We start from the raw sequence: 288,358 nt of genomic DNA on the forward strand, positions 1-288,358 counted from the left end.
ATGGCACAGAGAATCGACCCGCGTGGAACCGGGCTGTGGAATTTTCTCACCTAAAACTGTATCTTCTGGTTTGCAGCAACTATAAATTTAATCCGTAGCTGTGGGCCTTACCAGTGAGATCCAGCGCTCTGGAAAACGAGTTTCCAAACGCTGTAGCAGCTATGGTGAGAAACTTTATTTTCCAGCCGCTGTGAACAGCGCGATGACACGTTTTGTTGTCATTGTGAAGTACACCTGGGAACGTGGATCGAAAGACAGCAAGATCAGCAACCCTCAAGACAGGAGAAATCTGCAAGTCGGCAGCTGTAAGGGTTTGGTGGCTCTGGGGCGGTGGCCCTGCGGCGTAACTCCCGGCAGGCAGCCTCAGGTTCCGCTCGCTGGCATTGTCCCTCTCCTGCCAGTTCAGACACTGGTCAAAACGAGCTCCCTGGGCTCTGTCTCTAGAGAAGGGTAATTAAAAATTTGTCCCATTCTCAATCTGAAGCGACCCATTGGCAGCCATAGGATTCCTGCTACACCTAAAAACTACTGACATCCCTAAAGCTCTTAGCATCCTTGCCAGAAAATAGAAAAATGTAACCCAATTTGTTCCTGGAAGAAGACCAGCAGCATCCGTGTAACACCTTGGCTAAAAGAATGAACCCTCTCTTTTATTATTTGCTCTGTTCATGGTGGTTGCTTTAGACATTGGATTTAATTCCCTAAGAATCATAGAATGATTTGGGTTGGAAGGGACCTGTCCTGGGTTTGGCCAGGACAGGGTTAATTTTCACCGGAATCCAGGAGTGGGCACAGCCAGGGGGCTGACCCAACCTGGCCAAACAGGGTATGGTATTCCATACCATGTGCCGTCATGCACGGGAACTCACTCGCGGCTTGGGAGCTCGCGGTGGCGGCGGTTCAGGAGAGAGCGACTCTGTTCTGCGGGCTCTGTTCTGCTGTTTTGTTTTCTGTATTCCCGTTATCTGTATCGTTGTTATTCCTGTTCCCTCTGTTTGCTGTTCTGTTAAACTGTCCTTATCCCAACCCACCAGTTTCTGCCTGTTTCTTTCCATTCTCCTCCGCACCCTGGTGGGGGGGAGGCGAAGCCGCGTGGCGCTTTTGTTGCCAGCCGTAGCCAAACCAGAACAGGACCTTACAGATCATCTGGTTCCAACTCCCCTGCCATGGGCAGAGACCCCTTCCACTAGACCAGGTTGCTCAGAGCTCCATCCAACCTGGCCTTGAACACTGCCAGGGAGGGGGCAGCCACAGCTTCTCTGGGCAACCTGTGGCAGTGCCTCACCACCCTCATGGTAAAGAATTTCTTCCTTATATCTAATGTAAACCTACCCTCTTTTAGTTTAAAGCCATTGGCCCTTCTCCTGTCACTCCATGGCCTTGTAAAAAGTCCCTCTCTGGCTTTCTTGTAGACTCTCTTCAGGTACTGGAAGGCTGCTATAAAGTCTCCCTGGAGCCTTCTCTTCTCCAGGCTGAACAGTCCCAACTCTCTCAGCCTTTCCTCCCAGGAGAGGTGCTCCAGCCCTCGCATCATTTTTGTGGCCTCCTCTGGACCCGCTCCAGCAGCTCCATGTCTCTCCTGTGCTGGGGCCTCCAGAGCTGGATGCAGGACTCCAGGTGGGGTCTGACCAGAGCAGAGCAGAGCAGAGCAGAGCAGAGCAGAGCAGAGGGGCAGAATCCCTCCCTTGCCCTGCTGGCCACGCTCCTCTTGATGCAGCCCAGAATGTGACTGGCCTTCTGGGCTGTGAGTGCACATTGCTGGGTCATGTTGAGCTTCTGGTCAACCAACACCGCCAAGTTCTTCTCCTCAGGGCTGCTCTCCATCCGTTCTCCACCCAGGCTGTATTTGTGCTTGGGATTGCCTCAACTCATGTACAGGACCTCTGTACTTTTTTGAACGGTGCGTCTACAGCTGGGATTACCAAATAATTTATCATCACCTGCCAGGCTAAGTAATAAAACTCTTGGTGCTGGTGCAGAGGAGAACGCTACGAGTTGGCTCAGTTGCCTCACTGGAGGAAATTTCTGCGCTTCAGCTGGTGGGGAGGCATGGGAAATCGCCTTCAGACAGACATGGCCCAGTGCCTTGACACAGGGCACTGTCTCTCGCCCATCCCTGTGGAAGTGGCACCCCCCATGTTGTCCCTGGTGGTCACACCACCAGGAAAGCAGCTCACCAGGTAGGACAGCAGCTGACTGTGGTGCTGCCCCTGCAACCTGACCGTGCTCAGCTTGGCTGGCTACCTACCCCCTGGAACAGCACAGGGCTTGCCACTGCCAGCTGCAGAAGGGCCTTAGGCACAGCTTCTTCTCCCTACAGCGACATCCACTGCGATTTCTGAAGTGCTCCCTACTGTTACCCTAAACAGGGGCTTCAGAAGCAATCTCTCTTGCCCGTCATGATTGATGCCCTGCAGCAGGAAGGGGCAAAGCTTCTGAGGCATCCATTCCCGCATCCCAGCCTTCCCTGAGAGACCTAGCAGCGGGCATGGGTAGAAAAACCATAATAAACTCTGCCTCTTTCAGGAAAGTATGTCCAGCTATGCAAAATATTTGTATATACTGACAGGCCAGGAAGAGAGCTTCAACACCAGGCCTGTAATTGTCCAGGCTGCCTAATTGCTAGCTTGCTCCCTGGCTCTGTTTTGCAACTGCTTTTAATTCTTCCTCTTCATAACAATGTCTAGGGGTATTACTTCAATGACCGTTCACTCCAAAGACAGCTCCCAAGAGAGCAGTGTGGATTTAGGGAACCCACCACTTGAGATAGGACTCCAATAATAATACAAAAATTTCACCATGAGGGTGACTAAGCACTGGAACATATTGCCCACGAAGGTCTGTGAAACCTCCTTCCGTGGAGATATTCACAGCTTGGCTGAGCAAAGCCTGCAGTACTGATCCGACTTTGAAGCCAGACGTGCTCCAAGCAGATGGTTGGGCTAGCTGACCTTTAGCAGCCTGTTCCAACCAACGTTTTTCTGTGATTCATCAGGCTTTGAACCCTCACACACCCTCAGATGCTCTTCACGCTACATCGTGGGGTCTGGGATAAGCACACTCACGTCCACAAAACAGAACCCGCTGCCTTGGTGAGCTGTAGCAGAGCGGTCACCATCAGGGACTTGGAAACAGAAACAAACCCCATCCTGCATCAGGGCCATGGGGCTACCAGGGAGCCGAGAGGAGACCTGCGGCTGCACAGCACAAACATGGCCACCGTGCTGGGGACGGATGTAACCCCGAGCGATGTGGGTGTGAGGCTGGTCTCACCGTTTGGCCTCAGGGCTGGGGACCCTTCCCGGCTCTTCCAGCAGTGAGGCTGAAGGAAAAAACGTGCAGTCAGTGTAATGCAAAAATCCTAGAACAAGAAGCGAATTACAGTTTGGGGGAAGCATTGCTGAGTATGGTCTACTGAATCCATGGCACGGTGCAAAATCCCAACAGGGCTACCATGCTAGTTACGTAAACGTGTTTTGCGGATGTTTTTAAGATTTTTCTAGTCTTTAATGCAGTCAGGACTGCATTCAGTTACTGAACTGTTATGGCATTCAGTAACTATGTAGGATGACATGGTCAAAATAATACCCCACCTAGCACTAAACTGGAAGTTTAGAGTGACAGTTTCACTACCGTGAAAGGAGGAGAGAAAAAATTGATCAGAAGGTGTACGTTTGAAACTCAGACAAGGTGTTTTCTTTAGGAAAACCTAGCAACTGTGCCAGTTCAGAAAATATCCAGAAAAATCAAGCTGTTCTTTATGAAGCAAATGTCGGTCTCTTTCACGAACCGACGAACTACAGTGGGTTATTTAGGAAAGGCATATATCTCCTTTAAATCAGGACAATAAGGAAGCATTTACACACAGCCACAGGTAAAAGCATAGGGAACCAGGAGAGCCTAGATGCTTTCCCACTCAATTAAGAGAGGTGACACAAGGGATAATAACATAGCCTTTATTGATGACACTGGAAAGCAGATCTTTTAAAGCAACTAATTTTTCATAAACAGGAAAGAAAATTTTACTCCCTATGGCGTAAATACATAAAATCTGTTTTAAGTCACTAATACTACAAAAAAAAAGTTCGTGATGTAGTACCATCAAGAAGTCCTAAGTAGCTGTATTTTCTATTAGAAAGGGAAAAATGAAACAGATTTGCATGGACACAAATCAATGGTATAAAACAATTAAATTCATGTGATAAGGAATTCTGATGATTTGTGAGCTCAGTTCTTGAGGATGGCTAAAGAAACAGATCCTAGCAGGATCAAACCTTGTATACTTACACTCATAGGTGTAAAAGTCATATTGCCAGTTAATAGAAATACGCATTTTCAGTATTGTTCTGAAAATTAATGAAGTCTAGAAGCTAAATTTTAAGCTCAGCTGTTCACATTTGAAAATAAAAATAAAATACTTCTTGCATCCTGTATCCTTAAGGCAATGTTATCTTTTGAAAATACCTTGTATATACTTTCTGCATAAAAATATGAAATAAAAAATAAAACTATATATATATTTAATGGAACACTGTTATGTATGGTCCAGCAGAATAAGGCACAAAAACGAAGTAGAATGCAAAAAGCATATATAAAAGTTAATGTGTTATTTTGAGTGGAATATAGCAAAATTCAAGTAGTTCTGAGTATGCTCATTTCTTGCAATAGGCATCTACACTTTATATAGGTATTTCATGCTAAGCCTGATGTACAAAGATTCATCATGTGAGCGTAATCTACCAGAAGCAGGTCATTTGTACAGTGACTGTATTTAGAAATGTGCTACTTCTCAACCCGTCCGAAACAAGGCTCCTTTAATGAGACGACTTGGCCTGAAATCCAAGCGCGAATTTTTTCACGAGGCGAAGTATGCTGGTTTCTTGCCCAAGTCACTTGTGTGCATGCTTAATATGAAGGTTAATGCTTTCGTTAATATAAGTGACAATGCATGCCCCTGAAGTTGGACACATTTGCACCGTTTGTTTTCACAGGTATTCACAAGCAGATTTGCTGCCTCTGTGAAACTCCGCAGAGATTACTGTGCAGAACGGGCCACTTGCATCAGTTCAACGGCATTGTCAGGGTCAGAAACCTTTCAGGTGAGCTGGTATTTGATTTAGACTGGAAGTGTGGTCTGTTGATCAACAAATAAGCATACGCGTACATGTACAGAGAAGAGAGAATCTTCAGATATTTCGATTTGACAGAAGGCATACATCGTCACCTCTCGTCTGACGGCAGCCTCAAAGCAGCCCCCCCCAGGTAACAGATCTGAGATCTTCCCAGAGGAAGGGGAGGGCAGATGAAGTCTTCACTTCCTTCCCAAAGTTTCAGCTAGTTTCTTCAGTCTTTTCTTCAGCTCTAGAGGAAACTTCTCATAACACTTTTTGCAGACAGGCTTCATATCAAACTCAACAAATTTATTCCTAAAACAACAAAGCAAAGATCAGACAAAGTTTTAGCAGCAGGGACAGTGAAAATATTTTTTCAAAAGTACCCTATTGAATGCGCACAGGCAAAAAATTACAACTGCAGTTTATACATATATGAAGTTACTTTCACAAGGTTATACACTGTAGACAGTAATTAACAGTACCCTGTGTGAGTTATGCAGATTTTATCCAAATGTCCGTATTTATTAACCGTGTTATTTAAAAAGCCTTTCAGACCTTACTGCAGAGCTAAACAGACTAAACATAAGAGAACGGAATAACAAGTTAATATTTCATGTTGCAGTAGTGTGAAAAATATTTTGGTTTTGATTGGCATCAATTCATGCAAAAACTAAAACGAAAGCATCCGTAGCACTGACCAAAGCAGAAAGCAGCAGAGGTGCGGGTGAGCAGGAAAAGAAGTTTACAAACAGATTGGCTTTTTCTTTTTCTGCTTCTCTTTGTCCTTTGCTTCACGTTCCCGTTGGGCAAGCCGTCGCTTAAATTCTTCGGGCATTTTCTCATAACAGTGTTTGCAGACAGGTTTTAGATCAATTTCAACAAACTTATCCCTTTAGAGTTAAACACAGGAGAAACATAGGACAGAAAAGGAGAAGAGGTAAGAAGACTACCTGAAGGAAGACCTGAACAGACAGCTGAAAGAGATGTAAATTAGTAAGCGGAGCAAGAGGAAGAAGGCTACACATACTTTCTCAAATCTGCTTCTGTGTTTTTCATACCCTAACAGTTACACGATAGCAACATCTACGCTTCAAAGACAACCCCCAATATGTTTTGAAGGCATCACCCTTACTGATAAAACTTACTTGAGTGTTAACTTAGTGTTGCAAGTCGAACAAGCGAAACAGTTCACACACCATGCCTTATTCAGAGCAGACACAACTAGGATGATGGGGAAAAAAAATATCATTAGCGTTACAGAGAAAAAAAAAAGTGTACTACAAAAATTTTAAACTCCCATGTTCATGAGGTATGAAGAACGGCCATTTGATTTTTGTATCAAGTATTAAGGACCGTAACAATAACGTGGCAAGGCGGAAGGCACATATAAAGCGTAGCGTAGCAGGACTGTGAAGCATGGACAAAGCTGTCTCTGAGGGTACATACAACGCTGTGTTCACCAGCCAAATGAGAACCAGAACAGCAAGACCAGTTTAACCTATTTCTGCCTCCTGTTGCCTGCTTCCACCTCATCTCACAGCATGCTGACCTCAGGCAACTGTTTTATGAGGCTGTGCTTCCACCTTAATCGGGAGACTTCTTCAGCTGCAAAGCAATCCCTTGCTGGATTTCTGAAGGTGCTTTCATTGCTGAAGGTGTTTTCATTGGGTTTCATTTCTCAGCTCCCATTCAGACTGCAGTCCCATCAACAATAGCACTTGCCCGGCCAAAGAAAATAACGTGAAGCCAGCAGTCAGGACACGGCTGGTAAATCAGCACTTCCAAGGTGAAAACATTTATTATAGAACTATAGAATCATAGAATCATAGGTTGGAAAAGACCTCGAAGATCATCGAGTCCACCCATCCATCCAACACCACCATGCCTCCTAAACCATATCCTGAAGTGCCACATCTGCTCGTTTTTTAAACACCTCCAGGGATGGGGACTCAACCATCTCCCTGGGCAGCCTGCTCCAATGCCTGACCAGATGGACTCGTGGGATAAATTACTTAAGAGAGACTTGGATATATTTTTATTCTTTGCTTTGGAGAGGAAGTAACTATTTTCTCTTTGTTCTGTATCTCAATCAATTTTCTGTTCTTCCTCTCTTTCAATATACTTTCCCGCTTTTCCCTGCCAAAATTTGGCTGTCTTCTTAATCTAAGTTAGAGGATGCAGGACAATGGCTTTCTGATAAAATACAGCATTTTGTCAACAACAAAGAGAAACAGAGCGTTGTCACGCAGAGCTTTTTTCCCTGCACTACGGGGCAAGCACATCCACAGAAGCATAGTTATTCCACTGCTTGCCAAAATAACACTAGTCAGATGAAAGTCTTCAGTCCCCAGCAACCTCTGGAATAGAGTCATAGGCACCCTCCAGAAAAACTGCTGCCACAGACGTTTGCTTCACCAGGGAGAGAGACAGAGAGAGAACAACGTTGGATACCCATAATTTGTGACAGCAGTGCCAAATTTGTATGCATAAATGAAGAAATGTAAAATAATTGAAGACGTAGATTGAAAATAAAGAAATTCCTGCGTTACACTATATTCTGTTCAGTTCAGAGACCAAAACATATGACATGAGTGTCTGATTATATGGCAAAAGGTTGGAAACATACAGAGATACAGCTATCAGACAAGGCTGAATTTATTCAGTCACCTCCAGTCCCAGTTCTGCTCATCCTAGCAGGATTTTACTGAAGAGGAGGATACTGTTTCCTCCAAAGTGTTTTGGATTGTCGTCCTGCAGGTATGGTCCAGTCCAGAAAATGTGGCGAAAGCACATCTCTGGAATGCAGGTCTCACCCTATAGTTACATGACTATAAACTAGTCTATGTGTCTTTTTACATGCTAGAGGCTTCCTCCTACTTAGCTGATGGCTTTCCTGGTTTTGTGACATTATTGTCAGCCTAGATTTTCAAAAGACAAGTGCCTGTGATAGATAGGTGTGCTGGTTTTGGCTAGGACAGTGTCAATTTTCTGGTATGAAGCTGTGTTTTGGATTTGCGCTGAAAACAGCCCTGATAACACAGGGATGTTTTTGTTATTGCTGAGCAGTGCTTGCCCAGCATCAAGGCCTTTTCTACTTCTCACCCTGCCCCAGCAGAGAGAAGGCTGGGGGGCCACAAGAAGCCGGGAGGGGACACAGCTGGGACAGCTGACCCCATGAGACCAGAGGGGTATCCCACACCGTATCACGACGTGCTCAGCATATAAAGCTGGGGAAAGAAGGAAGGGGGGATGTTCAGAGTGATGGCGTTTCTCTCCCCAAGTAACCGTGACACGTGATGGAGCCCTGCTTTCCTGGAGATGGATGAACACTGGCCTGCCGATGGTAAGCAGTGAATGAAAAACCTTGTGTTGCCTGGCTTTACTTCTTAAATTGTCTTTATCTTAACCCATGAGTTTTTCACTTTTTCTCTTCTGATTCTCTCCTCCATCCCACCGGGGGGAAGTAAGCAAGCGGCTGCGTGGTGCTTAGTTGCCGGCTGGGGTTAAACCATGACAACAGGTAAATATCTCTAGGATCCAAACTGCTGTAATAGGAACTAGGCACTTTTAAAAAATCCCTTAGGGTGCCCACCCATGTCTTTCAATATCTAAATACTTTTTCAAATTTGGTTCACGATCCCTAAATTCATTTGAGGAGATGCTGGAGATGCCTTTGTCGTTGTTCTCACCCTTGCATGTGTTCTTTTTTAAAGTCAGTGGGGCAGGAAGCTACTTGTGTGCATCCTCCAGCATCCCTGGCCTTTTCATGTCACTAAGGGGCTTCCAGTTGGCCGTGGTTCTCTTTAGCTGCTGGGTGGTCTTCTACCATCATGAAACGCTCGCTGTAAGGTTTTCTCACCATTTGGTCTCTGACTAATCAGCTCTAACCTAATTTCTGATCAACAGAATGGCTGTTTTAGTTTTAGTGAGAACAATCACGGATTCGACAGGGGGCTGCTTTCTCCTTACTTCCACTTTTAACAAGAACATCCATCAGAAAGGAACATTAAAGAAACAGTGAGAAAAGTGCTTACCATCTCCTTCAATCACACGGTTGCAATGGAAACAAACATCACCGAATAGCTGAAGACAAAAGAGGAGTAGTGATTTTTTAATGTAATGATTTTATGGAGGGTAGCTTTTCAAACTAACAAAACAACTATATTTCAGCTGATGGGCACAATAGCTTTCCTACTTATTTCAGTAAAATAAAGGGAATGCTGGCAAGTCTGGTTTGGTTTTCCAAGTACGTTTTGCATCATCTCATCACAAAAAGTCTTTACAATATTAAAGATGAAAACATTTGTTTACATGAGTTTGACCCTCTGTAAATGCAATTTTGTTTTCTTTTAACATTTCTCTAATCCTGAACATGTCACGTACAGCAGTCGCTGTCAGATACACATCATTGCTAATCAGTCAATGTAACATTTGTATTTACATGCATGACTAGAACAACATCCTGCTGTTTCTGGCAAAACCTGTAAGGAAATGTTATCCTTATTTAAAAACAAAAGGTGTGTGGGAGGAAAATTTAGGCCAAAAGTTATTAATTCTATTTCCAGGCTTAGCATTTGTCCACAATATAACAATTAAGAAGTGCCAAAAAACACATGTATTTTTTTCTAACTGTAGTAGTTAATCTAGTGAAAGACATCCACTCTACATACAGCTCCTGTCTGGTATATGTACTTGCCCCACCAGGGCTGCCACACTGTTACTACTGATGTCGTGGCATTTATTGTCTACAAGTATGCCAGCAACATTTCAATCATCTGCCTGTCACCACTGACAAATTAAGAATCCATCTGTAATTAGCAGATGCCTTACAACTCCCAAATGTAACCCTTGCTCTTGTACTTATACAAGCGAAGAGGTGGACGTGACACATGGCAGGTGGCTTCCAAATGAAAAAGGTCTATAGGTCGCGGTGCTGGACTACACAACCAAGGGAGTCTGGAGAGAGGTGGTACCGCGGTATGTGACTCCCGTATAAATGCAAGTGGTCGCTAGGTGGTGTCCTCTGACAAATCCAGTCTTTGCACTCTGCAGCAACCTCATGAATAAGCTGGCTGATGCAGTGTGTGTTAACACACACTCACCTTCGAATAGAGTAGCAGCTTTAGGAAAAACCACGCTACTCACTAGGGCCTTAAACAGCAGCTGCTGAGTGGTAAATCTTCTCTAGCTTCTTGGGAAAGACTGGGTGTCATTAGCAGCTCTGATCTCACAGACATGTAAAAGCTCATAACAGCTCTACTTAAGCACCACTAAGCTTGAAGAACAAGTCAATGCTGATTGTCCTGGCTAGCCTTTATGAAATAGCTGCATTTTTCTTTCTCAATACCAGACCGATGTATAGAGAAACCCGTACAAATGAACTGCAACCGAACATTTGCTAATTGGCATTACACCCACAGGTGCCTACAAGAAAACAGAAGAATGTCCATGGGTTTCCATCTCTATTTAAAAAAGCCAATTCAGGAGCTTACCAATCAACGTCATTTTTAAAAATATGCAACCTTACCTGGTTGTAGTGGGTTTCACAATATGCCAAGCCTTTTCTCTCGTAATGACGATGACCCAGGAATGGCTTTTCACATTTTGCACAAACAAAATGCTACGAAGAAAACGACACACATTTTTTTGGATTATTTGGAAGTAATGGTATTATTTTCTGGAAAGCAAACAAACCATGCCCAGTACTAAACATCATTGAAGTCTACTGTGCTGTGCCTTCTTGAAAAGGAGAGTTAAAACGTTTTTGCTTCTATATTTAGACCACTAAAATAATGCTCCTTTTAATGTATTCAACATTTCAATCCAAAAGTGATAAAAAAAATCAAGCAAAGGGATTCTGATATGTTATCAAGGAACAGAATGAAGAGACTTTAAATAATCAGCACTAACATTACAGTCTTGAGAAGAAAGCGCTTACGGGAGGAGATCTTCAAAACAACATAAGGAATAGACCGTTTACCTTCCTAAATATTGTACGTGGCCCTGAAATACAAACCCTCACATAAGCTGCTTTAGAGATATTTACATGGCAGGTGACTATGGAAGACATAAGGGTATTACGATGCTCAGTAATATTATGGTTGACACAGAATGTTTCTGCCTTTCCACATGTACTGTTAGGCACTCTGAAATTATCTTCTGTAAGGATCTCACAGTGCCTCCTTTGATTACTGATTTTAGGTTCACCATCAAAGCTCTCTCTGAGGTAGGAGATAACTCATATTTCACAGTGGAAGATCAGCCACAAGAAGGCTGAAGATGGGATTAGGAGAAGGCATTTACTCATCACTGCTGCATTCTTTGCTAATCCTTTCACTGAAATTGATAAACAAAATCCCAGCTAAGTATGCTAATGTTTCTATTGGAAAAGACAATGAATCATCTGATGTTTACCTCCACATGCCGTTGTTTGCCCATAGCATTCACCACACGGCCTTCAATTGGTCTTCTACATGCCCCACAGATGGGGACGCCCATTTTGTCATGGCAGGGTAAGCAGTATAATTCTCCCTTCAGCTCACGAGCATCAGCAGTGAGTTCCTTCCTGTTCAAAAGTTAATCAATTGAGAGCACGAATAAAGGCACTGAACAATGTCAGCTCTTGAGAGCTGCTGAAAAGAAAAAAATCATTTTTAGCATTTGTTTTAGAAATTGTAGCTGCACTACAGTTATGCAGCAGTCTCAGATATGACACAGTTCAACATACTTCAAGACTGATCAAGTCCACAGTAAGCTGAAAACAGGCTGCTAAGCGAGGTGCACTCAAGTCTCTCTTAAAACAGAGCTGTTGTCATTCTGCATTCTGGTTATGTAGCACAAACGTCTGTGTGCAAGCTGCAGCCATGTTTCATTATATTCTGGCACTCTTATCGCCAGTTTATTTTAGATTTGCATAACTGTAACTGAAAGTAAAATGTAGCCTTCTACATCTAGGTACATTTTTCCTATTGTATCAAACTTCAGAGAAAGAAAACTATGGACCCACACGTTTCATTCTAGCTATTCATTGCCAGTTGCAGAATCTCACATTCTCTACTTTTTAGTAATTTGCATGGTTAGAATGCTGAGAACAGCTGAACTTTAAACGTGACTGTACTCACTAATGCTCTTAACTGGTTGTCACTGACACACCACCACGTTGTTACTCCAGTCAGCCTTTGCTATGGCACTGAAATGACAGCTTCCTTCGCACCAGAAAGAAACTACTAATAATCCATGCCATATCCTACAATGCCTCCTGATCTCTGCATCAGTGCAGGATGTAGACATGTGCAGCTTCATGTACTGCAGTTGCAGAAGCTGATAAAATGAGGTGGGAGAAAGCTTCTATGAAAAAGACAGGCTTTAAAAGGGGAGAACAAAGTTTGCATGCCACTCAACTAAAAAGAAATAACGTAGACAAGATAGTAACTCAAGCAGCCAAAGAGGACCATTTTTCTTCCTCTCACAGCAGGATAACAAGCTATCATCTTGCTGCTACAGAAACTGTTATCTGTGTCCATATTTCCTAAGGTACCACCTGGTCTGGCAGACTCCAACCTCTCATTACTCCCCGACAGGTCAGCTGCTGTTTGAGCTGAAGGCGCAACTCCACCACCCCAAAAGCAGTCACACACAGCTGGCCACAAGGCACCCAGCACCCACCCCTCTTGCCAGTTGCACAGGGCAGGTTTTCACTTTCAGACGTAGACCAGTGAAGCCAATTGTCCTGGGTTCGGCCAGGACAGGGTTAATTTTCACCGGACTCCAGGAAGGGGCACAGCCGGACACAGCCAGGGGGCTGACCCCACCGGGCCGAACTGAGCAGGGTATTCCATACCATGGGCCGTCATGCTGCGTTCCGGTGGGGGCAAGCGGGGCAGCAGAAACTCACTCACGGCTCGGGAGCGCAGGTGCCATTCCTGTCCAGGAGAACAGCTCTGTGAGTCGTGCGGTTTGTGTCGTGTTTTCTGCTTATCTGTATCGTTGTTGTTCCTGTTCCCTTTGTTTGCTGTTCTGTTCAACTGCCCTTATCCTGACCCACCAGTTTCTGCCTGTTTCTTTCCATTCTTCTCCGCAACCCGGCGGGGGGAGGGGCGGCCGCGTGGCGCTTTTGTTGCCGGCTGCAGCCAAACCAGAACATTAATTTTGGCACCCAAGCATGCGGCGGGGATAACGGCAGTGCTGAGCAGCGGGTGTTAAAACAGCTTTCTTAGATTTTGTTATAATTTGTTGTACGCATTTACTGTGTTAGTTAAATAGTCACCGGTAAAAAATGTTTCTGTCTTTGATCAGATGGTTGCGGTTTTTGAATCCGTACTTGCACTGTTTTCCCTGTGGTGCTGTTCATTACCTCGGGGAAAAGGATCAGGATGATGATTTTACTGTACTGTATGATGTCGATTTATGACATGATAACATCACTGTGCATGAAATTAGGCTTGTATTTGCATGCGGCACTGCAGTCGTTTCCATACCTCGGATCCTATGTCTTAGAATTTGTGAATAATCAAACCCAGTCTGTGGGGAAAACTGGACGAGATGCCTTCCCCCACTCTTTCGCCCCGCCTCTCTCCCTCAGGCTGGTCCTAAGGGCTTTTGAGAATTTTGAATTTTGAGTACCCCTGGGATGCTCAGGCCAGCACTCTCCTATTGTTCTGCCTCCTGAATGGGTTGCAGGTTTTGTTTAGAGTTAAACAAGTCGTTAAGAACATCATGCAGAGACCTGCCCCGGGGCCGGATAGCTGTGAGTGGCTGGGTGTGTGGGATAGCATGGGCAAGTACCTAGGGCAGTGGACACACCGGTGTTTTTTAAACTCACCCCTGAACAAATACACAATCCAGACAGTCTAGTAAAATATCTGCAAAAAGTGTGCTGCCACCCCGGGAACTCCAGAGAGACACAGATCACCGCAACGTGCTGGGGTCTGGCCCACGCCTACCGAGCTGCCCTGTTTAGCACTGTCCAGTGCCTTAAAGGGGAAAGGGGGGAAGCAAAGCGGCAGGCACTGCGACTGGCGCTGCCCTCCCAGCCGGCCCTGCAGCCCCTCTAGCCCAGCAGGCGGTCACAGCCCCCCCGACCAGCACCACGGCTGCTGCTGCCACAGCTGCAGGGTCTGCCTCGGTTTCCCCGGCAGGCACAGCAGCTGCTCCAGCAGCTGCTCCAGCCCCAGCTCCAGCCGCAGGCATCGCGGCTGAGCCCAATGACCAACCTATGCCGGTAGCAGTCACCCCCGTAAAACTGAAGAAAGACGCAAAGAGAGCAGATCGCTCCAGGAGGGATGACGATGAGCCAGGGTCATCGCGGGATATAGAGACACAGATCATCACCCCGTCCCTGTCCCTGGGCGAGCGGAGAGACATGCGGAAAGATTTCAGCCGCCACCTAGACGAGCACATTGTCACCTGGCTGCTGCGGTGCTGGGATAACGGGGCCAGCAGCTTGGAATTAGAGGGCAAGGAAGCCAAGCAGCTGGGATCCCTGGCCAGGGACGGGGGCATTGACAAGGCCATTGGGAAGAAGGAACAAGTCCTCAGCCTCTGACGGAGACTTCTGTCAGGCGTGAGAGAGAGGTACCCCTTCAGTGATGATTTTGTGTGCTATCCTGGCAAGTGGACCAATATGGAGAGGGGTATTCAGTACCTGAGGGAATCAGCTGTGCGGGAGCTGGTCTACTATGACCCGGATGATGACCAGTTACCCACAGACCCCAATGAAGTCCAGTGCATAGCATCTATGTGGAGAAAGTTTGTGCGGAGAGCACCATCCTCATATGCCAGCTCACTGGCAGTTGTAAACTGGAAAGGTAAGGAGGCACCAACAGTGGATGAGGCGGCTGTCAGACTCCGGCAATAGGAAGAAAGCCTCTCTTCCTCCCTCGTTTCGGCCGTGGAGAAATTGTCCCAGAAGGTCCAGCAACTCGAAGAGAGCATGTCCTACTCCCCACCTGTATGGGCCATCATCTCAGCTGTTAGGGGCAAGCGTTCCTTTGCTCGGGAGAGCGAATACAGAGGCTACACACCACGGGGCACCCTGTGGTTTTACCTGTGTGACCACAGAGAGGACATGAGGAAGTGGGATGGAAAACCTACCTCAAGTCTAGAGGCACGAGTGCGTGAGTTGCGAGGTAAAGCAATCACCAAAGGGGATTCTGTTAGGAAAAATGCCACTCCAGTTTCCAGCAGTCAGCTCTCCAGACCAGATAGACAGTTTGATCTTGATTCCGATCCTCTGGAGGGGACCTCCAAGTCTTTTTTACAGCAGGTGAGCAGCAAATTCTCTGACCAGGATTAGAGGGGCCCTGCGTCCAGCCAGGTGGAGGAATGGGACAACCGTGTTTATTGGACGGTGTGGATTCGGTGGCCTGGCACGTCAGATCCACAAGAGTATAAAGCTCTAGTGGACACTGGTGCACAGTGTACTTTAATGCCATCAGAGTTCAAAGGGTCAGAGTCCATTTGCATTTCGGGAGTGACAGGGGGGTCCCAAGAGCTGAGTGTACTGGAGGCTGAAGTGAGCCTCACTGGGCAGGACTGGCAGAAGCACCCCATTGTAACTGGCCCCGAGGCTCCGTGCATCCTTGGTATAGACTATCTTAGGAGAGGGTATTTCAAGGACCCAAGGGGGTATCGGTGGGCTTTTGGCATAGCTGCTGTGGGGAGGGAAGAAATTAAACAGCTGTCCATTTTGCCTGGTCTCTCAGAGGATCCTTCCGTTGTGGGGTTGCTGAGGGTGGAAGAACAACAGGTGTCAATCGCGACCACAACGGTGCACCGGCGACAGTATCGTACCAACCGAGACTCCCTTCTCCCCATTCATCAGCTGATCCGCCAGCTGGAGAGTCAAGGAGTGATCAGCAAAACTCACTCACCCTTTAATAGTCCCATATGGCCAGTGAGAAAATCTGCTGGAGAGTGGAGACTGACAATAGACTACCGTGGCCTGAATGAAGTCACACCACCACTGAGTGCTGCAGTGCCAGACATGCTAGAACTTCAATATCAGCTGGAGTCAAAGGCAGCGAAGTGGTATGCTACAACTGGCATCGCTAATGCATTCTTCTCCATCCCTTTGGCAGCAGAGTGCAGGCCACAGTTTGCTTTCACCTGGAGGGGCATCCAGTACACCTGGAATCGACTGCCCCAGGGGTGGAAACACAGTCCCACCATTTGCCATGGACTAATCCAGACTGCACTGGAAAAGGGTGAAGCTCCAGAACATCTGCAGTACATTGATGACATCATTGTATGGGGTGACACAGCGGAGATAGTTTTTGAGAAAGGGGAGAAAATAGTTCAGATCCTTCTGAAAGCTGGTTTCGCCATTAAGCGAAGTAAAGTCAAGGGACCTGCACAAGAGATCCAGTTTTTGGGAATAAAATGGCAGGATGGGCGCCGTCAAATCCCAATGGATGTCATCAACAAAACAGCAGCTACGTCTCCACCAACCAGCAAAAGGGAAGCACAGGCCTTCCTGGGTGTTGTGGGTTTTTGGAGGATGCACGTCCCAAATTACAGCCAGATTGTAAGTCCTCTGTACCACGTGACCCAAAAGATGAATGATTTTGAATGGGGCCCTGAGCAACGACAGGCATTTGAACAAATCAAAAGGGAGATAGTTCATGCTGTAGCCCTTCGTCCAGTCCGGTCAGGGCAAGATGTTAAAAACTTGCTCTACTCCGGAGCCGGGGAGAATGGCCCAACCTGGAGTCTCTGGCAGAAAGCACCAGGGGAGACGCAAGGTCGACCCCTGGGGTTCTGGAGCCGGGGATACAAAGGATCCGAGGCCCGCTATACTCCCACTGAAAAAGAGATTCTGGCAGCATATGAAGGCGTTCGAGCTGCTTCAGAAGTGGTCGGCACTGAAGCACAGCTCCTCCTAGCACCACGATTGCCGGTCCTGGGCTGGATGTTCAAAGAGAGGGTCCCCTCTACGCATCACGCCACCGATGCTACGTGGAGTAAGTGGGTCGCGCTGATCACCCAGCGTGCCCAAATGGGAAACCCCAGTCGCCCAGGAATTCTGGAGGTCATCATGGACTGGCCAGAAGGCAAAGATTTTGGAGGATCGCCAGAGGAGGAGGTGACACATGCTGAAGAGGCCCCACTGTATAACCAGCTGCCAGAAGATAAGAAACAGTATGCCCTGTTCACGGATGGGTCCTGTCACATTGTGGGGAAGCAGCGGAGGTGGAAGGCTGCTGTATGGAGCCCTACACGACAAGTCGCAGAAACTGCCGAGGGAGAAGGTGAGTCCAGCCAGTTTGCAGAGGTGAAAGCCATCCAGCTGGCTTTAGACATTGCCAGTCGAGAGAAGTGGCTAGTGCTCTATCTTTACACCGACTCTTGGATGGTGGCCAATGCCTTGTGGGGGTGGCTGCAGCAATGGAAGAACAACTGGCAGTGCAGAGGCAAACCTATCTGGGCTGCCCCATTGTGGCAAGATATTGCTACCCGGCTAGAGCAGTTGGTTGTAGAAGTCCGTCACGTGGACGCCCACGTCCCTAAGAGTCGGGCCACAGAAGAACATCAAAACAACCACCACGTGGATCAGGCTGCCAAGATTGAAGTGGCTCAGAATCACAGAATCACAGAATCACAGAATGGTAACCCAAACCGTCTTCCCTAACATGTTCCGCATGTGCACTACAGGGACTTTATCCCCTTCTACAGGGCGCTGAGGTTTTGACTGGGCAGGACTAGCCTGGCTGGTGGACCCTCTGGTGTTAACCAACCAGGTGGCCTTTGCTAAATGGGTATCCCAATTTTTGAAAGTCCCACCCCCCATTGCTCTCAAAGTGGTTTTTAGCAGCCCATTGTACCGCTCGATCTTTCCAGAGGCTGGTGCGTGGTAGGGGATGTGATACACCCACTCGATACCGTGTTCTTTGGCCCAGGTGTCTATGAGGCTGTTGCGAAAGTGAGTCCCGTTGTCCGACTCAATTCTTTCAGCAGTGCCATGTTGCCACAGGACTTGTTTTTCAAGGCCCAGGATGGTATTCTGGGCAGTGGCATGCGGCACAGGGTAGGTTTCCAGCCATCTGGTGGTGGCCTCCACCACTGTGAGCAGGTAGCACTTGCCTTGGCGGGTTTGTGGCAGTGTGATGTAGTCAATCTGCCAAGCCGCCCCATATTTATATTTTAGCCATTGTCCTCCATACAACTGAGGCTTTACCCGCTTGGCTTGCTTGATTGCAGCGCATGTCTCACATTCGTGGATAACCTGTGTGATAGTGTCCATGGTCAAGTCCACCCCTCGGTCACGAGCCCATCTGTATGTCGCGTCTCCTCCTTGGTGGCCCGAGGTGTCATGGGCCCACCGAGCTCTGAAGAGTTCACCCTTATGTTGCAAGTCCAGATCCACCTGATCCTGCGTGGAGGAAGCAGGGCGATAAGCAGGATCAAAACCTTGGAGCTTAGGAGGGCTAACTTTGCCCTCTTCAAGGAGCTACTGGGAGGAATCCCATGGGCTAGGGCTCTCGAAGGCAGGAGGGTCCATGAGTGCTGGTCGCTCTTTAAACGACACTTCCTCCATGCTCAGGAGCAATGCATCCCCCTGAGAAAGAAATCGAGCAAAGGAGGCAGGAGACCTGCATGGTTAAACAAGGAGCTTCTAGCGGAGATCAGGTGGAAGAGAAAGGTCCATGGAATGTGGAAAGAGGGGCAGGCCACTTGGGAAGAGTACAGGAACGTGGTCAGAGCATGCAGGGATGCGACGAGGAAGGCCAAGACCCACCTGGAATTGAAGCTGGCAAGGGATGTCAAAAACAAGAAGGGCTTCTTCAACTACATCAGCAGCAAAAGGAAGGCTAGGGACAACGTGGGGCCGCTGCTGAATGAGGCGGGTGTCCTGGTGACAGAGGATGTGGAGAAGGCAGAGCTACTGAATGCCTTCTTTGCTTCAGTCTTCAGTGCTAAGACTGGCCCTCAGGAATCCCAGGCCCCGGAGGTAAGAGAAGAAGCCTACAGAGAGGATGACTTTCCCTTGATCAAGGAGGACTGTGTGAGGGATCGCTTAAGTGATCTTGACGTCCACAAATCCATGGGCCCCGATGGAATGCACCCACGAGTGCTGAGAGAGCTCGCGGTTGTCATTGCTGAGCCACTCTCCATCATCTTTGAGAGGTCCTGGAGGACAGGAGAGGTGCCCGAGGACTGGAGAAAGGCCAGTGTCACTCCAATCTTCAAAAAGGGCAAGAAGGAGGACCCAGGGCACTACAGGCCGGTCAGCCTCACCTCCATCCCGGGAAAGGTGATGGAGCAGCTTATCCTGGAGGCCATCATCAAGCAAGTGGAAGAAAAGAAGGTTATCAGGAGTAGTCAGCATGGATTCACCAAGGGGAAATCATGCCTGACCAATCTAATAGCTTTCTACGATGACATGACTGGCTGGGTAGACGAAGGGAGAGCCGTGGATGTTGTCTACCTTGACTTCAGCAAGGCTTTCGACACAGTCTCCCATGATATCCTCCTAGGGAAGCTCAGGAAATGTGGGCTGGATGAGTGGTCGGTGAAGTGGATAGAGAACTGGCTGAATGGCAGAACTCAGAGGGTTGTCATCAGCGGCGCTGAGTCTAGTTGGAGGCTGGTAACTAGTGGTGTCCCTCAGGGGTCAGTACTGGGCCCAGTCTTGTTTAACTTCTTCATCAACGACCTGGATGAAGAGTTAGAATGTACCCTCAGCAAGTTTGCTGATGACACCAAACTGGGAGGTGTGGTAGACACACCGGAAGGCTGTGCTGCCATTCAGCGTGACCTGGATAGGCTGGAAAGTTGGGCAGAGAGGAACCTGATGAGGTTCAACAAAGGCAAATGCAGGGTCCTGTACCTGGGGAGGAACAACCCCATGCATCAGTACAGGCTTGGGGTGGACCTGCTGGAGAGCAGCTCTGCGGAGAGGGACCTGGGTGTCCTGGTGGACGACAGGTTAACCATGAGCCAGCAGTGTGCCCTGGCTGCCAAGAAAGCCAATGGGATCCTGGGGTGCATCAAGAAGAGTGTGGCCAGCAGGTCGAGGGAGGTTCTCCTTCCCCTCTACACTGCCCTGGTGAGGCCTCATCTGGAGTACTGTGTCCAGTTCTGGGCTCCCCAGTTCAAGAAAGATGAGGAGCTACTGGAGAGAGTCCAGCGGAGGGCTACAAGGATGGTGAGGGGACTGGAACATCTCCCCTATGAGGAGAGGCTGAGGGAGCTGGGCTTGTTCAGCCTGAAGAAGAGAAGGCTGCGAGGGGACCTAATAAAAGCTTATAAATATCTGAAGGGTGGGTGTCAGGAGGATGGGGCCAAGCTCTTTTCAGTGGTGTGCAGTGACAGGACAAGGGGCAATGGGCACAAACTGAGGCACAGGAAGTTCCGTCTGAACATGAGGAAGAACTTCTTCCCTCTGAGGGTGACGGAGCACTGGAACAGGCTGTCCAGGGAGGTTGTGGAGTCTCCTTCTCTGGAGATATTCAAGACCCACCTGGACAAGGTCCTGTGCAGCCTGCTGTAGGTGACCCTGCTTCGGCAGAAGGGTTGGACTAGATGACCCACAGAGGTCCCTTCCAACCCCTACCATTCTGTGATTCTGTGATTCTGAGCCACTTCAATCTTGGCAGCCTGATCCACGTGGTGGTTGTTTTGATGTTCTTCTGTGGCCCGACTCTTAGGGACGTGGGCGTCCACGTGACGGACTTCTACAACCAACTGCTCTAGCCGGGTAGCAATATCTTGCCACAATGGGGCAGCCCAGATAGGTTTGCCTCTGCACTGCCAGTTGTTCTTCCATTGCTGCAGCCACCCCCACAAGGCATTGGCCACCATCCAAGAGTCGGTGTAAAGATAGAGCACTAGCCACTTCTCTCGACTGGCAATGTCTAAAGCCAGCTGGATGGCTTTCACCTCTGCAAACTGGCTGGACTCACCTTCTCCCTCGGCAGTTTCTGCGACTTGTCGTGTAGGGCTCCATACAGCAGCCTTCCACCTCCGCTGCTTCCCCACAATGTGACAGGACCCATCCGTGAACAGGGCATACTGTTTCTTATCTTCTGGCAGCTGGTTATACAGTGGGGCCTCTTCAGCATGTGTCACCTCCTCCTCTGGCGATCCTCCAAAATCTTTGCCTTCTGGCCAGTCCATGATGACCTCCAGAATTCCTGGGCGACTGGGGTTTCCCATTTGGGCACGCTGGGTGATCAGCGCGACCCACTTACTCCACGTAGCATCGGTGGCGTGATGCGTAGAGGGGACCCTCTCTTTGAACATCCAGCCCAGGACCGGCAATCGTGGTGCTAGGAGGAGCTGTGCTTCAGTGCCGACCACTTCTGAAGCAGCTCGAACGCCTTCATATGCTGCCAGAATCTCTTTTTCAGTGGGAGTATAGCGGGCCTCGGATCCTTTGTATCCCCGGCTCCAGAACCCCAGGGGTCGACCTTGCGTCTCCCCTGGTGCTTTCTGCCAGAGACTCCAGGTTGGGCCATTCTCCCCGGCTCCGGAGTAGAGCAAGTTTTTAACATCTTGCCCTGACCGGACTGGACGAAGGGCTACAGCATGAACTATCTCCCTTTTGATTTGTTCAAATGCCTGTCGTTGCTCAGGGCCCCATTCAAAATCATTCATCTTTTGGGTCACGTGGTACAGAGGACTTACAATCTGGCTGTAATTTGGGACGTGCATCCTCCAAAAACCCACAACACCCAGGAAGGCCTGTGCCTCCCTTTTGCTGGTTGGTGGAGACGTAGCTGCTGTTTTGTTGATGACATCCATTGGGATTTGACGGCGCCCATCCTGCCATTTTATTCCCAAAAACTGGATCTCTTGTGCAGGTCCCTTGACTTTACTTCGCTTAATGGCGAAACCAGCTTTCAGAAGGATCTGAACTATTTTCTCCCCTTTCTCAAAAACTATCTCCGCTGTGTCACCCCATACAATGATGTCATCAATGTACTGCAGATGTTCTGGAGCTTCACCCTTTTCCAGTGCAGTCTGGATTAGTCCATGGCAAATGGTGGGACTGTGTTTCCACCCCTGGGGCAGTCGATTCCAGGTGTACTGGATGCCCCTCCAGGTGAAAGCAAACTGTGGCCTGCACTCTGCTGCCAAAGGGATGGAGAAGAATGCATTAGCGATGCCAGTTGTAGCATACCACTTCGCTGCCTTTGACTCCAGCTGATATTGAAGTTCTAGCATGTCTGGCACTGCAGCACTCAGTGGTGGTGTGACTTCATTCAGGCCACGGTAGTCTATTGTCAGTCTCCACTCTCCAGCAGATTTTCTCACTGGCCATATGGGACTATTAAAGGGTGAGTGAGTTTTGCTGATCACTCCTTGACTCTCCAGCTGGCGGATCAGCTGATGAATGGGGAGAAGGGAGTCTCGGTTGGTACGATACTGTCGCCGGTGCACCGTTGTGGTCGCGATTGACACCTGTTGTTCTTCCACCCTCAGCAACCCCACAACGGAAGGATCCTCTGAGAGACCAGGCAAAATGGACAGCTGTTTAATTTCTTCCCTCCCCACAGCAGCTATGCCAAAAGCCCACCGATACCCCCTTGGGTCCTTGAAATACCCTCTCCTAAGATAGTCTATACCAAGGATGCACGGAGCCTCGGGGCCAGTTACAATGGGGTGCTTCTGCCAGTCCTGCCCAGTGAGGCTCACTTCAGCCTCCAGTACACTCAGCTCTTGGGACCCCCCTGTCACTCCCGAAATGCAAATGGACTCTGACCCTTTGAACTCTGATGGCATTAAAGTACACTGTGCACCAGTGTCCACTAGAGCTTTATACTCTTGTGGATCTGACGTGCCAGGCCACCGAATCCACACCGTCCAATAAACACGGTTGTCCCATTCCTCCACCTGGCTGGACGCAGGGCCCCTCTAATCCTGGTCAGAGAATTTGCTGCTCACCTGCTGTAAAAAAGACTTGGAGGTCCCCTCCAGAGGATCGGAATCAAGATCAAACTGTCTATCTGGTCTGGAGAGCTGACTGCTGGAAACTGGAGTGGCATTTTTCCTATCAGAATCCCCTTTGGTGATTGCTTTACCTCGCAACTCACGCACTCGTGCCTCTAGACTTGAGGTAGGTTTTCCATCCCACTTCCTCATGTCCTCTCTGTGGTCACACAGGTAAAACCACAGGGTGCCCCGTGGTGTGTAGCCTCTGTATTCCCTCTCCCGAGCAGAGAAACGCTTGCCCCTAACAGCTGAGATGATGGCCCGTACAGGTGGGGATTAGGACATGCTCTGTTCGAGTCGCTGGACCTTCTGGGACAATTTATTCATAGCTGAGACAAGGGAGGAAGAGAGACTTTCCTCATATTGCCGGAATCTGACAGCCGCCTCATCCACTGTTGGTGCCTCTTTACCTTTCCAGTTTACAACTGCCAGTGAGCTGGCATATGAGGATGGTGCTCTCCGCACAAACTTTCTCCACATAGATGCTATGCACTGGACTTCATTGGGGTCTGTGGGTAACTGGTCATCGTCTGGTTCGTTATAAACCAGCTCTCGCACAGCTAATTCCATCAAGTACTGAATACCCCTCTCCATATTGGTCCACTTGCCAGGATAGCACACAAAATCATCACTGAAGGGGTACCTCTCTCTCACGCCTGACAGAAGTCTCCGTCAGAGGCTGAGGACTTGTTCCTTCTTCCCAATGGCCTTGTCAATGCCCCCATCCCTGGCCAGGGATCCCAGCTGCTTGGCTTCCTTGCCCTCTAATTCCAAGCTGCTGGCCCCGTTATCCCAGCACCGCAGCAGCCAGGTGACAATGTGCTCGTCTAGGTGGCGGCTGAAATCTTTCCGCATGTCTCTCCGCTCGCCCAGGGACAGGGACGGGGTGATGATCTCTGTCTCTATCTCCCGCGATGACCCTGGCTCATCGTCATCCCTCCTGGAGCGATCTGCTCTCTTTGCGTCTTTCTTCAGTTTTACGGGGGTGACTGCTACCGGCACAGGTTGGTCATTGGGCTCAGCCGCGATGCCTGCGGCTGGAGCTGGGGCTGGAGCAGCTGCTGGAGCAGCTGCTGTGCCTGCCGGGGAAACCGAGGCAGACCCTGCAGCTGTGGCAGCAGCAGCCGTGGTGCTGGTCGGGGGGGCTGTGACCGCCTGCTGGGCTAGAGGGGCTGCAGGGCCGGCTGGGAGGGCAGCGCCAGTCGCAGTGCCTGCCGCTTCGCTTCCCCCCTTTCCCCTTTAAGGCACTGGACAGTGCTAAACAGGGCAGCTCGGTAGGCGTGGGCCAGACCCCAGCACGTTGTGGTGATCTGTGTCTCTCTGGAGTTCCCGGGGTGACAGCACACTTTTTGCAGATATTTTACTAGACTGTCTGGATTGTGTATTTGTTCAGGGGTGAGTTTAAAATACACCGGTGGTGCCCACTGCCCTAGGTACTTGCCCATGCTGTCCCACACACCCAGCCACTCACAGCTATCCAGCCCCGGGGCAGGTCTCTGCATGATGTTCTTAACGACTTGTTTAACCCTAAACAAAACCTGCAACCCATTCAGGAGGCAGAACAATAGGAGAGTGCTGGCCTGAGCATCCCAGGGGTACTCGAAATTCTCAAGAGCCCTTAGGACCAGCCTGAGGGAGAGAGGTGGGGCGAAAGAGTGGGGGAAGGCATCCCCTCCGGTTTTCCCCACAGATTGGGTTTCATTATTCACAAATTCTAAGACATAGGATCCGAGGTATGGAAACGACTGCAGTGCCGCATGCAAATACAAGCCTAATTTCATGCACAGTGATGTTATCATGTCATAAGTCGATATCGTACAGTAGAGGAAAATCATCCTCCTAGTCCTTTTCCCAGCCATGATGAACAGCATGGCAATGAACACATAGTGCAAGTACGGATTTACATAGCAGAGACACTTGATCAAAGTCAGAAACATTTTTAACCGGCGACTATTTTACACAGAAATATGCGTATAACAAGAAAGCTGTTTTATCACACACTGCTCCGTTATCCACGCCCCACGTCTGGGTGCCAATTTAATGTTTTGGTTTCGGCCCGGCAAGAAAAAGCGCCATGCGGCCACCCCTCCCCCTGCCACGGTGCGGAGGAGAATGGAAAGAAAGAGGCAGAAACTGGTGGGTCGGGATAAGGGCAGTTTAACAGAACAACAAAGAGAGGGAACAGGAACAACGGTACAGATAAAGAGAAAACACAACAATGAACCGCACGACCCAGACAGCCGCTCTCCCGGACAGGACCGGCGCCACGCACTCCCCAGCCGCGAGTGAGTTCCCGCCGCACCGCCCCCCCCCCCCCCCCCCGGAACCCAGCGTGACGTCACATGGTATGGAATACCGGGCTCTGTTTGGCCAGGTGGGGTCAGCCCCCACCCCCCGGCTGTGCCCCTTCCTGGAGTCCGGTGAAAATTAACGCTGTCCTGGCCAAACCCAGGACAATAAAGTTAATTGTTAAATAGCCCTGTCACTGTCTGTTATCACTGCTATAATTGTTATATGTTATACCAGTAGTAGCATAGTAAGAATCGTCCAGATTAAAGAAGGATGGACTTTTTTTGATGAAAACCTAGCAGAGCACAGTGATGATGGGACTGGCTCTGGTTTTCAACAACTGGCACCCAGCAACTTCATCGAGATCTACATCTCCAACCTGCAGACTGTGGGCACAGGCCACACCAGATACATCAGCCATGAGCTCGGGATGCAGCAAGCGACCGCCCATCACCACACATCACCTCTCCTGCCATGGAAGACCATTACATCAGATGGAGCCTGAAGTCATGGATTAAATGAACTCAACGGACACTTTAAAGTGATGATCCATAGACTAAGGGAATGATATCTGGAGACAGGAGAAGTGGTGGTGATCAACTGGACAATGGGGGACCTGGACATGACGTAGATGGTATGGAATAAGGGGTGGATAATGTCCTGGGTTCGGCAAGGACAGGGTTAATTTTCACCAGAAGCCAGGAGGGAACACAGCCGGGAGGGCTGACCCAACCTGGCCAAACAGGGTACGGTATTCCATACCATGTGCCGTCATGCTGGGTTCCGGGTGGGGGGGAGCTGGGCGGCGGGAAGGAGTCGTGGCTCGGGAGCGTGCGGCGGCAGCGGAGGTGAGAGTTGCTCTCTGCATTCTGCTGTTTGTGTTGTGTATTCTCCTTATCCGTACTGTTGTTGTTCCTGTTCCCTTTGTTTGCTGTTCTGTTCAACTGCCCTTATCCCGACCCAACAGTTTCTGCCTGTTTCCTTCCATTCTCCTCCGCACCCCGGCAGGGGGAGGGGCGGCCGCGTGGCGCTTTTGTTGCCGGCTACAGCTCAACTATAACAAGGCAGTGCAAGAAATACAGACCAAAGCACACAACAGAGACAGAAAAGTGAGATAAGCAAAGCATTTTTCAAAAACTTGCTGTGTAGATAGTTGGTTTTATTTTCCAGAAGTCACCTTACCTCTGGTAAGGACACAATTGGCTCAAAGTGGATATCATCGCTATGTACCACCTCCTCATCACTACCACCTTCATCCTCATCTGCTTTACGGGCTGTCTCTCCAAACACAGCTGCTCCTGTATTCGCCCATTTGAAGTTTTTATCTAAAATGAAGAGTTACATTTTAAACTTTGTGTAGTTTTTTCTTCTTGACAAAAACTTGAAAAACACTGTTGTTAACTGATCAATCAGGAGAAATCTGGTGCACAACTGGTATACTGTATGAAGAAAAAGTCCATGAGTGTGTCTCAGAGTCTAGGTGAACTCACCTTTTGAGCCAAAAGCAAAGTCTCCAGAATTTTTGGAAGCCAGGTCCGCAAATGACAAGCCTGCAGTATTGCCGAAACCAAACGAGATGATTCTGTTTTCTATCAAGAGGAGAAAGTCAAAGGTTTTTCTCTGCCTTTCTTAAAGAAAATCTATTTAATGTTATGTAGTCACAAGAATAAACTTGAAGTAGTCTCTACAGTATTTTTACCTTCCAATAAATTTAAAGTTTGTCTGACACCTGTCATAATGACAATCATTTATTACGGTTTAAAAAAAAAAGAGCTCAAGACTGTGCGAGATAGTTTCAGTACGCTACTTCTGTGCAGATCCACAGAGCTCTAATAAGTATTCACGTGGTTTTTAACAGTAAACTAATGAGAGAAATTACATCATATATAAATTATGCAACAGACTAGCATTGCTCTGTAAAAGTGCCATTTGAACACACCAGAACTTGATGTATGTAGTTTTAATTCCCAGTCACATTTTTACTAGATTGGTACTCATGCTTCCATTTCACTATTGGCACTACTTCTGTCCAAGGCAGTGGCTACATTAAACTGATCTACAGAAGAGCATACTTACGTTCCTACAAAAAAACAGAACATACCCTAACCTTACCTTGCGCTGACTCCGAACAGTCCGAATCACTTTTTTTAGCTGACAAGTCTACAGGCTTGTCATCAGCTCCTGATAAAGTCTGCGACACACGCACAGTTTCCGTGGTGGAATCTGGTTCTTCACTGTTGGTAGCTGACTGGACAAATACTGTCACCTCACCAGTTGATGGAGTAGCTACTTCTTCCTTACTGGTATAGACTAAGCCAGTTGAGCTTGTAACCTCGTTCTCCTGAGATTAATGAAAAAGTAGATTAACAAGCAAATAAGCTAGAAGAGCCTAGTATTCAAACCACCTCCTCAGGAGACTAAAAACAATAATTTCAGAAAAAAAGAACACCAAGAAAAATTGCTCTTTTAAGTTTTCCGAAGTTTTTCATTACACTTAACACATAAGGACATTAACTTGCCAAGAGACTGAACTATCTTTGTAGTAATAAGCTTTCAAAAAAACACTATTACTTTCCAAAATCAGTTAGTCCTTACATATACACACATTAGGAGCTATTTTACCAGCTAAAGCAGTTTATACTTTATGAGAAGAGCTGTACCTTCTTTCTCTTCCCAGGGAACTTCAGATCTAAGCTTCTGGTTCAGTGTTGGCAAAAACTCGAGGCACAGTCACAAAATAGTCAAATAGTTTTCCCCCACTGGATGTTTTAGTTCTCACAAGGTGAAAACTACATAAAGTCTCACACATATATGAAATAATTGTACAGGACAAAGTCTAGTCAAGATTTAGCTCTTACTTTTGTTTCTTGAATGTTAACTTCTGTCTGAGAGTCTTCTGGGCTGTCATCCTCAGTATCACTGCCGACACCGCAAACAGATGTAGAAGGAGCCTGCAGAGTGTCTGCTTTAGCCTTCTCCTCAGCAGTTGGTTGCTTTTCCCAAGTAGTAGCACATTCTCTTTCATTTTCACTTTTGCCTGTGATGCCTACTGCAAAGAATAAAAATTAGTGGAAAACAGCTGCGAAGGCAGCTAAAGACTCAAGTAATTTTTGGCAGCTACATTGTAAAATAACCTCATGATAGCCAGAGCAACCTGAAAACACACTTGAGGAGTTTTTCAAATTGCATTATTGTTTACACAGTGGAAGTGAAGACTAACTTAACTTCACTCCACTCAGGGTGGTCAGAGCTGGAAATTCATGCTTGGTTTTCTATTGCTATCAGGGAATTTCCATGCAATGATGAAAAGTATAATCTTGCAGCTACTACTACTACTACTATCTTCCTTCAACATTTGCTCTTATTTCAGATGGCTCAATATATACCACCTCATTTTAGAGCACGTCCCCAAAAAAACCCCAAACTTCACTTTTATAGAAGCACCTACCCAGATTTTCAGTTACACAACACTGAAGTCTGAGGCGCAGCCAAAGCAGACAAACATAAGCAGCAAATTCAAGCTTCTATGACTGCATTTTTAGTATCAAGACCAAATTATCTTGTTTTTCAATTGAACAATATTAACTCATATGCTTAACTTCAACTGACTGTCTGCAGAAGCAGACGTAGATAACTTTTGTCTTGTACACTATCAAGCCAAGCTGAATTCTTCATAGTCAGCAGAAGGGGCTCAAGGTAGGAAGACACTTCAATATTCTTGTTTAGAGGCGTCCCGAAACGGACATTTCCTATTCCTGGTACCACTTTACTGCTAACTAACAGTTCAACATACTGAGCTTAAAGCTGTATTCGGAGATGCATCTTTTCTGCTCCCAGAATCAGTGCTTCTAAAAAACTATCTCAGGAAACGCAGAACTAATCTTGGTGCCCATGTGTCCTTCATATTTAGAGCTTAAAACTTGTGCTGTAAGACATACCTTTTACAGGATCTTGCAATTTCTTTTTATCTTCTGAATCGCTGGGATACAATCTTCCGTTAAGTTTCTCAACAGCCGTTTCATAGTCTTCATCTTCAATACAGGAAACAAGTGTAAGTTCTCAGGCATCCTCTAAGTACAGAGGAGTCTGCTAAGCTCTTCCAACTCACAAGCCTAGCAAGCATGTATCATTTTTGCTTATGTTTTAAGAATTCCACAGGTCAGCAAGTAAGCTTTCACTTCCTATTTTGCATGCATGTGCTCCAGTGTGCTACTAACACTTCCTCAGCCTAGGTTGTCACAGATGCATGGCACAGGTTTTGTTTTCAGAAAACACGTTTCTTATTGACTGATTTGATGAAGACGACCACTAAACAGAACTGGGAAGGAAGACTGAAGATCTTTTATATAAAAACTAGCAAGCTCATATATTGGCGGGAGAGGGCTTGTCTTCTCCAGTTTTCTGTTGGATATAGTGCTTCAGAACTTGCATTTCACACATTTGCTGCTGAATAAAGAGTAATTTAGTTGCATGCACCAAGATTTGATATCAAATATGTCTAGTTTTAGTATTAGGAATTTGCTTTAGAAGAACAATAAGCCATTAATCTAGCATTCTGGGAACCTGAGCATGTCCCTTTTTGATAAAGGCTGCCTCGTAGTTGTCTTTAAAAAGAGTTACAGAAGTAAGCCTCTTGCTCAGTTGAGACTAGGCTCAAATATCTGATTGTTTAGTCTTACCTAACCATTGGTAATATGAGTGTCAACACCTTCAAGACACCAATACAAATTCCTTTTAGTCCTTCCTGGGCCTCCATTGTACTATTTTGTCTCAAAGACCTGAGTGTACAGCTTCGGCCATAAGGAAGATGACAAGATTATTTCCCATCGGTCCAAACAAAAATATTTGAGTGTCTGATGGTTCTGACAGTATTCAGGTTGGTGCCGTAACCACTACCCTAGGGAACCCGTTCCAGCAGCCGACCACCCTCTCTGTGAAGAGCCTTTTCCTAATGTCTAATCTAAACTTCCCTCGACAGCTTCATTCCATTTCCTCGGGTCCTCTGCTGACCCCCTTAGGGAAGCTGTAGCCTGCAATGAAGTCACCCCTCACTCAGCCTTCTCTTGTCCAAGCTGAACAAACCAAGTGACCTCAACCACTCCTCCCAAGTCTCCCTCAAGGCCCTTCACCATCTTGGTCACCCTCCTCTGGACACACTCTGATAGTTTGATGTCCTTCTTGTATTGAGGCACCCAAAACCGCACACACTGCCTAAGGTGGGCCCACACCAGTGCAGTCTATTACACGCTTCCCCCACAAAAAATTAACACAAAGATCAACTGTGGCACTCCTTACCATCATCCTCGTCACTCACACATCCAGGCTTATTCTTGTAACAGTAGAATGTTGAAGGTAGCTTGAGAAAGCCAGCTAGAGCTCTCTGTTCAGGGGTAGGCGTTAACTCGTAAACTATTACAACCTCATCAGATGGACGATCATCTTCTGACACTGTTATCTTCTCAGCTTTTCACAGAAATTGAACAAACCATTAAAACTGAGTAATTTCAGAATAGGGAATAACATTAACCCCACACTGCCATTATTACAGAAATGAATTAATTCTAAGTGAGTTAGAAATATGTTCAGAGCCTTCATATTTTCTGTTCATCCATGGGAAACAAAAATCAAAGTTACACGATGCTAGGACAGAGCATCCTGTTAAAACTGAAGAAACTATAGCCTGCATGCCCAGCTACATCCTGTTGTATTGCCTTTGTAATTCAAGTATCAGAACAGAAACAAGCCTGCATCTTTACATTGTTACAAGGATTGTTTAAGTAAGTCCTCATGCCAAACAAAATGCAACTACGGAGAAGAGGGATATGGGTGTTATCTAGAGGTAGAGGCAAACTTCAGCCCTGAAAAAAAAAGTGAAGCTGTCTACAGCAACATGCTCTATTGCATTACTTAAAAGTGCTTTAAGTTCTAGAAAATATTAAACAGCAACTGAATAGAACTTATTTCAGATTAGCTAATCAAAACTCTGATTTCCCATAGGTAATCTCATTTTACCATAATAGCTATGGCTGAAACTTTTACTCTTACAAAAGCAAAATAATTTTTAGTTTCATCTTGTTGTTCATATCATGACAGCAGGATATGGATGTTTTCCTGTATTTTCTCAGAATATTATGCAAAAACACATTAACCCTAGCTGATTTAACAGTTAGGACTACATCTAGTACCGTACTATCAAGATATGTCGGTATCCTGCATATTAGCACGTGTTTTATTCACTCAGATTAGTTAAGCAAGTGTCACAACTGAACAGAGTAAGTTTGCACCAAGTTTACCACAGACATTTAAGCGTGGAGTATTTAGTCTTACAGCCATTAAAGGTTACAGCACAAACCAGCTTTCCTTAGGATGAGAGAATTTTCAAGAACATATCTTCAACAACAACAAACATTTCTTCCAAAGTCAGTCAGGTAGATGGTAAGAGCGTGAGCTTCCTTTAACCCGAGCAGTATAAAGCTAGCTAAAAGACCCTGGCAACAGAGGATCTAGTCCTTCATATTCGATAGACAGCATTCTCAAAGAATTATTATGCAGTCTCTCTCAGTAGCCTTTATACAAAGTAGCTGAATAAGAGAAAGACACTAAAAAGTCACTTCCGATTAATCCATCGGTAACGTCCTCCATGAAGCTGATCTATCAATCAATCTATCAAACGCTGGCTGAAGATTCTAGCGTTCCAAACATCCACTCAAAGTGAGAAAAGAGTTCAACAACAAGGATTAAGATTACAACATGTACTTGCCCTCAGAATATTAAGACTGAGCAAGATGTCCACTTGTTCAGTTATGTCAGTTTCTACTCAACCTCCCCACAAGAAAGTTAACTTTTCTTATTCAAAAATGCTGCAAACAGCTTAAATGTATCTTCACAGGCAGCCTTGAAAACAGAGCCATGCATACAGACAAAATATTCTTAAAAGACTGTTGGTTTTGTGATAATAGCGTTTTCTAGTCAGGGCAAAAAACCCACACAAAACATTGTTAGTATACGGGAGGAACAAAATAAGGAACAATACCATGCACAACAGTTCTTTTCACTGGTGTATTACATTTGTCCTTTTGTTTCGACTGACATTAAGACCAGGTAGGCCTAAATATCTAGCTAGTCACAATATTGATATTTTTTTTCTCCTGCATACATCAGTGAATATCTTCTGGATATGAAAAAAGCACCAGAGGTTAAACATTAATGCATGTAACCCACACAGTAACCTGCAATTGACATAACTCTGACTCTGACTTGCAAAGCACTTATAAAAAGCTCATGGCCCCACCGGAGAAAAACTTCAATACTTTTGCCTGGAGGTGCAGAACTACTACGAGGTTAAATCTCTTCTCAGTGCTGCTCTAGCACAACTCAGAAGCCGCTCTCCAAAAGACATTCCCCATGAGAAAGCCTCAGATTATATTTGCATCGCGTAGGCTTGAAAATCTGATTTAGAAAGTACTTCCCAAAGTCACTTGCTACTAAGTCAGAGCTCAACACAAAGCCACCAAAAACTACACTGAAGACAATTATCAACTATACATAAATCACTATGTATATAATCATACCCTAGTTATCAGATTGGAAGAACAGTCCAGAGCACCAGGAAGGAGTATTTTGCTTGTTTGTTTCAAATACGCACACCCCCCCCCCACTATAAAAGCAGGATCAATTTGAGGTAGCAGAAGTTCTTGCAGGTATGCATTGGTGCAGAATGCTTAATCACTTCACATTATGATCACTGAATGATGACAATAGAACTGAATTGTTAATAAACTCCACGCACAGGGACGTCTAAAAACACAGAACAGCTGACTTTAGATCACATATATAGAACAGGAGGAGTTCAGTGTTTAAACAGGAACAGCTTCTCTAGAAAGACAATTTCGGGAAAAGAGTGTTTGGAATGACATTTTGACATTTGTAAACAACATGAGACAGTAACAGAACACTGTCTTGTGCAAACTAGAATAAAACTCTGCTTTTTAAAATTAAAATGCTGTTGAATTGAGTATGCTTACAGCAAGCATACTTGCAAGAAGCACCGTTAGTAACATCTTATAATGCCATATAATCCAACTACAAGCTGTAACAGTTTTGATTACAGGTTCTGAATGTAAACTAATTGTTTACTCAGCAAAAGTTTTCTAACCACCTAAAGTAGACTTCATATTATAGATGAAGTATATACACCTAAGCAGTAGCTAAGGAGTTTGCTTTCTCATTTCTGTGCGCTCCTTGTTTTCAGAAATGCAGTAGTTAACGTATCGATAATCAGGAAACTGAATTAAACATTTCCATCAGAGAAGCTAAACACATTCAAGTGTTCTACTGGATAACCTGCCTGAGATCTTCAAGCATATTTCACTGAAGTGGAAGACCTCAGCTACTAAGACATCTAGTCTCTAAAAATAACAAGAGAATTTAACTTCTTTAGAAAAGGGAAATTTTAGAGATCCAGTGTGCACGTTCAGTAAAACCGTGACAGAGAAGTGCAACGCCGACACCCTCAGAAAACAAGGCAAACAGAAGCCAAAAGCTTAAATAGGGCCATCCACTGTGCCAGCTCGTATTAACGTACTAAGGGCTACAGACATTCTTCAACAGGACAAATACAGTAGTCAGACACACAATTTGAAGTACTCTTCAGCATGCATGCTAGTTATAAGGATTACTGAGTCAACTGCTTTGCTACAGTTGGGTTACTGTCCATGCCTGCTAAAGTGTTTTTATCACACATTCAGTGCAGTGTGTAAATACCTTTACTATCAGCTTGCAAGGAAGATGTGCTTGTCCAAAAGGCCACTGGATTAGATTTAAAAAGGCTAAAATTAAATCCTAAAAAAATAAATTGTTTTGATATAAGTGTTTACCTGGAATTTTAAAAGGGTAAAACAGACTTATCTATGTTCTGGAAGCATTCCATAGTTGTATTTCACAGTAGGAAATTTCATCTGTTCATTCTACACAAGCTTATCTGAACCACGGGAATAAACTGCAGCCATCATCTTCTGCCACATCACTTTATTATACTTTACTTAATGAACAGACAGTATGCCTTCATTAATTCTGAATTACTAGTATGTAAATTCAACTATGATCTGATTAAGCAGTATTGCACTGATGGGAAGCAGCACATGAAGCCTTTGAAGGAGAAGTACTCTAACATTCAAATGTTCACAAATCCCATTCTTCTCACAAGACACTTCAGCACATTACAGTGGTCATGTTGCAGCCACAACTTCTGCAAGCACATCTTCTTCAGACAGTATCAGAAACTGTAACTGAGGCTGTAATCACGTCATCTCTTTTCAGGCTAAGGAATGAGGCTAACATCTACTGTCATTGAAGCTACACAGCTGAAATTGCAGAGGCCAATAACAAAGACTCTAAACAACGGTACAGAGAGTAGTTTTAGCATACCCACCCATTCACTCATGGGGATAATTCAAATTTTAGCTGAAGCATACATTTGCTGTTCTTGCACTTTACCACTCAGAGCAAAGGCCCAGGTACATGTACTGCCAATCCAACTACCTGTTTAAGTCTCAAAAAGCGAATCCACAGCTCCTCCTTTAAGCACTTCAGCCTGAGCTTCAGCTACAGCATTTCACAGAGTTACAGCTCCTACTTGAAGTCCCCTTTCTCACTAACCAACAAACCTCCATCCTGCATCACACGTTTTCATTTCTATATTAACATAATTATGACTTCAAATTCACTCGTTTAGTTGAAACTCTTGAGAGCTTCTGAACATGCGACTACCCACATTAGAACTGAAAGAAACTACCTATTACCGAGACAACAGAGTAATGAATAGCACAGAGATGACCGCTTAGTAAGTTGCGTAGGTGAATAAATTACGAGTTCAATTGACACTTACCTTTGTCTAGAATTCTAAATGAGAAGTTAGAGGGTCCATCTTGTGTTGAAGTAGGCAAGTTGTCCACCTTGCTGTCTAGAGGCTTCCGAGCAGCACTAGAGCTTTTCGGCGGTTCAGAGGCTTCCGGTTCTTTCTGCACTCTGTTCTGAGATGCTGGAATAGCCTGTGTTGCAACCTGAAGAGAAGAAAAGGTGAAGTCACACGTACCCTGTAGGGGACTTCTGCTAACGTATTACAGACATATTTTGCTGGCTTTTCCTCCCAAACACCATATCCCAAAAATTAGGCAGAAAGATAAATTATCAGTTTATCCCTAGCAGTCCCAGTTTACCAAATACTATATAAGGACCTGCAATTACATCCAACCACACACAGAATCAGAAAAGCAGCCATTTTCAGTAGATCACTGGAAGTAGCTTAAGCTGATAGATTTGTCCTCACCTTCGTTGGTGTTACATTGGTTGCGGCAGTTCTGAGAAGATACTGAGAGTTATAGGCAGGTGACTGGCTGTAGTAAACAGACGGGCCAGTGGTGGCAGCTAAAAAGGAACAGCAGGAAAACAACTTATACTTGATTTCTTGTTGTTGTTTTGAATGGACTCTCCCCAGCAATCAGTTTATAATAGTGAATCATTAAAACATTGCTGAAATTTCTTCAAAAGTCTTACTTGGTTTCGTTAAGTGTTTAGATTCAGCAGCAACTTGCCTGTTAATGGTGCTTCATGAAGATTTTGTGCTCTCTGGTAACCCTCTGACATTGTATCTGTTCCATAGCTTTCAGCAGGCCACCGATGAGATGATGTATTTGACCTGGAATTCTGAAGTTTCATTTCTCGTATTTCATTCTGTCAAGACAAGTATGCCAATCATGAGCATAAGTATACATTACACAGGTATCTGTAGGACAAAACATAAGGAATGGTCCTTACCCTCTTGCTATTTAAAAGCACGTTCAAGCTCAGAAAACACAAATAAAGTCACGAGGTACCTGTCAGAATCATCCAAGATCTGCCCATGCATTACAAAGTAATAAGATTATGTTCTAAAGCCAGGTAAAAAAAAAAAAGCCAAGGGGATGAGAAACAAACTGATGAAAGCAGAACTCTTTCTGCATACAGTCGTCAGCAGGGTTGCCTCTACACCCCTGCCCATGTCCCAGCCAAGAGTTATTAAGCAAAAAGATTTACTCTTGAACTCATTTTAGGCAGATGTTTACAGAAGATAATGCCACTGATTTTAGTAGTAGTCTAAGAACTGTAACTTAGCCCTTGCTGTTATCATTAAGTCCATAACTAAAAGGCTAACTGTTCTTCACTGAATATGGTGACAAAATTATTTACCTTTAAAGCTTCCAATTGGTGACAGATCATTTGAAGTATAGATCTGTGATCTTCTGCCCACTGAGGAGGAGTTTTAGGAGAAAACTAGGAAAAAAAGTAAATTGAATCTTGTGAATTTTTATTCAAACAGAACAATTCCCTGAAATAATAATAGCTGGCTAATATACCTTGTAGCTCTTAGTTGGTGAAAAAGAGAACTTAGGTGGTGATGGAGTGGAATGTTTCATCTCTGAATCTACAGCTCGTGACAGACCATTTCTGAAGGCAGGACTTCCCTCTTCACCATTCTTGCCAAGTTCCTGGATCACCGTATCTAGCATTTCCCTCACAGTTTCAATAGACACCGGCAGCTAGAAAGTTATTTGCAACATGAGTCATGACTGCAATTCTCCCTCAGAGCAAGACAGACCACACTCAGAATTCTGGCTGAACAATTCACAAGGCTTCCATTACATGAATTCTGTTTTTTCAACAAAGCTCTACATCTGTTAAGATTAACGTAAGACAACTATTGACACAAACATTAATTCTATTTTTTCAAACTATCAACCTCTATAAAAAGACAGTGGCAAAAGCTATCTGTTTACATTAAAGCTTTCTTCCACAGAGTAGTCAGAATATTGATGATCTGGCAGGTTACAGAAGTTACCCAGAGTTTATCAACCCACTGGCGTTAACCAGGCTATTTGTCTTCATCAAAGAAATAAGCTGAACTTGCCTAAATGCAACGCCTGGTCTAAAAAAGCTAACATGAATGCAAACACTTTCATTTTGAAACAGTAATCAAAGCCTTGAAACAAGTTTTTCAAGCAAGAATTACTCACTTTCTCAGTTACTGTCATATCCGAGGAGCTTTCCTCAATGATCTTCATTAGATACTGCTTGCTTTTAAGAAGGTAACTTTTGCGTTCTTCTTGTTCTTCTGGCAGCATGGCATCATTTTCAATCTCTTCTGCCTTTCTTTGGAAGATCTAAAGAACAGGACGCAGATCAGTCACGATCAGTCAGCAGGCGACTGAATAAAGCAAAGTATTTCAGGGTAATGCAATTTATAAACTTACCACAGCAAGATTCCAGTATGAAACCACATTCTTAATCGCTTCAAATGCTAGTAAAGCATCATCAGTTTTGCCATCAACTGCATCTAACGTTGCAAATGCTATATGTGCCGCCTCTTCATACGCTGCAACCTGAAAGACCTACAAAGAAAGTGAAAGACAATGCATACCTAACAACAGAATGACACATCCATTATTATTTTTCTTCCTATAATACAGGGAAAATACTTTTGGAAGAAAGTTGGTACTAAGGGTGTTCGGTGCCTTCCAATCGTATACACAGTTTTAAAGGTAAGAATAAAGCTAAAAGGAGAGACTTTCCCCCCTTCATAGGACACTGATACTACCAAATCCCATCATTAACAGTTTTACAGTAATAACAACGCAAGTTGTACAACGCAGAGAAAAATCCCACAACTGTGTAAGTTTCTGACACAGACCCTTCTCTCACTTCAGTCCTGGCTTAAACAATCTATACCTGAATGTCTGCCCTATGGAAGTGTTTGAAGAGAGGATCCGTAGGTTCAGGAATACTCCTCCTCTTTTTGATAGTTTCCAGCATAGGCAAAACTTTCTTCCAGTAGTAGACACTTCGTCCAATGTATTCCTTCTGGTCGTAGAAGGAGTTAAGGCTAATGCCCTGGGGAAGAAAAGGGAACCAAAGCACGTTATTTCAACAAATGTAAGTCAAAATGCTATTCGTACATATCCTTCTCGTGCTTTCTTGGAAAGTTCCAAGAGTGCTTCTCTGACACTTGAGATTCAACCCCGCAAGGGATTTATCTCAAGAGGTATGTAAAGCAACACACATGTAGAAAATAACACTACAGTTTAAGACCATACTTTATAGGGTGACTAGAGCAACTAATCTGCCCGACAAAATAGACAACAGTTCTCAACAACACATTCTCATCCCTCTGCCTGTTTATAGTTTGGAAAATAGGATAGCAAAAAAACTCGGATTCTACATATCTGAAAATAATCTCAGCTTACTGTTTTTTGCAGGCTTTTTGCCCAGTGTATAATTAAGGCAGGTTGGAGGCCATGCTTCTCCAGCATTCGCAGAGTACTTATTCCATGCTGTACGGTAAGCCTCAGTTTTGCTGCTGTTCCTGGCCTGAATATCAGAAGAAACATTCCTTGATTAGTATTCTCTGTTATTCATCTGTTCACATGTTATTTGCTTGATGAATATAGCCCACAGTTTTAGTCCTAACCTGCCTCTAGTTTAGAAATGCATTGTTAGAAATGAAAAGTCCATTTTTAGAAATCTTTCAAGTGTACCAAGTCCCTACTACAACAAAGCTTCAACGTCCAAAATATGTCAAAGAAGAAATTTAATTTTACAAGAATCTACTGAGACCAATCCAAGCTGTTGTAGCAGAAGCTGCCTAAAGGCTCGGTCAAACATTTCCAAACTGAAAAAGCCTTACGTTGCTTTCCTCTGAAGAAGAGTACGAACAGCATCCCACCAAGATCTTTGCTTTTCAGTATAGAGCTGTTTGCACACTGGCAATGGTAAGAATTGGGGCTGATGTGCACCGTAGCGAGAATTAAACTTCTCTTGCAATTGTAAGTTGCTAGTGAATATCACTCCAAGTAGAAATACCTAGTTTTGGAAAAAAAAAAAAAACCAACAAAAAAACCCAACATAATCAACATCAATAAACTTGAGTTGTATCGTACATTTAAGGACTTGGAAAGCTTACTTACTTCCAGGTCCAACAGGCAAATGGATTCAGGGGCATCTGTCTCAAGTCTCGACGTTTCTTGGGGCAAGTGAAAAATCTGTTTTAACCATTTGCGCATTGGGGGTAAGACCGACAGAGAGTTCCACTGCAAGCCAAGCCACACAAGGTGCTGGAGACTGCCATTGTGCATTCGAACAGCACCTATGCAAAAACAAAGTTGGATGTAGATGTCAGCTTCCTACAAGGCAGCAAAAATTGTATCTGATCAAAGCTGGGTTTCACATTTCATTCTCTCAGAGCAGCCAAAGATACTTTGCAGAACAATAAGCAATAAGATTCCAACTTCCACTTACGGAAGACTGCAAACTTCAAATTAGCCAAACATACATATCAAGCATACAGTTCATCCGAGTGCTCAAGCCAGCAACCCCTTAAACTTCTGAGACTGTGACTCTCAGATTTCCTTTCACTTCCATCCTCGCCATGTTCAATCCTACAGGTGACTACTTTTAGCAAACCTATTGAACTTCTCCAAAATCTTTAAGGAATTACTCACAAAGCGTTTCTCTACTTTGCAATAAAGTCTAAGTCTTGCCTAGGACATTAGAGCAACTCTGGGCAGCTATTTCAGGGATTTGTCTTTTGTTGCAGTGTGAAGTATTTGTCCAAGAGCTTCCGGTACTGAAAGTTGCGCTGTGTTTCAGAAGGTAACACGTCTTACCCATATCGTATTTATGAAGTTCCACTTGCACTGGTGCTTGTGTGCTGACATTTCCAATATCATCCATGCCAATAAAAGATCTCTCTCTAGAAGCTCCACTCTCAAACAGGCTATCAAACAATGTAAATGAACCGCTCTGGTTTGCAAAACATTCCACAGTCTCTTTAAAGAAGTCTTGCTTGCCGTGGCTTAAGTTCAACAGCATATGACCTAGAAAACAAAAATACCACTTCGCATAAAGAAAGCGGTGAACATAAAGCAAGTAACAGTTGATACACTGGACTGTTCTTGCTACCCAAGGCTGGGTGGGAAATGGGATTTCCCCTTATGAAACCTACAGATTCTTAAGTTATGTTCTCCCTGTAATTAGGGCAGCGTTTCAGCACACAGGCTTTCCAACCTTCCAGTGACAACCATCCCTAGGCATTCAGAAATCCAGTTCTTCAGGAAAACAAAGCCATCTTCTTTCTTGTTATTACTATTCTAAGGGCATTGGTACTGTCCTTCAAATAAGGAGCTGTAATACAAGTGGAAGTCTGTCTTATCAAAGTCCATTCTGAAACAACTGAACCTGATGTCTAGTGGGTTGGTTTGTTTTCATCTGGGCTCTGCAAGAATTTGTAGACTGAAGAACTGTCTATACTTAGCAGCAAAAAGAGCAAAGCTGATGAACAAGTAAGAGGACAGAAGGAGAGGGAAACAACAGTATTTTCTTTTCCTCCTGGAGCTAACAATACTTGCAAAATAGCAAGAGCAAGCAGAAGCCATTTCCAGGACATTAAGAGACCACAAAAATTAAATTCTACCTTAGTGTGCAGGAGAGGCAAAAAGGATAAAAAAAGACACACGTGAAAAGAACATACTCTACTAGCATGCTAAAGCGGAGAAAAAAAACACTCTCGGTCTCAGCATCAAACCACTCTTCTGTTTTAGATGTGTAGTCAGAACCTAGAAAGTTTTATTGCATGTTCAATTGTTAACATTACATTTCAAGATAACAAATATGTTCTTTAACAAACCACTTGGCTCTTAAAGGAACTACCCATAACACTGAAATGGAACAGCGTAGCTGTTTTTATTACCAGACTGGCTTTTTCGATCACAGGCCAACGTTTCTAGCACATCTTGTCCAGCTTGATCCCCCTTTATTAGTTTTGTCTTTGGTTTAGGAACCTAGCGAATAAAGGAGAGAATTGTTACAGCTCTTTCACAGTAAGAGCAGATAATTTAGTCTTACGAATTAGGAAACAAGCTTCTTTTTAGCATTAGAAAACTATTTAAATATTCATTCTGAAGGTACTATGTCACATATCCCAGGGAGCGGAGGAACTCCCCCAAAACACACAGAACTGAGGTGGACAAGTATAGCTATTGCAAGCAACAATAACTGTGCATCAGGGCAAGCAATACACGGAATTTAAGTAGTGCCATAAAAAGGACAATCAATTTTACTTCATAAGGCGAAGAATTAAACTTGATTTTTCAGTTCTGCTCTCTACCCAACAAGTATCTGGGAACAATACAGTTCATACACTTCCCTCCCTATAGCAATAAGCCTAATCCTTAACACAAGTGTTCAGCTGTATTACAGAAAAAGGAATACGCTGTGGGAAATAAACTCACTAGCCTTCAAGAATCAGGTTACTCTGATAAGCGAAACAGGTGAAGACACACTTTTACCCTATTCATGTCGTCTGAAACCTTTTCAAGAATTGTGAGAGAGTAGGGTTTGGTGAGTTAGGAGGGAGTCTTTCCTTAGGCAGACAAACGCCAGTTCATCTCAGGAATACAGGACTTCAACATACGTACAGCAAGACCATTTCAAGAACTGCATCCACTAATGTCATAAACTGAAAAATTACTTACCTGGAAACTTATCAGATAACACAGTGCTGCTAGTTCACACACAACTCTCCACTGTGCCTCACTCTGTTGGGCCATTTTCAGCAGCAAAGTTCCAGCATGCATGTATAGCTGTCCTTTCATTTCCACAAACGTACGAGACAACTCGTCAGCCCCATTCACGTATGGTTTCACTGACTGAAGCACACAATCAAACCTAAGGTGTAGAGAAAACTCGTTCTAAACACAGTCCTGGCAAACGCTATAGCAGATGGTTTTGATTGATGCCATTTAACTGTGAATCAAGTAACTTCAGGAGTCAATGGTTAGTACTGTCTGTTGCTTAAACTTGAGCTGCACTACAAAGTTCAATAATGGTCTCAAACTCCCAAAACTCTCAATTTCTTAAAGTAAAACATGTTAAATATTACCTAGATATTCAGTCTTTTGCAGCACATCTTTGCACAGCTGCTTTCAGAACTATTCTCCCAAACCAAGTGGATAAACTTGTTCACTACTGCAGACTGAGACATGTGCAGGAGGCAGTAGTCACTCTGCTCTTCCCTTTCCTTCATTTATCAGAAAGGCCCAAACTACAGCTAGACGGGCTCTTCAAAAACAGAGGGGTGCTGTAGCAACCTGAGTAGCTGTAGGCCAGTACACAACCCCACTCAGGAGAGGCTTTCCAGCAAACAGTTCCAACACTCTTTCAACTACCTGACAAAACTATAACGGCTGTTAGCATTGCCATGGTATGGAAGCGCTTCAGATGTAATCACCTTGAAAGGCTCCAATAAAACAGCAGCAGAAAACCCAAGATTGTTTTGGTCAATGTTGTGGAGGAGAAAAAGAAAATAACACGTACTTGGGCATTAAGTATTCCTCATCCATTGTTTGTATTGCCTCAAATACTCATTCAAGATTAACAGACTGAAGAATATTGTTGTACAAAAGACAATAAAACAGCCATTGTGTAAGTGAGGAACCAAGCTAAGTCAATAAAAGCCAGTAAGAAAGGGAAGACAGCAGAAAGGAACATAGATCACAATGAATATATTGACTGTAAACATTGTTTTGTACTACTCTCGGTGTGCCACAGATACGATGCCTTGAAGTCAGCTGGCTTAGCTGGTCCTGTAACACCATCAGTTTTCCCTGAAGGACTGTTCTTACTGCAGGTGGCTTCCTCCCTACACATTATACCATACACCTAAAGTTCCTCATTATTCCAGTACTACTTGTGTTAGTTTAGAACAAAATGACCAGGACAAAGCTGAAACACAAGAGACTGTTTTGGGTTTATGTTTTTTGTTGGGTTGGTTTGTTTGTTTGTTTTCGTTTGTTGTTTTGTTTTTTTTAATTGTCTCTGAAATCCAAAGTAGTCAATTACTGACGTACGGAACAACACCCTCTTACTGAAGGGAAAGAAGGTACAAAGCTAACTGACCCAGGATATCAATGAGTCTTGCCCATGGCTGCGTGCTGACCATTCAAACAAGGCTTGCATTTCTGTCAAAAGACAGCTTGGGGTTCAAACCGCGTAAAAATCATTCTTGGTGGCTAGTACAGAGAATCTCCTCTCCCATCCACAAACAAGTTAAGCAGTGAAATAGAAGCTCAGGAGATGTCCCGTGACCCAGAAAAAAAAAAAAAAAAGTACAATTCTTGGAGAATTATATAGTAGTGGTTTTGCTTGGTTTCGTTTTTTTTAAATACAGGAAAGTTAAAACAGTACCTTTCAAGTGCCTCTCTGCATTCCTGAACATCTCTAGAAGAAAGTGTCATTTTGACAAAGCTGGAATAGGCCAGCAGATGATCTTTCTTGATAGCTCTCCAGTTATTTTTATCAGACTCCACGTCTTGTAAAGATTCCAGATATTCCTAAAGAAGAAAGTTCATCACAGGATAAAGAACAGTCATCCTTCCATGAGGGCAAGGGCAGTACTTCTCCAAAACATATTAGTGGCATTTACTGCATAATCCAGTTTCACAGGTGAGACTTTAACATATTCTGCAGCTGCAAAGTTCCAGGGAACTCTCTGCCTGCGCAATTTTATCCCTAACGGCACTGCTGTATCTAACTCAGCTGTGGAAGTTAGAAACTCAATAGCTCTAGAACGCTTAAGTTTAGCCAGAAAATTCCAATTAAAAAAACCCCAAGAAGTATTTTGCAATTCCACCGGTTTCAGTAGACTTGCATTTGAAGGAGTTAAATCACTTGACAAACAGCCGTCAGAGTAACGACACTAAGAGAAACAGATCAGTTCAAAAGATACGGAAGACTAGCACAGGATCAAAATACGATTAAACACCTCAAATGTCTCTACAACACAGGAACACCATTCCAAGCTTGACTGCAAAGGTATTTTCTTCTCTGCCTCCTGACAATGGAGCACAGCATCTCTTAATCTATTGTTTGAACGGTAGAGCGCAACTAGTCTGATGTTTATGTAGACATCATCTGGTCTTGCATAAAGTTCGGCTTGAATCAAGTCAAAAAGCTGATTCCATCCATCTTCACCTTTACAATCCAATAACTGCTCCTGGTAAACATGAAGGCAACATGTTAATATTTAATTTCCCATGGGTGTTTTCAGCAGCTACAGCACCAGGCAGCTTCTTTCCTCCACTACATAGACGACATTTCTCAAACTACACTACTTACTAGCTTTCAGATATTACATACAATTTGATTAAATACTCAAATATTTAAAAATTGAGATCACTATCATAGAAAACATCCTCAGAAGAATTTGCCTCTTCTCAATGTTAAGTAACGCTTGTCAAACCATTTGGTTCAATGACAGCATACCCTGCCATAGACTACCTTGCTTAAAAGGAACAGACATCTTAAGACTTTAAGGTGCTTGCTGCCTAGCTACACAAAATTAATATACCTCTGCAAGAGTGGGATTGCATGACTGAAAGCATTTACACAGTATTTGAGAATTACAGTACTTCTCACTTTCTGCAGAGCTGATCATAATACAGATTTAAAACCAGAAAAGCAGCATAGAGCAAGCAAGCTCGAGTTCACAGGCCTGCTACCTTCCTGCCAGTCACACAACAGAAAGATCAGGTAGTGCCTATCTAGTCCTAACTTCTCGGATATGATAACTAACACGGTTTCTCAGCATTTTTTGAAGAGGATTAACCCTGAAACACTAAAAAGGGTATGAAAGTCTGTAGCTGCAGCTTTCTTGAAAGCCAGACGAAAATTGTCAGACTGCAAAGAAAGTAACTTCTTATAGATTTAATATTAAAGATTCTAAAATAATTTAGCTAGGAAGAGTTTCGCATGAGGTGATGTAAAAAGCACTCCAGTCAGATGCTGAAAGTTTCTTTAAGCCACAGAACAGAGGTAATTTGGAATGTACCTTCAGCCGAAAAACAGCAGGACTCCCAGGGAAAAGCTTAGCAGCTCTCTCAACCCAGTATTTTGCTCTTCCATCAGTGATGTTGTTCTTGCATAGTAACTCTGCAATCTTCAGTACAAGATCTTTCTGTGTTGGGTTCAACTCCACAGAACGCTAGTTTTCCCCACGCACAGACGGGAGGAAAAAAAAAAAAGTAACTTCATCTTACAATCCACATACAACAGGAAAGAGTTGTCCCCCCACAATCAGACCCAGCAGTTCACATTAATTACATCTACCAATACAGAATATATTATGAAAAGCCCTTCTAAATGCCACCACTAATTTAGAGCACCCAGATATGACTCCTGGAATTCAGAAGAGCCTAAGAAATAATGCAAAAGCCAGCCCCTCTGCATCTACCACTGCCTACTGCTATACACAGGCAGGAGGAGTATAAGGACCTCTAGAGTAGCCAGATGTGAACACTTCAAAAAACCAAAAAAATAGCTAAGACACACAGTTTAAGCAGCACTTCATGGAGTTGTGTTGGCAGCCAGACTTCGGAGCACATCTCCCCTCCCAAAACCAGAACAAAGACATTCTGGTTGGGAATTTGACATTTCTATGTTTGCCGAATCAAAATTAGATTTGCCCCTCCCTTCCACTCCTGCCCCCTCCAAAACCAGCCAAAACACCCACTAGGCCTACAGTCTTCTAGTAGCAACTAGATTCCTGTTGTCATCAAAGGCCACATTAAGGAATTCTACACCAGTCACACGTCTTTAATCCAAAACACATCGTATGACATGGGAAGCATTTAACAGCAGGTAGCACAAAGATCAAGTCCAGAACAAAAAACAAAGAATCAGCTTAAAAATATACTACTGAAGCAAGTGACACCTAGCAAAGAATCACCAACCATCTCCACAGTGCTTCATATACCTTCCGTGATCAAATGTGCATAAATAAACCCACAGAAAATAATGTGCTCATGGAGAAACTGTATTGAGAATGTCCAGCACACGTGGATTTTAAAAGCCCATTCTCAAAGCAGTAAAGCAGGACATTAGGGGTCAGTGCAGTACTTGCCTTGTAACACCCAAAAGCTTTTTCTACGTTATCCTCAGCTTCGTAAATTTGTCCAAGAAATCTGTGTGCTTTGGGATCTCTCTCTTGCACACTGAGGTATGTAGATACATACCTATGGAGGAGAAAAAAAAAAGTCAGCTTTTTGACCAATATTTTTCAATAATACTCCCTCCTCCAACGTGTAAGAACTGAATCTGCCATACAGGAAGTACAGAGGCATTTTGTTCTAGATACTTTGCCTCAACCTTCAAGATAAAAGCAACATTTTTTTACATGCACAGATGCTACTTACTTGCAGCAAGTACTTCTGTTATTGAAAAAAAACAACCCAGTAGTTTGCAGAAATGGTAAGAACTACATAATTCCATGAGGAAAAAAAAGCCTTTTCAACCAGATAAGTTTTTCAGTACCACATAACTAATCTTCTGCTAAGTTGCTGTTTTAGAAAGATTTAAATGGCACTTAATACCCACTGCATGATACCGATTTTGGTTTCTCTGGTCTACTTCCTATTTGTTTAGCTTTTCTCTTGCACTTCAGAGAACAGAAAAACAAACAGACAGCAACATATTACCTTTTAGCAAGTTCATATTCTTTTACTTCAAAATACAGCTTAGCAAAGAGGAATCCTTTCATCGACTTCTGAAGGAGAAAAAATCATGAGGACATACTTTAGACATTTGGTACTTTTCAAATCATTCAATAGGGTGACCCTTCTTTTCAGCGACGCTGAATACTTTTAAATGACTGAATCTGGCAACTAGTTATCAGCTCAAATCCACTCCTCACCTTTAAAGGTTTGTTTCTGAGAGACGAAGGATTAAAAATGAAAAGAGTAAGAGCTTAGCTTTCCTATGATTGGCAAAGGCTACTGGGCAAAATAGAGATTACAGGTTAAGGCAGCAACAAGCCCTTATACATGTGACATTTCATAAACACTTCTGAAGAAAGGAAGTGGAAGAATGGGGTCAGCTACATTTAATATCTCTTGCTGCCATGTAGCAAAGAAAAAAAAACGGTACAGACCAAGAGAGATCTGTCATCTGGCCCTGCTGTAGTATACTGTCGTCAGATACTACTGTTTAATACACTTGAGGACAAAGCAATTTTTACCCAAGTCATTCTCAGTTTGCGTACAAAATGTATTACTGTAATAGTTTATTTCTGATGTTGTCAGCCTAAGGTAACTTGAACATACACACTCTACAGGCCAAAGCTGAAATGTCTTCAAAGGTATTTGTTTGGGGGGTGGATAGCACAAAGAAGCAAAGACAAAACAAAAAGAAACACAGAGATTGCTCTCTGTGGACAGGAGGAAAAGACTGAAAGGAATGAGCTAAAGAACTAAGTCACAAGCAAAAACCGCAAGGCAGAAGTAAACCAGACAAATTTAAAGCCTGAGCTCCTAGTATCAGTTCAAAAGCAGTTTTGCCTATCAACCAAAAAATTCTGGAACTAGTTACACCTATGATTCCAAATGATTGTGTACATTTTGCATACCCTTGAATTATTAGTCTCCCTCCCTCTCCCACCCCCGCTATTCATGCAAAAAATGAAGAAGTGGTTTAGAATGAAAGCAGCCCACCTAAGAGTCTTCAAGTTGTCAGTCTGTATTTTTGAAGTATGTTATAAAAAGCAAACACTGAAACATGTCAGAGTGGCATCTCCCTTTAAACATGGATAAGAAGAAACCTCAAAAGAAACGCTCTGCAGCCTTATAAGCACACCCCCCATACCCCCAAATCAGCACATCAAGAAAACCAGTAACTATTTCCACCATTGACTGTGCTACACAATTAGTTGTAAGCATTACTTTTAAAAAACCAAATAAATATGCACCAGTTGGCCTTAAGCACAACAGAAGGAGAAGACATTTTTTTGTTGTTGAATTCAATAGGAATGTCAAAACAATGAAAGAGCATCTCCGATTCTGACAGTGATGTACTTGACATTGCTCGTTCTAAACAGCACCCAAGTCAATTAAACAAAGTCACAGGACAATTTTGTCGCTGTTGGGAAAGGTACAAGTGGTGATGATGATGACGGACACAGGCTCTTCATGAATGCCCTCCTGCATAATGGTGAACATGGACGCATTCACGCTACACAACACGCTGCTGAATATTCTACCTCGGCAATAAAAGTCAATTCAGAGCAGCAGAACAGGATCTTTCAGGATTAAATAGCTCCCACCAATTGCATCAGGCTGCTCACTGCGACCTGTATACCATTTTCCAGATACCGTGGAAAGGTAACCAATCAGAGTTCATCACCCTTCTGTCCACTTACTAAAACACAGTAGGAAAATTACTTCATCCCAGTTCTTCCTCTCTTAATACTGTTATTTCACAAAGCGGTCACACAGACAACAACATTAATCACGCAGCACATCAACGAGAACCCAGAGTGCCTCACTGTAATCGATGGCCTTGCTGGACTTGTCGAATGCAAGACAAAAGACAAACGGACTGAGTTTGTCAAGAGCCCGAAGAGCTAACAAAGGAAGTAAATAACTGGTGCTTATCTTATCAGACAAAAGTAAGGGGGGATAGCCAATCACTGTAAACTCAGTGATCTGTGGGGCGCCACGGAGGCTGCGCAGCCAGAGATTGGTTCAGAGATTGCTTTGGACAAAGCACAGATGGCCCCCGAATGCGCACACCAAGATGCCCGCCCCGAAGGCGCGTCATGCTGCTGAGTCCCGCTTCTGACGACACGACATTCCATGCCAAGAGCCAATCGATACACAATAATTGACTTAGTCCCACCTCGCAAAAAGATTTCCAAACATATAAAAACTGGCACTTGAAAACTCTCTTTGGGAGGAGGAGCCAAGCGAGAACTTCACCTGACGGACGGGTCGACGGGCCTGAACCTCTCTTCCCCCCCCAAGAAGGGATGCCTTTTTGGTAAGAGTCGCGCCTCTGACTTTGTCAGACGTAACCCCGGGAACACATTGTTAACTAAAGCGCTAAACTATTACTTTGAGCTCAACTTTTGTAGACAGTGAATTTATCAACGGCAATTCCGAATCTGTGATAACTGTTGCTTGAATAAATTACCTATTGTTTCAACTTTGCGAAACTGTTTCAGTGAAAGTCCTTGGAAGGGCTCTGGCAGGCTAGTTGAATACCAGACTCCCCTTAACCCCCCCTTTAACGAGACACTCACATGATCCCTATTTGAGTTCGCCGTTCTTCTTTATAAAAAAAAAAAGAAAAGAATTTCAGGAAACTTCGGAACGATACTCTTCTAAAACTGGACAACGCTGTGCTCGTACTCGGAGCGTCGGCGGGCTCTGTACAGCCACGCTAGGGCTCCCCGGGTGCAACAGGCAGGTGCACGGCTCTGGCAAACCACCGGCTCCCGGCTGGCGAAAGCGCCTCCGGCAAGCGAAACCCCACAGCAGCTCCCCCCACCTCGCCCGGCGGAAAGAAACGCCGAGCAGCCGCGGACTCCCACCACCCCCCCCTCCTCCTCTCATCGCCGGGGATGAGGACGGCCGAGGCCCAGCCCCGCAGCGCCCGAGGTGGCGCGGGGAGCAGCCGGGCACCCCCGGCCCCGGGCCCTTCCCGCGGGGCTCCGCAGCAGCAGCCAGGCCGGGGCCCGCCGCCGGCAGCGCTCACCTCTCTGGGGGAAGGCGCGGCGGCCTGCACGGAGGTGATGAACCGCTCCACTTCGGGCTTCGTGCGCCTCATCATGGCGCCGCGCCGGGGGCCGGTCCCGGGGGACAGCGGAGGCCTGGCTCCTTCCCCGCCTGGGAGGGCCGGACCGGGCCGGTGAGGTGACGGCAGATCCCCCACTCTCCTCTCCTCTCGCCCCGCCGCGAGGCCGCTGGCCGGAGCCAGCCCCAGCCCCGGGTGAGGGCCACAGGGCTCCGGGCAAGGGGGCCGAGGCCGGGGCGAGTGCGCGGCGTAACGGCTGCCGTGTCGTTGTACCCCGCTAAACTGTGCGCTGGTGATTGCTGCTGGTAGTTCCGAGGCCGGCTTCCATCCCGGTGTGGGCCTTATGGTGTCATAGAGAATCGACCCGCGCGGAACCGGGCTGTGGAATTATCACCTAAAACTGTATCTTCTGGTTTGCAGCAACTATAAATTTAATCCGTAGCTGTGGGCCTTACCAGTGGGATCCAGCGCTCTGGAAAACGAGTTTCCAAACGCTGTAGCAGCTATGGTGAGAAACTTTATTTTCCAGCCGCTGTGAACAGCGCGATGACACGTTTTGTTGTCATTGTGAAGTACACCTGGGAACGTGGATCGAAAGACAGCAAGATCAGCAACCCTCAAGACAGGAGAAATCTGCAAGTCGGCAGCTGTAAGGGTTTGGTGGCTCTGGGGCGGTGGCCCTGCGGTGTAACTCCCGGCAGGCAGCCTCAGGTTCCGCTCGCTGGCATTGTCCCTCTCCTGCCAGTTCAGACACTGGTCAAAACGAGCTCCCTGGGCTCTGTCTCTAGAGAAGGGTAGTTAAAAATTTGTCCCATTCTCAATCTGAAGTGACCCATTGGCAGCCATAGGATTCCTGCTACACCTAAAAACTACTGACATCCCTAAAGCTCTTAGCATCCTTGCCAGAAAATAGAAAAATGTAACCCAGTTTGTTCCTGGAAGAAGACCAGCAGCATCCGTGTAACACCTTGGCTAAAAGAATGAACCCTCTCTTTTATTATTTGCTCTGTTCATGGTGGTTGCTTTAGACATTGGATTTAATTCCCTAAGAATCATAGAATGATTTGGGTTGGAAGGGACCTGTCCTGGGTTTGGCCAGGACAGGGTTAATTTTCACCGGAATCCAGGAGTGGGCACAGCCAGGGGGCTGACCCAACCTGGCCAAACAGGGTATGGTATTCCATACCATGTGCCGTCATGCACGGGAACTCACTCGCGGCTTGGGAGCTCGCGGTGGCGGCGGTTCAGGAGAGAGCGACTCTGTTCTGCGGGCTCTGTTCTGCTGTTTTGTTTTCTGTATTCCCGTTATCTGTATCGTTGTTATTCCTGTTCCCTCTGTTTGCTGTTCTGTTAAACTGCCCTTATCCCAACCCACCAGTTTCTGCCTGTTTCTTTCCATTCTCCTCCGCACCCTGGTGGGGGGGAGGCGAAGCCGCGTGGCGCTTTTGTTGCCAGCCGTAGCCAAACCAGAACAGGACCTTACAGATCATCTGGTTCCAACTCCCCTGCCATGGGCAGAGACCCCTTCCACTAGACCAGGTTGCTCAGAGCTCCATCCAACCTGGCCTTGAACACTGCCAGGGAGGGGGCAGCCACAGCTTCTCTGGGCAACCTGTGGCAGTGCCTCACCACCCTCATGGTAAAGAATTTCTTCCTTATATCTAATGTAAACCTACCCTCTTTTAGTTTAAAGCCATTGGCCCTTCTCCTGTCACTCCATGGCCTTGTAAAAAGTCCCTCTCTGGCTTTCTTGTAGACTCTCTTCAGGTACTGGAAGGCTGCTATAAAGTCTCCCTGGAGCCTTCTCTTCTCCAGGCTGAACAGTCCCAACTCTCTCAGCCTTTCCTCCCAGGAGAGGTGCTCCAGCCCTCGCATCATTTTTGTGGCCTCCTCTGGACCCGCTCCAGCAGCTCCATGTCTCTCCTGTGCTGGGGCCTCCAGAGCTGGATGCAGGACTCCAGGTGGGGTCTGACCAGAGCAGAGCAGAGCAGAGCAGAGCAGAGCAGAGCAGAGCAGAGGGGCAGAATCCCTCCCTTGCCCTGCTGGCCACGCTCCTCTTGATGCAGCCCAGAATGTGACTGGCCTTCTGGGCTGTGAGTGCACACTGCTGGGTCATGTTGAGCTTCTGGTCAACCAACACCGCCAAGTTCTTCTCCTCAGGGCTGCTCTCCATCCGTTCTCCACCCAGGCTGTATTTGTGCTTGGGATTGCCTCAACTCATGTACAGGACCTCTGTACTTTTTTGAACGGTGCGTCTACAGCTGGGATTACCAAATAATTTATCATCACCTGCCAGGCTAAGTAATAAAACTCTTGGTGCTGGTGCAGAGGAGAACGCTACGAGTTGGCTCAGTTGCCTCACTGGAGGAAATTTCTGCGCTTCAGCTGGTGGGGAGGCATGGGAAATCGCCTTCAGACAGACATGGCCCAGTGCCTTGACACAGGGCACTGTCTCTCGCCCATCCCTGTGGAAGTGGCACCCCCCATGTTGTCCCTGGTGGTCACACCACCAGGAAAGCAGCTCACCAGGTAGGACAGCAGCTGACTGTGGTGCTGCCCCTGCAACCTGACCGTGCTCAGCTTGGCTGGCTACCTACCCCCTGGAACAGCACAGGGCTTGCCACTGCCAGCTGCAGAAGGGCCTTAGGCACAGCTTCTTCTCCCTACAGCGACATCCACTGCGATTTCTGAAGTGCTCCCTACTGTTACCCTAAACAGGGGCTTCAGAAGCAATCTCTCTTGCCCGTCATGATTGATGCCCTGCAGCAGGAAGGGGCAAAGCTTCTGAGGCATCCATTCCCGCATCCCAGCCTTCCCTGAGAGACCTAGCAGCGGGCATGGGTAGAAAAACCATAATAAACTCTGCCTCTTTCAGGAAAGTATGTCCAGCTATGCAAAATATTTGTATATACTGACAGGCCAGGAAGAGAGCTTCAACACCAGGCCTGTAATTGTCCAGGCTGCCTAATTGCTAGCTTGCTCCCTGGCTCTGTTTTGCAACTGCTTTTAATTCTTCCTCTTCATAACAATGTCTAGGGGTATTACTTCAATGACCGTTCACTCCAAAGACAGCTCCCAAGAAAGCAGTGTGGATTTAGGGAACCCACCACTTGAGATAGGACTCCAATAATAATACAAAAATTTCACCATGAGGGTGACTAAGCACTGGAACATATTGCCCACGAAGGTCTGTGAAACCTCCTTCCGTGGAGATATTCACAGCTTGGCTGAGCAAAGCCTGCAGTACTGATCCGACTTTGAAGCCAGACGTGCTCCAAGCAGATGGTTGGGCTAGCTGACCTTTAGCAGCCTGTTCCAACCAACGTTTTTCTGTGATTCATCAGGCTTTGAACCCTCACACACCCTCAGATGCTCTTCACGCTACATCGTGGGGTCTGGGATAAGCACACTCACGTCCACAAAACAGAACCCGCTGCCTTGGTGAGCTGTAGCAGAGCGGTCACCATCAGGGACTTGGAAACAGAAACAAACCCCATCCTGCATCAGGGCCATGGGGCTACCAGGGAGCCGAGAGGAGACCTGCGGCTGCACAGCACAAACATGGCCACCGTGCTGGGGACGGATGTAACCCCGAGCGATGTGGGTGTGAGGCCGGTCTCACCGTTTGGCCTCAGGGCTGGGGACCCTTCCCGGCTCTTCCAGCAGTGAGGCTGAAGGAAAAAACGTGCAGTCAGTGTAATGCAAAAATCCTAGAACAAGAAGCGAATTACAGTTTGGGGGAAGCATTGCTGAGTATGGTCTACTGAATCCATGGCACGGTGCAAAATCCCAACAGGGCTACCATGCTAGTTACGTAAACGTGTTTTGCGGATGTTTTTAAGATTTTTCTAGTCTTTAATGCAGTCAGGACTGCATTCAGTTACTGAACTGTTATGGCATTCAGTAACTATGTAGGATGACATAGTCAAAATAATACCCCACCTAGCACTAAACTGGAAGTTTAGAGTGACAGTTTCACTACCGTGAAAGGAGGAGAGAAAAAATTGATCAGAAGGTGTACGTTTGAAACTCAGACAAGGTGTTTTCTTTAGGAAAACCTAGCAACTGTGCCAGTTCAGAAAATATCCAGAAAAATCAAGCTGTTCTTTATGAAGCAAATGTCGGTCTCTTTCACGAACCGACGAACTACAGTGGGTTATTTAGGAAAGGCATATATCTCCTTTAAATCAGGACAATAAGGAAGCATTTACACACAGCCACAGGTAAAAGCATAGGGAACCAGGAGAGCCTAGATGCTTTCCCACTCAATTAAGAGAGGTGACACAAGGGATAATAACATAGCCTTTATTGATGACACTGGAAAGCAGATCTTTTAAAGCAACTAATTTTTCATAAACAGGAAAGAAAATTTTACTCCCTATGGCGTAAATACATAAAATCTGTTTTAAGTCACTAATACTACAAAAAAAAAGTTCGTGATGTAGTACCATCAAGAAGTCCTAAGTAGCTGTATTTTCTATTAGAAAGGGAAAAATGAAACAGATTTGCATGGACACAAATCAATGGTATAAAACAATTAAATTCATGTGATAAGGAATTCTGATGATTTGTGAGCTCAGTTCTTGAGGATGGCTAAAGAAACAGATCCTAGCAGGATCAAACCTTGTATACTTACACTCATAGGTGTAAAAGTCATATTGCCAGTTAATAGAAATACGCATTTTCAGTATTGTTCTGAAAATTAATGAAGTCTAGAAGCTAAATTTTAAGCTCAGCTGTTCACATTTGAAAATAAAAATAAAATACTTCTTGCATCCTGTATCCTTAAGGCAATGTTATCTTTTGAAAATACCTTGTATATACTTTCTGCATAAAAATATGAAATAAAAAATAAAACTATATATATATTTAATGGAACACTGTTATGTATGGTCCAGCAGAATAAGGCACAAAAACGAAGTAGAATGCAAAAAGCATATATAAAAGTTAATGTGTTATTTTGAGTGGAATATAGCAAAATTCAAGTAGTTCTGAGTATGCTCATTTCTTGCAATAGGCATCTACACTTTATATAGGTATTTCATGCTAAGCCTGATGTACAAAGATTCATCATGTGAGCGTAATCTACCAGAAGCAGGTCATTTGTACAGTGACTGTATTTAGAAATGTGCTACTTCTCAACCTGTCCGAAACAAGGCTCCTTTAATGAGACGACTTGGCCTGAAATCCAGTCGCGAATTTTTTCACGAGGCGAAGTATGCTGGTTTCTTGCCCAAGTCACTTGTGTGCATGCTTAATATGAAGGTTAATGCTTTCGTTAATATAAGTGACAATGCATGCCCCTGAAGTTGGACACATGTGCACCGTTTGTTTTCACAGGTATTCACAAGCAGATTTGCTGCCTCTGTGAAACTCCGCAGAGATTACTGTGCAGAACGGGCCACTTGCATCAGTTCAACGGCATTGTCAGGGTCAGAAACCTTTCAGGTGAGCTGGTATTTGGTTTAGACTGGAAGTGTGGTCTGTTGATCAACAAATAAGCATACGCGTACATGTACAGAGAAGAGAGAATCTTCAGATATTTCGATTTGACAGAAGGCATACATCGTCACCTCTCGTCTGACGGCAGCCTCAAAGCAGCCCCCCCAGGTAACAGATCTGAGATCTTCCCAGAGGAAGGGGAGGGCAGATGAAGTCTTCACTTCCTTCCCAAAGTTTCAGCTAGTTTCTTCAGTCTTTTCTTCAGCTCTAGAGGAAACTTCTCATAACACTTTTTGCAGACAGGCTTCATATCAAACTCAACAAATTTATTCCTAAAACAACAAAGCAAAGACCAGACAAAGTTTTAGCAGCAGGGACAGTGAAAATATTTTTTCAAAAGTACCCTATTGAATGCGCACAGGCAAAAAATTACAACTGCAGTTTATACATATATGAAGTTACTTTCACAAGGTTATACATTGTAGACAGTAATTAACAGTACCCTGTGTGAGTTATGCAGATTTTATCCAAATGTCCGTATTTATTAACCGTGTTATTTAAAAAGCCTTTCAGACCTTACTGCAGAGCTAAACAGACTAAACATAAGAGAACGGAATAACAAGTTAATATTTCATGTTGCAGTAGTGTGAAAAATATTTTGGTTTTGATTCGCATCAATTCATGCAAAAACTAAAACGAAAGCATCCGTAGCACTGACCAAAGCAGAAAGCAGCAGAGGTGCGGGTGAGCAGGAAAAGAAGTTTACAAACAGATTGGCTTTTTCTTTTTCTGCTTCTCTTTGTCTTTTGCTTCACGTTCCCGTTGGGCAAGCCGTCGCTTAAATTCTTCGGGCATTTTCTCATAACAGTGTTTGCAGACAGGTTTTAGATCAATTTCAACAAACTTATCCCTTTAGAGTTAAACACAGGAGAAACATAGGACAGAAAAGGAGAAGAGGTAAGAAGGCTACCTGAAGGAAGACCTGAACAGACAGCTGAAAGAGATGTAAATTAGTAAGCGGAGCAAGAGGAAGAAGGCTACACATACTTTCTCAAATCTGCTTCTGTGTTTTTCATACCCTAACAGTTACACGATAGCAACATCCACGCTTCAAAGACAACCCCCGATATGTTTTGAAGGCATCACCCTTACTGATAAAACTTACTTGAGTGTTAACTTAGTGTTGCAAGTCGAACAAGCGAAACAGTTCACACACCATGCCTTATTCAGAGCAGACACAACTAGGATGATGGGGAAAAAAAATATCATTAGCGTTACAGAGAAAAAAAAAAGTGTACTACAAAAATTTTAAACTCCCATGTTCATGAGGTATGAAGAACGGCCATTTGATTTTTGTATCAAGTATTAAGGACCGTAACAATAACGTGGCAAGGCGGAAGGCACATATAAAGCGTAGCGTAGCAGGACTGTGAAGCATGGACAAAGCTGTCTCTGCGGGTACATACAACGCTGTGTTCACCACCCAAATGAGAACCAGAACCAGCAAGACCAGTTTAACCTATTTCTGCCTCCTGTTGCCTGCTTCCACCTCATCTCACAGCATGCTGACCTCAGGCAACTGTTTTATGAGGCTGTGCTTCCACCTTAATCGGGAGACTTCTTCAGCTGCAAAGCAATCCCTTGCTGGATTTCTGAAGGTGCTTTCATTGCTGAAGGTGTTTTCATTGGGTTTCATTTCTCAGCTCCCATTCAGACTGCAGTGCCATCAACAATAGCACTTGCCCGGCCAAAGAAAATAACGTGAAGCCAGCAGTCAGGACACGGCTGGTAAATCAGCACTTCCAAGGTGAAAACATTTATTATAGAACTATAGAATCATAGAATCATAGGTTGGAAAAGACCTCGAAGATCATCGAGTCCACCCATGCATCCAACACCACCATGCCTCCCAAACCATATCCTGAAGTGCCACATCTGCTCGTTTTTTAAACACCTCCAGGGATGGGGACTCAACCATCTCCCTGGGCAGCCTGCTCCAATGCCTGACCAGATGGACTCGTGGGATAAATTACTTAAGAGAGACTTGGATATATTTTTATTCTTTGCTTTGGAGAGGAAGTAACTATTTTCTCTTTGTTCTGTATCTCAATCAATTTTCTGTTCTTCCTCTCTTTCAATATACTTTCCCGCTTTTCCCTGCCAAAATTTGGCTGTCTTCTTAATCTAAGTTAGAGGATGCAGGACAATGGCTTTCTGATAAAATACAGCATTTTGTCAACAACAAAGAGAAACAGAGCGTTGTCACGCAGAGCTTTTTTCCCTGCACTACGGGGCAAGCACATCCACAGAAGCATAGTTATTCCACTGCTTGCCAAAATAACACTAGTCAGATGAAAGTCTTCAGTTCCCAGCAACCTCTGGAATAGAGTCATAGGCACCCTCCAGAAAAACTGCTGCCACAGACGTTTGCTTCACCAGGGAGAGAGACAGAGAGAGAACAACGTTGGATACCCATAATTTGTGACAGCAGTGCCAAATTTGTATGCATAAATGAAGAAATGTAAAATAATTGAAGACGTAGATTGAAAATAAAGAAATTACTGCGTTACACTATATTCTGTTCAGTTCAGAGACCAAAACATATGACATGAGTGTCTGATTATATGGCAAAAGGTTGGAAACATACAGAGATACAGCTATCAGACAAGGCTGAATTTATTCAGTCACCTCCAGTCCCAATTCTGCTCATCCTAGCAGGATTTTACTGAAGAGGAGGATACTGTTTCCTCCAAAGTGTTTTGGATTGTTGTCCTGCAGGTATGGTCCAGTCCAGAAAATGTGGCGAAAGCACATCTCTGGAATGCAGGTCTCACCCTATAGTTACATGACTATAAACTAGTCTATGTGTCTTTTTACATGCTAGAGGCTTCCTCCTACTTAGCTGATGGCTTTCCTGGTTTTGTGACATTATTGTCAGCCTAGATTTTCAAAAGACAAGTGCCTGTGATAGATAGGTGTGCTGGTTTTGGCTAGGACAGTGTCAATTTTCTGGTATGAAGCTGTGTTTTGGATTTGCGCTGAAAACAGCCCTGATAACACAGGGATGTTTTTGTTATTGCTGAGCAGTGCTTGCCCAGCATCAAGGCCTTTTCTACTTCTCACCCTGCCCCAGCAGAGAGAAGGCTGGGGGGCCACAAGAAGCCAGGAGGGGACACAGCCGGGACAGCTGACCCCATGAGACCAGAGGGGTATCCCACACCGTATCACGACGTGCTCAGCATATAAAGCTGGGGGAAGAAGGAAGGGGGGATGTTCAGAGTCATGGCGTTTCTCTCCCCAAGTAACCGTGACACGTGATGGAGCCCTGCTTTCCTGGAGATGGATGAACACCGGCCTGCCGATGGTAAGCAGTGAATGAAAAACCTTGTGTTGCCTGGCTTTACTTCTTAAATTGTCTTTATCTTAACCCATGAGTTTTTCACTTTTTCTCTTCTGATTCTCTCCTCCATCCCACCGGGGGGAAGTAAGCAAGCGGCTGCGTGGTGCTTAGTTGCCGGCTGGGGTTAAACCATGACAACAGGTAAATATCTCTAGGATCCAAACTCCTGTAATGGGAACTAGGCACTTTTAAAAAATCCCTTAGGGTGCCCACCTATGTCTTTCAATATCTAAATACTTTTTCAAATTTGGTTCACGATCCCTAAATTCATTTGAGGAGATGCTGGAGATGCCTTTGTCGTTGTTCTCACCCTTGCATGTGTTCTTTTTTAAAGTTAGTGGGGCAGGAAGCTACTTGTGTGCATCCTCCAGCATCCCTGGCCTTTTCATGTCAGTAAGGGGCTTCCAGTTGGCCGTGGTTCTCTTTAGCTGCTGGGTGGTCTTCTACCATCATGAAACGCTCGCTGTAAGGTTTTCTCACCATTTGGTCTCTGACTAATCAGCTCTAACCTAATTTCTGATCAACAGAATGGCTGTTTTAGTTTTAGTGAGAACAATCACGGATTCGACAGGGGGCTGCTTTCTCCTTACTTCCACTTTTAACAAGAACATCCATCAGAAAGGAACATTAAAGAAACAGTGAGAAAAGTGCTTACCATCTCCTTCAATCACACGGTTGCAATGGAAACAAACATCACCGAATAGCTGAAGACAAAAGAGGAGTAGTGATTTTTTAATGTAATGATTTTATGGAGGGTAGCTTTTCAAACTAACAAAACAACTATATTTCAGCTGATGGGCACAATAGCTTTCCTACTTATTTCAGTAAAATAAAGGGAATGCTGGCAAGTCTGGTTTGGTTTTCCAAGTACGTTTTGCATCATCTCATCACAAAAAGTCTTTACAATATTAAAGATGAAAACATTTGTTTACATGAGTTTGACCCTCTGTAAATGCAATTTTGTTTTCTTTTAACATTTCTCTAATCCTGAACATGTCACGTACAGCAGTCGCTGTCAAATACACATCATTGCTAATCAGTCAATGTAACATTTGTATTTACATGCATGACTAGAACAGCATCCTGCTGTTTCTGGCAAAACCTGTAAGGAAATGTTATCCTTATTTAAAAACAAAAGGTGTGTGGGAGGAAAATTTAGGCCAAAAGTTATTAATTCTATTTCCAGGCTTAGCATTTGTCCACAATATAACAATTAAGAAGTGCCAAAAAACACATGTATTTTTTTCTAACTGTAGTAGTTAATCTAGTGAAAGACATCCACTCTACATACAGCTCCTGTCTGGTATATGTACTTGCCCCACCAGGGCTGCCACACTGTTACTACTGATGTCGTGGCATTTATTGTCTACAAGTATGCCAGCAACATTTCAATCATCTGCCTGTCACCACTGACAAATTAAGAATCCATCTGTAATTAGCAGATGCCTTACAGCTCCCAAATGTAACCCTTGCTCTTGTACTTATACAAGCGAAGAGGTGGACGTGACACATGGCAGGTGGCTTCCAAATGAAAAAGGTCTATAGGTCGCGGTGCTGGACTACACAACCAAGGGAGTCTGGAGAGAGGTGGTACCGCGGTATGTGACTCCCGTATAAATGCAAGTGGTCGCTAGGTGGTGTCCTCTGACAAATCCAGTCTTTGCACTCTGCAGCAACCTCATGAATGAGCTGGCTGATGCAGTGTGTGTTAACACACACTCACCTTCGAATAGAGTAGCAGCTTTAGGAAAAACCACGCTACTCACTAGGGCCTTAAACAGCAGCTGCTGAGTGGTAAATCTTCTCTAGCTTCTTGGGAAAGATTGGGTGTCATTAGCAGCTCTGATCTCGCAGACATGTAAAAGCTCATAACAGCTCTACTTAAGCACCACTAAGCTTGAAGAACAAGTCAATGCTGATTGTCCTGGCTAGCCTTTATGAAATAGCTGCATTTTTCTTTCTCAATACCAGACCGATGTATAGAGAAACCCGTACAAATGAACTGCAACCGAACATTTGCTAATTGGCATTACACCCACAGGTGCCTACAAGAAAACAGAAGAATGTCCATGGGTTTCCATCTCTATTTAAAAAAGCCAATTCAGGAGCTTACCAATCAACGTCATTTTTAAAAATATGCAACCTTACCTGGTTGTAGTGGGTTTCACAATATGCCAAGCCTTTTCTCTCGTAATGACGATGACCCAGGAATGGCTTTTCACATTTTGCACAAACAAAATGCTACGAAGAAAACGACACACATTTTTTTGGATTATTTGGAAGTAATGGTATTATTTTCTGGAAAGCAAACAAACCATGCCCAGTACTAAACATCATTGAAGTCTACTGTGCTGTGCCTTCTTGAAAAGGAGAGTTAAAACGTTTTTGCTTCTATATTTAGACCACTAAAATAATGCTCCTTTTAATGTATTCAACATTTCAATCCAAAAGTGACAAAAAAAAATAATCAAGCAAAGGGATTCTGATATGTTATCAAGGAACAGAATGAAGAGACTTTAAATAATCAGCACCAACATTACAGTCTTGAGAAGAAAGCGTTTACGGGAGGAGATCTTCAAAACAACATAAGGAATAGACCGTTTACCTTCCTAAATATTGTACGTGGCCCTGAAATACAAACCCTCACATAAGCTGCTTTAGAGATATTTACATGGCAGGTGACTATGGAAGACATAAGGGTATTACGATGCTCAGTAATATTATGGTTGACACAGAATGTTTCTGCCTTTCCACATGTACTGTTAGGCACTCTGAAATTATCTTCTGTAAGGATCTCACAGTGCCTCCTTTGATTACTGATTTTAGGTTCACCATCAAAGCTCTCTCTGAGGTAGGAGATAACTCATATTTCACAGTGGAAGATCAGCCACAAGAAGGCTGAAGATGGGTTTAGGAGAAGGCATTTACTAATCACTGCTGCATTCTTTGCTAATCCTTTCACTGAAATTGATAAACAAAATCCCAGCTAAGTATGCTAATGTTTCTATTGGAAAAGACAATGAATCATCTGATGTTTACCTCCACGTGCCATTGTTTGCCCATAGCATTCACCACACGGCCTTCAATTGGTCTTCTACATGCCCCACAGATGGGGACGCCCATTTTGTCATGGCAGGGTAAGCAGTATAATTCTCCCTTCAGCTCACGAGCATCAGCAGTGAGTTCCTTCCTGTTCAAAAGTTAATCAATTGAGAGCACGAATAAAGGCACTGAACAATGTCAGCTCTTGAGAGCTGCTGAAAAGAAAAAAATCATTTTTAGCATTTGTTTTAGAAATTGTAGCTGCACTACAGTTATGCAGCAGTCTCAGATATGACACAGTTCAACATACTTCAAGACTGATCAAGTCCACAGTAAGCTGAAAACAGGCTGCTAAGCGAGGTGCACTCAAGTCTCTCTTAAAACAGAGCTGTTGTCATTCTGCATTCTGGTTATGTAGCACAAACGTCTGTGTGCAAGCTGCAGCCATGTTTCATTATATTCTGGCACTCTTATCGCCAGTTTATTTTAGATTTGCATAACTGTAACTGAAAGTAAAATGTAGCCTTCTACATCTAGGTACATTTTTCCTATTGTATCAAACTTCAGAGAAAGAAAACTATGGACCCACACATTTCATTCTAGCTATTCATTGCCAGTTGCAGAATCTCACATTCTCTACTTTTTAGTAATTTGCATGGTTAGAATGCTGAGAACAGCTGAACTTTAAACGTGACTGTACTCACTAATGCTCTTAACTGGTTGCCACTGACACACCACCACGTTGTTACTCCAGTCAGCCTTTGCTATGGCACTGAAATGACAGCTTCCTTCGCACCAGAAAGAAACTACTAATAATCCATGCCATATCCTACAATGCCTCCTGATCTCTGCATCAGTGCAGGATGTAGACATGTGCAGCTTCATGTACTGCAGTTGCAGAAGCTGATAAAATGAGGTGGGAGAAAGCTTCTATGAAAAAGACAGGCTTTAAAAGGGGAGAACAAAGTTTGCATGCCACTCAACTAAAAAGAAATAACGTAGACAAGATAGTAACTCAAGCAGCCAAAGAGGACCATTTTTCTTCCTCTCACAGCAGGATAACAAGCTATCATCTTGCTGCTACAGAAACTGTTACCTGTGTCCATATTTCCTAAGGTACCACCTGGTCTGGCAGACTCCAACCTCTCATTACTCCCCGACAGGTCAGCTGCTGTTTGAGCTGAAGGCGCAACTCCACCACCCCAAAAGCAGTCACACACAGCTGGCCACAAGGCACCCAGCACCCACCCCTCTTGCCAGTTGCACAGGGCAGGTTTTCACTTTAAGATGTAAACCAGTGAAGCCAATAAACCCAGCATTTTCCAGTTTCCCTTTGCAGAACGCAAGTTACCCGCAGTTTGCACAGTTGAAGTGATCAGGATGATAAGGATCATTCTTGAATATGAGAGGCTGTTCGTCAATAATGGCATGACACTTCTGGCAAATGTACTTCCCCAGGCCTCTGGCTTTCTCCCTGTTATGGCAAGGACGGCAGAGATGTCTGAAACAGCATTAAAAGAAGAGGTGAGTACTGGTGCCGGGTACTACAGTGTGAAATATAAATAAAAACCTGTTAGAATCTCATTTCAGTCAGCCTTCTTGGCAAAGAAAATAGTCTCTATAACAATTCCCTTGCTAGGAAAACCAGGTTCAGAAGAGGGAGGGTTACTATTTTATTTTCTGTCACCACAGCAATAAAATTTCTTCAGCTTATTTGAGTTTAAACACAACTGTGTTGAAACACGGAAAACAAAGTTTGTGGTAGATTCTCATTGCTGAATGTTTTACTCTCAGTATCTTAAAAGTTTAGATTGGAAGCTGCATGACCACACAGGTCCTAATTGTGTAGATAACTATGTATATCATACCATACATATGAAGCCAATGGCCATAGAATCCAGTGGTAAGACATTCTTCTGATCATAGCTGCTAAAAATATCCGAGACTGTGAAGTGTCCCACCGAACTTAAAGCAATTATTAACAAATAAGGTGCTAAACTAGTCTAAAATTGGAAACTCAAGTTGGAAAAAGAAGAGTAAAAAGTGCCAGTAAAAAAATAAAGACAATGCTTCAATATCTGAATGTTTTCGCTCTTATTATGTATCACAGTGGCTCCAAAATGTTACCAGGTAGAGAAACGTTTGTTGAGAAATCTGGTGTTGAACTCTTCACATTTTAAGTGTATATTTTAAGACACCCTTTCTTAGTTTTGTGATGCGCTCTTAGACTTTCTCCGCACAAAAGATGCTTCAGTTGCTTCATCTCAGCTGGAAAGCTTCAGGAACCAAAACCTCTCAGTCCTCCCTCTCCAGTTTATTCACGATCAGTACCAGAAGGAAAGGTGAAGATCTACCTGCCGGCATTCTTGACAAATCCAATATCGGCCAATACTTGTTGGCAGATATCACAGCAGAAGCACTCTGGATGCCAGCTGTTGTTCATAGCTTTAATAACACGACCAATAATGAACTCACCTGTAAGAAACAACACCAGAATGTCAAATACCATGCTAGACAAAGTTAAAAGAAACCCACAAGCAAATTGCTACAATGACATCATCATCCTCTTCCTCCCCCCCCCGAAATCTGGGAGGCTACACTGCTTTCAGTACCACAGTCCTGGCTCCAAACACTGGAATTTGGGTTGGTTTGGTCTTTTTGCTATGGGTCGGAAGAAAACATCCTTGCTGATGGAGGACCTTCTGTTCTTTACATAAAAGACCTTCCACATGCACATTCCACCTTCTCTCTGCAATCATCCTTTTTCAGTCCTTTCCTCGTTTTTACTTATCTGTTCTCAACCTGTTACAAAATACATGGAATTCTTCATATAATACGGCTTTCTTGTGCCCTAATCACCTTCCTCCTTCTTTTGTTTTAGAAGATGACAATTTTAACTTGTTGTGTACATCGTAGCGGTTTCTACTCGACTAGGACCAAGCCTTGCAGGGGCTCTACACTCAAAGCACAACAGAACCGAGCTTGGGTGGCTGTGGACCTCCTGCAAAGAAACTCCCACGGAGTCAGAACGCAAAGCCGAAGTGAAGCTGCAGAACAGTCAATCCAACACACACAGCTTCTGATCGACCACGAGGAGCCCTGCCCTGCATTAAAAACACGGTGTGACCACTACTGCTTTGCATGCACAGTGTGACGGTGCTGCACAGGCAGTGGAGCCACGTCCACCACACGTGATTTAGTCGTTCTCGATGCGGACGTTGTGGCCAAGGCCCCTGAGCAGTGCAAAGGCTCAGCCTAAAGTGTGCTGAGAGGTCAGCTTCTTCCCAGTGCCATGGGAGGCTGAGTCCTGGCTTTGGAGAACGCACAACTCAAGCAGCCGCCAACAGGGAGCGCTCGGGCAGGTAACCAATGTGGATGATAACATCCAGCGTGCAGCTCCGCGGCGTTCCCATGAAGTCATAGCCTTTCAAGAACAAAACCCGATGAGCTCCAGAAATGTCAGGAATGCTCAAGGCCTCATCGCTGACAACAGCCCCGCTGATTTTGGCTGTGCTTACTAAATCCAAGCAGTGGCAAAGCCCAGCTCTGCGCAGGACCTGGATGAGGTTTCAGGGGAGTCAGCGCTGCAAGGAGCCAGGGCAGGAGAAGTGGGAGCTGTGCCGGCTGGGCAGGAGAAATCCCGGAGATAGGTAACGTAGCTCCGCAGAAATTGCCACCAACCCATTTCTTCCTCCACCTCTGCTTGTTCACATTTGCAGCTTTAAATTAAGAGGTCCACAACATCTGCTTCCCTCTCGCTCGGTGTTCAGCCCCTCCGTTCGCATGGGGAAAGGCCTCACTGAGACAAGTGAAAGCTGCAGCACCTTGCCAAGGTGCCTCAGAAACACAACAGCTTCCAGGCCAGTTTTAGCAATAGCCAAGTAATGACTTCCCAGCCCTGCCTGAGCACAGTGTGTCACACACAGAGGGAGAAAAAAGTGCAAAAAGTGCAAATGATTACAGCGCAGCAGACACGCAAGCATTTACCTCAACAACGATGAAAAAAAAGCAGCTCTCAGAGTTATGTAGGGTGGACACCAGACACTGAAGCCTTAAAGGTATTTGTTTCAAAAATACAATGGGGGACCAGCTGACCATCATTTGATTTTAACACTAGGTGATGACGACTGTCCCCGCTTCTGTCAAGTAGGACCGCACGGGTGGGTTACAACAGTCAGAGCAGAGGACAGAGACGTGTTGCAGGGTTTCAGCTGCACGCGGAGGGCCAAATACGAGCACATGCAGGTGTATAGGTATATATAAGCAGGAGTTCACGAATGGTCTGTTCATTGGATCACTGGCGCAACAGCTAAACTGCTCACTCAAATAATGCAAGCATTTTTTTTTTATCCTACTTTTGATGACCTTTAGGAAAAGCAGTTCCGCAAATTCTCTGAAGTCTAGCTCATTCTGGAAGTTCAGACGCTCAGCCGCACAGGGCCACCTCCCAGAGCACATACACGAGGGCTGCACGTCTTCCCCCAGTGGTGTTCCCATTTGTGATCACTGTGCAGTGTTTCATCTCGATGCAGAACTTACCACATTGATGGCAGCAGGGGGCAAAAAGCATCTGAAAATCGTGTTCGCAGTACTTCCTCCCTTCAAACTGCAAACGGAAAAGAACTGGAGCGTTAGATGGATGAGGAGCGTGCCCTTAACATAAATGCTGTAACATATCAGTTTGCTTCCAGATGCAATTAGGTAGTAAAACATGAAGGGCTGCACAAAAAACCAGACTATGTGCTAGGCGCTAAATCCACCCACCTTAATTCAGCTACTAGTTAGCACGTCATTCCTCTGCCGAGAGTGTCAGGCATTTTCTGTTGCCCATTTACATCACAAGAGATGTCTGAATTTTGACAGACTGCAGAAACTCTGATGCAACTTCTCAACTTCTGGGCAGGAAATTAGCTAACAAAAACCTCTCCTTGGGGGAAGCATTTTCCTTGAACCCATTTGATCTCTTCCCCACTCTACATTTCCTGCAAGAATGACCCAGCATACCGGAGGAAGCAAGCACAGGGGGAGGAAGAACACCCAGGGACAGAAATCTTTGCAACTTATGGAGCAGTACGGCCAAAACATGAAGGGAAATAAGGCTTTTCCTTTGTGACGCTCATTTCATAGAACCATTTAGGTTGGAAAAGACCCTTAAGGCCATCAAGTCCAAATGTTAAGGAACAAAGTTCACTACACTGACCAGATGAAACAGGGAACCCATCTTAAGGGATCTGGATTTGGATCTGAATGTTCTCCCAGCTTAGAGAAGTTCAGCTGCAGTTCAAGCTCGCACAGAAAAAAAAACATATGGGGGGAAAAAAAAAGTTCTACAGCGCTGCATTAGCAACTTAGCTGGAGAATATGTGAAAACATGTAGGCAAATATGTCCTGAAATGAAATGTTTAGATACCTTCAGGCATATCATTACTAGACACACACGCCAACTAGCATGTCAAAACCAGACAGACAATATTAGGTATGCTATGAAATGTTTGAATTTGAATGTCTCAGTTTAAAACACTGGAAAAAGGGGGATAGCAGGAAACCCCACTCCTTCCTTTTTACTGGGTCTAAGACAAAACAAAGTGAATAGCATAAAGCAATGCCCACAAATTAAGTTCTGGTGCACGGACAGAAAATACAGCAATGTGCTTCAAGAATTTCTGTTTTGTACTATGAAATTCCAACGATCAAACACAATGTAAGTATAGTAACTACTTGTGCAACATACAGAGCCCCTGGCAGGATGGAGATCTAATGAAACACTCCAGTAGTCACAAGATACTTCAGATCAGAAACTAATTCCTGTGCCCAATTTGAACTGCACCTTGAATTGTTCCTAGCAGGAGCAGAAAGACACGGGCTCAGTACAGACTCTTCCAGAAGTCTCTGCTAGCAATTTATCAAGTGTTTTTCCAGTGTAATACTCTAAACCAGATGACTTTTTTAATTGGAGATTTTATTGGAGATACAGAGCGCTATTACTATCTCAAAGAGCAGTGGAAATTACTGGTTCATTGAGCATTGTGCTTGCTTCCTGCAGGCTAAAATCCTTTTTAAACTGAAAAAAATCTGAAAGCTTCCTGTTTTGTGTAAACAGGTGCTCCAATGGGAGATGCACAGGTCTGCCTGGATTTCAGAGCCACCCCATGTTGATCTGGGCAGACCAAACAGGTTTTCTTCCCCTCTGGTTTGCGTCAGGCAGGTTGGCTACCATTTACTCTTGTTTATATTGTCAACATTCTCGGCTCATTTGTGCTGCCTTTTGTGGATGACCCAGCAGTTCATCCGCCAGAGAAAGCCTTGAGCTTCTATAACAAATCCCACAGCACGTATTTGAAAAGCAAGGTCATGTGACTGTTGTATGCTGGAGGTCCATATGTTAAATGGCTCTGCACAGAACATTTCACCATGACATAACCTCCAGCTGATCTCCATGTTTTTAGCTAACTCAGTGGAAAGGCATGCACACAAAACCTGAGCCTTTAAAGACCCTTTCTCTAAGGTCGTTTCTGGTAAAGCCCATTTTAAGAAAACACTCGAGGTGCAACGGGCATAGAAACAAATCTGACAAGTGCATTGCAGCTGCACCTTCCTTTAATCTTCCTATAGGTTACTACAAGCATCTCAGAAAAAACCCAAAACTGAAAGAAACTCCCTCTCATTTAGGAGACAAAAGTCACGTGCCATTCCATTTTATTTTTATTGTGGTTGTTATTATTATTATTATCATCCCCTGCCTGAAGGTGAGGTGCCCACGGTCCCCAGTGGGAGAGACAGGCACCCTCTAGCAGGGAGGAGCCATTCTTGGACCGGACAGCGGCGCGGGCTGGTGGGAACGCCCGCCGACTGATTACAGAGGGGCCAACCCGTCCCTCTGGGCATGCTGCCGCCGAAGCTCTCCATTTCAGCCGGCCGTTCTGCTATGAGTACGGGCCTGTGTGCTGCTACCTGTTGTAAGACTCTGCAACAGCAACTCTCGGGAATACACAGCTTCCAGGCGGTGGAGTAAACGCAGACCAGAATTGCTACCACTTCACATCTGACGGCAAAGCACGACGAGTTCGGAAACTCTGCTGGCACGTGCTCGTGCTGAGTTCTGTTCAGGTTGAGTGCATAAGAAAACATGCTAAACTGATAATACTGAGCAAACTGGAACACAAATATACCCTCGCAGATGCTAAACCCACAGTTCCTGTGCAGTTTTCCTTCTCTGGAGATATTCAACACCCGCCTGGATGAGGTCCTGTGCGACCTGCTCTAGGTGACCCTGCTTTGGCAGTGGGGTTGGACCAGATGATCCCCAGAGGTCCCTTCCGACCCCTAGGATTCTGTGATTCCATGAAGATCAGGCACACAGCTCTCGCTTACACCCTTACGCCACAAGGCCCGCACTGGCTGGTTACGAATCTGTATTGCAATTTCTACCATAGGCTCAGGAGGACATCGACAAAATCCCTGCCCACGCTGTGCAAACTCCCTGCCGCGGATGGGCACGGCTCCCACGTGGCACTGCGTGTGCCCGGGAGCGGCTCGGTGCCGGTGCCAGCCCCCGGCGAGCTGTGCTGACCGGGGTCCCTGCGGGCAGCCCGGAGACGCGTCCCACGCCGCAGGAGACCGGCCTCAGCCTGGCCAGTTCAGCCCCCGCCCGTGGAACACAGCGTGAAAGCTTATTACGGCAGCGCTTGACGGCAAACGCGATAAGCAGCTTAATGACTAACTGGGGGAACTCCGCAAGGCTTGTGACAGGCAGGGGAAGAATATTTGACTTCCCGATTGCTACGAACGGGAAATCATTTCCAAGAAACACTCGCTTAGCTAAACCAGGCACAGAATAAACACAGACTCCTGCTGGGCAACCAACAACGCCTGCATTTACTCACGAGGAACCTGCTCAGAAAATCACGTTACCTGGCCCACACCTCCAAACACATCGACCTTCTCAAAGAGTCCGTTAAGCCAGTCAGAGGAAGATGTCCTTTCTGCCTGTCTTCTCCAGTCACTTTTTCTCGACAGCGATACAGATCATCTCCAGTCCTCAGAGCGCCGTCAGACATCTCCTGAGCACTGGCCAGCCTAAGCCCACCTGTATCTCCCCAGGTCTGTTCCCCTCTCTCCCCCAAGCACTGTCATCCTGTACGTTCTCATCTCTAGTACCCAGGTGCCGAACGAAAGAAGAGAAGAGCAAGCTGTGCCCTTGTCCCCCCTTCTCCCCGAGCAGGACCACCAGGAAACATGCTGGGGTTTCCACTGCAGTCATCGCACTGGCCACTTCAGTGTTAAGTGAGAGTCTTTCTGGCAGCACGGGACATGCATGGACAGCCTAAAGTGTGCAGAGACAGAGGAGAAGGCCCTGCCAAAGATTTTCCAGCTGAAACAGCTCCAAAGACATGAGGGCTGGGACAGCACGGATATCCACTGACCTCTCCACTCTCTAGAACATGCCCAGGACAGGACAGTATAGATGGGGGAGGAAGGCCGGGTAAGATTTATGAGCCATCACCTGCAGGCTGTGAGAGGGCTTAAACAGACCAAAAAGCAGCTCTCTTCAACAGCAGCAGACAGACTTGCTGGGGCAGAGAGAAACTGCAAGATCTTGTGGGGGACGCTGGAAGGGCTAGAGGCAGAAGGGTGATGTGACATTCAAGCTACACACAAGTCTTTACAGATTCATTTAATCCTCATTGCAATTATTTTAACTCTATGATAGCTGTGGCAAAAAGTGTCTATTCTTTAACTGAAACTTTGCACTTCCCATAAAACATTTCTCAAGAACAAAGCGTCTACCCAGCCTGGGAAAAAAACCTAGCAACATTAACCAAAACGTGTTTCGTACATGGGTCTATTTTCATTCCCAGGACAACCTACCAGCATTCACTTCTGACTTACTGTCTTAACAGGGAGCATCACTTGGCAGTAAGAGAGTGCCCAAAGACCAATAGGAGTACTGATGTTAACAAGGTAGCAGCAGCAAACAAAATGCCTACTTCCAATACATCTGAACACCACCAGGATACTTGCCCCTGCCAAGGACATTCAGATATGGACATCGTGAGCCACAGAGACATTGTAATATTCCTGGGTTAGGTGCAAATGTAAGAGTTTCTTTCCATTGTGGTCCTCCTCCGTCCACTAGGAGATACAGGCTGCCTAAAGCAGGATTTGTCAAACTTTTGTCTCAAACAAAGGACATTCAACTTTCTGAAGGAGGTCCCTAGATTGTCCCACTGTTTTTCAAGTCAGAAAAAGCATGAATAAAGTACTCATTATGCAGAGAAAATACATTTTATTGTTTTAAGATAATTTCATTAACACAGTTACTAGTATTTTAATTTTAAAACATTTGTGTCACTTGACATTTGCCTCGGGTCTTAACACGTCAGGACTCCTTACCACGCCCGCATGCAGGCAGCAGCTCAGTATATATTCACAATTGCAATGTAATGTGGAATTATCTAGAGGGTGTTTTGTGCTGGTTTTTTTTTTAATTGCTACTGCCTTGCAGCTCACCTTTTGATGTCTTACGGAATACTAGTGACTTGTTTACCACAATTTGTGCAACACTATCCCCACAGCACTGAAAAGTCTTTTGATCTTCAAACAAGGCGAGAGCAAGCAAACCCCAGGAATCCCCTTTGCCAGTCTCCTTTCCAGTCTACGCTCCTCTCTCAGCCTCTCCCTGCCAAATTCTGTAAAACCAGAAATACTGCTGTGGGAGATAAACTGCTGTGCCCTTGCCACAAGGGTGGCACACTGTATGTGAGAGCACAGCACTGTGATACCTTCCTCTTCGGATCACAGCCTGACACCAATCCTGCAGCCACGACTGCAGGTTGGACTACAAGCTACTTCAGCGGCACCTTCTCTCTCAGACAATAATTCCCTGTCTCACATCATCCACCCTTTCGTACACCAGTCACTTCATATTTTATGAACTAGTCTAAAGCTTTCACTAAAGCCGCTCTGTACTTGAGATAGCTCAGCCACATCCTGAATCCTCACAGCAGGAGAAGGCAAAAGGAAACAACACCGATACCAAAATACCCATCTGAGCTCAGGGCAACCTACCTGGGAAGGAGAAATATGAGTGAGAGAGGGTTTTAACCCTTGAAAACATGCAAGAACTGCTCATTTTGAATGCTGCAGTTTGTTAAACCTGAAGTTGACCCTACATAGGCCCCTTCTGGTTTGGGCTCTCCGCACGCCCTGATCTCAGCACGCTGACTTACAGGCCACCTCTACGAGAAACTTCTCACGTGCTGTGTTGGCCCCACACAACTCAGCAATATCTAAACCTCCTATGGACCGCAGGATGCTGGGGGTTCCCTCTACGGGACCGTTCTCCTCTAAGTATGCTTTCTCTGTATTTCTGATATGATACATAGATTGTCTTTACAGATTTCAGGGAAAAAAATCAACACTGAGAGACAAGTCTCCAGCAGTTTTTTTCTCAGATCTGGTAAGTTAGGGTACATTTAAATAAGGTTACACACACTGATGTCCTCCAAATCAGCACAGAAACGCTTCTGCTTTTTTCTCCCTCTATCGGGCATACCCTTTCAGAGCCCCATTCTTGACCTCGACTTTCTAAGCTATCGATCAGCCCGTAGTTACTTCTGGTACGGGAATGAAGGCGCGAGGCAAAGGCTGGGGGCGAGACGGGGGCTTACCTCGTAGAAGAGCCCTTCGGGGAATTGCTGGAAGCACTGGGCGCAGACGAAGCACTGCTCGTGGTACAGCTCACCATTACTGTTGACGATTTTCTCGGCAGGGGCAAAGCCACCTCTGCAGCGCTCGCAGATGGCATTTGCAAGTGCGTTTGCCATGTTGCTGTTGAAAAAAAAAAAAACCACCACAGAAAGAAAATGAGCCCAAATAGGCAACACCACTGGTTGTGGGTCTCTTTTTTTTTATTCCCCAAAGCCAACTGCATCAGCCTAATGCTAGGCTGCTCAACACAAGTTTTTCAATGGACTTAATGACTTGTGGCATCCCCTCAGAAATAAAAGTGCCATTCCCCCCTGCTCCCAAACTCTATAGAATCAAAACCCTGCAATGCACTCTAATAGCTATTCATTTCAAAATCCAAACAGAAGCGTAATTACATTTGCAGGCATTTTATGATGAGAAAAGGCAGGCACTTCAAAGAAGCGCTATAAAAATTATGAAATACGTTAGAATTTCAGAAAACAAATGCAAATATTAACAATAATTGAGGACCGGCATCACACAGGAAAACATAAATGATAACTCCAAAATAATTTCTGATTCTAAAATACATGTAACAGCTTTGGTTCCAAAGCTCTAAGTGCACAATGTGAAGGAGGGTATTGTATCTAGCCTGGCAGATACTACAGAAAACCAGAGCAGGCAAACAAGTAATCCTTACAGTAAGCTTTGCATAGCTTTGAAGTAATTTTACAAATTTAGTTTGAAGCCATGGGATTTTTGGTTGGTTTGTTAGGGTTCATCTCAGGGAGGTCAGCTCACGGCGTGCCGGTGTCGGTCCAACGCCAGGGGAGAGGGTGGGAATGCTCTGGCTGCCCCACTGCGACCCACACACAGGCCAACACAAGCCGGCAAACCCATGCCCGAGATGCAAAAATTACTCCAGTTGCAGCCTTGGTTGTTTCTCAAAGGCACGTGACCATGAGATGACAGCACAGTAACTGCATATTATCAGAGGAATTAGCCACTTCACTAGGATCATGTCTACATCTGCAGAAGACAGCACAGCTGTGTTTCAGTTAATTAAGGCCAGAAGAAGGCTCACTTGATTTTCCCTTTGCAAGCATTTTCCTACTCGAATCTAGACCCTCAAAGCTATGCCTTTCAGGATCACCTCTCTGCCCTAATACCACTGATTGCAGAGAGCAAATACAGGGCAATGGTCTAGTTCCATTACAATCGGACCACAGCCCACAAAACCACCGACTCAGACGTCTATCTAAAAGCTTGTTAAACAACTGACATTATTTTAAACACATGGGCACGCCTGCACGCGTTTTGATACGGCCATCACGCTGCGCCTGTACATGCAGGACCAGAGTCCTCCTCAAGATGCCAAGCCTTTGCCTCCGAGAGGATGAGACCTCTTGGCTCCCACCAGGTTCAATAGGAACTGAACTCATTCCTTGCACAGCATCCAAGGGAGCAAGCAAACACCTAGCACGTGCTTCGAAAAGGAATGTGCTTTATCTATTTCTTACACTGTCTCACAGAAGAGCCCTACGCAAGGTCACATCTGACCAGTTATTATTAGCTGGCTTTTTTTTCCCCCCTCTCTCTAGAGGTCTTTGCAGAAGAGGAAGACAGTAACTGCTACGCAAATATTCACCGCCCTCTCAGTGAAATGAAGAGTGGGCAAATTTCACAAGGAGATCAAATGGAGAATGGTCTATCCCACACATAACAGACAAGCCTATAGATAAACTGCAGTAATTATACATACAAACTGTGGTTAACCATAAAGCTCGCCGATGGTTTCCATGGATTGTGTATGCTTCCTGTGGGGGAAAAACTCAAGTCACTTCACCTGTCCTCCTTATCAATCTAAACGAAGAATAATCACAACAGAAACTGGAGGTTCATCATCACCTCAGCAGTTCTCAAGCACTGAGGAGTTAGTCTCTAAAAAGTATTTAATGTTATATGCTGTAAGACACAAAGTATAATCCAAGCAAAAACATGAAACAAAGTTCAAAACCAAATGAAAACAAAGCTTTCCTCCTCAGTATGCAAAAGTACTTCACTTGAGAATACATCACACATGTAAAAACAGCGATGTACGTGACACTTCTGCACTAGTGAAGCAGTTTAATATAGCCAAACAATCTAAAGCCAGAGAGACTACTTGACAAACTCCAACCCTCCTTCAACTGCTGATAAAAATTGCTGACGCAGTTAATGAAGTTTAAATCAACAGCTCAGATTTTAGTTGACGATTACAACAATGGCAATGTGTCAAGCAGAACAGTGGCAAAGGCTGCACTAGAGAATGGCTTGCACAGCCTGCTCGGAGCTCAGACAATAAAATACACATGTACAATACGCCAATAATGTCACCGTAGTTACACCCTGAGGCCAAAGAGAACGAACTTACAATCTTGCATAAAAGTCACAAAACTCTTTGTAGAGTTTTATGTCACTGTGCCTACGTTGCAATTTTGACACTGGTTTCTCGCCTTCGTTTCCAGCAGAGCTGTGAGCATCGGGGGCGACCTTGTGTGAAACCTCTTCATCCTCCGGGATGGGGTACGGGTGAGCTCTGCGCTGGAAGTCCATCTCTCTCCACTTGCCTTCCCGGCCGTCTATATTCTGTGCTTATACCACAAAGAAGCTGCAGGCAAAGTCTGCAAAAAAATATGCTGGACTTCCCCTTGTTCCCCGTGAAGTGATTTACTTTCGCAGCGCCGTGTCATGTAGCCGGCGCTGCTCAGCGCCCTGCTAGAGCTTCAAGTTAAAAGTTCAGCGGCGGGGCGGTGAGCCCGTCACGCTGTGATTTACTGATGCTGGCTGCGAGCGGACGAGCACATTCCCCTGCCAGGCCCTCGTGCAAACTTGGATGCTGGAAAGGGGCTTCGCTGCCGGCTGCTGACAGAAGCTGTGGCGTGAGCAACCTATGTGAGCAAATACGTTCGTTCGCAACCAAACTTGTCCGAAGCTACTTTCTGCTGAGGCGAGGTGGAGGTGGATTCTAGTAATATTTTATCGTGAGCAAACCAGCAGTGGAAAGCACAAAGAGAACACTTCTGTCATTGGGTAAATGTTGCTTTAATGCTACAGTATATTAATTACATTGTAGAAATGGCCTTTAATGTTCCACTTGTGTCTTCCAAGTCACATGTGCTGAATTTATCCACAGGTCACTTTCTTCTTGTCAGCACCTCAGAGAAGGAGCAGGTACAGACTGAGAGTTTGGTTTCAGTTGTGCTTCACAGGCCATTAACCGAACTGCCAGATATGCTGTAACGGGCAATATACAAAGGAGGAAAAACGAAACTTGATTTCCAGTGATGCGCTGTGTTTAGTACAACTACATAATGTAAGAACACTTACCGAAGTAATTTATTGTGGATGTTACGGAACTGAGAGAACAAGACCAGCAAGAAAGAATACAATTAATCATTCCTTCCCCACAGAATGCCCTCCTAACGTTGCAATCATTTCATAGTTACATTCTGTTTAAAAACCCATCGTGCACCGCTTACTGGGGATGGCAGTAGCTGCTTGCAGACCCGCAGCTAAACGCAGCGCTTGCGGCAGGCGTGGGACACTCGGCTTCCAGCAGCTCGTAACCGCAGAAGAAGCCGTCCCGAGTCACTGCCTCTTTGGGTTGAACTGACTCAGCCCTGTTCACAACCGGTCGAACCGCAGGACCGCAGGCATGCCGTGCTCGTGACACAGGGCGCCTTGGTGTCAGAAGGACCTGCTAGTCTGCGAGGGGGCACGAGAAAGCAGAGGAGGACGGGAAGAAGAACAGCAGAGGGGTAGAGAAATTAGGACTAGAAGACGACAACAGATGTGACAGAAAGTCCAGGCAAGGCTACTGCTTCTGAACGTGCCTCCACCTTCCCAGGACCTGCTGCAGAGGGTCTGGCTTACAATGGTTCTGGGCCGTATCTCTCACCACGAGCTGGGACGGCTTGCTCAGTAGAGCAGCCCACAGGCACAGGCCTGGGCTCGCCCGCAGCTGCCTTCCCGCAGCCTGACCGACACAGCCCTACGCTCCTGCCGCTGCCAAATTTGCAGGCTGGGTTTGGCCAGGTGCCTTGCCTTCACCTCCTCTCAGCACAAAGGCACCTCTGGGCAAGCTGCTGCCCTGCGCCACAGAGGTGGGACCCGGGCAGCGTGACCCTGCTTATTCACCCCTCCATAGGTGTGACTACCCATCTAGCACCAGACCTACCAGGGGCTGCAAGCCCTAACAGGCTACAGAGACTGCACCCTCACCGCTGACATGGCTTGGCTGGAGCTCAAGCCCTATTTTTATCTGCCACGGAGCAAGCTCCAGACCGAGCAATGCTCAGGTTGTAACTCTAGGCTGCGATGAACTTGCCAGAGCACGGTTGCAGGAAATGGCGCTGGAAGAAAAGGTTTCTGCATCCGTTGGAGCACCAGTGACGAAAATGAGTGCTGTTTGCTCATGGAGATGCAGGTGTAGCGATGCCAGCTCTTATTCTCCGTCCTGCTTCCCAACATGCCGGGCTTTTGTAAGTATGAAAAACTCCAGGGAGACTGACTGCAATGGACTAACCCTGCTGATTCACCTGGGGTTAGTGCAGGTGCACCAAGCCACCAAGACAAGACACAGCAAGCCAGTCTGTGTCTTTCCCTTATCACTGACCACCTCCTCGACTGGTTTCTTGTATTTCGTCCCAGATCGCAGGCAATTCTCTGAGGAGGCTGCTGCTGCGAATCCGAGAGCCCTGAAGAGTTTCTTTCTCCCAATGGACTACTTCAGTCCTTGCAGTAACCTGAAATCCACAGGCTACCAAGGTGACTGGAAGCCACTTCTGCTGCCTTGCGTCTTCTGTGGTCAACAGGAAAATGTTCGCTTGCTTCTTTGGCTTGCTGCTGCGCAGACTTCTGCATGGCTGTAGCAAAGCAAGCAGTACAGCAAGTCAAAAAGGTGCCCATCTGAAAAACTTGTTTTCATCTTCCCAGCTTTTTTCAGGAAGCAGTCCTACAAGGTGATAGGACTCTGTATATGCAATAAGTAGAAGCTGCCTGGTTCTTGAGGCCTATTGTCATTGCTGCTGGTGGAATTACTCCAAATTTGTTTTCCGTTAAGGAAGAAGGGAGCTTGCCAGAAGTTTAAAAAAGGCCTTTCTGCTACTGAAGCAAAACATACTTTCTGCTCTGAAGGTCTGGTAATCCACAAATCCAGAGCAGCTGGCCATCTTTCTCTGTTCTGTCATTTTGCTGGGGATGTGCTGCCAAGATCTGAAATATGCTGTTAAAAATACACGACATTTTCATTAGGGAATTCTAGGTTACGCTGAGGTGAAGCCATCCACGGGGAGCGAGAAGCGCATAAGGGGTTGTTGATCAGCAGCAGCAGCTTCCCAAGGGCATTCCCTGGGATCTGGGACACAATCTACCAGCCTGCTGTTCAGGAAGCAGTGCTAAGGAGAGGAGAGAAGGGAGAACTTCAGTGTTTAATTGGAAAAGGTACGTAGGATGGAAGACAGAGCGGCTCCTCCCGGGCACACTGAGGACCTCGTCAGAAGCCAAAGCTGATGGTGGGGAAGATGCTAAAGGAAACAGCAGAAGAGAGGGGGTGGCGGGGAGCATCCCACTGCAGCTACGCAGAAGGGCTTCGGAAGACAGCAGCAAAAATAGCCGCGCTGCTTTGTCACCGCTGACGGATGACTGCCGCCCCGCTCACACGCTGCCCCCTCTGGAGAGCTCTCAAGCCCGGCTGCCCAAGGCAGACGGGGACTCTTACAGAGAAGGCTTGGTGGCCGGCCAGCCCTGCCAAGCGTTTCGCTCCATGCCACAAATAGACGCGCCGGGCAGTCACGGCTCCAAACAAGGCGCTTGGCAAAAGCAGCTGCTGCTTGGCAACCTATTCGTGCCACCGCGAAATACCACTGCGTCACCGGCGCTGCCGGGAGGCCACGTGCCCCGTCGGGCTATGCGGGGAGCGCGGGGGCAAAATGTCATCACGGTGCACCCCCTCCCGTCCTGCGTCAGTAAGGGTGGCTTCATTTTAGTCATATTTGACACAAGATGCCATGCAACGGCTCTCACACGCAAAATACAGAACCACCAGAAGTTTTGCACCTATACTTCACTGTGGTGAATATACTGTATCCAAGGTATGTGTGGACTTGCAGTGCCCTGCGCTGATTTCTGCACCAGCCTTTTAAAGCACTAATTGACTTCTGGCGTCTTTTTTTATTGAAATTAAAAATACGCTCGGGCTTTGGTTACTGAAATTGTTTACCTCTTAAGCAGTAACACACTTTCCGTGTTAGGCTGGTCTCCTAAAACAATTTGAAAGCAGGTATAAATCTTTTCTATAATAAAGATGCACGTTACAGGTACTATTTTCACACGTGCCCAGCAATGCTCTAACTTCTGACTTCTGTTTCTACCAAAAAGGACGGAAAACCATCCTGAAACCACTGCAATAAAAACCAGATGAATTCTGAGTGCTCCTAAAAGTTTCTTCGCCACTAAAAGCATGGTTAAGCTTATGCGGTGGGAGTTTAAACAGTGCAAACAAAAAGGCAACCCTAGCTGTTTCATATACTTCAAAATAAATTTATTCTAGTATAAACATGTCCAAAAAATGCTTTGGTCTCCGCAAACAGAAGGTCCGCATTCCATCTCTCCATAAGGAAATGAATATAATTGGAATAAACAGGTAAGCAGCACCTTCCTACACGACTTTTCATCAGTTATACGAGCACAGCGAAAAATGAGTCTCTGACAGAATTTGTAGAAAGAGAGAGCAATATTTGATTACAGCACTTTCCTGTTGTCAGTAATATTTAAAAACACTCTTGTATTTTCTTCCTGCTGGTTACAAACATTACCAAATGAAGCCATGCTTCGTGTGAAAAAAGAAATGACTTCTTATATGTACAGATATTTGATACTCGTTAAAACAGCCACCTTTTCCTGCCCCACTACTATTTTTTGAATCCCATACAGATAGGAAAAACAAAACAACAAAAAGACGTGGTTTTCACATCAGAAGCTCACGAGAACTGTGGTAAACTTGTGTTCCATGAGAGACACCATACTATTGGTTATTCTTAAAATCTGCACCCTGTGTAGTTGACTGCATATGTACTTCACTATGGCAAATACACCACATCCAAACTCTTCCAGCTCAACACATTTTAAAGATGCATTTGCACTAATGCATTTCATATAACAGCATTTATATTCCCATTTCTAATTTAGGTATAATAAAAAAGATCAGCTAGTCAATACTAGGGGCTGCACACTTACTGTCTCTGAGAGACCCACTCTGAACAGAACCATCTTTTCCAGACCAATGGGCCAGTATCAGGCCCACCAAACTCAAAACTGTCCTTCTATTTGGCCTCATGCACGGTGAGCTTCACAACACCAAGGTCATTCAGTTCTAAAATACAAAAGTGTTTGGGCAGAATAATATTTATACTGGTGGAAATCAAACCACTGGAAAGTCAAGTGATGCACAACAGAGTGTGGTCAGGCAAATGCAAGCAAATTACAACTAAGCATATGTGTGCTCCTCATCCATTGCTTAGGGAACAGATTTGAAGTTCAAATACGTAAAAATGTATGAGGTTGACCTTTGCATTTTGTGACATTTCAAATCCTGCGCAGGAGAACACTGCACTACCACATTGCTCTTCAGAGTAACAGTTTCCTAGCACTAATATTCATGTCATCTGTCACTGGAATCAACCAAAAATCCTTCACTGTAGTGCGAAGGCAAATGCCAGCCTTTGCTTCCACCTCAGCCCTCTGCCCGTGCTAGCTGGAACCGATGTCTTCACAAGCCGAGCACCATGACCTGAGCGGTTCATCTGGGAGCTGTAATTAGTGCCATGACTAAACATAACGCCCCAGTCACCAGAGGAGACTTTCAGTACGTCCACGCCGTTCCTCGCAGGGCAGAGACAACTGCCCGTGCCCGACTGCCCGGGGCGCAGTGACAGCCGTGTTACAGCAGCCCTGCCACCGGCGATACCACGCTGGGGACTCGCCCTTAGCTTTACTAACCAGCACGTCACTTCCACACGTCTCCTCTCGAATACTACTACTGATCTACACTGGCAGCAACCTCACCTCTCAAACCGTTCTTCACCTTCACTAAGTTTCTTTTTCTATTCTATACAACGAAGTGGAAAGTTTGTCATTGCCTGACTTACATTGTTTTGGGCAGAAGGAATAATGTGGTAAAGAAAACACCTTCTCAGCTGTTGCTCTTCTCTCACATTCATATTGAATCCTAATTATTACTCAGTCTGAGTTTTGGCTTCACATTTTTTTCTTCCCACATCCACTGCAGCATCACCAAGCTTTAAAACCAGCAGAGGATGGCAGACAGTTCAAGCATCTGCAGTTAACACTGCGGAATTAAGTAATGGCCGCAATATTCAACAGCCAAAAGAGAATAACCCAAAGTGATTTACGTTCCTAAGAGCTGAGCATGGGCAATGTATTGACAAATAAAGTGAATACAAAATAGCATTGCCTTCATACTCCATTATGGTGGTCTTTGCATTTTGGGTAATACAAATTTCATCTTGGACTTCATACTTATTAGCTATTCAACACTAGTAGCAGACCTGTCACGTCAGCATGAATGAGTTTCAGGAGCAGTTAGTGCAAAGCAAGATTTCCACGCATTTTCCAAACCAAAGGCTTCGGTTAACTATTGCAAGGGTTTTTAATGTCACGGTTTCCACCCCAACAACGGACTAATCCTGAACAAGTAAAGCAGGAGTGAATGGTTATAATACATATTGCAAGACTTCTGAGGGAAGATGTGGAAGTTCCCCCTCACAACAGCGTATTGCCAGGATTATCTGAAGGAGCGGTGCAGGTTATTTGCTTGGCAGAAAGGAAGCGAAGGGAAAAGGGAAGAGGACGGGGTTTTGTGCTTTGGATCAGAGGGGTTCGAGCCCTGCCAAACCTCCTTCCCATTTGCTACGTACCACAGAAGTGAGAAGTGAGTATAATTTGAGGATTAGCTTTAGAAAGGAATGTAGTTAAAAACTAAGCAATTACTTGCAAGCTTTGGGCAAAATTCATGACCTGCAACCTGGCAACTCACGGATCTATCCTATCCCGAAGCTGCTCTGCTACCAAGTCCTTTAAGAAAATAATTTAAAAAAGCGTAGCAGCTTTTTTAGTCTATCAGAAATATGGTGTATGGCTCAGTTTCTGAAGTCAGCGAGGAGAAACGTACAAAACAACAACTGAAAAACCAAGCATGAAGCAAGACAAACAGCTTTCAATGCAAACTTTCCGTACCGGAACAAGCAGGGGACCAGCCAGGGCAGTTCTGAGTCATGACTCCGAGCGGGTAACATTTTTCCAGTAGCTGCATACAAACAGAGTTCAAAAGGTAGACTCAACCCAGGATCAAGAACTTTATGATGTATGAAGAGCGTGGCACGTGTGGATTTAACATGCTGGAAAAGACAAACGCCATTTCACATCCGCTTCACCTTCGTCCGTTCATTCCGTGCCGGAACAGATTGACTCTTTTGAATCTTCCATGTAAAACGGAACAGCTGAGAAACGCTGGCAGATATTGCTAGCTGTGTCTGCCAATATGTTACTTCCTTTGAGGCTAACAGCTAATAATTTTTAATTAATTTTCTTCTAGCTCCATCATGGCCATTAGCGGAGATAGAAAAAGCAGAAGAGATACAGGGAAATAGGTCGCAAAAGCCATAAACCAAACTTCTCTCGTTGGACAAAAGGCTCCAAAAGATCACAAAGCTTCATCTTGTTGATTTTATAGAACGATACATCACAGGGTGACTTACAATTCGCTGGCAAAGCTGAGCACTGCCGTCCAAAAACACTGCTCACAGAGGGTTATATGAAACCATCATTTCAGAATGCTACCGGCAACTACCTAAAATCAGAAGTTTCTAGAAATCTGGCAGATACAAAGACGAAAACTGAACAACGGCTAAAGCTGCTATGACAAATCAGGCAGAGAAAAAATGAACACATGACCACTATGGCACCAGCTAATACACGGCAACTCCGTGCATCACCCACGTTTGGGAAATGCCCCGAGATTCCTGGGTGTGAGGCGAGACCGGAGGAGTAAATTGAAGGGAAAAGCCACTGAATGTCACAAACTCCGTAGGAAGCCCCTGAGCCACAGCTGGCAGCAAGCTGGGATTGCTACCAAGGGAAATCCCATAAAAGGCCCGCTCTGTCCCTACGCCTCCCTCCACAGGCATCAGCTTTTGGCCACCGTCACGGGCAACACGCTTGGCAAGCCGGAGCCGTTCCTGTGTCTGGAGAGCATCAAGTAAAAGGCCCAGGGTCCTCTTGAGGACACCGTGTCTGTCAGCTTTGCATTTCCCACAACAGCCCAGAGACCACAGGAAAACCAAATAAACAGAAAGGGAACCCAAACTTAACAGCCTTTAAGCTTCTTCTCCCCAAAGCCTGCAAGTTGGTAATTTTTATTGTGGTGACATTGACATAATTCAGTTTTTCTCTCCTCTGCAGAACACTTGGTTGTGTAAATTGACTGCAGTGTGACAGACTGCCTTCAAAGGAGAGTTTAATTATAATGAAGAATAACGAGCAATCACGGTATATTTTCTGTAGAGAACACCTCTCATGAAGTGCTGTCAAAACACATGAAAGTAAAAGCAGAAAAAGAAACCTACACCTTATCTTTAGCCAGCTAAAAGAGCAATGGAAATCCTAATTGCTATAATCATTGAATTTACTGAAAACATTGATTATTACAATGAGGCAGGCGTAAGAGGAACAGTAAGAATTGCTTGGGTTTCTGTCACACAGGCAGCTACCTCCGGTCATTTGGAGTCACAGGAGGCGATAGTCAAGGTGAGCAAGTCAAAGAAATTCGCTCAGGAGTTGTTAGGCAATGCAGGAGACAAGGGGTGAGAGAGAAGGCTAGAAAAAAGGGTGTGTTCCTTGTGTTATTTTAACCCCTAGAGCAATGAAAAGTACAGCACAAATGACAAGTAAAGCCTCTAGTCATCTGGCTACCTCAAACCAAGGCTCAACACAAATTCTAAGTATTGCAATATTAAAATGCAACCATGAAGCATATTTGTGCTGGCTGGAAGTTACTATAATTAATAATAATAATTCAGTGTTACGTTTACATGGACAAATCCTCTCTTCAATTAGAGCACCTAGCAAATGAGCCAAAGTGTTTTTTAATCAGGAGTTCCCAAGCATCTAATTCAAACGCATATGCCTAGGTCCCAATGCTCTACTATTCCAGCAGAGCTTCTAATCACAACAAATGAAGAAGTGTAATTTTTTTGTGGCTTAACATTTGTTTTCAAGCTCTTCCTGGTTTAATAAATTAGTCTCTTCTTTTACCAATATTTATTGAATAATTACTGCTTTACCTGCTGATGCTGGCATTGTGAGCAAGCGAAACATCTACGTATTAAGAAATGCTACCAGTGGAAACCACATTTAAGAATGCTTCCAGGTGCAGACAGATCTTTTCTTTCTGCCTTCCCCTGCCCTCAGCACCCTGAGGCACCTGAAAGCCCAGCAGGGTCCCTGCTTCTCCAGACAGCCTCCGACCAGCATCTTCTTCTCTCCCTCCTAGGTAGAGCAGGAGGTCTTCAGGGAGGGCGTGCAGCTGGAGACAGCTGCACACCTTGGCTGGCTGCTACATGAACAGGTTTTTGGTGGCAGGCTGAGGAGATGTGTGACCTCGCACAACTCCCGAATGCTGTATCTTACAAAGAAAGGGAGGCACCCAGCCCTACTGCACTGCCAATGTTGCAGGGATTTTATTAATTTGTTTCTTTTTATACTCACCTACAAGCTTCGCAGTGCAGAGCCTATGCCCCCAAGGCTCAGTGGGACGCAAGAATGTGCTTATGTCTCCTATTTCATCTGCGAGGGAGTCTTTGTGCATGGAATTTTGGGGCACATCCACATGCCTTCCAGCCTGGAGTCAGTGTGCAGAGGCAGGCGGAAGCCTGAACAGACCCAGTAGAAGACTGCCTGCACCTACTCATGCAGACGGACCCATCAGCTTCAGCTGCAGAATGCAAAGGGAAGGCAGAAACTTTAAAGCTATTAACGTGGAAAACATCTACGGCGCTTTCTGCCTAAGAGAACAGAGCAGTGAACTACCTGAGTAACTGACAGCCACCGACTGAAGCTTCCCAATGATTATTTGTTGCAAATGCCAAAATTTACTGTTTGGTAAAATATTGAGATGAAGCTCTTCAAAAGCTTTTTTACATTTTTAATCACATTTGAACCCATATGAGCTTAAAAAGAGAACTACGGACAACACTTTGATCAAATTCACTTTCAGTGTAACTGTCAAAAAAAAAAAAAAAAAAGAGAATTGCCCCTGCCTTTCCTAGCACATTGTATTGAGCTTTGGAAATTAACAGTACCAATTTTTTTAGAGGAATCATTCTATTTTTACAAAGGCCATGGGATGAGAAGGGGAAAGAGCAAAAATAGCAAGCATACTCCTACTGTCAGATGACTCCTACTGATTAATAATAAATGTATGCATACCATTTCCTTTGCATCCTGTTTGCTGAGAAAAGCAAGAAAGAATAGCTCAGCATACAGTCAGAATTTTTTACATGCCACTCCTAAAGACAAAGCAAGCCAAGATTTATCAGAGATGTCATTTTTTTTCCACCAAATCAACAGAGCTGGAACGCAACAAGTCTTTCTCTCCATTCTGAAATGTGGGTTTCTCAGGTTGCCTCTACTTCAATGCCCACTGCATCTGTTGCAGACAGGGGGGATGAAGGTGCCGGGCAGCCCCCAGCACGTTGAACTCTACACCCGGGGAGCATCCTGCATATTTAAGGTCTATGAATCGGTGAGCCTAGCTCAAGCGGGGGAAGCGAGGACTGCATTCAGCACCAGTGCCCCAGCGGAGGTCTAAACCAAGCACGTACTTGTACAGTGCAAGTTCAAAAGAGGATAAGCTATTCAGACCACCTTCTACATGGGATGGGCAGGCTCCAGCTCGCTATGAGGTCAGTAAAGCACCAGTAACATCTCTAGCAGCATTGAAAGGCTCCCAGAGAGGTTATGAGGTTTGTGAAGTGGTACATGGAGTGAGAGAGGTAGAAAGAGAAGCCGAATTTCCCATCCCCATCAATGTGCTGTGCCATCAGGACAAGTGCCGGGACTCTTTTCACCTCAGTAGAGCTGATGGGGTAACCTGGGCATGGGTTACGCCAGGAGGAGGTGGGGTGGAAGGAAGGAGAGAGGCTACCTTGGAGGGCAACTCACTCCATCCTAGTACAGGTTTCTAAAACAAGGGGATGGATACTACCCTCCCATCCCAATCCCGATCTCAATTGAGCTTAGGGCTTGCTCTTTATGGCTGCTACAGGTGGCTTCCCTTGAAATGCCCTCACTCTCCTCAACTGGATGGACTCTGGCAATCTTCCCCAGCCCCCTCGGGTCCCCACCGCTGCCAGTGGGACAGCTCAGCTGCTCAGCCACCGCACCGTATCACCTGCAACACTGAGGTAGCTGGGGCAGATTTGGAGCTAGTGATGAGCACCAGGCTGTGAACTGCAGCAGAGCAGTGGCTGTGATGCAAGGTGTCGAACCCCCTCAGCAGTAAGATGAGGAATCGCAGCAACTGGGTGGGCAAAATAAGCAAAACCACCCACTAAAGTAAGCTCTGTGGCTCGCCAGTCAGGCCCCACAGACAGCCACAGCTACGTGAGGCGAGTTCCCCGTGAGGCGACCTGGCACTGGCTTGCTAGAGCAAGAGGTCTTTGGAGACTTTGTTAAATTTAAACATTAATTTAGGAGCTTCTACTGTAAATGGAAATCTGACAAGCCACGAAACTTGATGGAAAGAGACAAACTATATTCCTACGATCTTTCCTGCAAAAGACTGAGGGAAATGTGCATAGAGACTGACTCTTCATAAACCGAATAGCAGATCTGGAAGACAATATTGGGGTCAAACCTCTGGCTGAAGTGACATCAGTGGACATAGATGCAGAAACTAACGCTCGCCTTCCTGTTGCGGAGCTCGGAGTCCCACGGCAAACAACCTATCATGAAGTTCTGTCAACACAGTAAACTATTTTTATACTGTAAAGATTATTGTTTCAAGAAATTTTGGTTCCTGGAAAACAAAATGTATGCGATACATTACATGATAAACATTATATGATAAACATATGCTCTATACACGTTTAGGAGTTCCAGTACACTGCTACACAGTGCCCTACTTGTCAGTGATCTCAGGTGTTTCAGGTACGAATGACACGGACGTTCCCAGGAAAGAGCAAAGGCAGAATTTTGGCACCAAGCCCCCTCTCAAGCCACTTTGCTGTGCTGACGCTGCCAACGCTTGGCTCGATCCCGACCGCAGTTTGCGGGCACACAAGCCCCCGTCCTACCGAGCAGCGCCCGGCTCCTGCCGCGGTGGCCAGACCCCAAACGCAGGGGTGCTTGCTGCAGCAGCAGCGCGGAGGCAGCCCAAGACACCCCGCTCCCACGGCAACAGGCTGTGAACGCTGGGTCACCGACTGCTGTCTTGTGCCTGACCAGAGGAACACCCCAGCCTGGCATCCATGAAATGGCTACCAAAGGAGAAACAGACCTCAAAAAGATCAGGAGAGAGAAATCTCATATGGGGGTAGGGTATAAAAGGCCGTAAAACGAAAACTGGCAGATACTGTGCATGACTTTAACAAAGGGCGATTTTAATTTTTATTTTTTTTTTTTTTAAATACAGAAATTCTCACAGGATACCCTGAGGACATTGGCATCTTGAGTACATTTTGGCCCAGGATTAGAAAAATACGGTACTTGAACCGAGAAAGCAGGTTTCAGTGAACTGTTCCTCGAGGGCTGATATTATTTAACACGTGGATTAATATGTATGTAAAACGAAATACAAAGGCACTAGAACAAAGAGCTGGAGCGAGAAACTACGGAAAAGCATTGCAAAGCCATTGAGGATGGCAAGCTATATTTAGCAGACATGAAAGAAACCTCTTGCCTTTCTTGTGGACTCTAGATACTCTGAAAATATTTGCTAAGGACAGGCATCTAAGTGTCACTGGGGAGAGCACACAAAAAAAGCTAGAGGTTTCCATTTTTAGAATACTAAAGAACTTTTCCTCTTCGTTCCACAATTGCTCTTTGCCCTGTTGTTATGCCATTATTTTGTATTTACAATGCCATAGCCTTTTGTCATGGAGAATGCAGTAAAAATGACAAATAAGGCTGCTTGGCAACTCACTGAAATATCACAAAATGGGTTCGGAAGGAGCAAGGTTTAGTTTGAGTAACAACCAGCTTAAGCTGTTAGCAAATATATGAGAAGCTCTGACTTTAGGTACTGGTTGTCCCGCTGCTCTAGGAGCATCATCTGACCACACTCCGTTCACCTTCTCGTATCTCCAATAATACCCTGCCCTGAGATCATTCGTAAGTCCCCTGATTTGCTGTTTCTTCCACTTGGATTTTATTTCTCAAGACCCATCCCTGTTTCACATATTTCTCATCTTTAACCGGATGAGGCTCAGCAAAGGATCACAACACCTCGTTTCACACCGGGACAGACAACCCCTCCCCCTGAGCCAGCCCACAAAGGGCCTAATTCCCACCTTGGATGTGCATATAAATGAGAGAAACAACACCACAACCCTAGGGAGCTAGCACTCATTTTTACGCATACGCTTTAAAAAGCAGCTTTCTCTTCCCTAACAAGATTCATTCTTCCTCATTGCTAGTTCTGTGTAACATAAACTAAAATAAAAAGGTAAAGAATCTCTGCACATCTCTACTAAGTCTGATTATTCGTCCCTCTGTAGTCATATGAGTATAATACATACTGCTAATGCTATTAGAAATCCACCTAGGAAATCAATTCAGAATTAATATTATAAATAGGTGCCAAGCACACATACCAGACCCACAAGCTAACGTGTTCCTAGAACTGACCCGATATTTCTGATATCTCTTGGCAAATAATCTCAGTAGGTTACGATCATACATTTTGACACCACAATTTTTAAATAAGGCGTTTAGTTACAACAAAAGGGTAAATCCCCCGAATCTGAATACCCATCCTGCTGAAACTGCTAACTCAGGTAGTTAAAGCGCAGTAACACAAACCCTTTAAACCACACAGCGCTCCAATCCGACGCACAAGCACCACCGACGACAAAAAAACCTAAGCAGACAACCAGAAAAGAGGCATTAGGAGATAGGAAGCACTTCCTCTCCACCGAGGCTTTTCTTGGCATTTCCGCAAGGATCCTTTTCTAATGAGCGTGAAGCGGGAACAGATTGCTTTCACACCGCGCACACTTAGAAAAAAAACTTTGCATTTTTACTTTTTTTTTTTTGGTGTCTGCACTTACTCAGATTACAAACAACTTTAATTTCCCCGCTCCAAACACAGGTTGTTCGAAAATTCGCTGTTACTCTTTCAAACGGCAGGTAGCGTCAGGGAGATAACCCCAGACATTAAATGGCTTTCTGATTTTTCGTCACCCTTCCTGGGTAAGGTCAGGCTAAGCAGTCCTGCTGCCTTCTTTTGTCTGAAGCCCTTTCCACAACAAAGAACCCCCCATGAAGACAGCCAGAGCCCAGGACCCCCCCAGCACCCCTGCAACAAAACCAGCGCCGAGACCCCCGAGAAACAGCATGGGTGACCCAAAGCGGACTTCAAACCAGACCGAGTGAAGTCGTCAGGCTGCGGAAAGTCATTTACGTTCCAGCGCTGGCTGTCAGAAGAGACCCCGTAGCAACCAGCGGCTAACCACCGCCCATCCCAGAGCCGGGGAAGGGAGTCACACCATCGCCAAACCCCGCAAGGTCACCGTACGGCTCCCGTTACCCCTCCTTCGGGGTCTTCTCCATAGGGCTTCGGGACTGCTTCTCGACGCACGTGTTTGGCGGTGACTTCCCGAGAGCCGTGCTTATGTTCTGCTTGCTGAAGCCACCGCAGCCGTCAACTCGCACTCACCTCAGCTTCTCCTCCTGTGACCCGGGCAGCCCCACGCTGTCAGGGCGGTCCCGTCGCCTCCGGTACAGACCCGAATGCGACAACTCCTTCAGCTGCAAGGCCGTCATATTCCTCTGCCTGGAGGTTGGGTTGGTTTGTTGGGTTTGTTTTGGTTTTTTTTCCAAGGGGGAGGGTTGCCTTTGGGTTGGGTTTCTCCCCTCCCTGCCTCTTCCAGAGGTCGCTGCCGAGGATCGCGCCAGCCAACACGCCGGGAGAGGCTGTGGGCACAGCGGGCGGGCAGGGGCCACCGCCCAGCTTCCTCCTCCTCCTCCTCCTCCTCCTCACAGGTACACACCCTCCCGGCGGGCACCGCATTTCCTCCACTGCTCGCTCGCACCTCGGCGATGCCCGCCCCGCAAACCACCCGCTGCAATTAGCGAAAAATCTCCAGGGCTGCAATGAGCTGTTAACTCTTTCCTTCTATGATTTATGATGACAAAAAAAAAAAAAAAGGAAAGAAAGTCATTAGCGTTGCGAAAATTCAGAGTTACTCACGCAGGTGAGCAAACTCTGACAGGGAGATAAAGTAAAGGAAAGCAACTTCAGTAACCAGCGTTAAAACGCTCTTTTGGAAAGACACCAGCACTGGGCTTGTCAGAAATCGCTCGTTTCCATGCAGCTTGAGAAGCAGAAGAAAACCTGCATGCTTTTTTCTTCCTGCTCTCAGCTACCAAAACATAACCGCCGCGAGCATTTGTCACGTTCGGTGGTGGCAGAGTGTCCCGTGTCATTGTCAAACAGGAATGAAAGTGCTCAAGGCTTCCTGTGAGGCAGGAAGGGGACGAGCAGGGATCTGCACACTCCGCACCTTGTCTCACTTAGTAATTTTTTACTAATAAAACTCCTCATTTCAGCTTAAAAGGAGAGCTCAAAAAAGCTCACCACTTTTTCAAATGTTTTTACAACTTCTTTGACATTCTCTTTGGCACACAGAAACAAAAAATTCAGAGCTTTTCTATGTTGAGAGTTTGGGGGGGGGAGGGTGTTTTTTAAAATGAACTTGCATTTAATCAAAGACAAGAAATCTAACAATTTTTTAGGACTGTTTTGACTAGCATAGGAAACAAGCTCCATGTGGTATGAGTTTCACAGTTCACTACTGAAGTGTTTATTTTGTAGAGGAATACACACCAGAGAGGATTTGTGAATGCCTGTAACAGAGAGAAGTGTAACATATGTAATACTGGCTAAGCTACTTGACACCAATTTTGTCAGGATTACCAGTCTGAACACGAGCACAGCATTTTATATAACACTACCAATGTGCTTCAGCCTGGAATGTCATCAACATATAATATAAAACATCATTCCATGGAAAAACAACAGAAATTATTTTGGAAAAGAAATCGCATAACATGCTAAATAGATAATTGTTGGAGAAATTCAAAGTGATTTATGTGATGTTAGAAGGTTGCACGCACTGAAACATCAACAAGAGCTATACACCTGAGCTCCTGTCCTCAGAAAATAAGAGAGAACGGTCACGATATCTGCCTAAACACGCTGCATTCCAGTTTCAAACAAGTATTCAAAATTGTTTCTCAATACACAGTAGGATAAGCTTAAACATAATTAAATGCCAATTCCCTGCAGTCAGTCAATTAGTGATTCAATGAAAAGTTAATGCTCTTACGAGCGGAGGTTAAGGCCGGCAGATGACAGATGCCCATGGCACAGCAGCTTTTACACATTACCAACAGTTTTTACTGTGCTTTAAATCTCAGTGTACCAGTGATTCATCTTGGTCCAAACAATCATTTTTAGATAACAATAATCTAACAAGTGAAGACAGAGTAGATTTTTTTGCTGTGAAAAAGCTTTTTGTAAACCAATGAAATTGAACTGTTACCTACAATGTGTTCATGAGATTTTATTCACTACAGTAGCAGTCTCTTCAGTGTATACTGAACACTTTCATATTAATCATGACACAAGTCTATCAAAAATTAAAGGACAACGCTTCACCCACTTTGCTGCAAGTTGTGTTAGTGTGAAGTGCACGGCATTAAAATTCGTGTTTATCTGCAGGAACAGCCATCGTGCTTGGACAGCCCATGGGACAATAGCTTTTACTAGAACTTCTTTAGAAACCACAGCTGCACCAAAGCGGTATTATTAAAATTTAAAATCAACGCCACCAGACAGAGCACGTAAATTGAAGGAATAGTAGAAGTCCAGACACAAAAATGAGTTGTTTTTTACAGAGAACAAATCCACCTCAATACAACGGAGGGCAAGATGGTTAGTTTTTTAAAATAGACCCAGGAGTCAGCTCCATGGCACCATTATTACACAGGGCTCTTCAGCAAACTCCAACAGGGGTTTAAGCTGATTTAGGAAAGACTTTCTTGGAGGACTTGAGGACAAGCTAAAAACTTTCTACATGAAGAAATCCAAACCAGACTCCTTTTCTGACCTGTGGGATCCCCCACTAATCCTCAAGAGAGATGACGCCTCAAATCCGAACTCACTCACACAAATGAATTTTAAGTCCTGAACATGAAATACATATTGTGTGGGCGGTTTTTGGAGAGATGTCGGAGAATGTAAAAGATATTTCTCCACTGACTGGCTTAAAGGTTGCCAGAAAGCAACTCGGACGGGCCTCGCTCTGCAGGAAGAAGAACTTCCCCAGCGAGTGCCTCCTGCTCCCCACACCCCCTTTTACCTTCCAGTCCCTATCTGCTGTTTATAATTCTTTTTTTGTGAGATAAAATTCTTCTTGCATGGGATGGGGCCGCTTGGACCTTCCACATTCCATCAGAATTTTTGAGGACCAGCCAAGTTACCACGGCTTTTCTTCTTACCGGTAACTCGCAGCCTCCTTTTATGTCCTGTGCTTTGAAGGTTCACTCTTCATTTTCCATTGCGTGCCTCCTCACTCATGCAACCGACCTTTCTCCCGCCCCCAAAGACAGCTAACATCGCTACTGCAGCCTGACGGATAAACATGGTATTATCGGTATTCTCTTACAGGAAAATATTCACCTATGTCCAAGCAGCAAAAGGTGGAACCCAGACAGAAACTGTGCAGTCCTTCATTCATCCCAAACTATAAATAACTTTTTATTATGTGGAACAAGGCTCACGCCTGAGTTTTCATTGCAGTCCTACAAAGCATTTATCTTGATATCCCAGGTCTGAAGCGCTCTCTCTTCTATTTCTGTGAAACTACTGTTGTTCTGGGGACTGTAGGTATTCAGCAGAATTTTGCAATTCAACAATCTTTTAAGACAGAGGGGTTACGTCTGGTTACTTTTCCCTGTGTTCAAAGGGATGTGAACAGTAACCCATGATGCTGGAAACCACGTTGTCTGATTTAGAAATAATAAAAATCTTCAAGTACTTCCAATTCAGTACATTTCTTCATGAGTCCATATTTACAGAGAATGCAAGTTAGCTGTAGAAACCAGAAGAGACAGTTTTAGCTCTCTCATTCCCCACAGAGAAGCCTTTATCGATCCGATCGATCTTTCTTCCACTCCAGTGGCACATTCTTGTGTGGTGTTTTTTTTTAAACTTTGAAGAAACCACCAAATTTCAGTTAAATCTAGTTGAAGATTGTCAAAGTGATACAAAAAGCTGTTTTCAGAGCAACATAAACGGTCAAGAAAAAAAACAGAAGAGCATTACAAAAACGGTATAGGAGTGCCCATAGCACGCACACAGTGGCTGCGGTGGGGGAGCACATTGCTCCGTCCCCCATCACTCGCCCAGCTTATCACTGAGATGAGTCTCCAAGGCAACACGTCAAAGAGTGTTGGCTTTCTACTACTTCTTGCAAGGTCTGGAAGAAAAATACTCTTTAAAGCCAAGAAAAAGGCTTGTATGTCAGCGTGAATGCACGGGACTCGCTGGAGCAAGCAAGGAGGGTGGAAATAACCCTTCCAGTGGTTTTGCAAGAACCCCCAAAGCGCCTAACTGATGTGCTGACTGCAATTGAAGCTCTACACCTCTCTGAATTAGGCTGCTGTGGTGAGTCCCCACTGATGGGCTTGGGCGTCAAGGAATAGCACACCGTGCCTCAGGTCCCTGCTAGGGCAGGCGGTGATAAAAGGGAATGAGCAGAGAGAAATCAAGCCACAAATCTATGGATGGGAAGCTTGAAAAAAAAAAAAAAAATCAAAGCTTCACAGGAGCCTAAACTGTTGATTCAAGGAGTTAAATAATTAACTAATTACATGCTTCCTTCCTTGTCTAATGTGACTCCAACATTTGTTTTGATGTTTCTTGCCCTGTTCCACTTGGCGATCAATCAGTCCTGAAGCATGGATATTTGGTCTGTGGATTAGGCTGAGCAAGGAGGCACCTGAACTATCCACTCAGATGCTGCAAAGCAGCGCTATGGATTTATGGCCCTGCTCCAGCTGACCAGGCACATTTGCTGCAATCTAACAGTAGTTGCTGGGGTTTTTTAAAGCTCTTCTATGGATGCATATCCCTATCATACAATGTAATGCAAAAAAACCTACATGATGGTGTGCTCAGCACCCTTCAAAGCAACGACGCACTCAACGCACCGAAGTCCTTTGGGACTTGAGGGGGCAGAGGGCAGGCAGGGGGGCTGCTGCGGTGAGCATGGGGGTCCCTCCTCGCCCTGGTGGCACCAAAGGCCTCTCCACCACAGGTGGCCCACAAGGTTTCAGTGAGGCAAGGCAGAGGTCCCTGCTCTCACTCCAACTATTCTTTTCCAGTTATAACAAAGAACTACAAAAGCAAGCACGGGAAAATCTTCTGTCTACCCGAACATGCAGCAAGGTCTTTTGGCCGCCTCCTCCCAGCTCTCTGCACACGCTGCCCCATGAATTCCTGAAATTCTGCAAAAAAAGCCCTGCAAAAGGCACATTTTTCTCCAGCAAGTGGACTCCTCTTTTGGGTGAGCTTTACAATACCTCCCTCTACTGGGAAAACGCTGCTTTATGTCTCAGCACCAGTATTTCTCTCTACAGCCAGAGGGAGGTACGGATTAACCCACACATGCTTTAATAATTCAGACTGGGGCCAAACTGAGAGCGGAGAGGAACGACAGACCAGCGGCTGAAGATGCAGGGCAGCCTGATAGCTAGAAATTTATGCTGTTAATTAGTGGATGATTCATGCATGAGTAGGTGCGCAAAGAAGAAACCATGTGACACAGCATGAATCAGTTTTATCCTGCTATTCGTACATAAGCCTTAAAAAAAGGAGTGATAAACAAGCTGGAGAGCAGCTGAAGCTTTAAGATGGGTACAATTACTCATACGGACCCTGAACTCCATAGGATTAACATCTTAAAAAAAAAGAAAAAAAGCACACAAAAAAGACAGGGGAAGGGAGGGTTCAAAGCCAGCAAATTCAGAGTTTAGATTACTCTTCACAGCCTACAACGTGGAAAAACACAAGCAATTCCCAATCTGCATTTCTAGATACTGGACCTTCCCTTCAGAATAGTTTTTGCTGTCTTGGAATTAAAAGCTTTTTCCCAAAACAGATTTTCATACCCAGTGAGAAATGTACTCTTTACATTTAGGCACTTTGTTTATGATGCATGAAGATCCCAAGTCTGAAAAAGACTGAAAAGTCTTATCTTTAAACATGTGGACTTCTACTTGCACCCTACCACTGTAGATACATCCAGTATGTTTACTTGACCGTAATGGGACAAAATGCCTTTGGAAACTGGAGTAAAAAAGCCCCTGGTGCCAGCTGGCTTACTGGGTGATTAAAGTTCCCCAGCAGATGCTACAGAAGACTGATGAAGCTTCCAAACAAAAACCAAAGCCAGAAACAGAACCTGCAAATGGATGGCAAATGAAGGAAACTGCCAGGAGAGCTGCTGCCCCAGATACCCTCGGGAATTACATGCTCTGACGGCCGGGTTTGTGCCCCGAAAGCCAGCGAGCCCGTCCAGGGCTGCAGAAAGGCCGACTGAGCCGTTCCAGACGGGCAACCACTGAGATCTGGTTTTGTTCGAGAGCTAGTGGGAGATCTCAAAACAGCAATGATCCCAGCTGTACGTCTGTGAACATACCACACAGGCACCTCACACAGTCCCTACTACCCAAAAAACAAGTCAAGAGAAACACATTACCAAGGAAAGGGGGGGGAGGCAGTGGGGCACGAAGAAAACACTTGAGAAAGCACAGGAGACCAAATATACTGAAAACTGGCCCTGTACTCTGACCAGCATTTCCAAGCAAGATAGAAAGCAGTGGTTCCCTAGAGATTATCGTCTTTAAAAGGTCACAGACTAGTAGTATGATGGTTTCTAGTGTAATATCTGATGTACTCTCTAAAGCAGAATATACAAAGTAGCTCATGTGTCTAGAAAAACAAAGCTGAATACATGTAAACACTTAAGAAACACAGACAAGCTGCAATTTTCAGCCACTCAAAAAAAAAAATCTTAATTTTTAAGTATATACATATTGGTTTCAAAGTTATTAAAAACTGTAATCTGTATCCATGCAGGAAAATCCACACTGAGAAATCCACACAATGCGAAAGAAATTAAACTAATTCATTCTGAAAATTCAGAGTAATGTAAAATGGAAACGCCACACCCGTCCCCTTAATGCTGCAAAAATTACTTTTGGATTCAGCACAAAAAATAAAAATAGGACCTCATATGGATTTTTCAGAATATTTTAAAGCACATGAAAAACACACTTAGATTCCTAAATTAAAGCAAAAGCCTTAAACCCGAAAAGCACAGCTTCCCTACAGTAAAATGTTTGCTTCACTGGAAAAGTGACTGACTTCTGAACAGAAAGACTCCCTCTAATCGCACCAGAAGCAATACAATATCTGTACCAGGTGGGACAAAACTATTCCTTCCACTGGAATTACACTTTTGGGTTCAATTACTCCCACAGTGTCCTCCTCCTCAGTCAAATCAGCACTGACAGTTATCCCATCGCCCAAAAAAACTCGTCCGCAATGGGGGTACCTTCAACCTGACTACGCATCCTCTGTTCTGGGTGGGGACAAAACAGTGTCCCTAAAAACACTCCAGATGAGCAACGGATAAAAAACTATTGGAAATACCAGGACACCTCTACGCATCTCAAGAACGACAAAGGATTTTCCTCAAAACTCTGTCACCGGTTCCACTCGCTTTTAGTAGTAATAAAACCCGGCAAGCAAAACTATTATCTGTCCTCCTAACTCCGTTTATCACCGTTACCGTGTGTGGCTCCCGCTCGTAAGGATTTCCCCGCGAAGGACCAGGGGACGGCACAACCTGCGGCCAGGCGGCCGGCTCGGAGAGGAGGGCAACGAGCACGCAGGCAGACGCCCGAGCCAGACCCTCGGCCCAAGCAGCCGGTGGTCACTCACGGGCAGGGTGTAGCCTCGCTGGCAGCAGGTTCGCAACGAGCAGTCTTTCCCATATATAGCTTTGCATTGAATACTCACTGTTCGCATGTTTTCCCCGTGGTTATTACTGGTAGTTGTGATAATTTTTTTTGAAGTGACTTAGCAAACCACTTCCTTCTTTCACCCTGTAAAAATTTGACGCTGTGAAGAAGAGGACAAATCTATCAAAGTTCACAGTTCAGCTCCACAAATTGTGTCACGCCAGTTCTCCATCTCAAAACCACCAAGGCAACAGAAGGAAGCAAATCCTCCACCCCAGAGGAAAGGGTATTGCTTTAGTTATACCATCGGTATCTTTTAAATGACAAAAGTACAAAAACCTGGAGAGGGAAGAGCCAACAGCTGTAGATTCACTTCTTGGGATCATTCAGGTGTTTTCATCTTACAAACTTCCTGTTATTCCATGAACTGAAGACGATTGACAACTTCAGTCCCCCCACAGGTACATCTTAACTTGTGGCTTCTTACACTGTTACTCTGACAAAGAGAAAAGGAACAGGCAATGACTCTGTGTGTATAACTCCGGACATCTTAGTGAGCATGACAGGGTCCCAGGTCCCCACCTGGGAAAAGCAAGCCCTGGAGTCACCGGTGAGCAATCAACAGTTGAGCTGGGCCACCCCAACCCACTGCAAGCACCTCTGTCAATGCCAAGGGGAGGGGGAGGACCCTCTCTCCTCACCTTCCCACCTGCTGAGAAAGGAGGAATACCCTCCGATTTTCTTCTTTTCTGAGATGAATGAAGGCAGCCAGTTTCACTCTGTCTCCTGGAAGACCACCGCCATCTCTGACAACCTCAGCATGGGGCAAGCACTAACCAAGAGCAGAAAATAACCACCACCTCCTAGAGCAGGTCAGGGTGATCGACCTGCACGACGAACTACAGATGAGCTGCATCTCTCTTCTGTGGACACAGGCTCAAACCCGGTTTTCCTAAAGCAATCTGAATCCCTTGCACACCTCACAGGCTCCAGGCAATCCTTTGCAGGTTAAAGCAGCAGTATCTTCAAGACCAACAATGTTCCCCTGCCATTTGCTGCTCGGAGCTGTACAAAGTGGAGCCTAAAACCTTACGGGGACAGAGAAACAAGGCCACAACCTGATCTCCGCAGGGGACATGCAGGACGTGCCTCCAGGCAGAACTTGGCCCCAGCTCGACTCGCACAGCAGTACAGCTCCAGGCCACCTACAAGTGCAAATCTACCCACCAGCATTTTCCACTGCACGCTCTTAATAATGTGCCTTTTGGCCTGCTGCTGGTTAGAGAGAAAAAATTATATAGTTTTCATATGTCATGCAATCCATTTAAAGGCAAGTTTCTTCCAGGTAAGCATTGGCTTGGACAAACAGTTTTTAAAGGTTTAGTATTTTTAATCACAAATATTTAACCCTTGTAACACCATTTTACCACTCATTGGCACTAATGGCTAGAAAGTATGCTTGTAGAGTGCAAATGAATTCAAGAAAATGGTTATTTTTTTCTTGGTCACTTGGAAGGCTATTTATTAATTTGTCTGTTTGTGGACAGACATAACTTGAAAGCAAACACATCACGTGAAAACATGACTACTTGACCTCCACGCTCCCAAGCTGTGAAATAGAGTAGGGCCAGCCCCAGATCTACAGCGGCATTTAACAGGAAAACTGATGTTCTGCTTTCAGATGTGGCATTTGTCCTGGCATGACAGTGACCCTAAAGACAATGCAGAAATCTTCTCTGTTGAGATATTTAAAACTGTACTCAGTGCACTATAGTGCAATATTCAACGCATCTTTGTGAAGTCTGGTGCACAGTACTCTGCCTTCTTATAAGATTTTTGGCGGACCATGGACACGCATCTCGTTAAGCCTTCTTGCCTGCTTTCATCATATGCACCAAACAACGTTATGCTGTACCAACAAAGCCTCATTTTGCTTTCCCTTCTCCATCACGTCTCTCTACATCCTGATTCTTGCTCCTTCTATTTCTGTCTTCAGGCCACTTAACGTTATCACTAACCCTTTTTTGTGGACAAATTAACAATGTAAGTTATCTTTCCAAGCTGCTGTTTCCCATACTGCTGCGTAGTGCTTCCTCATTTGAACTTCTTATCTCTTCCTGCAAAGGCCCTTCCAGTACAAAAGCAGCAGCAAAGTTGCATTAAATTTATCACCGGACAGTTACTAACGTAGGAGAAAGAACATACTACAGCTTTGTCTCTCAAAATAATGCGGCAAATGTCAAGGTAAGAGCAGCTTGTTCCTGAGGATGGAGAAAATCACAATAAACCAGTTGCTGTACCGAGTGAAAGAGAGGCCTTGCTTGCTACTGCAATGCATACTATTTCATATACTGCTCATGCGCCAGCAGTTCCACTTTTATAGGAAGGCAAGGACAGTTTGTTGATTCATGATAACTGTAAAAGCTGCAAGACTTTGCGGAGAATGCCACTAAGCATCTGGTGAAAGGAAACTAGGAAAATGAGCATTAACTCTTCAATTAACCCTCTTTAAAGCACATTTAAGACATTTATTAACCATTTTGGCCAGGCTAAACTATGCTTTCCAGTTTTGTTCACTTGGCAGTAGCTGGCCCTACTGTATCACCAACCCGTTTTCCAAAAGAGCTGTGCTAAAAGACAACTTGTGAACAGAATTAGGGCCGAGGCGAGGAGGACCTGGCCAGGCCCACAGAGACCACACTCCTAAGCACGGCCAGATCGCCACGGTCTGTGGTCGCCTGGGCCGGGTGCTGGGGGAAATGCAGCACAGAGCCACATCAACAGCTCTAGCCAAAGCGACACCGTCCAGCCAAGCCCACGAACTTGGTCCTGGCACCAGCGCTTCCAGCACCGACAGAAGAAGGGATCAGGGGCTGTGGCTCTGTGGTGATGACAAAGTTCCTGAGGTAGAGGAGGAGGGGCTGGACCTAAGCTAGGCATGAATTAGACCGGTGTTGTCAAGCACAGGTTGACTACGGGAGGGAACCGTTGCTTCAGACCCACGTTTCCCACAGCATTTTTCTTAGCTCCTCCAGCAGGCCACCATGACCCAGAAGAGCAGCACAATGGCTGGAGACAAATCCCCAGGGCTGCTCCAGGGCGCTTTAACACTCTGCGGCTCCTGGCTAGGTCTGCGTCCTCTCTGCTTCAGGCAGCTTGGGCAACCCTCTGCCGGGAGACCCTTGAGGTGCCCACGCTGCCAGGAGCTGGAGGAGAAGCCAGACGGTCACACCCTGCAGCTGTCTGCCCCGCCGCCCCATCACATCACCATTCCCGGAGCGAAATAAGCAGAAGCAAACGCGCACTCCTGCCTCAGCGGCTCCAGTGACCGCGCTGGTGGCGGAGCTGGCTGCCACCAAAAGGGCAAAGTCCGGTTCCTCTTCTCTTCTTCCGCTTCTCTTCCTTCCCCGCTCCGACTCGTTCCTCCCTTCGCCTCCACCCCAGCTGCAAGGAGCTGCACCCTCCTTTGGGCCACCGCACGCCCTCGCAAGACCCCTCTCCCAGCCAAGCCAGCAGCAGACTGGGTTGGGGGGGGCGGGCAGTGAGCTCAGCGGGTGCAGAGCAAGGGCCCAGCGAGCGCCGCGCCCAGCACACGGCAGCGAGACGCAAGAGGCGTCTCTCCGCCTCAGCGAAGCGAGATGCTCCCTCAGCGTGGGCGTCCCAGGCTCGGCCCACGGGCCGTGCCCGGGACCCACGCCGGGACCCCGCCCGGCCCGGCCTCGCCCCGGCCCCGCCGCGCTCCCATCGGCAGGCGGAGCCGGAGAGCCGCGATCCCCCGGCGGGAAGCGCCGCCTCACTGCTCCCCGGCCCGAAACGCGCTCCTGACGCTCCCCCTGCTGCTCCCGCCCCCCTTGCTGCTCCCCCTGCTGCTCCTGCTCCCCCTGCTGCTCCTCCCGCTCCCCTTGCTGCTCCTCCTGCTCCCCCTGCTCCTCCTGCTCCTCCTGCCCTCCCCGCCATTGCCACAAGCTGTGAAGGTGCAGCGGGAAGAGGAAAAAAAGACCCTGGGGTTTTTCTTGCAGACCTTCCTCCCAGCGTTGTCAAAGCAGCTCACCCTGGGTCACCACTGGCTCGCAGCAAACTCACTTCAACCAAAGCTGGACCTCCCCACCAGCCTGACCCAGGTTCAGGCAACGAGTCAAAATCGCAACCGTTCAAACAAGGAAGACAATTTTCGCAATGAGGGTGGTGGAACACTGGGACAGGTTGCCTAGAGAGGTGGTGGATGCCCCATCCCTGGAAACATTCAAGGCCAGGTTGGACGGGGCTCTGAGCAGCCTGATCATCAAGTTGAAGATGTCCCTGTTCACTGCAGGGGGGCTGGGCGAGATGACCTCTAAAGGTCCCTTCCAACCCAAAGCATTCTCTATGAAATGGCACCGATAAACAAAGATCTCCTGCTGTCAACTGACAAGAGGACAGACAGCCATTTCTCTCCTCTTGAACACTCTGCAATATTTAAACACAACTTTAGAAAAACTGCTGTTGTTACACCTGAGACAGGCCTGGAGCGATGCTCTGGGATGAACTGCAGGGCTTGGCTGAGGGCCACTCGCCAAGAAGCGATGGGGAACACCAGCTCCACAGCTGGAGCTGCTCTCCTCGCTGAGCGTCCCCTCCCGGGCCTGGCGGCATCCGCAGGCTGAGCGGAGCAGGAGCAGACCGCAGGGACGCGCGTGCCAGGCACAAGCGGACAGCACACCGACTGCGCTGTGGGACGCAGCAGCTGATCTGAGGAAGTGTTTGATGTCAGGAGCTGTCAGAAGCTTCCTTTCCTCTAACATGCTTAGGAACTAAAGCAGAAAGGCTTGACCTCTCCGCCAGCGTACTCCTGGAAGAAGTGAAAGCGGCGTTTCTCTTGCTTAGCAGTTAAACAATGCAATTTGTTCCAAAAACAATAAACACTACTCGCCAGCTACTTTCTGAATCCCAAAGGCACTAATGTTCGTCTACTTGTGAGTCTGCCCATGGTCCTGGTTACTGTTACAATTTCATCTGTGGAGTCCAAAGCCGCATTGACCAGATCCTAACCCTGGGATGCTCCAGGCCAGAAAGGGAAGACATGATCCCTGCCATCCTCCCCAGCCTCCTCCTCCGCGGCTCCCACGGCAGTGGAAGACAAACAGGAGGGCTTCACGTCGCCCAGCGTGGCTGGACGGCTCCTGGCCGTCTGTGCCCTGAGATGCAGGGAGACAGCACAGCCCTGGGCACTTCTCATCCCAACCCGACACACAATCACCGAGGATACCTCAGCGCGTGGGTCCCATTTTGGGACCTCTGACTTCACCCACCTACCTCACTGTAGCCATCTCCTGTCTGGCAGAAGAGCACACGGAAGGGGGAAACGCCGTTTTGGAGAGAAAAGCGATCCTAATTCCCTGGCTATCATCTTCCTCATCTTTCACTTACAGAGACTGCAGAGACATTAACTCACCACCACAACAGACTTGCCACCCATGGACGCAGCCCTGCTCCTAGATTTCAGTAAAGCAGCACACAGCAGCTAGCGGCTGCCGCGCTCTCTCCAATCTTCTTCAAGTGCTTTGGCTTCAATAAGGCCTCTCTGTTCTCCTCCTCTGGCAGGACAACGGCTCTCAGGCTTTTTCAGTAATGAATACGCAGTCTCTTCAAACAAATCTAGGTCGACCCTCCGTTATATCTTACATACAACATTTCCAAATTAAGATCTGTTTTTCTATGCAAGCACAAGCTAACTCTTTTCAATACCTCCTCCAAATGGACCAGCCCATAGCCATTTGGATTTTCTTTCGTGAGTACAACTCTTAGCACTTCTCGTTGCCAAACTGTGACTTCTTCATCATGCACCCTCTCTCCAACCTGCCAAGATCATTTTGAATTCATCTTCTGTGCCCCCCAAGGTTCCTCCAAATCAAGGATGCCTGCAAACTTCATAAGCCGACCATCAGCTCCAGCACCCAGATCACTGACCAAGTTCTTGAATGCAAGTGGGAAGGGAGGGACTCCTGGACGGTGCTGTCAGGAAGGTCCTGGTAGGGGGGGTCCTGCCGGTGGCCGTGTGCGAAAACAAGAATTCCTGCCCAAATACTTCTTTTCAAGCAGCTGCACACCTCCCTTCTGGCAATTTCACCCAGACTGTTACTTCCAAACTGCTGTGTGCTTCTCTTGAGCAAGGCCAACAGCAGTGAAACCTAGCACTGAGCCCACACTAATTTGCCTTGCAAGGGGATGATGAAGGAACGGGAGGAGGTAGCAGCAGCACCTCTGTGAATGGTCAAGGACAGCAACAAACCAGCAGCAAGAGTGGAGGGGTGGATTCACGGAGAAAGAGAAGCCGCAAGGCTTGTGCTCCAGCAAAGTTAATCACCATGGCTCTAATTCTAGAGCCTCTCTCTCCTGTTTGCTTATGAAATTTTGTGCGAGACAGCACCAGCAGATAAACCTCATTTATTCCCTCCCTTCTGTGTACATGGCACGCTCATCTGCTGGAAAACTGCCTGCTTTGAAACGATCTCTTCTCAGAAATCCACATGGCTTTTTTAATGCTGCACAACTCAGTAAGTGCTTATATATTGACTGTTAGTCGCACTCATGCCTTGCTAGGGATCAAAGTTAGGCTGACTGAGCTTTAATTCTCCAGCAGCCTATTTTTGCCACCATTTTCGAATCTAAATACTGTGTTCGCTCTTCTGCACGTCTTCTGGGGCCTCTTACATGAGCTCTGAAAAAGCATCCCTAACGAGCATTACAGCAGTCTCTGAACCATTCAGGACGACTGCTGGCACCACGCGCATAGTATTAAGCCAAAACACTACAGAAATTGTATCACGCTATGTTTGACATTAGTGTTAAGAAAAGCATTCTTCCTCACCATTATTACTGCATATTATTATCTTTAAGGATTAAATAGGAACCGTGACACCCAGGGGAAAACAAACAACACACCAACTGGAAGGGTATGCCTGTGGAATGGTACAAAAGGACTGAAAGATTAATCTCCTGTGAGAAATTATTTACGCTTTTCAGCCTAGTTCTGGCTCCGTTCACCGCCAGGGTTTCATTGATGGTCTCCCCCGTCCCCGGGGTTACGTGAAAGGGGAAATGAGATAACACCCAACCCGTCACTCCTGCAGCACGCCAGCCCTTGGAACAGCATCCAGCAGTCGTGCTCTGACTAACGCCATCGGTAGCCGCTTTCCTCCCAAACCCGCTGGCAGCGGACCAGGGATCTCCCTCCCAGGCGCGCTGACGCAGACCCCGCGCCAGCTGGCTGCCGCTGCCCACCCTGCCTCCCTCCAGCCCCTGCTGCCCTCCTGTCTCTCCTCACCCCCTTTTGCTCCCCACCGCCTCATCCATCAGGAGTCAGGGATATAAATTACCCCTTTCCCCCTCTCCTGCCAGCGGTACCAAAGAACTTTTGCTTGCCAGTGTCTCACCAGGGCACCGCAGGGGCTCGCCCTGCTCCCCAGCCTTTGCAAGACGATGGTCCCGTCTTGGCTTGGCTGGTGAAGAAAGCCAGCACGGCACACCCATGGCAGCAGGGGACATTCGCTTTATATTCGAATCTCACAGCCACCTCGCAGTGATCTTGCTGAAGGATCAGACGAGGTAACGCCTGTCCGGACTTACTGATTGACTCTAGCACTAAAAAAAGTAACAGCAAAAAGGTTCACATTTAACACCACCACTAGAGGAATAAATTTAGGCAGCAGCAGAGGGAAAAACAAGTTATTACATATCAGACCAGTGAAAATTAGCTCAGTGAAGCAGCTTAATTGTTTGGAGGGGAAGATACAGTGAGTCACCCTTTAGAATTTCAAGTGTTCTCAACACAGTCTCTCACAAGACTGCAAAGTACTTTAAAGACTCAGAGAGAGACTGCAGGCTCTTGGATTCAAATACCCCACCTATGAATAACTGTTTTCATTATCTGACTTCATTCACATTATCAGCTGGGTCCCTGGTTCGAATAACTCTGTGTTTCAACATGAAACTGCCTTGAAGTTTTTTACTACATGCTGGTTGGCACATCTGCATACTGCACAAGCAACAGAAATTATTGCCACATCTGTGTAGCACTGACAACTTCTGTGCTCACCATTTGCCCTCCTGCCTCACCCACCACGCTGCTTTCCTCTCCTGCCCTTCTCCCATCCTACTTTGGGAGACCGAGAAAATGAAGAGTGCAAAGACTTATATAAGCATTCACCTTCTCCAAGCAGAGGGACTTCCTAACCAACTGGAAATACAACACTGCTTTCTGAAGGCCATAATAGCCTGAAGCACTTTTATTCACGGGACAGCCCCTGCTAGTCCACAAGTCTGCCTTGCGTGTTAGTGCAGTAACCCTCAAGAACTCCACCAGCCTTTCAGGTCAACATCAACTGGGTCACGCATCTGCAGAAGCCATCCCAGCACCTCACCCAGATCCCCCTTCTGCCACCCGGGGGGATTGCTGGTCCCTGCCCACCTGCCCCTCCTTCCTCAGCACCCTCCTCCTCTCACCCACTGGCTCAGTCCAGAGAATGATTTTCCTTCTCAGTGCTTCTACAGCAGTGTCGTGGGAAGGTGCAGCAAGGGAGAGGCAGGAGTGTGTGTTGAATGTTTACGCCAGGAAGAAGCAAAACCTTCAGAAGGTAAATGCAAAAAAGCTTCTCTCTAATCATTCACCATTGAAGTCTTGTGTTTGACCTTACAAACATAAGGCTTTGGTGTAATCGCTACCGGCAATCGTTACAAGTGCCAGTTCGTAGAAAGTCAGTACACATACTGCACGTATTTTAAAGCTCTTGCAATTAATTCTGCTTTATGTGACAGTAGCCATGCAATAACTTTCCAAGCTGCCACCATCATCTGACTCTTTTTTTCCCCCTCTGAAAAATGGGGATACCCTACAGCAAAGCAGGGCAGTCATATACGCAGGATAACCTAAGGCACTACTCCATCCTGCTGGCTGTAACAAAAGCAATCATTTAGAGGAAACAAAAATATTTTTATTATAAATCAAGTTCAATCACTCTGTTGCTTAGTACTGAATAATAAAGTGAATTAATTTAGTATCAACACTTTTTTTTTTTTTTGCAGTTCCCCCTGTGGATTATTAAACACACTGTAACCTCAGAATTGCATTCCTCTGACAGTTTTACCTGACTTTGCTCATTTTAGGTAGGAAGAAGGGGGTGTCAAGGCAGGGGCCCACTCCCCAGATGACGAATCTTTTTACATACCACAGCCCTCCACTGGCTGCTTCCCTCTACCATATACAGATGTGACACCAGTGCTTTAGCATCTCGTGGTCTTTAAGCTATCTGCCCTGGAGCACTGCTGTGGAACAGGAAGGTGCTGTGGGGCTCAGCTGGCAGCTGAGACACTTACCAAAGGTCAAGGAGCGGGAGACGGTGCAGCGCAGGGGACCAAATCCAGCTCCAGGCTAGCACCCTCCCCTCACACCACCCGGAGCCTGGACATACGCTCTGGCAGAAAGGCTGCGTAGTTAAAAAGAAAGGAAAAAAAACCACCCCAGAATAGTTTTAACTCGAGCAAAAGGGAAGGACTTCAGGGGCCTCAAGCTCGTGAGCAAAGCACTCGCCAGCATTGCAGCCCCACCTCAGCTGGATGCGCAGCCCGTCCGACAGCCGGGCTGGGGGACTCCGGCACTTCAGAGCGGGCTCTGACAGTGCTGGCTGGGGACACAGTTAGACATGGGATGTCCATCTGTCTGTCCGCGCCACGCCTTTTCCCTACTCCTTGGCCTGAGCACTTACACTGGGTGGGCGGTGCAAAGAGAAGCGAATCGCTTCCCCCAAGTCAGCTGCCCGTGTGGGCACCCGCGTGGTGGCCATTAGCACGAACCCACGCTCCTAAATCCAAATGGGGTGAAGCCGTGGGGTCACCCCAAAGCTCATCCCCAACTGCTGCCATCCTCCCAAGCACCTTGGCAAGGTCCCGCTTCTTTGTTTTTGGAGAGGGCGGGGAAGTGCTGCTCCGAGAGCCCGGAGGCACGGCGGGGCAGATCAGCAGGGATGCCACCCAAGCCACCTCACCCCCGCATCTGCTGCTCCCTGCCAGCCCTGCAAATTTGGGCGCCACACTCATTACCCCCCCTCCCTTCGCCTCAGCCACCCCGCTGCCCGGCTGTGCCCCTTCACCTTTGCTTCCCTTCGCCAGCCTCGATAAACAGAGCATCACATACCCAGGCATTTCACTTTAGGAGAAGAAAACAGCTCTCCTGCCTGCTGTGGGAAACCAACCAGCTCCCACTCAAATCAAAAGGAAGAGACCATGTGCATGCGTTTCAGTTAACTGCATTGGAGAGGCAGGCTGCAAGCACGCTTCCCCGTCAGCCAGACCCCTTCACTCACGTCTTCTCTTGGAGAAGGGGTGGTGTTCAGCTGAATTACCTGCGGGATTCAGTTCATTACACAGCAACTACAAGCTGGGAGGAGGCTGTATTTGCAGAGGGCTGAATTTAGCAGAGCCATACTCATTGGGCAAATAAGCGAAAAAAAGGACAAACTGATTTACCATCTGCTAGAGCTGTGGTCTCCAAACTATTTTGATCATGCAACCCGTCAGTAAAAACTTTTGAGTGTGCACCCCCAATACGTGTATATTTATTTACAGCTTATGTGCGTGTACTACTGAAGTTCTCGTATTCCCTTCCCAAACCCCAATGCCCCGTCCTGTGCATGCGGCCCCGTTCGGAGGCCGCTGTGCCAGATAACAGCGGCTGCTTGGTGCCAGAAGCAGGATGCATGTCGACAGCGAGCAGGTAACTGCTGAAACCCAAGCGCTCAGTCTGATGCCAGCTGAAGAGGTTTACAGACAAATGATGGAGCACATAGGAAATGACGACTAGAGCGGGGTAACCGGAGGTCGCACCTTTGCATGGCCCCTGTGCCCTTTCTTATTTCACCTAGCCTTCTCCGAAATGCTCGTCCAAGGAAAGCCGGCCCCAGACAGCCCCTCCACAGACTGCTCTCCTTGGCAGGGACAAAAAGAAGGATCACATCAAGTTCTACCCTTCTGCAGTTGTGCCCCCTCAGGAAGCCACCACAGGCAAAACGCTGCTCGTGGGCTCTGCCTGGGCAAGGTTAATGGCAAAAATGATGGGCACGCAAACAGCCAGAGAGCATGCGCTTTTGTTCACACATCGTGACTGCAGTGGCTGAAGAACAGTTTCAATCTGACTTGGATAAACTGGGATAACCATCCTTGTTTGGACTTCAATGAGATTGATTTGTTAGGTTTAACTTTAAGGATGATCCCACACACAACTCGCCACTGATTCAAGAGGGTATGGATACATCGACTGTCATCTGCTGGCTGGGACCAGCCCATCACGCAGGCTCTCATGCCAGCACCACCATCCACAACTGCAGGGCAGCTTTCAGGTAGCATGCATCTCAGGCAGGAAAAACAAAACAAAAAGAAACATAACCAAAAGAAAAATAGCACAAGGCTTCGGTGGAGTAGGAGGGTGTGGTATTTCTCAGAAATTTTTTCCTTTAAAAGTAATTTTTAAAGCCTCTTCGGACACACGCCCTTCATGAAAGAATGTGAAGAAGGAGCATTCACAGGGATCCTAGGCGCGATCTAAATATGGGCCACATATGAACTGTGCTATGCATGTAAACGATCATGTTCAGATAAAGAATTACTGTCACGGCACACCCTTAACAAGCAGTTAAAAACTGAGGTCTAAACTCTGTCCTAATCGGCAGTGGTTTTTTGGCATGTCATTTGTGCTTCCTCTGACAACAGGCATTCCCATTTCTACTTCCATTTACTTCTAACTGCTGTGAAAATAGCAAGTCTTGAAGTTCAGTAGCACCTCAAGTACTCTGAAGGGCATATAAATAAATATAAATATTAACATCAGGTGTGAGGTAAGGTACAGGTCAATTTTATTTGTGTGGATGATAGGGCAAATATAGAAGAGTAAGGGCAGTACCAGATCTTGTATTAGAAATGTATGCTTGTTTTTGCCTCAATTCATTCCCTTACAGTCAGTTGCATCTTTTTAATAAAGATAGGAACAGATGGGGAAAACAGAGGTCCTAGAAGGAAATGTGTTTTAACCTGGGACTTCCATAAATACTCAAAACTTACAAAGAACTCATTGGAAAATACTGCTGCCGTATAGCTCGGAAAAAACCTGATGTACTTTTTTCAGAATAACCATCACCACCCGAATCTGAATACAAGATTTAGCAGAAGACACCAAAATCTCTAGGTGTTTTGAGTAACAAAAAGTAAACACTAATATTGTGTACTAAGTATTCTGATAATAGAAAGCAGTTACTTCCAAAATTTACTTTCTTGCTTTCTAAGTAATACAGAGCTGCAAGGATGCCAAGTTATTCTGAACACGGCACATAAAAAAATTCATTCAGGACAGCAAAAAAGTGCCAGCTCAAAGCATCTCTATTTTACTACCATTTTTAGACCATGGCAATGCAAATAACATGCAACAATCAATCTTAATGTATGCAAAGATTACCAAATTAATTTTTAAAAATAAGTTACTTTGCTTGTCTAGTAGACACCTTTTTTGGTAGCTCTGATCTGCTACTGAAGAACAAGGCATCAGTCCAAAGTAAAGAGTAAGTAAGCCTAGGGAAAAAAAAATAAAGGTCTTTGAATAATACTGAAAAAATTTTCCACTAGTTCTTTTGACAGAAAGAAAAAGAGGAAGAAAAGCATTTTCATCTGAAACTACACATGGAAAAACAATTTGGGCTCCCTCAACTTCAGGGAAAAAAAACCCGCAGAGGAAGTTTTTATTTAAAAAAATCCAAAACCCAACCCAAGACAAAAGCGAGCTCGGCAGCTGGGAGCTCGGCTGTGGGAGTCCAGCTCCCCGCAGTACCCTCAGCCCATCGCTGCGGGGTCACAGCTCTGCCACGCTGCGACCTGTGAGCAGGGGCAATCGGGAGGGGAGCGGAGGGTTTTTCTCATCTTTCGTTCCCACGTGACTTCAAACACAAAACCCGGGAGGAGACAGTTGGCCAGACTGCGGCCGATGAACACTCGCTACTTAACGCTGGCGTCTGCGACGACTAGAGATTTAAGAGACATTTTTTACTATGTTTTGTGTATGTAAGAGCTTCAGAATATACTGGGGAGTTACAGAAACACCACTTCCCATCCTAAATGGTTAAAATAAAAAAAAAAAAAAGAAGGGTCGAAATGAGAATTCAGTAAAAGATGTGACGTTGGGCATGTACTCCTGATTTATTTCAAACCTTATCTTTCATGCTGGGCCTCTGGCTGCTCTTCTGAACCTTTTCAAGTTACTTTAAACTTTTTGCAGTCACTGCAGATGAAGCACTTCAGATGGGATTTGCAGAAGCCCGTGCCAGCAGCCTTCTGCCCCCCACACAGGAGCAATTGCGGGCACGTTTTCCAGCAGGACCACGCTGGGAAGAGACAACGGCAGGAAGGAATGGACAAAGGTGGACAGGAGTAGGGACAGCTTGGGCGGTAAGGGAGGACTTCAGACAAGCAAGGGTGGGAGGGAGGGGAAGGCAATTGCCAGCTGCAGCCTGAAACGGGAAACAATGAAGTTTCATCCTGGAAAGCCCAACATCCCACCGAGTCCCAATATGTTCCAGATTTATTAGTGGTTAGCAGTAAATGCTTGAAAAGAAAGCACAAAAATTCCAGCAAATGGATTCAAGACAGTAATACAGCCAGAGAAGATGATATACACTGGTATTATATGAAATATATTATGTGAAATGGAAGTGAGACCAAGGGGAGCACTTTCAAAAAGATGGTTGGGGAAATATATCTGAACTTCAGCTGAAATGAATGAGAAGAGCTTCAGATGCTCAGTGGTTCCCAGAATGGGACTCATAACCCAGTGCCTTCTCTTCCTGGAATCACTACAGAAAATGCAGCTTTTAAATTATCTTAAACTATCCTGTACCTAAAACTTGAAATTAAATCTGATTTCCACGAAGAACATGCTCAAAGTGGTCCAAAGTTCCTCTAAATTCTGGGCTTTACATGTCCTGCCTCTCAGCCTATAGACGCCAAAAGATATTAAAAATAAAAATAAAAAATGAAATCAGCTTCAACCACCACTGCCAGGAACCATGGAACAGCAATTAGATACTGGAAGTAAGATGCAAAAGGGAAGAAAGACAAATGAAGATAAAACTTTCCTTGTGGTCAGATCAGCCACAGGATTTCCCGCGGAATTCCTTTCAGCTATGGAGACCTTCATTAATATGTTATTTGTACTTGGATAAAGTACAACAGAAATGTGTATTTTTAATAAAATCTTCAGGAATGTATATAGGCCAACCACGCCAAACAGCACACGGATACCTGAAGGGAGGGATGAATGTTTCTGTGGGGACCGTGCTCTGCTACTGTCGCCCCCCGCGCAGGAGCCAGTGGAGAACGCTGCGCGTTTGGCTTCGGAGCAACACTCCCTACTCGGGGGCAGGGAGGAGGTTGCTTTATCCTCAGGTCTACCATTAATGCCTGCTTAGATCGCTCAAAGGCACCTTCCCAAATACAGAATAATCGGTCCAATCAACCTATAACCGAGGGTATAAAGCCAAAGGGTTTGTAGAACAGACACCCCTAAGGAACAACAGAGACTGCCTTTCCCCCCTCAGGCAGGAGACAGATGCCAGTTCAAGAGCATCTCATTGCTGAGAGCTCCTCTTAGGAGCAAGACATTTGGCAAAGGCTTCCTTCGCTTGCTGCTTTTGTGTTCGCTTTTTAGCTCTCTTTTTCCCAAACAAACAACAACAAAAATCTGTACACCATTCCTGGACCTGCCCTCTGACCTTCAGCAAGCTGCAATCTCCTTGAAATTGCCGTTCAGAGACACAGTTTATGCGTAGCCCGTTTCACAGCTTCTCAGGCAGGATCAAACACGCTGCAGCAGTGTGCTGCTGAGTACCAGTCCACTATAAACTCCCCTACCCAGATCAGGTATTTTTTTTAAAATACTGGCAGGTGACTTCTCTTGGTATAAAACCTACTAACATGAAGCTATCACCAGTCTTGCAACAGCTGGCACAAACTGCAGTAGCTTTGTGCTATATGCTCTGCCCAGTTCCACACAGATGCTGTTAGTGCCCCGGCCACATTCACCCTGTTGAGCTGCATTGTACAAGGGTGTAAGCCCAGCGCTAAGTTACGCTTGTCTTACACATAACGTGTGTCCCTGAACATCACCAGCAATTTTGTCTTTCAGCAACTGGGATAAGAATCAGAGTTACTCATAGCATAAATGAAATCTGCCGGTACTGTTAACTGGAATACAACCTATCTAAAAATGCTAGCCTGTACGCTTATATCATCCCAAATGTCAAGGCCACATGCAACACACTAGAAATTTGTAAGTCTGGATTCCCAGCTGGATGACCCATGGGAGAGCATCACTATTACAACCCTCCCTCAGAAAAAGATGTAGCTCCTGCGAGCTGAGAGCAGAGACCAGGATGGACTGAGGCACTTTGCTGCCCTGCCCCTGCTGAAGGCTGCATGGCCACAAAACAAGCTTGGGGGAAGGAGACCCTTCTAAAATCCCCTTGCAACAGAGACATCCTCCTCGTTTTACCATTTTTTAGCAATCCTTGTAATCAAAGTGGTCCCTCTCCCACTCCCTCGCCTTTAGGGATGCTACGATGGGAATACTGCAGAGAGGAAGCAAAAGCAGTCCAGGCATCTGTTCAATACCACATTTGGTTGGCACTGTTGCTGCCAGGGCAGCAGATCTTCTGTTCTAACATTGTCTTGCAACTACCCTCTTCAGAAGTTGGCATTTCCACATGTATTTATAAAGGAGATAACAACAAGTAGCTCTGAGCAGCCTGGCCTGTGCTCAGCATTCTGCAGAAATCACCAGCTTAAATTAATTAGGAACACAAACGCAATGCAACACAGACACAGATTATGGTTTCAGCAACTTAATGGATAAATCATTACAGTTGTCCAGAATCAAATCTGGTTCACGGAGGAGCAGGGGATGATACCAAATGAACAGAAATCCTGTTTTTGTCATTAAATCCCAATGTGCTGCTCTTCATGTCATTGAAAGGTACTGGTATAATGCAAAGTAAGACAAGAAACGTTGGGCAAGCAGTCCAAATAAAACAGACGCCTTAGAAACCACAGTGACTCAGACACTATGTTATCTTCACGCTTTTGCCTCTCTTTCTTCCTTCCTTCTTTACCCTCTTGAGTACCGAAGTGCCCTGCCCCAGGCGTTTCAGAGACCCGCTGCCTCTGGGATGCCCCATAAGTGATTAAAATCCCCTTGGTCAAGCTGATGTATAAATGCTGCCTTCCCTGCTGCTGCTTTATTCACACACATCACCCAGTGAGCAGTGCCACAAGGCACGGCGCCTCTCCCCTGCCTTCCCCTTCCCGAAGGGGGGTTCTGGCTCTGTCAGAATTTAACCACTGCAAAACGCCGTCAGCCCATAGCACGGGCAGCCGCTCCTCAGACCGGACCCACGTGTGACCAGGGGATCACCAGGACCTTCCCTCAGCCCTGAGAGGCAGCGACAGGCCCTCCCAGCGCCCAGGCATGTCACCAGCAGCCTCATAGACCATGGGCTCCCACCCCACCCCAATCCCACCTGCTTGCAGGAGCAACTCCATTGCAACCCCGAACCTCGGCTCCCTCTCACCAGCGCAACACCTTCACTGTAAAATTCACTCCCCAGGGTCCATGAAGGCTCCTGCAAGCCGGCATCTCCGTCTCACTTACCCATCCGTAACCATTTCGTTCGCATCAAAGCCGAAAGAACAATGCACAGGTCATCGGCCAAGTGGTTACCAGGCTAAAAATGTAAATTAAATTCTATCAGTTAGCACCAGACTGGGTTAATACACAACTTTTGAATGCTCCGCTGCATAAGGCTGAAACCGAACTGTTGCTTGGGTGCCGACCTTCTGAGCAAGCAGACCTGCGCTGACTCGCTTTTCGTAGCCTGCAGGTCCAGACTTTCGTTTTCTCTCTCACATTTACATTTGCATGACGGTTTGCCAAACTATGCGAACCCAATTATGGCAACGAAAGGGCGTTGCCAAGATCTGTTGAAAAATGCTGCAAATAAAACTACAGGGTCATACAGTGCAACAGCCTCTTTTAAATTAAATTCAGGTCTTTTGTATGAGAAAAAGCTGAAATAGCCTTATTTACTAGTTATAAGCATGACATAAATTACACAAAATATACTTTTACCAGGTGTAAAATCCAACCTACAACATCTTCAACTGAAGACATTTATCTGTGGGCACAGGGAGGTGCCACCGGGCAGGCATGCCATACCCATTTATCTAACAAGCAGCTGCTCTTCTTTAAATATGAGGAACAATAGATTATCAAAATATCCTCCCAAGCTGTAACTGCTATGAGACTGACTTTACTGTACCATCCAGACAAGACTAACTCAAAATAGCAATAGTTTTGTCTCTATATCTGAGACGCAGAAGCAAGCTTTCAAAAACAACAGAATTATTTTCCAAGTATCAGCAGGTATTTTGTCTTCTTTGGCCATTGACATTCCACTTACAGACTCTTGAGTCTAAACCAAGCCCCATTAAACAGAACAACGGAATTTCAGTTGGCTTTGAGGAGACTTGGGAAAGACGTCCTGTAATCCATCAGCACCTAATCAGTTGATCACACTAACCTCTGGCATTTGCACATGTTATCAGAAACATTAAACGACAAGTGATCAAAAATATGGCTTGAGGTATTTCTGTGTTGCTAACGACATGCAGAAGATACTCAAATGTTACCTTAAACTGGTGCAGAAATCTCTATCCATGCAGTCTTGTGGAATTGTCACAGAGCTGCAGCAATCTGGTTTTGTTGAAGTTAACGATACAACCCCTGCAGATTTTAAAGGAACTCGATTCTGAGTAAGGGAAAAGCACCTGTATGTCTGACGGGTAATCATTTCAACCCTTATTACAGAAACTGGCAAAAAGACAAATCAAGACAACCATTTTTTAATCAAAACTTCTCTTTTTTTCTTTTTTCAGGAGCTTACTTTCTCTATTAGAAATTCAGTTTCTGTCTAGGCTACGAAACTCTCATCTGACTGAAAATCTATTAACATGACAACAGCAACAGCAAGTGGGATGTCACAGTAAAACCATAGGGCTTGTTCACAGATGGTTTTGTACCGGGACAAACTGACTTCTGTTCCCAACAAGCATGCCCCAAATATTCCAGATATAGGAGTCAGTGAAGATGAAACTGTCATTTTTAGAATTAAAATCAAAAAAGAAACAAAAAGGTGCGGGGTGGGAGAATATTGTTAAAACCTCTTCCTCAGGTATTTCCATATCATGGTCAAGCAGCAAAAAAGGAAGTAACCCCCACACATTTTAAAATACCTCTGCAAAAGCTGCTCTATTTTACAAAATGCTAAAGGCAGCTGGTGGTCCATCTCATTTCCCTCTCAGCATGGCAATGCAGACAAACCCTTTCTGAATCACGCTCCTCCAGTTCTGAGAGGTGGACACATTTCTTCCCCTGTATAAGACACCTCTGTGTTCTTAAAACCCTCCTGTTTTCCTGGAAAAAAATGTGGGACAATTTAATCTCCATCCTCCCTGGGTTGCTGGCCTGACCTCCCAAAAGATACAGCCAGAGGGGTGACGCAGACGGCGACTCTGCAGAGAGAGCTCAAGAGAAGCCAGCAGTAGCACGTTGGCCAGCTAGCTAGCAATGACCTCAGTTTGGCTCTTCACAACCAAAGAACAAGCAAAGAACTCCCGATTTCAGCTGCAGTTTCCTCTCTTCTCCCCCCCGTACACAAGTCATTAGGACAACCGGTTCACAGCGTGGCCTCACACCTGTGTGCTGAGGGGGAAGAGAAAGCCTCTGCTGTGGTTCAGGTTGATGAAGCATTGAAGGTGTCCTCTGTAAAAACACACATTTCTTAGCACAGAAAACGTGTATTTACAGAAGCAAAGCAACAGGACAACCCAGAGTATATGTTAGAAAATTAAACATCTTCACATGCCACAATAAGGTAATGTAAGATGATAAGGCACATAAGGAAATAAAATCCCTTTGGTGCTGAGAAAAGACAGGAGAGGTGGCATCCTCACCTGGTGAGGTGCCAGGGGGGTTCCCACACCCACGCCCTGTGCGGGCTGCCGACCGCTGCCTTGTGTTTGAACGTCCCCAGGCACTGCCACTGTTTTTCCTCACCCCTTTGTTACTTATACGGAGCAAATTTTGCATCTCAGTGCATGAAGCCCATTGGGATAGGCCTGATGGGAAGGTCTGGAGATCCCAGCTGTAACTTTTATTGCTCATTTTCATAGAATCATAGAATCATTAAGGTGGAAAAGACCTCTAAGATCATCAAGTCCAGCTGTCAATCCATCACCACCATGCCTGCTAAACCATGTCCTGAAGTGTCACATCTACACGTTTTTGAACACCTCCAGGGATGGTGACTCCACCACTTCCCTGGGCAGCCTGTTCCAATGCTTGAACGCTCTTTCAGTAAAGAAATTTTACTGTGCTCATTTTGCATGCCCGCCCCAGCTGCACAGTGCCATGCCAACAGCTTCTATTCGGCTACAGGCAGCATCAGCCTGCTGAGGGGCAGCTGCAACCTTACAGCATCCAGGGAGAAAAATGGCAGCAATGACAATTTGCGAAGGCAACAGGTGGAACTGAAGCAGCCCTTGCCACAGTGCTTTTGATGCCATACCATCATCCACTGAGGTTTTAAAATGTAAGCAATTCTTGTTGATGCATCTCTTGCTTTGGAAGGAAGACTTCAGTAGAGGCATCCTGTGTTTGTTTATACACCTGACCAGGCAACTGCTAGAAATATTTTGGAGACAACATCCCATTGCAACACCTGCTTGTACACAATGAACAGCGTTATGGAATAATTTATGGCAGAATCACTTAAAAAAAAAACCCAAAACAATCTACATTTTGTCCTGCCGCTCTTTCATCTGTTTGGTTGGTTTAAATGCTTCACGTGCCATGACATAGGTATCTCTTAAGAAAGCTTATAGAGAGAATACCGTAGCACAGATGCAGTTTAACATTCACGTGAGCCATGGACAACGAGGGTGAACCCAGGCCCTGTTACTGGGGACGTGTGACATGCCAGCTCCAGACACTTGAGATCTTGGCTCCAAGGAAATGAAAATTTAAACTCACAACTTGACTGGAGTGAACTCAGGAATTTAACTCAAGTGTTCTGTGCGATCAGGACTATATTGTCTTCAGACTAAATAAACTAATCCAATTATTTTTACTTGGATACATTTCATTGTTCATGAATTTCCAAAAAACAAGTATGTCCCTTTTGTCTTTAGATGAACTTCAGACATTTCCGTAGAATGCAGAACAACGTATTTTTAGTGTGATGAACTAACGATTTCCTTCTGACTATTTCAGTAGACCCTGCCTCTCTCTTGCATCCCCAAGAACATTATTATTTAAACTATCAACACAGAGTGGATAACTTAGTTTTTCCAAGTTTGATGGAAAACCTTTTGATCTGGAACTAAGGCCCTGTTCACTCCGCACAGACTTTCACGAACAGGGATTAATGATGTGTTAGAAGATCCAGACTCAGCAGTTTTTCATTATATTCTCCCCCCACTGTGGCAGGGAGAATTGGTAAATATCTATAATGCAAACCAAACAAGTAGCATTACTCAACACAGGAGGGAAAAATCCCCTGCTTAACATTATACCACCAACATTCTTCATGCCTACGTGGGTGGGACGCCAGAAGCCAGCATTTGGTGGTGCGGTTCCTCCTCCGGCAGGACGGAGCCTCTCTCACCGCTGAAGACCTCCCAAGGCCACATTGCCACCACCCAACTCGTCCAAGCGATGGCCGCAACAGCTCTGCTGGGCACGCAGGTATTCACAGTCCAGCATCTGCCCCACCGCTTCCCCAGTGCGGACTCCCAAGCTTGTTTTCATACGTGCGTGGAAGTAACACTGCTGCACATTTTCAACTGTGCATTTACAGACTGAACTTATCCCTTACGTCAGTCAAACCACTACACAGCTACTCAGCCACACATTATCAAAATCCATCAGGTAAAAATGACTAAACCAATTTTGCCTCAAATGACACAAAATGCTAATTTCGTAATTCTGCCTACCTTGGGAATCCGTCCATGCTGAAACCGCTCTGAAAAGACATCGATATCATGCAACAGCATTAAACTCCTTGAACGTCTCTCTTAAATACAGGTTCACAAAGCTATTTATAAATTAATAAATGCCCAAGGTGAGCAGAAAGCCTTCTCATGAAACCTGAGCAATAATGCAATATTACTGTTCCTGGATCCTCTGCCATTTTATCGTGTTCTAGTAATTTTCCCAAGGGTAATGTCAAGGATCCTCTTAACTGTACTGTTTAGCCATCTCTGCACAGTAACAACAAAAATATTGATTTTCACATTTGTGACTCAGATTCAATTCGACACAAGAAATCCAAATTGTCTCCCCCTTGCAGTGTATCAGCTAAGCAACCGCAAGCACAAAGAGCTTGACCCACATCAAAACGAAGCAGTGTCATTAATACGTGACACTTGAAAAAGCAGTTCAATTTCCCTGTGCTTTTCAAAACAAAGCCCCGGTCCAGTAGCAGATTTCATGCAGACTGGGGAAGGGATGGGTCTGCAGAGCAGCGTCTGCAGGGTGAGCTTTGCCTCAGATGCGAGCCGACACCGAGGAGCATCCCACCTTCCCTTGAGAATCCCACTGGGATCTGTCCTGACCCAGCCAGAGCTGGGCGCATCGGACACCCCCCTCGCTGAACACCCCCGGAGACTCTACGGGTCCCGCTGGAGAGGTCGCGGCGATCGTTCCCATCCTGCACGTGACAATAAGGAAAACGTGGCTTTTAGTCTCAAAGATTGGCAACTCTGACCTTTGGACTCTACACCCTACACAGCCACCGGCAGTATTTTATCCCTCCTCCCTTGCTTCATCTGACTGCAAAGCCATGGCACGACTCACCCCCCCGCCGCCCCCCAAAGCTAAACTCAAGCCTGGCGACCGGGCGGCTTTGTGCCACCGCCTGCAGACATCCAGCTCCCGGCGCGGCATCACGCAGGGCTGGGTGACGCCATTTCACAGGGCACGTTGTGCGAGCGGGATGCCCGCCCAGAAGGGGAGCCTTTTCTCTTTGAAAAAAGAGATATTGTAACTGCTGGAGATTTCAACAGAGAGGGATTCATCCCAGGGCTGCGAGCCCATCGGGCTCCCCCAGAGACTGTCCTGGCTCTACGAGTTTCTTTTATATTTTTTTTGAAATGTGAACCTGAAACAGTTCTTCAGTGTTTGAAGGAGCAGGAAATCGGCCAAAAGAATAAGCCCCACCAGCCTTTACATTATTTCAAACAATTAACAATAAGCTGCTATTCTTTGATATAATTATAGAAATCACACTTTGATGTGTGACGGCAAACGAGCATGCTGAAGGAGGAAAAGGAGGCAGATTTTTTTCCCAAGAGATAAGTACTTTTCTAAATAACACCTACCCTGAGGACCATATTTATACAACTATTTCAACAAGCAATACTTTCTAAAGTCCACTATAATCCACCGACAAGAAAAGATCAAAGAAACCAACAGGAAGGCCAGGATGCAATCGAAATACTTGATCAGCAAGAGGTTTCTTATCCGGGCCATAAACTCAAGGGCATTTCAGTGGGAGCTGCGGGAGGAGAAGCCGCAGTGAACACCGGGAGGTGGATGGAGCCCCGTGGGGGAACCTTCTCCCCGTTCCCTGCCGCCATCTCTCCCAGCACGGGGCACCGCTGGCGCCCGCCGTCCCCACTCTCCCACCATTTTCACTGCAGCCACCTTAAACCACCAAGGGTGGAAATTTTATTCGTTCTCTTAAATCCCACCACCTCACCCCCTGAAGTTAAATATTTGGCCTTTGGTTAAACTAAACGAATTTTTTCTTTTCCTTTTAAAACAAAGTCTCACGATCCCTGTGTGACCCGGGTGGGAGGACAGCGGGAGGCAGCGGGACCCCGCCGCACACCCAGAGCCCACTGAGCAAGCGTCAGCCTGCTGAACGGCCGAGGTGGGTATGATGAGCTTTTAATTACTTCCTTTTCCTTTTTTGTTTTTTAAAGAACAAGAGAAGAGCTACTAGGATTTTCCAACTCTCCTCCTCACCCTTTTTTTTTTTTAAATATATACTCTAAAGAGCTACATATTTGGATACAACTCACACTAAACAACTGCTTTGATAGTTTTATTTTTTTAAAAAAACAGCAAATTCTCACTGTCTCTAAAGGCTTTGCTTTTACTTGTTTGTATATTCCCTAGGTTATCAGCACATTTCCCTCAGCTTTTCTGACAGCAATATACATATCCTTGTAACCAGAGAAGTATGGGAAACTCTGGAAACATCCAACTGTGTACAAACATTTAAAGCTCAGATACCCTAATACAAAACAAGTACCTCTCTGAAACAAACATCTCCAGATGTTTTAACATATTTTTATATAGAGAGATATATATACATAAGATGTGACTCAGGCAAGGAAAGCCAAAAGAATGTTCTCATTTCCTGAGGCTGACTAACAAAAAAGAAAAAAACGTGAATGAAGGAACAAAGATTTCGGAAGTCAGCTTTTTCTTAACAGCAGCAGCTTTAAAATAATCTGCTTTGATTCCTTTTTCATATGGTCAGAATATTGCTTCTCCCTTGCAACTGCATTTACTTATAAAAGGACAAAAACTTGGTTTTCTGGGATGTTTAAAAGTACTACAGAAATGTTGCACTTGAGAGGTTCCTGCCCTTCTCCTTTCAGCCCTGGTGAAGCCCACTGGCAGCTCCTGGCAAAACCCCTTTCCCACAGCAGCTTGCGAAAAACAAGCAAGCAGCCACGTGCGCCGTGGCTGTCCTGCAGCTGCGTCCCTGTACAGTGGGACTTCGCCGGTGAGACCTCACAGGCACCGCTCTCGCTCCACTTTTTTTCTCCACAGTACAAGTGGGTACGAATAGCATCCAATTCCTCTGGGACCTGAAAGCAATGGGTGGAGAACACCCCTGGGCACCTTCAGATCACGAAGTCGTGTGAAGCCAACAAATGTTAGGCAGACTTAAACAGGCATGGATGTGTCGGTGTTGTCCGTGCCTTTCCAGCCACAACCTACGTGTTGTCATGGGGATGGCGTGTGGGGTCTCCTTCCTCCAAATCCTCTGAAGGTGAACTTCTGCAAACTAGTTCTGTGACAACTATGACAAAGCCATTGCTGGGGTGGTTTCCCTTCAGGCAGGGCTGCAGGAGGAGACAACAAGCTGCGGAAAGAACACACTGAAGCGTGATTTCAACAGCTGCAAGAAAAATAGGCAGGTGATGCTCCTTGAACAACCTGCAGGCAGGCACCCTCTCCCAGTGCAACAGAGTATGGACGTGCCCCTGCCCGACACCACACCCACAGGCTGTCCCCAGCCCCAGTCCAGACCGCCAGCAAACACTGCTCCCTCCTTCTTTGGGTCCAAAACCTCCTCACAGGACCCCACCTTTAACACCGCTCTCCAAGGCCACGGCTACACAACCCGAGCACAAATCTGTGCTTCTGCGAAATGGGCACTTCCACCTTTCCCACGTCCCTTCCCCGACATCGCCACCACTCACAAGATCAAGGAACTGATCCAGATCAAGACAAACTCAGTTTTAAATCTATATATCTACCAATCTCTCTCGCCATGGGTTTTCAGCTGGCTCAGGTCCCCGGTGCTGGCACGAGAGACATTGGGGGACGGGAGCGTGCGGGTCACCCCAGTCAGCTGCAGGGCAGCCGGCATGCTTAACTGAAATGTCTCTGTAGCTGCCGCCTGCGGGAAGAGCAGCTGCTCTGGCACGGCCCAGGGACAGTCTGTCCGGCTTTGTGACATCGGCCAGAGCCGGGCCTGGGAGACAACCGCTGCCAGGTGAATCTCAGCCCACTTACCAGCAGATCCCAGCAAAAATAAATGACTTAATCCAGCATAAACATTGGTCTCTCTGCCACAGAACACGAGCCTGTCCTGCTACCAACGCAGTTCAGATTCAGAATGCTTTTCAGAAGCTTTTTAGAACACTGTTCATCTGCTGAAATACACGCCTATCTGTAAGCATCTCCCCGCAACGAAGGATTCACCAAAACCAGAAGGTTTTGCAAGCGGAGGCCGCTGCGCTGATGGAGCCCTGGCTCCGCAGGGCTGCCTTCCCCCGGCAGCGATGGCTGGCAGCCCGCGCCGTGCCGCCCCGCCTGCCAAGCTGTATTTTTCATTCCCAAATCAGAGGTGGAGCGTGCCAGGAGACACTGGGGGAGGACTCGGGGATGCTGTGGTTCCGGAAGGCGAGGGGCGGACAGCCGGTCCCTCGCCCCCCATCGCCCAGCCCCAGCAGGGTTGGCCCAGACCCCGCAAAGGTCCTTGCAAAGCGCCAAGGTCCCCTTTCCCCCTCCCAGGGCGGATCTGAAACTATTCCTCTGTGCGGTTTTCTCTCCCCACATCAATCCCACAGCTGTTGCACGTCAGCGTGGGCTCTGGACGGGTGCCACTCTGCCATGTTGTTGCCTCCCAAATATTTGCTGGCGTTACTGTATCGCTTTGCTGTGGTCTTTCCCAGTGCCCCCAACAACTACACCAGAACAATATATGAATACAGAAAACCCTTACAACTCTGAGGGCACCAGCTTCCCTGCACTGCTCAGGCCACCCAAGAAACATTCATAAAGTCATTACGCTGCTTTACTTTCTCAGATTATCCACCCCAAGTCCCCACCCATGATGCGAGCAATAAACCCCAAGGTTTTACTCTACTGTTCCCACCAGTTTAGGCTTTATGCAATCAACAGCCTGTACACCAGTGTGTTATCAGTTCTTCAAACTATCTAATGCAAGCAGTGATTGGAACCACCCTAAAGCACCAGATGACTTAGGAGTCACTTCCTTATCAAATTCTGTAGAAGTGGCTGGCGGGTTTTTTTAATGAGTTTAAAAGTGATGAAAAAAATAGGATGATCAAAGCTGGAATTCAAGGACTTCTTATTTAAAATATAAGGAAAAACAATTAATATGAGAAATAAGAGCGTAAAACCTCATCCTGGGTGCTGGCCTTGTTGTAACACTATTTTTCCTGCATCCTAGGATACTCCAGACTGTGCCATTTTTGCACAGCAACGTGGTTTCAGGCTGCAGGCAGGAGGTCCACTTTGCCCATAAACTGTTCTGCATAAAGGGTTATTAGGGTACACAAAACCAGACAAGGAAATTACAGGATCTTCAAGACTTTTTTTTGTTTTCCTTCTATCTGCTTAAAAATTGTAAGTAAGCATTTTCATAAAGACTTACACACTGCAGGAAGCGAAACGCTGAAGTAATTACAAAGGAGTTTCCTAATTTGAAGAAAAGTATTAACCCCAGGCCACGGTCCTCTGCTGTGTTTTCTCTAATTGTCAGACTGAATTGGGACGTTCCCATCCTCTCACCCTTTCTGCCTCAACACCAGCTTTTCTGCGCAGAGCCGTGAGGGTGACGTGCGCTGTAACACAGCACTAAAACAACGACAGCAGGCCACGGATGCGGCTGCTCGATTCATGCTATGGACAGCTTATAAGGGAAGGCTCTGGCTATCAGAACGTGACTGTCAGTTTGATTTTCCTTGTCATCAGCACCTGCCATCACGGAGAGACCTGGCGTGAATAATTTCCCTGCCAACTATAGAGCTGCTTTTAGCACAGCTAATAGTTAAAGCTTCCCTAGATTGAAAAGTAATAAGAAACTGCATTATGCTACGGAGTAAAAAAAAACCTTAGAGCGGGCTTTGGAGGAGGACGAAAGACAGACGACTCAGGATGTCTAACCTAACACACTCAGCACAAAGCCGCAACTGCAGGAGCTGAAAAGCCTGCCTTAAGTGCTTCAATAATAAATATTTTATTGCGATTTGAAAAGGAGTTTGTTAACTATGCAAACCACCCTTCATATAGTGCGGTCCATTAACAGTTCCCCTGCAGTAACTGTACGGAGCCAGTTCCCAGATCAAGACCTGTGCATTACCACTGAGATCGAACTGCAGCGTCACATTCAGCTTCTTACTTACGGAGTAAGTCCCCTATCAAAGCCAGTAACACTATGCAGTGCCCACATTTTTGAGCTTCACAGCCTACAGCGGAACAAGAGCTGCAAATCCAGTGCGTCTATCCTAGTTTTTCAAATGCAGTTACGCCCTGAATAAAGAGGAGCTTGCTTTGTTCAGCATTGTCCTGCATGCTGGCCTGCATTCACTGCTGCAAAGAAAAACTTGGTCTGAGCTGGGAAAGTACAAAAGCTTAGGATAATAATGGTTCTGAACTGCAAGCTAATGTTTTTCTCCAAACCACATAAGAAACTTCTTCCAACGATAACACACCAAGATGAGCTCAGCATCGCCAGCTGGAGAAGCTGCCCACAAAACGCGGAGGGCATGCGTAGAGCAAGCAGGCGTTGGGACGAAGCAGACATCAGCCCCGAGCAGCACACCCAGAACCACTCACCAGCCCCCACCTAGCCCCAGGGCGCATGGCACATCCCTCCCTGCCCACAGCCCTCTTCTCCGGGGCAGGGTCTGCTCTCCCGGCGCCATGCCGAGTGAGATGGCTGTGCCTCCAGTGACGGGCATTCAGGTCACAGCGCCGGCCTGCAAGTTCCTTTAATTTCAAAGCAACAGCCGTGGCAGCGACTCGAGTTCGAAAAGCCCCCATAAAGTGGAGCGGGGGAAGCTTAAAAGAAGAGTATTTCTTCGGGCAAAGCCAAACCCCACGCGCGTACCTGCTGACCACATGTCTGCTGCCCTTCTGCGTGCCGAATCTGGAAAGACATCTCAAGTCATTCTTTCCTTTTTTGCCTTCTTCCCCAAAACTCAGATTATTTGAACTCTCTAAAAAAGAGCAAAAAGTCAAGATCCGAAATCCCTTGGGAGTTTCAGCCTGCAGAAGCCTTTGAGATCACCTCATATTTTGTTAAAAAGAAGTTTCAAATGAAACATTTGCATTTACAGTGTTTTTTCCCCCCAAAGAATCAAAACAAGAAAACGCACCGATTTCAAATTTCCTCTCCTCGCATTTTACCAAACCGAAATGTATTTTACACGAACCTTGCCCTTTCGTATTGTTTTGACCTCAATGGACCAGAACGATCTCGGGAAAACCCCCTCAGCCAGAAGCGCTGCAAGGGGCTCTCAGCCTCTCCCCGCCGTGCTGCCCTGCCAGCCACACTTCTGCCAGAATCCACTGCCCGGCACCCTCGCCTCCCTAACCCCGGCACGGCACAGCCCCTTGCCCTCCATACGACGATTCACCCCAAAAAACGGGGAGAAGAGAGGCACAGAGGGGACCGGCCAAGTCAGGCAAGTGGCCCCATGCCCAGCCCTCACTGAGCGAGCGGTTCATGTTCAGGCTGACTCTCGGGTGCGGGAGGATTTGCTGGGCCGGGAGGCGGCAGGGCTCATCCCTGCTGCCGGGGAATGACGCTTGAGCTGCCCGCCGTGCCCTGGGATGGGGGCTGTGCTGCTGCGGCCGCTGCCCTGGAAGTGCCGGGCACCCGGCTGCCTGCTGTGGGATGCTCTGCATGCGTTTTGTGCTGAAGGAGCTCTCCCCCAGACCCCTGCGAGCGAGGTGGGCTCCCACGAAGAGCGCTCTGCCTACTTCATCTCAGCAAGCTTCTGCAAGCGCCGGCTCTCCTCTGACTTTGTCCCAGAATTTCTCGCCGTGCCAGGGGTGTAGCCTAGTTCACATCCCGGGAAGCGTGTCCCAGCAGGGCAGCGGGCCTGCTCCCTGGAAACTCCAGCAGAACTGGCGCCAAGCATGTAATTGCTCTGCTCACCCGGAGAGGCAGGCTCCAGGCCGGAGCCGGAGCCCCGGCGCAGGGCTGAGCGATGCACAGACCCTCGCAGTAGCGAGAGACGGAGGCTTGCAGCACCAGCACTGACAGCTCCGGCGCTTTCGGGAATGCAGAGAGAAACCTGGCCTGGGTGCACCCACCACCCGCTGAGAAAGCAAGCGGCTTTTGGAACAACTCAAGAATTCTACAATGCTTTGGGTTGGAAGGGACCTCTAGGGGTCATCTAGCCCAACCCCCCTGCAGTAAGCATGGACATCTTCACCCAGACCAGGTTGCTCAGAGCCCCGTCCAGCCTGGCCTTGAATGTTTGCAGGGATGGGGCATCCACCACCTCTCTGGGCAACTTGTTCCAGTGTTTCACCACCCTCATCGTGAAAAATTTCTTCTTTATATCCAGTTACCTTAACACTCACGGGCATCTGAACCGTGCCACCTTCTCCTTCAGGTGGCTGCACAGCAGCTGGAGCCACAGCTGGCCAAGGCTGGCGAGGTCCTGCCTCCTCCCATCCCCTGCCACGGGGACATCGGGGTGCTGACCCCGGGCGCGGAGCTGGCCCAGGCACAGGGTCCCACCACGGCAGCCCCGACCGGACCCGGCCCGGCTCCGCCGCCGCCCCAGCTTCTCCCCAGCTTCCCCCAGCAATCCGCCGCGGACACCGGGCGCGGGGAAGACGGGGCGGCCGCCGGCCCGGCTGAAGCCTGCGTCCGCGCCTTTCCCTCCCCTGGAGCTCGCACCGGCGCGGCGTGCACCGAGCGCTCCAGCGAGGGAGGTTCCTTCCCAAGGAACCGCCACGGCGGGCGAGGCTCCGACCCGCCGGGAGACCGGATCGGCGCCCGCCGCCCCGCGCCCCAACCCCGGTAACCTTCCCCCCGAGACGCGGCCACTCCGGAGAGGCGGGACACGCGCGGAACGGCGCCCGTCTCGCCGAGCACCGCGCTTTCGGCAGAGAGCAGGGGGCCTCCGCCGTGCCCGCCGCTGCCGGAGGGACGGGCAGAGCTCCCCGCGACGCGGAAGCCCCGCGGGGAGAGGCGGAGGCGCGGCCGCGGGCCCCCAGTACCCCCCCCCCCCCGTCCCCGGCGGGACCCCGCACCCGCCCGAGGGGCCACCCCAGCGCGGTTCCCACCCGCCGGGGCCGCCTCCCGCCGCCCTCCGCCCCGCACGGCGCTGGGGGACGCGGAGGGGGGGGGAATGCAAGCGAGCGGGCAGCGGCCGGTGACAGCGGCCCGGCCGCGCCGAGACAAAGCGCCGCCCTCGGGACGGGGCGGGCGGCCCCCGCGCCTCTCCTACCTGTTGCAGGTCACCCCCGCCGCCGCCGCCGCCGCCGCCGCCGCCGCCGCCACCCCCAGCATCCCTCCGCCGGCCGCTGCCCCGCCGCGCCCGCCGACCGCCCGCCGCCGGGAGGAGCCACGCCGGGAGGCGGTAATGGCGATGGGCGGCCGCGCCGGCGGCACCCGCCCGCCGCCGGGGGGCGCCCTCCGCCCGCGCCGCCGCCGCTGCCGGGCCGGGCGCCGCAGGCAGGCCCCTCCCCGCCGCGGGCAGCGCGCGCAGCCCCGCCCTCCCCTCTCGTCCCTCACGTCCGCGGGGTTGGGCTGGGCGCCGCGTGGCTCCCGCCTCGCCCGGTAACGGCCGGGAGGTGCCCGCGGGCCGAGGGGCGGGCGGTCCCGCTCACGTTGGGTGAGCGCTGGCCGGGGCCAGGTTCCGTTCCTACCCAGCGCTCCTGAGGGGCGTAACGGCGCTGGCGGCGGCCGCGCGAGAGAAGGGCGGCAGCTCGCGCGGGCCCCGCCGCCCTGCCCAGGCAGCCGGCGGGAGCGGGTGAGCGGGTGAGAAGCGGCCTCCGGCCGAGCTACGCGAGGCTCAGAGACTTGCGAACGGAAAGAGCGTTATCGAAAAAGCAGGGCGGCTGAGCTGCCTGCGGGGATGTGACGGATGCCAGCCCACTGCCATCCTTCACATCAGGGCGAGGAAGTGGCGCGGTCGAGTGAAGGACGCAGCTGCTCGGCTGTCGGGGTCGGGGAAGCTGCTGCGTGGCAGCGCGCTCAGGGGAGATGTTAAGCCGGGGAAAATCGGTATAGGCAGGTACGGGTGAGCAGGCATCAGAAAGGGTAGTTCGAGCTGCCTGCACATAGAGTGCATCTACTTCGGTATCCATGAGGACCGGGAGAAGAATGTAAACTTTCAGGAATACAGCTCACAAGTAATACTTGATTGACGTGCCCCAAGCACGGTTCTGGACAGAACTACAGCTGTAAAGACACGGAGGCATCAGACTGTTGGCTTTTTGATTGTTTGTTGGCTCATTGGCACAGTTTGGTTTTGTCTGCCAAGTTTAGGAATCCAAACATAGCAAAATTTTAGCCTCACGGGGACTACGTTTCTGTACAAAGAGGGAAATGTGTATGTAAGCGTATGTGTATGGCTGGAAAAGGGAAGGGATGGTATGCCAGAAGAGGGGGAGGTGATCCTTCCCCTCCCCTCAGCACTGGTGAGGCCTCGCCTGGAGAGCTGGGTCCAGTTCTGGGCTCCCCAGCAGAAGTGAGACATAGCCATACTGGAGAGAGTGCAATGAATGGCCACTAAAACAATGAAGGGACTGGAGCGTTTCTCTTGTGGCGAGAGGCTGAGAGAGCTGGGACTGTTCAGCCTGGAGAAGAGCAGGCTCAGGGGGATCTCATCAATGTGTATAAATGCCTGAAAAGAGAGGGGACAAAAAGAATAGTGCCAGGCTCTTTTCAGTGGTGCCCAGTGACAGGACCAGAGCAATAGGCCGAACCTGAAGCACAGGAGGTTGCCTCTAAACATCAGCAAACACTTTTTTACTGTGAGGGTGACCAAGCACTGGCACAGGTTGCCGAGGGACGTTCTACAGCCTCTGACCTTAGAGATATTCAAAAGCTGTGTGGACATGGTCCTGAGCAACTGGCTCTCAGTGGCCCTGCTTGAGCTGGGAGGTTGGACAAGATGACCTCCAGAGCTGCCTGCTGACCTCAACCACTCTGTGATTCTGTTAAAAAACGAAATAGACCCCCCCACTTACCCCCCCAAAAAAACCCACCTCAACCCAAAACACCCACTCATTTTAATGAGTCTGTTATGTAGATAAATAAGGAAGCTCTGCTAAGTATTCATGCTGTGCCAGGTCAGTTGAAGGTAATAGTACCGTTTTGTTTTTTTCTAATCAACACTGGGCAGCGTGCCATTACTTGCAGGCAGCTTCGTGAATGCCTTTAATTAGCCTGTTTGTCTGCAAGTATTTCGGGGTCTCTGCCACTGCCCGTCCTCCTGGGGAGCTGTACGAGGCACTCGACCCTGGCTGCTGAGCCCAGCCGAGGAGCAGCACCTCTGACCAGCGCAGCCCCAGATGGGGGGAGGCGGCTGGGCGGACGTGCAACTACCAGGGCAGCTAATTCCGGGACAGTAAACCCTGGAAATAATTAACAGGCAGGGCCTGCCAACAAGCGCAGCCGTTACGGTCCTTCCTTTAGAGAGCACAGTAATAGATTTAATGGCAAGTGAATTGCACCCTGTGCAGTTTTCCGGTGCTTTTAAAGGCGACATCCCTAGAGCCTAGTGCTTTAGCAATATAATCTCAAAGTAGCAAAGGCATTCATAAAGAGTGGGAGAGCCTCCACCAAACATGTACGTATGCCAAACGCTAAGTACTAGCAGCTTTTGGAAACTCCGTAGCAATAGAAAAACAGGAATTCAGTTTCACAAATTGCCTCCCTAGGCTCTCTGATGTTTGCAGCCAGTTTGTGCCTTGGCTTTGGGGTCCAATTTAACTTTTTGTTGTGTCTTGCTGCGCAACAGACATAGCCATTCTTAGTTGTTATTAATTCTCCATTACATAGTATTAGAGCATGCTGGCACTCTAAATAACTTGTAAAATTCAGTCCAGAATACTGATGCAAAGAATTTAATAGGATTCAAACAGATACTGCAAACTCAGAAGGAGAAAAGGTCACTCCATCCGGTCCAGTATAATGACAGGCTACGACCATTTTCTTCCTGTGCAGTTTTTTAAAAAATATGGTGATCTGCCTACTTATTTCTGCTTACAAACCTATCACGAAATTAAACATTCTACTGCTAATGTAATTGGCAGCAGGAGGAGAAGTGCCATTATCCCCAGCAGACAAGTGGGGAAACAGAGACAGAGAAATTGAAATTAAATGCACAAAGGAAGCATGTGGAAAAGCAGGGACTTCGAACTCCATGTCTCCAGACCAGCATATTAATCACAGAATTAATGTCTCTGGTTTTTTTTCCCCCCTTCCATCTCTCCCTGCTATACTAGACTAAAAAGTTTTAAGTAGACATATGCTTTTGATGTTCTGTTTCCAGAGCACTTTAAGTCTTCCACCACTGTTGAAATGCCAACATACAGGACCGTGGCTGGCAGTGGTAGAAGTGAAAGTGTTTGCTGAAAGAATTTGACTGCCTGTCTCTGTGATCACAAGTATCAGCATCTTTACACCAAGTTCATTTTCATTTCCAGAAAGTGTTTTACAATTTTGCCCCAGTGATATAAAGAGACTTGAATAAGTAACTTCCACCTGTAGTATTTGCTTTAGCTTTTGCTTTCTCCCAGAACTTCACGCAACGGCAGATAGTAGACTCTTCCTCATGTTGTTATTGACTCCGAGTGCCTGTTAACACTGCAGCCCCGTGGTTGTTTAATATAATGAATAGATTTAAACTGTAAACTCTGTCAGTGTTCTTCATGTCATACCTTCAAAGCTACGAAGTTAAAGCAACAGCAAAGGAAACTTTGATCATTTAAGTGTGAGTAATTTTTGAACGCAGGGTGTCCCGCTAAACATTCCTGGCAAAACTGTTAATGACTTCACAAGTAACAAATTATTTAGGTTTCACATTCTTGCTCAGCATTAGTAACTTCACAACTGAACTGTAGAAATAAGTTTTGACCACTATTTGATCTCCATAAAAAAAAAAAAAATCTTTGCTGTTTTTAAAAATAGTATATAGTTTACTCAGAATACTAACAGACTTATTTTAGTGATCATTCTGATGTCCTTGTAAAAGCAAAGTCACATTTCTGCATCATGCCTTTTAGACGTGCCTAGTATATTTGGCTTCACCGTTTCCTGGAAGATGCAAGGAGATTGATCTATAAAAGTTATATCCCTGTTCTTGCACAATCTCAAAACCCCGCAAAGTGGATCATTAAAATTCCCTATTTAGCAGCATAAATTTCTGCTTCATGACAAGGTCAGTAATTGGACATACACACTAACGGCTAAAGAAAAAGCTTATGTGGCAGTACCACAAAACAGGTGCTTTAAAAAGTAACTTAATGACTTTGGACCATTATGGTATTATTCTCACATTTTTATTTAAGCTTGTGCGCCACTTGCATATAATAGGACATATGCATACGTATGGAAATTTATCCAAAGCAATGTTTATTGTTAGTGATGCTCTAAAAAAAGTTCAAAACTGAAAGCTGTCTACATCAATAAAGCTATAAAAAGAGTTAATTTACAACACTGTCATCCCTTCTGTTTATCAGACTATGCTCATGATGCTCTGCCTATCACAAAAAATAAAGCACTCCCTGAGCCACCCCAAATTCCTAACCCGCCCATCAGAAATAGTTTTTCAAAGACATCACTGTTCAACCGCAGCACGTAGGGAACAAATCTGATGGCAAATCCTGCTGACAAACCCCGTCCTTCTCTACCGCATATGGACCATATTTTAGGACAAGCATCCCCAGCTATTGCAAGATCAGTGGAATCACCATTGGTTAAAAAAATAAAATCATTGCTCAATGACAACAATTTGATGTCAGTTAAAATTACCTGTTTATGATTTTCTGTGGTTATTTGGATGTTTTTGCTAATGCCAGTAGTCTGAGGTCCTCCAAAGAGAGGCGCAGAAGTCAGTCAAATACCTTGAGATAACTAGAGGGAAAACAAACAAGCTCCTACCTGAAGTAACTGAAGTTTGTAATTTTTCTATTTTAAGCTTTTTGTCACTGCAGTTTCCATCCTTCACACAATGTTACAAAACCTATCCTTAGCTTTCCTGCGTTTTCTGAAAATCCTCCTCCTGCAAGAAAAGCATCATCTGCCCACCATCTCCCACCGCTCTGCAAACAACTGGCTTCACCCCCTTCCAAGAGGAGGGCTGGTGGAGAACGTTGGGCTACGGCCAGAGAGCCACCACGTCAACCGCAAGAGTTTTACTCCCTCCAGCTGCCTCTCGCTCCACTCTTCCAGAGGCTGCAGCTGTCCTCTGCCCGTGGGGCGGAGCGACCACCCATCCGTCCTGCAGAACCTGTCAGCTTCGCCCGGACTGCTGCAGCCGCAGGTTTAAGCAAATGGCGTGACTGCTCGCGAGAGGAACGCTAACTACTCTATATACAAATATTTAGATGCTAAAAGCCAAAAATTACGCGATTTGCCTTCTCCCTTGCCAAAAGTAATGCTGAGCATCAGCAACGTAACTCCGCAAGGGGGAATAACGACAGTAAAACAGTACTTGGGTAAACGCTTTTTTCTGGAGTTCTATAGCAATTTCCATGGTTTTTACTTTTGAGATGTGCTGCATGCTGCAAAGGGCAAGAGATCCAAGAACTAAAATGTATCTCTGCTCCGGAAACCGTCCGAGTGTTCTCAAAACAAGCTTTAATTCTCAAGTGATTAAGCCTCCAGATGAAACAATAAAACCTCTTTAAATCCTTTAGTCATATACAGCTGCTTTCCAATGTCTATCAATCTAAAACACTTTCAAAAGCCATTATAAGAGGACTGGGACTGTGCCCATGCCCAAAATAGCACGGTGGTTTTTACACTGATTACCTTTACCTTGGACTCTTAAGAAGCCCAGAGGCATTCACCTGACAGGAGGAAGAATAAGTGATTCGCTAATACCAAACTGGATCGAGTTGCTGGATCAGTGACTGATGTGCATTTTTCCACTTTGTTTTACTACCCTCAGTCTGCATTATTCAGTCCAGCCTTGATCCTCAGAATGAGCCAGAGGAACACAGGATGGGAAGGAATCTCCTGAACCCAAGACACACCTTCTCATTCTTGCAAGACAGTATGATAAATTTTAGATCAAATTCAGTTTGAAAAGCAGCCATATTATTGTTTCTTTTCCCCTACGCATATATATGTTCACGTGAAAGCTGTTAGAAGTTGACTTTAAATATCAGGCTTGCTTTTTTGACTGTTTTACATCCATTTGTTATGTCAACTTCTTTCGCACCTTATGATCCCCTCTCCAACCACACATTTGTGTAATAAGCATAGCCTAACAAAAAATGGATGGCAAGAAGATAAACACACCAAGCAAAACCAAACCAACCACCCACCCACCTCTTCATGCATACAGCATCTAATTTTTGCACTATGACAACTGTGCAGATACATAAAAATTATTACAGGGAATTAGGGAAGAGGTAATTCTGTCCATTTCAAAGCTGAGTGCTGTTTGGAAGGAGTGCTGATTTATAAGGTGGCTAGTACTTAAAATAAAAATACTGAGTGCAATCCTTCTAACAAGAACATCAATACCTTCTGCATCCCTCCTCTCCTTCATGTCAGATATTGTCAGATTGTTGGCCGCAATCTAGCAACATATTTGAAGTAATTTAAGTGAGTTTTTTTTTTTTTAAACCCCCCTAAAAAAACGTAAAACAAACCAATTTCTTCTCCTCTTCCATTCATCCAGAAGTATCCATCACTGTTTCTGTGTTCCAAAGTAAAGACTGTGGCTACTACACCAGACCCATTAAATCTTCTCTTCAATACTACAGTAAACACCCCTTTGTTTTCTACCTTGCACCTGAGTAGCATTTTCTCAGGTAACAACAGGCATTCAGGGAAAAAGGCACTCTGTTGGGTAAAGGTGATTTTTATTAAAGCGATGGCCACATGAAAAGGCCATCAAATACGTATTTTGAGCCAAAACACTTCTCTATTCACACTAGCAATTCTGAAATTACTACAACAAATATATTTTTATCTCTTCATACATTTGGTTTCTCAGCTTGTGGGTGGTAACTGCTATTTGCAAGGCTCCTAGGGCAGATATCTTCACAGTACCAGTAACTGTAGAACTAGCAGGTAGTTGAGGAAGTATCGGTGCACTGGGTGAAGCCAAAGCATAAGCCAAATGAAGCATAGGTGGTTAACCTGCCTTCAAAGCCACTTAGATCAAACTAAGAAGAGTTTTTAAACATTCCTCCACAATTTCAGGATATATCATCTGTTATCAAAGCAAACGGATGGAGGGCAATAGCCAAAGGAAGATTTAAATTTAGAAAATAATCTCACCACGTATTCTCAGTTATGCTTTGTGGAAGTGGGGTCAGGAAAGAAACAAAGCAACTCCACTCTCCCATGTATCATTTCTAACACAGGTTCCCTTTGGCCATCCTGAACCCTAAATCCAGCTGGCCTCATCTACACCACAGACTGGCAAGCTCTGGTCCTGTCTTTCAAATGGAGTGCATTTTGCTTGCACAGATGCGTCTCCCTTCTGGGGAAACAGCACGTGGATGGCACATGACTCATTTCCAGTACAGCCAGTTAAAAATGCCACTACAGGGCACACTCAGGCCTGTGAACTCAGAATCACTCCCATTTTTGGTTTTTAATTGATATATACCCTGCATAGTGGCAGCAGAGTCTCTTTTCTTTTTATTATACACTCCTTAGGCTTGGGCTGAAGGCAGGCTGACAGAAGAGTAAAATTTGGTCCTAAGCATATAAACTCTTTGGGCAGGGTTACATTTCCTGGGAAACATCCTAACAAAAATATGGCACTGAAAAGAAAACAATCGAACCAGAAAGCAAAGTCAACACAGTGCTCTTCCAAAAGAGAGCACCACAGTACATCAAGGAGCAGCAGTACTAGTTACAATTTTAAAATCGCTTTTTGAAAGCAAATCACAGCTACAATGCTGTACATTACAAATGAAAATATACGACATATAGAACATTTTCTATGCAAAATAATCCATCTTCCAGTCCGCATTCTTCTATGCCATTTACTGCAAGTGCATATTAAATTTGATATATTTGCTTGCACACAGTTTATTGCCACAAAGGTAAGTTCTGGCAATCTAAGCAACAGAACAGTTTAGTAGCAGTTATTAAAATACCTTTACACTAAGATCTTAATCCTCCATTGTAAAAAAAATATTTATAGTAATGCAAGAAGTGTCCACTACATTCATAAGTGCAATACTTGCGTTTTACAAAAAACAGTGAGCATGCAACTCAGACCTGAAAGAAGTCAATAAGCAACTGGTATTTCATACAGCCAGTGATATATGTTACTTGAATACATTTATTCACAGCTTACAATGTTAAATAATCTACACTTCTGAAATATGTGCATTTCAAAAAGGAACTTGTCACAGCTCTTAAAGAGACAGCTGAGCAGGCATCATGCAGAAGAGATTAAATCAGGTCAGCTGCAAACTTGGTTCAAAGTAAGTAAGACAAAGTCCTACCCTTCCACTCACATGCTTCCATTCTGAAAATCACCTTGCATTTATTGTTATGCGTATTTCAAATCTCCTGTGTTGTTCTGTTTTGGCATTCTTTGGAATGACATTAACGAATTCTAGCTTCTTATGCACAGCTGGATTTGAACATCCAAGATCTGGAGCTAAACGTGAATGCTGAAGATACGATAATTGTTTCAAAAGCAAATGCAAGAAAACCTAAACGTAGCCTCATGTTTGCTGTCTACATTTTCAAACTACAGATGCCTACAAGACTCATCCTCACACTACCATTTATCAGTTCTGTGATCTGAAAATCCACAGAGAATGTTTTCACTGGTAGCACAAACCAAAGATTCCAGTTAGAACACATATGGGGGGGGGGGAGGAGGTGCTTAAGACTGTGGAAAGGAGTTAAAAATATGTACATAAAGCCTGTCGGCTGCGTTGATGGTGTACTGAAATATATACAAGAAGCGAAAAATTAAACTAAAAGCACAGTTACTGAAGAGTTTATTCTCAATGTGTGCTGTCGTTCTGCTGTATGGCCAGACTAATCACAGTCCCAAATAGGTAATATTAAAGCAATGGGCATCATTTCCTCAGGGCCTCAACTAAGATAGACAGGAAAGAAAGAATACTATTTCATATTGGTATATATACACCAGGGAATGATTCTGTAAAGCAGCACAGAGAGCATGAAAATATGAGTGAAAAAGATGGAGAGACTCTTGCTGGAAGGTAAGCAGGGTTTAAAAATGTGTATGCTTTTTAATAACTTACAAATAAATTAAGACAGTTAAAGGCAGCATGGACTAGAAAGGGGAAAAAGACAACCGAAACTAAAAAACAGTCTGCGTTGATAACCGAAAAAGTAGTTCTATGGCAAAGATGTATTTTTCTTGGGGAAAACCCCCCAAACATTCTGTTCAATAACCTGGAACAGAGATTATCTCATTTGTGCATAAGGTTTGTGCAAATGACATATGCAAAGAGAGAGAAGTGAGAGAAGAATATAACATCTTCAATGACTGGAACGTTTGAAAGATGCATCTATTTAAAAAAGTCCTGTCTTTATCTTTCAGAAGCTATCGGTAGGAGTCTGACCTATGGACTCGGACCTTTCGTTTAGTGTCTTCAATATGACTAAGTCAGCATGCGTGGTCTTTTCATCAACGTGTAGGCATCATGACAGTAATGACACATTTCTTCCTGGTCTTGAACACAAACTTCCACCCTCAGGGTAAAAAGCCATAGCTTAAGCCCTTTCTCCCAAAGCTTCAGCTCACTTATGACCTCTGATTCTTGGAGTATGATCCCCAGACTTCCATAGATGTCATTAATCTCTGCTACAGTACCATGCCCCAGATATGCCAAGCATTATATTTCATATAGTTTTAGACCTCATCTACATTTTGTGGACTATTATCTTCATATTTTCAATTAAGGTTTTGCACAAAAAAAAAAAAAAACCAAGACGAAAAATTTAGTCAAGTCAAAGCAGAAAATGCCATTTCTGTTTCTTAATGGTCTCACATTTTGTAAGCATCACCAGAAAAGAAATACTTCCATTTTAATTTCTTCAAAGTGCAGAGAACAACACTAACCATATAAATTAGCGAGCTGACAAAAATATGTGAAACTGTAAACATTTCAAAATGCTTTAAGTCTAAAGTCTAGTTATTCCAGTTACTATATCAGATTGAGTTTTTAAATCAGTATCAAAAGATCTGTCACAGGTTTGTCAAATTCTGTTTCCAAGGAATTTGCAATTAATTTGTCACTTCTCATTATACTTCTGATCATCAGCTTTAACGTTTACAAGAGGAAGTTCACTGCTGTCAGAGCAGAATATAGGACAGTCTTTCAGAGCTACTGAGGGCTTCTTTCTTAGCCTAAAAAGCTGAAAATAACACACAGAAGTAAAATGCTGTTGTTCAGTGCTACAACACCAAAAGATTATTCTTCTACATTAAGATTTCTCTTTTTGCAACTATGGAATGCGTTTAAAGATTCAGCATTGCCACTGTCTCATCGAAGTCCCGACCAGCTGTGGAGGTATGAAGCCCACCCAGAGGGCCGTGAGGTACTCTCTTCCTCACCTGAAGGAGGAAGAAAAACATACTTTAAACTAAAGTTTATTATGTTACACATTGCATCATTTGGTTCTGCCCCCTGCCTCTGTCCTTTATCAAAGGCTGTCCTCATAAACTTGTTGAAGAGGTAACATTCAATACTCACTCTTAGGCTGCCACAGGTGTTCATGGATTTTATCACCAAGTCCACTTTACTTTAGGTACTTAAGGATGCTTTAAAGAAGCCATTTATCACCCTTCTCCAGAAAAATCCAGTCAGTGTTCATCAGAGAGACAGAACAACATGTAAATGCTATGGACTTAATTTACATCTCATCTTTCCAAATGCAAAGCCTATCATGGAATGCAGTACTTTGCCACTTTTCTTACTCATGTGATTTTGAGAGTGCTTATATATACACACAGTACTTACTCTTTATATTAATTTTAAAATAAAGTATATGTCAGTTGCTAATGAAGTAGAAGCAGCTGCAGGTTGTTACTGAGAAGTGACAAACAATATCTTAAAAAGTGTTTTTAAGGGAACGAATGCCCAATCAGTACTTGAAGTGGAGCCAGAACATTATTATACAGCCCTTCCTTCCTTTCCTTCCTTCCCTAGTTCCTTCCTTCCTTCCCTAGTTCCTTCCCTAGTTCCTTCCCTAGTTCCTTCCTTCCTTCCCTAGTTCCTTCCTTCCTTCCTTCCCTAGTTCCTTTATTTCTTAAACGACAAGCACATTTTCTTGAAGAAATTTTTGAAGTCAATATATTGAAACTAATATTAGATCTGCAGTACTGCCTCAAGAGGACTACTTTAATTATCTTTTTAGAACATTTGCCAAGAAAGTAATTGATTTATAGTAACTGCTATTTTAAGGGCACTTTGACAGAAATCTTTATTCAAAACACGAACACATTAAGTCTTTACAGCTTACTACCATCTTCCTAAAATGTGTATGTTTCAGAAGAACTTATATTTTACCTTAATTTTATTTATATTTTTGTGTACTTGTTCTGTTTTCTGAAAACTGAATGGTAACTTCCCAACAGAGCAAAATGGTTTTATTGCTAGCTCACGCTGGCATTGTGCTGCTAAGCGTTGTTTTTCCTTCAACGTCTACATAAAAGGAAGTACAGAACTTCAGTTGCCTTTATTTCCACTTTTCCTTTTTTTTGCAACAGTGTCTTGAACAGCACTTACCTTGGGCAATTGCTACTAGCTTCCCCTTCTCTTCAGGGCTGAGCTGCAACATGGTGTCTATTACTGGGAGCAGCCTTTCTTTCTCGCTTCCTGATTTCAGAAAAATGAACTGCAATAGAACATTCTTCAAGTACTCTAGATTAGCCACAGACTTTTCTCTCTCTTGATTTCTTTCCAATCTTCTTATTTCATTCTTAAGAAGCTGCAGATGAGGAAAAAAATATGCACTATTGTTTGCTTCATATAATGAGCAATTGAAAAAAAGGTCTTTTGAAGAGCTAAAAAGTGAATTACAGAATGACAGAATCAATCACAGAATCACAGAATGTTCGGGGTTGGAAGGGACCTCTGTGGGTCATCTAGTCCAACCCCCCTGCCGAAGCAGGGTCACCTACAGCAGGCTGCACAGGACCTTGTCCAGGTGGGTCTTGAATATCTCCAGAGAAGGAGACTCCACAACCCCTCTGGGCAGCCTGTTCCAGTGCTGTGTCACCCTCAGAGAGAAGAAGTTCTTCCTCATGTTCAGCTGGAACTTCCTCTGCTTCAGTTTGTGCCCATTGCCCCTTGTCCTGTCGCTGGGCACCACTGAAAAGAGTTTGGCCCCATCCATTATGCAGCTTGCTTCAAAAAGAATGCGTGCATAGCATCATATTCTGGACAAACATCCAGTGAAACTTGAACACGTGATGATGTTGTCCAGAAATAACTTTTTATTGATCAAAAATAACATTTTTTGATAAAATTTGTGCAGTAGCCAACTTTGTAACCAACTATTCAATTTCAGTAAAAGTTGAACAGTTAAATAAGCAAAGTGGATCAAAGATTTAACAATATTATCGTTCATTAGGAAACATTTTATAAAAGAAAGCTTCGCATGTTTAGAAAATAGGTTAACTTCAAAAACGTTTTCAGAAAACTCAGGGAAGTACAATCAAATCAACAAACTCTATTAGTACATACATCTTTAAACACATATCTTCTTTTAACTTCAGACAGTTAAAAGGGGTTACAAGAAGAGAAACCTGACAATGCTTCCCTTGGAATTCACTGCTTTTATCTGAGTGAAAACAGTAGAGTCACTCCACTGAACACTGAATGTTCAAACTCCTGAGGGTTTTTTTGTAGCAGCTTTTACTCCCTCACCAGCCCTGACTGGAAACTGTGAGGAAAAAAACAAAACAAAAAACTGAAGTCAACTCTGGAAGCGCTAATTAGTCCTATGGAATAAAAGCCCTTCCAAATTAACTTTTGCGTCACCACATTTTTATAGACTGGGATTTTCTGAAACATTTTTGGTTTTAAAAATTTGATCTAGGAAACAGACCATAGAAATTAGATCTGTGCCCACATTTCCTGCATGTCTGCTAACCTTTATTTGCTCCATTAGGATTGCATTGGTTGCTTCTGATTCACGAAGTAATTCGTTCAAGTGATCAGCACTTTTCGCTGTTGTGTTTAGTTTCTGAATCAGTTCATCCTTAGTGAGTTCTGCTTGCCACTGAGATGGTTCTGCAATTAATTGGAAAAGAATACTGAGAGATGGAAAAAGCACTTGCATCTTCCTTATACTAACTTAGCATTAGGATTTGATTCATGTAGTTTCTTAGAAAGAAAATCCACACAAAGTCAGACTGCAAAATTAACAGGCATCATTGCTGCTTCTGCATCCTTGTTTTGTGATCTATTTTTGTATATAATACAAGTATATTAAAAGGAGATTGGCAAATCAGTTCTAAGTACATCAAGATACATGGTTTTAATTTCTTCCTTGTCTCCTGCCCATAGATGGGAGGTTTTCAACAGTTCTCCACAGTGTTCATCAGACTTTTAAAACATGATCAGATGCTACCATGTATTTTTAAATTTTGAATATCTAGTTACTCGTCCAGAACATAAAGAGTTCTGTAACTATTCACTGACTTGCTCATCCAGTCTTTTCCCTTTAGAATGTCACAAATACGAAATCTTTAAATCCCTAAAACCTGTAGCAGTGTTTTATTGTTAGTCATTACTCAAGGACAAAACTCATACAGAAATTCAGGAGAGTGTACACTCAATGGCACTTAAGAAGACTTGTGACTTGCACCTGGCAGACTCAGCAGTGTTAGGTTAATGTCAGACTCGATGATCTTAAAGGTCTTTTCCAGCCTAAATGATTCTATGATTCTAAAAACATGAAAACACAACATTCTTGGATATTTTGAGGGCACAAACTTCTGCAACTTACGTAGGCAAGTGCTTCAAAAAGTGGCATGTTCCACCTACCAAGTTTTGCTTCTGGGGAGTTCAGAAGTTGTTCCAAGGATGGTACATAGGTGCTGGCTGAAGAGACAGACTCTGTGTCCGTTGTTTCCATACCTTCTCCCTCTTCCCTAGCTACAGTGTGCACATCGAGAACAGGAAGGTCAGTGTTCCGTCGTTCTCTTAAGCTCTTTGTTGCTGGATTTGGAACAGCTGGACCTGAAAGATACTTACTGATGTTTGTCATCAGAACGTAACTGATAGTCACACCTATGAAATAGCCCTATCTCAAACTGGAGAGCACTACGTAAAACAGTCTTCAAAATGCAAGGGGAGGTAAGGTGAAGAAAAGAGAGAAAGCCAGATACATACATAACATTTATAATAGAAAATACAGCCTTTCACCTCTAAATGATCATTCCAATCACAAACTGTTTCTAAATCCAAATTTGATTGGCAATTTTTATTTCAGTGACTATGACTTAATGCAACTCTCCCTGAAGATGTGTTGTAGCTATGACAAGGGTGTCAAATGTTTTTAATGCAAAACAGAAATAACTTTTCTTTCAACCAGTCCTATGTCAGGTGTAAATTATTCTGTACCATATGCACTATCCTGCTGTTTCAGTAACATATGGAAAGAGTAACTTCTTAAACTGTCACTGCTGCTTCACCTGTTTCCAACTATATCCTAATTAGTAACTTTACAGATATAAAAATAGCACTTGAGCTTGAACACAGTAAAATCTTAGAATTAGAAGAGTGGTCAAACAGCAAGTATTCCAATAACAAACACTGTTAAAACATCTTTAAATACACTTTTCTTTAGCTTTACACCCCTCATACTGGAGCATTTGTATGCTCCAAAATCTGAGATAAACTAATAGGAAGAGCACTGAATATTTACAAAGTAATTTCCCTCCATCCGTCTGACAGTGCAGATATTGCAGAAGAGATGACAGTGATGGAGACTCTAGAACAGAACAGAACACTTTCAGTTGGTAGGTACCTACAGTGATCATCTAGTCCAAATGCCTGACCACTTCAGGGCTGACCAAAAGTTAAAGCATGTTGTTGAGTGCATTGTCCAAATGCCTCTTAACAGGCTTGGGGCATCGACCACCTCTCTAGGAAGCCTGTTCCAGGGTTTGACCACCCTCTCGGTGAAGAAATGCTTCCTGGTGTCCAGGGTAATCCTCCCCTGGCACAGCTTTCAACCACTGCCACATGTCCCGTCACTGGGTACCGGTGAGAAGAGCTCAGCACCTCCTTCTCCACTTCCCCTCCTCAGGAAGCTGTAAGTGAGCAGTGAGGTCACCTCTGAGCCTCCTCTTCTCCAAACAAGACAAACGCAAAGTCCTTCACCACTCCTCACAGGACATGCCTTCCAGTCCTTCCACCAGCTTTGAATGCGTCCGGAGGAGGGCAACAAGTACCTTAAGATTCTTAAGGGACAGTAATAACAAAGACATGTTCCTTACTTGGTATCAGTGGATTGATGTGGCATGCTGCAAGATTCTCCAGAAAAAGTTTCTGGTGTATTACAGAGCCACACACTATAAGCACATTTTAGATTCAGATGCAGGTACACAAATTTGTATCTAACCCAAGAAAACCCGTGAGATGCCAGTATTATGACTGGAAGTTACCTCTAGTGTTTGGTTCACTCTTGAGTTGGAAGAGCTGAGCTTCTACTCTGGACAGTTGCTGCTGAAGTGTCTCTACTGTCTTCCTGTGCTCTTCTTGCAGGTTCCTGACTTGATCTCTGAAATTGTTCCGGAGAGTTTCGTTCTGGGCTGTCAGCTGACTCAACATCTGGGCATGCTCTGTTTTCATGACCATGTTCTCAGATTGTATTGTGCACAGCCTGAAAACAGCGTACACACAAAACGTAAGTATTTTGCTGTTCATTTCTTACACTTTTTATATATTTCAAAATTTTTACATTTTATAGTAGTTTTCAATTTTAATGTGTACGATTACCTTAGAATGACCGTGCAGTTTTTTTTCCGTTTAAATTCCTCCTTTTACAGGGAAAATCCAACATTGAGAAAGTTACACTTACTACCTATCATATGAATGCACTGTGCTATATAAACTCTTGATTTCTGTTTCAGAATGCAAAATTCAGACATCTTTGGGGAGAAATTAAAGTATTAGAGACACTGTGGTCTAAGCATTATTAAATTCTAACACTGCAACATGACTGTTTACAGAGTCATACAGGGCATGTCACTTACCTTATGCTCCACTTCCTTGAACATTTATTTACCAAACACTTATGCAGGACTTATGAAAACATCAGTTTCTAAGAACTTAAGTTTAGTTTTTTTAAGTTTCAACTTTCAGTGCAAAAAATGGTGGAAAAGCGTAGTTCTTAGCAAGAAAAATGTCAGTAACACAGCAGTTGTAGTTGGTTTGGAGGTACTCCAGAAGCAAGACAAAATTTTCACAAGCAATTAAACAAGTGCATGTACGGAAAGACTAAGCATAGGACTTGTCCTTATAAGCATACAAACTTAAATATAGCCAGAGCAGCAAAAAGCTAGTCTCTCTGTACAAAGGGAACCTACTGTGACCTACTGTTTCCAGAAAAATGCAGAAGGACATAATTTAGTTGATTATAATGAATCATCATGTGGCTATCAGGACCAGATAAGACAGGACAAAAGACAGAGACAAGGAGTCAACAGTTCCTAACACTAAGCTGCAATTTCTAATGAATATTTAATGTGAACTCCTTTGTACCCTAAACAGAGGAGAAAAGGCAAGGGAAGATCCTTTATTTCGAAAGAAACAGCAAATTAACATTGTGGCAAGCATAGACTTAAAACCCATTACCTTCTGTAAGAAAGGCAACTGGTGGATGCAGGACTGGATACTTTGTCTGTGAAATTGTTTTCTCTGCATTTAACTACCTTGCTTTTCCAATAGGAAACATTCATAACAATTAGTTGAGCAGTCCAACACAAAAGTAGTGATCAGTATTGAACTTAAAAACAGTCACCGTGCTTAACAAACGTTAATTTTTAAGTTTAAGAGTTAACAGGTAGAAAGCTTGCAGAAATCTGAAATTCCCTGATCAGCTACTACTTTGTGTTCATTGCAGAAAATTCTGAAAGCTGACGAAACATAAAAAACAGTAATTTTGAATATTCCTTTAACTTTCTCAATAATTATGCCCTTTTTTTGGGAAGTACAGTTAAAGGCCACTGCATGCCCAGCCCTTAAAGTTCACATAAAATAAAATACATGTATATCTATTCATCAGCAGACCATACTTTTCACGGAGCTCTGCCTCTTTTGCAACCGTCTCTTGCAGCATCTTATTGTGTCTTTCCAGCAGGGTGTCATGTTCAGACTGCAACGCCTGGAGTTCAGACGCGTTCATCTGTGAATTATGCTGAGCATCTTGCAGCTTAACTTTAAGTTGGCCTATCACCATTTCCAACTGTTCTCTACATTGGGGAAAAAAAAAAAAAGAAAAAAAAAACAATTCAAAAGAAAATATTATTTCAGAACCCATATTATAGCCACAACATTTTGCATAGCTGATCCAAATTGCTTGTTTATAATAAAACCAATACACCACCACAACTAAAAGAACGTTAGAATGTGACTGCAGCATAAAACCATGAGGAAAGTTGCGATTGTTTTTCAATATGGGTACAAATAGGTTTATCACCTCTCATCTGAACTGCTGGGAGTGTAACTATTAGGATAGAACATGCGACCGCTACCACTTTCTACTTCAAGCTGATTTGGTGGAACAACACAGAAGGAGAATAATATGTGGGATGCAGATGGGAGAAACAGTTTCTTCTTAAAAGTGGTGGAGGTTTTTTTTTTGTTTGGTTAGTAAATCCACGTCAGTTCAATGAGACTGAATACAGGAGACAAATGGTTGAAGGGAATTCTGAGCAAAGGACTAGAAAGCAATAGCATATATAAAAACAGATAAACTCCATCAGAAATTAATCAAAAGCAGATACACCAGGAGGAAAAAGTCTTAAGTCACACACATTCTCCTTTTATGCTTTCTGTATTTATATGTGAAGACATCTTAATTATCTCATGAACTGTATATCTCATTAACCCTTAGAGTTGACACTTGTAAATAAATTATTATTATTTATTATATTATTTATTATAAAAATACCAGAACTTCTTAAAATTGTGCAAAAAGGAGAGACAAAGAACGCAACTCTTGCAGTTTGCTTGCTTCAAAGAAAAGAAGGGGTAAAATGTATTTAAACCAACCGTAAAACCCAAGCCCTCTAACAAAGCACCAGTCTCCCTCTGGTGGATTTTCAGCCGCCGATGCACGTACTGCTTCAGAACCCGCATCAAGAAGGGACTTGAATCTCGCATGTGAACGCCCAGTCTGTCACCAAGGACGGCTATCAACAACTTAGAAAAATAACTTACAGAAACTGATCTACTTTTGCAGTGGCTTCAGACATTTTCTGAAGTGAATCTGAAATTTAGCTGCCTTACAATTACACTTAAATGATTTTCAGGGAACTCCTAGCAGCGTAGCTTTTCTAGCAGTCTGATAAGACAACAGTATTTCATAAATCTGCTGGAACTGATGACTGAATTGGCAGCCAGAGCTTTAGCCACACTAAACCATTCCTTCCTGAAAAAGTTCAAAGTGATCTCCGCTGAACAGTACCAATCTGTTCTTTTCTTCTTAGGTGGAAATAGCACTTCACTACAGTACTTTATATCAGAGAAAATGACGTGTCAAGTGTACGCAGAAGATGCTGGCTAATTTATGCTCATGAGAATCTTCTTAACACCTTACTTCTCCCTCTGGCTGTAACAACAGGTGATCTACACAAAAGTAAATGTGAAAAAAGGCAAATCAAGGAATTGGAAACTAACATAGTACCACCATGGTACAAATTGATTGAATTCAGATACGCAGAGCCACAGTTAGATTACAGATCAGATAAACTTTGCAGAAATAAAGAGGGTTTTGTTTGTTTTGTGTTTTTTTTTTTTTTAAAAAGACCAAAGTAACCGGGGAGGCAAACTGCCTCCCTTCTGATGTTTTCCTTATTCCAGCAAAAAGTTAAATTGTGGAACTCACTTGTTGGTCAGGAATTAGAAAAGCAAGCACAATAACTCGAGTACCTGTATTTTTCTGTATGGATATAAACATTTCAGTTTTACCTTTCTTGCTTGGCTCCCTCAGATTCTGTCTGAGAAGCAGATTTATTCTTTTGCTGTTTCAGAACATTATGAACACGGACTTTGTAGCTCTCGAACTCAGATGTAACAGATGCTTGTTCAGCCTATCGCACAGAAAACAAACCCTTAATAAGTTATGCCATGGACTACTGCTCCCTTACTTCTTTAAAATGAAATGCATCTTACATCAACCCCCCCACACCTGTTGCATTTTCTTCTTTTAAATGGATAACTAAAATTGTGACTACCATAAAAGGTCATGTTTCATTTAGACTTTGAGTATCATAAAATGTGAAACTTAATGTAAGAAACATTGATTTTCACCACACCAGTATTACAGAAAAGAAAGACTACTTGTGAATTCAAAAATTGCACTGAACAGAGATTAAAGAAGCAAGAGGTTCTACCAAACAGCTTTTAATGAAGGCAAAGGTGAAGGAAAGAAAGGGATAATTCTGTTTTTCTTTTATACTACCCAGGTGACAAAAATCTAATGTGCCTTAAAGTTATGCACAATTTTGAGGAGTTAAGACAGCCTTGTAATGGTAATACACAGCACAAGATATGATATTCTAGTTGACTGTAAGGGTGTTTGGTCTGTCGTCTTTTCTGAAGTCAGCTGATACACGAGTTTCTGTGGGCATACAGAAAATTACCTCACAACAAACATCGTAGCTTCATCTTTGCCTGTACACTATACAGCAAGAATTTTTCCCATCCTTCAAATACTAGTGTTGTGTATTTTTCTAAGAAAACACAGATGCAGGTTATCATTCTGGAACTCAGGAGAAGCTCATGGATTCATTAGTCATCCTTGAGATGACTGAGATACTCTCATTTTCAAGAGGAGGATTTTGGGAAGTTTCTCTTCAGCTGAGCTGGTGAGTGAAATTCCATGGCGCTGACCCTAAATAGCCACTACTCCAGCTTTTCTGGAGTCTCTAAGATTTGTGGGCATTTTCTTTAAATTAATCATTCTCTTTTCTTCCAGTTAAACTATGTGACCTAGAATATTCCTAAGTCCTCATCCTCAGGAACACAGACTTAAATGTCAGCATGACTTTTGTCTTCTAACCTACTATCTGCTTTGGTGTCTACCTGTCCTTTAGACAGAGTTTTCCTTTGTTAATAACACTGTAATAGTATCTGTTTTTTAGATGTAGCGCACCTAAAGAGGAAGGCTAATCTTCCAACAGCTTCAAGCCATGTCGTCATGAAAGATCTACACCCCTCTTCTGGTTTCATAACATGAAGGAGCAAGCCACCATGGGCAAGGAGCAAGCCACCATGGGCAAGTACCGTGAAGTCCTCAGTTACAAAGAATGCATTTGTGAAACCATGATCCATACCTACCAGTACGACTCAGACAAGCCTCCTATAGCAGCAACCAGAGTCTGTCCATTTCAGTTCCCCTTTTTAAAACTTAGAAGTTTTTTGAGAGGCTGAGTTCAACTGTTACTTATCTGCAGGATGCACACCTATCATATAAAAAGGGCCATAACGTGGTGGTGCACTGATCTCCATAACGACAGTCCGAATGTAATAGTCCTACTATATTCTGAATCTGTCTGCCTCCAATGCAAACACTAGATTCCAGGAACATCTAACACAGTGTCATATGGACAAAACCCCAGAAATAACAAAATCCTCAGCAATAGTGTCACTTTCACATGTAGCTCAGCTGCCAGTTAAGAAGCTGCTCATATAGCAGTATATTAAAAGGTGCTTGGCAAATATGTATTTTCAGTGTTTTCGTTTTTTAAGTAGTATCTGTGTTAACTGGTTTTATATGGAGAAAATTCTATTCCTTTTTTATTTGTTCTTCTCCACTTTTAAGACTTCTCTTTTTCCTGCAGTGTATACTTGCTGATCATCTTAAATAAACTCCGACTCCCCACTACCACCACACAAGGTTTTCCCTACTCAGAATGTGAGAGTGCAGTCCAGATGTTCCACCCAAAGTGATACATGACAACCAGGACAGAGTCTGGCTTGTGCTCTATACCACCACTCTAATACATTAAGCACTGGGGTAGTTCCTAATTCTTGACAGACAAAGAGGAGGGTGAAAAATCTGCAAAATATTTTTAGAAAAGCAGACAGAGTGCACAGTAAATCTCCCTTCTAAAGTTTCTGACATTATTTCTTCCACTAGAGTACCTGGGCTGCTTTGCACTCTTCTTGCAAGTTTGCAATTTTTTGCTGGTAAGCACTCAACGTACGCTGATGTTGCTCCGAAGAAGTTCGCAGGTGTTCCTGAACTTTATGCTTTTCTGACGTTAGTACAGCCACCTGAATCTGAAAAAAGTCAGTTGAAAACTTTACTATGACAAAATTTTTTCTTCCGTCTCCAAGGGGACATACCACAGAGAACACAGGATTTTACTACAGTAATTCCTGCACAGAATTGGTGAACACAAAATTAAAATCCAATAAAGTCAGAATGAGAAATAGACAGGGGTTACCATGTACTCAATTAAAAAATATATGATGTTTGTTTAGAGAGAGAACAGCAGTGGGGTGGCAGCATTTAAAAAAGTCAAGCCCTCTCCCTTCCCTGCCACCTTTCATTACATTCAATTCCTATTCTGCCCAACCAATAACATTTATACAGATGGACAACACTTAAGACTTCTGCTGACAATGTTGCATTCTTTTATTTTTAAACTGAGCAACTTCCATTTTTAAAGACATTATTTTAAAACATATCCCAGTCGCAAGCTTCAAACTACTCATCTGGTGGAAAGGGAAAGAGGAACAAGAAAGGGTAAACCTGTTTAAAGAACACCACAGGGGAAATATTTGGGGAAAGCAGCAGACAACACTCATTCAAGAAAAAGAACCAGTAACCTAGTAGGAAAAAGCACACATTTTTCATTCTTCAGCCTATATTCCATCCGCCCAGCAAAAATCCCACCCTTGTTACTTAAATAAGAAACATACTAACAAAGAAGTGAAGTTTCTTGCCTTATAGGCTTCCACTTGTTGCTGACTGGCTTCCAGTTCCCCTTTTAATGATGCCTGCAACATTAGATGGTCATTTTCCTGCATGATAAAATTATCTGGTTATTAGAAAACCCTCAAACCTCAGCAACTTAATAATTCAGTTACCAGTCCATTTTTTAAAAGTTAGTTTAAAAACAGAATGCACAGTCATTAACATCTGGACTTACAGCTTGTTTTGAATCAGCCAGTTCTTTTTTGGTTTTCACCAGGAGTTGTTTTATCTTGGCATTTCTTTCCTCATCCTGTTGCATAGTTGACTGAAGTGACTCTAATGCAGAAAACAGCAGTTACATGCAAAGGCAACTTCCCCTCCTATATTCCCTTAAAAATACTGGAAAATATTTAAGCAAATTCTGACAGATTTCTTACGAGCTACAAACAAGTAGCTTACACTAAGTTTAGTATCCTATTTCCAATTATCACAAAGATCTTCAAATAAATGAAATTGTTTTAAAACTTACACTTAAGGATAGGAAGAAATAAAATTTTTAACCACATCCTAACTAATAAACTTTTATGAGTGTGGTATGTCAGAATGAAAACCGTCAGTCACCGACTTTCAGAACTTATGATTAACTTAATCATGCAGGCCATTTAGCTTTTATTTGCTGAATACAGATCAAGTGACTAATAACCTAGTAAAGTATCCTGTATGGAAAAGTAGTTTTGACCACATAACTGTTCAGTATTCCCTGTAAAACTTACTCTCACTCATCGACTTGAGAAGTTTTCTGAATTGTATTTTTCACCATTACTAATTATACCATAATGACTCCAGCTGTTTATAGTTTACTCACTTATTTCTTCCTGTAGGGTCTCTTGCTTCTGTTTCTGAATCCCAGTCTCTTGCTTGAGATCTTCTATTCTGCTGTCTTTATCAGTGATCTTCTGATTAAGTTCTTTTACTAGCCTTTCATAATCAGCTATTTCCATATCCATCAGCGTACTCTTTTGAGCATCCTGCAAGTTACACACAATGAAGTTACAGCTTATTATCTGCCTCGGCTGCCAAGAATTTTTTTTTAATCGTATGAAAAAACTGTATTGCTCATCTAACAAAAACTTTATAACTATCCATATCCACAAGCAATACCCATCCATCAGGTTTCCATATCCTCAGTAAATAATCTATTTTCAAACAAGAACCAGAAGCTTTGAAAAACCTATTGTTAGTTTTAACAGTTTTACCAGTAGGTATTTTGCAGATACTCGTTTCTATCATCTTCAGTCCTTACAACAAGGGCAGCTTCTGAATGGTGCATCATACAAGTACTCCAGACACCTGAATTCTATTTCTGTTTCTACTCGTGACAGGCCACATAACACAAGCTAAAACAAACAAACAAACCAACCAAACCACCAAACCCAAAAGCACAGATCAGCTCCTTAAACACAAAACCAGGGGTGAAAGCCCTCATGTTTTTCCTTCTGCAAACCTCCAGCTTTGAAATTCTCAGAATAGAAAGGGAGGCATTCAACACAGCAAGATGGGACAAAATCTTTGGTAGTCTATTAAGCACTAACATGAACAGCAACTCTACCTTTCTGGCCAGCTCTAGTTCTTGCATAGTTTTCTGCAGATGCTTCTTTTCCTTCTGAAGTTGCATCTGAAGCTCCTCCATTTCACGGAGAGCACCATTATGTTCCTGAAATTTAAATACTACTCAATATGCAGTTCAAAATAGATGTCAGCATCTATTTACACTAATACACACACACACTGAGGTTGTACAAAGGTAACCGATTCCTCTTCTGTGAAATCATTGGGAACCGAAGAAAAATCCAGAAGATTATGAAGTGTTTTTCACATTCTGTAACAATCTGCAATCTACTCAGAGTGATAGCCTTGCAAAGTTCTTTCAATAAACAGACCAAGTCTTAAAAAAAAGACCGAGTCAAATAACAAGAGGAGAAAGCATGGAACTTGTTCTATAAAAACACAGTTTACAAAGGTCCAACAGAAGTTACATCCAGTGAAAGTAATGCTTCAGCCCGTTCACCATTTCTACAGAGTACTACCTTTGCTTTCTGTTCTTTCAGAAGCTTTTCGGCTTCCAGTTCTTTGTCAGCCTTTGCCTTGGCTCTTTGCATATCCAGTATCTGAGCTTCCAGCAGCTTAGCATTATACTGCAGTGTTTCAACACGAGCCAGGAGGTCTTCATTAGCAGAGTGTAACTGATCATGCTGAAATGATCATAGTGGAAAGATAAAAACGTAAGCTGAATTTGAGTGGGACTTTGACAGATAAGGTATTGTCTATATTTAAAAAACAAACACCTATTTCTATCCGACTCCCTTACAAACAGCTCTCCTACAGATGAGTCTTGACCATCGTAATTGTTTTAAACCAGATTAATAAACAGACTAAAGTCACTAGCACAATTTGGTTATTTTGTTCAGAGTTCATTTCTCCAGCTTTCTGTAAGATGGCTAGAATTACAAGAAATATGAAAAACAATTCCCACCCCTCAAAATTTATACTTTCTGCAAGAATCACCTTCCTCCCACAATAATATGCAACGTTCCAGTACTGACTGCCCCACTTCAGCTGCTGTATTTATAAATAAGTGATCATACTATAAATTCCTAAAAAAGATTTAACTGCAGCACCACCAAGCCTTTAACGAGGTCACATCAGTACACAGTAAGAATTCCTCCTGTATCTGGGCTATTTTTGCAATGATTTTAACAGATTTAATTTTGACATCTTCAATGTTTTATCTCGGTCACTATTACGCAGATTAATAATGAAGTATAAGTGAAAGCAGCAGCCGATTACCTAAGCAGTGTTTTTATGTACAAAATACTTTGTAACAAACTTGAAAAATTAAACGCCTGCATAATCAGCAGCATATACGCTACTATTAGTCATTTATTCCTATGCTATTCACTACTAGCTTCCGTTTATAAGGAAACAGTGGCCTACGTGGATCTTCAGTGTAATTATGTATATACGGGGCCTGGGAGTTTAAATCCTAAATCCCCACCCCATTGCAGTTAGCTTTGCAAAAATGTGTCTCACAGCTGCTTAATTACCATCTTAGACTCTTCTGAATGCCACTGTAGTACTCTACAATGCATCCTAAAGCCTCACCCTTGTGAAAGGTGGCCAAAAAAAAATTGTTAATTTACTATGTTTAAACACTGTGTTGATTAAATAATAAAACCACATTTTGTCTAAGAAACAGAAGAAAAAAATAGTAACAGTTAAAGGTTACTGTACTTCATGAGAAGTATAAAAGTGAAATCAGAGAAACAGTGCAAGTTTGATACTTTGTTTTTATATCTTTTACATGCAGCAGAGTTGTATGTGCAAACCAAGCCAGACGTGATCACCTGCTCTTTTCTATGAGTTGACCTCAAGTAAATTAACCCTTTCTATTGAAAAAGCCAGACATTCTAGATATATTTACCTTTGTCATGGCCCAGATAAGATATCAGGTGTTGGAAAAAACTAAACCACGGAATTTCAGATCATATCCAAAATGCACTTAGGTTATAAAGCTATATATAGTAACAATCATAGGAGTAAAACTTACACTCAACAGGTAAAATATTTTTTACCGTAATTATCAATAGATCAGACACACACACAGAACTGACCTGCTGGGATGACACCTGTAGCTGTCTTGTGAGGTCATCTATCTGACGTTCGAGATTATTTGCTCTGTCTTTTTCAGAATCCAGCTGTTCTCCTTGCTTATCATATTCCATCAAAAGATTCTTCACACATACAAACACAAACCCGTCATATTTTAAAATATACCTTCCATAAGCACATTCTATACCTCAGACACTTCCTTATCTTCCTAATATTTCAGCACGAGTTGTCTTATTGCAACATCAGAAATATCAGAATGAAATTAAAGCTCTTGTTCCATTACAGGCTCTGGGAGAAACCCTTTTCAGTTCATTAAATTCTAGAATAATTCAGGTTGGAAGAGACCTCAAAGCTCTACGTTCAACCTCCTACTTAAATCAGGGTCACCAGCGAGATCAGACCAGGTTGCTCACAGCTTTGTCCAGTCAGGTCTTTCCAAGGACCTGCCTCCAAGGATGAAGATGTCACTACACTTCCGGGCAACCAGTTCCACAGCTTGACCATCCTCATAGGGTAAAAATATTTATCCATGTATCCAGTTGAAATCTCTCATTTCAGTTTAGGACTACTGTCTCTCATCTTGCACTGCCATTAATAACCTAATTCTATTTGCCTGATAATGTCTTTGAAGATACTGGAAGGCTGCTATTAGGTCCCTTGAAAGTCTTCTCTCCAGCCTGAGCAGTATCTCAGCCTTGTACATCACTCACGCCAGTCTCTTGACCATCCTTGCCACCCTCCACTGAAATCACTCCAGGTTATCAATACCTGTCTTGTATTTGGGGGGAAGAAGATGGACAATACTGGTTGCAATACTCTCAATGATATCACAGAATCATTTAGGTTGAAGAAGACCCTTAAGATTGAGTCTAACCATTAACCTAACACTGCCAAGTCCACCACTAAACCATGTCCTTAAGTGCCATGCCTGCACGTCTTTTAAATACCTCCAGGGATAGTGACTCAACCACTTCCCTGGGCAGTCTGGTCCAGTGTTTGATAACCCTTTCAGTGAAGAAATTTTTCTTAATACTGCATCTAAACCTCCCCAGACAGAACTTGAGGCCATTGCCTCTGATCCTATCACTTGTCACTTGGTAAAAGAGACCAACTCCCACCTCGCTACAACTGCCTTTCAGGTAGCTGTAGAGAGCGATAAGGTCTCCCCCCAGCCTCCTTCTCTCCAGGATAAACACCACCATTCCTCTCAGCCGCTCCTCATAAGACTTGTTCACCTTCCCGGGAGTGCTAACTGAAGACAGATGATGACTTCCCTTGACCTCTAGCTGTACTCCTGTTCTTGCAGCCCAGGATTCTGCATCCACCTTTAGTATCAGAACACAGTTTTCTCATTCTCAGTGGACTGCCTAGCAAAACCCTGAAATTCTTTTCAGCAGCCACACGATCTCCAGCTTATATCAAGGAGTTCCTCTCTCCCACATGAAGAGATTTGCAGCTGTCTTTGTTGAACTTCAGAAGGTTTCTGTCAGCCCATTCTTCACGCCTGTCTGGGTCTCTCTTAATGGAAGCCCTGCCCTCACATCTATTGGCTGTTCCCAATTAGAAATAATCTGAGAACACATGACGAATGTGTATTCCATCACCTTCTCCAGGTCACTGTTAAACAGGACAGGTCCCAGCACAGACCCCTTCGGTACCCCATTTGTTACTGACATCTAGTACAAGCCATTAACTGCTATTCTCTGAGCCAAACCATGCATTTTTTTTTTTTAAGCGCCCATTCAGTTGTTTATCCATTTAGATCATGATGTCCTAGCATGGATACGAGAATTCTGTAAGACAGCATCAAAAGCCTTTCTAATGTCAAAATAAGGGACATCCACTGTTCTCCTCTCATCCACAACTCCCACCTGTTTTATCATGGCAGGCAATCAGATTAATCAGACACAATTTACGCTTGGTGAATCAATGCTGACTATCCCCACTCACCTGCTTCTCCTTCATGTGCCCAGAGATGTGCTCCAAGTGGACTCGCTCCCAGGGAATTGTTAGTTTATGCCTTTATCACTTAAGGACTTTCGAACTGATCCTCAATTTCATGTATGTACTTTGAAGAATTCATAAGGATTTATGTTTTGCCTCAGCAATACATTGATTGATACATATGATGCTAGATTTACAAGGTTTAAAAATACCATCCAGTAGAAAGGAACTGCCTTATTTTCTTCTGACAGCAGCCGCACAATTCTGTTACTAGAACCTCACTTTTCTTGATTGGGGTACTCAACTGCACTGGCATAATTTCTTTTGCCAAACATACTTGTGCAAGTAAATAGCAATATATATATCCAGGCCAGGCTTCAAAAGCAAAGTATTTTCTGACAGTTAACTGTCTTTCGTAAACATAGCACTATTCTTACCTTATAGCTTTCAGCTCCTTGAATGACATCTTTCATTGAAGCAGACAACTGATCTTTTTCTGATCGAACCAACTCCAATTCTTCCCTCAGGGTCTGCATCTTATTACAAAGAAGTGTGTGTCATTAAAACAGAACCCCATATGCAGAATGTTATTCATATTAAGAAGCAGTCAGGGTACCTCTTTTCGGCTGGCATCTAATTCTTTCTTTGCTTTCACAGCAACAACCTTAATTTTATTTAGCTTCTCGCCTTTTTCTGCAGATTCTTTTTCCAGCCATCCTAAAATAAATAAATAAGAAAATGAAAAAAATACACCTTGCCTCTCCCCCAAGAAATGAAATTAAATGAAGTAAGAACACATATACCAGCATGACTTCAAAACAAAACAAAATATAAAGCAGGGGGAGATGTTGGAACATCTCATTCAGTTAAGAATTTAACTTTAATTTGAAGCTGGAACATCCAGCCGCACAGACAGCTTAGGGACAATCTCTCCTTATTTCAGAGGCTGCCACCACAGTTAAAGTTAAAAGCCATATTCCCATCTACTTCTACACACAGTTGTAACAGCTCAGAATGCTCTTCTTCCTAATGTGTTTGGATACCTGCCATGAGGCAACAGTAGTTTTGGCAAAGCGCCACTTTCCTCTCGGCAGCCTTGGGGATTCTTATTGACACAATTATTGCCCATATTTAAAAAAATAAAGATGAAATCCACTACACTGTTTATAGCCAAATATACACAGGAAGAAAAAAACTTATGAAATATCAAATGATAACTGACTTAAGATTGCTAGCAATATTTTAAATCTCTAATGGAAGGAATATTGTAAGAAGCTGCACTGACATCTACTTCCTCACTTTCCTTGGCTTGTAGCAAATATTGCACAATTATGCAGAGAAAGAAAAACTAACAATTTAAAACCCCCAAACTGTTTACACAAAAGAGAACAGCAAGAAAGATACCAATTTTTTCTTGAAGCTCTGCTACTGAGGACTGTTGATCAGTTTTCTCAGTCAATGTCTCCATTAAGTTCTGTATTATAAAGAAAGATACAAGTATTACAAAAATTTATTTGTGATATCTGTTTTTCGCCTAACAAGCCGTGAGACGTTTCAGCTACAGCTGGACACATCCACATTCTTACTACCAAGAAAGCCTTTATGTGCAATTTCATATCAGCTTGGTAACTGAAAAGTATACTTATGCTGAAAGGAAAATATTCCAAATTTTTAACAGCTGCTTTCCATCCTGTCTGAGGGCAGAAAATGATAGACTGTTAATTCTGCAGCTGTCAGTTTTACATAATCATCAATTCCCAGGACCTGAAGTTATGAGTAGCTAATGCAGATCAAGCAGGAGTTTTTTATAGGATGAAACCATAGAAAGTTAGAGGTGAAAGATTATGAGGTCAAGTTAGTCCATCTAGTTAAATGATCACTTTGAGGGGTATTGATAGGAAGACTGGTTCAAGTACAAGCAACTTTCATCAAGATAGCGCTATGACTGGTTTTGTTTTGTTGGTTTTTTTCCTGGGGGGAGGGAGGGGATTCTGAGGTGCTAGGAAACTCAGAGGCATGTGCTTTCTAGAAAGGAAACTCACTTTGAGGCCAAGGAACAAAAAAAAAGAAAAAGAGAGAATTGAAAGTATTTTTTGAACCTTAATTCTGAAGACTTTAGAGGTTTAGTCTGTATACTTCAATAACAAAATATAACCTTTAGAGAACTCAGTTCGTCTTTCACATTTCTAAGTTCAGTTTCCTTTTGTTCCAGAATGAAATTAAAGTCGTCTTGTTTTTCTGATCCTTTTTGCTGTTCTTGTATTTGACTTTCATGAAGAGCAAGTTTTTGAGTGATCTCTTCAATATTAGCTACAAGATCTTGATTTTCAATCCTCATTTTTTCACTGGCATTCTTTAGCTCCTGGATATCATTTTGAAGTGCTGCTTTATCAGACAACGCTCCTTCCAATTCTTCTCTCAAGAGATTCTTTTCTTTTTCAAAATCCTGAATCAGGGATCTATGTTCTGTATATTGAACTGCATTTTCTTCCTCTAGTCTCTCAACTTCCCGCTGCAAATGAAGAATTTTCTCCTCATTCTGTAGAGCAAGGCAGTGCTCTTCTTTCATTTTTGCCAAGGATTCATTTGCAATTTGTAACAAGTTAAGAGAATCATACTCTTCATTAGAATCTGACACGCTGGACCCTACTTGCTCGAGTAAGTGGTACAGCTGAGTTCTTACAAGGGATCTGTGCGCTTGTTCACTTTCAAGTAATGTTGATATATGGTCTTTTTCTCCAGTCATCGTTTGTAGTTTCTTTTCTAAGTTTTCAGACTGCTCTTTCAACACTAACCAACCATCTTTTTCAGCTGTAACCTTTTCCAGCTCTTCACTTAATTCACCCTTTTCCTGAATGATTTTCTTATTTTCCTCAAGAAGAGTATGTACTTCAGATGAAAGGTTCTCTCTCTCACGCACCAGAGACTCAATCTGGTTTTCCAGTTGCTCTAGCTTTTCAGCATTTTCACTCTTTCTAGTTAAAGCTTCGTTCAGTTTCTCTGTTAATTCCTCCACCTTTTTCTTCAGGTCGCTATTGTACTGGTTAGCAACATCTACTTCTTGCTGAAGTTCCTCAACTTTTCCCTGTTCTTGCTTACACCTTTCTTGAAGGGTTTCTCTCTCTTCAGCCAAGCATTTTACTTCATTTAAAATATCCTTGTTTTGATCAGTCAGAGCAATGATCTTCTCTTCCAGTTCCTTCATAGCAGTCTCTTTTTGGTCAACTGAGTTTGTTATTGTGTTATTCTCCTCCTGAAGACTAATGATTCTACATTTAAGTTCTTCTATGTCTAGCTGATTAGATGACAGTTTCTCTGTTTCCTCACGGAGGCGATTCACAGTTTCAAGAAGAACATCCTTTTCATTGAAAGCAGCCCGGAGTTTCTGTTGCAGTTCACTGACATCAGAAGCTTGCTGCTGTCTCATTGATTCAAACTCCTGGCTGATCTTTCCAGCAGATTCTCCTAGCTCCGTCTGCAGAGTTTCCATTGTTTCTCTCAGGCTGTTGTAATTGGACACTGCTTCGTCTTTCTCCTGAGTTAGCTTTTCAAGTTGCTCTCTAAGTTCCTGCACTTCAAAACCTAATGCCATCTTTTCTTTTTCAGAACCAGATAATAAAGTTTCATTTAGTTCAGAAATTTCTCTCTTATGTTGCTCTTCCAGAGTTTGAGTTTTTAACTTATGCTCTTTTATAGCAGTTTCAAAGTGCTGTCTTCCTGCTTGAAGCTCCAGTTTTAGTTTTTCAATTACACAACAGTATTCTTCTTTAGTAAGCTGCAATTCATTTATCTTAAAGTCCAAGTCTTCCCGCTCATGAAAGTACTCATCCTTTATGCGATGGATTTCCTCTTCCAGTTTTAGCTTAACATTACTCATGTAAGTTAACTCATCTTTTAATATACTATGTTGGGACTGGAGCTCTTCTAAGTTATGCTCCAGGTGCCTAACCTTTTCTTCCATTTTCACTTCTACACAAGGTTCTTCTTGTGTATCTACAGCTATCTTGCTTTCTATATTTTTAGTTAAGACTTCTCTCAGCTGCTCCAAGTCATGCTCACGCTGGCCAGTACGAGCACACATTTCATCCTTTGCATCTTTCTCTTTTATTAAGCCGTCCTCTGCCAAACTGCGCTGTAACTGATTTATCTGATTTTGCTTTTCTTCATTTTCTTTCGATGATATTTCAATCTGATGCATTAACTCTGACACCTCTTCCTGATGAGCATTTTTTAATTTTTTAAGCTCTTCATTCAGATTATTGATTTCATTATGGTAACACTGAGAGTTGCTTTTAATAGTTTCTTGCAGATTTGTCACTTCTTTGTTTTTGTCTTCATTCACAGTTTCCAACTGCTTATGCAGACATAAAATTTGCTCCTCATAAGTAGATTTAATTCTTTGGACATCCTCTTGTAGTCTTTGAACTTCTTTTTGACTATCACTGTAACATTCAATCTGTTCCACCAGCCTCATTTGTTTCTTCACTCGCTCCTCTAATTCTATTTTCAGCTTTGTTACGTCCTCATTGTGTTTGCATTGTGCATTCGCTAATTCACTTTTCAGAGCTTTTATTTCTTTCTGAGAGTCAATACTTGATTGCTCCAGTTGCTTCTGCAATTCTTCTGTCTTCGCCACTGCAGCCTAAACAAACATGCAAGTTATTAAATACTGCTCATTTAACACACAGAATTTCCAAATAAACTGTTTACAATAACAAATTAGAAGATTTAGGAGTCCTTAGTTTTAAAAATTGCTACGGTTTTGAAATATCTAACCATGTCAGGACAACTCAATTCAGAAGACACTGCCAAGAATACAAAAATGTCCGCAGAACGAGAAAGGAAAACTAAGTTTTAAATCATGTTTACCAGCATAATTTCACAAATGGTCATGACAGATTTCAGCTTTAGCAACTGTTCTAATAATGTATTAACGACCAAATTACTTTTAGCACATTAACTTCATCAACCATCTGGAATAAAACAATGTTCATCAATTGCAACCAATTCACCCTTCACTTTACTATTAATTGAGATTACTGACATAATATAGATGCCTTGGATGACAGGCTCCTTCCCAAGAGCATCCAAATGTAAATCCCGTATTTCCCATGGAAAGACAGAGCTGACTGATTGAAGCCATCACCTAAGTAGGCTACTAATAGACTAAATTATTTTTGAACAGCTGTGGATCTAGCTGGTGCGTGTAAGAATTTTACATTTATTGTCAGTCCTATAAAAACTATAAATTAGGGGGTATAGAGAAAATACGCTTTAACATATGAAGCCTTTTTTTTTTTAAGATAAAACAGAACACAGGTAACTGAAGAAAAAGATTAAAATGAAAATCATATAGTGGTAAGGGTTGGAAGAGACCTTAAAGATAATCTAGTTCCAACCCCCCTGCCATGAGCAGGGACATCTTCCACTAGACCAGGTTGCTCAGAGCTCTTTCCAACCTGTCCTTGAGCACTGCCAGGGAGGGGGCAGCCACATCTTCTCTGGGCAACCTGTGCCAGTGTTTCACCACCCTCATGGTGAAGAATTTATTCCTAATATCTCATCTAAATCTGCCCTCTTTTAGTTTACAGCCATTCCCCCTTGTCCTATCACTACACACCCTTGTAAAAAGTCCTTCTCCGTCCTTCCTGTAAGCCCCCTTCAGGTACTGGAAGGCAGCTATAAGGTCACCCCGCAGCCTGCTCTTCTCCAGGCTGAACAGCCCAAACTCTCTTAGCCTGTCCTCATAGGAGAGGTGCTCCAGCCCTCGGATCATCTTTGTGGCCCTCCTCTGGACCCATTCCAACACATCCATGTCCTGCTTATGCTGGGGGCTCCAGAGCTGGACGCAGGACTCCAGGTGGGGTCTGACCAGACCAGAGCAGAGTAAAAGGGCAGAATCCCCTCCCTTGACCTGCTGGCCACGCTTCTCTTCATGTAGCCCAGGATACAGTTGGCCTTCTGGGCTGCAAGCACACATTGCTGGCTCATGTTGAGCTTCTTATCCACCAGTACCCCCAAGTCCTTCTCCTCAGGGCTGCTCCCAAGCCACTCTCCACCCAGCCTGTATTTATGTTTGGGATTGCCCCGACCCACGTGCAGGACCTTGCACTTGGCCTTGTTGAACTTCACGCAGTTCACACAGGTCCACCTCTCCAGCCTGTCAAGGTCCCTCTGAATGGCATCCCTTCCCTCCCACGTGTCAATCACACCACACAGCTTGGTGTCATTGGCAAACTTGCTGAGGGTGCACTCAGTCCCACTGTCCATGTCGCTGACAAAGATATTGAGCAGCACCAGCCCCAGTACTGACCCCTGAGGCACACCACTCATCACTGGTCTCCACCTGGACATCGAGCCATTGACTGCAACTCTTTGAGTGCGTCCATCGAGCCAGTTCCTTATCCAACGAGTGGCCCATCTGTCAAATCTATGACCTTCCAATTTAGAGACAAGGACATCATGCGGGACAGTGTCGAATGCCTTGCACAAGTCCAGGTAGACGATGTCAGTTGCCTGCCCTTTGTCCACCAATGCTGTAACCACATCACAGAAGGCTACCAAGTTGGTCAGGCACGATTTGCCCTTGGTGAAGCCGTGTTGGCTGTCCCCAATCACCTCCTTGTTATCCATGTGCCTTAGCATGGTTTCAAGGAGGATCTGCTCCATCATCTTGCCAGGCACAGAGGTGAAACTGACTGGCCTGTAGTTCCCCAGGCCTTCCTTTTTTCCCTTTTTAAAAATGGAGGTGATGTTACCCCTTCTCCAGTCGGTGGGAACCTCCCCAGACCGCCACGACCTCTCAAATATGATGGAATACACAACAAGCAAAACTAGGAAATAAGGATAAACATAGTTCTTAAATATTTTAGTAATGTTCTATTGGTCATTTCAGTACCTCTGCTTCTCGCTTTCTTTGTGTATTTTCTTTTTTCAGAGCTACACACTGCTGCTGACTTTCAGCTTTTTCCAGTAGTACAACATCCAGTCTTTCTGTGAGAGCCTAATTTTAAGGGAGAAAGATCACTGAAAGCAGGTTTTCTTAACAATGGAAGCACAAACGGTTTTTGCAGACTGTAACAACTCACATGTTGGTCATGACATTTTATCAATGAAACAGATCAAGCCTGATTTTAAAAGTTACATTCAACCCAAATATGACAGATACAGAATAGGTAGACTAAAATAATGATGTTGAGTAATAGGTTCTGTTCAAAATCGTATTTCTGATCAGATAATTTTTATCAATGGGGGGCAGGGAGGGGGGAGGGGAAAAGCTTCCCTTCTGTAGAAATCTCCATCCAAATTATTAAAAACAATTTTCCAGTTGATGAATTCCTCCTCACTACCAACTTTCTCTTCCATATGCTGTCTGCGACCCTTACTTTGAGAAAGACAGACGTTATTGCCACTTAAAAAAAATTCCATTTACTTTTCTAAAAGTATTTCTTGTGACATGCAACTTTAATTATCTGTTTCCGATCTCATCAAATGACCATCTCAGAAGTTTTATAAATGGCTGAAGTCTTCCTGCAGTGGTCATTCTAAAAATAAGAAAAATTAAAAACAGCCTGTCTAACCAACTACACAAGCAAAAAGTCTTGCTGAGGAAATTGTACTATTCCTCACAGAACTGACAGTATTTTCTGAAAAGTGGAGTAAGGGTGGGGGTGAGGAGGAAAAAAGACGTTTTGAGAAGTGTCCTGAATTCCTAAAAATTTATTATATTCATTTTGAATAACCAATTTAAAGCTATTTACTATTTACCACAAATTATTTCTGTAGATTTATTTCAGCTAACATTATGCAATACATTAGAAACACATTACGCAGTCCTACCTGAATAATATCATCAGCTCCTCCAGTAGCTGTTTTAGATCGGAGTTCTTCAGTCTCTTTCTCTAGTTCTTAAAAAAGAAGTATATAAATTTCACAGCATGAACTGATGCTCCACCACAGCAGCAAATTACTAGTATATCCAGTGCCTAACAAAACTCCTATTCAAATCAGAGACGTCTTTTACTTCATCACTTTTTGTTTGTTACTGAGTGATATAAAGGGCGACTGGAAAGAAAGCAAACATTCAGTACTACTTCTCCAGTCCTGATATTTAGCATGGTTTCCTGAGGAAGCAAAGCTTCCGTGTTTTGGGTGGAGGGTCAACAGATAGGAATTCCTTTGATGACTGTCTTTCCTACTATTTCACGATCAGTTTAAGCCAGAGAAAAGATATTCAGTTCCTACTGGTTTTCTAAAAATAGGCAGCAGGTAGAAGAACTAGATCTTATGAGTAACACCACTGAGGAAAAGCCTAATATAGCCTATCCCTATCCTTACTGTGTTGCTGGGCAACTACCAGCAGTCAGCATAACGGTAACCCCAAACAAGGGGAAGTGACACCAGTCCAAGCAGTGGGCCACTGGAGGAGAAGGGACAGCAGAGAGGAGAAGGACAGCACACGAGAGCACAGATTTACACAGGACACTTTTAGGTGGTTAATGCAGAATTTTGTTTGGTATGTTCTACTATTTCTTGTTAAAGAAGCAAATGATCAAATATAAAGTAGCTAAGTATTTTAAAGAGGCCACTGTACCCTACAACAGCACTAGTTATGCAAAATCTACCAGTAGGCATTCCCCCTCCCATCTCTTTCCTGAGAAGCAACAAGTATCCCTGCAACCAATATGGGGAACAGACAATGACAGGTCCCACTTCAGCTCTTGCACAAACTACATTGTTCCATCATGCCACTCTGTCAGATCAAAATTAATTTAGCACGTGACAAAAGCAATGCTTCTTTTTCTTCCCTCTCTTGCTCCAAGGACTTCAGTCCTTATCCTCCCCCCAAAATAGTGAAATCGCAGAAAAAGAGTCTAGGATATTTGCCTAGAATTAAAATCTACCTTGCAAAAATATGCAGTGACATTAGGAAAAGTCAGATAGTACCAAGCATTAAGGCAGAAACTGTTCTCTTTCCAGTAAGGTACCTGTACATCTTGACTTCACTTTCTGCATAAGCATCATTTGTTTTTTTGCAAACTTGATGAGATCTTCTTTGGGCAATGTGTCCAGCTGTAAAAAAAAAATACATATTGTAGAAACCAGCTTCCTCTAATCCAGAGTTAAATAGAAAAAAGGACATTTTAGCATCTGGTGTCCATGAAGTTAATTTTTAGGACAAGAAACTCTCTTACCACACATTTGCAGGTACAGTAACAGTCCAAGTTACTGCTGTTCTGTTATCTAATTCTGTTATTTCAAGTGCAGTAAAAGAAACTACTTCTATTTCTGTACTTTTCCAAAATCATTCTAGAGCACACAACTGGGCAGCATCAGTTAGAAAGGAAAACTCAGTCGGGAAGGGTTACAATTCAGTAATATAATTTGAACAATGTTTTCAAAACAGCATGCTGACCTAACATTGACATCATTTAAGTTTACTTCCAACACATGCAAAGAAATCTGTATACATTATGAAACAGACTGCTGTCAGAACCAGATGCTACTAATATTTTACCAAGTATTACGACAGGAAGTGAACAAACCAATTAGAGATTTTTCCCCCCCATGTTTTCCAAAACACCTTACCCTACTGTTTATAAATCAATTTTTCAAGAAATCTAGAAGACAGGAAACTTCAAAAATACCTTTATGTCTTCACATTAGTCACAGCTTGCATGCTAAGCTGTAACCCTTTCAACTACTGCTATCCAAATAAATTAGGTTTGTGAGGCCTGATTACCTTTGATTTGCCTGATCCTGGTGTCACAGAAGATGCCACCATCTCTTGCCCAGCATCTTGTACCTACAACAAAATAAAGCACAATCTGCGATAACTGAACTTTTTAATGAAGGCTATTGAAGGAACTAACCGAAAGCCTGCAGACACTGAGAATAACTGAATACAGTGGGAGCTCAAGAAAAAAAAATTAAAATAAGTTTGTAGAACTAGTCAGAAGGATAACCGGAAAAAAACCTGATAGAAATCTATCACGATTAGTCCAATACAACAGCAGAACAGAAAACTCCCAATTTCCAAACCAGTATGATCTTATGATTCTATAATTGACATCTAGAACAGTACTGAAAAAATATTTCATTTACAAGAGGTTACAAAGGTGTGACTCACTATGTTCTTCTTAAAGGCACGAATGGAAAAAAAACTTTGTAGAGGAGTAGCAGTTAAACTTTTCTCTTTCTTTCTTAAATACACTGGTTATCACTAAAATTGACAGCCTAAAAAAACTTATATTAAAAAACTCCGCAAAGCCAGGGCTCTTCTGAACAAAATATACCTCCCTGCCCTGCCTTTCTTTCTTTTTTTTTTTTTTTCCTCTTTTTAACCACACTGGTTAGCACTAAAAGTGCTGGCCTGACAAACACACTTGAAAAGACTTTGCAAATTCTGGGCTCCCTATTCCTAACATCCATGCATAATGCCTTCTGCTGCAAACTTCCACAGATCTAATCTGGGAGACTCTGTTACTTTGCAGTGGTTTATATGAGATATGCTTACCTATACTTGGAAACACGAAAAAAACATACATAACTAAGATGGGGCAAAGGAAAATGGAACAGACGCTTCCAATATCTTCAGGATAGCATTTCCAACTTTGACCTTTACCCTGCTTTCTCCTTCAAACTATCATATATGCGTGTGTATAAAACTGAAGGGGTGTACATATAAATATTTGTATTTTTATATATATCTACTTGTGTGTGTATATGTATAACCCCGCCCTTCACTTTTGTCTTCTTACTCTCTTTATTCTGACAAAAAAACCCTTTCAAGAGAAACTAAGGAAAACCTAAACCAGATCTAAGCACTACTAGAACGGAGAATCACTGACTAACAGTTTAGAGAGAACAGCTGATACAGATAACATGAAAGGCCATCATAAGACATATGAGTTCAAGTACAGACCAAGGACAAAGGCGGTTACACTTATCTCCCCCTGTATCACATGGGCTAGAAGTTTTCTTTGAGACAGCAACAGCAACCTTATTAGAAAATAATGTGCCCCTTAAACATAAACACAGCATTAAAAAAAAGAAAAAGCTATAAAATTGAAGTTTCAGATTTTTGGGGTAGGTAAAACTTTGTCAACACTTGCATTCTTAATATTTCAGCACTGCAATTAGCACAACCCTGTCACTACAAGCAGTATGTTTACAGAGTATAAGTAAAACAAACTGTAAGTACTGTTTAGAAAATGACAGCACGCGTCTCACCGTACAACAGCAAAGTCAGATGAATCTACACATTACTTTTACTCTCCTTTAAGCTAATACACACAGAGGCAGAACCACGTATCATGTATGACGATGCATCCAGTTTTGCCGTTCAGCTAACAGAAACCACAAGCAGCTCATGCAGAGGGCTTCACCCATTTGAATTCAAAGAACAACGAGGAAGATGGTTATTAAAAAATCCTAAACTTTTCATAGATTAGGTGCATCCAAGCTGCGAGCCAGCAGATAGTAAGTACACTTCTAAGCACAATGCCGAGTCCTGCAAGGATTCTCAAGTTTCTATTGCACCATTCTGAAAATATGGTATGCTTCCATACTTCACTGACGTGTATCTATAGGTATATTTTAAATTTAAAGCCTACTTCATCTGCATGAAGTTGTTTCCAAGCATCACAGAATCAATGTTCAGGGTTGGAAGGGACCTCTGTGGGTCATCTAGTCCACCCTGCCGCCGAAGCAGGGTCACCTACAGCAGGCTGCACAGGACCTTGTCCAGGCGGGTCTTGAATATCTCCAGAGAAGGAGACTCCACAACATCCCTGGGCAGCCTGTTCCAGTGCTCCGTCACCCTCAGAGGGAAGAAGTTCTTCCTCATGTTCAGTTGAACTTCCTATGCTTCAGTTTGTCCCTGTTGCCCCTTGTCCTGTCGCTGGACACCGCTGAAAAGAGCTTGGCCCATCCTCCTGACACCCACCCTTGAGATATTTATAAGCATATATTAGGTTCCCTCGCAGCCTTCTCTTCTTCAGGCTGAACAAGCCCAGCTCCCTCAGCCTCTCCTTGTAGGAGAGATGCTCCTGTCCCCTCATCAGGGGATAAACAGTTTTGCATGTTCTGTGTATTTTAATTGCTATCTATTCCTTACTTTTGCAATAGCTCGACATGCTCTTAGAAAGCCTGATGGATGTATAAATGCAATGTCTCTATCTTCCATATGAACTGTGCCAGTAATGACCATTATGAACAGCGATTTTCAGAGCAGCGTGCAACTTGGAGACACCACCAACTCTAACCATACCCAGTCACACGAAAACACGATTTGAGCTGTGATGGCTTCCACGAGCAGAGGCGCTGAACCCCTGTCAGAGCGTGTGCAACTCGGAAACCACCAGGAGAGTTAATCTCATATATGAATTTTAAACTTGCCAACGCTGCCTTTGGATTTACCTTGGCGGTTTCGAAAGGTACACGAGATATACATACTCTGGTGATTTTATTTGCTCGTGTCGGCAGGCGGCTCACAGCCGGCGCACTGCTCACACGCCAGGTCATCCCCGCAGAAAAGGAACGCTTGTTCACTCCCGGGTACTTGGGGTTTTTTTTAGAAAAACCACTCAACACACCCAGCGGGCGTCATCGGAGCGCTTCTTCCCGCCCGGGGCAGCGCCGGCTGATCTCCGCCAGCCCCTGCGAACAGGCCGGCCCCCCCACCGCGGAGCAGCGGGCACCGAGCAGCCCCCGAGGCCCGCCCCGGCCCTCCCGCTGTCGCAGGCCCGGGGGACAGGCGGGGAGGAGGCGACGGGGCGCGCGGCCCCGGGCGCTGACAGCCGCCCGCCAGCGGCGCGCGGAGGGGGCTGCGCACGACGCGGGGGAGGGGGCGAGCGACCCGCGGGGGTGGGAAGGGGGGGGTGACGCGCGCCTGCCCCCGCGCGCTGCGGCCCGAGGCCACGCGTCCGCCCCGCCTCCCCCCTCTCCCCCCGCCGCCCCGTTACCTCCATGGCGGGGCCGGCGGGCCGCAGGGGCGGGGAGATGGCGGCGGCGCCCCCGCAGCCGCCCTCAGCGCCGGTACATCCTCCCCAAGCCACTTCCGCCTCCGTCATCCCCGCACGCCGGTCAGGCGGCAGAGGGTTAGCCCCGCCCCCTCGGCTGCCGGCAGCGGCGGGGCCTGCGGGGGGCGTGAAGGGCGGTGCCAGGGCGGGGAGTGGGCCGGGCGTCGCGGCCGGTGGCGGTGGCGGGTTGGCGTGGAGCCGCTTTCGCGGCCCTTTGGGCAGGCGCTGGAAGGGAGCAGCGCTGGCTGCGAAGCGCGCACGTCTTCTGTTGTGATCGTGCGTGCGCTTCGGTAGTCCCTGAATTGTTTTTGGCGTTTCATGGTAAGTGGTTGGATTTTGGTGAGAAGTTGTCCGGGAGAAACGATTTAGGCGTGTTACTCGACTTACAGTTCACTGGGTAAGTATTGGATATCGCTGGATTAATTATGTTCTCGTGAGAGAGTATCTGTTATATTAATGATAAAAGAGAGTCACGTCAGAATGCTGCTCTTGGAAGATGAATTGGTGTTTTTCCAAGTCTGCTTATTGCCATTCTTTTAAAATTCAAATGGCCAATAGTGACAGAAGGCAGAAAGATTCTACACATACACTTCAGAAATTATTTCCTTGTCTTTTTTTTTCCCTCCCATGCATTCGCTGTACATTGTGCTTGTTGTATACTGGATTCTGTGCAGGTACACAACGGCAGCAGGAGCGTTTGGTTCCATGCTCTCGTGGAGCTTGCTGGCAAGGCACAGATCCCCCTAGCCAAACCGCAAGAAGCTGCTTTTCCATTACTTCTATTATTATACTTTTCAGAAGCCCTGCAGGGCACTAAACAGATTAATTCCCACTTTCCCCATCCACTGTGGGAGACTCTGAGCTAGGTACCTACACTTGTGCTGCTGTGGTCTGACACAGGGGTTTCACACAACTTCAGGAAGAGCCTTTCTAGATGCAGTCCTTCCAGAACCATCCTGTGGCAAAAAACTTTTGACCCGAAACTGTGCCATACTTGACTGCTCTGTCCTTCCAGGTCAGCCTCCAGTAGTAGTTTGGGTTTTTTTTGCTGGGACTCAGGAAAAAAAGGAGGGTCTACCACTCATGGAAAAAAGGGCAGGCAGCTCAAGAGGAGTACAGGGACCTTGTTAGGTCGTGCAGAGAGGAAATTAGAAAGGCAAAAGCCCAGCTCAAACTCAGGTTGGCCACAGTTGTAAGGGACAACAAAAAATGTTTTTATAAATACATCAACAACAAAAAGAGGGCCAAGGAGAGTCTCCATCCCTTATTGGATGTGAAGGGGGATATTGCCAACAAGGATGAGGAAAAGGCTGAGGTACTTAATGCCTTCTTTGCCTCAGTTGTTAATAGTCAGACTGGTTATTCCCAGGGTAGTCAGCCCCCAGTGCTGAAGGATAGGGAAGGAGAGCAGAACAAACCTCCTGTAATCCAGAAGCAAGCAGTTCACGACCTGCTATGCCAGCTGGATGCTTACAAGTCCATGGGGCCAGGTGGGATCCACCCAAGAGTGTTGAGGGAACTGGAGGAGGAGGTGGCCAAGCCACTCTCCATCATCTATCAGCAGTCCTGGCTAACAGGGGAGGTCCCAGATGAGAGGAGGATCACTAATGTAACACCCATCTACGAGAAGGGCCAGAAGGAGGATCCTGGGAACTACAGGCCTGTCAGCCTGGCTTTGGTGCCGGGCAAGATTATGGGGCAATTCATCCTCAGTGCGCTCACCACGCATGTGAAGGACAACCAGGGAATCAGGCCCAGCCAGCATGGGTTCATGAAAGGCAGGTCCTGCTTGACCAACCTGATCTCCTTCTATGACCAGGTGACCCACCTAGTGGATGAGGGAAAGGCTGTGGATGTTGTCTACCTGGACTTTAGTAAGGCCTTTGACACTGTTCCCCACAGCATCCTCCTGGAGAAACTAGCTGCCCATGGTTTGGACGGGCATGCTCTTTGCTAAATAAAGAACTGGCTGAATGGCTGAGTGCAGAGTGTTGGTGAATGGAGTTAAATCCAGCTGGCAGCCAGTCACAAGTGGTGTTCCCTAGGGATCAGTTTTGGGACCGGTCTTGTTTAACGTATTTATCAATAATCTAGATGGCGGGATCAAGTGCTCCCTCAGTAAGTTTGCAGATGACACCAAGTTGGGCAGGAGTGTCAATCTGCTTGAGGGTAGGAAGGCTCTGCAGAGAGATCTGGACGGACTGGATCGATGGGCCGAGGCCAACTGTATGAAGTTCAACAAGGCCAAATGCCGGGTCCTGCACTTGGGTCACAACAACCCCGTGCAATGCTACAGGCTTGGGGAGGATTGGCTGGAAAGCTGCCTGGCAGAAGGACCTTGGGGTGTTGATCAACAGCCAGCTGAACATGAGCCAGCAGTGTGCCCAGGTGGCCAAGAAGGCCAACGGCATCCTGGCTTGTCTCAGGAATAGCGAGGCCAGCAGGAGTAGGGAGGTGACTGTGCCCCTGTACTCGGTACTGGTGAGGCTGAACCTGGAGTACTGTGTTCAGTTTTGGGCCCCTCACTACAAGGAGGACATTGAGGGACTGGAGCATGTCCAGAGAAGGGCAACGAGGCTGGTGAGGAGTCTAGAGAATAAGTCTCATGAGGAGCAGCTGAGGGAACCGGGGTTGTTTAGTCTGGAGAAGAGGAGGCTGAGGGGGGACCTTATTGCTCTCTACAGCTGCCTGAAAGGAGGTTGTAGTGAGATGGGTGCTGGTCTCTTCTCCCAACTCACTAGTGATAGGATGAGAGGCAATGGCCTCACGTTGTGTCAGGGGAAGTTTAGATTGGATATTAGGAAAAATTTATTCACTGAAAGAGTGGTCAGGCATTGGAACAAGCTGCCCAGTGAGGCTGTGGAATCACCATCCATGGAGGTGTTTAAAAAACGTGTAGATGTGGCACTTGAGGCTATGGTTTAGTACGCATGGTGGTGTTGGGCTGACGATTGGACTTGATAATCTTAGAGGTCTTTTCCAACCTATGATTCTATGATTCTGTGATTCTAGTTGGATATTTGGGGAGAATGCTGTAGGAAAGTTTACCTTCTCTTTTGGAAAACCCCTTAAAAAAACCATGTTTCACGTAAATTTTGTTCCTTCTGTCTATTCTTAGAAAACATGTATTATGATCCAACTCTTGGGTCATCTCATGACTTAGCCTATGAGGAAATTGATTTTGCAGATCATTCAAGGCAGACACACAAAGGGTTTTCAGATGTGTTTGTATTGAAGACCGTGAACTACCGGCTCACTCATCGCAGGTTTCCTGAAACGTATTCTGGCTAGGGACACTCGGCTCCCCCCGAGACCTCCCTGCTCCTCTGAGAGAGGTATTTGACAGAGACAGGCCAATCCTCCCTTCCCACCCCCCTCCATTTTGTGCAACAGAATTTAGGTATATTTTACAACTGAGATTGTCTTGGCAGTCTTTCATTCTGGTCCTGAAGTGCAACACCAATTGCAAAGCATCCTGGTTAGGGAATGGTAGAAGAATTTAAAAAGCTTCTAGAATAACTAGAAAAAAAAAGATGGAGGATTTTGACTGGTGACTGTTTCAGTTTGTTACAGTAAAGTATATAAAGCTCTATATTTTGTGGTAAAATATGTCAATTTGTACCTGCAATAGTCTTTTCCTAGACAGTTTATTAATTGTACATCTTGCCTATCCAGAAGGAGCCAGTAAGTTGATATATATTGCATACAGCTAATTTGAGACAAGATAAATGAGAAAACCAAGAATATTTTATATGCTTCATATATTCTATGATTTTATGATCTTTGTAAAAGATAATTAGTTCATCTTTTTAGATAGTATTGTTTATGTAAAACACGATTGCCAAGACGTTTATGAGATATCTTGGGGCAGAGCATAACGAACTTTAAATCCTGCTTTCGTTAAGAAGCCAAGTCCCACGGGGCTGTGATTAGCCCTTACATCAAGGCAGGGTGCAAATGGTTGTTCACTGTCACTGGAATTATTAGACCTGCAAGATTTTTTTGAAGAGCACAGAATGAGAAAATTACTGTAATTTTGCAGCTGAGGAATGTGTTTCCAGCATACAAGAGCTGATGCTTTAAATACTTGCCACTGGAAAATCTGCCTTTCGAACAGGTTCTGAAGATCACAAACCCTTTTGCTTGTAAACCATGCCGGGCCAGTCAGCATTCTTGCTTCGAGCTACTTTTATGGCTTTTATACATGCCAAATAAATATGAAGGAGCGCAGGGTATGAATTTACAGTGTGTTAACTGTTCTTCTTTGGAAACTTAAAGTATTCTCCCGGCCCCATGGAAATGAAGCATACATTCTTTGGTTGACTATGGCCATTTTGTTGGTTTGGGTTCAGGTTCAGTAGGTTCCCACTGGAGTGGAGTGGTAGAGGCTACGGGTACAGTGAAAAAGTTAAGAATGTGTAAAAGGGGAGGCTAATCTGAATGTTTATATGAATAAATTAGGTACAAGGGCAGTACAGTCCTTCGTATTTATCTCAGTACTACTTTGTGTGTGAAGGATTTGGTTAGATATTAAAAAAGAAATTGTATACGTAGTCCCTAGTTCTGGTCTTAAATTGCAATAGGAAACAGGTGAGAAGTTTGGTGTTCTATTACTCTTCTGCAAAGCCCACCAAGCCTGTTGAAAGATTAGCTTGAAACTGAAACAAGGAAACTAGCATTTTGTTTGAGCACTTAGGGTTGGGTCTGGCTATAAAACACTGTTCCATTGTTAACAGAGCATGAAAGCCCTTTTAACTGCGTAGAGAGATAGTAGCAAATACAGATGGGTGAAGGTTACTGGTACAATAACAAGTTACTGTGAATCAAGAGGCCCAATTTTAACAATTAAAAAAAAATTAGTTACCTGCATTTTTAGGTGCCTAACCTAAGACTCTACCTATATCTGTATTGCCTGTACCAGAGCAGGACCCACTGTGTCTTGCATTGGAGATAATCCTTCTGTCTCCATGGTTATGGTAGATGGCCGTAATTCAACTGTGAGCCTCACACAGTCCTAAAAGCAGTCTGAGCTCACACTGCTGATAAATGCCAGCTGCCCTTGCAGCAGGCCATGCCGAAGCCGTTCTGCAATATAATCCATGAGTAATTTTCCTCTTCACCATTAACCATGGCACACTGCTGCATGACAACATTCCCGATCCACCTACACAGTGCCTAAGTCTGTGCTAGGTCTGGAGTGTGGGCAGAGCCTTGCTATCCAGCCTATGCCCATGGCTTTAGGTCTGACAGCACAGTTTGGTTGCATCCTATGAGTGTAGAGGGCTTAACTTTCTCAGTGTGCCTCTAGGCTCATCTACAGTCTATGCTGAGACAGATCTTGCATCACCTGTCGAGGACATGAGGGAAATGGAAGCTTCAGTCTAGGCTTAAAATATAATGTTAATGCACCTTTGGAAAATTCCAGAATTAATAATTAACCTTGTTGTAAAGATAAGGCTTTTTATGAACATGTTGACATAAATCATTATAAAAAACACAGAACATATGTATTATAGGGTAGGATATCCATATCCTATATGGATAGGACAAATGAAATAAAAACTGCTTCCTGCCTGTGGTCTGTTTCCTAGGTGGAGAAACAGTGACTTTCAATCCAAGCATGATGCAGGTCATCTACAGTAATATTAGTGAAAGGAAAGCAGTGTCATCCTGTGTTTGAATGCTAGCTAAGAAGCTAGAACAGCTCCCTTCTCTGTCTCTTTCTTTAATTTTTTGAAGCTTGGTGCTTCTTCCATTGTTTTGTAAATGATCGCATTCCGTGTTAAAGTAAGATGGCTCCCCTTGTTGCTATCAACTGTCAAGCTAAGGGATGCTTTGGACTACTCTAGAATCAATACAGCAGTTCCTGTTGAAAAGTCTGTATCAAAGCAGGAAGTCATTCTCATGGGAGGATTTGTTTTGGTAGTTTTAATGCAGAGCTACAAAGCAGAACAATGTGAATGGTTAACGTGTATTAATCAACAATGATTTTCAAACATTTGTTAGAGGTGAATAACAAGGTTTCTTCACTATCAAAACTCTGCAGATATACTTTCTTATGAAAGAAGGGACAAGAAGCATTGAAGAAGTTGCTGTGGGATTACATTAGCTAAACTGACACAGGTCCTTTTTAAACAGACACAGAATAATTTGCATCTGTGTAGGAAGGTTAGTAAAATCATGCATATAGGTAACTGGGTGAAAATAAAGCATCAGTGTACATTCAGGGCTTATGTCTAATAGAGCTTTGAACAGAGCTCTGTCACCACAGCAGAGTCACTTGTTTGAACTAGAAGCTTGACAATAGTTTAAACTGATTTGAAAAAATTTCACTGAACAAGCACATTTCCTTCTGCAGATGCTCATTGATGTAAAGTATCTTAAGTAAAAATAAATTAAAACTCTTACCAACTAATGTTAGTAAACAGTCTCTGTATGACACATTGTTACATTATTAGTAAACAATCTCTGTATAACACATCATTTAAAGCTCTTCTGTACATAACAACTGGCAAACATAAAGATACATAAGTTAAAGGCACTCTAGATGTAGGCACCCTCCCGTCATCTACCCAGAAGCAGATGCACATCTCTGTTGACATACTGTCATAGTAGACACCAAACCACGGTAGTCTTCAGGCCCCTTGGGGGATGCCTACAGCCTGTTAACCCCTTTCCCAAACTTTCCTGCTAACTACAGATCCACTCATTTTCACTGGTAACAATTCACTGTTCCCTGTTGTTTTACACTGGTACAATTAATAACGTTTTGCAAATTATGACTGTATCCACAGGTTGATCTTTCTCAGCTGTGCTGGCTTGAGAGGGCATAAAAAGCAGAAACATCCCACTTTTATATCCCCCTGCCAGCTATATTTTGTCATAAAGGTTAACATTTCTGTCTTTGAATATATATAAGGATAATATCAATAAGATAAGAAAAAAATATTTTTATGTATTCACACACCCAGTGTTTATTTCCGCCCCCTCCTTTTTTGTTTAGGACTGTGCTCTGACCTGCATTACTTTTTATCTGTTTTTCAGAGCAGCTCAATTGCAGCTCGGCAAAGAGTTGCCTAAGGAAGTGAGAGCAAAGGTGACTTTCCCAATGTGATATGAGCCCCTTGTTGTACAGTGCCTCTATCCTTTCAGTGGCTGTGCAGCTGCCTTTCAGAGCAGGCTCCAGCCACCATCAGCATTTTGCACTTCTGATAGATTCAGAGATTTCAGAGGAGCAACAAATAGGTCGTCTATGCGACCTTTTGTATAGCACTGCTCATAAAATGTCACCAAGCTACTGACTTAAGCATGTTTTCCATTTGCTGATGGCTCTTATGACACTAAATGAGGATTAGATTGACTGAGCTGACTCATGTGGTTTCATGGAGTGACCCAAGAGAATGGAAATACGTCAGAGAGCTGGCAACGCCTTTTCCTCATAGTGGTGATATTAAGATAGCAAATCAAGTAAATCATAAATAAACCCCAAACAAATAGCAGAAAGCTCCTCAGGCTGATATTTAGCCATGCTGTGATGAGCAGCAGTGCCTCTGCCAGATGATTTTTTTCTCAGGTGGTCAATTTACTGAGATTTCCGTTATCTGTGGGCAGGAATCTCTGTTGACTTAAAGCTCTTCAAATGCCTACGTTTTGCATGAGTGTAGCAAACACGTGTTTCTAGTTCCAGTGTTTCCTGCATTTTTTGGTGAAACTTGATGGACCAGGAACTGACAGTGTAACTTCTACATTTAACAGGAAGCCTTTTGTTTGCTTCCAAACCTGGTGCAAGATATTGCTGCCCTTTAGAGAAATGCAACCATTTTAGATACATGGATTAAATCATTAGCCTGAAATGGACTGTGCATGTTGTCAGCTGCTCCTATTATTAAAGCCTAGGAACTCTCCACAGGCCAAAGAGAAAATACACACAGGAAACATTTTCTGTATTAAACTAGACTAAATGAGACTAAGAGAGTACTGTCCTCCAGCTGCTGTAGTTCATGTTGTTCTCCCTCTGACATTCAGAGTACAAACTCAGTTAAGCAGGAGATCTTTGGGGCCTTTTTTGTGTGCCAGGCTCAATGGTGGCACTTTAAAATCAAAAGTGGATTGGTAACAGTTGTCTATAATTAAATGAGCTACAAATCACTTGAATTAATTTCCCACAAGCTCAAAGCATGGCTATAGTGCTGGTACTAGTGCTAAAGCATAACTGGTCTTCATTTAACAATGTCAATTAAGCCCTGTTGCAACTAAGAGCCCTCATGCAATAATAGAATCATAAATCATAGGTTGGAAAAGACCTCTAAGATCGTCAAGTTCAACCGCCAACCCAACACTACCATGCCTACTAAACCATATCCTGAAGTGCCACATCTGCACTTTTTTTAAACACCTCCAGGGGTGGGGACTCAACCACCTCCCTGGGCAGCCTGTTCCGGTGCCTGACCACTCTTTCAATAAAGAAATTTTTCCTAATATCCAATCTAAACCTCCCCTGAAACAACTTGAGGCCATTGCCTCTTGTCTGTCACTGTTACCTGGGAGAAGAGACCAACACCTGCCTCACTACAACCTCCTTTCAGATAGATGTAGAGAGCAATAAGGTCTCCCCTCAGGCTCCTTTTCTCCAGACTAAACAATCCCAGTTCCCTCAGCTGCTCCTTATGAGACTTGTTCTCTAGACCCTCACCAGCCTCCTTGCCCTTCTCTGGACACGCTCCAGCACCCCAATGTCCTCCTTGTAGTGAGGGGCCCAAAACTGAACACAGTACTCCAGGTGTGGCTTCACCAGTGCCGAGTACAGGGGCACGATCACCTCCCTACTCCTGCTGGCCTCGCTATTCCTGAGACAAGCCAGGATGCCATTGGCCTTCTTGGCCACCTGGGCACACTGCTGACTCATGTTCAGCTGGCTGTCGACTAACATCCCAAGATTCTTTTGCACCAGGCAGGATGTTTGTATGTTTGATTAACAAGAGAAGAGTGAAGAAAAGGAGGAGGTAATGATGTGATGTGTCTGATGAACACTTTTACAATGGAGAAGAGTGAGACGGTACATGCAGCACTGACTTTTGACCTGCTTCCCACCAACTTTCAGAATTCTCCAAATGTTGCCAGAAGATTATGCTATCCATTTCAAAAGGTAACAGTGAGAAAAGCTTCTTCTCTTGATCCGCTAGGGACAGCTGGATCATAGATAAATGCCTCTATGTAGCCCTTTAGCAAGTTTTATTAAAGGAAGTAAGGGGTGTATGTTGTTTTTGGAAATGTTGCTTTCGTCTCAACTGTGTTTATGATGTCCAGCTTAAAACGAGTGAAAATGAAGATGATTCTACTTTGTACATTTCTGTTGCTCTGTTTATACTTGACACCTTTGAATTTGTTTATTGTTATTTGTTGATTAATGTTCATATGACATGTGAATAACCTATAATGCCCACATGTTGCACTTTTAACACCTTTTTTTCCTGTTGGTTCCTAATTTCTGTTAAGAGGTTGGTTTGAAAATGCCAGCGATGTTAACTGCAGTTCTACAATGACAAAAAATCAAGGCGTGTCTGAAATATTTTTGTTAATGCTGAAAGTTACTGTGGGAGGGATGAATGAGAAGTACGCAGTGGGATTGTTTTCTTCAGGCAGACCTAAACTTTCACATAATTTGGGCACTGTCATGATAATGAAAAATCAGTGGTGTGTGAGATATTGAAATCTTAGGGACACAGGCATTTTGTGAAGGAAAACCAAAATATATAAAATCGAAAAGGCTGAAGAGCACAGAGAATAATACCCATTGCTAGTAATCACAATTCCATGCGAAAAACAAGAGTGGTATCAGCCATTTTCTTCTTATAATCTTCATCAAATTTCTCATTCTGTGCCACTGTGAAATAGTTCTTCCAGTCCCCGACAACCCCTAAGAAGCAGCAAAGCAAAATAAGAAAAAAAGATCAATTTACCAGTGTTTCCTGAAGCCCATTAGCCATGACTCACTAGATACTTCACTTCGAGGCTTATTTCAAAACAGAAAGGTGGCCAGGAAGACAGAGTTGATGCCAATAACAAACCTCAGTACCTTTTCTCATGAAGGGGGAAACAGAGTGATCCATTACTTCCACAAAATCCTTAGTGTAGTTTGTCATAGGATTTTCCTTCATTATCTCAAACGAGGTGTTATCGAGTATCTTATTTAGAACCTCCTGATTCACATCCTTCTCCAGGAACTTCAGAATCTTCTGAATTTCTTGCTTTGGGTTCTGCAGAGAGAATAACATGGGATAAGACAGAGCCAGGAAAAGCAAAGAAAACAAACATAGTGTTAATGTCAATTGTGAGGGTGAGAAGATCAGGTTATTGGAAGATTTACTGATACAGCTGGCGTTATAATAGAAATCTGTTGATCATAAGTAATAACTACTGGACTTCCAGATTTCAGAGCTCTATAAACATATATTCAGCCTTTTACCTCCTTCATGTCTTCATAGAAGAGGTAGAGAATACGGTGATTATCTTTTGCCTTCCACCATCCTTTTACATGGTCGTACCAGGAACCCCAGAGCACTGAAAAAGGAGTAACATTAGCAGCAGCTATAAATGCCCACCCTGTCTTTAGGTATCTGTGGCACTCATGTTTCCCTCATAACCAGTGCCTGGGGCGTTTCCCATCTGGTTTTGAATGACTGTGGCCACAACTGCTGTTCTCTGTGCTTATCACAGCATTTGTGCTATTAATCCACCAGGTGTATGGATGCTCAGAGCAGGATTCATGTGTAACTTTAGAGGGCAACGAATGCAGATGCTTACCCCTGAGTGAAAAATCCAGGCTGCCTTTACGGTTGATGGGAGAAACAGACATTTCCAGAGTGATTCAGCTGATCCACTGGACAAGACCGGTCTTAATTGGCCCTGCTCTGAGCAGGGGTTTGGACCAGACAGACGCCAAAGGTCCCTTCCAACTTGCATTATTCTGTGATTCTAACTAGTTTAATATTTGCTGTGCTATCAATCAGAAGTGCCCATTTCTCTCCAGCAAGTATCAAGATGACTAGCTTGGACAGAGGTAGCTATGTTCTAGATGTCTGCACTGGGACAGATGGCTCCCAAGCTGTGCTGGTCAAACACAATACACAAGGTCTCCTGAGTCTCTCATGCTGGTCCAGACAGTGGTGTTTCTAGACCTACATGGTGGCAAAAATATTAAGGATCTATAGAAGCTTTACTGACCAGAATTGCTGAGTGTCATCCACCTGAGCAGGTTTTCTTGCTTGGGTATGAGCATCTCCTTTAGAAAGGAAGAATCAGCTTCTGGAGTTGCCTGTCTTTAGCTAGATAACTGGATTTGTTCAGATGCCTGACTGTAGACAGCTGAATTTAGCTAAAAAGACTCCCTCATCTCAATTTCACAGCACACATTTCTACACAAAATTAAACCTTGGTTTCTTGTATATTGTGTTAGAGCAAAACCAATTAAACCACTGTTACTTCCCAGCTGGCTTCATTTAACCTCAGAGAGAAGAGGTTAAGCCTGAAACTTGTCATATATATTTCCGAATGATAATAGAATACGGAGTAGCATATTTTTTTTTTTTTTCAAAATGGGAATGTAAAGATAGAATTAATCATTTAGGTACTAATAAACACCTGTGAATGAAGATAAATTACTACTGAAACACCTTCAATAGATGTCCTTCCATAGAGTGTCAGCACTGGATTTCAAACTGTGGCTGAAATGAACAAAATCTCTTATACAACTGGTTGCAGTTCATCACCTTTTCCGGTCATGAATTTCTCCATGAACTCCTCCCAGGTTCCTGGGTCAGGCATTGCTTTATTCATTCTGTGGAAATGATAGTATGACACCAGATTGTCTTTTGCATTTCTTGCCACATAGATTATCTTTGATGATACGAAAAGAGAGAGAGAGAGAGAAAAATTATCTTACACATGCTTATATAGATATGGAGCATCTCCTGGAGTTTTCTCTTGGAGCCTGATGACAGAGGCTTAAGAGATTTTGCTTTGAAGCTGCTATTTTCTGAAATCCAGCTCAGGTAACCTAGTCATGGCTTCTTTAGTTTTGCACAGGCTTTGCACTTTAGAAGGGAAAATATCTGGGGAGACCTTTAGGTTTCACAAAGATTCTGGAAACCATATTCAGTCCCAGTTTATATCACTTTCTTTGCAAGTGCAGTAGAATTGGGTCCTACCTCTTCAGCCTTACCTTACAGTTTTGTTCCCAGAAGGAGGGAGGCAACAGCTGCACAGGGAGATGAGTTTTTATTGTTCGTGGAAAAGGCATAGCTTCAGCTAACTCCAGGCCTGTGGGATATTTCATTATGAGATGTGACTTGTTCTATAAATTGCACTAGAACATCTTTGCTGTTCTCATATATGGGATTTTCACAGTGACTTTTCAGCAGTTCGCCTTGCAACGATCATTCATCTCCAAAGCAATTGCGTAGCAGTGCAACGTACACGACATTGCATAAGCACCTTCAGTGTTTCTAGAAAAAATTTTACGTATGTATTCAAGGAGGAAAGGGGGAGCACTGATTCGTATCTACTTCTTGCTTTCTTAGGACCATGTCTAACTCCTGCATTCCAAGGGATAATGATGATGAATACTAATTTATATTTATGCAATCAATGTTTTTCCTTCACAATATTTAGGGATCTCCTTTCACTTTGCAGGTAAGAAATCTTTGTTTCTTTTTCGGATACGAGAAGAATAGAGTGGCTGACTGGACTTTCTGGATAGCATGTGAAGGGAAGGTAGGAGAATGATGGACAGTGGATTTTGTGTAGCTTCGGATTTATGAGAATACTTGGGAATATCTGGTGATATGTGGAGATATGTTACCCTCTCCCCTTCTCCTTTTTAAACATCTATCATTATCTATATCTTTTTTTTCCTACTGTCCTCTGTCATCCCCTATCATTTTTTTTGTTTCTGTGTCAACATAGTCTATCTTAGAAGAGAAAAAGTAGCACTTCTGATATAGAGTTAGTCAAGCTTTTTAGCTTCAAATGTGAAGAGAGTCTGGCTTAAAGATTTGTGTGGAATGGGAGCCCTTGCTGGGGGAAGACTCTTGGAGCAAACTTTTTGCAGAACAGTCAGGCCTGCTGGTTACCTGAATGCCCCATAGCTTGTTTAGATGACTAGACCCTAGAATTTAACAGCAGTTGCTCAAAACAGTAGCAAAACCACTGAAAACATTACCCACCTTTTGGGAACACATCCGCAACTTAGGCTTCTCTTCCATACAGTCCCCAGTCAGAGAATGGGATTCACTTGCCCCCACGTTGCTATTTTATGCATATCTGCCACTGTGGATATTGTGCAGTATCCCACACAGCTTTCAGATGCCACTCCAGAACAGCACGGTCTTCAGTAGCTCCGGAGTCACATCTGCCAGCCTTGCATCGACTTGAGTAGCACCAGATGTTTATGTTAAAGCAACTGAACTGATCCCTAATACCCAACATGGTACATAGCTCAGTGACAAAGCAAGTGGGACCTTTCCCAGGAAACCTGTGGCATCAGCAGCGGGTGCTTGTTTTGTTTCATTTTGTCAAAAATACAAACCTATTTGTATAATACTCACCTGAGTAACTCAGAGTTGGAGATGCTTCCATAGACCACTCAAGGAAAGGATGGCGTTTGTAAGTAGTGGCACGTCTACACTTCTCAACATCTCCATTTTGTTGAATCATATCCACTATCTCCTGTGTCCATGTGGTACCTGAAAATGTCAGTGTTTAGATGTTTCTCTCAGGGATAGCCAAGAGTCTCTCTGCTAGGGAACTGAAAGCCAGAAGGATGGACACCATATTAAAGGAGGAAGGAACAGCACAGAAGATGATGGACAAAGTGGAAACAGAGGGTAAAGGAGGAAAAATACATAATTAGGAATACAAAGGTAGTTCTCAAAGCACAGTTTCAGGGATTCCATTTTATACAGGCTTCTGCTAACAGAAATAGCTTCCACCCCAATGCTAGTAATGAAAAAAGCTCTGGGATAAACTCACTATTATTTGGGGATTGTATTATTTGCAGGGAGGAATGAAACTCCCTCCTCTCAATTTTCATACCCATCAAAACTTTGTGTATTTCAACATCTGTTTTCATCCTGAGTTTGAATGAAAAAATGAAATATCCGAACTTTGAGTAAAAATTTCATACAGTTTGAAAATATAAAAAAATTGCAGTATTTTCAGCGTTCCCTTTTGAAATGCTTTAATCAAGGTCAGTACAACATTTCATCTGCCTGAGCTACTGCAGCATCTTGTGAGAGTTACAGTATTGTGTCTTTCATGTGCCTCTTTTCCCTTGTAGCCGTGATCACTGGGTTAACCACATCTCCTCCTAGATACGGTGGCAGGGCAGATAGAGAACAGACTAAGGGAGAGCCTGGAAAGCAATTTGGGCAGGAAATTCAGCCCTTCTGAAGGTACTTGAATTATGCATCTCTGGGAGATAAAACATAATGTCAAACAGACTCCTAACTGTATTTCTTTTGAGTTCGATGGCTGAGAGTTTTTAATCCAGGCAGGATAAAATAACGTGGTTTAGCTTTCAGTATACAGGAAATAAATTAAAAGCTCTCAGATTTTACAAAAAGAATGTGGGGGATTTTTTGTAATATTTTTTTTTCCCCTACTGAAAAAAATACTTAAGAATTCTTACTAATTCAAGTAATTGGTTTTTAATGATTATCAAATGTTCCTGAATCTGTTCCTGAATCCCCTAAACTGTACATGTTATTATTCATCCAGGATTAATATTTGTGCTTGTTTTTCATTGTTTTCCTGTCTAGTAAGTATAAAGGGTCTGATCAAGAGGAGAAATAGTAATGAGCTAAGCAGCCCATTGCTGAATAAAATTCCAGATAGGTAATATTAATGGTGGGTATTTTATTTTATTGGCTGAAATTAGTAAGTGAAATTGGTAATTTCCTTAAAATAGTTAACCCATTTCCAGAAATCAGGACTTGTTTACACACCAAGTCATTCCCCAAATACATAACACAATCCATCGTTGTTAGTCAGTTTCTATTATTTCTTAGTAGTAATGACTTCTTACCAGGCTTTGTTAAATCATTGCCTATTGGTGGAAAACTTTTATTGTTTCCATTAATATACATGTATATAATCTAAATCAAAGGAAACATTTAAGTATAGGTAATCAGACTTTGACAATTTGAACTTCAATAACAATAAATGGTTGTTACTTCTGCCAAAGAAGTCAGAACTTACTAGTCACAGCTGATAGAGCTTCATGTCTTTAAAATGTGTCTTGTTTGGGATTAAACAAGTGTCAGTCACAATAGAAAAACAAACTTTTCTATTCTGTTTTCTACCCACACCAACCTGCTTTTGCATAGGCTGCGATGAGCAGATCGTCAGGTCTGGCTTTGAACTTCCGCACTGGGTCCCACATGCTGCATATTGTTTTTGTGAAGGGAATACCTTCCACTTCACCTACCTCAGCTTGGGTCACTGTGTATTTCAGACTCAAATCCTCCATTCTAGCTGGGGCTGTTGAGCACTGCATGAAAAAAGGCAGGCTTAGAATTAACATGGTTGCTCTGAAAACAAATCTAAATTTACTCATCCATGCTCGAGGTCTCTTTTGTTGTCTGAATTCCATGTCCTTTGATCTTTTTGGCTGTGATTTGGCCTATCTGGATCCACATATAGGCTCCTTAAATCTGTATCTAAGTTTCAGAAATGCTTGCTATGTTGCTGTTGGTGGTTCTCAGCATCTCTAAAAATCACTCTGTGTACTCAGATACAAAAAGAGAAAGAAGCGCCATTATTCCCACCTTTAATCATTTTACCAAAACATATTTATGTAAAATTTTGACTGTAAGTACGTGGCATTTGTAAAGCAAGAAAAAGTAATCAGAGGTGTGATTCAGAAAGAGACAGAGCATAATGTCTCCCACTGAAGTCAGCATACAGGACCCAATCCTTCGTAAAGAAAATAAACCGAAACACCCTTTGGGCATCATACTCACAAAAATGTTTGCAGAACTTCTCTGTGTTCCGTTCCTGGAGCTTTTCACTCTTAGAGCTCTTTGCAGTATATTGAAATTTGTTGCAGATAAATAACCTGAACTAGATAGATAATTAACTAAGTGTTGTTGGACTTTAAATATCTGAATCGATCCAGCTAAGTCTACTACCTGTTGTACAATTTTGAGCAACTAGTTATTGATTTCTGGATTTCTTTCTAGGAGGCCCCTTCTTAGTCATAAACTTCAGAGTCTGGTCAGAGGAAAGTTCTGCTTAAGGGGAGGCTACAGAAATCATCTCAATTAAAAATACCAGCCAGAAAAGAGAAAACACATTTCAGTCCCAACAGCAAACATTTCCAAAATATTTCCTTTTATTTTTCTTGTTTACTCATACCCGATTTCACACAGATTCAGTTGAGCAGAGCGAGATGTTGGGTTGGTGGCTGGGCAGTGACATAACAAATTTAAAAAAAGAAGGAAAAAGAAACTTGCCAGAGAATTTTTCCTGCTTGAATGTCTTCGGTCCTCAGCTGTATTGATGACTGTGCACCAACTTGGATCTTCAGGCAGAAGCAGGATGAAAGCTTGAGTGGAGTTTCTGTTCCACCTATGCATGTGAGGAGAGCAAAGGAGGAGGTGTACAGCAGCAGGAGCCAACAGCTGAACAGTTTTTCTGGCTCAGTTTGTGAACTCCTTTTTAATCCTGTGAAGGAAAAATACCTTGAATTCTCATCTAAAGTATGATTCTTGACTGACACCAACATCAAATGTCGGTCAGTAGCTTCAGCAAGATTATTTTAACTTGTCTCTGTAATTGTCAATAGTCTTGGAATAATTTATTTTCTTCCTTATATGTAATATAAGTTTGAAAATAGTTTATTGTTTGTTAATACCTATGATCAACGAGAATGAATGAATTAAAAGTCACTTGGTTCCATTTTCACCATGTACTGCACCATGCTCATTGAATAGATGTCTAAGGGTCTGTTTCATTGCTGGGGCCAGCCATTTATGTTTTATAGCACTATTGTGACAGATTAATTTCTTAAGTAGCTTGGCATTTCAGGGTTAGGAATCGCTACATGTTTGGCAATGTTCTTTTAGAAGATGTAATTCCCTGCCTATCTTTAAGGCTATATGAGATACTGGGAGAGATAATGACATAGAATCATAGGTTGGAAAAGACCTCTAAGATCATCAAGTCCAACCATCCACCCAAAACCACCATGCCTAATAAACCATATCCGTTCCATATCTACACGTTTTTTAAACACCTCCAGGGATGGTGACTCCACCACTTCCCTGGGCAACCTGTTCCAATGTCTGACCACTCTTATAATAAAGAAATTTTTTCCGATATCTAATCTAAACCTCCCCTGATGCAACTTGAAGCCATTGCCTGTCATCCTATCATTAGTGAGCTGGGAGGAGAGACCAACCCCTGCCTCACTACAATCTCCTTTCAGGTAAGTGTAGAGAGCAATAAGGTCCCCCCACAGCCTCCTCTGCTCCAGACTAAACAGGCCCAGTTCCCTCAGTCACTCATCATGAGACTTATTCTCTAGACCCCTCACCAGCCTCGTTGCCCTTCTCTGGGTCATGCTCCAGACTAACCACAAACAGCATAGTAACGTTGGCTGCCAAAACTATGCCAATGCCACTTTTGTATCTGGCTCCCAGCTGTTCCAGTCATCCTGAAATGTTTGATTCCATCAGGAAAAACTGTTCTTGGGCAAAAGGTATGTCACTGCAGTTGAATTCAAGCAAGTTTGAATGGATTGTGTTCATAAAGGAAATTTATTTCGAAACAGCATTTCTATCAGGCATTGCTTCTGTCTTCTGTTGAAGGCACACAAACACTGTAAGTAGTCAAGGTCCTTTTTGGCCATCCTTTGTATGGTCTGGCAACATTTGTATCTAAAATAGCTTTATGTTAAGTCATTTTTTAAAAGGCATTTCATATATCCTAATCAAAAGAGGATGCGGCCATCCTTGCTGTAATCCTACCCTCATATGGAGGGCTAGTCATCATGACCAGTGGAGCCTAGAAAGTGATTCAGCTGACCCAATGTGCGCTGACTTGCCCTGCAGAGTCCATGAACTGTCCATACAGTCCATGAACTGTATGGATTAGCTGTCCATTGACTGTAGGGGGAGCACAGATATCTAGCTTGCAAAGACTTATATTTTAAGGCACAGGTGGGAAGTGCGGATGTTCTGCTGCAGGGTGAGGAGTGAAGTGAGAGTGAGCTGATGCAGGGCTCTTCTGGATCTCTGTAAGAAAGGCCTGAAAACAAGTGGCTTAATAAAACAGCTGTTCTGATAAGGCAGAGTAAGAGGAGGAATACAGATAGCGAGTAAATATTACGTCCCTTCAGATGCTGGGAACCTTGCATTTATGCAGCATCAGATGGAGCCCGGGTAGATTTTTCCCAGGGTGTGCTGAGCAGGTCCTGTCTGTGAGGAGAAGGTCCTCCTTTTCGGCCATTCAAGCTATGATATCATTTTCTTGCAAGAAAAACACTGTTCACGAAGGGTGTTCATGGGAGAAGCTGTTGTTGCCCTTTTAGACAAAGGTAAGGCCAGGCAGGAGGCATGATCACTGGTACCATGTGCGAGCTGCCTGCAGGCTCCGGTTACAGAGAGCTGGCTGAGTCTATCATGCAGCCAAGCACAGGACAGGCTCTGCAGCTGACTGAGCAGTGCAGCACAGCACAGGCTGTGCCTGCTTGGGTTAACTGTGGTGTGGATCTCTGCTTGAGGTATGGTGGTCTCCGGGTCAGGATCGCCATTGTCCACCCCTTGATCCACACACAGGTGATGGCTTTCCTTACAAAACTTACAGCACGGAGGTGATGGGTCCCCTCTGAGGGGCTGTGGGGGTTAGTGAATTGGTTCACCGTTCCCTGACTTCAGGAGAAGTTTCCAAATAATTGGGATGCAAACCAAGAAACCAAGAGGACTGCTTGATTGGCTTTAAGCCAACCAATTGATCTTTTTCTGGTTCTGACACGGGGTTTTTCTTCTGAAGGCTGGTGACACCAGAACTAACAAATGACACAGAACAGGCAGAGAGTATATGGTTAAGGTATAATATTTCTGTTTCAGTTAGTGTTTTTTTTAACAGGACCATTACTTTCAAATTCTGTCATGGGAGGATTTGTCATTTTCCTCTCTGTGTTAAGCCCCTGCTGAATCTGTTTGTCCTTCTCACACCGGCACCGGGCAGTTCATTTTCTGGTTTGAAATGGTATTCCTCCCCCTTTCACTTACACAACCATCCTGATAATGCAGTAATCCCCAAACCACATCAGCTGGTGTGCCTGAACAAAGAAAAACCCCAGAGCTGCTTATCGAATGGCTGTCTTTTATTGCAGCTGTGAATCTGAGGAGCCTGTGAACGGTACACTGTGCCAGATAAGCTGGAGTGAGGTCAAAACCCACTGCCTGCAGCTTTAAAACTGCTTTCAAAGTAGGCAACGGGTGATGGATTTCTCCTGTTGTGAAATACGGAGATGAGAGGTGAACCGGTCAGCCCAGGGACTGGGTTTCTGAGCTGGGGTCATGGTTTACTAGGCCACTGTAAAAAAAGGACCAGGCACTGTCTGCAAAGACCTTCCTCCAGGTTTCCCTTGGCAGGTGTTTCCTCATGTAAAACACACTGGGTTTATTTTATTTTATTTTATTTTATTTTATTTTATTTTATTTTATTTTATTTTATTTTATTTTATTTTATTTTATTTTATTTATTTTAATGTTTTATTTTAGCTTGGCTGAAAACACTTAGATCTTTAGCTGAAATAGAAAGCTACAGGCCACTCAACAGAAATAATAATGGGAAGAGACTGCTGGGTGCTCTGAGCATGGAGACAAGTGACTGCGAATCAGGAATATGTTTACCTGTCCTTGGAGGTATCCTGGCTGTATAGCACTGGGAGTTGAGGTAGTTAGGTTTCACAGGCACTAGGTTTTGTGAAATCTGCATCTGATCAGCAAAGGAAGTACAAAGGGAGAGCAGAGGTACCTTCATCTTAATTTTGTCTTCATCTCGCATCTTTAAATCTACACATGGTAAGCCAACAAATTTTCATAATTGTCTGCGACTCTCTCATTTAGTTCCATGTAAAATTCTCTTTTTGACACACAGCAGTTTATAACAGCGACAGAAAGGCTCAGGAATATTGTTGCACAAGGCCGCCAGTTTGCTGGGGTGGCTGCTCAGAGCGCTGGCCACTGGCCTGGGCTGGGCTAGACTGCCTGCTCTTCTGGTCCACGTCAGCATGCAGCTTCCTTTTGGCACAGTGTCACCAGAGTCGTTTTGGGGATAATGGCATGTTTGCACTATTTACTTACATACTTTTATTCAGTGGCGTAGATATATCACTGTTTCCTCTAATTTTTCCTTTGCGTGGACTGAAAAAAAGAAGCGTGTGTCCTGGAGACCCTCGGGTATTGGGTGGATTCAGGACCCCATTAGTACATGCTGCTGCTGTGCTTCAGGGCTATCCATACCCGCACCATGCTGCCCTTGACATTAATAGGACTACTTGTACGAGCAGACATATTCAAATGTTACTGACTGGAACATCTGAAGGGAGTTAAGCAAAGATAAACAGCACTACAGTGGAGTCAAAACCAGAAGAAAGCAGGTGAATAAAGACATAGTTTTCTTCTGTTAGCCCTCCAGATTCTGGAGTTGGGTCTATGTTGCTTTTTGCTGTTCTTCAAGTAAGATCTCCTTTAAAAGGTATTCTTTCACTTCTATTAAATCAGATATTCTTTGACTCCTATTAGGTTTTCTAGGGTAAAAAAAAATGCAAAGAAATTATCTAAGAAATAAAATATGTTTCCAATTACTATCTGAAGCTTCTAATTTTTTTTAAATCATTAGTAGAGCATTTCTTATTATAGATAATTCTGTGATGAGATTGCTGACAAGTGGTTCTGTTTTATTAACTAATGGAAAGCTCTAACATTTTTATATTAGCTCTTTTTACTCCCTTTGCAATGAGTGTTTCAGGGATCGTTTCTATACCGAGAAAGAACATTTGAAAGAATGCAGGTAACTCAAAAACTCAATGAATGTATTACATCAGGTTTTAAAAACATCTGACAGAAATGTGTTTTGCACAAGAAATCTGTCTCAGGCTAGTGGACATGAATAATACTCAATTTAAAGGCAGAGAAGACTGCTTTTGTTCTAGTTTTTATGTTGGATTTGAGTATTTTTGCATTTAAAATTTAATCAAGAATCACAGCAGGGCTTTCAAATCATGTTAGAAAAAGTGTGTTTTCCTGTTATTTAAGCAGGATCAGACTTGAAGTGGGAGGATGGCTACAAATCCTACGTCAGTATCAAGCACTACAGTATGGTTTTAAGTCTGAGTGTCAGCAAATTTTTGCCTATATTTAGCTGTCAATATGATCTATATGTCTTATAAATTAAAATCTTTATTAAAATCTATAGCTTATACATTTGAGTTAAAGAATTTTTTTCCTTGTTATGCTTAGCATTTGTATTACATTTCTCTAAAACTCTAGTCTCCATCTGCTGGACAAAACAGTCTTTATTCCAAAAGATGTTAAAGTCTTTTAAATTTAACATTACATTTGACAGGTATTGAAATCTTTATATATTAACCTGTATTCCTCTTTCAGAAAAATGCATACTCTGGAGAAATGAAAGAGCACTCTGGACATGCCAAGCTTTCATTTTCAGGCTTATTGAATTTTAAAGCTGGTTGTCTGCATTCATCTCATGGTGACTGAATTGAACTGACCTATCAGTCTGTGAGCAAACTTAGGCCATGAAAGCTTTTGGCATTGTGGGATGGATCTAGAGTTAATCACAAATATGTCCTGTCATAGACTCTGGGCTGTCAACAAACCATATGTTGTCGAGATCAATCCTGCAGGTACGTGTAAAATAAGAACAGTACTACCAGTCTTGTGATGGTTATTTAATGAATGTCTGGGTTGCAGCCAGATACAGCTGAGATAATCATCACAGATATATTTAGGTAATAGGAAAAAAAAAATACCAAGGGAAGTGTTAAATGTAAACATGGAATGAAAAGTCCTAAGGCTTTAATTCAGCAACACATTTAAGCACAATACTTAAGTTCAGTCCCTATCAGTAAAGCACTTATGTTCCATTACCACCACACTCCAGAAATTTCTTTAAGTATCCTCTCTCCAGCACAGTTTCCTGGTAGAGGAAGTATTGGAGCCCACAGTTCGTATAACTCTGACCAGCTCCGCATGTGTTAGGGTCACAGTCATATTAATATACAGTCTTGTTATTATGGGCATGCATAGTCAGGTGGTAAAGTTTAATTGGACTCCTGCAGCTTTTTCAAAAACTTTTCCCAAGAAAATATGCATATGAAATGCTGCAGTGTCACTCTTTGTCAGTGGCACTACATGCTTTTGGTATAGTTTCTGGAAATTAGTTTGTAGAAATAAAAGGTCAGATATTCACTACGCAGAATAACACGTTCCCACTTGTAAATGAGATTTGGTTTAGAGCCACAGGGGGAAAACAGAAACTTGTAATAAACAGCTACAGAGTTTGGTGACCTTTATATATAAGAAATAATGGAAGTTATTTACAAAGATTACTTAGCATGTTAATACATGATTCACTGTTGTCTGCAGACTCCACTTTGCTAGCAAGCTTGGTGTGGACAGTGTTAATGCAGGCAGCATTGCTCGATATAGACGGGGTAGAAGCTGTTCACGTTCTCAAGCCTAAACTTAAACAGAGATGTAGCAAAGTCTACATTAGAGAACTTGTGAGCACTGCTTAGTTGTAGGAGCCTGACACAGCTGCATCCTTCTTTCTTCTCCAAGGAAGCCCCAGAATTTGTGCCAGGTGCTGTGGGGGACTGGTGTGCCAAGACCTCAGTTCGTGCTCTGGTGGGCAACCAGAGGTGGAGAGAGATGCTGCCCAAAAGCAAAGGTAACCGAACAGCCTATGGATTGCGGGCAAAGGGTGTGTGTCCAGGCTTCCAGGCAGCAGACGTGCATGGTCCTTTTGCTTGGAGAAGTGCTAAGTGGAAAAGCAATTTGTTTTCTCCACCCTTTCCTATCAACCTGCCCTGCAACTGCCAAACTACAGTAGGAAAGAAATAGTTTTTAAAATATGCACTCCAAAAAATAATGTAAGTCTTCCATGACTCTCTGTTGATTCCTTTGTATCAACAGATGAATCTTGTTCTTAAAACTGGATCCAGGATTCTCGTTCCCCTAAACAGAAGAAGTTGTCATGTATTACATTTATGGATCCAAATACAAGCTTCATGCCACAGTAATAGTGGGGGTTCTTCTAGCGACTGTCTCAATGAACTGATGTGAAAATATTTCCATCCAAGCCAAACATCTGCTTTGTAGCACAGCTTCTTGTGAACACCTCTACTTGCACGAAGTTATTCAACAGGCTATTTGCGTGATCGCTTTATTGAGCCATCTTTCTGGATGTAAGCAAACCTTCTTTGAAGGGGACTTTGTGAACCGACGTAATTTTATATCTGTCCTCTTTGACTGGCATTTCTTTCTGAGGCCTTACTTTGACCATTTATTGAGTGTTTGTATCACAGCAGCAGAACAAACCAGCCTGCAAGCCAGGGAAAACGTATTTGCTCTTAAACCCCTGTATACACCTATATCCCATTTATAATCATTTACACAGGATGTGATTGAGACGAAATAGCTTCACTGCTTTGGATTCACTACTGTCATACGGATCCCTTGGGGCTACTGGCAACTGCAGCCTCCCTCTGAGGCTGTATGAAACTGGAAAGCTGAGTCAGAGCAAAACACAATCAGGCTTGCACAATTATTTTTACAGTCATTTCATGAGAAGAAACATGCACTTCTTCATTACAGCTGAAGACTGGAGATTGAAGATTTAATTCATAGCTCTACTGGTGGTATAGCAGGATGCTCAAGTGCTACCCTGTGCTGCTTTAGGCACTAAAACATCTTGACCTTTCATCTGGGACCATTAAATGGAGTTTTGCATAAGAGGCACATCTGCTGTTCAAGCTGAGACCTCGTTGCATGAAGACTGCCATTCCCAGTTCAGAAGACATTTGCTTACCCAACCAAATTATAACTCCATTTTCTTTTATACAAACATCTGTTTGGAGACAGGAAAACCTCTCTGGATGTGAAGTGTCAGAAAGCAGCTTCAGAAATTTTCATGCAGCGTTGAACTTGTGATTATTAGCCAAATTCCTCTCTGAAATTCTGCAAGCCCAGCAATAGTACTTCTTCAGTCTAGTGCTGCTTGGTTTTGGGAAATCCTTATATAACTATTTCATAACTTAAAGAAAGGAATCCAGATGCTACAAACGAGCAAAACATACATGCTACCGTTTTTTCAGTACAATAGGCTCATGTGTCACAGTTCTTATTAGGGAGTGGAAAGAACATTGTATGTGAAACACCTGAGCAATAAGAAACTCCTGCTAATAAGGCTTATAAAATTTTCTCTTGGCAGTGGCTGTCTTTACGCATGGTTGTAAAAAGACCTTACTCAGTTAAACACAGTGCAGTGAGGGAAAGCAAAGCTGTAAAAATTTTTAGTAGATATTCTTGTGAGTATAAAAATTAAATTATTACCACCAACATTTTATCAGGAACATTCACTAACAGCATAAAATATGATACTCTTCAGAAATAAGGAAGTCTATGTGTTTCACTTGCCTGTGCGTTCTGATGTGGGAAGCCAGCTTTAATTTACAACAGTGGATCCGTAATGGTAGACATTTTGAAGGGATCTTATGTGTTTATTTTGAAAAGTATGTTCACATTTTCAATCACAAAGACATTCTGAGTGGCTGAAAATTCCCAGAGCTTGGGTTGAAACGAATGAAATCTGCATCCCTTCCCAGCCCTATAAGAAAAGAGCCTTTTAACAGCTGGACAGGGACCAGGATGATGTTACCTGCTGTTAGCACAGCTGGAGTCCAGGCACCTCACTGTCCTACTCGAGCTTGCCTGTTGTGATGTTAGTGGAACTGATGCAAGTGGGAATATTTAAGTGAGAAATTTGTGCTCTCCTTTTTAAAACATAATTTTAGATTTTCTCATCTTATTGATAAATGTGCTCAGAGTTTAGTGAATGTGTTTCTGCTCTCATATGGGCACTTTTCTGGGGACCATGCTGTTCACATCAACAGAATTGCTGTTATAGTATATAACTAGGAGGAGAGGAGTTGATGTAGGATTCATAAAGTCCATTGATGTTGTCATGTATTTTTCTTCCCGTATGCCAACAAATCAGTTAACTCACTTCCTTCAGGCAGCTGGCATGAAAACAAAGAGCAGCGTCCACATTTTGTGAAGAATTAACACTGTTCTGAAATGAATGGCTCATGTTTCAGTGTCACACGGCAAGCTGGGTGCTATGCTGTTCCTTGTGGCAGGTTTAAAGGAGAAGAAGCTCTCATGCTTTAAGACATAACTTTTGGGCTTAAAATGTCTATATATCTCAAGATACAACAGCAACAAAACCAAATCCCGGGGCTTGGATTTGGGCTGTATTTATATGATGACAGCCAGAAGGGCCTCCAGAATGCTCACATCACCAGCTTGTGGGTGCATTTCTTCTATACTGGAAAGATTATTAGAAAAACCTTTCCTGAACAGCCAGCTTGTTTCGGTCAAGTCTGACAAGTTGTCTTCTCACATCAGGATACTACAGATGTGAGACACCTATGAGTGACTAGCGTGATTGAGTACCACACAGTTAAAGTTTGTATTAAATTATTGAGACATGTTGGGCAGGACTTTCTCCATAATTTAGTAGCAACCAGTTGCTTTGCCAGATGTCAGGTCTCCCGTTATGTGTGTAACTCATATGCATAACTGCATATGAGTGGTGTCAGCAGTCTTAGATGCAGCTGAATCTCCTTGGTGGACATCTACCTCTCTTCACTGACAACTAGGGCAGATAAAGCAACTAGACTCCTAATGTAGGCACCTTTTCAAGTTGCTAAAGTTAGGCAAACTAGATCCAGACTCTACTATGCCTAACAATAAAATGTGTTCAGAACAGTACATTTTAAGTAATCACACCCACAAGTCCATATATGAGGAATGGTGACCCATATATAAAGAAATGTATGTATATGTAGAAACAAAGAAAGTTCTTTAGTCTAAATATTTGTTGTCCAACCAAATGTTGAATCGAAGGTCTGATAAAACACCTGTATAAATAGCCTCATTTCTAAAGTGCATGGCTAATCCTGCTTCCATATAAGGTAGGGTAATGTATATATTAATTTAATGGGAGAAGAGCTAGGTTGTGCTAGTGGAGTATTCAAAACTATTGTAATGGAAATATATTATAGCATGTTAGGCTTTATAAAATCTTATAAGCACCTGAAAATTCTGCACTAAACAGGTACTTTTTCCGCTCTGCTTAACAGCATATCTCCTAGAGGACAGTCCTCTTGTCCAGAGGTTGTAAAGGAGGCACATAGTGTGCTGGTTCCCTGTGCACTTTGTGTCGTGCTTTCTGTTCCTATAGCTCCAGCCTGGTTCCTTGGGATACTGAGGTACACAATTGTACACGTCACCTGCAAGGCAGAAGGACAGGATCTTGCTGTCAGTTTTTCCCAACAAGAAAAGTAGAGTTTAAAAGTCAAACAGATATGAAACGAGAACGCTATAGGAATAAAAAAAATGACCAGTCAGGTGTTTGTGCTTTGACCTAAACTGTACGAATGACAAAAGTATGACAGGATAGCTTCTGAGCTACTAGAAATTTCTTACTTTTTAAGATAATTCATTCTTTAATCTTCTAATTGTCTTGAGAAGTCTCTTAGAAAGTCACTACTGACCATTAAATCTCAGTTAAAATCTTTTTTTGTGTACCTTCAGCACAAAATTAAGAAAATTATGGTCACTCGTTCTTTTATCATTTCAGATAGGTTCTTTCCTTAGGTTACGTCTGATCTAAAACTCTTCTGTTGAATTTGGTGGAAGTTCATAAACTCTACGCTGTTTGCAGCTTTCCAAATGGCAAAAAGTTCAGCAAAATGTTAATAATCCAAGTTTATGTGATTTTTCTTTTTCAACAAGAATGATGCAACGTGTCAGGATTCCTAATGAAATTAAGGAACAGACGATTGCAAATTACAAGCAAATATCGTACAGAGCGATGTCCTTATAACAACAATGGCTGAATTTGAAGGATTGGGTAATTATGATTATTAATATAAAACGTTTCATTTTACACGTTGAGAAAAGTTCCTCCTGTCACAATAAATGACAGTCCTAATACAGCATGAACACACTTGATATTTGTATACCTAAACATCAGCTATTTTTCAGGTAATGTAAGCTGTTCATCAGTGTCATTAAAGTATTAGCAGATTTTTGTACTGTGTGTAAGGACAGCTTCTAATGCTACTCAATATGAGTGGTTTATTTTTGTTTGCTTTAATGAAGAGATTTCTTCTATAGTACATCCAAAAGAGGGAGACCTACATAAAAGAGATGTGTGAATTATTTAAGGAGGAGGTACCAGATTAGGGATTTTTAATGTCAAAGAAACATTCTGGATGCTTTGTCTGCATTCATCAGACTCACTTTTGCATGCCTTGAATATGGAAGCTGTCAAAAGTGTTGGAAGTCTGACAGATTTTTAGAGCTAAGTATTTTATTTTTTGACAGAACAATTTGGTTTCTGAGCCCTGCATCCTTGCTTCACTGAGCAAAGGATGCTGTTATGTTTGGCTTAGTTCATTTTGAAGTCTCCAGTGGTCATAACCCATAAACCACAGTGACAAAAGGCCATCAATCAACATGCAATGACTCTTGTCTAAGCTTTGAATTCTTGAGGCTATCTTTGCACATGACGTTCAGAGTGCAACTTGTGGAATATCAATCATTTTTATAATGTGATAGTGGATCTCTGAGATTGGAGTTCCTGCCCACATCTCCAGGTTCTGAACATTTAACTGCTGGGTGACCTGCCTGACACTGCTGTTTCTTCAGACATGGTATTTTCACATGTAAGAATGCCTCTAAACCTTTTTGAGTTGTACTTAAATGACATGGCATTCAACCAATGAGCCATGACCATTCCCGGGTTTTGGTGGCTAAGTGGCCACACTCTGAAGGTGATTTTCTTCAGGCTGAACATTAATTTTACTCTTTCTAGCGTAATACTAGCTAGTAGTTACAAGGTGAGTACTGGCATATATGCCAAACTTAAGATTTGTCAAATTAAAATAGTGATATAATCTGCTTGCTGTTTACATGCATCTGTGCTCATTTCCAGGTTTTACATAAGAATGACTATGTCTTTTTCACCCTCTCCATACAGTTAGCTACACAGATTTTCTAAATCAACTGAAGGAGAACAGAATCTCTTAGCTCAAATAAACCATTAAAACCCCTAACCTAAACAATACAGGTAATAGTGTTCTACTCCAAAAACTGGACCTGGAGTTTGCAAACATGGTGAACTGTGATTTCATGATACCAGAAGGTTTCTGACTTTTACTGACCACTCAGTTTAGGGAATTCTGTGAATCTATATTTTATAAGATGGCTGATTCCAGAATTTTGTTCAGAAATACCAAAAGCGGTTAAAAACTCTCCCCCCATGACCTTCGTATTTTATGATGAAATATAATTGAAATAGGATCCAGCAGGGAAATTACGTATGTAGCTGATTCAAAACACTCTGAAATCCCATTATTTTTCGTTTTACTGATTCTGGAAACTTCAGCATATGGTCAAAGTCAAGCATTTGTTGTTTTGGGGCCAAAAGTTTGAGGATAAAACTAATATTTTTCTCTGAAGAAGCTATTAATTTTTTTCTTTTCACGCGTAAGGTAACTGAGTTTTAATTAATCTTTCATTGTAAGTAGTCTGCTGAACATGACCAATAAGCACACCTTTCTATTAAAAAGCATTTATATTTTTAAACCACACGTCTTAGGAGAGGTGCCTGAGGACTGGAGAAAGGCCAATGTCACTCCAATCTTCAAAAAGAGCAAGAAGGAGGACCCAGGGAACTACAGCCCGGTCAGCCTCACCTCCATCCCGGGTAAGGTGATGGAGCAGCTTATCCTGGAGGCCATCATCAAGCAAGCAGAGGAAAAGAAGATTATCAGGAGTAGTCAGCATGGATTCACCAAGGGGAAATCATGCCTGACCAATCTGATAGCTTTCTATGAGGACATGACTGACTGGGTAGACGAAGGGAGAGCCGTGGATGTTGTCTACCTTGACTTCAGCAAGGCTTTCGACACAGTCTCCCATAACATCCTCCTAGCGAAGCTCAGGAAGTATGGGCTGGATGAGTGGTCGGTGAAGTGGATTGAGAACTGGCTGAATGGCAGAACTCAGAGGGTTGTTGTCAGCGGCGCTGAGTCTAGTTGGAGGCTGGTAACTAGTGGTGTCCCTCAGGGGTCAGTACTGGGCCCAGTCTTGTTTAACTTCTTCATCAACGACCTGGATGAAGAGTTAGAATGTACCCTCAGCAAGTTTGCTGATGACACCAAACTGGGAGGTGTGGTAGATACACCGGAAGGCTGTGCTGCCATTCAGCGAGACCTGGACAGGCTGGAAAGCTGGGCAGAGAGGAACCTGATGAGGTTCAACAAAAGCAAATGCAGGGTCCTGTACCTGGGGAGGAACAACCTCATGCACCAATACAGGCTTGGGGTGGACCTGCTGGAGAGCAGCTGTGCAGAGAGGGACCTGGGTGTCCTGGTGGACGACAGGTTAACCATGAGCCAGCAGTGTGCCCTGGCTGCCAAGAAGGCCAATGGAATCCTGGGGTGCATCAAGAAGAGTGTGGCCAGCAGGTCGAGGGAGGTTCTTCTTCCCTTCTACACTGCCCTAGTGAGGCCTCATCTGGAGTACTGTGTCCAGTTCTGGGCTCCCCAGTTCAAGAAAGATGAAGAGCTACTGGAGAGAGTCCAGCGGAGGGCTACAAGGATGGTGAGGGGACTGGAACCTCTGTCCTACGAGGAGAGGCTGAGGGAGCTGGGCTTGTTCAGCCTGAAGAAGAGAAGACTGAGAGGGGACCTAATATATACTTACAAATATCTGAAGGGTGGGTGTCAGGAGGATGGGGCCAAGCTCTTTTCAGTGGTGCCCAGTGACAGGACAAGGGGCAATGGGCACAAACTGAAGCACAGGAAGTTCTATCTGAACATGAGGAAGAACGTCTTCCCTCTGAGGGTGAGAGAGCACTGGGACAGGCTGCCCAGGGAGGTTGTGGAGTCTCCTTCTCTGGAGATATTCAAGACCCGCCTGGACAAGGTCCTGTGCAGCCTGCTGTAGGTGACCCTGCTTCGGCAGGGGGGTTGGACTAGATGACCCACAGAGGTCCCTTCCAACCCCTGCCATTCTGTGATTCTGTGATTCTGTGATTCTACATAACTGCAGCTACTCCTTTAGCTTGTCTGTCATCACTTGAATTATTTTTTAGCTGTGCTCGTTGTGCTCTCCTAGTCCTGGCTCTGCTGGACTGGACTGTAACGAATTCTGGGACTAATTTACAGGCATTTTCCAGTGGCTCACTAAGGGTGGCATGGCTGTTTGAGGGTGGCAGCTTCTGCTGGCTCCAGGGAGTTTTGTGATTGGTGGGGGATGGGGCTGTAAAACACCCAGCTATTCCTGGGGTGTAGGGATGGGCTACCTGGGGCTAGCATAACATACGGGTTATGTGGATTTAGTTGGCTAAGCATAGGAGTCCAATCACCTTAGACACCCCAGTCTGGCCTCCAGTTGCCTCTCCAGAAGAGTGGAAATCTCCCATGGGTCATATCTGTCAGCAATGGGCAAACATCTTGGAAATATGCTAAATTAGCACCTCACTCGCTTGAAGGACTCTGTGTACGCAGCTTAGCCATCCCTTAGTGTGCAAAGACAGTGGATAGATCCCAAAGCATGTAGGCAATAGCTCTGACAACTTAATGGAACTATGTGTCATAGTTATAGATATAAAATGTATTGAAAGCCCTCCATTGTCTTCAACAGCTGCAGGGAACTGGTCTCAAGACTTAGCACCCGAAGCTGCTGTCCCAGAACAGCGTATGCGGGAGCTGAGGAGTGCTTTCGCTTCTCATTCACCAGCTGGCAGCCAACACTTAGCAAATCTAATTCAGAAAGTGAGGTCAAGAAACACTCGTATGAGGAGCCTTCTCACACTTGTCAGAAGTGTAAGCACTGTGTGATACGAGTGCAGAAGTGGGTCAGAAATGAAGATTTTCTTTCTGTGTTAGCACCTTCTCAAAATTCGAAGAAAATTATCTCGTCTATTTAAGTGACTGGTGTTGGCAGGGCTTCCACTAGCACTTTTATGTGGACAAATACTTGGAAATAGTTGCCGTACAGCAGAGTTGTGTACTATATACTACTTGTTTCCTTTTCCAGCACGTAAAGGCAGCCAGCACCGCCTTACGAAGATTGCCAGCGTGTCTCTAGCATTTACCATGCATCGGCAAGAAGGTAGGCGTGGGTTGGAGCTCTCTCAGGAGGGCTGTCCCAGGAGGAATCATTTCTGGCTACATTAAATCGAAGGGCTCCAGCTCTCACCTGATGCCGTCTCAGTGGCCTGGGCACCCACCAGCTGCCTCCTCCTAGCTGTGGTGTCTGCAAGAGGCAAACCCAGCTGCAGGCTGCTGAAAGGACCAGGACTCTGTCATATATCACAGTGGATATGTGATGCTAAATCCATAAGCGGGTTTCGTTGCTGCATTCATGTTGTCTTTTCATTGTAGGCCCACTCCAAATCCAGTGCAAAGGGATATACTTGTAAGTAAAAGAGAACCAGGGAGTGATTCCTGGCCCAGCAGATACAAGTCTGCACTCATGGCATGGGTTATGCTCATGGAGGAAGCCGGGTCTGCAGCCCCCAGCAGCCCCTGTCCACCTTGTCTGCCCTCATGCCTCCTGCCTCCGTGTCAGCGATGGACCAGCAAGCCTGGGCCAGGGAGAACATCAGGCCTGTGCTTGCTCCTTGGCTGGGCTCCCTGAGGTCCATTCAGCCAGACTGTCCCGCAACATCAGACTGGAGACAGTTCAGTATTCTCCCGAGCCAGGGGATCTAAAAATGATCATTAGCATCACAGTCCTCTGTCCTCTGCCTTGGAAGAGGAGTGGCTGAGAGCTGGTAGGGAGCTCACCAGGCACTGTGTTCTGCAAAAAGCTTCAGGACTTCTGTGACAGACCCACTCGTCTTTAAAGACATCATAACACATTTGATTCCCACTTGTGGGAGACTCCCAGTAATAATCCTATATATCTGTGACAGGCATAAAAATACATGGGATTAAATTTAGCAGGGAGAGTGTAACAGTATGGTAGTGTGGCTTTCCTCATGTCAGTTGCATCTTTGTTGCACATTGCAAGAACTAATCCCACAAACAAATTAAAATCTTGTTGCTTTGCTCCAGAGACAATCCGTTAATGCTAAGACGTACTGTCAGAGGTACTCATTTGGGTCGAAATACAGGTATACACAGTTATGTCTATAGGCATGTACACGAATGGGTACAGGTATATGTGTATGTTGTATAAGACTGAAGGATGCCTCAGGACTCTCCATCATGCTTACTTTCCAGAAAAAGGTATTCCTGTCAGTTCTATATTTTAGTTCAGAATGAGATAAAGTACAATATCATGCACTTTACATGTAAAATACAAGATAAAATGAAATTAATCATAATCCCATTTTTCCCCCTACATTCAACTTATTTCTTGCTACTTTCTCAGATGGACTCGGTCTTCCTTTCCTAGGGAAAAAGATTCCATGCTTCAGCAAACAAAGGACTCAAACCTGTGCAGTTTGCTTGGGGAACAAGTAGCGAAAATGTCCTCTGGGCAGTGTCCTGTGAACAGTCAATGCTCTTCCAGTTAGAGGGCTACTATTCTCACTGTGTGTTCACTTATTCTTGTGGTAAAACCTAATTTTATATTGCCTCCCATGTCAGCCGATCACTCTCCAGTTCTCTTAATGTCACACTGCAGTGGTAGCAAACCGCAGGAGCAATCACATTCTCCAAGTCTGAAATTAGATTTTTTTCCAGTAGCGAAGACTGACTGATCTCCATAGCTTGTGGGTCTCTATCTGCTTTCCTGCTAGAGTCTTCTCGTGCTTGCATTCCTGCACCACTCTTAGAAGATCAGTACAGATACCTTCATAACCATGGAGCTGCTTTTCATGCCCTATAACTGCTTCATTAAATTCAGCCTTTTGTGTTTGCATCCCCACTGCTTTCCCCTGTAATAAGCTCTTAAATCACTGATATAGAATGCTGGGAGAACTGATGTACGAACTTGCTTATGAAATGAAAGCTTCCAATCCCAGAACGGGCAATGCTGCACCAGGAACCGCTGGATCTGGTACAGATAGCAAGCGCTGCTGGGTGGCTCTTGTTGTGTGTCTGGAAACTGGTGGGCCTGCTCGCAGCCAGGGTGGATATTAGATGCCCTCACTTTGGACAGTTTCCCATGGCAGCTGTAGCCACTCATCGGGTCCTGAATCAACCAACCTAAGGCTGTTCAGTTTTAGAAGGTGTTGTTTTTTTTTTTTTTTTACTTTCAAAGCAATAGTTTCTCTTTGAAGCATGAAGCTTCTCCAAGAAGTGTGCTCCGATAGTCTCTGTTGCACTAGATGTTTGAGGGATCACCAGCATTCAAGGAAATCCCATCCTAGTGGGGTTTAGGCAAATGTGCTGGCAAAAATTGGATAGCAGGGATTTAAGCAACTTTCACCACTCTGAAGGAGCTGAGTGGCTCTTCTGAGACTCCCCAGCTGCCTACAGAGGCGATCACACTGCACATGGGCGCTCAAAACCTTCCCGTAGATGTGGCAGTAAGCTGCAAGACAAAATGATCACAGTTGGCCACTGATGATGTGTATCACATTGCCTGGAGAGCGGTATGAAAGACCTAGGGATAGATTTGCGGTGGTGCTGGGCACTCACAACTGATGCAGGAGCTGATCGAAAATGTGCTTTGAATATATACAGGACTATAAAAAGACAGTTCTGAAAAACAAGAATATAGCACCATAGGTCTTTGATGGAGTTGTCATCCATGGATTTAGATAATGCTTTTGGAACATGTTTTTAGACTTTTGATATCCCTAACAAAATGTAGCACTGAAGTCCACAATTTAATTACAAGTTGTTCTAAAGATACATTTCTTTAAAAAAAAACCTCAGCATGATAATTTCACCAGAGGACCTTTCTTTTTCTTCTGAAAATTATTCCCTCTCCAGCTTCTTTGTAAAGTCCATAAAGTGATAAGGCAAACATCTTTTATATCTGAGACAGACTCCATACGTAGCTCAGGTTGGTGACCTAAGATTGATAAGCACAGCTTGAATTCTAGCTTTAGACACTCTCAGTGTCTGAGTTCCTCAAAGTGTAAAGCTAGAGCTGCCATAAAGGAGGTAAAATTAGCATTGTTATTGCTCTTGATGCTCTTAGACACACAAGTAGAGAAAGATTTTTAGTATATGTAACAGTTCAGGAAGGTTTTCAGGTTATAAGCATCAGTTCTGAAAAGTCTATAAATAATTTTAAAAAATAATATATGAATTTTTGAACTGCTGAATATTAACTTGCTACTGACTTTAAAGGATCCATTTTCTCTTAGTTCTAATTCAGAAAGTAGACTGATTTTACAACATATGTTTTCTTCACATAAAAACTGTATACTCATATACTCTACTTGTTGCTTTTTTTTTTTCATGCACAATTCTGAATCTAGAATACCTTTGGGTGGTTCCTTGGCAAATAAGAGACAGATACTTTTATTAAGTGCGTTCTTTTTCTTTTTTTCCCTGATCTCATGTCTTGCTCTACAGGACTTTGAGGAAATGCAATTATTTCCTCCACCATCAGAGGAGCCACTTAGATGCTTAAAGGTGAGCGGTTGCTTAAGTGTTTTGCTGTTTGAGCTTTCATTGCACTGGAGAGTATCAATTAAAAAAAAAAAAATCCTTTGTCTCCCTCGTGATTCAAAAAATCTGAAGAAACTGAGCACCATGCGGAGCAGTCTGACCTTTGGAAAACATTTTGTAAGGCATTTTAACGAAAGGCAAAGGGTACTTCTAAAACCTTCCACACTCATCAGCCGGCCTCAGCCCAGCGGGAGCAGCGTTCGCATTCTCCCAAGCTAGAGAAGAGTCAGGCTCGACATTTTCGCAGTAATTTTTGGAAGTAATCAAGAGTTTGTTGCTAGCGAGGAAAAATAACCAGTGCTCGACTGTTGTAATTGTGATTTTCTGTCTGCTGTTTGTACCTGTTGCTTTACTTCATAATAAGTCCCCCCGCCTTCACTTCTTTATAACTCTTCTCCCTGCTCCCACCATGGTTTTCAGCTAATTTGGCGTTCCTGTACAAAGTCACAGTATCGCTGGTGTCAGCGATAAGAAATGTCCCTTCCTGGTACGTTGTGGAGTGCTTTGGAGAGACCCTGCCTCTGCTGAGGGGTGTTCGCCCCGTATGGGTACGGGTCTGCTGGTTTGCTTCGGCAGACGGAAGCAGGGACCTTTATGCTCAATCTACAAAAGACCTTGGAGACTGGAAAATTTAACTTTCAGGTACCCTATTGCCTCGTAAAATTGTCTGTCCTGATACAGCAGCTCGGGATTCCTTGAAAGGGAAGCGTTTGGTGTCAAACTGGGCTTGGTGTTCATGATCTGGGGTAGATAAAACTCCTTTTCAGTTTTTACTTGCTATTTGTATTTGTGAATTATCTTCTGAAGTTTGGTGCTTAAATCATGCCACTCTCTTCTGGTGGGAAAAAAAAAGGGATATTTATCTGATCTGGGAGCACTTTTTGGCGGCTGGCTTTGGGTGTTGACCTGGCTTTACTCTGATTCCTGGGAGAGAAACATGGGTGTCCTCCCTGCCTCTGACCTGTAGGGAAAGTAGACGTGAGCATGGGGAACAGCTTTGATATGAAGTCCTGAAGGGAGCCCACGGCTTCCCTCCTAGGATTCTGGGATGTGGGGGACCTGTCTTTTAGTTTAGGCTTGTTATCAAGCAGGTGGGAACTCTGAAAATAGACCATTTCCCTCTTGTGCCACTGGCTACATCAAGCCACAAAGGTTCTGGATCCTTGTGCTGGAAGAACCTGCAACTTTTCTGCAAGTTGCCACAATCATCTGGGTTGGACCCTATCTGTAGGGTAGATCCTTCTCTCTAGTCCAAGAACAGCATGAGGATTTATTGGTTTTGCTCCTTTCTTTTTGGCCCAATCCTCCTCAGCTGAGAAATCAGTGCTGTTTTAAAGTGGTGATCCAATCTTGTTTCTCTTCTTGGGTAGAAGACACAGATCATCTATCTTCAGAAATCCCAGTTTCCCCATTTTTTTCCCTTTTTGTCATCTTCTGTCAGCAAACCCTAGGGGCAACTTGCCAGCAATGTGCTGTGCAAGTGGGCAGACTCTGGAAGGAAACAGCATTTCTTCTGATCAGTTCATGTGCTAAGGAAACCAAAGTGGAGTGAAGTAATTCCTCTTTATACAGAGCCCCAAAGGAAAAATACCTGTTCTGATTGAAAGTCTCATCTCCTGACTGTGAGGTCCTGGGGATCACATCCGTAACAGCTGAAAACTTATAACTGTGTCTGTTATTTCTTTGATACAATCCTGCTTAGTTATTTGTGAATTATGCCCCATCTTGATGACGCTGGCCAGACATGAGGGGGGGTTTGCCTTTACCAACTTTGCTCAGGGAACTATGTGGCCTAAATTCGGTATAGCATAGGCTTTAGCAGAGGGAGAGGATGGTGGTGGGAGGGTGGGAGTTGGTGTATTCCAAATGCCTACGATGACTGGCTTGCTGTGCTGTGTGTCACCCTTCAAACACCCCACATTAAGGCCAGCCAGTAACCAGGAAACACCGGATTCTCCCCCAGGCAAACACTTCCCTAAACACAAAATTTCAAACAAGTAAACCTGAATATTGTTCATTGCCATTTACTACTGTGATAAGTAGTTTAAGGTCATCTTTTCTGTATTTACAATGTATGGCTTAAAATACAAACACCCTTTGTTTGTGCTTTGTTATTGTCTGCACCACTGAGTGCTTTCACAGATATATGCTGCAATAAAGGATGGCTTAGAAATTCACTGTAAAAAGGCAGCCAGTGCCACTGGGGAATAAAGTACTCTACCTATCAAGACACATAGTGTCCACTGACCAGGTTCACAACATAATGCTCTTTTAAAAATCTATTTAATGCAGGGCTGAAATTTATGCATCATAAAGGGACAAGACAAAAAACACCTTCCAGTCCTTTTTCAGCCTTTCGTAGAAACTTTGATCAGCAATTTAATTAAGTATCTAGCTGTTTAAATTTGTAAGGTCTGCTGTAATTTTGCCTGAAAGTGAAAACAGAGACCTTTCTGGACATCCTCTTCTTACTTTTCTTTCTGTGCAAGAACATCATGACATTTTAAAACCTATGGGCACTTTGTTTTCTTCTGCTCCTTAATTGAACTGCTCCTTCACTGTGGTTCCCAAGTCTGAAACATGTCCAACAGAAATGTCTTGCTTTTGTCATTCCTCTTCCTTCCCCTTGAAAAATGTGATCTCCGAGACAAACAGGTGAAGCTGGAAAGGGTTTTTCTTCAAAGCAGATTTTAATTCTTGTGTCTGTGATGATTGCCAATTGCAAAACATAATAAATGTGATTGCTTCTGGGCTTGAGAGTAAGCCTCAGATACCCATTCTGGAACAAGCACTTTCAGAGCTACTAGGCTGCAATTATAGTTGTGTTAGCAGGTGCGAATTATTTAGTTAAGGTCAGGAACCACTCTCCTTTAGAATAAGTGGGTGTCGGATGCCGTTTGACCATTTAAAATGTGTTAATTGCTTGACAGAGTAGGTTATCTCATTATGGGTTGGACTGAATTTGTTGAAATGAGTAGATCCTTCATTTAAGATAGTTTTGTGAAGTGCAGGGGCAAACATTCCTGCCCCAAGCAGTCAGTGCCAGGCAGCTTGGAAATGTAAGTGATATGTGTGGATGAGCTGGGTCTGTGTATTATTTTGGAAAGACAGGGTATGTGGATGAGAGAATAATACTAAATGATAAAGAAAAAAAATCACAATGCATATTGTGTAGCATCTGTGTGTGGTCATGACAGGAAAGTACAGTGTTGAGTTACCGGATTGAGAGTGGGAAAACCTCCTTCAGTGTTCAGTCCACTTGACTTTCAGGAAAGTAGGGTGTTGTACATCACTGTGAACATACAAAATTACCCCAGAGTTCCCTGATTCAATCTCTGAGTTTTGCATGAAGTAGAACATCACATCTGTTCAGCAGGATCCTGGTGGCCTTGGGCCTTTTTGTCCAGGACTCAAATGCCTTTTCATAGCCTATATATGTTTTTGTAATTCAGTTTTTCATGCGTGTGATGCCCATGGTTGTATTAATACCCAGTGTGTCTCCGAACTGTCCCGGTGCCACACAGAGCACAAAATAACCCAGTGTGGTTGGGACCAGCTGTGAGGATGGGAGTGATGAAGTTCAAGGGTATGGAGCACCAGACATGAGATGAACAGGCTGAAGCTTTGTGACTGATTGAACTTATTTTCTGCAGGTCTCCCCTGCTTTAGGAAAACAGTTGCCTCAACCATGGTCACGTCCCTTTCACCTGGGTGTTTGGTAAGTATCTACCAGATGGGTTTGCTGGGAAAAGCCTACTGAAGAGTGGGTGAAGGGAAGGAAAATAACAAGGAGTTATGAACACTGAACAGGTAAATATTGGAATTTGAACCTCAAATCTCAGTAGAAGAAGTTGCCCTGGCAACAGCATCCTGAAGTGCAGGGGTGGAGAGAGGGAGAGACCCCATCCTGGGACTGAACCAGTGAGCTGCCGAAGCTTAGGGAGGTGCCTAATCAGGGCTAATCACATCAAGGAAGCTGCCTGGTGATGGACTGCTTCTCCGCAGCTGCTGATGAGCAGCCTGGCTGTCACACGTTAGTTATTCACTGCTAAACTGTTTGGTGAATGATTTTCAGCAGCCCAAGAGGGGCTCTAATCAGGTGGAAGTCTTTCCCCTGACTTTGCCTCTCTGCAAGGATAAGGCCCTCGAATCATGCACTACTGGCAGGCGATTATCAGATGAAGGAAGAACTTGAATTAGTTACTGTTTTCCTGGTTCTGGCAGCCAGCAGAGCGGAGGCATTGTGTATCATCTGCTTTGGACCTAGAAATGGGAAAGTTAAAATAAGTGAGCAGGATGCAAGTAGTAGTATTATTTATAAGCAAAGAGTACTTAGAGTGTAGCGTAGTCATCTCTGTGTTACTTATGTAAGGGAGGGAAGGCGAAACCAGAAATCTAGACAAGTTTTTTCTTTCTGTTTGGGCATTCTTGTAAATAAAAGTTATACTGATGATGGCTAACTACTTCACTGGCTTCTCCTTACTGGAATCACTTACAAAACCCCAGGTCTTGGTTTGTCACTCAAGAGGTAACAGCATAAAGGGAAAAAAAAAAAAAAGGTCAAATGCAACAGCTGAAACATGAATGAAATGTTGCTGCAGTAGAGCTAACTTGGTATCTCTATTCTGTCCTCTCAAACATATCCAGACCGATGCCAGCTTTGTGCAGTGCCACGGCATGGTGGCTGCCTGACTATATTGTTCCAAAACAAAGTTCCCCAGGCTCATGAGGTCTGCGTGAACACCAGCCATGTCCAGCACTGTGCATCCCGCTGGATAATCCACCAACAGTTGGTGGCTATTTGGCTGTTGTTTCTTTCAGTGATTTACCAGTTACTTGACCGAGAAACTCTGAAATGTACTGATAAGGGAGTTTGCTTTTCCTCAGTAGACAAAAGCACTTTGAACTTTGTTAGAGCCTGCTGAGGCAAACTATTCATGGTGCCAACAGAAGAGAAAATAAACAAAGTAAACATTAAACCCAAGAGAACTGCATACTCTCAGCTTCTTGGATATGATACAGGGATTGTTGCAAAATGATTTTGGAACTGAACGCGCTAAGGAAATTTGTGGTTTAAAATTCAGCCCCAGTCAGCACTAATGACCATAAATTTGTTACTAGGTGGTGGCTGTTGCAGTTTATTCCTTGTGAAAGGCACGTTCATGAGTGTGAGATGAAAGAGGGGAAGCACTTTCCTGTTGCCATTTCAAATAAAGTAGTAAACATCGTTGAATGCCGGAATAAAGAGTACAAATCTGATTTTTCCTGCTGGAGCTTTCTGATGCAGAATCGAATCTGTCTGGTGGCTGAATTATTGATGAAGGTTGTTGGTTTTAACCCTACTGTATTGCCTGTGATGTGGTAAACATAACTTCTCCACAGGTTCTCATCCTGACTGCTGGCCAAATTTTATTCTTGATTGTCCATCTGTGGCTGCTATTAACTTAGATAAGATGCACAACCATGGCTCTGCAGGTAGTAATTAGGCACAATTTATTTTTGTCCCAGATACATCCTGAGTGGTGAATACAAAAATTTGCATAGAACAATTTTTCATCCTTAAATGTCAATTCTTCTCATAATTTCTAATCAATAGATTGTGACTTGCACACAGAAACAACAAAAGATCAAAGTAAGTCTTCCCCACTTCCCACCTTCCCTGTCTTCGTATCATTTGACGCAGTTATTTGTTGTACAGATGCATCAGAAGCACACCTCGTGTCTGTCGTCCTTAGTCTTTACCTATGCAACCGAGTAAGTATGGCAGGGGTGATTGCAAAGGTGTGGATTTATTGCACACATAGGACAGCAGTAATCTAAATACAATTATGCCATTAGCAAGTGTTGAGAGACAAGCAGGATGGAGCTATAACTGCTTAACATGTGTTTCTTAGATGTTTAGCTACATCCTCAGATCAGACATCCACCCTCAGCCATTCAGCCTGGTAGAGATGAGCTGTTTTCTCTCACTGTTGCATGTCTCAGTGCTTTATTGCAAAATTGTACAAAGTTCATGTTTTTTATTTGCCCTACTGCAGTACATTTAACAAAATAACTTGTACTGATGATGCCAAAAGGGAAGGTTTTTGTAACGAAGCCTTGGCCACAGAAGCTTTTGGACACATTCAGAAGAGGAGCAAACCCAGGTGTATGCAGCTGCATGAGAGTGTAGGGTACAAGATGAAATGAATGTGGATGCAGAGATCACTAACCATAAAAATGACAGCATGTTTTCCAGAAAATATTTCTATTCTGATAAGAAAAGCCTCATCCTCTGTGGCAGAAAACACTCGACATTAGCATCCTACTTCTGAATACAGGTTTGCAGCAGCTTGCTGATACACTGTCTGCAGTGACTGCCATGAAGATGCTCTTGTCTTACTCCAGGCCAAAGTCTGCCCCAGAGCTACAGTTTGTAGGGGAAATGACTGACATAAAGGCTCTTTTTGCTGTTTTAAACAGCAGGGAAGATTTTTTGTTTTTAACTCAGGCCTGTGGTTGATGCATAAAACATGGCTCAATGTGATGCCATTCAGCAAGGGAAGCTGTGGAATAATTTAAATTTTCTCACACAGGGGTTTTGTACATTGGTAAGGACTCATGGTCACATTACTGTAAGTGTTGAAATGTATTATAAAATTGTGAGAATAGCAGGGCATGTATGAGGTAACTATCATTAAAATTGAGAATGAATTGTTCCCATTAGAAGAACACAAGCACACTTGTTATGTATACTTGCTGCCTGTGGAGATATTTCTTTCTCTTTTTCACTTGCCCAAGCTCATCAAAGGACAAAAGCAGGAAAAATGAGTGTAATGGGTTTATTCTTTCTTTGCACAGTGTTTGTGGAAGCTAACAGCAGTAAAAATCCATTGTAGTTTAAAATAATAGTTCCTTATAAAGCTTTTAAAGAGAGGTACATTGGCAGCATCAGAAAGAAAAAAAAAAAGGTTGCATGTCATTTATAGAGTGATTGGGTTTCAGTGGGCTCCCAGTGTGTGTCTGAAACATGTTTGAGCTGCCACACACTCTCAGCTGATAGGAAGATAGTCTTTATCACAATAGCTGTTTCAGCAGGAAATGCCTGAGAGATTGCTCAGAACTACGTTTTTCACTTTAGTTTTTAATTTTACAGAAATCATGGATAGTATCTCATTGTCCTGGAAGACAGTTGTTGTTGTGCCACAACTTTGACGAGCTGTTAACTCAGCCACAGCTGCTGAAAGTAACCTGCAAGCCTTTTTTTATTTTTTTCCCCCCCAAATTAAACCATTTATAGCAACGCATTGGACAGCGTGAGTGGTGGTGTCAGCACATGCTTAAAACTAACAATGGTAGCGGGTGCTTAGCTCAGTGTGATCATTCAGGCATAGCCAAAATAATAGATGTTAAAGAATGTTGTCTTCTTCTTCTCCTTCCTTTTCTTATTTTCTTTTTTTTATGAGTAGCTCTGCATAACACTTCTGCATTCTGCTTTTTAAATGTAGCCTTTGGAGTTCTCTGTGTGCTACTAGCAACTCAGTTACTGGAGATATTCAGTATGCTTATTATTTAATTGAGGTGGTTTGTGATCTCTTCTGGACACAAATATATACTGGCAAAGTATTTATGAATTTATCTAGGGTCCACCTTTGCAATGAATAGTCAGCTATGCAAAGTTCCTCACAATATTTCGGAAGTATACTAATAAAAAATTAGATGTATCAGTAAACCCAAGATCAAATAATCAATAAACAATAAGGGTCAAAATTCAATGTAGTCATTTTTAAAGAACTGTATATCTTTATCATAGTTGTGAGGTAGAAAAAGATGCAGCCAGACAGAGTGTTCATTGCTTTGTGAGCATCAGGTGAAGCTGAGGCCAGTGCGAATGGTTTTAAGTACTATAATTTATTCCAGTTAAAGTGATTGCCAGAAGAGACCTGAGGATTCATTTTCTGTAAGTGAAGGAGGACCCTTCCTAGGTAAGGTTGAGTTGTGTCTGTTTTTTTTAAAGCAGTAGCATCTATGGTGACACCAAAGAGTCCTGACAACTGTCTTTAGCTCTACAAGAGGTTTTTTTGCCTATTTGATCTCTGAATTCTTGTCTGGTCTCAGAATACTCATCACATTGAAATGTAATATTTGCCATCTAATTTAAATTGTCAGAAGAATTAAGCAGATTTATATTACCTTTAATTTTCAGTCAAGAGTAGTTTGTCTGAAGTTCCATATTACTTTGCCCCTAGATAGTGTCAGAGGTGGTACAGAACAAATATAGCTGAATATAGGAGAAGCCCTGCTTTTGCAAGTATTTTTTGAAGAAAAAAATATAGCTCTAGTGACTGTGAACAAAAATACTTGTAATTTCTTTAACAGAAGAATAACAAGTGATACATTACTTGTGCTAGAGAGACAGATGTTAAATACTCCTTAGTTTCTTGTTGGATTCAGAATACGGAAATGTGCAGATCTCTCTGTCGCTAACAACTAGTGATGGCCATCACAAATTAGAAAAGCAATATCAGTCCCACCTGTCACCTGCAAGGGACTTGAAGGCAAATTACTTCACAAATGTTGCCAGCACACATTCCTGAAACATAGGGGTGTTTGTCTGTGGGAGCTTGCAGGCTACTTCATTCACTTCTAGATGAAAACTCGTTGGACCTCAAGGTTTGAGACTTTTAAAACCCTCCCCTTCCTGCAGTCCCCAAATATATATATATTTGCAAAGTATGCACACACACACACAGATGCCGATGCATTTATATGTTGGACATTTTACTCCCAGTAACATTAAAACTTGTTTTTAGCCAATATTTCCTAATCCCTGGTAGGAAGAGGTAGATGTATGAATAGGAACTTAATTACCATGGCAAAGAGCAAGTCATTGACTGCAAAACTTGCCAAAATGATAGAAAAAATTAATGAAAGAAAAAAAACTTTTAATTTGATATCTTTATTGAAATCATATCTCTTTCACTCTCCCCATGAGGTTACCTATGGCCAGTTAGTGAAAAATATTCTAACTTCACTCTGATTTCGATTTGCAGTATGTCAATAAAAGCGTAAACAAAACGGGTGTTAAATGGAGAAAGCAAAACAAAGAGAAACTGCATCAGGTCTATGGTGACACATCTTATTGTGTCTTCCCAGCAGATTGGTAAGACCATTTGTTCTGTTGCAGCTTTAGCTCGTAAAAAGATTGTTGCATATGATGTTATGGTTTATCTTTACTAAAGGTGTCTTCCCAGCTGTCCTGGATAATTCTCATTCCTCACTCTTTTCTGGAGAGAAGCTTGTGACGCTCTCCAATTGCTCCCTTTTTTTTTTTTTTTCTCCCTTGGCTCAGTAAACACGCTGCTTATACATGTGGTCTCCAGTTCTTCTTGTAGCCCATCCTCTATCCCCTCCAATTTACTTTCTGTCTCGCACACACTGCTGAAACAGCTCCTGACTCTCATGGATAACTCTTTTTAGCCAAAGCCCAGAACTGCAACTTCTCTAATTGACTCCGAAGTATCCCACAGTACCTGCACCAGCTCAACGCTGGGAGAGAGCATGAATACCTCAAAATTACCTGCAGCCCTTTCTCCTCTTGGAGAGTCTGCTTGAAGCCTCATCCGAGGTAATTGTAGATTGCCAACTGAAACTGTGGGTCTACACAGCTCTGTTCATTCATTGCTGCTTTGGTGTACGGAAATTTAAGGGAGAGTGGCTTTGTGGGGAGCTGAAATCTTCATGAGAAATGCATGGACTTTGTCAAACCCTTGGTCTTCATCAAGCTGTGGGTTTGTTTCTTGAAGGAAAGTAATAAATGTTGTATGAGAGTTTGGCCAGAGTTAGTGCCTGGATGTTGGTTTGGTTTAGAAAGTTGGGGAAGAAGAACAAAGTAAGTGAGAAAATCAGGATATCTAGGTGTTTGGAGAAGAGAGATTCAGGAGCATTAATTTGCTTCTGTAGTGACTGACTGTAGGTGAGAGGGCTCTGAAGGAGAGGCAAACAGTGAACTGCCTACCACTGTGTGTTTTGTATTTAAGTGGTTTCATTTTGGCATACAGCAATGAGAACATGGCTAGGCAAAGAGAAAGAGAATTGACTGTGACTAGGAAAGAAAATGAGGCTGAAGATTGAAAAATGCTAAACCAGTGAGAACACGATTGTAAAAGACCAGCCCCCCTGAGAGGCAAATAATTCATGGCCGTAGCCTCCTGCAAGATGCTATTTTTTTGTACAGAGTTTAATTTGCAAATCATCTTTCCTCCTCTGCTGACGTCCTGCCGTGTAACCCCCAGCCCCATCAATAAAAGATGGTAATGAGTCACACATTCATTGCAGTCATCACATCCGCAATAAAATATCAGTCCTCTGACAGTTTACAAGATATAAATCATATCAGTATGCAGTTAAGGTTGAGAATACATTTAGTAATTCAGAAAAAAAAAAAAGACATTGGATGGTGTAATTTTCTCTAAACCAAGTATTAGACACTGGTAAAATTCAGATTTCAGTTTATAAGTAAAAGACATCTGAACACGCTAAGACTGGGAATGTTGGCTCTGCCCTGACGCAACAACAAGCCATGCATGGAGTGTAAACGGAGGAGTTCATAACGCTGTGTTCAGGTACAGTTCCTTTAGGCTTGAAATGAAACAGCTGGGCCTTCGTTCAACAGATTTCCAAGAAGCAGATTACTGTTCAGTTCTGAAGCAAACTAATAATGACTTTTAATAAACCTTTTCTGTGTTGTACTTGTTACCTTTGACATGCAAAGATTAAACTCTCATTTGTAAACCGATAGGCAAACAGGACTCTGAAAGCACTTTCCCCATGGACATCTTAGAGATGATTTATGCCATTTTTGCCTGTGCGTCATGCAGTAGAGAGAGACTACTTTGCTATTTATTTTATTTATGCTGTTTTGCTTCTGAGAGGAGAGTGACAAAATACATTAATCAGAATTTCTTATGCAAGCTCCCTGCAGGCCTCCAAGTATTCTGAGAGGAGTCAACACACAAAATGAGATAATTATTTCCGTTTTGTATATTAAAAGTCTATGTATTTTTTCTGCATGTAGAAATGCTGTTAGACTGGTCAAACCTTTTAAAATGCTTGGTATTGAAAACTAAAAGGATGTGTTTATCGGGAGATGAGTAGCTTGCATACACGTTGTGGATACCTGTTAGTGTACCTTCTGGAAAAACAAAAAGTGATGTGTAGATGTATATATAGAAGAGCCTTTCACTATTGTTAGGTTTCCTGAATTAAGACTGTTGTTTCATATTTCCAGAGTGAGTATTCTTTTGGATGCTAAAACAGTGAGAGAGATGTGTCATACCACACTGTCATTGTTTAACCCAGCAGCCAGGAGCTAAGCACTAGACAGCTGCTCGCTCACCCCTCCCCTTGCCCCCCACTGGGACAGGGAGCAGAATGGACCAAAGGTAAAACTTGTAGGTTGAAATAAAGATAATTTAATAATTTTCTAATGATGAATATACAAAAAAAGCTATACACACTACAATTTTTTTCTCTGCTCAACGACCGGTTGCATAGCCAGTCCCCATGCAGTGATCGCAGACCCTGTGGGTTTCCTGGAGCTCGTGAATTTCACAGAACTTGCCAAACTCACAGAAAAGAAGACGAAACTCACGGAAAAGTTTGAACTCGCATAAAAAGACCAAACTCAGGGAAAAGAGAAAAAAAGAGGTTTCTGCCCCCCGACCAGTCCCCATTAATAAACTGAGCATGACAGCTATGGTATGGAATATATACATTGGCCAGCTTAGCTGTCTGCCTGGCTGTGCTCCCTCCCAGCTCCTGCATGCCTGGTCGTTAGCCAAATATGGGAAACTGGAAGAAGTCCTTGATTTCTTAGCAACAATTGAAACCATCAGCGTTATCAAAATTCCTCTTGTACTAAATCTGAAACACAGCAGCTACTGGGAAGAAAATTAACTCTATCCCAGCTGAAACCAGGACAGACATGCACAGATGTCAGTACCTGTGGACACAGAAACAGTTTTGCTTTTCATTTATTGTGTCTCATATGCAGACAGAAAAAGGAATGGCAGCAGTGTACCTCCAGTGCAGAGGTACCACGGGTAGCTCTTAATCAGTCTTAGTCAGCTCCAGACTAAACCACCTACATTTAGGTATAGACATGCAGTTTTCTGCATGTGGAGCAAGGGCATGGCTTGGTTGCCTAAGTGTAGGGGAGATGCCCCAGTTATCCTGCTGGCCTCCAGTGGCTGCCCCGAAGGGGACCGGGTCGCTGGCAGGTACTGCTGTATTTACCAGCCCCGCAGGGAGATCTCAACAGCAAGGCTTTGCAAAAGGGATGCTGCTTGGACAGCTGAATCAAGCTCCAGGTCTCCACTGACTTAAATGGCTGCTTCAAATCCTTGCTCATATGAATACATTTGCATGCAAATGCCTAAATTTAAGTGGCCTCATCTTAAACTGAACTGTACCTGCAGTCTGGCTTTAGGTGAGCCAACTTGCCCAAGCTGTTTTGGTAGTCAGTCATAGCAATTGCTGTATCACAGTACATTCATGTGTTGTGCACAAGTTCTTGGAAACATCTATCTTCATTTTGTTCAGGATCACATTTGTCTTTCTTACTAGTGTTAGGCAACTCCCTGCTCTGCAAATATTTCCCCTGAAATCAGTAAGACTTCTTGCAGGATAAAGTACCCCTCCAGGTTCAGAGAAGTTTCTTACCTTCTTCATGGGAAATACCATCTGTGTGAGGGAATGAGGCTAGTCTGGAAAGAGCAGTGGTTGTTACAGAAAGAGAAATATTTGCTAAGCATTTCCACATATTCCTGTTCTATGCACCTTCCCTGATGAATTTGGAGCCAGTGTGAGCCCAGGCAGCCTGTGCCACTTGCCAAGGCAGGGACTCTTCGGGTTTCCAGCTTATGCATGAGATCAAACAAGTCTGATAAGCCGATTCAGGGTGACCTTTTCAAGTAAAGACCTTGTCCCTGTTTTGAGGGAATCTATGCATTGATTCTATGCACTGAGAACAGAATCACATAAAATTAGTAGGTTTCTTGGTTTGCTGAAAACCTATGATTTAATTCAAAGGTAACTTTAGGTTGAAAGGCATTGGATTCCAACTTCATAAAATGTAGTTGTCATATTTTGTGTACCCTATCTGATTACTGGGTGATAATAATAATCTGAGACTATTAAACATTCTTTTTTCTTCATGAGATTGCAGACATTTTATTTCTGTTGTTTTCCATGTGAATAATTTCCTTTAAAATAGGAGAAAGCCTAACCTGCTGAGTAGTACTGGTACTTTCTGGTTTTACTTTCTACTGAACCAGGCTGTGGTTTAGATTGTATGGCAGTTAGCTTGTCATGAGAGAGCCTTATGTTTGCTTCCAGAGATGTAGCAGTAAGGAGTATATCCACTTCTGAAAGGAGGCAGGCAGCGAGTTGCCTATATACTCTGCTCTCCAGTTAGAATCTCTACCACAGAAGAGCTGAATTAGTAATTCCTTGTAAGATGGAAATAGCTATCTGTCTTTTGGAAAGTAAATATCTGTCTCAGAGAGGAAAATAAGATAGTGGTTGTGTTTCCATGACTTATGAATTAGAGCATCCCTGGAGGTTTCTTTCAGCCTGGAGCAGTTTCTGCACAGTCCCTTGCACACAGCTGCATGTGATGCCAAACCCTGGCTCAGCTGGGGGAACGAAACTGAGCCAGTCACTTTCTCACAGTGCATAGTGCAGGCAAATTTCTAATTCTTAAACACTAGCATGATTCAGACCTAACTGGGTTTCTGCTATGGGTGTGAAATGTTAGCTAAAAAAAATATAAACTGCTTCCAGCTGTCGCCAAATGATGACCACATTTATTTTTAAATAAGCCTTGTAATCCATCGTCACCGCACTCGCCTAATCAGTTTTGCAATAGGAATACTTGTACTCCAGTTAGCTGATAGTCTTCTTTTGATGCCTGATTGTAGTTCATCGTCACTTATCTTTTTACCTAGAACAAAGCAAGGAGGTTGCAGATTGTCCGAGTCGGTGCTGAAGAAAGGATTTGCTGTTAGCTGTCACTGTCAGGAGGTCACAGCTTGGATGGGGGGTTATGTTCTGGGAAAGCATTAGGTGCTGAGCTCCTGCAATGGTCACCAGCGCTCGGTTTGAATGGTGACAACCTCCATGCAGAGGATGGGGATCCTGAACAATCCCAGTCAGAGGAGACTGGCAAACAGCCCGCTGAGCCAGCCTGTCCTCTGCCTCAGAAAGGTGCCTTTCTCCTCTGGGGACTCTGAACAAAACTCCTGAAAGTAAGTGCCTGTGCTCATTTTTATGCTAAGTAGAGCAAGCGGTCGCGGTTGTATAATGCCACCAGAGGAAGCAACTTTCCTTGTCCCCAGTGGTGAGCTCAGTGTTTGGGGCAGTCATCCGTGATGTGATGGACAGAAGTTCAGTCCCCTCTTCTGTCTGGTGGGAATTCAAAGCCACATCTTCCATCTTTAAGGAAAGTGCTCACATAGCCCACTGGCTGTACTAGTCTCTGCTGCAAAAACATTTTGTACCTCTTGTATAAATACAGCACATTATAATATCAAAATGTGCCTAAACAAGCCTCAGAGTACGGCGAGTGCTCTGTTTAACTCTAGCATGATGCTTGCTTCATTTCTCTGTGCTGGTGTTTCCAAAGGAGGAGCAGGTAAAGCTGTCTGTATTCTGGAATGGCTTCTGTGGTAGTGATAAGCAAGGAGTGGGGAATGAAAGTTTGAACGCGTTTACATCATTGAATAAATTTCTTTTTTTTCCATATCCTAGATGAAGGCTTTAGTTACTGTAGTTAAACTGCAGGGAATGTGTGTAGCATCTGCACCGGGCATTGTGAATTGGCATTTTTGGTGCATTCCTGTTAGCTCAAATCCATTGGAGACAGAGGGAGAAGAACCCAAAGAAGATAGGGTATATCCTGCTGGGTTTGACGGGGGTCATGGGGCCCAGGGCTTGGGCTGGGAGCCTGGTGTCCAACAGTCCCCTCTCCTCAGGCTTCTGGCCATCCAGCGTGGCTGTGTCAGAGGTGTCAGAGCATAGCCCTGCTTTCAGGGTCCATTTCTGGATCTAATTTCTTTCAAACATGTTGATATTGTCTGCCCCCCCCCGTAGCAGCACCTTGCAGAAGTCCTCTGCCAACCGCGTTAAGTGGCTTTCTTGAATTCAGGCTGGTGCTACGTGCTGCTTCGATGGAGCCCTGCCCTGCTGTGACAAGTCTCTGTGCCTGTGAGCCCGTGCGGACATGGAGCCGTTGGGCTCCTGGGAGCATTGATTTCAGCAAGTAAAGCACGGACGGAGAGTCACTGTCTGCAAGGCGAAATGACAGCCGTGGGACGGCAGCTGGGGTTTCCACAAGGCTGATTTTCACCTCAGGACTTGACCTCTCTCTGGGTTTCTCCCTGCTCCCTTTCCTCTCTTGCAGGGCGATGCCGTGTTTCCAACACTTCTTTCAGCAGGGAGACAATTAAAGGCTCCCAACACAGCTGGTGAATAAAGCCTTGGGTTTTTCTAGTACGGACCATCATGTGAGGGGGAGAGGAGAAGAAATAACTGTAATCAGTGCATTGCTGCTGAGGCCTTGCTCCCTGTTCAGCCTCATGCAGCCGTCTCCTACCGCTCTGGGTGCTTATGACCAGCGGGAAGCAGGAGGGAGGATTTAACCTAAACATTTGCTTAACTCACTATTCCTTTCTTTCTGACTGAAATTGAATCAGCATGCAAATGCCGTTCTGTATTTTATTTTTTTGCACTGACAGCACAGCTACACAAAAAATATTATGACCTGCTGCTGCCAAATCCAACTGAATGAATTATTCTGAAGCACTCCTGAGCCTGTCTTTGTCACAGTCTCCTGTTTCAGTCCCTGTCATGCACTGTGCCTATCATTCATTATAGTTGATGGGTTGAGGGCAGAAAGGTGTCTCTCGTTGTGTTCTCTGGAGAATTTCATCTTGGCTGTCTCACCTTCAATCACTGCTAATAGCTCTGCTGGCACAAATTCAGAAAGGGGCTGTGAGGAGACAATGAAAATATTTCACAGGGTGTTTTATATTTTAATAGCTATTTTTAAAAAATGAATTTGCTGGAGCAGACCAAAATGAAGATTGCTTAGAGATATTTCTCTTACAAGCCTTTTAATTGAATTTTTTATTGTTATTAATCTTTAAGCCCTTCGCATTTTTGTTACTTTTTTTCCTGTGAACTGCCGTAAGGATTGGGTTGTACTTTGATTAACTAATGACCATTTATCTGATTAATTCATTAGGATGATTTACTGTCCAGTGAGTACCGTGCTGGAGGAAAGAACAAAATAGCTCTGGAGCTTTAATATTGTATTTCTGTAGAATGCTTACCCAAATTGCTGCCTCTACCTTCCTTTTTAAGAACATTATGGCTGTGTGTGTGGCAGACATTCTGTCACTGCTCTAATGTCTTGCAAAGGTCAGAGTAGAAGAGTGCAACAGAGCTCACCATTTTGGCAGGAGCACAGTGGATAACCCAAGCATGGGTAGAAGTGGTGTACTATTCTTAAGGTTTTTAGATTGTATTTACTGTCATTTTCTTGCATAAAAGGAGATTCCTGATCTGGCTTTCTGACCTCTCTGTGCCACTAAAATATCTATCTGAAAAGACAGAACTGACAACCTAGTCCAGCTATTTGAGAAATACAAGTGTGGAAATATTCTGAAGTATTTTAGTGAGTATTTTTTCAAACAATTGTAATGAAGTGCATGAGGTAACAGATGCATTTAGGCATCCTTAGGCAAATATATTCTTTTGTTTATTGTTATCCTTGTTAGGTTACAGTCAGCTATACAAAGAAGTATCAGGTGATCAAGTGTCAGTAAATGGAGAGAGCTCTTCACATCGGTAGTTTGAATTACTGTTTGCTTTTATGTTGCTCTTGTTTCTGTAAGTATGCAGGAAACGTGCTTTTGGATAACAAGCGAAGAGAAGGCTATAAGGCATTGCTGGAAAAAAGACAGACATCTCTGTTGATATCAGTACAACCTGTGATTTGGTTTGATTTTTGCATCCACATGCCATTGTTCTTTCAGAAGTAGTAGATTTTAATTATGCAAAAGCTGGATCAGAAGGATGCTGTTAAAATGCTGGAGTGAGACTGAGAGAAACAGGCTCCGTACCTGGCTCTGCTGCAGGCTGCCTTTGGCAAGGTGGGCAAATCATCCTGCTTGATTCTTGCAAGAGATATATTTTAGCCACATGGGACACCAAACAGGCTGAAGACTGTCATTCCTACTTCCCCTCGCTGTTCATAGTCTCGGCTCAGGATGCCTGTGGCTCCGTGTAATTGTCTTCACAATATCAGAAGGCACAGTGCAAATAAAATATGTATCTGTGCATACTTTCCGGAGCGGTATGTAAAACTTAAATCTGGTTTCAAGAAACTTTTGGTAAATAGTTAGTTGCTAAAGATGATTTTTGAGATGACCTCAACGACTTAAGTAACAATCTCTGTTTGGTTATTTGTTGTTTTTTCTTACAGTTTGATTTCTTTGAAACAAGCTAGACATTGTATGTTGAAGACTTTTTAAATTCACTGGTTGAAGTGTTACCTTTTCACGCTTCATTTTTTCCCTTGGATTACAAGATTAGGATTCGTTTGGGAAGAAAATAGGACATTTTTATGCTAGACTTGATGAAATCATTGTCTGCAACTGTCAGGACAAAACTGACTTGAAGACAGATCATCTTGTTATAGGAGGCTTGCTTCAGCAGTCCGGAACTTACAACCAATTTAGTTATGCCAAGGCATTAAACCGCCTTTTCAGTCAAGACAAGGTGTGAAGTAGTAAATTAAATATGTTTTATCCAATTTTAATGATGACTATTTTTTAATTAGTTGCAGAAAGAAGAAGTAAAGAAATGATGTTAAACATCGTAGTTGAGGAGTTGAGAGATTCAAATATTCACTTCATGACTAATGGAAGTGCTAAGTGAACCTGTCCCTCATCTCATTATTTTTCAAGGGAACTACTGATGCTGATGTCATTTTGGTGTCACCAAAAGCTGTGCTCCAGGAGCACACCTGGTGGGTTCTGGCTGCTCATGGGCTTGTGGGTCCTGGCGCTGCAGCAGCCCAGAGCAACCCCCTGACAGACGTAAGGTGAGGGCAGGGGCTCCTGAGCACCCTCTCAACAGCCCTGGGGCTGTGCTCTGCTGCTTGCTGGTGCAGACGGAGCAGAGCTCCTGCCGCATGAGCTTGGCGGTCTGACTCGCTGCTCTGTGTGTCATCCAAACAAAGGGGTGGATGGCTGAGGTTTTACCGGCCTGTGGTGTATGCTGTGTTGGTGGCATTTGCTAAGGTCTCTTTGGAGTACTCGTGAATGAAAACAGAAGGGAAGGGGCACAGAATAAATTTGCCTGTCATATATGAAACTCAAGAACTCCAGAATACAGATCTGATGATTGAAAAATACGCAGATTAGTTAACCTCCTATTTGGGTTATAGTAGAAAAACTAGCAAAAGTCTAAGGAAAGGTTTTTTTTTTTGACTTCAGAAAAGACCAATCTCTGAATACCTGTTTAGACAAAGACTTCTAGAAACTGTGAAAATATGAGACAGCATTAAATTGCATTTTAACAGGGTGTAGAATACAATTCCTTCCTTGCTTATGTTGTGTGAGTAAAACCCCATCTCTGTTACATCCAGCTGACACAGGAAACAAGCCCACTCTTTGATTAGTACAGGAAAAAGTGTATGAATAATGCCTGTATGAATAATGGAAATGGTGCCTGAGTGCTTATCTAGACTTGTCAGTCATTAAATTGTTTTATCTTGCCATGTGAACTTATCTAGGAGAATTTCACTCAAAGCAACATAGGCAGAGGTTACAATCTCTGGAAAGTGCCAGACTGTCCCTTCTAGCACCTTCCACACCCCTCACCCCACGTTTCTAATCACACTAATGGTATCATGACCATTCCAGCCCTTATGGATCTCGTAACTGGAAGGCTGTACAGAGACAAATTCATACATTCAGGCATGGCCAATGCTACTTCTGTTCTGGTTCCATTGGAAGGGGCTCAAAATGAATTATTCTTGTCCTCTTCCATTAAGCATTCCTCTGCTTAGTAGCATAAATGTAATTAAGATTGTGGGCCTCATGACTCTTTTTAATGGAATTAGATCTCATGACTCACTTGGGCATTATCTGAATAAAGTCCCCCTATACAAAATGACTCAATCATGAAGATTGCTATCTGGCAGCATGCCAAGATATTAGGACCCAAAGAGTTAGCACTTAATCTGATTCAGAGACATCTTTAATATCTTCTGAACTTACACACAAGCCTATTCCAAACCTCTTTCCCTCCAAAAAAAGAAGTTATGAATTTATTTTAGGCATACTGCACTCTGAGATATCTTACAACATTATTGATCCTTTTAAAGTAATTGCATTTAATTCTGAAACATTTTGCAAAATTTCAGATGAAAAACAGTGCACACAAATTAGGACAAAGTTCAGGGCAGTGAGAAGGTCACTGGGCATTGGAGACTGAGACTACCGGCAGTTTCATTGGTTTAGCCAATTTTCCTTTTTTCCTCTCTCAGTCTCAAGATAGAGTAAAAGAATTGGGTGAGACTAAATATCTGTTGTTCAATCTCCACCATCATACTCAGTCACTAATGCTTAGGAAAATGTGATGGGAAACAGCAAGCTTTCTTGTAGTATGCTCTTCCAGATTCTGAACATAGGTGGTAGTGGGACTTCTTCGCCTGAGGCTTGTTTATATTTAAAATCTCCCAGTGGATTAGTCTTCCCTGAATCAAATCAGCCATTTTTGATCCCACTTTAAGCTTCTATGGCATTGAAAATACACTTATATGCTGTGCCAAAAGGTAACCTATCTCTTGGTTTGACACTCCTGTCTGAACATTTAATGAGTACTTCATAGTTCTTTTGTTGCAAGCAATAGGGAAAAACTGTTTGATATTCATTTTTCCATGCTTTTCATGACTTTTTGGCCCATCTGATGCCCGCCTTCCAGAGATCCGTGTTCCAGTCCGAAGAATGGTAGCGTATCTAGCCCATCTCCCAAGGGTGAACAACCAACATGCCATCCAAGACTCTGAAGATCTGAACCCTATGGCTGCAGAAACCTTGGGATTGTCCAGACACGAGCTTGTTTTCCAGTGAGAGGAGAAGAAAAACCTGATAATGCTTGCTGTGACTGTATTCCTAACATCAGTCATTTAGATCTGTCCAGAGATGATGCTTGCACACAGAAGGCCCAATTTTCAAGTAAGCTGATTTGTTACCAAAAGCCAAAAGAGTAAAGAGGAAGTGCAGGTTCTTCTTGTACCTCTGCAGAGGTGTCTGATAGGACTTTGTCCAGTTGGACATAGCTGGGCTTAGAAATGCTGGCCAAGATTTTATCTGTGTTTTTCTGTTAGAATTCTTGCCACAATTTATTATTTCTCTGCTGATTGCCAGAAAGCTGATATTTCCTCCTTGTAACAGGAAGAGGGAATAATTAATAATTAAATTAGCACAATGAATCATTATCAAAATTGTTTCTATCAAGTATAAAATTTCTTATGGCAATAAATGCTGAGAGATGACATTCTTTATGTTTGTTCTAGCCTAACAGAGGCAAACTCATCTTCATTTACAACAAGTCGCTAAACGCCATACATGGTTAAAATCAGAATGGTGAAATTTCTTTTGTCTAAAACGAAGTTGTGTAACATGACACAGAACTTTATGGAACCTCAGTGGATATAAAAGAATATAATAATACCTATTCAGTGATTATGCAAGATCCTTTTAATTGCTGAAGAAGTTTTGCTGTGCACTAGTGCTGAAACAACATTGTAGCCTAGAAAGATACTAAATATTTGGCAAAACTTTCTAGAAAAGCTGGTTTTTTAGAGTTTAAAATAAGAGACAACTGAATGCGTGCAACTTTAATATCTTGGTTCAAGAAAACACTGGCTGCTGGCCATTACAGCTACTCTGGATATTTGAGTGATGAATACGCTGCACCAACAGACACTCACCTACAGCTTGTGAAAAGACCCACCTGAAATTGCAGACTCTGCCAACGAGCATAGATGTTAGGCCTGTGTTTATCCACTGCTGAAATAGGACAAACAGGACAAGTGGTTTTGTGCATGGAGTAGATATGAAGAAAGTTTAAAATAGTAATAATTATTAAATTCTGTCTTAGTAATAGGGCCTGGTCCATGGTTCAAGTCGAGTGAAAAATCTGCCCTTTCTGAAATAAACGGGCACTTTGGCACTGACTTCAGTGGGGCTAGGACAGAATGCATGGCCTGTAGAATTATTAAAAATGTTTCAGAAAAGTTGTGGCATTATTGTTTCTGATTTATGAAGAAGAAAACTGGAGGCACCAAGGTAAAAGACCAATAATTCCCAGGATCTGACCCATGAACTCTCCTGGCTCCCTGAGTGGAGAAGCACAGGTGTGGCTTTTAAGAAGAGTGTGTAAAGCAAAATGCAGGTATAAAATACGTGGAAACTTCACCACCTGGCACCGAAAATACAAGAACTCAGTTGTCTAACACAGTGCCACTTGTTTTTCTCCTTCATCAATCTACAAAATGCTTTAGATAGCTGTGGATAAGCAGCCTAATCAGTCAGGACTTTTGATTGCTTTAAATGCACCAGTCATCTGAGCACGCTGAAAAGATTGTGCTGAGTGGTTTAAATGATTACTGATGCATTTATGATACCTTTGCCCACAAGCTGTGGTTAGTTTTGTTTCCAACCCTTGTTTTGACTTAAATGTTTTCTTTGCAAGGCCCATAATAACTGTGTTAATATGAACATTTTTTAGAGTAAGTGTTTAGTTCTCTGAACCAATGGGGTTAACATAATGAAACCAGAACCTTAATTAACCAGGAAGCAGCTGTGCATGTGAGTAGGTATCTTCTATAGGTGTTAGACAAAATTTTATGCATTGTACCTTACCAAAAGGGTGGAACGTGGGAAAGGTCAAAAGCCTACTATTGAAATGCTGGACCTCCAAGGTCTGACTGTACTTGGGCCAGTTTTGGTGTAGCAAATCTTCCCATGAACTACGCTGAGTGCTAATGCAGCTGCTCCATCTGTACTCCTGCTCTGATGCCAGTAAAGCAATACAAAGAAAATATTCTGTGCTTTCAGAGAAGTGGAAGAGATAGATCAAAAAAAAAAAAAAGAGGAAAAAAGAGAAAAAGGAAATATATCTTTCAATTAGCAGGAGTTATTCCTTTTTAAAGAAATGGACTATAAAATAAACTTCCCTCACAGTAACCCCCTCTCGCATCTCTTCTCTAATTTTGACTTCCTGAAACATTTATGAATTTTACTTTCCTTTTTTTTTATGTGTAACGTGGTCTTTGCTGGAGAAATTAGTCTGGTGCCTCTTCAAAAGCTGAACTTTCCTTATCTGAACAATGTACATTCAATCCGACAGATACACTGCTTTATTAAATTACTTAAAGACACTGACAAAGTCCATAACTATGAATCTTAATCTTAAGGGGCTTAGTTCTAATTTGTGCAATGGCTTCCACTAGATTAGCACAGACAAAAGATAAAATGAAAAGCTGCCTCTGTGTGCAAGCTAGCCAATGCAGAGCAAAGCCCGAAATCAATAAAAGCATCCAAAAGTCTGCTGCTCTCCTTTAGGCATGTACTCATGGAGCAATGGCATTTTTATCATCAGGTTAACTGGATTCCAGAGCAGGCTTTATTTTTTACAGGATTTTCCCTTTCAAGGAAGAGCAATTTCACTGTGGAAGCAATAGATTTCTTCTTCCACTTTGCAGAAAAAAGACATAACATGTTTATAAGAATAATAATAATAAATTGTGACTTATTTTGTATCATTTGTAAGAGCGATTCTACTGACAGAGAAAGGGAATGCATGATTTTCAGCCATTGGCCAGTCAGAAAACACCTCTACCTGTGTGTGAATTTCCAGACCAATTCATCATCAGGGCATCCAGACATTGTATTCTGAGGAGATCAAAAGCTAGAAATGTCGTTATAGTTAGTTGGGGTCTCATATAAATTTTTTGAAATGTGATATGGGGGGTGTGACTGTAGAGTCATAGAGCCATTCTGATTGGAGGAGACCTCAGGAAGTCTCCAACCTCCTGCTCAAAACAGGATCCACACTAAAGCCAGATATGGTTGCTCAGAACTTTGCTAAGGTTGGATCTCAGCAGCCACCAAAGCTGGAAACTCCATGGTCTTGCTGGATGTCCTGTCCCAATGCTAGTTTTCTTTGTAATGAAATATTTCTTTTCCTTATATCCAGTTGGATCCTCTCCTGTTTCTATTTGTGACTACTGTCTGATGTTCTCCTACCATGCACCTCATTAAAGACCCTGGCTCTGTCTTCTCAGTTATCTTCTCTTAGCTATTGGAAGGTTGCTATTAGGCTTCCCCCAAGACTTCTCCAGACAAGAAAGTCACAGGGGTAAAACGTGTTTGCATTTGAGACATAATACACATTAGTGACTCAAGTCCAACACCGAATTGTTTGTTGTTTTGTTTCATTGCCAGCTTTGCAAACAGACGTCAGTGAAAATGAAGTGTCATTTTGCTGGAATCAAGTGCCAACATGGAAAGTCAAAGCAGCATTACTGAAAAAAATCCCATTTCTTTACATAAACAAATTCTGGGGAACAACTTGGTAACCACTGCTAAGCTGAGGCATAAACACACAGATACCTAGTCTCTAGTAAAAATGATGGGTTTTTAAGTAACAGTAACCTTATTCTTTTCATATCTGGATGTGGAACTGCTACCTAAAACTGGAGTCAAACATGACTAAATTCATATTCACTTGAAGAGGGAATTTGTCTTTTTTGTAATAGCCTGCACAGTGAAGGCACTTTTATAGTTATTGCATCTGCTAGGTTGCTGAAGATGACTCACTTAGACTTACGTGGGTAAGGTTTGGGTGAGATAAATCATGTCTCTTAGATCTCAGAAGATTAAATCAGGCAGATGTTTACCTTATGCAGTTGTAGTCCTAATCTACAGGCTTGATTATTACAGCTCCTATGCAGGAAAAAAGATCAGTCACTTCTGAAGAAAGTCCCATATGGGATGCTTAGCAAAATAACCAGCCAGTGCATGTAACTTCAGTGTTCAACTCTTTCTCCTGGCTCCCTATTAAATGTCCAGTCTAGAAGAGTGTTGCCTCTGCAGAACTAGGTGTTTTTGTGTGTGAAGTCCCAAATAGATGGAGCAATTCAGCTCTTGACTACTGTGAGAGACTTAATGCCTTCTGATGTATTCTCTCCTACTAGCAGGAAAAAAAAGGTTTTTATCTCATTTTCTTATCAGGACATCACATCTTTCATTAGTGCTTGCTGTGGAGCCGCAGTAGTTCACTATGGATTTCTGGTGAGAAATAGGCCCTTGGTTTTTAGATGGAATCATAGAAAGATTTGGGTTGGAAGGGACTTCTGGAAGTCAGATAATCCAGCCTCTTGGTGGGCACTGCTCACCTCTGAGAAAAGCCCAAGGAGATGTCTCTAAGATGAGAGGAGTCCTGAGCTTCTGTTTCTTTCCACTGACTGTGGAAGGAGAGGAGGCTAGATGTAGATATTGATGATCGATACATATATTTGTGGTACTGAGGAGCAGGTTAGAAAGCCAAAGCAGTTTCTTAGTCCCCTGCTGTAGAAAGTATTTCATTTTTTTCATGTCAGGGTCTTGTGCAAGTGAATCACACTGTCCATAACACTGTCTTCAGATAACTTGAAAACTCACAGTGGCTGGTTTAGGCTGGATGTGAAGCATAAGCAATGTGTTCAACTGCTGTAAGTGTAGTCTTCTGCTGTGGACAGTGCCTTGAATAGCATACGGCATATCAGCAGGTGGTAGGAAAGTACATCTAAACAGCACAGCCTGAATCTAAAAGCTGTGTGCTAAATGGGCAAATAGTTATCTGTGGTATGGCAATTCCTATGTTTGCACCATGAGAAATAAGGAATTTTAGGAGGTTGAATTTACTTAGTACTGAATTACCTCTTTGTAAAAAAATTGCCAGCCACCTCTGTATTTTTGGCCTCTATACACCTACATGTGTATTAATGTTGTCTAGTGAAAGGCTTCCATAACCAGGCAGGCATTAGGCATTTTGTGCCATTTTTTATTTAATTTATGAGTCAGTATGAGTTTCCTTTTTCCCTTTTTAACATCAAGACAGTAGCTCAAAGTCACATGCAGGTTCAGAAGATATTCTGTGTGCTTGGATACTCATGGAGCACAGAAGCTGTTATGGAACTTGGCTTCTGGCAAATTACATTAGAGAATAAGCCTAATTGATTACGTTTGTCATTGTGGGGCAAGCATGAGCAATTTAGAGGATTAAACTGGACCTGCACAGAAATGTGAGAAGTCCATTTAGGGCTCTCAGAGTTTGATTCTTTTGATAAAAGAATGTGTTGTGCCAAATGAACATTGGAGTGATCTTCTGATTACTTTTCAACTGTACACTGTAATTTCATTATGGTGACCTTGAATGAGAAATTGTATCTGTTCCTTACAGGCTGACTCATCTCCGCTACTCTCCATTACTCCATAAAGGGTCAAATCGTGCATTTCTTACTTATTCCTCCCCTACACAAAATTCCCGTGGACTTCTAAACCAAATATGGTTTTGATTCACAACAGATTTGGGGCAGTATGTCCATGGAGTATTCAAGTGAGTGACCGACATGGCTGAATTAAAGGGTGCAGTGGCCTTAAGTTTGTGTGTTTTGGATTGACCTCTGCATACAACAGCCTGGAGGGCAATGCTGTTTTGGAAGACTGCCCTTACACTTCCCAGAGTGAGAAAAGAGTGCAGCTGCTGTTTCAGGCACTCTAGAGCGCTCCTGTTTGTCTGCAAACTATGTGAGATTGCTGGTGCACTGCATACCACGAGTGTAGCAGGTTTCTGAGCACAAGAGAAGGCATTTAAGCATTTCTCTTATGTCTACAAGCCATGACTCTATTGTGAGTCATATCTTGAAGTTTTATATTATTAGAAAGATGCCATTGTGCATGCCATTTATAAATGACTCTGCAGTTTGCTGTGAGCACATAAATTATGCAGCAATATGCTACAGAGTTTAAACAACAGTAACTTTTTTCCTTCTCTTTTTTTTTTACATTAAATTGGAAAAGTACTGTATTAAGGGCTTAATTATTAAATAGAAATAGAAGGGGGAGAGTGGCTACAGAGTTTTAACCCATCACCTGTATATAAGTCAATCTAAAGCAATTATATAGAACATCTCAGACAATGAGGATGCAACAGGCAGAGGACCACCTGTCATCTATATACTATAAAGGAAGGATCATAGTTTAAAAAGCACTTCTCTCTGGGAAGGTTTGTTACGTCAGTCACAGCAGTGACCACATTTTTATCCGCTTACCTAAGGCAAGAGCTGGGGTCACCATCCTCTTTTCCCCCTAAATGTGAGTTTGACTGAGGCTGAACATTTCCTGCACCTTGTTATTAGTAGAATGAAATTTACCAAATCAGAGGATGTCGCACAGGGAACTTGTGAGACAATGAGATGTCCAGAGCTCTCACAGTCCCCCTAGAGCAATCAGTGACTTCAGGGGTTTCCACTTTCAGTAAGAGGGGAACAATAGTCTGTGCTTGAACACTCAAATCGGTGCCATCACCTCTCTTTCCTACCCTGCACTTTATACCTGCGCATATGATGATCTACCTTAGTTCCTTAGGAAGAGTCACTGTTACCTCCCCTGGCATGGAAGCCAGAGGGTTTGCAATAGCTAGCAAATTGTTGCCTTAGTGGTGTGTTATTATGAGGCAGCACATCTGTGCTGTGGAGGTTTTGTTCCTCACAGTTGCTGCTTTACTTAATGATTCTTTTGGCTTGGATGATAAAAATTACACCAAGGAGTGGCTATCAGTTTGCACTAGGGAAAAGTAAACAATTTACTTGACTTTTCTAATCATGCTGGAGAATTACTATTTTTTTTTAAGACTGTGCTCATTTTAGTATGACACTCTCAAGCTGTTTTTCTACTTTCAGAGAGCAAATTTCAAGGAGAGACTCTCATCCATCTTGTCCTGAATCTGCCAGAATTCTGTAGATGTCTGTGCTACTTGATGTTTACAGGGCCAGATCGAACGATTGATTTTTTACATGGAACTCCCCATTGCCCTGAACAAATTGTGCTGAGGACAAGCTAGTGACATAACTACGGCCCTTACAGATCAACAAGACCTGGTTTATCTGGCATTTTGTTTGGGTTTGCAATCTCTGATTAAAACAATTCCCCGTTAGTATGCATTTCTTTCTTTTCCTTCCTTTCAACCTTTTTGTAGTGAAGTAGTTAAGAGGAGAATGTCACAGCATTATAGTATGCAGAGAATGGGTTACTGCTGTTCTTGTCTATGACAGAGTAATAAATAGAAAAAGTTACTTAATGAATTTTTTTTCTGTGTCAGCTCAAACCTTTGACACTTGCAATTACCACAGCACGTTTGAGAAAGAAACTTGTGCTGGAACCTGAGTTTTTTCAGAGAGGGATTGTAAACAGCTACTCCCATATCTCTGAAAAAATGAGGCAGTGATGATGATTTCTTAACCACTGATGATTTCTCAAAGTTAAGCAAGGAAGGTGAGGTTGCTGGCTGAATCCTATGCTTGATGTACAAATGGAGTTCCTGCAGTTCACACTCTGATACGTAAAAAAAATGACCTGTAGAAGAAATGGAGGGATGTGTGCCAAGGGTAAAGCTATGGGCTTTACGTTTCGAACAGCTAGCGGTCCTAGCAACTGGACTGTACCCCAGATGATAAATTTTATATCCTGCTCTGTAGAATGGTGGGTAGATTTAACCCTTTTTCTCACCATGACAATTTTCTAGTGCTGTCTGGATGGAGGCATGATTGCAACATAAGACTACTGAAGACCAGAACTGTCTTGTATCAGAAAGACAAGACTGTGTAAAATGACAAAATAATCATAAAAATATGCAAACCTCCTTTACACTCCAAATACAAATCTATTCCCCCAGGAAGGTGGAAATACAAGACAAAGAAAATGTATATTAATGATTTACTTTCAATACAGGGTTTCAAAATAGCGAGATACCAACCATGAATGAGCCATTGTTTCAGGGGAAAAGAGAAAGCTTGCGATGTGTTTTCTGCTTTCCCAGCAGCTTGCTGCAAGAGCATGTGGTAGTTTGAAACCTCATTCAACCAGAAACAGATTGAACTCTGCCCCCTTAAGGTTTTGCGACAGAGATTTCAAATTTTGCACCCACAAAATGATAGATACCTAAAATTAAGGTTAAGAAATGTTTTCTTAGCAATCCATAAATGGGTTTATTACTATGTGTGCTACTAGGAGTTCTTTTCACTGTTTAATCACAATTATTCCCTTCTATTTGCCAGTATTCTAGTAGTTTCTGCATTCCACCTTCATTCTAACCTCCCTGCCACTCACTACAGGGATTAATTTCACTATGTTATTTACTTAAAACATTTTTATAATTTTTCATTTTTTTCCTCAGGCCATTTGTGAATATGTGTGCAAAACTTGGGCAAGGGGAAAGAAAACGTTTTTAATACTTTCAGCTCAGGGAAGGGGAATAAAATGCGGATCTGTGCTGGTTTTTGATGGATTGGCTGATTTCATTCCTTGGTTAATAGTAGTACACTGTGATTCTGCTGTACGGTAGAGAGTGTACTCTTTTAGCAGGAAAAAGAAAAGGGTCTCATAATTTATCCCTTAGTGGCACTGAACATCTGCTGAGCTTTCTTTTGGTCCCCCTGTTTCTCTTTTTGCAAGCCCATGAGAGGAGCAGCTTGCTTGCTTTACAAGTTTGGAGTCTGTTTTGCCCCTTCAGAAAAGCACCGTGTGTTTCTGCATCAGCATGTCAGAATCATTGCTATGTTTGTTGTAGATGCTCTTGTTTTACTTCCAGGATAAGCCTACAGAGGCTGGCTTGCCCCATGGACAAATGTGCACGGTGGTAGACTGAAAGAGCGGTTTTTCAAGGGCTGATCACGTTTGGGCTGCCCTTCAACGGGCAGCACGGTTAGCTGTGTGAGTTTGGGAGTGAAAGGTGGCAATCACTAGTTGCTTCTAGAGCTGAACTATTTGATGTACTCAACTGGTTGTCAGGCACACTGTGTACTACTGAAATACAACAGTAAAAATGACAAATACAGATTCACTAACTTTGAATTTGCCTGTATACATTTCCTGCATTAGACTTGTGAAGGTCTCATCAGAACCTCTGCCTGGGACCAGAGACATTAAAATTGTCCTACTTGAACAATCAACTTTGAAATTAATACACACTTTATAAGCAGATGCTAGGAAAAATACAATAAATCAGAGAATCATAGAATCATAGGGTGGAAAAGACCTCTAAGATCATCAAGTCCAACCATCAACCCAACACCACCATGCCTACTAAACCATATCCCCAAGTGCCACATCTACAAGTTTTTTGAACACCTCCATGGATGGTGACTCCACCACCTCCCTAGACAGCCTATTCCAACATCTGATCACTCTTTCAGCAGTGAAATTTTTCCTAATATCTAATCTAAATCTCCCCTGACGCAGTTTGAGGCCATTGTCTCTCATCCTGTCGCTAGTGAGTTGGGAGAAGAGACCAGCCCCTGCCTCACTACAACCTCCTTTCAGGTAGTTGTAGAGAGCAATAAGGTCTCCCCTCAGCCTCCTCTTCTCCAAGACTAAACAGCCACGGTTCCCTCAGCTGCTCCGCATGAGACTTGCTCTCTAGACCCCTCACAAGCTTAGTTGCCCTTCTCTGGACACGCTCCAGCAACTCGATGTCCTTGTAGTGAATAAAGAATAAGTGATCTCCAGAATCTCATCCTGTATCCATTGCACTATCTAGGTTTTTACTGTTTTTAAAGAAGATTGTACTGAGCCATTTCTTTGAAACTGCCATTTTCTCCTTTAAACAAACAGGAAAAAGATCACAGGTTGTGAAGTGAAAATCTGTTTCTGAATGAGGGACTGCTGTAGAGTGGTTGTGCATAGAGGGTGGAGAGACTGGGAATTCAAGGGTTCTGTTGTCAGTAGTGTCTGAATGGGATGGTCTGTGCAGAGTAAAAGCAAAATGATGCATTCCTTCCTATTTGGTCCTCTCTCTTGCACACTGAACATCATACCCCTGGTTTGGACTGTAGGTAGATTTCAGTCTCTCTTCCTGCAAATCATGCTTATAAATGTACTCTGTCTTATCATATGAAAACTCAGCAGTGATAGAAAAATGCCCTGACTAGCCTGGAAGGTGAACAACATTGTTAATCCATCTAATTTCAGAGACTGTCCCCAAACTACCACATTTTGCAGAAGAGTTCTATTGCAATTTGGGCTCAAGATAAGATGTCTGGCAAGAATAACAGGAAAGACATTCTTAATGAGGAAAAGGAAAACAGCAGTACAGTTATTTCTATGTTTCTCCTTTGACTAAGATCCAGCACCTTTATCTCACAGGAGACTATGTATGCATTGTGAGCAAATTAAAGCCATTCCTACTGAACAACTATATCAATCAGCTGAGAGAAAGTAGAAAATCATTGCCTGCAAAATTTGCAGGTGACCTCAAGCTACTGGATAAGTAAATAAGGGCAGGGACAGGTTAGTCATACAGAGTAAACTGGATTATTTCATAAAGTGGGTTGATCTGAGATGTGGGCTTTTGAAGACAACTGAATTCAAGACTGTGGATTTTGAAGCAAAGAACGTGGGTTCCATTTATGAGATAGGACAATGTAATGCTGTAACATCAAAAAGATCTTAGGAGAAAGGTACACGACTAGCAGGATAGGCATTTCCATTGAGGTAGTTAGCTGAAGAGCTAATGTGACCTGTGGAGGTACAGGCAAATGCACAGGCAGGAGGAGAGGCAGTGTTGTCTGTGTAACACCTATGAAGGCCATCACTGGAACACTTCAGCTCTTGGGTCTCCACTTTGAGAATTCTGCTGAAAAATTGAAAAGGTTTGAAAAGAGTCTAAGCTGTAGTCTGGAAAACAGGTAGAAACTTGAACACAATTATCTTAAATTATTCCAGTTGCAGATGTGATTTCCTCATTGCCTACAGAAACCTATGTGTAGGAAGAGCTTCAGAAAACCAACAGCTCTTTAATGCAACAACAGAAAATATAACAAGAACTTAAGACTGGAATCTTTGCTAGGCAAATTCAGGTTTTAAACAAGGTACAGATATTTTAAATGGTGAATATGGCCTATCTCCTGGAGCAATTCAGAGTAGTTGTGGTGTATTCCCATTGCTAGAAGTTTAAGAAGCCTGAGTGGGTGTATTTCTGAAATACTTAATTCAGATTCACCCAAAATTCAGAGCTAATACGGAAAACATCAGGTGAAGTTCTAGTTCCAGGAGTTAGACTAAAAGATTAATAGTTCCTTCTAGCTCAAAGATTGATGAGCCTTGAAGACAGTCCTGTATTAGTGAAGAGGGGTACTGTCAGCATCATTGACTGTGCCGAAAGTGATTCTGGTTAGTATTTCAGTGTTATTAGACCTTTTAGCCAAGGAATCTGTACAGTTTCAGATGCAGGACTGGAGACAGGAACATCTCCTCGTTTTCAGTCCCAGCCACTCGGCTATCTGATTTAGATGGAAAGAGAGGCCATAGTAACTGCTTGACAGGAGCTTTACCCCATAGTGGAGCAGGATGACAGTCGGACTCAGTCCATCTCCGTCAGTGGCCTGAAGCATGGGACCTGCTGCATCAGTGTAGCTGTCCCCCTCACTCACCCATACGTTCCCTATATGACCCTACTTGCTCACCAGCTCTGCTCTTATGGCTTGCTGTGGAGAAGGAAGGTTGCAGCCATGTGAGGCCGGGAAGGGCTAAAGGAGCAAACTGTATTGAAAAGACTGTGCAGAGAGCTTAGCCCAGCTCGGGTGTGAGGGAATAAGGAGGAGGTACAGGTGGAGGCACAGGGGGACCAAGCAGCCAAGGACTGAGCTAGTCTATACAGGACTCCTGAAGCTAGTATGTAAACCAGCTTGTTCAGCACCTCGTAACTCTGTTATTATTTGTTAATTGTGATGCTGTGACAAGATCCAACAAAAGGAGTTGGAACATTCCTAAAACCTAACAATACGTGGAGGTAGGTGCATGCATACAAAACAGTCTTCCTGGAAGGAGGAAGACCTTTAATTCAGGTCTGAATGAGTTATGGTGCTTTCAGGAAGAGCCTTCTTGGATGCAGCGCTCAAAGCTTTTCTGCTGGGTTAGCATGCAGCCTGCTAACATGAATAAAGGTCTTAACTCTGAGCTCGGCCAAGCTGAGAAGATCTGAACTAAGCCAGGGACCTAGGATCACAGCTACGGGAATAGCTTTACCAGAACTGATGTGGAAGGATTTTAAGGAGACTGACAGTAATCCCAAATTCATTTGTACTCAGAAAATAATCTCCTGTTCTAATTGCACCTACTAGCAGAGTTACAGGATCTTCTTGCTCCTGCCTGGCATTGGATTTCATCTCAGAGTGAAAGCCTGTGTCCATTGCCTGTGAATGGGGAGGGTTGCCTCCATACTATATAGTTGCACTGTAAGGGCTCTTTCCTAATTTTTAGAGAGTCCAGTAAAGACATGGAGGAGCTTTTCTGAACTTAGTCAAAGATCTGTGAACATCAAAACTGACTTAAGGATGTAAATACATGACAATATAGAGTCTGGATGCCTTGGTTCAAAGAGCTTCCCAGCAAAGCAGAACATAGCAATTACATCCATATCCAGAAACAAATTATGTTCACCTTGTAATTTGATTTTGGTGGTGTGTTTTGCAGTTATCTGCTTTGGCTCTGAGTTATTATTTGTGGTGGAAATACTGAGACGTGTAATGGCTCATAACAGTATATAGAAAGCAGTACAAAACTTCCCACTCTTCCCTCTGCCTCTGGTCACCAGGACTCATTTACTCCTTGTCTTTTAGCAGCAGAAAAAGATTAGACTGCATATATCCATAGCATATTTGTGTGCACCCGGGAAATGTTGAAAAAGCTTCTCGTGTAAGTGATGGTGATTTTTAGCCAGGCTGAACCTCAGGCATGTGGAGCATCTGACAGGATGAAAGACTTCTGAACACTAAGGCTTACCAGGGGTGTTTTTCTGATGTTCTTAGAGGTTTTGTGTAACTTATTCCACCCTGTCTGTGAATTCCCTCTCTGACTTCTACACAGTTAGTGCAGACTGGTTCTGCAGATGACTCTAGGGCTCTCATTGGAGCTGTATATATACTTTTTCTCTGCAATCTGAAAACCTTGAAGAATGGGTAAATCCTCGTAGTAATTTCTTGCAAAGCAGGTAAGGGGAAAAGAAATGGAGTCCACTGAAAAGCCCAAGAACTGCCTTTAGAAAAGATCCTGTTACAAATTAAGCCAAAGACATTCTGATGCCTCTGTAGGCAGCACTTACAAATGGATGAAACTGCAACAAATGGCAACTAAGCACTCCTTTGTTCCAAATTTAGAGAAGCTGCCTTCCTTTACTTCCAAGCTGGCAGACACACAGTTAAAATGATGACTTCTGTGATTTTTTATTGCTGGATTTCGAGGTAGAATTGAGCCCAGTTATCTGTGTTAAAAATATAAATCCATATATTGTCAATGATATAATAAATTCCCCTTATTGAATTATAGTAATCTATACTAATTTTGTATTTCACTGTTCTCACTTTCTCAAATCACAAGATGCTCACTTTCAGTCAGCTGATTTTAATCTGTATGTTGCTCTTCAGCATCAAAAGTAATTAGACTACAGTAAAGGCTGATGCTGTTTATCAGCAACATGCTAAGAAACAGAAAATAAAGCCCCTCTCTAAACTTTCGTAATCTCCCAAAAGCAATGGTGTTTTCCAAGATTTTGTTGCTGGAATGTAATCCTCTGTGTTGAGATTTATGTCGGTAGAGTTCTGTAAAAACAAGAAAAATAGTGACTCCTGAAAACATTTTAATTATATGTACTGACATTCAAAATTCTATTTATGTCCCCAACAGCTAGGAGCACCACTTGAAGTTATATCCATAAATGTACTCCTGACTCATTGCCAAGGAAGACTATTGCAGTGCAGCATACTTCTTTGCTGAGTAGAGTGAGACTGAGAAGACATTTAGATCCTGAAAATCCTGCTGCACTATCAGCTCCAGCTTCAAGGTACTTGGCTACCTGTGTACTAATAAATGGCACATGCCTAATGCTGTTACAGAATCACAGAATCAAAGAATGGTAGGGGTTGGAAGGGACCTCTGTGGGTCATCTAGTCCAACCCTCCTGCCGAAGCAGGGTCACCTACAGCAGGCTGCACAGGAAGACGTACAGGCGGGTCTTGAATATCTCCAGAGAAGGAGAATCCACAACCTCCCTGGGCAGCCTGTTCCAGTGCTCCGTCACCCTCAGAGGGAAGAAATTCTTCCTCATGTTCAGCTGGAACTTCCTGTGCTTCAGTTTGTGCCCATTGCCCCTTGTCCTGTCACTGGGCGCCACTGAAAAGAGTCTGACCTCATCCTCCTGACACCCACCCTTCAGATATTTATAAGCATTTATTAGGTCCCCTCTCAGCCTTCTCTTCTTCAGGCTGAACAAGCCCAGCTTCCTCAGCCTCTCCTCGTAGGACAGAGGTTCCAGTCCCCTCACCATCCTTGTAGCCCTCCGCTGGACTCTCTCCAGTAGCTCTTCATCTTTCTTGAACTGGGGAGCCCAGAACTGGACAGAGTACTCCAGATGGGGCCTCACCAGGGTAGTGTAGAGGGGAAGGAGAACCTCCCTCGTCCTGCTGGCCACACTCTTCTTGATGCACCCCAGGATCCCATTGGCCTTCTTGGCAGCCAGGGCACACTGCTGGCTCATGGTTAACCTGTTGTCCACCAGGACACCCAGGTCCCTCGCCGCAGAGCTGTTCTCCAGCAGGTCCACCCCAAGCCTGTACTGGTGCATGGGGTTGTTCCTCCCCAGGTGCAGGACCCTGCACTTGCCTTTGTTGAACCTCATCAGGTTCCTCTCTGTCCAGCTTTCCAGCCTATCCAGGTCACGCTGAATGGCAGCACAGCCTTCCGGTGTGTCTACCACACCTTCCAGTTTGGTGTCATCAGCAAACCTGCTGAGGGTACATTCTAACTCTTCATCCAGGTCGTTGATGAAGAAGTTAAACAAGGCTGGGCCCAGTACTGACCCCTGAGGGACACCACTAGTTACCAGCCTCCAACTAGACTCAGCGCCGCTGATGACAACCCTCTGAGTTCTGCCATTCAGCCAGTTCTCAATTCAATTCACCGACCACTCATCCAGCCCACACTTCCTGAGCTTCCCTAGGAGGATATCATGGGAGACTGTGTCGAAAGCCTTGCTGAAGTCGAGGTAGACAACATCCACGGCTCTCACTTCGTCTACCCAGCCAGTCATGTCATCGTAGAAAGCTATTAGATTGGTCAGGCATGATTTCCCCTTGGTGAATCCATGCTGACTACTCCTGATAACCTTCTTTTCTTCCACTTGTTTGATGATGGCCTCCAGGATAAGCTGCTCCATCACCTTTCCCAGGATGGAGGTGAGGCTGACGGGCCTGTAGTTCCCTGGGTCCTCCTTCTTGCCCTTTTTGAAGACTGGAGTGACACTGGCCTTTCTCCAGTCCTCGGGCACCTCTCCTGTCCTCCAGGACCTCTCAAAGATGATGGAGAGTGGCTCAGCAATGACACCCGCCAGCTCCGTCAGCACTCGTGGGTGCATTCCATTGGGGCCCATGGATTTGTGGACGTCCAGATCGTTTAAGCGATCCCTCATGTGGTCCTCCTTGACCAAGGGAAAGTCATCCTCTCTGTAGGCTTCTTCTCTTACCTCCGGGGCCTGGGATTCCTGAGGGCCTGCCTTGGCACTGAAGACTGAAGCAAAGAAGGCATTGAGTAGCTCTGCCTTCTCCGCATCCTCCGTCACCAGGACACCTGTCTCATTCAGCAGCGGCCCCACATTGTCCCTAGCCTTCCTTTTGCTGCTGATGTAGTTGAAGAAGCCCTTCTTGTTGTTTTTGACATCCCTTGCCAGCTTCAATTCCAGGTGGGTCTTGGCCTTCCTCGTCTCATCCCTGCACGCTCTGACCACGTTCCTGTACTCTTCCCAAGTGGCCTGCCCCTCTTTCCACATTCCATGGACCTTTCTCTTCCACCTGATCTCCGCTAGAAGCTCCTTGTTTAACCATGCAGGTCTCCTGCCTCCTTTGCTCGATTTCTTTCTCAGGGGGATGCATTGCTCCTGAGCATGGAGGAAGTGTCGTTTAAAGAGCGACCAGCACTCATGGACCCCCCTGCCTTCGAGAGCCCTGTCCCACGGGATTCCTCCCAGTGGCTCCCTGAAGAGGGCAAAGTCAGCCCTCCTGAGGTCCAGGGTTTTGATCCTGCTTATCGCCCTGCTTCCTCCACGCAGGATCCTGAACTCAACTATTTCATGGCAACCGAGTCTACCTCCGACCTTCACATCCTCCACCAGTCCTTCCTTGTTTGTTAACACAAGGTCCAGCAGCGCGCCTTTCCTTGTTGGTTCCTCCACCACTTGCATCAGAAAGTTATCATCGACGCTCTGTAGGAACCTCCTGGATTGCGCCTGCCTAGCTGTATGGTCTTCCCAGCTGATGTCAGGGTGGTTGAAGTCCCCCATGAAAACCAGGGCCTGTGACTGTGAGGCTGCTTTCAGCTGCCTGTAGAAGGCCTCATCAACCTCCTCCTCCTGGTCAGGTGGCCTGTAGTACACACCCACCGTAACGTCACCCTTATGAGCCTGTCCCTTAATTCTAACCCACAAGCTTTCAGCTTGTTCCTCATTTGCCCCCAGGCCAAGCTCAATGCATTCCAGTTGCTCCCTCACATATACAGCAACTCCCCAACCTCTCCTTGTTGGCCTGTCTTTCCTAAAGAGTCTGTAGCCATCCATGACAGCATGCCAGTCATGCGAGTTGTCCCACCATGTTTCTGTGATGGCGACCAAGTCATAGCCGTCCTGCTGTATAATGGCTTCCAGCTCCTCCTGTTTATTGCCCATGCTACGTGCATTGGTGTAGACACAGTTGAGCTGGGGTAGACACACTTGAGCTGCTTTAAGGCCAACTAGCAAAGCAGTACTTGAATTAATTACACTGTTAAGTTCTCTCATTCTCTAAAACAAGGTATTTGGGTGAAAGCTGGGTGACATCAACCTCAAAGACCTTTGAAAGACTGCCGTCATTATTATCTCTTGTGACAGAAAAGGGGAAGTCTGCAGATGACTGTACAGATGCTGAACTGGATGACAGTCAAGATTAGAAGTAAAAGCTGTTCCAGTGATGTGACACTCCACATACATAGAAATTTTAGCAGTGGGGGTATACAAAAAAAGCTGTTTTGCACAAATGGTCACGTGTGTTTCTGTTTGCATCTGAGGATGGGGTTATTGAGCAAAATGTTGGAGAGGGAGAAAAAGTACAAGGCCAAAGGTTATGGGATCCTCTTAAAAAGATGAAGAGCGAAGAGGAACATCTTTTTTGACAATTCGAAACCTGGAGGAGTGGCTGATGCACCAGAAGGCTGTGCTGCCATTCAGAGAGACCTGCACAGGCTGGAGAGTTGGGTGAAAAGGAACCTCATGAAGTTCAACAAGGGCAAGTGCAGGGTCCTGCACCTGTGGAGGAATAACTCCATACACCAGTGCAGGCTCAGGGCGGACCTGCTGGAGAGCAGCTCTGTGGAGAGGGACCTAGGAATGCTGGTGGATGACAAGTTGACCATGAGCCAGCAGTGTGCCCTTGTTGCCAAGACGGCCAATGGGATTGTGGGGTGCATGAAGAGGAGTGTGGCCAGTAGGTCGAGGGAGGCTATCCTCCCCCTCTACTCTGCCCTAGTGAGGCCTCATCTGGAGTACTCTGTCCAGTTCTGGGGTCCCCAGTTCAAGAAAGATGAGGAGCTACTGGAGAGAGTCCAGCGGAGGGCTACGAGGATGATGAGGGGACTGGAGGATCTGTCCTACGAGGAGAGGCTGAGGAAGCTGGGCTTGTTCAGCCTGAAGAAGAGAAGGCTGAGAGGGGACCTAATAAATGCTTATAAATATCTGAAGGGTGGGTGTCAAGAGATTGGGACCAGACTCTTTTCAGTGGTGCCCAGTGACAGGACAAGGGGCAACGGGCACAAACTGAAGCACAGGAAGTTCCAGCTGAACATGAGGAAGAATTTCTTCCCTCTGAGGGTGACGGAGCACTGGAACAGGTTGCCTAGAGGGGTTGTGGATTCTCCTTCTCTGGAGATATTCAAGACCCACCTGGACGTGGTTCTGTGCAGCCTGCTGTAGGGGAGTTGGACTAGATAACCCACAGAGGTCCCTTCCAACTCCTACCATGCTGTCATTCTGTGATCTTCTAAAGGACATGCTGAAAGATGATTGCAAGGGAAGGAAGAGAGAACGGAGCACATGATATCAGGAAGCACTTGACAGACTGTACTGCAGGCATGTGAAGAGGTGAGCGAAGGTGGAGACAGATCCTAAACCAGGAGGGGAACTGCAAGAGGCACTGGTCATAGCTCTGTGGAAAGCCACTGCGGGATGTCAGGCTGGAGAGAGGAGAGGTCCACCAAGATGTTTATTATAGGCTGTGCCACCGCTGAGTTTAGTGATGAAGGGGAAAAATGGAAAGAGAATGAGAAAGGGACAAGCTGACAGCTAATGGAGGGGTGGGACTGCGATATGTTTACACTGTAAGTGGAAGAAACCAGAGATGACTGAGAAATCAGAGAGACTAGTATGGGGTGAGACAGGGCTGAGTTCAAGGGAGGTCAGATGGGAGAAATCTGGGACCTTGTCTATATAGACAGGGAAAAGACAGGAAGAGGATGGAAGGACCTGAGGATCGGTCCAAAGGTAGAAATCTGTACCACTGAAAGTGTTGGTCCAGCTTCAACAAAACCAGTGGCATAGATTCGTTTAGCCACGAAGATGGCAGAACTGAATTTGCAGCAGAGGACTGGGATTTCTACAGGACGGTGTAATGCACAAACAGGACCTAGAGACACATTTGTTGGGTTTGATGACTAAAGCCTAACGGGGAAGGAATGGGACAAAAAGTTTCAGAATGGAGGCTAATGAAGCATGAAGAGCACCAAACGCAGTATTAATATAAAGGGGGGAAAAAGGGTAAAGGAAAAAAGGGAGCTGCCTCTGCCAGTTGATGGGAAATCGTAAGGGAGTGAACGGCTGGTGCTGAAGGTATGACCAAGAGACGTTTAGCCACCGTGAATTTAGAGAAGCAGCAGCATTGCATGGAGGGCAACTCCAGTGAATAGCCTTCAGCTGGAGTACTGAATCTTGAAATAAAGATCTGGGGAAACATACAGCAGAGGAGAATTAGATGGGGGAGTTGCAAATGCTGTAGATTAATATGAGAAACTGGAAAGAAAGAAGAAGGGAGAGAATGAGAATGTAGCTGATCGCCAACAGATAGGCTAATGGTGCAGACTTCCTTTTGGAAAGGCTTCTTTAATTGTCAAGGCTGTAGCAAGCACCTTTTTTATCCTCTAGGAACTTTACTCTAGAAGTCTTATTTAACACCGTAATTATATCATTTTGTGCTCAGTTATCTTTATAAGCCTCAGAGGAGGATCATGAGCATCCCTTCCACACAACCCTGCATTTCTCTTGCTGTTAATTTAATGCTTATGAAGAGCCCATAAATTTGTATTGATCTTTTTTTTTTTTTCTCCTTGCAGGCTTCAGCCACGTTAGTGTACGGAACAGATGGGAGTCTTTAACTCGTTAGAGGGAGCCAGTTTAATACTGACCCCATCAATCTGTTCTATTTTTACTTTGGAGACAGAATATTTTCTGTAAAGGGTGTAGTTGTATGCATCTGCTGTTGTGTGTGTACCTAGACGGCAAGCTCTGAAGTTACTGAGGCAGAACAAAAGGAAGGAGGATCGTTTCAGGGTGGATGAAGAGGAAACTTTTTGGCATGCTACCAAGCAGAAAGCATAACTAGACTGAATTTATAACTGTGCTGCAGTTACTTAAGGAAAAGCAATACACAAGCACAACTTGGTACGTTTCAGAGTTTGACCTATTTGTGTTTTAAAAAAAATATTTAACTCAACTGATGCATACACCACCTCTTCTAAGTTTAATCACTCTGGGACAATAAGAGTAATTTTGTGTTTTCTACTTTAGTGCTCCTCTGAAACTCTAGCATCTGGATAGCTTTAAGGTCTGATTTAGCTCAGTAAAACACAAAAGAAAAACGTGTACTTCTGTGATTAACTGATTCCTTTCATGAGGATTTCTTTCCTTCTTTTATTTTTCATTGCTGAGTCTGGCTTTCTGAAAGATTAGTGTAGTAACTAACAGAGAAATCTTCACTTGAAAAATTACCACACATAGTGAGCAAAAGAAACACAGAAGAGTGAGACATTGAAGACAATATGGCATTCGTTTATTAAACAAATTAAGTTTCTGCAATGGCAGTAGCTTTATTTCTAGTAATTAGCACAGTGTACGATATGGCAATTGTTGCTTAATTTGGGAAACTCTCTTGGAAAGACGGCTGAAATGTGGGGCAACTGCATGTACTGAGCAAAAGAGTTACTGACTTTTACAACTTCATTTCAGATCACGACCATGGACTTCAAAACACTGAAAACACATCCTGTGACTGCTCATTTCAGCAGCAAGTAAAATTTACATTGTGCTAAAGTTGTTGGAAGTGCAGAGGAAAGATTAATGAAAAAAAAAACATGACTACAGAATACATTTGTTTTAAGAGTTTATATTGTCTCATAAAAACAGTAAGAAGAAAAGGTAGATATCATCTAAGATAGAAACAGTTATACTTATAAACTGGACAATAGATACATTGTGTGATTTTCTTCCCATATTTCTAGTTGGTAGGAACAGGACCATAAAATTAGACCTTCATTCTCTTAGAGATTTTGCCTTCTCCTATTACTTATCGCATAACGTGACACCAACATAATGTCTGTAGCAGGCAATTGTCATATCCCAGCCAGATGTTCCAGCTAGAGAATTGGCTTTTTAGTGACAAGCCATTAATTCCATTCCAGTAACTAATTACAGTGCCTTAAGCTACATCTCCAAAATAGATTATTTTTATTTTTTTCCTCACAAAGAACTGTCAAACCATTTCGTGAAAGTTCGGTTTGTTGCCTTTTAAGTAAATTTCCAAAGATAAATGGCTGTAGTTCCAGATTATAGCCTGAAGTAAAGAATAAAATGCAAGATCATACAAATTCCTATTCCAGTTTTCATAACATAAACAAATGATGTAAGAAACTGCTACAAATGTTTTCTAAATGTGTGGCTGACGATTAAAAAATATCTCTAATCAGTGACTTCAAACTTTCGAATTGCTTAATACAAAGGCCTTACAGAACATAAATAAACATTCTATGTATATTAGTTCCAGCTTCTTTTAAATTTGAATTTTAGTAACACATTTATTATTTATATTGTTTTCTTTAAATAAAATAAAGCAACAGGTGAAACATGAAAGTATTAATGATTTTAACAATGGGTTTTGTAACTGGCCATTCCTAATCATATGTTTATGTCCCCACAGGGGAAAAAAAAACAACCCTAACTTAGTCAAGGAATGAACTAACTTATAGACAGCCTCATTTTTCTTTTTGCATCTATCAGTAAGCAAATAATGAATACAACACAGAATTGCCAATGAGTATTGATTACAGCATTAAGTTTTACTGCTCTGATGTTTTTAAAGGGAGAGTGTGATTAACAGTGACACTTGAAAATAATTACAGATTTCTTAAAACTTAACATAATCAACTCACACACTGCCACATACACTGTGCAGCTCAGACCACAAGCCTGAACCTCAGCTAACTTGCATCCCACCACATAAGTAACATTTGCTGTGACAGTCCTCAGTTTATGGTGAAACAGCAGAAATGTTCTGGGACTTGTTGCAACTGTAAGATGTGGGCCAGGACCTTGCCTACAAAGACAGGGTCAGAGTCTGGCCAGAGCACAGAGGCATAGCTTCAACACAACACCGTCCTTGATAGTTGAGGTGATTTTGAACCACTTCAGGTGAACAGAGGACAGGACGCAGGTCCCACAAGTCTTAGGCTTCAGTGAGTAACCTGTATAACAAAAAAAAAAAAAAAAACAACCCACAGTCAAGTGAGGTAAAATTTGTGGGTTTTGGAGAAACCAGGACTGTTCTTGAAGAAAAAGTGGCCTCAACTCCATTGACCTCCAGTAAAATCTGAACCTGCCAGAGTGTGTTAGGCGTGTTTTGAAATGGTGGGCTGACAGGAAGAAGGTGTGGGAATGCTTGGTGGGACCTTGGTCTGAGGTCGGAATCAGTCTGCCAAAACCGGGTTAAGCCTGAACTAGGACTTTGGAAACCAGGGCCTTTGTAGTACAGGACAAAAGCATACATGCAATTGTGACAGCTGCACAAATGCTGCCAAGCAGAGGTTCCTGGACTGCATTTCTAGATGCTGGTGACCAAATTCCTCCTATCCCAGTCACTCGGAGCTAGGGCTTTTGGCCACAGTGGGCTCTAAGCAGCCTGACAAAATCATGTAGGACAGAACCAGCAACTGAGCTTAAGGCCTTAGTTAACACTTTAGCCTCCAAAAGCGAATAAAAATGATACTTAGAGCAAATATAGTTTTTCTTCAGAAAAAAAAAAAAGCAGTGAGACTTTCACCTGAGAAAGGACTGTAGAAGTTGATCTGCACAGTTAAAATGTACCTGAACCGAAATCAAGGGTAAAGCTCCCAGTAAATTCACCTGAGAGAGAAATTCAGGGGTTTTTTTTCCCTATGCTTGATGTTCTGGCTAGAAGTTTATATTCTCTTTGAGGTGATTTCAAACTTGCTTGTAGAGACAGATTGCTTATTTAAAATACAAAGTGGTGGTATCTGATTGATGAATCAACAAATGTCATTTGAAATGATTCATATTGTATAGAATATTTAAATTGTTTTCCTGAAAAGGTCTCACAAATGAGAAATCCCAGACTTTCCTCCAGGTAGTCTTTGAGGCCTGATATGAAAGGGTGAATATGTGTGTATGTGACCATACATATTATTCTGTCATGGGTTACCTTTCAGCAATGAGTCTTTTATGAGTTTACATGCATATAGTCCTGCTTAAAGTCTACATAATACAATGATACCATGACAATTTTAGTACCTTCACTAATAAGACTTTTTTTTAGAAAATGCTGCCTGACTGTAGCTTTGGAGATTTACTTGAGTTAGAAATTAAACTGAGGCCCAGATTCTTACATATTAAGATCCAAGAACCTGATGAATTGCTGCTGTCATCTACGTGCAAATTATGTCTAGAAGCAGAGCTTTTGCCTTCACTTCCCAGACAGCATAAAGTTAATGAGCCAAACACAGGAGTCCTCTTCTACAAGCAAAATAGAAGGGAAAACAAAATTTTGGACTAGCAGTTGTTCAGAAATCTTGAGACTGCTTGGAAGTATGACCAAAAATGAACAAAAGACAGAGGAGATAAACAAATGAGAATTTGTTAACAGTGGGAGGACTTTATGGCAGTAGCAAGTTAAGGGTGGCATTTGTGAAAGGTGGTGGGGTTTTGATTTAATTTGCCATCTATCAGTACAGGTCACAAAAGTTTCGTGTAGCAACTCAGGCTACTTTGAAGGAGGCCCAAGGGAAACTGAGAAGTTGCTGCAGTTGGTTTAAGTCGGTAAAGAAATTTAGATGTTTCTACACATGTCTGCTCTGTGACTGTGTCCTCTCAGAGGCCCTGGAGCCCTAGCTTGATTGCTTTGCAGAAAAAAAAAAAAAAAAGTGTTTTTCCCACTTATATTGGCATGTTTGGGAGACAGTGCAGGAGCGGTGGGGAGGTGGAGCAGCAACTTTGCTTTCTCAGAGGCTGTTTTATAGAGCAGAATATCTCTTTACAGATCTACTGTCACTCTCTGTTTTCCTGATACAGACCCTCCCAGCTGTTAGCTGGCCACAGCCAGGACTTCTTACGAAGAAGTATGTGAAAAGGTGTATGTGGAACTGTTAAGTATCAAGTAAAACTCCAAAGCATAAGAAGAAAGCCCAAGACACTGATTTCATGAAGAATGTCAAAAAGGAGGGCGTGGAAAGGACAAAAGGTTGCCAGATCTTCTGCAAAGGCAGCTCTAAGCAAAGGAGATCTTGAAGGTGGGACAGCTATAGGATCTACAAAAAGAAAATGACTGTGTCACAGAAGAAGTGGGAAGTATGTATCTCTGCTATGACACAGAAGTTGTGTTGGTATTCGTCCCTGCCAGTTTTGAATTTCCCATGTCCAAACATGTATTGGAGGCCACTTATTGGAGACCTTTAAGGAAGGTCCAGATTTGGACTTCATGGAGAATGTGTGAAGAGATTATAACTTTTTTTTTTTAGTAAGCTTGATCACCAGTTGGTGATTATCTAGTTAGCAAGGAAAGACTATGGAGACAGAGTCACATTCTCTTTTTTCAGATGCAATCCTTTCCCATTAGGGTTGCGGACAGCTCTGCGTGAAGTGGGAAATGGTTTATTGCTGGTTATGTTTTCCATGCTGTCCAAGGTCCAGGGGTAAATAACTCTGTTGTTGGGGCTGTCAGTTTGTTACCTGTCACAAACAATAGATTACACTTGCTTGTTTGATAAGTCTATGTTAAGTCTAGCTTCTGGAATCACCCTCCTAAACCATAAAGAGTCTTCCTTCTGGCTATGTTGTCCTTATAAATGATACAGCTACAGCCTTAATAACTTTTGCATCCTTCATCTGTAGCTTCTACATATCATGTCTTATTTCTCTTGCTGAGTCTGGCAGTTCTAGTTGTTGAATTAAAACTTTATACTACCACTCCTCAAAAAAAAAAAAAAAAAAGGCAAGAAACCCAACCCGCCATCTTTGTTAATGTCTCTCAAGATGAGGGCTGGTTTAAATCAGCCTGGGACCCTTTTACTTCAGCATTAATCATGAGTTCATGAAAGCTATGTGTGTTAGCACTTTTTTGCCATTCAATAGCTTATGTTTTGGTGGTGATAAAACTCAGTTTTTTAGTAATTTCTTATCCTGGAACTAAGCCTTCCACACTAAAAATAATTGTGTGCCATTTGCAGTTCATTGTTCCTCACTAAAAAGACTAGGATCTAGTGTACAAATACACATTTGCTAATCTGTAGCCATTGTAGATCAGCCTTGTGCTGCTCAGGATTCCTGTGTATCATGAATGGTGCGAGGAAGGCAGAAACAACTTCGTCAGGGCAAGGAGATGGCATCTAGCTCTCCTCCCAGAATGTTCTGAAGGCGCTCTATCAAACAGGAAAATAACCATCCTACATGCCTGATCTCAATGAAGGAAAAAATGGAGAACGAGCACAGTGAGAGTTCTGTGTAAGCATCCCTCTGTAACGATTTTGGTGGAACTCTTCCAGGATACACCAAGGACAGAAAGGCCTTGTGTTCACGTAGAAAAAGTATTTTTTAGTGTGCTTGAAAATGCATACTGAAGTGCTTGGTACTATCTGACACGCAAAGGTCAGCTGAATCCCATTTAGAAAGTCTACACCACAACTGCAAAACAGCTGAGGTCAGACTGCGTAGTGGTGACTTTGGCAAAATTGCCCTTTTTAACTCACGAGGCAGCTCTTAGGGAACTAGGACACACTCTGGTTTAGCATCTGCTTCCAAGAGTGAAAACACAAGGGGCTGGTCCAGCTCCGCAGATGCCCCACTAACGTCTGAGTTCCAGTGCACGCCTCTGCTCGTTACTGGTGTCTCATTTCCCTTTCTACTGAAAAAAGGCCAAAACAAGTGGAAAGAGCCTGGACCTTGTAAGTTTTCCAGTCCCTGAAGCGACTTCATGATTACTTTTGTTTTGGTTACAACAGATGCCTGTTTGATGATCTTGTACCAAGACAACCTCCCCTGCCAGCAAAATACTTACTTCAAAGGAGGCAGCTTATTGTTTGGCTCCATTACTTTCAAATAGTGCAGGATTTTAGCCAAGAGCCTACTATGAGACAAATTATACTAAGGTGTATGGAAAGAGGCAGCAGAGAAGGCCATGCTTTCAGTAAAAGTAGTAAAAATTGAGCATCCAAAATGCACTTGACAGCTAGGGGAAAGTCCAAACAAAGAGTTTCTATTTCTTGTATGTTCTATAGATAGACACAGAATCCCCAATGGTCTGTACTTTGATGTACGTAGAGTCTTTCTTTTCCTGCTGTGGATGTGCTTTTAGTCTTTTGAGGGAGGAACTGAGAGTGTATCTGCCATACGGTGTTTTTACATGGTCTTCTTCATGGGGAAGAGAGTGAGCTCTGCCCATATCCTGACCCAAGCCAGACACTGCACATTCATGTTGGCTTAGCATGAAGGCTAAGTTTATTTACCGTTTCTCTTAGTACGGCTATGACTGATGCTTACACCAAAAATCTTCTCGCTCACTGAATATTCCAGGACCTCACATGGCTCAAATGCTGAGTTCAAATTTGTGGAAGGAGAGAATCATGGGAAGGAAAGAAAGGGAATAGCACTCTGGGAAATAAATAGTTACTGTTTACCCAGTGAAGGGTATGCCCGTCCAAGCCATGAGCAGCCAGTTTTTTTCCAGGAGAATGCTGTGGGAACTGGTGCCAAAGGCTTTACTAAAGTCTAAGAAGACAACATCCAGAGCCTTTCCCTCATCCAGTAAGTGGATCACCTTGTCAGAGAAGGAAATCAAGCTAGTCAAGCAGGACCTGCTTTTCAGAAAGCCATGCTGACTGGGCCTGATCATCTGGTTGTTCTGTACGTGCCATGTGGTGACACTCACTGTAATGATCTTATTGGTATACTGGTGCTACTAAGCAATACATTATTCTGCCATAGCCATGTTCTAGAAAGCAACTTTTAGGAGGATGTGTTATTTACTCCCCCTACCTTTAACAGGTCTTTCTGAGCTATGGAAGATATTACAAAAATGTCCTGCACATACTGAATTGATACTGTCTTTTTGAACATCTTTCTAATACAGCCTTCTTTTGAGTTCCAAATTAACTGCAGCTCTTCTTAAGGGAAAGCTATTCTTTGAAGGGGGAAAGGGATAAAACCAGGCTCGCTAGAGATAAGCCTGGGGGCAGCACACCAATATTTGAGGGATGGTGTGCTAGGGAGGTCCTTCGGTCTGCCGTCTCAGTGGAGGAAGGGGATGGAGAGCCATGCAACAGCAAAGACACAAGGTTTATTGATGTGTTAGAAACCACGGAAGTGCCTGAGAATGCTCACATAGGAATCAGAACTTCTCCCCCCAAAAAGGTGGCGGGATCAATACCCCAAATGAAATGCATCTACATCAATGCACACAGCACAGGCAGCAAACAGGAGGAGCTGGAAGCTATTGTGCAGAGGGAAAACTGATATAGTTGCAACCATAGAAACATGGTGGGATGACTGGCACAACTGGAGTGCTGTAATGGATGGCTATATACTCTTCAGAAGGGATAAGCAAGGAAGGAGATGCCAAAAAGGCCAATTGCATCCTGGCTTGTATCATACATAGTGTGGCCAGCGGGACCAGGGAAGTGATCGTCCCCCTGTGCTCAGCACTGGTGAGGCCGCGCCTTGAATATTGTGTTCGGTTTTGGGCCCCTCACTACAAGAAGGACATTGAGGTGCTGGAGCCTGTCCAGAGAAGAGCAACAAGGCTAGTGAAGGGCCTGAAGAACAAGTCTTGTTAGGAGCGGCTGAGGGAACTGGGGCTGTTTAGTCTGGAGAACAGGAGGCTGAGGGGAGACCTTATTGTTCCCTACAGCTACCTGAAAGGAGGTTGTACTGAGGCAGGTGTTGGTCTCTTCTCCCAAGTAACTAGTGATAGGACAAGAGGCAATGGCCTCAAGTTGCACCAGGGGAGATTTAGATTGGATATTAGGAAAAATGTCGTCTCTGAAGGAGTTGTCAAGCATTGGAACAGGCTGCCCAGGGAAGTGGTTGAGTCATTGTCCCTGGAGGTATTTAAAAGACGTATAGGCATGGTGCTTAGGGACATGGTTTAGTGGTGGATTTGGCAGTGTTAGGTTAACAGTTGGACTCAATGATGTTAAAGGTCCTTTCCAAAGTAAATGAGTCTATGATTCTCTGATTCTCTGATTAATTGACACGAAGCACAAACCGTAACATTGCCATCGATATGCATTAAGAATCCCACTAATGTCAGGAACAAGACATCTGTCAAGCAGCAAAAAGCTGGAACCATCTCAAAACATTTACTGTTGATTGAAACAGCCAAATCGGATCTTTCATAGGATAATGGTTTTCTAGTGTTTGCTCCCAGAAATTCAGACAGTAATCACGAGTTAAAGTTGCAAGACTGTATTTCTGATTTGGATAAAAGCAGGTGCATCCAGAATATGGAGCAGCTACAAAATAACTATATCTGTCAAAGATATTCACATTGAAACTTAAGTGGATTAAAAACCAGAATGTTTATTCGCAGGTACACTGAGACATTCTACTGGCATAAATCAGCATAGCTCTGTTTACTTCAGGGGTGATTTATACCAGCTGAAAGTCTGACCTAGTATTTTCTAAATGCATTCCCTGAGTAGCCAGGACATGACGTCATGTGTCACACAGTCTCCCATGTGCGACATTTTCACTAGTGTGTTTAATGGTAAAATTTGTGAGCTATCTAACCTTAGTTTCTCTTATGTGTTCATAGTTGACTAATCATGGAGGGGATTAGGCTCAAAAGCGAAGAAGCTGCTGTGGGTGCGAAGGTCCTGGGTTAGATTCCCAGCACAGCCCACTGTGAAAGAAAGCCTTTCAAAAACTCTTTCAATAGCAGAATGCACTTCATGGGGTCCCTAGGAATGTAACTCCATGACTCTGGAGCTGCTTACTGCATCATTCCTGGCTCCCTGACCCCTCGCCGTGTTGGCCGTTGAAGAGACGAGGGGAGGAAAGAGGAGAGGGCAAACAGATCAGAGACAAACTAGATTTCCGTGGGAATCATCCTGGAGTCTGTTGGACATTCTGTCACCATTTTCCCTAGAACATTTCAGTTCTGATAAGTCTGTCATTTTTCTGTCAGAAAAGTGCCAAGTCTAGAAAAGTTTCTGCCATGTCAGGCGTATTTTTGAATAAATGCCTGTGTATGTTAAAGCTTTTTCTTTGACACACTGTTGCTTTTCAGTTGGAATTAATTGAGATAATTGAAAAAGCCACTTAGAATAAGCAGCCCAAAAAGGCACATGTGTTTATGTTAACCATAAGAGAAAGACTTGGGGTGGTGGTGGGGCAAGACTGTCATTAAATTGATACTAGGCGATGGCTGGGACCACTTGTTAGTCCTGATAGCCAGGCACCACTTCGCAAGTGAGCAGACTTATGGGAAAAGAGGGGATCAGGAGGGCCCAGCACCTTGTCAGGTCCTTACTGAAGCCACCAGTTCCTGAGGCGAGTGTGGATGCCTGTGCTGGGACCCTCACCTTGGGCAGGGGGCTGGGATGGTGAGTTGTGCCGCTGCAGTGGTCGTACAAAGATCCAAGTTGCACCACAGGGATGGCGCGTGAGCAGCACAATAGCTGACATGCATGGATCATTTAAATTGGTTTACTGCTTTGTAAAGTGCTGTGTGTGGTGACTGATATGAAAACAGAAGAGGCAGCTTAGGTATGAGCTATGTTACATGGGTTTCTCCAGAGCAAATTGGTTTATCTGCCACTGCTCCATAAATTCAATTTGCCTCTTTGACTTCCTGTATTGATACAAATGGAGTAAATCAGAAGGCAGCTTAAGCAGACATGTTGAGGTAAGCGTTTTTCATTCCCTTTTCTCAATTAAATGAGCTGCAATTGCATTACGGGCGACTCTGCTCCTTCAACTCATAAATATTCTTAATGCATTCTGTCTAGAGAAACCTATGGTGACGCAAACAACTGCCCCCTTGACCCATCCTCTCCATTCTTTGACATATGTTGGAGAGCTACATTTTGTAGTGGAGTTATTGCTAGCTGGGATATGGAAATATTGAGAGTTCTTTGTATATCCACTTTCTTTCATCTGTGGGTACAGACTGTCTAATTGTCAGATGGCCATTAGACATCAACAAATTGTAGCTGGAAGCAGGATTTTATAGTACAGGCTTGCTTTTAAGAGCCATTCTGGTACTGGTTCAAAATTAACTTTCAAAACATTTTATAGGCCATTTTCTTGCCTTAGAGAAGAGTGCAGCTGCAATGAAGAGATTTAAGGAGTGCAGATGCTTTTGCAAAGCCAGACAGAAAAAGACAGAAAAGTCTCCTGCATGATACTGCTTTACACCTAATATACAGATCAAAAATCAATGATGGTTGCAGAGAAAGTAACCAGCACCAGTATTTTTGTCATTTTGAATTTGTATAAACTTCCTTATTCTGAAAAATGCTGCTTTACTAGCCTCTGTAGAGTAATTTGAAATATGTTCTGCAGCCTACCCATGAACGAGTTATTCACTGCACTTGCAAACAAAGATAACATCAGCTCTTTCAGCAGTGTTGTGCTTTTTTTTTTTTAAGTTCTGTGGCTGAAAGTTTATAAAATAAGGATTTTCTTTTTTAAGCAGAACAATCCTACTGACTAAAAGAATGCAACAGACATATTCAAGGACCGTCTAATTTAACTCAGAGTTTTGGAGCTGCTGTGTAAATCAGTTATTGCTTTCTAATTTTAGATTTTCTTACTGGCAATATAATAATCTGATCCTGTCCAAATATCCTCCTTTCTCCTTACATGTGATAAGGGTGAGACTAATACAGATATTTTATTTTTCTGTCATAATTCAAACAAGTATTTCAGTTTGTGAAGACTATTGCAACAGTGCTTTGGAAAGGACATGTACAGGTAGTATTTTTGTGCCGCCTTAGCAACCCACCATAGTATTCACACTGTAATGATGAAGTTTACTTTTCCACAGTGAGACAACATTGAAATTGAAGGTATTTTCAGAGCATCAGGTGTGATTTAGAGCAGCGGACAACTTTCCTACCAGTGCTGTGAAGATCCACAGAACACTTTTTAATTTGCTCTGCCCTACAGGATGACTGTAGTCCAGACACTCTGAGATTACTTGGCCAGACTGCTGGGACTTGTTCACCCTGTAAACCAGAACCCAGGTCTTCCATCCTCCAAGTTACTGTCATAACAGTAGGTTACAAAGTAAGGTATTTACATTTCTCTTCTCAGCCTTGAAGGCTCTTACCTTTTTGGCTTCTGAGGTGCAGAGGCTTCATGGATGTTTCTCTCACTCTGAGCATTGCATAGACATGGTGAGGACCTGCTCCTCGGAAACATGTATTTTTGACACAGGACCTAAGGCTACCTCTTCCCAAAAGTGGCTCAAAGTACTTTCTACTAGGAGAGGGCACCTCAATTGATATTGCAAATTGACCATGTCTGAACTCTAGGGAGGGGGATGGAAATTTATAGAGTCATAGAATGCCAGGTTGGAAGGGACCTCAAGGGTCATCTGGTCCAATCTTCCATGGCAAAAGCACGGTCTAGACAAGATGGCCCAGCACTCTGTCCAGCAAATTTTTATTAGCTGTAATTTCTTGGCTTTCTGTGGAGTGTATGGGCTATTTTTGGTTTGCCCTTTGGAACTGTGCCTAATTCTATCCATTTATTACATAGGACGCCAGGAGGTCTGACCTTTTTCTTCTGAGTTGCATCACACAAGTTAGAAGTGCTCAAACTTGTATTGTGGATTCTTGCCTCCAACTTGTAACACAGGGTCCATTAAAAAAAGTAGAAAGCTACCTTTTTAAAGCAAACATCAGTGATGCTGAGTTCAAGGAAAGCCCCATGGTGAACCTTGTGTGCTATGTCCTCACTTCAAGAAATTCTTGTTCAGATTACCATCACATCTACCACATGCAGAGTAGCTGAAGAGTGGGGGAAATGAAATGCTGACATTGGAGAGAGTGGAGCCAAGCCTGGAGACACACAGTAATCCACCTCCCCGAAGAGGAGGCATTCCTGGAAACTTCTCATTGCATGGTGCTACTGGGACAAGATCTTTGCTGCCTCCCAGATTCCTGTAACATCAATCCCTGTTGAGATGAGCTTGGCACATTGAATTTCTCTGAGCCCTGTCATCTGTGCTGGTAGACTCCAGTGGGTGTTAGGAGCAGAAAGCTGCTGGTATGGCAGTGTGGCTTGCTGCAGCTGGATCTAGCAGGGGCCTGGATGAGAAAGGCTTTGTATCTGAGTGGAAGGTGTTGCTCCAGCATAATGGAAAGGAAATGCAGTGCACTGGAAATTGTTTGGAATGGTCCTGGCCAGTATTTCTGTCACTCAGCAGTGTTTTACTAAGGAGTTCTTGTGCATTAATAGAAAGAAGGTGGGTGGCTTGGTGCCATCATGCCTGTCTGAAGATGACTAAACAGTTTGTATTTACCAGTCCATGCATTTGCATTAGGTACTGCAGATGCTCTTTAATTGCAAATGGAAGATGTAGTGGATAGTGTGCATAATGTGCTGTGGGAACACTGACTAGAAAGGCATTGTCACTGGATTTCACTGAGAATATGCAGCCCAGACTGTGAAGAAGAACATATGTCCTGCCTCTGTAAAATTCTAGAAATCATTTGCTGAGCTGGATTAACGAATCATTGCATTCTGCACAGAGTGATCTGCACAGAGTGACGCTTGGAATATTTATTCTTAATATATGTGTATTCTAAGAATTCCTAGGATACTTTTACTCTGTGGAGCATTGTTTCAAAAATATAAAAATACAGCATGGATGCTATTTAATGGTTTCAATGTAGGTCATGACTGTAATAATAAACTTACTGTCTTATTTTCTAAAAAAATTATATATGAATGCATTACATCCATTTCAGCTGACTATATTCAAAGAAAACTACAAACTATGTGAGGTCTGACAGATAAGTAAGAGTGAATAGAAAGTTCCCAGAAAGCAATACCTAAATCACACTTGAAATTCTAGTTAGTCTCATTATTCACGTCCCCATTTAATACCAGCCTAGAGGTTAGTGCAATTTGCTCCTAATGGATCTGACCAGGGCTAGAGAGGGCTTATGTTCCCCATTTTTATCAGAAGAGTGGCAGGGATTCAGCGTATCTCAAAGTTAATATTTCTGATTTTGTCCTAAAGATTTTCCTATTCTTCTGTCTCTGTGCTGAAAATAAAGCATGTAAGTTGATGGTACGAGATGCCTAAGACTACAGCATGAGTTATGCTGCAGTGAGATGAAGCACAGACTGGCACACAGTCTCCTCAGGCTCTCTCCCCCCATGGGGCGCAAGAAAAGCTTACTGGTTTAAAGCAGCCGAGGTAAACAACTGCCTTTTTATCAACGGGATGGGGCTGTGTGATCTCCTTATGAGAGGCGGGAGTGGGACTGGCAGCCTCCATGCTGGAAAGCCGTGTCCTTCTGGGATTTCAGCAGACAGCAAATGCTCGTTGTGGTTTAAAGCCAAGTTCACAGTTGCACTAACAGACAGCAAGGTTTCAGGCGCTCTTTAGAGTGTTTCTGAAAATCATCGTGGTTGAACTTTTTTAATACAGCTTTAATATGAATGCTGTCATTCATTGTCAATGGCAGTCATCATGCACTGATGACGGGAAACTCAGTCCTTTCTGGTCTTTACTAGCCAACAGAAGATGGCTGTTTTCTTACTAAAACAAAAGAAAAGCAAGAGGTAGCTCTGTTTGGGCTGATTCTGGAGTCTTTATCCCGGTCTTTATCCTGGGGTATTACCTTTAGCTGTGAGCTGGAATACTTTGTACTGCCCAGGTCTGTGGCTTTTGTGCACTGAGCTATACTCAAGAGTAACTTCCAGGTTTTCTACTTTTATACCTGTTGTGTATGAGCTTTTATCCTCATCCATCTGATGGCTGGCAGAGCCAGGCTGCTACCACCATGCTTTGCTGTCTGAAGAGACCCCTGAAGAGGTCTTTGTAAAAACATTTATATAGTTCCGCAAGTTGCTTTGTACTGCTAGACAATTTTAAAGGACTGGAGCTACTACATCAGAAGCACATCTTTAACAAGCCGCTGTGCAATTTAAAGACATACAGCACAAACATCTCAAAGACAAAAGAGAGTAACAGTCTCAGTGTATATTCTCTATTTTTCACCTCCCAGAATTCACCAGCTGTATTAAGAGAGAGGAACCAAGAAACACGAGCTTCTTTTGAGGCTTTCTACCTCTCCTATTCCCACCCTCGGGGCACTAGATAACTCCAGTTCATAATGATGTTGCTTAGCTTTCTTTCATCCATGATAGTCAGTGGACATGAAGCAAAATATAATTACCTGTGCATTAAACCCAGACAGGTATGAACAGGCCCTGTCTTCCATCAGAGCCAGAGCTTGCCTTTGAACTTGACCAGCACCTAATTCAAGGTTCATTGGTGTTGTATTCTGGGGAGAACCACTTCTCCTGTACAGTTCTCTCTTCATCTTTCTGGACTGTTACAGAACCAGTGGTCAGGTGGTGTGACAAGTGAACTATTTTTTGTGTTATAGTAAGAAGAAAATTGTATAGGAAGAATCTCAAAGTCCCTCTTTGGTGTCTACTTGCATTCACCAAGGCACTCCGGGTTGTGTCTTTCAAATTCTGGGCACTTTTATTGTTCTGTTTATCTGCCTACCCTCTTTACAGGTTTTTAATTGTCTGTGGCATCAAACCATCCTCTTATTTGTTTCTACGGTTTTTGCAGTCACGGGCATTGTGCCAATACCTTTTAGCATAGATGAGTCTTTATGTAGTTCTTTGCCTTAAAATCATGGGTAAATCCAATCCATCGATAGCTGGATACTAGATACTGCAGACAGAACACCCATCATGCACTTAAACAAAAGTTTAGTACCATATTATTGTAGAAAGCACTATTTCTCTTGGTATCTGTCTGTAAAAAACTTTTACTTCATTAAATACAAGGGGATTGATTAATTCCTTCTGTATCATACGGTATTTGGACACTGCTGCAAACATGATGCTAAACTTTACTAAGGTCCACGCAGCATTCAACAAAGACAACAAAAAATTACTTTAGACTTCAGGTGACATGTAGCAGCTGCCTTGATTTATATCTTACTCTCTGTTGGCTTATTTACAAGATTAATTATTCATCCTAGGTGCAGCCAATGGCTTTATGCATAATATTTCTGCATATTAGACTGCAAAAGGCATTAATAAATACACTTAATAAATCAGGTTCATTTAGGAACCATGCATGTCAGACGTTCTGTGAATTTGCTAATTAGAAGTGCTGCATGCTCTGGATAGGGACCTCCAGAACCTGTTACAAGCAGCCTGGTGTTCAGGAAGATTAATCACTATACTACAAAGCTCAGATGCTGAAAGAGAATGTTCAGTTGAGAAATTAAATCCCTCCAGGCAAACTGTAACTTGCATACCCTGTTTCCACAGTTGCCACTCACCTATTTGTTTATTTAAGACAGAAAATTACCACTCATGCCTTATCATAACTTACTTACCGAAAGATGAAAGAGCCCTATCTGGCTCTACCCACAGGCAGAGTGGGGGAGTGTGGGCACTGACCTTGGGTCCTAACAAAATGTGCTCATGAGAGACCATTTATTTGATTTTTTTTTCACTGTGAAGGGAATAAAAACTGTATGTGACATAAAGAATCTGCTAGGTTTGTGAATATTGTAAGAATCCTATGCTTCCCATGGCAACTTTTCTCTTGCTTCTGTGTTGCTTTCCAAGGATGTATACAGGAAAAAGGTGTGCAGTAGGCAATCTTGTACATTTAGCTAAAATAGTATGAAAGCAGCTTTGCAGAAAAGGATATATGAGTCCTAGAGAGAATTAAGTTGACCATGAGCCAATAATGTGAGACCTTGTGCAAAGAAAGCTGATGGCATCCTGGGCTGTTTTAGAAAGACCATGGCCAGCAGGTTGAGGGAGGTGATCCTTCCCCTCTACTCAGCACTGGTTAGGCCACACCTGGAGTGATGAGTCCATACGAAAGAGACATGAACATATTGGACTGAGTCCAGCAAATAGTCACAAAGATGATTAAGGGACTGGAGCACCATATCTATGAGGAGAGGGTGAGAGATCTGGAACTGAGAGATGCTTGAGCTGGGGCTTGGACTAGGCACTCTCCAGAGGTGCTTTCCAGCCTCAGAAACTCTGTGATCCTGAGCTTCACAAAATGCAGCAGCTGGCTCCTCCTGGACAGCATGACAATCCCTCTAACATGTATCTGCTTGCAGATAATTGTTAAGTGCTTTTTGTGGGCCAGAAGAGAGGGGAAAGGACGACATGAGAGAAGGCAGGCTTTTCTGGTCTTCTGATAAAAGTTACAGATTCAGGGTATGAGAAAGCCTCTCCTGTTGTGACTGTCAGCTTGTGTTATGCAGCAGAAAATAAGTATATTTTATAATTTTGATGGCAACTGTATAACTGATCTTTTGCCCTTTCCAGAGAGAAATACATCAGTGGCTAATAGCTTAGGTCACATTATATGGCAAAATTAAACACACAATAGTATTAGTAGGAGACATTTTTCTTCTTCTAATGTTTATGACGAATGCTTCTGTGTCTAGCTGTAAATAATTGATGACTTATGTGCTAAATTAACGGTAGTAATTTAAGAGGGATTATAGCAGCATCAACCAAGCAGCAGGTATGTCTGCAAAAAAGAATTGCAATGGGTTCATTCTTCCTCTATATTTTAAGTTTTTATGTAGGATCCTATGTCCTGTAATCTCACTAGGATTTCCTTTAACAGCCTTATATCCTCAAGCTTCTACAGAAGCAGGAGTTGTTGTGGAAAAAGGCAGGGCATCTGGACTCTGTCTGGCATAATGCAATTTTCTTTTTCTCCTAAGGTCAGTCGAGTTCATTGCAGAAAGCCAGCCCGGCTATTAGCTATTGAGAAGATTATTCTGTGACTCCCATTCTTTCAGGAAAGGATGAAAACAGATGTCAGTTGCTGGAAATGTAATGAGTTAAATATTTAGTAACACCCTTTTCTTCCTCTCACTTTTTTTATAAAATAAGAGACAAAGAAAACATCTACATTCTCAGAGAGGGCAGCAGCACAATCATATTTATCACGTCAGTTTTCTCTGAGATGTGCTGCTTCCAATAAATTTCATGTGCCGTCAGTGTGGAGGATAACATGTCCCTGAAAGAACAGGTATTGCAGAGCTGAAGAGCTTCTCCTCCAAGAAGCATAAAAACCAAGCTGAGTGCAAGATAATGTAAAGCTGTGTTTTCAAATGTACAAGTTCTCTTGAGGGAATTATTAGGCAGAAAAGGAAAAATGTCTTTAGTGTTATTTTTTATGTTACAAAATCTGTTGAAATACAGAATTCCTTAGGCACAGAAGGTTAAGCGCAGTGGCTTGGGCAAACTCAGCTTTAGAACTGGCTTTGAAAGATATTAAAGAGAGAGCTAGCAAAAATGACTACCCCTAATTTCCTTTCAAGGCTTTAGATTCATTTTTAACACTGAATAGCATTAGCTGGAAGTGGAAGATATGTACTCCCTTCAGTCCAAAAAGGAGTACGTAAAAAATCAGAATTTTCATATTCTTTTCAGAGTAAAACCAAAACACTTCCCAAACCAACCCAAAGGATCCATTTTTGCAGGGGTGGGACTAGATTCAACATGATGAGGTGGGAGTGGGCAAGAAAAGACCCTGTGCATTTGATGAGGAACCTGCCCAGCTCATGATAAAAAGTGGGCAAAACTGACATGACTTAGGCACCTCCTAATTCCTGCCTACCCCAAATTCAGATGTTGACTCATGCTTCTGCCTATAAACACCCCTCGCCTTGCAACCACGTCTTCCTTCTTTCCTGTGGTCCTGTTGGTATGTGTCAGACCTCTGTGCCTGCGCTTATATCAGAAATAATCTGAATCAGTGACTAATTCTGTATTCATACCTTTGAAGGCCATAGATTATTGTTTCTTATACTGTGTGAGACGTTGTCAGGCAGTGTGCAACATGACTGAAGCAATAATAGTAAAAAGCCCTACATGTTTCCATAAATGGGAACTTACATGCTAGTAAGCTAGAAAATGTAGGCAACGTATGAAATTTAAAAATTAAATCTAATTTCCCTTTGGTTGTAAATAAAAACTACAGAGACAGCACAGCATAAACTGGCCTATGCATTTTTTATAAAGATCAGTTGCCCTTCTAATTAATAGAGATTAAGAAGCACTGTGCTAGGTGATACTTTGGCAATCAGAAAGAGTGAATCAGTTCTCTCGATGTAGTTTATACTCTCAGTTATTGTGATTGTCTGTGTACTGCCTATAGTGTGGTTTTAAGACATGTTGTTTGCACAGGCTCCTGATCTGAAAAGAATGCCCTGCAATTAAAGCCATGAGTAGGAGATGGAGCAGTGGGAACATGCCGTGTGGCAGGATGAGAAATCTGAAGCTTTGAGACATTTGGGGAATCTAGCTACAGATGAAGATTTTCTGTGTTTTGATTATTATACAAAGTTTATTAAAATGGGAAATAAAGCAATAGCCTCCTCCACTGCAAGTGAACAGTGCCTATGGAGAGATCTAGGAGCTTGTGTTTTCAGTGTGCGGTGGTTTGGTCCAGGTATTTGTTTTGTTCAGTATGAGTGAGCTTGCCCTGAAGCATCAGCTCCCAGGCCAACAGGTCATTATAAACCCTCCAAAAGACTTGTGTCTCACTGATGGAGAACTGACATGTTGCCACATTACACTGCTCAGTATACCTCAGTATAAGTCCTTGGACTACTAGTTGTCCTCTGACCACAGTTTAGCCACCACTACTCATCACTTTCAGTTGCAGGCTGGAGAAAATTTTAGGTTAAATGGATGTTTTGGATGTTTCCACACACCCAAGGGCTAAAGGAGATGTGATATCATCAAGTGTAGACATTTGCTCTGTAATTTGCAAACTTAGAGTATATGGACTGTGTTCATGGACTTGTAACTACTTGATAGTAGTCATGAAACTGGTCGAGTTACTGAGGTGCTCAGTGCATTCAGACAGGGTGGGAACATGCCCTTCCTTTTATACGTTTCTTATTTTAAGAAAGCAAATATTTATTTCATTGAGATTAACTTCAGAAGTTTTTGATTGTTAGCAAAAAGCACAAGAATTAAGGACTTCATAAGAGATTTTCTTACAGGAAGCTTAGCAATCAAAAAATAACATTCCAGATACAGAATACTTGGTCACATCATCAGCCAGGAAATTCCTTCCCAAAATTCTGAACTGGAGTGGATATAAATAATGAGTTTCTGCAGATACCTTGATGAACAATCAATAGCAATTTTTTACAGGAAGCAAAATCTTAAGAGCGCAAAAAAATCACCACATTCAATTCTGCTGTTGTTATCGTCATTATCATCACAAGCCCTGTTTCAGCTGAAGAAGTGGAAAGCAAAATGAAAAATAAACAGAAGACAGGAAAACAAATAACACTCCAGAAACCATTCCTAAGGAATGAGAAAGGAGCAATGAAGGAAAATGGACATTTCTGTTATTATTTAAGATACTAAGTTCTGGGAAATTCCACTTGAACTATGAACCAGAAGTGGATAACGACTAGGCATTGCAGTTTGCAGGGATGTAAGAAAAGCAGAAGAAAATTAAAGCAAGTCTCAAAGTTAAGCATATATATGTGTCCTATATTTTATGTGTATGTAGATGCCTGTGAAAACTGTCTCCAACGCACATGAAGTTGAATCACATAAACAACTGATCATACACACAAGCCACGTATTGTATGTGTACTTACACACGTGCATGTGTTCACATACCCATGTAAACTCAAAGATTTACATGCCTAGCCTGTACCCATGTAACCCCAAATTAGGTATGAAATAATGTATGAGGGAAACCACGCAGCTCCACTTGAAAATCAGCCCAATGTATGCTTACTAAGGTATACCTGGAAAGAGGCAATGACTGATCCAAAAAATGTAGAGACCAAAGACTGTGAGAAACATCTTACTGCTACTGCAAATGTGAATATATTGTGAAAATGGTCAACTGATTTGCAAGCTTTAAATGGACGTAGCGCGCAAAACATGCTCCCTAGTATTACAGAAATGAGAACAGTATTAAGATGGATCCCCTCCTTGGTGCTGCACCTTGCATAGCTCTGTGCTGTCCCAGGCAGCTGAATCCCCAGCCCACACGGTGATCTTTAATTAATCCTGAACTTAATCTACCCTGTGATTCCTTATTGTGTCATTCTTCAACAGTCGTGCTGCAGTCCGCTCCATGTGCTGAAGTTTTTAAAGTCCAGTGAGAGCCCGCAATGACAAAAGCAGAAAACACACAGGTAAAGGAAAAAATACTTCTGCTTCTTGCCATTTAGGCCTCAGCCCATCTGCTGAGAAGACTTGCTGTCTCATTTCACAGGACAGTGCCTTCACCATCGGAAAGTGATAGAACTTGTCCTTTGTTCACTGGAGTCACACCCTAGTATGAAATTCTTCAATGTCCATGTATTAGACAAGCAAGGGACAACAGCTGTAATCTCAGACACGAATCCGGAATTTAAGTACGGAATAAGGCCTCATCGAAGCATAGGGCTTCAGTTCAAGACCATTAACTCTAATGAAAATTCACATTTTTCATTAGGCTCTAATAGCCTGCTGCAAAGTAGGGCAACTGCTGTGCAGTGTTTGTAGAAACAAATTGCTAATCAGTCAATAAGGACCTTTACTGTGCACTCTGCTACAGCCAGCTTTTAAGCATTTTCAGCTACATTGAATTATTTTAACTCATTGAATTGTTACTTAGCAAAAAAGAAAATGTTTTATTTATAGAGTATTCAATGTGGCAATGCCGAGTGAATTTTGCATCTTGAGTCCATTTTGTTAACATTTATACAGGAGACTTATTATCACTTGGATTTGCCTCATGACTTTTTTTCCTAGGGTTCGGAAAGTTTGTATTTTATACTGAAAGCTGGTAATGAATTGAATCAATCATTCTTTTAGAAACAGATTTTATAATTCCATTACAAGTACCCCATGCACCCTTAATCTTGATGACAGGAGCTGTTGTTACTGGAGCACAAAATCCTGCTGATCAGTGTTGAGTGAATTACTCAGAAGAAAATTGCAGGACTAGGATCCAAAGTGTATATATGTGTGTGCATACATATATGTGTGTGAATATATACATAAATATATATGAAACCCCATAACTGATTTTTTTTTTTACTAGTAAGAACCAAAGTTTAATAATTTATTTCTGCATCTGATCAGATTCACTCATGTTAATGGTACCAGACACAGAAAACAGAACTGAATTGTACTTTTCCAATCTAGAATATGCAATAGATGCCACATTTCTTTTAGCAAAGAAAATATGACAACTATAGCAGTCCTTGCTGAGTATGAATTAATGAAGCCCCACCATTTTATGACAAGCAAGAATATGATATAATATAAAATTGTGTTTTGTTTATGAATAGAATATGAAGAAATTCCTTATTTCTGTAACTATTGATAATATTAAGGTCAGCAGTGCCATTTTGGATCAAAATGCAGAGAGCAATATTTTAAAAGACAAAAAGTTTCTAGTTGGGGGTAAGAAGTACTGAATTTGAGGGAAAGCTAGGGAGTTAAATATTGGGATCTTGGAAAATAATGCTGGGACCTGGGGAAATATAATAATTGTCTACAATATTTGAATGTTATCAGGATGAAGGATTAGTTTTATTTTTAATGTATGACCTTCAGATAAGCTTACATGAGAGAAAAATTGCTAGTAGGAAATGAGGTAAATCACTAAACGTGAGAAATACCCCTGTAAGATGAATGCAAGAAATCTTATTCAAGGAATGCTCCCAGCTCAATCTCTCAGTTATGTTTGATACTAAGGAAGAATAGCTTCATGAATATTTGGGAGACACATATTAGTTTATGAAATAATTTCACCATTATGACAGCATAGCAACCTGAATTTTATTGTGATAAACTTGAGAAATTTTTGATTCTCCACATTATGATGGTGTTGTATGTTGATGCCGTGTGTTGGATTAGACTATTTATTACACAGGTAAGTTTATATTTCTCTGTAAAAGAGGGTATAAACCTTTGTGTAAAACAAATGGAAACCAGATTGCAAAAGCTACAGGTAAAATACTTTTATGCATTTCTTCCTTGTGAATTGTGACTGCGTATTCTGAAGTAATTCAGGAACTTTGTATTACAGCATGATAAATGGCATTATTATATTGGCTGGCTGGATACTATCAAGTCAGTGTATCTAATATCTTTTGCTCAATCTGGTAGAGCTATGGGATGCATGTAAACCCCATTTCAATAAAGGTGATTTGTATGATTTTGGAAAAGCATTTGACTTCTGAACACTGACAATGAAGTTAATCCTAGCATTCTCTAAAGCACACGTACTAAGAGGAATTGAGAAATATTGCGTTGTTTTGATGTGAATGATACAAGCAGGCTACTTAATGATTCAGGGGTTTTAGACTAGGGGGTAACAAGATAAGGTGAAATGAAACCCTGATCATTGGCACCTCATTATATTAAGGAGCCTGGAAAATAATTACTAACACATGGCCTTTATAAACTAACCCCTTTTCCTTCACTTTCCTTCATCCTCTCATACATATTCAAGAGTGGACCAGCAAAAGGAAATCAGTTGAAGAAGTGACAAATCAAAGATTACTTTGACTCTTGCTGTGCCCTGTTTAATGCATTTAAGAACAGTATCTGCTTGAAACACTCACTGGCCCCTCTCAGATCCGTATTCCTTTCACTCAGTCATGTGTGTCCATGGCAATGGTGCTGCCCATTAGGTTTGTAAATGAATTTAGTGTGATGAACTGCAGATAATACATGTGAGGGTGGTAGTAGCTGTAGTCCATTAAACTAAATGCACTTGTTCCAGTATAAATATTCCCACTGACTGGCTGGTCACAGCTGAACCTTTCTATGCTTTTTATTTTTGCTGTACTTTAAACACTCCATTTTATCATAAAGTTCTCTTTGTAAGGACAAAGTAATTTTTCACTTTAACATATCCATCCTCCTGGGGTTTCACTCTGAGCTGATGATCCTGAGGAGGCTGCACTGTCTTTGTAATGAGTAATGCGTTGTGTCCAACAGAATGAATCAGAGAGAGGTTCCAGCCTTTGGGAGCTCAACTTTTGTGAGTTCAGGTTAACCCCCACCTTATTGGAACAGCCTCTTCCTCAACTGGATTTGAAAGAGACCCAAGGAACTAGATATATAGAAGAAATTTTTTACGATGTGGGTGGTGAAACACTGGAACAGGTTGCCCAGAGAGGTGGTGAATGCCCCATCCCTGGAAACATTCAAGGTCGTGTTGGACAGGACTCTGAGCAACTTGATCTACTGGTAGATGTCCCCGCTCATTGCAGGGGGGTTGGACTAGATGACCTTTAAACGTCCCTTCTAACCCAAACCATGCTATGATTCTATGGTCTGACTGATATGTCTACATCTCACATCTCAGTATTGCAGAGACACTTGGAGCTCCCATGAGATTTTTTTTTCTTTGCCTGCTGATCGTGTGTAAGCTCTGCTGCTCCACTCAACCATCTGGGCTGCTTCATCTCACTATTTCTCCCGTGAGTGCTTGTCCCCTGCCTAATCACAGTCTTGCTTCTTGGATAATAGCCCTTGATTTAGCTCTGGGGATAACAGGGAGATTTAATTCAGGGGTAGCATGACTGCTGAAAGCAACTTTACCCCAGCAACAGGTTTCATTAGCTTAGGCAGTGGACTGTGCAGGTGCATCCAGATTGCTTCTGTTAAGATAGCCATTTGTTTGGGATATCGGAAGTATCTCAGCACACTATCACATTGTTCGAAATAGGCCTATTCAAAGCAACAGGTGCTGGTGAAGCTTTATTAGAGATCTAGATGCATGAAGATGATCTCATATTCCCAACTATATAAATGAAGAGCTACTGTCAGACCTATGTTTAGACTTCCCCTTGGGAGTGATGCTAACAGTTTGGAAGGTAGATGAATGGAAAAATTTTGCCCAAGAGTATAAATCTATTTCTTTATTTGAGACAGACATTAAAAAGTTTTAAGGCTCTCTTAGCTTGTGACTAGTTGACAAACATAAATCCAGCCATGGAAATGCAAGTAAAAGAGAGAGCAACACTTCTGTACCTCATCTTTCTCAGGTATCTCACCTAATGGAGTTGCACCGAGGGGTATCTGCTTTCCTCAGAGCTAATTGTATTACTCCTTGGGAGCTGAGGCAAAACATGTTCCTGCTGTATTGACACTGCTGTTCTTTGGAAACTTGTTGTAGTCAGTGCAGCATCAATCACTTTTTCTGGTTGTCTAGAGTGAATTATTGGGATGCTTCTCTCTGCTGGTGCTGCTTCTGCTTCCACGTGATCTCACACTCACCCTAAGACTCCCAGGGCAGCATCTAGGTCATAACTGTACAAAAGTTATGCAGGTTTCTCTTGCATTGAAAAAGCCTCTGGCTTGCCTCTTTAATTGTTTCCCTTCATAATGCAAAATAACAGCTTTTCTAAGCTGCTCTCTTCATGCATACAGAGCCTCTCTGGAGTTCTGTACCTCAGAGACTCAAATCCCCAATCACTCTCTTCCCCTCAGGTGTCTTCTGTTCCGCAGGACGGGCAATGTGGACCACAGAGTCGTGTCCTTTGAAGAGCCATATATACTTCTAAAACAGCCTTGGGCTTATTTACTTGCAAAAATTGTACATGACAGCTCATAGAGACACTGTCAGCTTCTGTTGAAAGGTCCTGTACTATGATAGAATACTGGCCCTGTGAGATTTGATGTGTCTAACAGAGACTAGAGCCCTCAGCATCACTAGACCCAAACCATACCTGCAAACTTCCAGAAAATTACTTGCAAGTGGGAAGAGTTCCTGATATCTAGAAGGATATTTGCCCCGGAAGATGTATGAGGTTTTGCATACTTCTATGTGAAATGCACAGATAAACTGTTAAACCAAGCAGTGAACAGGCAGTGGAAGATATTAGACTTTTTTCTTGGGTAGAAAATAGCTTTTGTATTGGTAACTTTGGATTCCAGCTGCCAGGCAGCTGTATCCCACTGTTTTGGACAGCAATATGCCAGTGCTTTGCTGCTTACCACACTGCCTGACTAGTGGTAAGCTATGGGGTAGTTCTAGTATGGAGTGAAACTCATGGCTACCATGGTTGAGGAGACATATTGGCAGGGGGACAAGCCAAACAAGTGCAATGTTCATTTATCCTTTAGTTTGCTGAAAGAGGTTTTGCTAAGACCTAAGAGACTGGGAGTTACTGGAGGTACTTGGCACTTTCAGTTCAGTAAGAAGAAATGATTCAAAGATGGAAGGCCTGGCACATCACCAGCTGGGTCCCAAAAAACTTTGGGCAGCTATAAAATGGCTACAGGTTCTTACAGAAACCAAATTCCCCAGCCTTTAAAGGACATACTGTTAAAGGAGATGCTATTTGGGTTAAAGCCAATGAGCACATCCTTTTTCTCACCACAGCTAAGTAGTGGCTGTGCACTGAAGTAAATGCTAGAGTATGGGGTCCTCAGCTGTCTGGAATGGGTCTCGGACAAGGGTATGCCGTGGCACCTACCTATTCTGAGCAACTTGCTTTTCTGTCTGTGGAAACTGTGCATGATGGAGGGGAAGAAGGCTGTGTGCTGGAGTCTTGCTGTTATAGATATGCAGGACTTTATACGGGCACAGGCAGCAGAGCATAGACGCTCAGAATTATTCCCAAGCCCATGAGGTGAGACACAGCCAACGGGACCAGAAGCTTAAATAATAAGAATAATACACTTTAATGACTTATTAAACTATTAGTTATATATAGTAAAACATAAAACAAAAGGACAAATGAAAGACACAACCTCTTATGGTGAATACTATTTACAGGGGAAAAAAATGAAGAAAAGAAATGAACACAGTGGAATAATGCTATCCAGAAGCTGTCTCCTGAGGGACAGCAGTGAGCTCAGTGCTGGATTCTTACTGAAAATACACGTGCATACTTTGATCCCAAGGGAACCTCTAAACCAATGAAAATACAGATTATTGCTTCTCTCCTCTCCCAATTTTTCGTGCTTTAAGCAATAAAGATTGCTAATAAAGCCAGTACTGTTCCTTTGGCTCTTTCAGTCTGACCTTGGCATCAAGAGCTAGTAGAATTTTAGGTGCTAGCTTTTGCATTTTTATTTCAAGTAAGCAAGTCATCAAAACTACTGTATCCCATGCAATGTACTGCTGAAATAATGTTTTTTCTGTCAGGGAAAAAAATCAAACAGACAGTGCAGCATAAGATCAGAACTCCTTTATTTAACTCAGTAGTGCAAAGAAGAACTCTAGTGATTCACTGCCACAAAACACTGTAAATGTATCAGGAAGTAATCTGTCTCCATAGATCAGAGAGGTATCTAAAGTCTTGCAGATCCAGTTCATCTCTCCTTTCCCTCTTTCATGCTCTTATGTTACCCAATGGTCAACTCTTTTTACTCAGACACAATCATCAATTAAGACAAAGTCTTACTGCTTACTTGATCTTCCAGCACCTGGCAATGTGAAAGTCCTCTATCCTGTTAGTGTCTCATTGGATTCCTTAGTCAAAGCCAGCTCTAGCAAACTCCATCACTCATGTTTTACAAAAAGTACTGCTGGGACCTCCTCTTTCTGTGGTCTAGCTCGATGGCTGCTCAGCATTCTTCTGGGACATGAGGATACCCCAAGATCCTGTCCTCTGTGCCTAAAATGACAGCTGTCCAAACAGAGAGCATGCTGGAAGAGGGTGAATCCGTAGTTTTATTCCTGTTTCCACAGTAAACAGTAATAGTTGTTGAGGTATCACATGCTCCCTCTGGTGAGATTTCACTCTTCCTAGCGACTCCATTAGTAGAGGACAAACAGGAATATCTTAGGCCACTTAGAGTAGACTCTTCACACCAAAGCTTAATTCTTACTTCAGTATAAAGTCTCAAAAAATTTAGACCTCAAGACTGGGGGACTTCTCAAATACACACAGTCTGAAATAGGTAATTTGTGGAACATTTGGTATAGAAAGAGCTTAGAAGGAAAGGATGAAGTGGACTCAGCTTTGCAAAGGTTATTTTTATTTGAATAAACGCAGTCTTTGAAGTGCAAAGCCCATATGTAAAAGCACTGGTGAAATGCTGACATGTGGCAAAATCAAGGAAGGGATGGACAAAATAACAGGGGAGACCAGCTGAAGAATACAACAGAGTGACAAAAATAGGAGGCCAAGATATTTAGGACTGACCAGTCATTGAGAAATGGTTACGTCCTTTCTTTAGGGGCTTGGTTTACAAATTCAGAAAAGAGAAGAAAAAACTCTGGATGATGATAATCTGTATGGAGAGAAGATACCATGATTTATTAAAGTTTTAGAAAATAGAAACATTTGAGCAATCCTGAGACAAGACCAGCAAGAAGGCAGAGGCACCAGGCTTTGTAGTCTAACCTTGCTTGAAGTGAAAGTTTACTGTGTGCTACTTCCACATCATAGCTTATTGCTCAGGGAGCAACCAAATACTGATAGGCAGAAACAGAAGGGATTACATGTGTCTGTCTTCTTATTGGTTTGCAGCTGCCTTGGAAGAATCTCAGTCTCCCAGGTGATCTGAAAATTGTGGGGTTACAAGATGAAAAAATGTTGGACAATATATATTTGAATTTAATTAAAACTGAAAGACGGTGTATTTGGAAAAGTTAACTTCTCCTGTCACCCAAAGAAAAGAACCAGAAAATACAGGGCAAGAGACTGGGGCCCATATGAGTTTTTGATTTATGAGGGGAGATAATTGCCATTTTTAACTTCCTCCAGTATAGGTGTGGAGAATGCTCTCTCAGCTGACCTGTTCTCTCTAAGATGAAGGACAATTTCACTTTCAGGATTCATTCCAAGCCCTCTAGATCTTCTTGCATTGTAGATCTTTCTTTTTCCAACGGTGTTTCTTGACCCAGACCTGTTAGGTTCTTTTCTTCCAGACTAAAATATACACATATATATACATGAATACATATATGCACATGCACAGACACATACAGAGTACCTAAAGGCAGATCTGTTTCTGACAGTGGTGAGCAGCAGACTGATGCAAGTCAATATGAAAGAGGTATAGAGCACCTTCCCCTGCTGTAGCCTGCCTACACCACGATTAGTGGTGTAGGGACTTTCTGAAATGTAGGCTGTCTTCAGATTTCTTTTTACTCATTTTCCCTTCACACCCTCCCTGGGAACAGTGAATTTCTACCTTACCATCAGCCTGAGAAGGGATTGTTTGAGCTATACACACTGATGACTTACTGTGGTAAGCAACACTGTCATTCATCTGCTTCAGTGTTTGCCCCAGGTCCATTTTAGAAACTAATTTGAGATATGCTGACTTGAACAGTTAATTAAATTCAGGAGGCCATGCAATTTGCCCAGCAATATTTTAGGAAGGCCTGTTAGCACTGGTTGTTGAGAGAACAGGCGTCTTTACAGAACATAAAGCAGAGATGAAGTCAGAAGTAATCCAAGGTCCCTTGTGTATTATAGCACAGTATATTGGATCAGCAAACAGATATCAATAATTCGTTCTGCAAAAGATAGCTGGGATTGCAAAGATAATGATAACATTTTTTCTCAGCATTGGGAGAAGGATGTATACCTTTGCATAGGTAACAAAAACTGTTACCCCGTGGCAGAAACGCACATCAGGAGGGAAGCAGGACAACCCTAATGCTCATTTCATGGACTCACTTTGAGAAGCTGGGATTTCTCTCCCACTATAATCCTGATAAATTCTTTTTTTCATTGGTCGCTGTAATATCCTTCTGCAGAAAGGCAGAACAAGAGATAGGGAAACTAATGTTTTCTTCTCAGAGTGATATCTGCTGCTTATGCTTCTTGCACAAATTCCTACTAAAATTACCTGAAACCTGCAGATTGATGGAGACTGTCAGCAGCAGCAGAGGTCTGTTTGCACAGAGAGGCAATGCTTTCATGACAGCTGTGATGCCTCCTGTCTCTGCAACCAGGACTTCTCTCTTTAAAGGCACAATTTGGCAAAAACCTGGGGGAGATCTTTAGGTGCACCCTTGTTGTCCAGAACTTTCAAAACTAGTGAAAGAGTGGGTTTCTGTTCTGGTGCATAGACAGTCTTCCTTGTAACAGTGAGTTGATACATGAGATGATACCTTCAAATCAAACACCTTTAGCAACAGAAATCTAAGCTAATATTGCACTCCCAGTTACACTTTTTCCCTAATACTTGTGAGGCATGGACTTAGTTTGTACATGGCATACTTTAAATCTGCACTGTCACTTCCATGATGATGTTAGCAGAATGATTAAAAAAAAACCCCTTGCATAAAGACTATAAAAATTGCCACAAGTACTTGAAATCAGGTACTCATTGTTAGCTAAAGTAACTAAATTAAAAGAAATACAAAAATAAAGCTAAAACTCTCCGTTTTAGTAAGAATAAAAAAACCCCAAATATCTTTGAACAGCTGAACAGGGAAAGTGTTTTATTGGATGGAGACAAAAAGAAAATACTTCACCAGCCTGCATGATGCAGAAATCTGAACCATCCTAGCTGAACCACTTGAGAGAATCTCACGTGTTCAGCACAATGGCTCAGCAAGATACATTGCTAGTCCTACCTTGAAAGTGGTAGGTATATGAAGCTGAGCTGCTTAATCTCCTTTCCCAGAAGTCCATCACATTACATGGTTCCAAGAAGACTTCCTCCGCTGCATGCTAAATCAGACTTTATTCTGCTTATACTATTTTGCTTAATTTTGCCATCACTGGAAGCTATTCCATGCTATGCTTCAGCCAGCGTAGGTATGCTTGGCATCTGCATTTGGCTCTGGGTACAGACAAGAGAGGAGAGGGAGAACACGAGCTACCCTCTAGCTTTCTCAGACCTAACTTTTGAGAACATGAAGACATATCAAAGTACATTTTCAAATCAAATATCCAGGTTTCAGACTTGGATGTTCCTGTGTCACAGCCCTGATAACATGGCAGGAATATTAATGTTTCTTTAGGCTCTGAATTTCTGTGCATGATTTTGAGACATGGGCTTGGATGCTTTCACTGGGGAAGCTATCTGTGCATTTGCACCGTATGTGATGTGAAATATGTTATTTAATCAGTTTATGTTGGAAGTGCTATTACTCAGGAATGTAGTCAGGGTATCCTTGTCTTTCACTGTGATCACAACATTCAATAAAATAGACAACATGTACGTATCTTTGTTAATCCTATTCCATCAGCAGAAAAGCAAAGCAGGTATTTGTGTTTAGGAAAATCTGGCCCGGAATATTCACTTGAATGTCCAAATAGGAACATTGATAGCTCTATATCCATAGCGCTCTTCTGTATTTCCCTTTTATCTTTATTGATATTAGTGCTAAACGGGCGGTTTGAGGATATCGAAACGGCAGAACTGATTCATTACAATGACTTCCTACCTCAGGCAGCAGCAACTTGAATTTAAAGCCAATCTCCCCTCCTCCAAAGCAGAATGCATACATGAAGACAGATCAATGTCCACCTCTCCCATTTGCAATAATTCATTCAGTTACGTTAATAAGAGTTATCCATTCGATTTGTCAAATTGCATTACAGAGCACACTGGAGCTGACAGGAATTATCTTGTCTCCTGCCCTAGTGCCTGGCTGCCAGATCAGGGGGGTGGAGGTTAAGATCAGTTTTGCTGTGGCTCATTTACTCCTGCTGTGCTGGTTTATTCCATTTAGCTCTAAGTAGGATGAAGGAAGACAAGGCGCAGCCGATTTGCCCTGTACTGGAGTACAGCCTTCGAGCTATAGGTACGAGTAGCAGAGCCGTAGTGATCTCGTCCAGGTCACGAACTCTGACAGAATGACTACTTCTAAGTTGCATGCTGGACTTTTGCCTAGTTTATGTGAAATCAGCTCCTGCAGTTGTTAGCTGTTTATAGCTAGAGTCTCCAGCTGGAACATATAGTTGAAGTGGTCGTAAAATGGGTTTGAAAGCTAACAGAGTAGGAAAGCCTGGTTGGGCTTTGGTTTGTTTTTTTTTTTTGTTTTAAAAAAAGTGTCTCTGTGCAATATTGCTGGAAATCCAAGAAGCCACAAAGAAGTCAGCTGGAGAAACAGATAACAGCACTGCTGTAAAACAACACTTTTGTTCTCTTGCTATTTTTTCTCTGTGTAATGCATGTCTGTGCCTGCAGTGGTGTTCACATGCCCATTTGGTACATTGTCCCATCCAAAGTCTTTTTTTTCTTTTTTTTTTAATCATCTGACTTGGTTTTCTTTATAGACAGAGCCTAGATTGAAATTATACTGTACAAACTACAGCAATACTGTGAAAACCACAGTATGTTTTAGCTCTCTGCAGGACACTTGACCATACCTACAGACTACAGCCTAGCCATCTCTACTGTGCTCCTGCATCTCCTAGCATAAGCTGGGTAGACAGTGACCAGCTGCTTGCTCCTAGGTGCCTGAAGTTCATATACCTATTTAGCAGGGAGAAGAGACAACTGCTTTTTTGGTTGATGTAAGCCCCAAGGAGGGTAGGTATCACACAATGAGGCTGAGCAATGGTGAGATGCCTAACTGGGGCCTGAGTATGATAAGAGGCCAGTAGACAGCAGGAGAATGTGTAGCACGAAAGTAAAAGGAAAAGGATTCTGGTCTATGAATCCTGATCTGTGAGTCTGTCCTGGCTTTGCTGTGTCATCCACAGATAAGTGATGCTGAAGAGGAAGAAGAGCCAGGGGTACAGTTAGGCTGCAGTTTTACCATGCTGCTGGCCAGAAGAGTTGTTGTCAAAGACACATTCTGTGCAGTCACATTTCTTTTCTTAGTGCACAGCAGCCTGGGCAAGGCCAAACCCCCTTTCTTGCCCTGGCCTAAAGGCTGCACACAGCTGGGATTTTGCATTGAAGCCCCAAGATCATCCCCTGTTTTCTGTAGGAGACAGTCTTCCCTTTCCCAAGTTCAGTTACTAGGAAAAACACATTCCTTCCCCCACATCTCAATTTAACAATTACCCGGGCTTACTGCAGCATCCTGAACATCTTATGGAGCAAGTGACTCATCAAGTCCCTGGGTTGCTGAGCAGAAATTAAAAAATAAAGAAAACAAAACCAGCTTACGTTGTACAGGATAAACTGGGCCTTGGAGAAACTTCTTTCCAGGTCCTTGAAAGATCTCTAGCAGGATGCTCACAGAACAAGCTCCCATTTGTGAAGATAACTGGATTTGCAAGGAGAACTTGAGGACAGTTGAAACGTCACAAATTAAAACAGTTTTTGTCACAGACATTTAGTGAGTTGTTTAACAGAGACATGCATGCAGATTTTTAGTTTTATATGTTTAAGGGCTTATAAATACTTCCCAGAAGCCAACAAGAAAAAAAAACATCTGTGTGTGATATGCTTTCTTCCACAGGAAGAATCAAGCTCTAGAATGATAATATGGTGCATTTGTAAGGTTTGGAGAGGTGATAAAAGTCAGTGGTTTAGTGGATGTTGTATTGCTGACCAAGCATGATTAAATTTTACAAATCAAACACTACCCACTCGCTTCGGTCCTGCAGAAGCACTCAGGAGTTCTAAACATTGTTTTTGCAGTTAAAGACTAAATAGGATAAACAACTGCAAAAGAAGCAGAAAATCTGTGTTGAAGAGTTTGCATTCTCATCCTTTACAGGAATGACTAGAAAACAAAATGTCACTTTGGGTTAATATAACCTCCATCTTGCTCAGTCTTGCTTTGGTGCATGTTGCATTGTGCGACAGCAAACATCAGATGAGCTTAGCTGGATGCTAAGCTTGAAGAGAAACGTAACCTCATGATTCCTCTGCTATTCACATTGTCTGTCCCCAGGCAGGTATTCAGGTTTTATAAGTGATGAGCTCATTAAGATTTCTGCTTCTTAAAAGCCCCTCAGGGAGACATTTGTCTGTTTGCCATTCTGTGTTTAAAGTCTGTAACTGCAAAAATTGTTGCAATGTCCTCGTTCAGTTATCAGCATAGTATCAATAATTTGGATTTATAACACACCCATCTTCCCATGGATGGTTAATGTCGGTTAATGAATCAGCTTTGGAAATCGAACAAATAATTGCAGATCTTTTAACAATATAAACACTTCTTGTTGCATGACAGTTTATTTGCTTTAACAAATGGCTCTTTTAGTTTCCACTTTGAGAAATCTGCTTGCAAGCTGAGGGCATGCTGAGTCCAGTATTTGCACATGCAGATCACCCATGAATAGCACTTATAAGGAAGAATGAAGAGTATCTTAGAAAATTGGACCCATGAGAATAAAATAACCAAAATCAAAAACATCTTGCAAAATGTCTGCAACACAAGTCTTTGACAAGAAACTCTTTAGGAGAAAACCAAAATAGCTTTTGGCTGCAATATAAGTTCTGGACACAATTCTGCCATAATTTTAGACTAGTGGACAAGACATATAAATGCCAGGTATATCTGTCTTATGGTGTTGCATTTTGATAATTAAACTGCCTGATTAGTGCAGTCTCATGTATCAGATAATATTTTCAGCTGGAGAATATACATTTTCCTAAGAAACATAGACAGAAAGCTAACTTAAAAAAAAAAGTCAACCTTATACAAGAAGCATTCCATCTTCCTATTATGAATAGTATACTACGTGTCCAGGACATTTTATGTTAAGGGATTGAAAAGCACAGAAAAGGGATATGAAAGCATTCCACCATAGACTTGGAACAGAGCAGCTGTTTAAAGTGAGCAATATGTCCAGGCTTGTAGAGCGCCAGAAGATGCAAATACAGGCACTTGTAGTAAAGAAGATTGTGAGCGTGTAACTTTCTCCTGGATGTGAATGATGCACTTAGCTAGCATTAAAACGGCCATCTCAAAGTTTTCGGCAGCTTGCCTTTGCTCCTTACAGGACTGGCCTGTAGGATGGTACCTCTAGTGACATCCATTGATGGGGAAATGCAAGCTGCAGGATTTACCTGGGCAGAAAACAAAGGCCTCAAGTATGTGCCATAAATCATAACTTTTTTATGCAACATGACAACTCATATCTTAGAGCTGAATTCCTGTTACCACACATTCTCGATACCATGTTTTGCAGTTCTGCAGATGTGCTTCAGAGCGTCTCCTTCCTCCAGCTTTCTAACAGATTGCTTTTGCAGCTCTGCCTATGGTGAGCTGATGAAATCATTCTGTCCCACTTTGCATGACAAATAGGTCTTTTGAAACAGAGACCTACTGTTCATATTTCTCTCTGTCTAGTTTTAGTGACTCTTTCAGAAGCCTTTTTTTTCTGATCTGTGATGAATCTCCGTGCAAGCTATCTAAATGGCAGAGTATGTAAAGATGGACATATAAAGTGCTTTATTTATTCTGTGTACTGGTATCTGGGCATTGTCTCAGCCACTCTCAGGGTCTTGCTATTGTCTTAGAAATATCAGATATTAAATATCCTTCCAGCTTGAGCTAACAATCCATTTGTGGTGTCTGCTGAGAAGCTGTCATAGCTTAGTGTATCTTGGATCAACCAGCCTGGCAAACAGCAAAATTTTAGCAGCACTAAATTATTTTTCTTCTGATAAAACAAGAAAAAGGACTCTAAAATACACTGGAAGCTGTAGGCTGGGACAAGCTCAAGTGGCTATGGCAACTCTGTTTTGTTCTCTTATGATGTATTACTACTTAGTTATATGAATATGATGTGATGAGATCTTATATCTGTGTTTTTGTCCTACATAAATACCAACATTACAGCACTTTTACAATCTAGGACCTATAAGAGTACAAGGTGAGATGATACCTGTGTCATGCCGTGCCTTAACTCTGAAAGCCTCCACCCTGTTTACTCATTCACTGCAGGGCAGCTCCAGAGCAGTAACGTAGCTCCACCTTTCCTCAATGCTTTAATCAAATAGACATTCCCGTTGTCATTAAACATAAGATAGCTGAATTGTTTTAATTTCCTTCTTATCTATTTCAAGTGCCACTGGTTTGCTCAGAATTATTTTGCAATTGTTTTGCAGAAACAAGCTTAACTTCAACCTGTCTGAGATATTAGGGTTCGGCAGAGCTGGTTAATTTTAGTATGGTCAGACAAAAGCACTGCAGAAACTAAACTAGCTCTCCTCAAAACTTTTCATGGACTGCTGGTAGCAGCAATGTAATATGCCAATCATTTCAAGTCATAGTGGAAAGGGATCAATATGCATCTGGGAATTTGATTTACTGGAAGCAAGACCTTCAGCATCTAATTTTTTCATTTCCCCCTGCATTGACCTTGCATTGGAGAGTCTGAATGCAAGAAGATCAGAGCTGATGGTGGTGATTTACATTTCACTCTCCCTCCTGGTTTCACTTTGATGTCCACACAAAATGATTGACTTGCAAAGTATTTCTTCTTCAGTTGAGTCTTGGAGAGTGAAGACAAAGGACTGTCTGGGAGCTTTTGCTCTAAGCTTTTGTTCTAAGAGCTTTTGCCCTAAGAAGATATTCTCTGTATCATCCACATCATTTTGAAGGAAGAGGATATTACAACAATGAAATAAAATGTTTTAATTGTGTGTATATTGACACACAGTATATTTGCTAAGGAATTCCTGATCGTTGTTACGAAGGTCCCTCTGACATTTTGCTTACCCTTATTGTTCTTCAGATAATTTTAAAAACCTACAAGACATGAAACTACGGTGTGAGATGGCTATGACTGAAATATTTTTGTTCTGTTATTACAAGTCCATACATTTCAAAGATTCCATGTTTCAAGTCTTTTGAAAATGACTTAAAATATAGATAAGTTCCAGTTGTTTCTGTACTTACAAGCTTGTATGTATGTGTACAATTGATTTACCACTCTCTCTGCACTGATACGAGAATTACTTCAGTGTTGACGTGTGGAATCAAACTTCACAACTCAGAGAGTTATAAAGCAGGTATGTTTATTGTGGCGCCGGGTGCAAGGGGGATCGCTCCTCCTAACTTGCACACCGAGTCACGAAGCATGCACCTATTTATTACAAAGCTTATCTAAGTAGGCTGGACTATTTTAATTATTTCTAGGAATTCATTATTATACTCCACTTGCGCAGTGTCGTCTGGTGGTCGTCTGTGGGGGTCTTTTGGATGAAGACTCATAGTCTTCCTTGCTGTGTGCTTTCACCTTTGGCTCAAAAATTCCTGAGTTGTCTGTGTTGGCTGAGTCCCAAACCATAGAACCAGTTTCAGCTAGAGAGTTGCTTCTTACAGACAACAAAGTTCTGGTTATCAGTCCTTGTTTCTCTTCGTCTGTCTCGCAAGCAGTCCTTGTTAGCTACATTTGAGCCACAACAGTCCTTGTTAGCAAGATTACAAAAGAACAGAACTAAACTGAATAACAGTGTTTAACTCTTACTTTAACATAGATGCAAAATTATATAACAAAATTAAACTAAAGCTATAGCAAAATCGAACTAATTTTCAATTCCCCACATCAGTGTTCTAGACATAATATTGCCATCCATCTACAAAACTCAAGCCAAGGACTACAAAGAGAAGACATTAAATCTGAGCCAGTTGGGTAACTAATCTGGGAACCATGTGAAAAATGCTATTGTATTTTGGTGGGGTTTTTTTGTAAAAATGCTTGTCCGAGAACAGGAGACAAGTATAAACCTAAGTCCTGGTTTAAAGAGCTTACGATTTAAAGCCCTTCAGAAAATTACTTACATACATAGGAAAAATCCAATTAACATTTAAGTTATGCACTATGAAATCCAAGGAACTGTTGTTTTATAACACAGGATTAGTATTAAGGTATGATATTGGCAGCATATGTTTGACAGGCTGTCTAGGACGTGTGCAGTTACTCCAGGATTTCTTTAATAATTGGCTTCAAAGAGACATTTCAGTATTTGAAAGAGAGAACAGTTCTTTATTCTGAAAGTGCCAGCAATAGAACTCAAATATCTACCAGATCAGATGTACACAGTAAAATCCCTGAGTCTTAGATAATGATAGCACATATAAATTATAAAAGCAATAACAAAGACCTTAAAAACAGGCTGGAGAAATGAACAACTAAAAAGTTCATTACCAGCTAATCCTGCAGGATTCACATTTCATTAAAGAGGGGATAATTTCAGGCATTGAGACAGAGCACTGAATTTATAAGCCTCTAAGGTGTTTCTAATTTCCCTATCAAATACAGGAATGCTGGAAAAGGGTAGTCAGCTCATGTGAAACTAAATGCCTCTTTAAATAAAAATATTATCATAACCAATTAGCAATTGCTAATTTAGTGGTAAATACCATGCCAAATACAGCATTTGACTGGAAGGAGGTGTCTTTTTGCAGCAACTTGACAGTTTTATAAATCCTCTACTACAGGAAATTCTTCTGTGTGTTGGATTGTAAACACCGCATTGCGTTCACAAGGTTATAAAAAACCTGCCAGACATTACTCAGAACAAATGAGAGCCAAAGAACAGCCAGCTTTCAAATTAATATTGCTAATAGGATTGTACTGGGGAAATGGCTGTCAAAGAAGGCGGCTAGAGATGTATTTATTATTTCTATTATTATTTATATTATAACAGTACATAGCTATTCTAGACAAATTTAGGCCTGCTTAGGCACATTGCAGACACATAGGAAGAGATGTTGTCTTCGAGAGCTTAAATCCAAACAAGATAGACAAGATGAGGAAAAGCAAAGGCCAAGAGAGATGTGGTGATTTACTTCTGGCCAGGCAAAAAGTGAGTGATAGGAGGACATGTCGGGTCCATTCCGGTTGCCTTCCCCCACCTTCACCTGCTCCTGCTCTGACTGCTTGCCCAGCTGGCTTGAGCTAGAACAGGAGCATCAAACATCCATTTTGTACAAGTGTCAAGGATGGTCTAAGACACCCAAGAAGATAATTTTGGATGGATCTGCCACCTGTCCTGTCCCCTGCTACTGCAGACAATGACATTCCTTTCCAGGTCTCACCGCTCCTGTTATAAGACAGGATACTTAAGAGACATGTAGCCTAAGCTGGCATTTATTATTTTATTTCTAAAACCAAAAATGTAAGGTGAGCCTCAGAAATGGTGTGCTTAGCTAGTCTGTATCAATGTTTGCACTTGTCCTGCCATTTTATCCCTTATAGCTTTAGGTATATTCTCTTCTTTGGGTGTATGTGAATAACTCTTCAGAACGGGGACTATGTCTCCTTACATATTTCTGTTGTTCTTCAGCACAGTGAAAGTGCAGGCATTTGGCCTTTGCAATAATTGTAAAAATCAACATAAAAGCATATGGAGAAATTATATAAACTATAGAAATGAGACAAAACCACTAGAACAATAGTCTAGTGCAAATCTTTGTTATGGTAGAACGAATAAACATATATGATCCAAATCCTTTCATTGTCTCCTGTCTTTAGTGACAGCTTGGGAGGACAAAGATGGGATAGAGGCTGTGTGAAGGCTTGACAGAAGTCAAATGCTTCCAGGGCCTGCTGCAGCCCTCTATAACACATCGTCCAGTGCAATCCAGATGACACCGGTTATAGGAGTCCTAGTCTTCTCTTCCTTCTCACAGAGCCTCAATTCCAGCTACTTATGCACAACCTGGTGGACCTGCATTTGGAAAACCAATTTCCTGATGCCTTAAAGACTGTCAGTCACAAGGACTCCAATACCTATCCAGAAGCTGAGTACCTATCCATATAAAATATTTATATACAGGCCACTGCTGGCGACTGCATAGGTGAGATGGAGCGCAGGACAAGCACATCTGATGTATCTGTTCCTGTCTTCATTTGTGGGAAGTGCCAGTGTTAGGTTGTTATTTAGTGGCTATCATTATTCCCTCCTTGTGCAAGGCCTCCAGATACATGCTGTTTAGTAAGGCACAATATTTTTGATTTGCTCTTGGTACAGGCATTTGTTACCCTACAATGTTCTTCATGACTGAAAACCATCCCAGACCACACATTTCAAATCGGTTGGTAAATCAGACGTTCTGCATTGATAACATCTGTCACAATGGCTCATTGTGTGAGTAACAAGAACGTATTACTAATGTGACTTTTATTTTTGAATATTCAGTTACAGTTTGTACCTATTTAATTGCATCCCCACTATTAGTTTCCAGGACTACTCTGGCATACAGTGACAGCAGAGACAGGACCATTAGCTTTCATTACTAAAATGAGTAATGGAAACACTCAGCATTGTCCTGATATTGCCACTCAGTGTCATATTGCCCAATGCCTATTTTCTCTGACATTTCTGCTCGTAACTGCAGATGTTGTAATTGCTATGAGACCTCTGCATTTTTGTGTGCGCTTATTTTTAAATGGCAATGTTGTGAAATAAATCTGTTTACTGACAGTTCCTCTAGTCTCATTAAAAACCTTTTCAGTATTCCTTAGGTTGTTGGAAAGCAACATAAATCTACAGGAGATGACATGCTGAGACGGAAATGGGTGAGCCTTGCAACTGTAAATGCTTACTAGGTTAAGTACAAAGGAATGACATGAGAAATCCCTCAGACAAAGCCTTTCTTTCTGAATATATGGGCTACAGGACTTATCACATTTTTGATTTTGCCTTGCCAATGGTGCATGTATTTTTCTCATAGTGTATCTAAATAGAAACTGCTTATGAATGAAAATTAGTTATAAAAAGGCAGTGCTAAGTATCCCAAGTTTTAATGCAAGCATTCATGCAAGATGAGTTAAGCATACATTTTAGTCAGTTCACCGGGCATAGGACTGAACTGTTTGTACAGCCCAGATTTTCTTAAGTTTGTATTTCTACTTTGAAGTAGCTTAAGCAGATTTAGTATTCAAGGAGCTAAGGTTCAACTCTTTTTAAAAATGAGGTCCCCTTAAAATGTTAGCACTGAAATTCTGTGAGAGGTCCTGTTCAGGAATGAAGGCTCCATCTTTCCTTTTTAGCAGGGAAATAAGCTCCTTATGAAAATATATCTTCTTTATTTTCTTATTCAAATATTATGTTATGCTGCTAAAAAGTCTTTTCCATTATATTATGAGCAATTTTGATCAAGTGAAATCCTTGAGGATACTTCACCAGAAGTAGAAAAATGGATTTTTAGACTGATGGAAAATATAAAGTTGTTTTTCAAACTTAAAACTGGGTAACTGTGCTTGCTTCTCAGCATGGACTTACTACATGGATAACTGCTGTAGTGAGTGCATAAACAAATATCAGACACTGTGCAAATATCAGACTAATTTGTGCAGTAAAGGAATATCAATCAGCCTTTGGCAGTAACCACTACAACATCTCTGGATGACTAGAGTTTTAACTCATTGGGTCCAAATCTTTCTTTCCTTTTCTTCTGAGAGAAGTGTTGCTACAACTTCTGCCTCCACATTTGCAGCTGATCCTGCTCAACAGCATGCTTCACATGTGTGATACCAGGAAGGATGTTCATGGTCTCTTGGCTACAATCCAGAGGCTGTATAAAATGACTTTAAAGGCATTTGCGTTTTTACTGGCAGTTGTCTTGACAATATTTGGAGTAAAAAAAATCTCCTATCTGAACTAATATTCATAGTGATTTTTCTTTCCTGTTACTGCAAGCCATAACCTGGTGTTCTGTGTAGCTTTATACAGATGGAATAATTCATTTTAATCGCCTATCTTAAAACTCACAGAATAGAAGTTGTCCTGTTTAGGTTGACTGTCTTACATCTAGTTAATGAAGTTTATCACTAATCTGCAATCAGCATATTCTTCTGAGAGTATAATTAAAGTGTACATTTAACAATATGCTGCAGAACAGATAACTAATACAAAATAACATAACCTCTTCCAATATTACTTTCCTGATGGGCAGGAAGCAAGAATGAAGCAAAAGAGCTTCCTAGCTCATTGTTTTGCTGGAACATAACATTTTTTCACAGTCAGACAGAATAATAAAGTTTACATAGCTCTCTGGTATGCTAGCCCCAAACAATTATATTACCTCTGGTATTCAGTTTATTTCTCTGTCATATTTCTGTCACCTCATCTTTGTGTGTAAGAAACAAACTGTAGAAGCTAGAAATCTTTTTTATTGTTAACTACTCCTATGTTTACATGCTGAGCAACTAGGCTTGCAGTTTGTGTGATGACAACAGTAGCTGTCGATCCTTACTGGAGTGGGAAAACCTCACTGTGGAGGAAGGCAGATTAAGATACTCTGGATTTCAAAGGTGCTGGTAAAAAAGAAAACCTTAAAATTTGTTAAAAGGATAGCTTGTGGAACTGCTCAGTATAGCATGCAATTGAACCCAGTAGAACTTCACAGCTTTTTTTTTGTGATTCTGTGGGATGATATGATCTTTTAAAGATAGGTCTCTCCTGTCATTGACTGACTGTTGGTATTTAGGCTATACACAAGTTCATACCTAGACAACCCATGGTGGTGCTGAGGACAGACTTAATCACTATGCTTGACCACAGACCAGAACAAGGCAAGCACCAAAGGAGGGAGAGGCAGAGGCAAGACCTAAAGGCTGGTGGGCAGTAGACACCATTTCATTTCACTCACCATGGCCATGCTCCTGCCCTAGCTCAAAGGAGTACAAGCGTTTTGCAGTCATGGCTCTTCAGTAGTTATTAGCACATCTAATGTAAAGTGGACATCTCTGTCGTCAAAATATCATCAATCAAAGATAATCGGTGTGTTTTACTTAATCGTGGTGAAATTACAAGAAGCCAGACAACTGGAGCTGCCCTATTCCTTGAATGGTGTGTCCCCAGCAACCCATCATTTTTGGGAGCATATTTCCCTTTAAGTCCTTCTGAAAATTGTCTCCAATACTTTGATGGATGTGAACTTCTGAGTAACAGAAAGTGCAGTGCAGTACTCTAGTATCTGTTATTAATACACAGATAATAATTCTATTCCATTAGTGAATTGGCAGGATATATTAAATTCCTTTTGCTTTCAGTGAAATTCATTAGTAGCTTGGCAAAAAAATTGCCTTGTCCATTTCCAAATAAGTAAATGAATTTTAGTGCTTCAGTCATAACCACAGAAAACTCTTACTCGGAAGAATTAACAAGTGGCTAAGAACTGATTTACTGCTGCCATTTTACATTGAAGCATGCCACATAAACTTACTTCAAGTGCTCTTAGACTGCTAGGCTGATGTATGTTAGAATCAGGAGCAACATAGGGTGTACACTCAAGAAATGACCACCATTGCTGTTTCATTCGCAGGATCTATTTTAGCACTACTTCTGCTTTTTCTCTACAATATTCCAACTATTTCAGAAATTCAATCATGTGATGAGGAATTTGTCTCCAATTCCCATTCCAAATCTATTCTATGGTACTGTATACCTATTTGTCTTTGATCTAATGTATTTGGAGCTTAAATATCTCCTCTCACTGCTCTTTGTATATGAAGATAATCTAATTGCTCTCAGCTTTCAATACAAGGTTATTTTCTATCACCAGATATTTTGTAATACTGTATTTACGCACTAAGCTCAAGGTTGAAATAACACCCCTTCTTGCCTGTGCATTGATGGTTTGAGGAAGAAATCTGTTACCACAGGACTAAAACTACTTATTTTTCTGCCAATACAACAGCCTTTTTTTCCCATTGTCTCCCAGATTTCAAATGTTTACATGATCATGCAGTATGAAGTAGTATGTCTTTCACTAATAATACTAAAAATGTGTCTGCCCACATTCAGGTTAAATTCTTTAGGCCAATATAACCCAATATATAACCTCAGCAAATGCTCCTTTAAAATCCTTTTCCATCTTGAGAGCTATTCTACGATCTTCCCCCTGCTCTGTATGAGAGGTTTTCACATCTTGCTTCCGTAGTTCTAGTTCTTTTACCTCATTACCCAGAATTACTGCATTAGTCCACAAACAACTTCGTTGTTTCCTCCTGACCTCACAAGGTTTCTTACATCAATTAACTATAGCTGACCTCATCAATTCTTTCATCCACAGAAGCACTTTCTTTTCTTCCCTGCTGTCCACTACCTTATTCTCCAGCACAGTCTTATTCCCGACTACAGCCTCATTTAGTTTGTTTTTCACCTGTTATTTATTAACACCAATTGTGGAGATAGTGTGTGTCTCTCCCAGTCACAACACATCCCTTGCAACCTAGATTTGTGTTTTCCTTTATCTGTTTTTGTAGTCTCAGCCACAGAAGGTCAGTGCTCCAGACAGCCAGGTGCAAACCCTCCCCTGAGAACTATGCCCTTTTTGTGAATGCTTCCTAAAGGTTAAACACCCCAAAGTCCCCCGCCTGGAGTGAATTCCTCACATATTTGTTTGGTGTGGTCTTATTCATGGCTTCAACCTCCTTCTCAAGGAGCAAGAGAAAGGAGTGGAGTAGTGGACCATATCTCACTGATGCTTAAACATCCGTAAGGGCGTTTCTATGGTGTAACCCATCTCATAGAGTCATAGAATCATAGAATGGTAAGGGTTGGAAGGGTCCTTAAAGATCATCTGGATCCAACCCCCCTGCCATGAGCAGGGACATCTTCCAGTAGACCAGGTTGTTTCATCCAACCTGGCCTTGAACACTGCCAGGGAGGGGGCAGCCACAGCTACTCTGGGCAACCTGTTCCAGTAGTTTCACCACCCTCATGGTGAAGAATTCTTCCTTATATCTAATCTAAATCTGCCCTCTTTTATTTTACAGCCATTCCCCCTTTTCCTGTCAGTACACACCCTTGCAAAAAGTCCCTCTCCATCCTTCCTGTAGGCCCCTTTCAGGTACTGGAAGGCTGCTAGAAGCTCACCCTGGAGCCTTCTCTTCTCTAGGCTGAACAACCCCAACTCTCTTAGCCTGTCCTCATAGGAGAGGTACTCCAGCCCTCTGATCAACTTTGTGGCCCTCCTCTGGACCCGTTGCAACACATCCATGTCCTGCTTATGCTGGGGGATCCAGAGCTGGATGCAGGACTCCAGGTGGGGTCTCACGAGAGCGGAGTAAAGGGGCAGAATCCCCTCCCTTGACCTGCTGGCCATGCTTCTCTTGATGAAGCCCTTGTTGAACTTCATGTGGTTCACACAGGTCCACCTCTCCAGCCTGTCAAGGTCCCTCTGAATGGCGTCCCTTCCCTCCCGCGTGTCAATCACACCACACAGCTTGCTGTCGTTGGCAAACTTGCTGAGGGTGCACTCAGTCCCGCTGTCCATGCTGCCGACAAAGATATTGAGCACCACCAGCCCCAGTATCGACCCCTGAGGCACACCACTCGTCACTGGTCTCCACCTGGACACTGAGTCATTGACTGCAACTCTTTGAGTGCGTCCATCGAGCCAGTTCCTTATCCAATGAGTGGTCCATCTGTCAAATCCATGTCCTTCCAATTTAGAGAAAAGGACATCGTGCGGGACAGTGTCGAATGCCTTGCACAAGTCCAGGTAGATGATGTCAGTTGCCTGCCCTTTGTCCACCAATGCTGTAACCACATCACAGAAGGCTACCAAGTTGGTCAGGCACGATTTTCCCTTGGTGAAGCCATGTTGGCTGTCCCCAATCACCTCCTTGTTATCCATGTGCCTTAGCATGGTTTTGAGGAGGATCTGCTCCATCATCTTGCCAGGCACAGAGGTGAGGCTGACTGGCCTATAGTTCCCCGGGTCTTCCTTTTTTCCCTTTTTAAAGATGGGGTGATGTTGCCCCTTCTCCAGTCGGTGGGGACCTCCCCAGACCACCACGACCTCTCAAATATGATGGAGAGTGGTTTGGCAACTTCGTCTGCCAGTTTCCTCAGGACCCGCGGGTGCATCTCATCTGGCCCCATGGACTTGTGCACCTTCAGGTTCCTTAGGCAGTCTTGAACCTGGTCTTCTCCTACAGTGGGCGGGTCTTCATTCCCCCAGTCCCCGGCTTTGCCTTCTGCGACTAGGGCGGTGTGGCTAGAGCACTTGCTGTTGCAGACTGAGGCAAAGAAGTCATTAAGCACCTCAACTTTCTCCACGTCCTGGGTAACCAGGTCTCCATCTTCCTTCTGGAGAGGGCCCACATTTTCCCTATTCTGTCTTCTATCACTGACATACCTATAGAAGGCTTTCTTGTTCCCTTTGATATCTCATGGTAATGTGTGCATTAAGATAAGACTTGTCATGTTTGGTAAGTGTCAGCTTCTCTCCTCCGACCCCAAAGGAAGCCCAAAGGCCAGGTCAGGAGCAGAGAACTGCTCTGTTTATGTCTGAGGCTGTATCCTCACCACTGAGTTGAAGGTGCTTAGGCATGCTGCTGGGCGCTGAACCCACTAAGCGCAAGGCTACTCTTGCAATCTCTGCCAGCCTTGCAAAGAGGACACTGCTTGCAAAGCTCCTGTTGGGAAAGGCCCTCTGTAACCCTTGGAGCAGTCCAGCCCCCAAGCTGTGCTTGTGTGGGCAAGTGACATTTGTCTTGAGCCAAAAGTGGGCTGGAGACCACCCGGATGGCCTGGGAACAATTCTGGGCATTGCTTCATGTGTTAACATTGTCTTTTTTAAACCTTTTTGAAGCATCTCCCAAGTCTGGCGTGATTGTTCTCCAGTCTTTCCAGAGGTGTTCTGATACTGTCCTAGGTGGGAAGGTATCATGGCATTTGACTGTACCCAAGTTCACTCTTTCTGAGTGGATGACTACTCAGTGTCTGTGGTCTTTTCTGTCCTTTTTGTGGATTTTAAACTGTGCTAGGGAACTAAAAGCAATTTAAAGAGAGGGAGACTTCATGTGTTTTGTGTAACTGCTTGGTATTCACCTGACATCAGTCCTTGTGTAGCTGTG

General features: G+C 43.5%; 5 protein-coding genes across 11 annotated transcripts; all 5 read right to left on the reverse strand.

The window, feature by feature from the left end:
• Positions 1 to 5,337: 5,337 nt before the first annotated feature.
• Positions 5,338 to 11,690, reverse strand: LOC142361877 (LIM and senescent cell antigen-like-containing domain protein 1; the record flags this gene model as incomplete). Its single annotated transcript, XM_075425675.1, has 6 exons — positions 5,338 to 5,426; positions 5,813 to 6,004; positions 6,260 to 6,335; positions 9,149 to 9,197; positions 10,642 to 10,734; positions 11,529 to 11,690. Coding segments are annotated over 5 exons (528 nt in total), but the record flags the coding sequence as incomplete, so codon positions are not given.
• A 694-nt stretch (positions 11,691 to 12,384) lies between these two features.
• Positions 12,385 to 50,028, reverse strand: LOC142363343 (ranBP2-like and GRIP domain-containing protein 4). The gene is made up of 27 exons (XM_075437602.1): positions 49,950 to 50,028; positions 46,898 to 46,965; positions 46,324 to 46,435; positions 45,253 to 45,405; positions 44,188 to 44,418; positions 43,611 to 43,756; positions 41,900 to 42,092; positions 41,116 to 41,206; positions 40,034 to 40,243; positions 39,335 to 39,513; positions 39,055 to 39,230; positions 38,615 to 38,738; positions 38,100 to 38,261; positions 37,625 to 37,762; positions 37,388 to 37,534; positions 36,731 to 36,913; positions 36,564 to 36,647; positions 35,930 to 36,068; positions 35,665 to 35,762; positions 35,224 to 35,398; positions 30,633 to 30,800; positions 29,276 to 29,368; positions 28,196 to 28,386; positions 27,450 to 27,678; positions 26,828 to 26,926; positions 26,520 to 26,662; positions 12,385 to 12,477 (listed from the first exon to the last, which is right to left on the reverse strand). The coding sequence occupies exons 1-27, from the start codon at positions 50,022 to 50,024 to the stop codon at positions 12,385 to 12,387; spliced, it is 3,900 nt and encodes a 1,299-aa protein (XP_075293717.1). The 5' UTR covers positions 50,025 to 50,028.
• A 4,251-nt stretch (positions 50,029 to 54,279) lies between these two features.
• Positions 54,280 to 127,102, reverse strand: LOC104339375 (LIM and senescent cell antigen-like-containing domain protein 1). 6 transcript variants are annotated; one of them, XM_075425710.1, is made up of 12 exons: positions 74,975 to 75,060; positions 74,324 to 74,378; positions 72,543 to 72,702; positions 66,412 to 66,478; positions 64,227 to 64,347; positions 63,224 to 63,373; positions 61,870 to 62,020; positions 60,979 to 61,071; positions 59,486 to 59,534; positions 56,596 to 56,671; positions 56,149 to 56,340; positions 55,674 to 55,762 (listed from the first exon to the last, which is right to left on the reverse strand). In XM_075425710.1, exons 2-11 carry the CDS (start codon positions 74,338 to 74,340, stop codon positions 56,193 to 56,195), a joined length of 1,032 nt encoding a protein of 343 aa, XP_075281825.1. In that variant the 5' UTR covers positions 74,341 to 74,378; positions 74,975 to 75,060; the 3' UTR covers positions 55,674 to 55,762; positions 56,149 to 56,192. The 6 variants fall into 6 exon arrangements, with proteins under 6 accessions (XP_075281810.1, XP_075281843.1, XP_075281825.1 ...); XM_075425720.1 differs by lacking the exons at positions 74,324 to 74,378; positions 74,975 to 75,060 and adding an exon at positions 127,078 to 127,102; XM_075425701.1 differs by lacking the exons at positions 74,324 to 74,378; positions 74,975 to 75,060 and adding an exon at positions 89,558 to 89,679.
• A 6,556-nt stretch (positions 127,103 to 133,658) lies between these two features.
• Positions 133,659 to 167,618, reverse strand: GCC2 (GRIP and coiled-coil domain containing 2). The gene is made up of 23 exons (XM_075425740.1): positions 167,504 to 167,618; positions 164,281 to 164,343; positions 163,526 to 163,610; positions 162,378 to 162,445; positions 161,437 to 161,541; positions 156,694 to 159,180; positions 155,943 to 156,012; positions 155,155 to 155,255; positions 154,976 to 155,074; positions 152,597 to 152,716; positions 151,013 to 151,177; positions 150,535 to 150,639; positions 149,791 to 149,953; positions 149,161 to 149,261; positions 148,955 to 149,032; positions 148,148 to 148,285; positions 145,970 to 146,091; positions 144,073 to 144,249; positions 142,441 to 142,658; positions 140,816 to 141,010; positions 139,920 to 140,059; positions 138,551 to 138,752; positions 133,659 to 137,376 (listed from the first exon to the last, which is right to left on the reverse strand). The coding sequence occupies exons 1-23, from the start codon at positions 167,609 to 167,611 to the stop codon at positions 137,306 to 137,308; spliced, it is 5,181 nt and encodes a 1,726-aa protein (XP_075281855.1). The 5' UTR covers positions 167,612 to 167,618; the 3' UTR covers positions 133,659 to 137,305.
• Positions 167,619 to 176,571: 8,953 nt separating this feature from the next.
• On the reverse strand, positions 176,572 to 184,209 carry SULT1C4 (sulfotransferase family 1C member 4). Of its 2 annotated transcripts, none has more exons than XM_075425754.1 (8): positions 184,072 to 184,209; positions 182,930 to 183,107; positions 181,165 to 181,302; positions 179,781 to 179,878; positions 179,329 to 179,455; positions 178,026 to 178,120; positions 177,636 to 177,816; positions 176,572 to 177,476 (listed from the first exon to the last, which is right to left on the reverse strand). In XM_075425754.1, the coding sequence occupies exons 1-8, from the start codon at positions 184,192 to 184,194 to the stop codon at positions 177,364 to 177,366; spliced, it is 1,053 nt and encodes a 350-aa protein (XP_075281869.1). In that variant the 5' UTR covers positions 184,195 to 184,209; the 3' UTR covers positions 176,572 to 177,363. The 2 variants fall into 2 exon arrangements, with proteins under 2 accessions (XP_075281869.1, XP_009943823.2); XM_009945521.2 differs by lacking the exon at positions 184,072 to 184,209 and adding an exon at positions 183,580 to 183,686 and having other exon boundaries at positions 176,773 to 177,476.
• Positions 184,210 to 288,358: the final 104,149 nt, after the last annotated feature.

The sequence above is a fragment of the Opisthocomus hoazin genome, chromosome 1 (genome assembly GCF_030867145.1).
Source record: "Opisthocomus hoazin isolate bOpiHoa1 chromosome 1, bOpiHoa1.hap1, whole genome shotgun sequence".
NCBI classification, from domain to species: Eukaryota; Metazoa; Chordata; class Aves; order Opisthocomiformes; family Opisthocomidae; genus Opisthocomus; species Opisthocomus hoazin.

What these genes read in the sequence shown, in the direction of transcription:
- LOC142363343 (XM_075437602.1), bottom strand. Translation starts at nt 50,024, where the DNA reads ATGATGAGGCGCACGAAGCCCGAAGTGGAGCGGTTCATCACCTCCGTG. An exon ending in ACCAATTGGAAGCTTTAAAG is followed by an intron (nt 36,069 to 36,563) that starts GTAAATAATTTT and finishes TTGTCTTGACAG; the next exon opens with AATGAAATACGAGAAATGAA. An exon ending in CAATTGTGTCCTTACCAGAG is followed by an intron (nt 12,478 to 26,519) that starts GTAAGGTGACTT and finishes CCCCTTTTAAAG; the next exon opens with CCTGTCTTTTTCATAGAAGC.
- LOC104339375 (XM_075425685.1), bottom strand. Translation starts at nt 75,156, where the DNA reads ATGGACTTCCAGCGCAGAGCTCACCCGTACCCCATCCCGGAGGATGAA. An exon ending in CCCCTGCTGCCATCAATGTG is followed by an intron (nt 64,348 to 66,411) that starts GTAAGTTCTGCA and finishes TGTTTCTTACAG; the next exon opens with GTGAGTTCATTATTGGTCGT. An exon ending in AACACTAAGTTAACACTCAA is followed by an intron (nt 56,341 to 56,595) that starts GTAAGTTTTATC and finishes TTAACTCTAAAG; the next exon opens with GGATAAGTTTGTTGAAATTG.
- GCC2 (XM_075425740.1), bottom strand. Translation starts at nt 167,611, where the DNA reads ATGACGGAGGCGGAAGTGGCTTGGGGAGGATGTACCGGCGCTGAGGGC. An exon ending in GACCCTACAGGAAGAAATAA is followed by an intron (nt 149,262 to 149,790) that starts GTGAGTAAACTA and finishes TTTCTGCATTAG; the next exon opens with AGTCACTTCAGTCAACTATG. An exon ending in TGGCTGATTCAAAACAAGCT is followed by an intron (nt 149,033 to 149,160) that starts GTAAGTCCAGAT and finishes TTTATCATGCAG; the next exon opens with GAAAATGACCATCTAATGTT.
- SULT1C4 (XM_075425754.1), bottom strand. Translation starts at nt 184,194, where the DNA reads ATGCATAGGTGGAACAGAAACTCCACTCAAGCTTTCATCCTGCTTCTG. An exon ending in CGCAGCCTATGCAAAAGCAG is followed by an intron (nt 181,303 to 182,929) that starts GTTGGTGTGGGT and finishes TGACATTTTCAG; the next exon opens with GTACCACATGGACACAGGAG. An exon ending in TCTGGGAACAAAACTGTAAG is followed by an intron (nt 179,456 to 179,780) that starts GTAAGGCTGAAG and finishes GTATCATCAAAG; the next exon opens with ATAATCTATGTGGCAAGAAA.